This window comes from Neoarius graeffei, chromosome 24 (genome assembly GCF_027579695.1).
Source record: "Neoarius graeffei isolate fNeoGra1 chromosome 24, fNeoGra1.pri, whole genome shotgun sequence".
NCBI classification, from domain to species: Eukaryota; Metazoa; Chordata; class Actinopteri; order Siluriformes; family Ariidae; genus Neoarius; species Neoarius graeffei.
The window spans coordinates 42,539,763-42,786,643 of record NC_083592.1 but is presented as its reverse complement, the minus strand read 5'-3'; the positions used below and the strand labels follow the sequence as shown (position 1 = coordinate 42,786,643).

The following is a 246,881-nucleotide window of genomic DNA, read 5'->3' as shown; positions in this document are numbered from 1 at the left end:
CGCCTTTCGCCCGTAGTCAGCTGGGATAGGCTCCAGCTTGCCTGCGACCCTGTAGAAGGATAAAGCGGCTAGAGATAATGAGATGAGATGAGATTTTATCCAGTCTGTGGACGTGACGTGACCCTAGTGATTACTGATCGGCTGTCTCAGTGTCACCTGTGAAAAAGTCAATCACATTTTAGAAAAGAAAAGAAAAAACATCCACTTTCAAAGCCGCTTCATAGTAACGAGGACCTTGATAGAAATGTCGTGGAGTGAAAAGTACGATATTTGCCTTTCAGTACTTTTGAAAAGTACTGATATTTGTAGTGAAGTTAAAGTCATAAATTTCCAAAAAAATAATACTCAAGTAAAGTACAGATACTCAAAAAGTGTACTAAAGTACCGTACTCAAGTAAATGTACTTTGTTATTGTCCACCTCCGCAGAGATGCACTCTGAGAGGAGGTGTTTTTCATGATCAAACACACCACTTTTCACTTATTAAGAAATTAAATCAGCTTCAGACAACTCATTAGAGGAATCAAATGTGTCTGAACACAGGGAAACCTCTTTGAATGGCAGGTTTACTTGCTCTAACACATCTCTTTTAGTTCATTAACTGTATCTTCAGTTTTTAAATTACTTAATGAATGATGTGTTAGAGCAGGGAAAATTAAAAATCACAGTTCTGCGGTCCTCAGGAGTTGTCTGATGTCTGGGTGATATAAAGGGGCCAGCTCACCCTTCCCAGAAGCCTCGGCGCTAACTAGCAAGCCACCATTTTCAATGCCATCAATATTCCACTGTTTTTCCTTTTGAAAAACAATCCGCAACAATGTGGCGACATCCTAGCTCATAGATCACAAATTTTAATGTGAAATTGAAGATATTTTTCAAAATAGTTATATTTTGAGGCAGCACGGTGGTGTAGTGGTTAGCGCTGTCGCCTCACAGCAAGAAGATCCGGGTTCGAGCCCCGTGGCCAGCGAGGGCCTTTCTGTGTGGAGTTTGCATGTTCTCCCCGTGTCCGCGTGGGTTTCCTCCGGGTGCTCCGGTTTCCCCCACAGTCCAAAGACATGCAGGTTAGGTTAACTGGTGACTCTAAATTGACCGTAGGTGTGAATGGTTGTCTGTGTCTATGCGTCAGCCCTGTGATGACCTGGCGACTTGTCCAGGGTGTACCCTGCCTTTCGCCCGTAGTCAGCTGGGATAGGCTCCAGCTTGCCCGCAACCCTGTAGAACAGGATAAAGCGGCTACAGATAATGAGATGAGTTATATTTTGAATTCTATCAACGATCCTGTTTTTACGGCTGCATGTATTGTTACATGAACATGTCTGGAAAAGACAGTTAAACAATTGCTTATTTGGTTGTATAACATCACATCGAAGTTGACAACATTGGCTAAAGGTAGATAAACCTCGATTTTACCACTTACTGAGGGTGATAATTTACCACAGCTAGTGTGTTAGTGCAGCAAGATTGTGCAAAGGTGAAACACACACACACACACACACACACACACACACACACACACACACACACACACACACACACATGTTGTTCCTGATCTGTTAGGATTGGAGAACCATTGGCAGTTCATTCATGATGATTAGTCCCTTATACATCTAGGTTGATACGAGATGCCTCATTCCTCTGTGACGATGTCATACATTTTTATTTGTGAAGGTTTTCTTGTAAAGGTTTGGTATTCAACTAGGTGAACACACAAGGCACGTGCAGTGGCCCATATGGAAATAAAAACAATGAATTAGATTCTAGGAAGTGTGGGTTAACCCCTTTTTTAAGACCAAATTTAGTCAGGGATGGAAAATACTTGAGTAATTGTACTTTATTATTATGTATTATTTTGGGTATCCATTCATCCATTACATGAAATAGAATACTTGTACTCTTACTTAATTACATTTTTCAAGATAAAATCTTGTTTTTTACTTCCTACATTTCTATTTAGACCTTCAAAGTACATACTTGTTAGGGGAAGCTTTTTGGTGCAGTGGTTAGCTCTGTCACCTCACAGCAAGCAGGTTCTAGGTTCAGACGTGCTGGTCGACTGGAGCCTTTCTGTGTGCAGTTTGCATGTTCTCCTCATACCTTTGTGGGTTTCCTCCAGGGGTGTAGCTAGGATTTTTCAAAGGGGGGGGTCACACACTGACTGGCAGCCTGAGTAGCCTGGGCCCGCCCATCCTAAGTGTGACGCAACACGAGGGCCTGTTGCGAGCTTAGTCTGGCCAGGCAAGCTATCTACAGCTCTTCCAAGCTCCCGAAAAATCGGGAACCAATCAACTTTGAGCATCTCCAACGGCCCTGGGTAGAGGCGTGTTCAAGGCACTGACGTAGTAGAACTGCGACCGGAAGCCATAGATTGTTTACAGAATCTATGCCGGAAGCGCTTCATTCACGAATGCTGTATTGAAAGCATTCAACGGGAAGTTCTCATTGAAAACGGAGCAAAGAGCAGCCCTGGAGGTATTTATTGAAAGGAAGGACGTTTTCGCCTTGCTTCCGACTGGCTTCGGTAAGAGTTTAATAATAGGATGTCGATGGTTTAATCTACCAGTTAGCCCCGTCGCGTCGCATACGTCAGAGGAAAGAGTGATGTGATTGGTTTAAGCTTCGTCACAGCCTTTTCTGGCTTCGACCAGTAGCAAACTGAGGCATTTCAGGGAGGCGGGTCAACCACGGGCTCTGGGAAACGGTTGGGCTTAATAGCTTGGCCAGACCAATAGCTCGTAGAGCTTTGCAGTTGCGTTAGCCAGACTACAGCCTGAGTACATTATGTAACAAAAAATAATTACCATTGCTAGTTTTAGACAGCTTAGAAACCGGCTCTTCCATTACTGCTGTTTCTTCCATGTTTTCTTGATGTTGTGTTCTGGAAACGGCACTAAAACTTAGCTTCGAAGCCACAAAATGCAACTTTGATGGAAAAAAATACATCATAAATTGCTTACCTCTCTTCACGTCGAAAGAAGGAGGAAAGTTTCACTTGTTTTGACATGGCGAATTATTAACACAAGAGGAAATACTCGTAATTCGCAACTAAAAAGACTGCAGCTACACTGGCAGCTTGACCATGTTTTCTAATGCGATCGTGTTGCACTTGTGCAGAACCGTGTCAGTCCTGCGCGCCTTGGCTCATGCAACTGAAGGCGTGCCTCGGGCTGCGCGCGCGCCTAACGAGCTCCAGCATGCGTGCCGTTAACAAAGAACACCTGTCTTTAATCAGTGAACTATGTTTGGGCCATTTAAGGACCGCGCCCATGCAAGGATGATGCAAAGTATTACGCCGCGTCTAGTGTGCCTTACTGAGCCTTGTTTCCTCTCCCTGTTCTTGTTGACCTCCTGGTTTTTCGACTCCTGTTTCTCGTCCCTTGATCTTGTACAGTTTTGCCTCTGATATTCTGTCCGCGCCTCGATTGACCTCCTGCCTGTTTCCTCGATTACGACTTTGCCTGCTGTTTTGGATTGTTTGCCTGTTGTGTGCGTTTCACGCACTTTATGCTCATATTGCACTGTGTATTATTTAACATATCTGCACTTACATCCGCCTCTCCCACACACACTAACAAACTGGGTTTTTGCACCCAAACCACAGGAAGTCCATACAAGGCTATAGAAACCCTAATGAGGCTGAGGTGACTAGTTTAAAAAAAAAAAGTTAGAAAAATTACAGTGGGTGCTTTTCTAATATTCTTATGCGGCTATTGAAAAAATGTATGGTCCAACAAAGGGTGGGTCACAGGCACCCCAGGAACCCCCCCCCCCAAGCTACGCCCCTGTCCTCCATGTGCACTGGTTTCCTCCCACAGTCCAAAGACATGCAGATTAGATCAACTGGCCCAGTGACATGAACTAGACTAAATAAATGCTCATGAAACGAACCCACAATTTGGGTGCCACTGGGCCCTTGTAATTCTATTTTTTAAAAAATTAAATACATTTTCAAAACTGAAACTAAGAATAGATCCATAATTCCAAAATGGTGTTAACCCATCTCAGGCAACAATGTTTGCATTTTACTCATAAATAACAGGATTGAAAGCAACAGGGTTGAGGTTTTTAGCACAGAATTAACAAACATATATATATATATATATATATATATATATATATATATATATATATATATGGGGCGGCATGGTGGTGCAGTGGTTAGCGCTGTTGCCTCACAGCAAGAAGGTCCGGGTTCGATCCCCGTGTCCGCGTGGGTTTCCTCCGGGTGCTCCGGTTTCCCCCACAGTCCAAAGACATGCAGGTTAGGTTAACTGGTGACTCTAAATTGACCGTAGGTGTGAATGTGAGTGTGAATGGTTGTCTGTGTCTATGTGTCAGCCCTGTGATGACCTGGCGGCTTGTCCAGGGTGTACCCCGCCTTTCGCCCGTAGTCAGCTGGGATAGGCTCCAGCTTGCCTGCGACCCTGTAGAAGGATAAAGCGGCTAGAGATAATGAGATGATATATATATATATATATTTTTTTTTTTTTTTTTAATGTTTACTTAGCTTCTTCTTCCCATGATCTTCAGGAAATCTGGATGATGCAACTTCCTGTGAATAAGTGATTTGTGGACTATTCCAAATATTTTGTATGGGTGAATGTCTTCAGGTTACAAGGTTAAGGGGCACTAAAATGTACATTTTTCAGAAACAATAATGGATATAAGTCATGAAAAAGAATGCTTTAAGTATGAGATTTTAAATGGAGTCACAAAAATAAGATATATTTATATCATTATATTCCAAGGTACAATGTCATTATAGTGGTCTGGATCAGGCAAAAATGCTGTTTTCTACTTACTGAAGATATGCTTATTAATGTTTTAAGTTATTTATCTTAATCATGCACAAGATCACCTCACATATTTTTTGAAAATGTGTTTGAACACATTTGTGAATGTAAAGCTATGATTGCTCAACATTGTTGAAAAACTCTACACTCCTAAAACGAATGTGTTGGAAATCAACACATCTTTTGTGCAAGTTAATTTCAACAAGAGTTGTGTTATATTTCAGAAATTTCAACAAGAGTTGTGTTATATTTCAGAAATGTTTAACACCAAAATTGCACAAATAACAAATAATGTGTTAAAATGAACAAAAGTTCTGTTGTCCCAATCTGGACATAGAGATGTGTTAAAAAACAATGGAAGTTGTGTTATTTTCAACACATGTGTTTTAAGAGTGTATTTATCATTCAGATCAATGATAATTGGCTCAAAAATACATGGATCAGGGATGGACAAAGTACAAGGGTATTATGTCAAAACCCTATTCAGTTAAAATGAGAAGTAGCTGCTTCACTATTACTGTATATTCGAGTAAAAAGGTGAAAAGTATTTAGAAGTAAAAAGGTAAATCACTGTCTATGGTTAAAATTATTAGAAGACTTTTTTTTTTCAATTCAACAATTTACAGCCCACTTTCATGACTCAGTATTTTCAATTTAGATCATTTCAAGGAAACTAAAGGGGAAATTGTCCTTGTGAAAAAAAAGATTGGTTGTGGTTTGGATTTAACTGAATGTTTTAAACTTCGTGAATAAAAACATTTCAAATGCACTGGAGCAGGACTGATTGGATTGGCATTTGGGTCTACGAGAACAAATATTTGTGTCATGATATTTGAAATGTTTGCTATGTTTTGAAAGTACTTGGGGAATTATGAATGGAAATATAACAAGTAAAAATGTTTCTTTTATCATGGGAATGTAATTTATGTAGAAAGTGTACAAGGTAAAGTACAGGTCCCTTAAAATAAAACATAAGTATGCTAGCAAAGTACAATTCTATAAATGCTTTAGACATCTGGTACAGACCACAGTGATGCCTAAAACAGTTGTTCTCAAAGTAGGGTCTGTGAGTTTTATGTAGTTTGGTACAGTGCTGGAAATCACAACTCATTATTTTCCAGGTTGGATTTATTATTGTTCCTATCATTATTCGCCTTGTCACTGAAATTGAATGAGATTAATTCAGACCTCAGTAACAGTGAAATAAATGGGCTGTAATGTCAACTTTATACACCACTGGTGACAAATTCAGGAATTAAAATCTTCATGGATCCAGTAAACTGCAAAAATATTATTTGTACAGATTCAAATAATGTTCCTAATATTTAAATAGTTGGATCATGTTCGAATGCGGTCTGTGAAATGTATTTTACAGTTAAAGACGTGCCTGGCTGCAAAATATTTGCAATCCTCTAGCCTAGAGTTCAATCGTAACAAACGGGTTAACAATTTTTAAAGTTAGTTTTCAGAAAATAAATCTTCACACATACACTAATATGATCTGTCCCTTTAAAAAAACCTCAAATTATACAGAAATAAAGAGTTTGTTTCCAGAACATGATAAGCACCATTAAAAAAAATCAAGTTACTGCCAAAAGAAGTTTGGCATTTGATCGCTATTCAAAGTTCCAAAATCAATTTTATGCAAAACGCAATATCCACCACATTTCTTTGCCTTGTGTATCCTCTTTCTTTCCAAACCGCAACAAGTATCACTACTGATTTTCCACAAAACGCCTTATCGCCGCTCAATCAATCACAGCACACCATTCAAATACGTAAACAGTAACAGCAGCTCACACTGACTGTTAACATCGTGGAGAATCCCTGTCTTTTAGTGAAAGTTTGAATGAAATAAATGAATAACTTTGATGGAATCAAATGACATTTCTCACCTGAACGTTTTATATTATTAGAGAATGTGGTCCACGGTTATTTTCCACTTTGAGTGAATCTGATTCCTCCTGAGATCTAGATATGCCACTTTATAGTGGTACTGCCTAAAAGTGGAGCTCCTGATGAGTGTAAAATGTGTTAGTAAATTATCCCATGTTATTTTTTGAAATGCAAATTAAAAATAAGTGCTGGATAAAAACCCATCTATCTTATGTAAATAAAAATACAAATTTAATTGTCTGGTTGTCAAGTACAGGGTTAGTCAAAATAATGTTAACACCAATGGATTATTTTTCTCCTGAATGTTTGGTGCGCCGTGATCGCTGCTGGTGTAATTGGGCCCTACGTTTTTGACACCCCAACAGTGGCGTCAGATGTCTACTTACAGATGGTGCAGCAGTACGCAATTGATAAACTTCCACTACAGATCCGATTGGCGGGGTATTTCGAACAGGATGGCGCACTGCCACATTTGGGCTGTACTGTTCGTGCTTGTCTCGACCACACGTTTCCAGGTCGATGGATAGGTCTCGGTGGACTATTGCCGTGGCCTCCACACTCCCCTGATTTGACGCCCTGTGATTTCTGGTTATGGGGCATGGTGAAAGAGCGCATGCATAGCAGGAAAGTTCATGAAATCAATGACCTCAAGGGCAGAATAAGGACTGTGGTATCGTCTATTCCCTGTGAAATGTGTGCCCAAGCTTTAAATGGTACTGTTGCTTGCTGGTTTTTGTGTGTTGAACACAATGGCGAACAGGTTGAGACCGTCCTGTAAATCATCTTGCACGTATGATATATATGTTTTGTGAATAAATACTTTCTACCATTTAAGTGTTAACATAATTTTGACTAACCCTGTGTTTACATTGCTGACGTTGGTCAAGACATGTTGCCTTGCACTTATGATTGGGTTCCCTGTGGTTACAAAATCAGGGGTGGGTTTCCCAAAAGCCTCTTAATGCTAAGAGCATCTTAACTAGGAGAGAGAGTGTTCATTGTGCTGCTCGCGCTACCATTTAACGATGATCTTTGTGCTATGATGCTTTTGGGAAACTCGGCACAGGTCAGTGCTTTACCATATTCTCTTAATATGGAGCTGCACTTTGGTCTGCTATGAATTTAACCGTACAGGCTGTACAAGGTGTCTAAACTTCTTAATTTATTGTTCAGGATAAAAAGTTTGTCCTTTTTTTTAATCTTCCATGTAAACATCTGACTGGGCCTATTAATATTTCTCAGAACTTTGCGTGTAAAACAGGGGTGGGTTTTCCAAAAGCCTCTTAATGCTAAGAGCATCTTAACTAGGAGAGAGAGTGCTCATTGTGCTGCTTGTTCTACCATTTAATGATGATGCTGTGATGCTTTTGGGAAACCCACCCCAGATTGGGGCTTGTAGACGACATCATGAATGTAATTTGGGAAAATCTGTGGTCCAATATAAGAGATGGTCCAAGTTCAGGGTCTGTCATATGAGTAGATCAACTTCTTGTTTCTAGTTATGTTTCACACACACACACACACACACACACACACACACACACACACACATATATATATATATATATATATATATATATATATATATATATATATATATATATATATATATATATATATATAATTGATGTAATGGATATATATCACATTTTGGGGTAAAAATAACCAGTTTTTAAAATAAAATTTTAGAAATCAAAAGCTAGATTTGCATTTTTACTTTTACAACAACCTCATAGTGTTATAAGTTGCAAACAAAAAATAGTGTTTTTCATTCTACCAATTTTTTGGTAAAGAAAATATATTTTTTTTCCAAAATTTATCACAATGCATTCATCATATTTTGGAACCAAACTCTTCTTTTCTGTTTTAAACAATGTACCAGTGTTTCAGATATTACACACAGGCAGTGGTTGTTCTTGATGTGTGTGTTTTCAGTGATTACTGTAGTCCTGAGCACGTGTTGCTGCTTGATCTTATTGTGATTATTCCACCATTTAACTGAGATTCTTAATCATTTCTTTCAGAAATACTGTTTTGTCATGAAATCCATCAAATGTTTTGTATTTTTGTTGCGTCGTCATAGTTTTGTAAAAAGATTGAGATAACTGTGCCAGTTTATTCAAGCTTTCAGTCCCGTCATTTCTGAGGATTTGTACACAGATTGTATTAGTATAGAAATTAATTAATATATTATTGAAAATATGTCCTGTTTAAAAAATAGTCTCATGTATATTTTAGAGATGTTGTATTAAGCTTCCCATGTTGTTTTCTATAACATGCATGGCGCCTTAGCTTGACAAATATATGGTTCCTCTTACCCCTAAACAGGGGAAAAAAGGGGGTCCTTGCAAAGAAAAAAACAGAAGAAAGCATCCAAGGCATGCCACTTAATCTGAGTCCGGGTCTCTTCAAAGGGTTCACTTTTAGATGGCCGGTTTCCTTCTTGGTTCTCAGGGATAGAGCGAAGCAAGAAAGCCCCCCCTTGGGACTGAAGGCATGCCATGTCATAACACACTCATTTTCCGCTATTTATCAGTCCCCTGGATTCTTCCTCCTCCATTTTACCATTCATTGAAATAAGGTTGTATGTGTCTGGCCCCGAAAAGCGCTGGAGGATGAGATCAAAGTTTCTATTGATCAGTGAAAGGGCTGAAGGGTCTAAGGGACTTCCCTGCACTTCAGTTGCCGGAATCTCAATTTAGCTTTAATGAGACCTCATTCATCAACACTTACTCAGAGAGGAAGTGAGGGTGTAATTGACGAGTCTCTCAGTCTCTTGATGAAATCCATTTGTGTTTGATTTCTTACATGGATGAATTGGGGAAAGGAACAGTTTAATTCAGATTAGAATTGTTACCTAGTGTTGTGTACCTAAATAATTTATTTTAAAAAATTACATAATTTGTATTATATAAAATGTAACGTCAGTAGTTATTAGTGTTAGTGGGTTTTTTTCCTAAAGTCTTTACAACCTAATTATAAACCATTTATAAATCCTTTATAAAGGTAGTCTTATTGTAAAGTGGTTCCCAATTTCATTCCCTATTTAAAACAGTATCCTAAAGCTTGAAACAAAATATATGTAAATATACAAGCTGTAACTGAAATGTATTTCAGTCATAAACATAGCTATGTAGCAAAAATATAAAATATATAAAATTGAAAGTGCTTCACAAAGTTTCCAAAGAACCAAAACGTTTCAGACAAAGTCTTTAATCTTTTTCTTATGTCAACTTCTGAATTTCTGCACCATCACACTGAAACAAAGCAACCGGTTGGTAACCCATTATTCCTTAAGGAGTTAATCTATGGGTGTGCAAAAGGAGAAAAATAGAATTGCTTCCCTTCTCTTGTGCGCTTTGGTGCTCTCTCTCTCTCTCTCTCTCTCTCTCTCTCTCTCTCTTCCCTTCTTCCCTGAGTTGCATTTTGAAGGAGATGCGAGTTGGCAGCACGGGAGAGGATTGAAGATTAATGGTGTAAAGGGGGGCTCTGACAGCCTTTCCGCTGGTCGCCATTCTCCTGGGTGGCCCGATTGGTCTTGGATGTCACGTTCGCTACTTAATCTTGTGTGCGTGGAACAGTCTTGAAGATGTGCTTGAAGATCTTGTGGCCTGCTCACGTCTATGTAGTCATTAACCTATTAGTGAGACCTTTTAGAGGAATTCCTAAAACAACAACAACAAAAAGATAATGCATCATGTTCAACAAACTCAAACGAACTCACTGAAATTGCGAATGACATTATATGACTCTTGTACACTTAAAAAGCCTGATAAATAAAGGTCAAATTTTGTATTATCTTAAAAATAAAGTTGCCAGAGTGAGTCTTTTTTTACTTGTTTGTGTTCCAGAAGAATTAATTTTTGTTGGTGCCACAGAGAACTAAAAAAAAAAAAATCAACCTTCATCATTATGCACAAGCATCTTTGTGGTACAAAGTGATTATTTGTATTGTCAGAAGAACAAAAACTGGTAAAATAATCATGGACTATAAGGCTTAAAAAATGCAAATATACAGTGTGTATATCAGGTCAAAATGGAAAATGGAGCTGAATAAATGAATAAAGTAGACACATAAATACAAGTTCACATTACTACACTGGAGTGACCAAAATACAGCTTTATCTCAGATAACAAATTTTTAGATAGTATGACGTCTACAAATATCTGATTCCTCTGCTTACACATTTTATTCCTCTGCTTTTAGGAACATTTTAAAAAATCCATTTCATTCACTGTTAGCAGTGTATCTTCAAGTCTGTTAATGGCTATTTAAAGAAAAAAAATGTAGCACAGGAACCTAAATGTAAACAGAGGTTTACGCAAGACGTTTGAAACAGAATTGGTTGAGTTGTGGTGCATGCAGGGTTTACCAAACGATTTGCTGCTCTGTGAAGTGAAATTATTCCCAGCATTTGTCCGCTAGGCTCTCTGACTTACGTAATGCTGTAAATCCACAACAATGAACTGGAATAAGCGGAAAGTAATAACACTGTATACTGTATCTGATTAGGAGGCTTTAAAATCATAATTGTGAGGATGTGTAACAAGGGTTATGTTTTTCCATTGCACTTGATTAGAACACACACTGGAAATAAGAAAATCATTAAGCGATCATCATCTCAAACACAGACTTATGAAACTAATCTAATAGTCGCTATATCATTGTCTCTACTTTATCTCTGGATTTCATCACAAGATTTGTGTGAGAGCCTTTATAGCTGACCAATATTACCCATGTCGTTTTATTTCTTTCAGATTTGTGTGATCAAATAAGTTTGCTTTGTCTGTCACATCAACATTGATTAAACGCAACAGATCTACAAGCACCCAGTCACTTGAAGATGCTTGATCATGTGATCAAACCTTCTGAAAATGCCATACCATTGATCTGGCTTCATTGCTGCCTCATTAATCCGGTGTCCAGGTTCTATCCTGAGCTCAGGACATTGTTTGTTCTCTCTGTGTCTGCATGAGTTTCCTCCTGGTTCTCTGGTTTCCTTCCGCCTCTCAAACATGCCAGTAGGTGAATTGTAGAGGTGTGATGATTAATCGACCCCTGATCTATCGATCCATTTCAATCCACGATTCAAAAATCGATTAAAATTTAATGAATCACGATTCACTGAAAAAGAGCGGCACAGTGGTGGAGTGGTTAGCACTATCGCCTCAGAGCAAGAAGGTCCTGGGTTCGAGCCCAGTGGCTGACGGGGGCCTTTCTGTGCGGAGTTTGCATGTTCTCCCTGTGTCCGCGTGGGTTTCCTCCGGGTGCTCCGGTTTCCCCCACAGTCCAAAGACATGCAGGTTAGGTTAACTGGTGACTCTAAATTGACCGTAGGTGTGAATGTGAGTGTGAATGGTTGTTTGTCTCTGTGTCAGCCCTGCGATGATCTGGCGACTTGTCCAGGGTGTACCCCGCCTCTCGCCCATAGTCAGCTGGGATAGGCTCCAGCTTGCCCACGACCCTGCACAGGATAAGCGGTTTCAGATAATGGATGGATGGATGGATGGATGGATTCACTGACGATTCACTAACAATACCTAATTTCATCCCGATAACCCTAGATGCATAATAAATTTTGACAAACAGCATAATTTTGATATTAAAAATTCAATTTGGTATCCGGAGCTGTACGTGGGCGCAGCCATGTTTATGGTTGCTATAGCAATCTCACAAGATCACACGTTGCTTTGTGAACAACATAGCAGACGACTCAGAATTCCTGAAGCCACTGGCTTTTAAAGGCTCAGTTTGGCGGCATTTCTTACTGCCTCGTGACAGAAAACAAGCATTGTGTAAGCTGTGCAAGTCTAAGTTTCCTGATTATGGCAATACCACTAACATGCAGAATCATATTCGGTGGCACCATCCAACAGCTGAGATTGATGTGAAACCGAAGTTTTGCGAAGAATCTGCATCTAAACGTCAATGAGTTGAATGTGGGACTTCTTCAAATGAGACAATTAAAATTAAAACGTGCCAAAAATGACTGATCTGTGATACATTCATACCCTGTGTCCGAAATCGCTCACTCCTTCACTACTCCCTACTCCCAAAATAGGGAATTACTACAGTATATAGAGGACTATATAGTGTGCTCATTGGTAAAATGAAAAAAAACGCTTTCGGACACTAATCCGTCATGTTGGTATTTAAGTCATTACTGTCGCACAGTTAAAACGTGCCAGATCAGTCGGCTGGTGGGTTTTCAAAATAATAAATACATGCATGTATTTTTGTGATAAATACATATTATACTGAGCGTATTTCCCACATTAATCAATACAAAGTACCTGCATTTTTCAGTTCTTTTTAAATCAAGGCTGAATACTTTCTTCTTTGCCGCTGCCTTTTATTAAATCAAATTTGAGACTTTGCATGTGTGTGTTCACTGCTTCATATGGGTTAAATGCAGAGATGAATTTCACAAGCATGTGATGAATAAAGTTGTTGTTGTTCTTCTTCTTCTTCTTCTAATATGATTTCTTTCAGCGCGACTGCGATGCATGATGGGATATATTGCTTTGGTTAGTGACCATCATTGTACACTACTTTTCGTGAGGCATTGTGGGATACTTTAAGTGCACTATATAGGGTGTAAATAATCCTCACTAAGGTTCCGTACAGCACTACAAAATGGCGTCCTCACTACATAGTGCCCTATGTAGTGAGTAGGGAGCGATTTCGGACACAGGGATAGTTACATTCAAAGTCAATTGAGTGACTGGAGTCTGAATAAAGACTACAAAGGCAACACTACTTGTTTGTTTTATATTGCTCTACATTGCTAGGCTGACAGTTAACAGAATATTGACAATGATTTGCATCAGTTATAAAATAGAGGACAAAAAGTGTGAATCGTGATTCAAATCGAATCGAATTGGAAGGTCGAAATTGTGATTTGAATTGAATCGTGAAAAAACTGAATCATCACACCTCTAATGAATTGGGGACGGTGTGAATGAGTGTGTGCATGGTGCCATGTGATATACTGACGTCCAATCCAGGGTGTATTCTCACCTTACACCTGGTGTTCCCTGGATCCATCACAGCTCTGATGATCCCACAACCATTTTTCCCACAGATCTCGGTAACAGCTTCAAAAGTTGCAGATGCACTGTGAAATTATCAGTAAAATATATTGTCTTGGGTGGCACTGTCGTGCAGTGGTTAGCACTACTGTCACCTCACAACAAGAAGGTTCTGGGTTCAAGACTTGCAGCTGACTGGGGTCTTTATGGAGTTTGCATGTTCTCCACATGCCTACCTGGGTTTCCTCCGGGTGCTCCAGTTTCTTCCCACAGTCCAAAGACATGTGGATGTGGATTAGGTCATCAACTGATACTTTAAATTGTCCATATGTGTGAATGTGAGTGGTTGTTTGTCTCTGTGCTAGCCCTGTGATAGATCGATGACCTGCTCAGGGTGTACCCCGCCTCTCACCCAAAGTCAGCTGGGATTGACTCCAGTTTCCCCCATGACCCTGATGGATGAACAATATACATTCACGGCCTCTTTAATAGGAACTTGTTCTTGATTCTAAAATTCCTGTTCTTAGCTGGCAGGAGTGAAACTCAATGTGTTCTGCTCTTGCATGCTGAGATGCTTTTCTGCTCACCACAGTTGTAAAGAGTGATTATATAAGCTCCTGGCAGCTCAAACCAATCTGGCCATTTTCCTCTGACCTCTCTTATCAACAAGGCATTTGCGTCCACCCACAGAACTGTCGCTCACTTGATGATGTTTTTTGTTTTTCGCACCATTCTGTGTGAACTCTAGAGACTGTTGTGTGTGAAAACCCCAGGAGATCAGCAGTTTCTGAAATACTCAAACCAGTCCATCTGGCTCAAACCAACACCCATGCCACAGTTGAAAGTCACACTTGTGATCACAATTTTTCCCATCCTTATGTGTGAAGTGAACATTAACTGAAGCTCTTGATTTGTATCTGCATCATTTTATGCATTGTGCTGCTATCAGTGGATTGGCTGATTACATAACTGCATAAAACAGCAGGTGGATGAGTGTAGATAATGAATGGATGGATGGACATGTAGTCATTTTTATTTATGCATTTGAGACTGTGGTGTTTAGTTTTTAATTTGAATGGTAATTGAAATAAAAGTAAGAAAATTAAGGTCACAGTCAAAATGCAATAATGATTCAGAAAGCAAGCTATTTTTGTGGTTACTGCCTCATAGAAGTGAAGTGAGGCAGTAGCCACTATGTTATCATGTAAGAATGTAAGAATGAGTGTAACAATAGCGCGCTGCGCATGAGCATACGCATAAGCATTACAATCACCAGAACAGCAAATCGTGATCTCGCGATATGAACAGTTGATCTTGTGTTCTCAAAGGTACACAAGAACGACTGGCGAAGCCACTATGGCATTGTGTTGTAAGAATGAGTGTAACAATTAGCCTAGTAAACTAGACCCACCCGCCTAGCGGCCAAAAATATTTTTTGCCTAGCGAATGGGTCTAGCCTCGCACCATATAAACAAAAACACCCCGGGCATCAAATCGTGCCCGCCAATCACAACGCAAGGTTTTTGTTTGGATTCTTTGGGCGGGCTTTTGCAGGAGTGACAACAAAGCTGCGCGACGCTGGAGAAAGCGCAACAGGAAAGATGGCTACGGGCTAGTGAACAGCGCGCGTTTGACTCCGCTTTGGAATCAGTTTTAGAAGAATTAGACTTGGAGTTTTCATTGAAACATGAGCAGGAAGAGGCTCTCCGCTCATTCCTTTTCAAGAAGCACGTTTTCGCTGTTTTGACGACCGGCTATAGCAAAAGTCTGATCTACCAGCTGGCTCCGCTTGTAGCCAAAAGAATGGGCTAGTTTGTGCAGTACGAAGAATTAATAAACAGCTTTGAAACATTACTTTTTGATTGTTTCTTATTTTCCCGTTATTTTAAATTTAAGGGAAATTATTTCACCAAACACCACTAAATAAAAACTCTCAAAAACAGTTTAAGCAAACCCTTGAAAAACACTTGGAAAAAAATGTGTATGTGGTACAGACTCCAAACTTGTGGTCATTATCTCCAAACTTCTTAATATCTAGAACCTGTTTATTAATTAATACGCATTTTGAAAAATTATTTATTTCAAGGTCTCTCCCACTGCTTTCTGTCGCTCTGACTACGTCACAGTCACTGTTGCGCTGATTGGTCAGAGCGTTGGCCTATATGCACAGAGACAGTTTGAAAGACAGCGGTTTGTTCCTCCTACCCGCTTCGGAAATGTCTACGGATCGAGGCCAGACTAAATATTCACATTTAGTCTGGCTTGCCAGGCTATGTAACAATAGCAAAACTTCGTAACCGATCAGCACTTATCTTGATCAAATTCGATTACCCGTTCTACTTCTTGATAAACTTCAGAACCAGTCAGAACCAACAAAATAGGAGAAACCTCATTATAACTTCATAGTATCAGAAGATAATCAGCAGATAAAAAGATAAATGAAATTCACCTCGTGGTTTGCCAAGGCTACACTGTAAAAAATGTCCGTAGAATTAACAGTGAATTTATGTAAAATCATGACATAAAAAAACTGTAAATACAAAAACAATGAAGCAGTGTGTAATTTACATCAATATACTGTAAAACTCCTCACCAAATACCACTGTTAATTTAACAGTAAGAATATGTTGAATTGATCATATTTTTTTGTAGAATTTACAAATTGTTGTAGTTTAAACACAGACAAACTGTAATACTAAAACAGAATGTGATAGTTAAAATTACATCATTGCCCTGTTAAAAAAAATAAAAACATGCCTACCATCGTGGCTCAGTCGATTAAGGCGTCATGCCATGAATCTGGGGACCCGGGTTCGATTCTGACCTGAGGTCATTTCCAGATCCCTCCCCGTCTCTCTCTCCAGCTCATTTCCTGTCTCTGCACTGTCCTATCCAATAAAGGTAAAAAAATTCTAAAAAAAAAATATATCTGTCTAGTAGATCATTACTTGTAACTATCATTTTGAATCATTGTTTATTGTACAATGAATATCCGTAAAATTAACAGTTATGTATTGATTATTGTACATTGAATACCTGTAAAATTGAACATTTTCAAACTGTTGTTTTTACAAGTGTTGATATACCTTACCGTAAAGCCATATACACTGTCACTGTATTTTTTACGGTGAAAAAATGGCAACCACAGCTGCCAGTTTTTCACTGTAAATTTGACAAGATTTTTTTTTACAGTGTACTGATTCAGTATCAAGTAAGTGGTGTTTATTTTCAGAAAATTTACCTTTTGATTATCACAGCTTTTGTTTGGTCCTTCTGAAAGGTCAAATGAAAGGTTTTGTAAGTTTTTCGAGCTTTTTAGCAGATATATTGAAAAGCCGCTATCAAACTTCTGCTATTCGCTTTAATTTTTTAATTTAATTAATTTATTTATTTTTATTTTAGAGTCTTTACACTGTAAAAAATGATTTGTTGTTTTAACTTAAAAAAGTTAGTATCCGGGCTGCCTTAAAATTTTGAGTTCATGGAAATTCATATAGTAAGTTAAATTGTTCGCTTCATTGTGTTAACTTATTATATTAATTCCAATTAACTTAAAATTTTAAGGCAGCCCAGGTGCTAACTTTTTTAAGTTAAAACAACAAATAATTTTTTACACTACACTTGTGAAATAAAATGTGCTCATTAGTACTAAATAATGCTTCTAAGACAATTCATGAACAAGTGTTTTCTTACTATTTTGAAAATAGATATAATTCACAGCACTGTATTTGGAACAAAATGCAGTAAACAAAATTGGGAACCAAAATACTACAAGCCTTGATGCTGCTCATAGTTTGCTGATGATTGCAAGAGATGAGGCGAGTGTAATTGATAACATGTATATATGATATATTTACTGTCTGGACATGGGATCAGAAAACAATTTTATTTATAAGCAGTAGCCACATGTACCCATCGGGTACCTATTTTTCAATTTGTCATATTCTCCCACCAAAACAGTGAATGTGAACTATTTTGAATCAGACACAGTCTCAGACCGAAATCAAACACAGTCTTAGCGTTTAAGTCTAGGCTGAAAACATATCTGTTTAGTCAAGCCTTTTGTTAATAGTGTTTATGAGGTAAAGGTGTAGATCTGGAGGGTCCTCAGACATAGTGTGTTTTGGTAAACTGGGATGTATGGGTGCTGTCAGTCCCCACTCGCTTGCTCACTCGAGTTTGTTGACGGTGTAGTGGCTGCTGCTTTATGTCCTGGGGCTCCCTCATGTCTGTGTTACCTTCTGGCTCTCCCCTTTTAGTTATGCTGTCATCGTTAGTTTTGCCGGAGTCCCTGCTTGCACTCAGTGCAAAATGTATCCTGTTCCTACTCATCAGGTGACATCGGACATACCTGTGTTTTCTCTCTCTTTCTCTTCCTCCCCGTCTGTCCCTCTGAGTTACATGTCAATCTGGAGATCGAGATGCTGACCTCTTCTGCTCCTTGGACCTGCCTGATCCATCCTGATGCCCTACGTCTGGCTGGAGTCTCATCACATCGCTCCTGTGGCTCCATATGGACAGTTGAAAGTCACACTTGGAAGACGCTCTGGATACTTACAGTAATGCTTTTACTGTATGGCTGAGGACTACAGTTGACTTGCTAACTTTAGGACTGCAGTTGTCATGAACAGTTTTGCACTCAAGTTTTCATCAGTGAAGAGTTATAACATCAATGAAACAGACTTCATGTTAAAACTGTTAAAACTGTCATAATCACGTTGTCTGTTATCACCCAAATGAGGATGGATTCCCTTTTGAGTCTGGTTCCTCTCGAGGTTTCTTCCTCATGTCGTCTGAGGGAGTTTTTCCTTGCCACCGTCGCCACGGGCTTGCTCATTGGGGATAGATTAGGGATAAAATTAGCTCATGTTTTAAGTCGTTTAAATTCTGTAAAGCTGCTTTGCGACAATGTCTATTGTTAAAAGCACTATACAAATAAACTTGACTTGCTTCTTGGTTTAACTTTTGTAAAGTTTAACCCTAATCATCACCGAATTAAAGCCTCTTTCTGTCCGTTATACTAACTCTATTCTCTAAGCACAGTTGTCTCATATCTGAAATAGTAGACTGTCACTGTTTCTCTGCTCTTCCCAGAAATAAAATCAACTCTCTGCAAAGAATTTCATATAATCTTCACTCAAGTCATATTTGTGAGGATGTCTGTCACTTCATTTGTCTTTTTCATAATATTTCTAATGAAGATTCTTTTCTGGATGAGTCACTTCAATTCATTCAAATTCAGATGAAACCGTTTTGGTTTGATGGGGTCAGAGCAAGTTTTATTATTATTATTTTTTTAACAAAGGTGCAGGTGTTTTCTGTCCTGAGAGACTTTCAGTGTTTACCAGACAGTGACGATGAAAAAGTTACTTTTTTTTCTCTCTCTCTGCCATCTGCTGCGGTTGTATTCGTGAGCAACAAGCTCCCCACACAGTGTCGTAAGCGAGGCTGCTTTCTGGTATAAACTGTTTGGATTTAATGAAATAATCCACCTACAGATCTTGGAACAGAGCCCTAACAGACCTCAAACGAACAATTTCAGAAGGGTAATCAAATATTTACAACACTATTACAGCTGATTAATTAAGTGTCCTGTAGTACAAGCCACATTTTCTGTAGCCAGTCGTTTTGTTCCATGCTCTTGTCGGGAAATCGCAAGTCTTAATCACAAGCGTCCCTGGAAACATTTATAGCTGTGAGTACAAGCCTATTATATAATACATGTAGTATTTTCAATATAATCAGCAATATATTTTCCTGCTATGCCAAGTTAACTGCTTTCAGTATAATATATGAATAGAAAATATCTATATATTCTATTCTATTTATATATATTTTTAATTCAAACATACTGTAAGTCGCTTGTTTCAGAAGACTCCTAGCTTCCAGCCTTGGTCCGTTCAAATTGTTACAAATTGGTTCACCACCATTTTAATAATTTACATGATGTTTAAGTTTAATTTTTCTTTTGAGTATTTTCCCCTAAGGTAAAGTGTAAAAATAATGCAAACTTAGATGACTACATGGAATAGTTATAACATGATGGAGTTGCTCATAGTGTTATGTTAATGAAGGACTTTGGAAGAAATGGTGAAAGGAGCACAAAGAAGACACTATCATGTATGTTCAAGTTAGAAAGTGATTCAGATTGTACAAAACACAAACTCCTAATAATTCATTCGTTTTCACTAAAACAGTGTACAATTTCAGAACCAGGGCGCTGTCCACTACACTTTTGAGATTATACTCCATCCATCCATCCATTATCTGTAGCCGCTTATCCTGTGTAGGGTCACGGGCAAGCTGGAGCCTATCCCAGCTGACTATGGGCGAGAGGCGGGGTCCACCCTGGACAAGTCGCCAGATCATCACAGGGCTGACACATAGGGGCAAACAACCATTCACACTCACATTCACAATTAGCCTAACCTGCATGTCTTTGGACTGTGGAGGAAACCAGAGCACCTGAAGGAAACCCATGCAGACATGGGGAGAACATGCAAACTCCACACAGAAAGGTCCCCGTCAGCCACTGGGCTCGAACCCAGAACCTTCTTGCTGTGAGGCGACAGTGCTAACCACTACACCACCGTGCTGCCCTGAGATTATATTCTAAACCTAAGTTCATACAATTCTGAATAACTGAATTGATTATTTCCATATAATGTGGCCAAGAATTTGGCAAATCAAGTAGCAGGTGTGTGTGTCAGACTGATAAAATATTCACATAAAGTTCAGGAACTAGTACACAGGAAAAATGACTGAGCATTTTTTTTCCAGACGTGAAAGTATTTTCCTCAAAAATAGTTAATTTTGCTCTGTTTTCAGTTTAGAGAGTAAAATTTGGAGTTGGATTGGGAGCAAAATTACAGAGTAATTGTGTAAGAGAGTAACAGAGTTGACTGTGGCTCTGAACTGAGTAAAATAGTACAAGAGTTCATTTCAAGGCACACTGAATAGAGTCAAATACCACCACAAAGAGTAAAATATTAACACTGAATTGAGGAGAATTGACTCTGGAAAAAAAGAAGAAACTCTGCTACAGCACCATGACGCCCTGAGATTATATTGGCTCTGGAAAAACAGCTCTATCAAAAGAGTAACCTTTACTCTTTTCAGAGAGGGACCAAATGTTGTCTGGCATAGAGTAAAATTTTCTTCAATTTGAGCAAATTTTACTCAGGCAAATTTCCTGTATAAGTGTATTCACTTGTACAGTACTGTGCAGTCGTGTGAAGGAATTCTGTAAAGCAAATATTTAAAAAAAAAAATCAAAAATGACTGTAAAGAGTAAATAGTAAGGCATTGTTGAACTCAAGTCAATTTTTGCTGTGCCCACCAAAACTGCATAAATTCTCTTACACTGTAATGCTGTTTATAAGGAATTCATCTGGAAGGTTATTTCAAATATCTTACAGAACCTGCTGCAGTTCTTCTGCAAACATGCACTCTTCATTATGTTTATCTCTGCCTTCATGAAGTGTTTATCTTTATTAATTAAAGCTAGACGGCCTTTCAATTTCATAAAATTGGTGAAATTTAGTTCTCTCTGAAATTTGGTCATTGTGGTAGATGTTTATTTCTGCAATATCTAAAAAAAAACCAACCCCCCCCCCCCCCCCCCCCCCCCCAAAAAAAAAAAAACAGGCCATTCTGTGGCTGGGAAGTTATTTAATTTGAGGGGATTCCCGAGCAAATAATGTGCATGAAATCGCTCACTTCATGCAGTCAAGCAGACAGAGGAAGCCGTGTGCACATGCGCAAGTTTACCTTTTTCTTTTTCTTCTTCTTTTGGATTTTACAGCAGTTGGTATCCACAATGTTGCATTACTGCCATCTGCAGGTTTACCTTGACCGTGCACTGACAGTTCCATCATTCTGTCGCTAAACGAACAGCTGATCACACCGAGGTGCTCGCTGACCGCCAATATTTATTAGTTTGGTCCTGCGTTTCCTTTCCTTTGCAAGATAACATCTTTTCTTCTCGCTTTCTATTACTGTAGTCGTTCTTTCACATTTCATTCGCACACTCATGTCCTCCATTTTTCTCTCCTGTTTCAAATTTGTATCCCACAATGCCTTGCGCAAACGAGGAAAGCCCACCACGTGATGCATGATGTAGTATCTTGAATGGCTTCATGGTGAAGCAGGAAAAAATAGCAGAGAATTTAAGTCCATATGGCCTTAAATTAATTAATTATTCTATTTTTAAAAAAACTAATAAATTCGGAAGTCTGTGATTCGAATTCAATAGCTTTCAGTCCATTAAACAAAAATAATTGGGTGTTGGGGAAAATTATTTTTATAACCTACACTTGAAAAATCTGAAAGACAGTCTACATTTAATATCTTACTTGGTATTAAATATGTGGAAATTTCAAATTTGTTTTTTTCTACTGGCACACAAATGCAAGAAACATAAAATCTTAGATATCTAAGACAAAACATGCATTTAAAAAAAAAATCTAATGAAACTTTTCCACAGTAATCTGTTTATACTGGAGACAGGACAATACTGTAGATCACTACAAGGGTATACTGATTGATAATTCTGAATAATTACACCAACAATTGTACTGTTAAAGATGATGAATTAGCAAGAGTTATTTCAAAGTGTGAGTAAAAATGTATTTGTTGTTTTTAACTTAAAAAAGTGCATGACCTGGTTGCCTTGAAATGTTGAGTTTATTGAAACTCATAGTAATCTAATACAGTACAACTTGATTTTTACAATGTACAAGGTTTTTTTAAGTGAAAATATGATGATTTGGTTTATGTATGTTGTTTCAAAAAGTTATGAAAAAAAATCACATGATTAAAGAAACAAATACAAGCTACAGTACATTTAAAGTCTGTGGAAGTGCCACAGGACATTCTGAAAATCATAATAGTGGATTGTATGTTTATCTACATTATGCAGAAATATCACACACACACTATATATATATATATATATATATATATATATATATATATATATATATATATATATATATATAGTGTGTGTGTGTGTGTGTGTGATATTTCTGCATAATGTAGATAAACATATAATCCACTATTATGATTTTATTATGATTATATATATATATATATATATATATATATATATATATATATATATATATATATATATATATATATATATATATATATACACACACATTTAAAAAATTTTTCATTTCATTTTTTTTCATATAATGTAATTTTATATTACTTTGGTTGGCTAAAAACATTTTTTCACTTTAACATTTAACTAGCTTTTACTTCTTCCTTACATTCACTGGCATGTTACTTTTACAACTTTTACATTATTATATTATTTAAATTATTGTACTTTTTCTCACAGTTTTTATTACATACTTTAAAATTTTATAGTTATTTTTACTTCTTGGCATCATTGTTGTTATGTATGACTGTTCTTATTCACCTATTTTACTATTTTATTTTGACTACTTTTTTGCTGTATATATTGATATCTTTATATATCATAATATCTCATTATATATTTAGTCTTTATTATTCAGTATTTATTTATTTTTCTTTATTATTATACTCACACTTGCACTTTGAGCTCCGTTTCTAAATGGACAAAAGGTGCTATATAAATAATAAAACTAAAGTGTGTTACTACTGGAATACAGTTATTACGCAATACAACATTTCTGAAAATTTGGCTTTATAAAACACTAAGGTAGTTATATTTTTCAAACATTTTTGGGTTTTTTTTTTCATAAATTTCAACAATCAATGACAACATTTAACAAGCCTATGGTACCATTCATTTTTTCTACTCATTAATGCTCAGCTCAAAATAGACTTCCCATAAACTATTATTACCACACACTTAAACCGGTATGTTAGAAAGAAGAATGGAAAATGTGAATTATGTTCACAGTACAAAGTGGATAGAGGTCACACTTTTAAGAAATAAACAATACAGTCCAAACATTAACTTAGTGTTAATTTGTATACTGATTAAACCACTGAAACACTTTTGGAAAGTATGTCACTGAAAGCCTCATACAGTATTCTCCACCGTGTGTGGACATCAGCCTAGAGCAAAGTCATTTGAGTATCTTTCACCATGCGTTAGTGATATACAATGGCAGTAATGACCACTACTGGACAGTCTTTTTCAACAGACCTCACACCCTCCTGACTGATAGCTTTCTGTGACAGCAGGAGGCAAAGACCAGTTTTTGGTAGGTGACATGGGAAGATCAATTCTCTCGGGACAAATGCCTGCCACATATTTTCCTTTGGCAAACAAAGAGAGTGAGTGATGTTTGCTTGAAATAAGAAGTCAAATCTCTTGTGTTTTGATGAGGAGGCCACCTGGGATGCACATCTCCATCATTATGTCAGATGTTGAGGGGAACAGAGAGACAGGAAGAGAGATCTACAAAATCTACAAAGCAGCCACAAAATCAGACACAAATCTCTGCAACCAGCTGCATGAAGCATGTTTGGTAACGTGAATATTTGATGGTATTATAAATTTACAGATTCATGGTAAATTTCTTGGTTTTGTGTACTGCTTTCATCATACAGTTGATAGCTTTTAACTAGATTTAACTATTTAAAATGATCAACTTTTATCAATAGTTAAATTAGTTAAAAATTAACATGGTGCTGATGCTCTGTGAAATTGATAACTTCCATATCTTGATGAAGACATGCTATTTCCAGGATCAGTTGTTAGTTTTTGTGATTTGTATCAATCAGCTCTTATATGTTACCATTTTACAATCATGATTAACTAGGATGATGTACTATTATGTATTATAGACTTGGAAAAAAAATCACTGTACAAAGGGCATAAGGTGTTGTGATTTGTATGGGATCCATATTGTAGATGCTATAAAGAACTAACGTTATTGTTGTGTCAGCTACAGTTTAATATATCAGTGCTTAAAGTTTACGTTGCACCTTATCAGTGCCCCCCACTGCAGCGGATACCTCCCAAATGTTGTTTGGTTTACCCAGAGGGGGGTGCCATGCAGAGGAACCCTGGCATGCTTAGGAAAACGGTTTTAAATGAAGCCCGGTCACAAGTAAATACACCCCCATGCATCACAACAAAAAATATGTGAACACAAAACAAGGGCTTACTGTTGAACTTTTGCTCTAAAACATCTTGTGAAGATTGACTTGGGTGAGAAGGTCTTGATTGATTATGTTTAATCCTGGGCACTCAATGTATCAGAAACTCAACAAGGCCAAGCATATTAGGAAACCGTAAATAAAAAATAAAAAAAGATGGAAAAGAACAGGATCTCACACAAAAAAGGAGGAGAAAGGATCACAAGGACCAGATGGATGTCAGGGGAACATCTGTTGCATTTCCACAGGGGTGAGTCCCATCAACAGGTTGTGAAAGCTGGGGATTACAACACTGATGGAAGGAGGGAGAGCAAAAACATCCAGTATTTCTTCAAAAAGGCCATTTTTGTTTTTCTTGTAAACAAAGAAAGATTCCCTCAAGAGACATACATTACCATTTCAGATAGCCACATTTGGGAGGGGGGTAACCTTGCCTTTGGGTAAACACAACTGGGAAAAGAGCCCAAGTCTTTAAATTGGCATCAAAGCGAAATGCCTATCCCTTATTTCCAAAGGTCCTAATGAGAGAAAAATCACTGCGCTGGTGCTGCTGAATTCAAATGCAAAGTGACTTCTAAAAATAAGTTCTGTCTAGACAAAGCTGGTGCCAGCGATAAAATGAAATGCAAATACAGTTAACGCAAGTGGTGCTCATTGTGAAGGGTGTTTTAGTGATAATCCTCAGTGTGGATAATAATACTGAATAGATATTTTGCATATTATTCTGCCCTGTATGTTATTAACTTAGATGTATAGACATTTTACATAAAATATGTGTGACCTCTACAAGGTGAAATTGTAGATATATTGGTTAAAATGCAGATGACTCGATGTGACACTGGTGGGTTTGGTTTTATATTATTCCTTTCAAATTAGTAAGCCAGTTGTAACTATTTTGCCACCTATATCATCTCTGATACAGTGATTTCCAAGAGACATGGACATACAGTATCAATAAATGCTGATTTTTTTTCCCCCCACCACTTTTTATAAAATCCGTAGATACAGCTATGATTCGTAATGTTAAAGAAAGCAAAGAAGCGTTCTTGTAAGTTGGGGGAACAGAAAACGATGGTGTCAGGGTCTCACGATCCTGTTTACATGGTCACACTGTGCCTCACCGGGGAAGAGAAGGGTCCTCGTGTGTTCTCTCCAGCAGGTTGAGGCTGTCTCGATGCACCTCCTCCGCTTTGAGGGTGGGCTCTTTCGGCGTGACCAAAGGGAAGCAGACTGAAAGAGAGAGCGAGAGAGGGAAAGGGGCACAGGTCTTTCTCAGGCAGCAGACTGGAGAGGCGCGTCAGCCACAGACGTAGGGGAGGGCGGAAAACTGGATCAAAGAGTCGCTAGGGCAACCTGTGTGACACACATTGTATTAAAGCAACATGGGCAATCTGAAAAGGGAGGGAAAGTGGAAGAAAAAAAGATGCAGCAGAGGTAGCGTAGATCAGGAGGTTAGGTTCTTATCTATGCAGGTCCATAAAATTTGGGCTCAGTCAGTTTAAGTGGGAAGGTGATGAGAAGAAAGATTTCCAAAGAGTAAATAGCGCAGAGGCTTAAGTTTATTTATTTATTTATTTATTTATTTATTTTAAATTATTATTTCATTTAAAATTTTTTATTGGTGATTAAGGCTTACACAGTATGAAGGAAAACAAGCAGTAGTGACTGTTGTAGAGTTTTGAACGAGTTTTCATTTGACATTTCCTTCTAATTCATATGAGAAAAGAAATGTATTGTCCAAGATATATTACAGTCGTATGATAGTAATATTGTGTCAAATATCATAGTAGTATATTTTAGTTTTGTTGAAAATTTCAAAACTGTTTTTTTTTCTGAAATCATGACAGACAAAACAATCTCACACACACACGATTATTCATTAAAACAGAAGTGAGGTGGACCTGATTGCTTACGCCATGTTATATCAAACGTGATATAAAATGTTTAATCAGAATGTGGGTTAAAATAAGAATCAAAATGTAAATATCTTGCAGTAATATGACATAGTTAGAGTTATTAATAGTCCAGTGTGCAGCATGTCTGTGCTCAAACGAAGACCCACAGGCCTGAGCAACTCTGATCCAGATCTTTAAAGAGGTCTTATAAGACACCTACGAGACATAAAATATCACACATTGGAGAGAGTCAGTAATCTAAATTTACAGAGAATAATTTGGATAATACTGTCGGGAAGCATCGGGTTAGGGTGCTCAGAAAGTGGCGGGCCAGGAAACGAGGTGGCAGACGGGGAGGGGTCCGTGTAGACAGTTGGAAGGCATTAGACTACTGGACAGGGACTTGTCAAATGCAGCTGTTGTAGACACTGATTGATAGAGTTTGTATTCCAGACCAAACCTGAAACAGCCCAGGCATTCCCTAGTAAAGGGGTGTGTCGTCTTTGGAAACAACAACATTAATAGTATAACCAAAGGCGCCTGTGTATGAGCAACATAGAAAAGAGAATATGATACCTATATACATATATACTAATGATATTCTCAACAGTAGTGACTTGGTGTGCTTTCCAGTATACATAAAACAAATGACAAAAATGAAAACCTTTGGAAATTCATAAAATGCTTTACTTTTAAACAGTAAGAAAGGTAACAGTAGTAAATTACAGTGCCGTGAAGTTGTGCCTTGAAATTTTACATTGCACGATGCTTTAGACTACACATGCTTAATTGCCTACTGATTCGGTACAAATTTTACATATCTATTGACAAAAAAAAAATATCTTAAATACTCTAGATTTTTCCGTTACAAAAAGCATCTTATCCCAGACCTAAAGTTTGTGATGACCTAAAGTTTGCTGATGTTTAAAGGTCAGCGTCTGTCTTTTCTGTTCAGTGATTAAAAACAACATCTTTTGAAGGAGAGGTGAAAAATAAAACATTGCTGCATTTCCTTCAGATGAACAACACTCCCCTAGAGACACAAATTCTTTGTTTTGTCTATCTGGACAATTGTTTTGTTTTTGGCTTTTTTTTTCCCTCTCCTTTCTTTGAACTTGTGTCCTGAATCATCTCCTGACGCTTTACAGCTCCTTGTCTTCCATAAGGCTGATGAGCTCACTGAAGCCCTCCCTCACAGCCTCCATGTTGTTTATTGAGCTGCCCTCAAGGATCCATCTCTTCCCTTTTGCCCGTGGCTCCAATTCAAAATACTTCTTTATCTGGAAGAAATGAGATACACTCATTCAGTCATGGTTGTGTTTTAATAATGGCATGTAGCTTAAGGCTGGTTTGTCAAAAATAGCATCAACCAAAGCATTATCTCTATGACAATTTATTTGGGGACATGTTTGGTCTCGCTCAGTATGCCATGTCTGGCAGCCTGAGGAAAAAATCTTTTCCAGGAGAATTGAAATGGAAATGACAGAGCCTGAAAAGTTCTAACTGGGGAATGGAAAAGTGGTGACTCTATTACACAACCTCAATTAGTTTTCCATGTTCTACAGATAATCTTCACTTGTAAAGAGAAAGAGGGAAAAAAAACAGCTGTCAGGAAACCATTAGGAAAACCTCAGTATGAGCAATAGAGATGTAAATGCTGACAGTTGTAATGCCCAGACCTCTTGTTTGCAATGAATTAACCCATTTGGTTAATATGGTAACATTTGATTATAAGGATCTTGTGTTAGGACGGTATTTTATACATGATTTACTTTTATATGTCAACACTTCATTACACAGAGAATAAACCAAAACCATCTGTTATACAGAACATTTTCAACAGGGAACGAAGGATATTTTGGTCCACTGCCCCAAAGAATGTGCAAGAGCCATTTAGCTATTTAACAATAATAATCCACCGGGAGTCTTCACTCGCTTTACAGATTATAAATATTATAAAGGCCACTAAATGACTTATGACAAGAAATAACATTTCCAAACCATTTCTAATGACGATGTATTTGCTATGTAGTTCTACTTCTGTTTCTATTATTTGCTGTGTATGTATTTCTAATGAGCAATTTAGCATTATTCAGTCGATAGGACATGATTCCTGGGATAGGTTGCAGATCTACTATGACTCTGACCAGGATAAAGCACTCACTGAAGATCTCATCTCATTATCTCATTATCTCTAGCCGCTTTATCCTTCTACAGGGTCGCAGGCAAGCTGGAGCCTATCCCAGCTGACTACGGGCGAAAGGCGGGGTACACCCTGGACAAGTCGCCAGGTCATCACAGGGCTGACACATAGACACAGACAACCATTCACACTCACATTCACACCTACGGTCAATTTAGAGTCACCAGTTAACCTAACCTGCATGTCTTTGGACTGTGGGGGAAACCGGAGCACCCGGAGGAAACCCACGCGGACACGGGGAGAACATGAAAACTCCACACAGAAAGGCCCTCGCCGGTCACGGGGCTCGAACCCGGACCTTCTTGCTGTGAGGCGACAGCGCTAACCACTACACCACCGTGCCGCCCCTCACTAAAGATGAATGAATTAATTAATGAATGATGTGACATGAGGTAAAACCACATTTTATGCCAGTAAAAGCTGATGAAATCTTATCAGTTACCCACTTAAAAAGAAGATGGTTAGCATCAGATTTCCTTAAGTAAATTAGATAACCTGCTAAAACAATGGTCCTCTTGCTTGTTCAAAGCTACTGTACAGGGAAGCATAACCCATGCGTCTGATCATTTATCATATACTAAGAGTAAAACTTTATCACTGTTTATATTAAAATTGAAATAGCTGTATGACTAAAAATAAACTGATGGAAACATTATCAATTTTATCAGTATGCTTTTACGGATGTACTTATCAGCTTGTTCATGAGGTCTTTTTTTTTTAAATGAATCTATGTCAACTAATTGCTGACTGGCATTGCTGCAGGTTATTTAAAAGAATAAACCATGATCAAAAGTAAAAACACCTATGTAATGAGTATATATAAATATACACATATACATACATATATATTTTTTCTTTTTTTTTAAATACTAACTCCATGTGCTTTATAAATTATGTTTTTTGGCATTTTCTAGTTAAGGGAGCTATGTATCAGTGCCACGGCGGGAATTTGTCTGCCTCTTTCATGACGGCGCATTGCAACAAGTCAGAAGATTGCATCTCGTCTTTCTTCCTGGAGAGTCTTTAGGGCATATTGAGCTGTGGCTCGGTCGTGGTGTAACAGGAGTTTAATGACAGATTAAGTCACTTTGGTGGGTGTGAGCCCTGGGGCCTAGCTGACCCAAACAGTGTTAACAAATCCATCCTGGTAACAGGAGCCGCCTTAGACTGACACCCAGGCAGTTCGTCTGCTTTTCCTGACACTGTGTATGGCAGGCTGACTTGTGGAGGATACATCATTTTCAAACCAATGTTCGCTCCCTGCACTAATGTAAACATTGTAGAATGGATGTACGTAGTGCAACAATGCATTTCTTACATTACAAATTGTGCATTTGTCTAGACTGGGAGAAAAAAAAAACAAGATACTGTACTGGGTAGCTGAACAACAACTGCACAGTCACTTTCTTCTTGGGTAGACGTTTATTCTGAGGCACTCTAAAAGTCCAAGAACTGACAGGAAACACACATTTCATCTCAATTTAAATTGTAAGCACATCTTGTTTCACCACAGTTGTGATAAACCTTGCAGAATAGTGGCAGATGGCTGCTGGGATGTACACTAAGTTGCCCAGTCTAGCTTTCTGTGAGATCAGTGCTTGATGTAGCCGAGCAGAGAAAGCAGCTTACCTCTGTGAAGTTTCTCTGGACCCAAGCTACATTAGCCTCTTCACAATATATATCAGTCTATATAATAAGTGGCAAAGTTTGTTTGTTTGTTTGTTTGTTTGTTTGTTTGTTTGTTTGTTTGTTTGTTTGTTTGTTTGTCTTGAGCTAACGTCGCCATTTCTCAACGGATGTTCACCAAATTTGGCAAGTAGGTTGGGGGATGACCCGGAATTTTGCAGATATGAACAAAATTCATGTATGGGCCCCAGGGAGGTCCCTGGGGGGCACAACATCCGCCCACCCCCTCCCTCAATGCCTTTCATGTTACATTTGTCAACACAAACTCTCAACAGATCTTCACTAAACTTGGCACGTAGGTACAGGAGATAGCTACAATTTGGTAGAACTCAGAAATTCCATATTTGGGCCCCAGGGGATCCCCAGTGGGCCCCTGGGTGGTGGATGCTTGGATTTTTGTTTGTCTTGAGTTAACATCACCATTTCTTGATGGATCTTCACCAAATTTGACATGGAAGTCTTGGGGCAACCCAGAATTTTGCAAAACCCGAGCAACGCCGGGTAACCTGCTAGTGTAGTAATAAAAGCCGTATGGAAAGCAAAACTTTAAAGAATGCATGAAAATTTACACAATTCATTCATCAATCTTCAGTGACCTCTATCCTGAACAGGGTCATGGTGGATCCTGAGGCAAATCTGGGAACACTGGGTGCAAGGTGGGAGAATTTACCCCAGATGGGATGGCAGTACATCGCTGGACACCAGTCACACAATCACATACTCATTCACACCTAAGGGGAATTTAGCTTAGCCAGTCTGCCTACCTGCATGTTTCTTGACAGTGTGACAAAACAGCAGAATCCAGATGAAATGCATGTGAACACAAGGAGAAATGGCAAAACTCAGTATTGGAAGAGCTCAGTTTCAAAACAGGGACCCTAGAGCTAGCTGTGAGGTGGCAGTGTAACCCACTCCATGCCACCCTTAACAATTCCAACAAGGCAAAAAAGTTTTCTTAGGCTACGGTCACACTACAGCTCGCGATGCTTTGCAATGGGTTATCGATAAAAATGAGCCGTTTGGTGCCCATGCTTCCCCGAGCTTTGGGAAGTATTCCCAAACCTATCTGTGAGGATTCGCCGCTTAGTTTGCTGATGAAAACATTGCCACCAAATTTCAATGCATGCATTGAAATTTTTCATGACGTTTTTGGCCACTCACGAGGCAGAGACACACCAAAAAACAACTCGTGAAGCTCAGAGAATATTTGCCATGCATCACACAATAGGTGGCGATGCTATCAATTTTTCATCGCCAAGTATTGGCAAACCCATCATGAGCCATAGTGCAACCAGGGCCTTAGACTTCTAGAATTCAAGGGCTCAATTAAAGATGAAAAGCTTGGTGTAAATGTCAATCCATTATCTGTAACTGCTTATCCTGTGCAGGGTTGCGGACAAGCTGGAGCCTATCCCAGCTGAATATGGGCGAGAGGCAGGGTACACCCTGAACAAGTCACCAAATCATCGCAGGGCTGACACATAGAGACAAACAACAAGTCACACTCACATTCACACCTATGGTCAATCTAGAGCCACCAATTAACCTAACCTGTATGTCTTTGGACTGTGGGGGAAACCGGCGCACCCGGAGGAAACCCACGCGGACTTGGGGAGAACATGCAAACTCCACACAGAAAGGCTTGAACGCAGAACCTTTTTGCTGTAAGGTGACAGTGCTAACCACTACACCACCATCCTGCCCTGGTGTAAATGTCATTAGACTTAAATCACATTTGGAGAAGATTTGGTCTTTTTCCACATAAGTCTTTTTTAACATCAGTGTACTCCAACTGTCTGATTCCATTGTTTTTGAGATTTCAACACATATGCACTATACTATAGACAAAGCACAACCCATCTAAAATAGCATTTCCCTATATAAATATGCAATGGACTGGCATCTTATCCAGGGGGTATTCTTGCCTCACTCCCATTGTTCCTGAGATAAGCTCCAGATCCACTGCAACCTGGATCAGGATAAATGGGTTAATGAACATAAATGAATGTATACAGTAAGCTCCTCATAATATTCTGTTGTATAGAAACTTAGAAAATATTAAATCTAGAATGCTTAAGGTTTCCTCAGTGTGTCCTGAATGGGTAATCTTTATAAGTTCAATGTAGAAGCTAATAACAGGGGATTTCCCTTTCAGAGAAGGTTTCAAATATAACTGCTTGAGAAAGTAAAGAACTCAAAGAACTGGCCAAAGAATCCTTAAGCAACTCTTGAGGAACCTTAAGAAATCCTTGAGGAACCCCTTTTGTTTGGCTGACCTAAGAATCCTTGAGGAGGTCTTCTGCACCCAAACAGCCTCATCTATTATAGACTTCAAATGGCCTTTCTTGAAATTATGTACACTGCCTTTGTACACCTTGTTCCAGCTACAGTATGCGGAGCCAAAGTAAGAAAGAAACTAACAGCAGTTGTCAGTGAAGAGACAAGTGAATGTGAAAGAGATGCTAAGACTAAGTTAAAAAGGCAACTGGGATAAATCCATTTCACCTAAAGCATAGATGCCTTGGTGTATTCAGCCAGCTGATGGAACAAGGTAAGAGGCATAGCTTAACCAACTGACAAAAAAATAAGATATTGCAAGGATACAGAATATGTCCAGCTGCTCTTTGACCATTAGACACTGACATTTAACAGTTATTCCACGAAATTGAGTCGTATATGAGCTGATAGCCGAGTTGGCGATATTCCATGAATGACAAGATTGAGTGGAATAACTGTTTTATTCTATCCACATTTACTGGATTTTGAGAAACAGAGCATTTTTATTTTTATTTTTTGCAAATTTGATAAATAAAAACTTTATACAAAACGTCTGACAGAATAATTTCCACTTAGAATGCAAACAAACTGGTGAAATGACCGTGGCAATTTGTGAAAAATGCTATAATAATTCTTGAAAAATAAAAAAGTTATGGTCTTACCATAAAATACTTTCATTCCATATTTTGTTACTTTTTATTTGGTATTTTTGGGGGTTTTGTTTTCGAGTGGAGTTTTTATTTCGTCCTTGGTTGGTTTAGCAACACACTCCGCCAGTTTGTTCTTCTTCTTCAGGGTTTTTTTGGTGGTTGGCAAACCAACTTAAAGGTGCATTACTGCCACCAACTGGGCTGGAGTATCTCATCTCATCTCATTATCTCTAGCCGCTTTATCCTTCTACAGGGTCACAGGCAAGCTGGAGCCTATCCCAGCTGACTACGGGCGAAAGGCGGGGTACACCCTGGGCGTACACAAGTCGCCAGGTCATCACAGGGCTGACACATAGACACAGACAACCATTCACACTCACATGCACACCTACGGTCAATTTAGAGTCACCAGTTAACCTAACCTGCATGTCTTTGGACTGTGGGGGAAACCGGAGCACCCGGAGGAAACCCACGCGGACATGGGGAGAACATGCAAACTCCACACAGAAAGGCCCTCGCCGGCCCCGGGGCTCGAACCCAGGACCTTCTTGCTGTGAGGCGACAGCGCTAACCACTACACCACCGTGCCGCCCGGGCTGGAGTATGGAACAGGATATATAATTGGGGGAAAAAATCTATATTCTTTTAGCTAGCTCTGTTTCTTTTAAATACTTGAAAACAAAGCCGCCATTTTGTTTTTCTCTACTCATGGTATATGAGCTGATATCCTAGTAGTAGAGTAGCCAATCAGAGCGTGCGATTGCTCATATTCAGTGAATGTGGATAGAATAATACATCTTATGGTTTGCAAAGTAAGGCCTGCAGGGTCAGCGGAGGTCAATAGAATAAATATCAGACCTCATAGAATTCATCTTTTTTTGCCTGACTTGGTACAGGGTTCATAAATTGGCTGAAAACAATGCTACAAATACAAATACGTTGTAAACATTTTAAAACACTTAAAACTTATTATTATTTATTCAAACATGCTCAGCTGTGCTTTATCTTTGATGTAGTTCATCAGGCTGTCTGGAAAGGGATGGTCATTTCATGAGTTGAACAGACCAGGATTGCACCAGTGGGCCAGTTGCCAGCGACCGCACTACGATCCCCACAGAGCCATCTGGCCAAGAGAGCTACAGTAAATCCTACTTGACCTACTGATCTTGAACGCACACAAACTGTGAATTGCATCCACTCCAATAGAGCATATTAACCCCTGAATACTTGAATGCAAGCACACATATTTTGTCAAAATCCACTCTTGAGAAGGATAATATTCTGGGCGCAACAGTGAAATTCCATACCTGGTTAATTGCCCAGACAAACAGTCAGGAGTTCATGTTGTAGAACAAGTCAGACTTGGGTTCATATTACTGTTTTTGAATATTATGAAAATTTGTCTGACCACACTGGGCTAACACCATTGCCAGATGAAATTAAAAATACATTTCTGCTTAATATTAAAACCAAATTGTTATTTATTTACTTGCCTATCTTAGGGTAAAACATTCTGTCAAGTTAGAGTGAACTAATAGATAAGTTAAACATTAATTTCAACCTCAGAGAAAACCATCTAATAATACTTGATCAAACATGTGCATCATTTGCACCAGTGCGTCATAGGTATGGATTGATTTTTTTTTTCAAACTCTAGAAACAAGAGGTCTTGCACAAGTGCAAGGTGTTCTAATAATGTCTGTATGTTCATCCACACACCAGACTTTTCACTTGTTACTGTACACATGCAAGTCTGCTGCCGAAAAGCACTTTCGGTGTAAAAGAGACCATGCTCAAATATCAGAGACAATCAATTACTAAAGCTGACAAGCTACACCCCCAAAGATATCAATGACCTGTGAAATGGCATGCACTGTAAAAGAATGTGAATCAATAACACCAGACGCACTTACCATGAAACTGAGCTGGTCTTGTTCATTTCCTCTATGCCTAAAGTGCCTCTTTTCACGTGCTTAGCAGTAGTCTGAATTTTAAATTACATACCTTAAAGAAAAGAAACATGCTCATTGGAAATGCACCACCAGGATGAAGAGTGGTCTGGCTTGAGAAGCAGCCACATGAACTTTCATAGGGTTTCAAGTCGATTGGAATTAATGCTCTATTTTGTACCTGTTAATTGAGCATAAGCAGCATGTGACATTAATACCATAGCCCAAGGTGAACGGCTCCACAAGAGGCAGTGAGCTAGTTAAAGCCAGGAAGAAAAATATCAAGTAAAGAGAGGATCTAAAAGTTCCTGCATCCTCAGGTAGGTTCCTAATATTCCTACGAGGACAACAAGCAATCATAGCCAAGATCAATAAACCCCTGTGCTGTGCTGGAGGCTTGCCAGGGTCTCAGTGGGCAGTAAATGAAGACTTTAGGCTGAAGATTTATCCAGGCTGAAGATTTACTGTCCTTATTGCTCTGATGGTAGAGTAAGAAATGGTTCAAAGAGATCTGTCTCACCACTCACTCTCAGCTCAAAGCTGGCTGACCAGTGCCAGATCAGAACCAACCTCCAGGGCACCATAAATCTAATTCAGGAGGCACATGGATGCTCATAGAGGCCCTTCCAAGTCTTCAGAACAATGCTATTGCACTTAAGGTCTGAGGACTGTGATAATGTACTTTCCATATTGGCAGGGGCTTCAAATGTGCATAAAAGATGTCCTGAAGATATTCCCATTTGGACAGTGAGGATTTTGACCTCTCTTTCTTTATTTTTACAACCCCTAAGGTTTTCATTTATCTTCTCTCTCTCTCTCTCTCGACAAGATCAAATGACTTGCAAAGCCTCTGACTGCTAACTGGTTTTGCTGGCTCTTTAAATACAACTGAGGTCACACCATAAGCATGGTTGAAAGAATGGAGTGAAAAAAAAAAATTAGGAGTGTGTCAGGTAGTGTGAACCTGCCAGGAAAAGATGAGCACACGAGAACACTCTGTATTAGTCCCTGAAACAAAACGGCAAACAAACTACTATGCAGCGACCACATGCGTGGAAGCAGCTTTACAAAATGCGAAGGTAAATATATTTCCAGATATTAAACATGCAGGTGCCTGCATATGGTGAACATAGCCAAAAGAAAGGCAGCGATGCTCAGCTTTGTCAGTCCGTAAATATACAGATGGGTCATTGACAAGCACAGCAGTGATCGTGCAACGGCTTGCAGAGGTGCACAAGGGAGACTTTGTTTGTCTAGCCATATTATGCATTTACAGTATCTCAAATTATTAAGAGCTGCCAAGGGTTTCCTGACAGCAAACACCTGGTTCAGGCTATTTAAATTGGTCGCGTTGGCAGTCTGCCTGCTCCGACACAGTCAGGAACCAATGCAGAAGCACCTTCTCTAGATCGGCTGTCTGCTTCTTCAAAAGACAAAGCTTGTGTCGTGGTGTTGGCTGGCAGTACAACAGGCCACACAGTGGGGCCCTGGGTCTGGGTCTGTCAAGAAAGGGAACCCCCATCCTTTGTAATACCAAGCTCCACACTTTTTACTATCCCAACACTGACAGATTATCTATTGGACAGTGGTGCAGAACTGTGGGCCTCAGCACGCACAGAATACCTTAAGACTCTCTACAGATGATTTCCTTAGTTCCTCTACCCCCAAGCTTGGGAACATTGACTCAAATTCAATGTTCTTTTGAACAACATGTTGTGCCTTCTTGACAATGTGCTTTTTCTGTTTGCGTGCTATACTTGACAACATTTTGGACACAAAAAAATTGGGAGAAAGACAGGAAGGAAGGAAGGAAGCAGAGGGAGAGAGAGAATGTAGACGGTTTTCAGTAAATTGAAAACAGAGGTGCTGAGGTTCCAGTACATGAATGTTGATAGAGCAGAGAATTAGAGCAGGAGAAGAATCAGCCGTCTTGTATTAAACAATTCCTTACTAAGCAAGTCTGCACAAGTTGGGTCAAGTTTCTCAGAAGCTTTATAGCATTAAGTGTAAGTCCTAATTCTTCTAACATCATCTAACTGTTTAGGTGCAATGCTCGTGAGAAACAGATAACACATTATCTTCTAAACACACAGCTTGAATTTTTACTAATTGATTGTAGCATGTGTTCACTATACTACTGTAAAATAGGTCTAGACTTGTATATGAGCAACAAAGATACTTATATTCATACACTTAGTCATGTTTTTACCTGCCATGTTTTCGTATAATGTCATTCATTTGTGTGCGCATGATCCATATAACACCTTTTCAAACAGCCATTTGGATTAATTTTGTGAGGAAGAAAAGGAACAAATGGTATTTATTAAATGCAGACTGTGAGTTAGAGTTCATGGTTTGTACAGCTTTTCGAAAGAGGAATTTGTGCATTCAAGTGTAATTTGAGTGTCTGTGTGTGTGTGTGTGTGTGTGTGTGTGTGTGTGTGTGTGTGTGTGTGTGTGTGTGAGAGAGAGAGAGAGAGAGAGAGAGAGAGAGCTGTCACCTGCTCTCAGAAGTACATTTACACCTCAAAATATGCTTTTTTTTAAAATCACTACAAAGATGAGTCTGTAAGATTTCTAATCACAAAATTAATTCCTTAAATATTAAGGATTATGCGGGTATTTTATTACAAGGTTCCCCCCCCCCCAAATTAGCAAAGCTGTACAGCAAGACGAATGTAAGAAACAAGGACTCACCTGAATAACTGGTTATAGCTGGCATTTTATCAATTAGCATAGCTTTTGCTGTTAATTCCATGCTTTTTTTATTCTATTATATTTCTGCCAAACAAGAAAGGAGAGTTTGAATAAATGAGCTAAAGTGTTCTTAAGAAGTTTGTGAATGTATTGAACGCTTGCTAACACTAACGCTACGCTACACAAGTGTCTCATCTCATCATCTCTAGCCGCTTTATCCTTCTACAGGGTCGCAGGCGAGCTGGAGCCTATCCCAGCTGACTATGGGCGAAAGGCGGGGTACACCCTGGACAAGTCGCCAGGTCATCACAGGGCTGACACATAGACACAGACAACCATTCACACTCACATTCACACCTACGGTCAATTTAGAGTCACCAGTTAACCTAACCTGCATGTCTTTGGACTGTGGGGGAAACCGGAGCACCCGGAGGAAACCCACGCGGACACGGGGAGAACATGCAAACTCCGCACAGAAAGGCCCTCGCCGGCCACGGGGATCGAACCCAGACCTTCTTGCTGTGAGGTGACAGCGCTAACCACTACATCACCATGCCGCCCGCTACACAAGTGTGCAGTTCGTAATTTGAATTTTGTCTTGTAATAGTATAACGCCTTTGTAGGCAAATTGTAAATATCTAGTCATATTTCAATTGCAGTATCCCATCCATGTGACTGCTCCTGTAGCTTTCATTTTAAAACAAATTTTAGATCAGCTGGTAGGTTGATATAAAGTTTGAGAGCAGGAAATGCCTTGGTGCTTGTAGAAGGCTAGATGTCACAGTTGCACACTTTAGGTCTGTTGTAAAGATCAGAGAAGCTAACTGCTAAAAGCGGAGTGAAACTCCATACTTAAGCAAATATGGTAATGCACCGACCTGATTTTTGATGGCTTTTGCAATCATACGATGTACGTGTACCACCACAGGGAACCCGCTCGTAGACTATCAGAAATAGGGGTACAGTAGGAGTCTATTTCTGTCCCCAAGGTACAATCTACACTAATATACCACCTAGGCCTCATTATTGGACCTCACGGTAATTATGTTTACCTTTTTAGAGCCAAAAAGGTATGTATATGTTCCCAAGAAGTATATAAAGGGTACGGATAAGTACAGGTACCTTACAGGGTCCTGCCCCAGTGATAAGCAGGTGTACCAATAAAGGTACAATAATGTACTTTATTTTCTGAGAGTGTAAGTACAAGGCACCGTATCTCATAAACACTTGAGCACCAGGCAATGAAATTTGTATCTTTATTTACATAAGGCAAATGGGGTTTTATTGAGTGCTTATTTTTAATTTGCTTTTTAAAAAATAATGTGGGATTATTTATTCCACATTTTACAGAAAATATTCAGGACAGTGTCATATAAAGTGAGTTAAAACAGGTTTATTAGTCCACTAGCTTATTGGACAGTTGTAACCAGACCAACAAGTTTGAAATATCAAGATTGCAGCTCAAACCCTCGGAGCTCATACACTGCATTTGGTGGAGCAAGATGTTTTCCAGTAGTCCTCCCCCCCCCCCCCCCCCCCCGGGTTTATCCTACTGTTTTTTAGTGGGCACCGTATCTTTGCATTGTATGCTTTTTTACCTGAATGATTTCTTTCTCTGTACACTCATGTAAATATAATTATTGTGTAGTTCAAAAGCAATTATGAGCATCTTTCCTTAGTGTTAGATAATCTAAAACTACTGCAGATCGATACTGATTAGTTCTTATGTCCGATAATATTGCATGGTAACTCTATAGTAATGATGTAAAGTGAAAGCGCTGGTTCACTGCTGTCCACCAGGCACCCAGCAGAGTCACACCATAATAAATATCATGGTGTTGTTTCTGGCGTCAAAGAAAGGAATAAATATGTATCATAACTGTGATGCGTATCTCATTATTGGTATCACTGTCACAAGACAATGCAGCAATTTATTGACGTAAAATACATGACACTACACAATCCGATGGTTCATTCATGGTGCTATAATGTTATTATTCTATTCAGGTTGTAAATATTTTGCTCATACACTCATCGGGAGCTCCGCTTTCAGGCACTGCTTTACTATCTATATTATTACAGTCAATTCTAATAAGAGAAGCAATTTGGCACTGGGGCGGCACGGTGGTGTAGTGGTTAGCGCTGTCGCCTCACAGCAAGAAGGTCCGGGTTCGAGCCCCGTGGCCGGCGAGGGCCTTTCTGTGCAGAGTTTGCATGTTCTCCCCATGTCCACGTGGGTTTCCTCCGGGTGCTCCGGTTTCCCCCACAGTCCAAAGACATGCAGGTTAGGTTAACTGGTGACTCTAAATTGACTGCAGGTGTGAATGTGAGTATGAATGGTTGTCTGTGTCTATGTGTCAGCCCTGTGATGACCTGGCGACTTGTCCAGGGTGTACCCCGCCTTTCGCCCGTAGTCAGCTGGGATAGGCTCCAGCTTGCCTGCGACCCTGTAGAACAGGATAAAGCGGCTAGAGATAATGAGATGAGATAATGAGATGAATTTGGCACTGCAGGCTCATTGGGTCAAGTGTTATGTTGTTCAATCAAATATTCGCAAGTTGTTTATTCACAATTGAGCACATTTCAAACTTTGAAAACTTTACAAATCAAGCAATTCAAAAGCTTTCAAACATCTGTATATAAGCTGGTAGGTTTGTGTTAAATATAACCCATTTTGACATTTAAAAGTAGTGAAACAAATGTTAGTACAGGTGCTACACATTTTTGTATGTAGGTTTTGTTCTGGCTCAATTTTGACCCACAGGTATTGAATAAATTACAGCGGCTCTTGAAACAGTGAAACTGTAAACCTGTGAGTTGGAATATACCTACATTGTTTGGAGCTCCAAAAGTGTTCCCATGGGAAAACAGGCACTTGCCATGCCCTAATATATTTTACTTGATAGAAATGTGGGTAAACTCATGTAAGTGTTTCCAAGCACTTCATTCCATGAGGAGCTGGTTTGGGTTTATGTCTATAGAAGTATAAGTCCTGCTTGAATTCTCGATAATTTAAATCACAGCTTTGCTGCAACGATGAAATGTTTTGGTTTTCTCAGCATCACTGTAGGAGAGCTGACTGAAATGGGGAGGAAGCATTCATTACCGTACAATATTCAGGAGATCAGGAGGACAAAGAAGAAGAAGAAGAAGAAGAGCAGAATGTGGAGCAAAACTGATCATAATTCTTCAGATTCAGATGAAAAGATTCCTGAGCAGGATGATCAGAGAGCAAGGAGAAGCATTTATATCCATATGTTGAAAAACAATATATCTGAGGGCAGTGAGGATAGCAAAGGAAATGTCATTGACACCAGTGCCCACATGACTTTCTCATTTGTCTGATATTTTATCAACTTTGCAGCTTTTCATTCCACCAGCCAAAGAAATGTCACTGAAACTACAAATATGGAAGGAATGCACAGGAAGCCCTCATTGGTCTTCTAATAGAGATCCAAGAGTGAAGCTGTTTCTAGTCTCTAGCAAGCTGAAACTGAATGATCCATTCCCCCATGTCCTTGAAAATGTTTAGAACACTATCAGCAATGATCAGATTTGACAACCATGAGTCCGAACCTGCAAGGCGAGTCAGGGATCAGGGATGTCTTGGACAAAAGGGTGGAGCACTTGCCTCAGATGTACAACCCTTGTCTTGTGATCACTGTAAATGAGGCACTTGTCCCAGTCATAGATTAGTGTACTTATTATTTTACTTTTGTTATTCTATACTATGTGCGAGGTTTTGATTGGACAGTTCGGAAAATTGATTTAAAAGAAAAAAATTTCTGTTTTTTCATGTCTAGAGGCAAACCTGGAAAATACTTATTCTCTTTGTGTTGGATTAAAGGTAGACTGCCTTTCAGATTTTTCAAGTGTAGATCATAAAAAGAATTTTCCCAGACACCCAATTATTTTTGTTTAGTGGACTGAAAACTACTGAATTCAAATCAGGCTTCCAATTTTATTAGTTTTTTTTTAAAATAGAACAATTAATGAATTTAAGGCCACATGGCCCTAAATTCTCCACTATTTTTTCCTGCTTCACCATGACCCAATTCTAGATATTACGTCATGCATGACGTGGTGGGCTTTCCCCGTTCGCACAAGGCATTGTGGGATACAAATTTGAAACAAGAGAGAAGAATGGAGGACATGAGTGTGCGAATGAAACATGAAAGACTGACTACAGTAATGGAAAGTGAGAAGAAAATAAGTTATGTTGCAAAGGAAAGGAAACGCAAGACCAAACTAATAAATATCGGTGGTCAGCGAGCACCTTGGTATGATCAGCTGTTCGTTTAGTGACAGAATGATGTAACTGTCAGTGCACGGTCAAGATAAACCTGTAGATGGCAGTAATGCAACACTGTGGATGCCAGCTGCTTTAAAATCCAAAAGAAGAAGAAGAAAGTAAACCTGCGCATGCGCACATGGACTTCCTCTGTCTGCTTGACTTCGAGAAGTGAGCGATTTCATGTACATTATTTGCTCGGGAATTCCCTCAAATTAAATAACTTCCCAGCCACAGAATGGCCAGGTGTTTTGTGAGATATTACAGAAATAAACATATATCACAATGACCAAATTTCAAAGGGAACTAAATTTCACTGATTTTATGAAATCGAAAGGCCGTCTAGCTTTAAGGTATTTTGGGAGAGTTTGTGTCTTCTTTTCTCAACAAGGAAAAGAGGAAAATAATGAGTAATGCAAAATGTAAAAAAGTAAAAAGTATATATATATCCTGAACTTTATAAATGATTTGGAATTTTCATAAATGTTTAGTGCTCCAAAGTGAGCAATTGCTCTGTTCTTTTGAAATATAACACTCAGTTTAAAAGAAAAAAAAACTACATTTAAAACATGCTAATATATTAGTAAAAGAAAATCAGTCCTTATACATTCTGCTGGTCCTTTTCAGGGATGCTATCTAGTCTTGTAATGGGTATATTAAGCATATACTGAGTAAACTGGTCATTACAAGTCATGATACATAAATAGCACAGTTTAAAAAACACTGCTGGATATACGTGCGTATGGCCTCGACTACACCACTGGCCCTTTTTCATTCAAAGAATAACTAAGGAGAGGAGACACACCGAATTCCCAGCATTTGATCCTTATGACTCAGCAGTGGAATTGGGAGGTCAGGTCAGATGTGAATGAGCTTTCAGAAGTCTCATCTTGGCCTGTAGCGGCCGGTCTCCTGACCTCGCCTGCTGGCTAGACAATAGGGAGGATGGTCACAATGTGAGCCTGGTTTTTAAATGGAGGCACAGCACTGAAAAGAAACTGCCGACTGAATGGTGTCTCATCCTGTGGTGGTGAGGACTCATAGGGGTCAAGGTTCACCTACATCTGACAGAGACGTGTGGGAAAAGCCAGGCAGGATGCCCACACATCTTGCCCGCTGCCCCTCACCCAAGTAGATCTAATCCTAAGAGCGAAAAACAAGTGGTCCTGTGTTACAAAGGGTGGGGACATTGTTTGCAAGGGGGAAGACCTACGAAAAGGACAAAGAGTGACAAAGACATTGGAGTAACTTCACATATCATGCTTTCAGTTGTCAAAAAGGCAATCAATACATACTGGCTGAATGTGCTACAACTCCTGAAAGGGGCATAATAGGTTCAATTTAGGGCAAACGTATTTCTCATTTGGTTTCTTAATCGATCTGAAGTGGTGATCTTAGTGGTGGGAAAAGCGTTGCACTCCCAGATTGTCTTGTCTGTCATATGTTTGTCTTATTAACTAGGCAACATTAACATGTCATGTGCCTGAACTTAGGACTACATAACATTATAACCCTGTGTTGGTGGAGATCATGTTGAGCCATGCGCCAGCCAGTGAAAGAAAGGCCTAAACCTGTAACCTTGCATCCCAGTCTCTTCATGTGATAACTGAAAAACACAAGAGCCAAGGGCTTTCCGGGTTCACCCATCTTACAATGGAACTTCTCCCGCCACTTCCCTTTTGAAGTCCTTCCAAAGAGGAATGTGATAGCCAGACAAAGCCCAGATCCATCAAACCACATGCAAAATGCATGTTCTCTCAACCAGACAGGCTAGGGATCATGGCATGCTCAAGCAAGGTCTGCCTGTCCTCCATGGGTGTAGAGGTGATGCTTACAAAATAGACAACCCCATACTTCTGGATTTATTTATCAAACGTCTCTGATGTAAGCTAAGTTTTTTGATCTGTTTTCACATGCTTAGGAAGATGTGCATATTGACAATGACCAGTGTTTCTTACTCATTGCACATTTTTCTAATAAATATGGTTTCGTTTCTGTACATAGACAGTCATAAATTAATGTGCTATCTGAGAAAAGAAAGAAAATAAAAAATATTATGTCTATGTCTGTGCGACTGTGTACATACACATTTTGAAAATGGTTTTCTAAAATAAATAGCGCTTATTAGCTCATCCGGCCAACAGGTGATGAGCTTATTCCATCACGTGTTGTCCGTCGTCTGTCCAGCGTTGTCCACACTTCACGAAAATCACTTCTTCTCTCTCAATTGTTCACCGATTTTTATTCTTTTTGGCAGGAAGGTAGGTCTGCCTGGAGTGCATATGGCATCTACCCAAATTTGCATAATTGCAATTACTAATGAAGATATGGAGTAATTAAATCCTAACGAGCAGTTTCCACACAAATCCCTTCTTCTCCCTCAGTTCTTCACCGATTTTGATTCTTTCTGGCATGAAGGTAGGGGCATCTAGGGTGCATAGAACTTCTACCCAGATTTGCTTAATTACAATTATTAATGAAGTTAGGGACTAATTAAGCCTTAATGAGCAGTTCAACAAAAAGATCGTTTCTTCTCGGTCAATTCCTCGCCATTTTGGATTCTTTCTGACAAATAGGTCGGTATTCCTAGGGTGTATATAGCTTCTATATATAGCTTGTATATAATATATATAGCTTGCAACATTTATTGCGCAAAGTGGCCCACTTTAGATTGTTCCTTCTGGACTAGATGGAGCTGGAGTGAGCTATGCCGTCATCGACGGTCTCGTTTTTTTTGTTGTTGTTTGTTTGTTTATTTGTTTTTTCATTCTCATCTCAATATCTCTAGCCGCTTTATCCTGTTCTACAGGGTCGCAGGCAAGCTGGAGCCTATCTCAGCTGACTACGGGTGAAAGGCGGGGTACACCCTGGACAAGTCGCCAGGTCATCACAGGGCTGACACATAGACACAGACAACCATTCACACTCACATTCACACCTACGGTCAATTTAGAGTCACCAGTTAACCTAACCTGCATGTCTTTGGACTGTGGGGGAAACCGGAGCACCCGGAGGAAACCCACGCGGACACGGGGAGAACATGCAAACTCCACACAGAAAGGCCCTCGCCGGCCACGGGGCTCGAACCCGGACCTTCTTGCTGTGAGGCGACAGCGCTAACCACTACACCACCGTGCCGCCCCTATTTGTTTTTTGTCATAGGAAAATTAAAAAAAACAACATGGTGGTGTGATGTCATTTGATGCAACATGGAGTTCCTCTTAACACCCCAAAGTTGTTAAATTTCCATAACAGCATGTCCTAAAGTGTTTCATTCCTTTTATACCACAGCAATTTGTCAGTGCTAACATATTTTATTCATTAAAGAATGACACATTGCACCTTTTATTCATTTATAATTACAGTATTTGCACTGTTGTGGAAAATCCACAAGGCAGGCATGTTTCTGTTATCACTTATGTTATAGCAGCTATTAACAGTCTTTCCCTCCATAGTCTATCATTTTTTCTATACAGTGCTTTCATTTAAAGTCCAAAACCTTGTTAAAATATTTAAATCACATAAACTGTTTGATGTTGTGATCTTTCTCTATCATGTTTCAGGTTGTTATAATGGTAAGAACTGAAAAGATACACATAAAATACTCTGAATGTCACCGAGTTAAACGAACATTTAGTAATAAAGCACTTGGCTAAACCAATATGTAGTAAATGTTATTGAATACGAGAATTCACTCTTGAGTCTTGGTTAGCCACAGGCAATCTATTTCCACAAAATGAGCTGTTGGAAGCATACTTTAGGACACATACTTGACTCAGAACCAGTACAAGTACTTTTCCATTGCTGGTAGCTTTATTTGCGGTAAAAAAAAATAAAAATTTAAAAATTTAAAAAACCTATGAAAAGTTCATACATAGAAAAAAAGAGTTTGGGTGAAAGTGATCAAATTTGAAAAGTCTGGTATTGTTCAACTGCTATAGATCAAAATCTGATGAAAATATAATTCTCATCAAAATAAAGGGCATCAAAAATGACAGTATATTTCAGTGTAAGCATATTCCAAGCTCAGAGTACCTGGATTAAACTTGGCACACAGCTCATGATGCTAAATATAAAAAAGAAATTTCTTAAATGTGACAGAATTATGCATTAAATCTGGATTTGGACATTCAGTGAGTCTTATTTACAGATCAGTTTCTGAGAAAGTAGCATTGCACATCATTTTAGTGACTAACTAATAGCATGATTAACATGATTGACTGGATTAAATCATTCTTTATTTCCTGAATTCCCATTGGCTGGTAAGTTCCGCATGAAGGAGTATTTCGTTATTCAGCAATGACCTCATTGGAAAATGGCTGCCAAAAGACCTTTTTGGAAAATATCTTAATTACAGAAAAAGACTCACTTGGCCATGGGCTCATCTTAGTGCATGGCTCAGTGTAGGCTCACATTGTATGGTACTCCTCTACAGCACACTGACATCTGTTGAATTACTTGATGGAATTTGGCAGCATGCTAGAGAGAGAGCTCTGAAACACTGACTGGCTAACACCGGCTAAATAATGTCAATTCAGCCTTCATAATGACCTTCATGCTCTTCACTGTTTTCAAGGCAATACGGTGTGCATAAAACAAAAAGTTTGGTCAGTTATACTGTTAAAACTGAAATCCCAAGCTCAGTATTTATGAAGCACCAAAGCTGTCCAACTGCTTGTCCCAAAGCACCACAAGACAATCAGTGCACTTTACTTCCATGACAACATGGAGAAGATTAAACAAAAGTATTTATTGTACTATATATGTTTAAAAAAACTCAGTTTCAATCTTCCAGTAATTAGTGTAAAAGCTTAACCATGGCTACTCGAATACTTTGAACATGCACATAACATAGAAAAGACTCCGAAAGATAGCCACAAACATGTGCATGCTCTCTCACACACACACAGACACACACACACACACACATAGTGCAAGTAAGTTTGGTTATTGTTTGAGTGCGAGGGACTCCATCTGTCAGTGCACGGAAGAACAGTCATCAGTCAGCTCCACACACATGGGCCCCAGTTGCAGGCAAACATTCGCTCTGAGCAATACCCAATACGGTACTTGACAAATTTATTGGTGCCATGTCAGTCATTAATCAGAACAGAAAACGTGGATTTTGTCCATATTTTCCTTTGGTGAGCTGCTCCAGTAACTTACATAAAGTACTTTAAGTGATTTACTTTACTATAGATACGTGATTTACTTAACTCTGAAGTAGGTGGCTTTAGTTAGGCTTAGCAACTTCTTTATGCGCCATGTTATTAGCAACTCCTGCCTTCTGCTTATTCGTGCAGTTAGCCAATCAGCCAATCATGTGGCAGCAGTGCATTGTATAAATTCATGCAGATACAGATCAAGCGTGTCAGTCAATGATCACATCAAACATCAGAATGAGGACCTCACTGACTTTACCCGTGGCATGGTTGTTGATGCCAGATGGCTGGTTTGAGTATTTCAGAAACTTGATCTGGGATTTTCATGTCTGTAGAATTTAAATATGGCAATTTGGCGTGAAAAACAAAAAACATCCAATGATCAGCAGTTCTGATCAGAGAGGTCAGAGGAGAATGGTCAAACTGGTTTGAGATGAAAGGAAGTCTATAGTAACTCAAAAAAAAAACTGCACACACTTTTTACAACTGTGGTAAGCAGAAAAGGATCACAGATCACACAATACATCGAACCGTGAGGCACAACAGCAGAAGACCACATTAGGTTCCACTCCTCTCAGCCAAGAACAAGAATCTGAGGTTACAGTGAGCACAGACTCACCAAAACTGGACAGCTGAAGACTGAAAAAACACCAGGTGACAGACTAGTGAGTATATACACAGAGAAGAAGAAGAAGACAATACATAATGATGAGCAAATATGAGATATATTACATTGCAGTTATATAAAGTTGTACTGTAAGTATCACCAATGATCTCCTTTGGTTTACTCATCAGTGCAAGAAAAAAAAAAAAACTTTGTAGACTTGCCATGTTTTGGGCTGAGTACCTGGCCCATTCCTACAGGTGGGAGGGATGTGTTAAAGTCAGTGAGGTGAACTAACGTCACAGCTGACAATGACATACAATGTGCCAGACGGCTACCAGAACTTTCAACGCTTTTTTAAATTGTGGTGGAGGATGAGTAATTGTTATCGCCACCTCATGCTCGAAAGTTCAGAATGTGCCAAGCTGGAACAGGGCATTCATTAACAATCAGCATATGAATCAACAAGCCGTCTTTGGAGTAAATTAAGCAATTAAGCATATCGGCTGTCCGCCTTGCAGACGTAGTGAGATCACACGGAAGAAACAACGTACAATGGGAAAGGTCATGCTGCATACTAATAACCTCAGATGTGTGTGTGTGTGTGTGTGTGTGTGTGTGTGTGTGTGTGTGTGCATATTTTTATATATTTTTGGGGACCTGCTAAATGCTGTAAATGGAAATCAATAAGCAATTTAAATGGAATAATCCAGAATAATCTGGATTATCTGTAGAATAATCCAGATATAAACTTACAGCAATTGATGCAAATTTTATGATTTGAAATTGACCATTGAAGTTTCTTATGTGTAAATGTACACACAGGAGCATGAGTAGGATACGAACCAAATTTCTGGTGTAAATGCTCCAACAAATGATTTACAAATAAATCCATTCCTCATCTCATCTCATCTCATCTCATCTCATCTCATCTCATTATCTCTAGCCGCTTTATCCTGTTCTACAGGGTCGCAGGCAAGCTGGAGCCTATCCCAGCTGACTACGGGCGAAAGGTGGGGTACACCCTGGACAAGTCGCCAGGTCATCACAGGGCTGACACATAGGCCAAGTTTACATTAGACCGTATCTGTCTCGTTTTCTTCGCGGATGCACTGTCCGTTTACATTAAAACGCCTGGAAACGCCGGGAAACGGGAATCCGCCAGCGTCCACGTATTCAATTTAGATCGTGTCTGGTCCGGTGCTGTGTAAACATTGAGAATACGCGGATACGCGGATACGCTGTGCTGAGCTCTAGCTGGCGTCGTCATTGGACAACGTCACTGTGACATCCACCTTCCTGATTCGCTGGCGTTGGTCATGTGACGCGACTGCTGAAAAACGGCGCGGACTTCCGCCTTGTATCACCTTTCATTAAAGAGTATAAAAGTATGAAAATACTGCAAATACTGATGCAAATACTGCCCATTGTGTAGTTATGATTGTCTTTAGGCTTGCCATCCTTCCACTTGCAAGTGGTAAGTGATATGCGCTGGGATCACACACACAGCGGCTCAGTCCCGAATCACTGCTCGTGCACTCCACTCGCGCGCTCTGTGAGCTGCGCAGGGCCGGAGTGCGCACCCTCCAGAGGGCACTCGCTGTTCAGGGCGGAGTGATTTGGAGCGCAGGATGCCTGCGGAGCCGAGCGTATCCGTGTATTGGTGTTGCTGTGTGCACGCGAATCGAGTATTGGCGTTACTGTGTGCACACTAATCGTTTTAAAAACGTTAATCTGATGATCTGCTGATACAGTCTAATGTAAACCCCACCATAGACACAGACAACCATTTACACTCACACCTACGGTCAATTTAGAGTCATCAGTTAACCTAGTCTGCATGTTTTTGGACTGTGGGGGAAACCGGAGCACCCGGAGGAAACCCACATGGACACGGGGAGAACATGCAAACTCCGCACAGAAAGGCCCTCGCCGGCCACGGGGCTCGAACCCAGGACCTTCTTGCTGTGAGGCGACAGCGCTAACCACTACACCACCGTGCCGCCCTAAATCCATTCCTATCCAGTTTAATAAATGAAGCCCTTTGTTTGGACCCTATTTTAATCACATTTGGCAGAAGATGGTCTTCAAGGTAAGCTGCTTTGAGAAGGAGTACAGCAATAAGACGGTATACAATCCAACCACACAGCTGAGGATAATGGGCCTTGCTCAAGATCCCAATGGTGGCTGTTTGCCAATTTTGGGATTTGAACTCACTTTTGAGCACTAGTTCAGAGTCTTAACCACTGAACCACCACTGGCTCAAATGGCTATTAATCATAATTAAAAAGAGTGAAACAATTATATATGTTTAGAAAACAATTACACATGTTGGGGGGAAGAGCTGGGAGAAGTAGTGATTCAGTGGTTAAGGCACTGGGATACTAATCACAAGCTTGTGAGTTCAAATCCCAGCACCATTAAGCTGACACTCTTGGGCCTTTAACCAAGATGCTTACTGTATGTCTCAATTATAAGCTACTTTGGATATCATCCAAATGAGAATAAGTAACCACTATACTGTATATTCTTCACTGTCTGCATTAAAGAAGGCTGAATTTAATTGAAAATTAGACAGAAATTGAGCTTTGTCTCAATACAGTACTATTTTTTAACAAAAAAAAAAAGAGGTGCTGAGACTGGAGAGGAAATCCTTTCAGGGTTGGAAAACAACCTAAGATTCATGTGGGGGCCATTAAAGCCACTTGCAACAATCTCACTCAAAATATGCAAAAAAAAAAGGGCCTCTTTACAGATGAGAAAATGATAACCTGTAATAGCAGAGGCCACAAAACGAATGCATATGATTGAGCTACATCCAGTTTCAGAAAGGTCTTTTCCCTTGGCTGCATATTAAGGTGTTAGGAGCTGGTAACTCAGGATTTAACACCTGTTGTATAAGAAATAAAACAGAATGTTATTTCTGTTTATAAATGTCTCCAGTCTTTTTGGTAAGAGAATATTCAAGCAGGTCAAGTGATATTTTTCGTACCTAAACAAAAAAAAGGGACAATTTCTATGAAATGTTTATTTTTAATAACTCATTTTTACCCTAATGCATCTATAAAAGGAGGTAAAGCCTAGTAATGTTCTATATTTAACAGTTATTCCACGAAATCGGGTCGTACATGAGCTGATAGTTGATGAGGCACATAGCGCCGAGTTGGCTATAAGCCATGTACGACAAGATTGAGTGGAATAACTGTTTTATTCTATCCACATTCACTGGATTTTGAGAAACAGAGCATTTTTATTTGTATTTTTTGCAAATTCGATAAATAAAAACTTTATACAAAACATCCGACCAAATAATTTCCGCTTAGAATATAAACAAACCAGTGAAATGACACTAATAATTTGTGAAAAATGCTATAATAATAATAATAATAATAATAATAATAATAATTGGGCGGCACGGTGGTGTAGTGGTTAGCACTGTCGCCTCACAGCAAGAAGGTCCTGGGTTCGAGCCCCGGGGCCGGCGAGGGCCTTTCTGTGCGGAGTTTGCATGTTCTCCCCGTGTCCGCGTGGGTTTCCTCCGGGTGCTCCGGTTTCCCCCACAGTCCAAAGACATGCAGGTTAGGTTAACTGGTGACTCTAAATTGACCGTAGGTGTGAATGTGAGTGTGAATGGTTGTCTGTGTCTATGTGTCAGCCCTGTGATGACCTGGCGACTTGTCCAGGGTGTACCCCGCCTTTCGCCCGTAGTCAGCTGGGATAGGCTCCAGCTTGCCTGCGACCCTGTAGAAGGATAAAGCGGCTAGAGATAATGTGATGTGGTGTGATAATAATAATTATTGAAAAAAATTAACCAATACCTTCTTACCATGAAATAGTTTCATTCCATATTTTGTGGTTTTTTTTATTTTTGGGGTTTTGTTTTTGAGTAGAGTTTTTATTTCGTCCTCTGTTGGTTCAGCAACACGCTCCGCCATGATGTTCTTCTTCTTTTGGGTTTTTTGGTCATTGGCAAACAACTTAAAGGTGCATTACCGCCACCAACTGGGCTGGAGTGTGGAACAGGATATATTGGGGGAAAAAATAACTATATTCTTTTAACTATTTCTGTTTCTTTTAAATACTTGGTAACAAAGTGATATATCTGACTTTATGCGCTCTGCCATTTAATTTTTCTATACTCACGGTACGGTATACGAGCTGATAGCCTAGTAGTAAGAGTAGCCAGTCAGAGTGGATTGCTCATATCCAGTGAGTGTGGATAGAATAAAAATGATTATACCATGTTCAAAATAATGTATACATTAATATATCTAATATAATAACAAAACCTCTGGATTTTTTTTTACCAGAATTGTAATTCCATTTGATTACAAATGCATTATGGATGGAGGAAATCCAAGATAGTTTCTTGCTAAGAATCTTTACCTAAGTATAAGTGAAATATGATGAGAATAGAAGCAGCAATGCTTCTCCAAGATCAGCCACAAATGAGATGTTTTTCTTCAAAACATTTTCACAACTTTCCACTCTCTTCAGACATGTTCAGGCTGATTTAATTGCAGGATCATATTAAAATAGCTTAGAATAATAAAAATGTGAGAAAGGGACAGAGACTGACAAATCTGATACTCCACCTAAGTGCAGTGGGTTGCAGTAACCCACCCTGATACAATGCCATTGGAAGATGTGTGTGGGAATAGATATCTGAATGATTTTTGGAGTCTAACCATAAATGCTTCAGGGCAGTACATTTTCAGATCAGATTTGATTGCTGTTATGTTCCATGGGGCCTAAATTACAAACAATCATAACATCCAGATCCAAATACTAGGATATCTAAAGTTCGCTAGATGTCATCGAAAGGAAACTCAATTTTTGAAGACTGTCTTTAACAAAGCTTTTTGTTTGGATTAGGAGAAAGTTGGATTTGAAAATAAAAATAATATTTCATTATAATGTTGTTTTAAGAAAAGATAGTATGATCCAGTTAACTGTGTCAGAGTTATTTGTAATGATACTCTTGGTGCCGCACAAAAACCTGGACATAAATTCAATGCATGTGAAGTTCTTTATCCTAAAATAACACATATAGACACCAAAATAAGTCTACCCAGTCAATACCGCTAATTATTATTTACAAGGGCCATACTCTGAATTCCTTTGTGAATTTGCAGATTTCGTCTCAAACCTGGGGCGGCACGGTGGTGTAGTGGCAAGCACTGTTGCCTCACAAGTGATGTTGTTCTTAAACCGTTTGACTATTTGCCCATGCAGTTTTTCACAAAGTGGTGAACCTTGACGGACATGAAAGTGGCAGGTGTGGTAGAGAAGGATGCAGAAGACAGACAGCAATGGAGACGAAAGATCCGCTGTGGTGACCCCTAATTGGGAGCAGCCAAAAGAAGAAGAAGGTGAACCTTGACCCATCCTTGCTTGTGAATATCTGAGCCTTTCCAATTAGTAATTGACCCATTTATGTTCCAAACAGGGGCGGCACGGTGGTGTAGTGATTAGCACTGTCACCTCACAGCAAGAAGGTCCTGGGTTCAAGCCCAGCAGCCAATGAGGGCCTTTCTGTGTGGAGTTTGCATGTTCTCCCCATGTCTGTATGGGTTTACTCAGGGTGCTCCGGTTTCCCCCACAGTCCAAAGACATGCAGGTTAGGCTAACTGGTGGCTCTAAATTGACCGTAGGTGTGAATGTGAGTGTGAATGGTTGTTTGTCTCTATGTGTCAGCCCTGCGATGACCTGGCGACTTGTCCAGGGTGTACCCCGCCTCTCGCCTATAGTCAGCTGGGATAGGCTCCAGCTTGCCTGCAACCCTGTAGAACAGGATAAAGTGGCTAGAGATAATGGATGGATGTTCCAAACAGGTGTTTTTTGAGCATTCCACAAATTTCTCAGTCTTTTGTTGCCCCTTCCCCAACTTTTTTGGAAGGCGTTGGAAGCATCAAATTCAGAAAAAATGTAATAACAAACAAACAAAAAACAATAAAATGTATCAGTTTGAACATTAAGTAACGCATCTTTGTATTGTATTATTCAATTGAATATAGGTCAAAAAGGACTCACAAATCATTGCATTCTGGTTTTATTTTCATTTTACACAGCATCCCAACTTTTTCGAAATCAGGGATAAAAATGCAAGTTATTTATAATCACACTATTTGGGATCACCCAGATGAGGATGGGTTCCCTTTTGAGTCTGGTTCCTCTAAAGGTCTCTTCCTCAATGTCGTCTCAGGGAAGTTTTCCTTACCACCATCACCTTCTAGCTTGCTTATTAGGGATAAAATTTATAATTCATATCAGTATGTAAAAATGGCGGCACGGTGGTGTAGTGGTTAGTGCTGTCGCCTCACAGCAAGAAGGTCCTGGGTTCCGGGGCCGGCGAGGGCCTTTCTGTGTGGAGTTTGCATGTTCTCCCCGTATCCGCGTGGGTTTCCTCTGGGTGCTCCGGTTTCCCCCACAGTCCAAAGACATGCAGGTTAGGTTAACTGGTGACTCTAAATTGACTGTAGGTGTGAATGTGAGTGTGAATGGTTGTCTGTGTCTATGTGTCAGCCCTGTGATGACCTGGCGACTTGTCCAGGGTGTACCCCGCCTTTCGCCCGTAGTCAGCTGGGATAGGCTCCAGCTTGCCTGCGACCCTGTAGAACAGGATAAAGCGGCTAGAGATAATGAGATGAGATGAGTATGTAAAAATTTATTTCTTGAATGTATATATTTATGTGAAGCTGCTTTGTGACAAAATGTGCATTGTTAAAAGTGCTACACAAATACAATTGAACGAAATTGAATTATTTTAGTTTCTTCATTCGATTGAAAAAAACCCACTACCAATATTGTTTTCCAATAACATCTAATCCCAAAATGTTTAATTCCTCTCATACCACAGCAATTTGGTAACTGTTACCATTTTTTAATCTATTAATCAATGATTAATTCTTGTCATACTTTTTAACCAGCTATAGTCACATTTAAAGGAGAACTGAAGTCATTTTTAAACTTGCTTTATTTCTTAATTAACGTGTTATTCAATTGCATTTTCGGTTTTAGTAGAATAGAATAGAAGCTTTATTTGTCATTGCATAAAAGAAAAGAATTGCCACTCTTGATCAGTGCTTCAAGACTAACAGGTAGTAAAAAAATAATAAATATGTAAACAGACAGGACTCCATACACTCTCACACACACCCTCTTTCCAGCTCCAAAGACAGCCCCACCTCTCCCACTCAAACAAACACTCCCACCCCAAGCCTATACACTACACCCCTCACACAAAACACTACTCCCTCCTTCCCTCCCAGACAAAACAAGACACTCCCCAGCACCAAAAGTATAGCATCATGACAAAACATAGCAGCACCAGACTATAAAGTGCCTCGTGATAAAGTGCAAGTGCTCAAAGTCAATGTCCAGAGGTACAGTTAATCATGGCGAACGAAGAAGGGGGGGAGGGGGTTGGGCTGGTGGGTGGCTAATGTCTGCAGGGGGATATAGCTCTTGTTAAGTGAACGTATGGCCCTTGGGAAAAAGCTGTTGGACAGTCTTGTAGTGCGGGTGTTTATGGACCTGAACCGCCTGCCGGAGGGAAGCAGGTTGAACAGGTGGTGGGCTGGGTGGGCAGAGTCTTTGAGAATGGACCTGGACCTGGAGAGGCAGCGGGCATCGGCAAGCTCTTCCAGGGAGGGCAGAGGGCAGCCTATGGTCTATTGGGCTGTGCTAATGACCCTCTGCAGAGCCTTCCTGTCTGCTGCCGAGCATCCCGCATACCAAGCTGTGATGCTGTAAGTGAGAATGCTTTCGATGATTGACCGGTGGAAGGACACCAGCAGCCTCTGTTCCAGATGGTTCTTCTTGAGAATTCTCAGGAAGTGCAGTCGCTGCTGGGCCTTCTTGGTTATTGCCTTAGTGTTGGTGGACCAAGTGAGATCTTCAGAGATGTGCACCCCTAGGAATTTAAATGATGGCACCCTTTCAACACAGTCGCCATTAAGGTTTAGTGGGGCATGGGCAGTGCATTTGCGTCTGAAGTCTATGATGATTTCCTTGGTTTTTATTGTGTCGAGAAGTAAGTTGTTTGATGAGCACCAGGTTGCGAGTGACTGCACCTCTGCTCTGTATGCTGTCTCATCGCCCCCTGAAATGAGACCGACCACTGTGGTGTCGTCTGCAAACTTTATGATGAGGTTGGAGGGGTGGGTGGGGGTACAGTCTGATGTGTAGAGAGTGTACAGAAGTGGGCTCAACACACAGCCTTGGGGGGAGCCAGTGCTGACTGTGAGCAGAGGGGAAAGATGCTGTCCGAGTCTCACCTGTTGTGGCCTATTGGAGAGGAAGTCTTTAATCCAAGCGCAGGTGGAGGGGGGAGGCGAAGGTCCAGGAGTTTTTTGATCAGAATGTCTGGGCTTATTGTGTTGAAGGCTGAGCTGAAATCTATGAAGAGTAGTCTTGCATAGTTACCAGGGTGGTCAAGGTGGCTCAGCGTTGCATGGAGAGTGGTGGCGATGGCATCCTCAGTGGAACGGTTTGCCCTGTAGGTGAACTGGTGGGGGTCGAAGGATGGAGGGAGGTAGCCCTTGATGTGCTGGGCAACCAGCTTTTCCAGGCACTTCATTGCCTCAGATGTTAATGCCACTGGCCTAAAGTCGTTCAGGTTTTTGCTGGCGGATGTTTTTGGAACTGGAATGATAGTGGCGGATTTCCAGCAGGATGGGACGATTGCTCGAGACAGGGAGGTGTTGAAGATCCTGGTGAAGACTCCTGTGAGTTGGTCTGCGCACGCCTTAAGTACCTTGCCTGGTACTCCGTCAGGTCCAGCTGCTTTCCATGGATTAACCTCCCTCAACACCCTCCTCACCTGATGTTCCTGGAGGATTAGCGGGGTGTTGGTGAAGGCTTGGGGGGGTGCTGATTGACCATTAGCCTCGAACCGGGCAAAGAAGTTATTTAACTCCTCTGCCATTGAAGCATCGTCGGAGGGGGGTGTGATGTCGTGGCCCTTGTAGTTGGTGATGCATTGCAGTCCATGCCACACTTGACGTGGGTTCTTCTCTGTGATGTATCCCTCTATTTTCCTTTTGTATTCCGCCTTAGCAGCCCTGATGCCCTTCTTCAGGCTAGCTCTGGATGTGCTGTACAGTTCTCTGTCTCCTGACCTGAATGCTGCATTATGGTCCCTGATGAGGTGCCGTACTTCACTCGTCATCCAGGGTTTTTGGTTGGGGAATATCCTGACGTGCTTAGTGATGGTAACCATTTCAATACAGTAAACAATGTATGATAGCACAGTCACTATAAATTCCTCCAAAACCTGGCTTTCAAACAGGTTCTAGTCCATGGTGGCAAAGTAGTCTTGAAGCTGGGAGAGGGCGTCCTCAGGCAAGGTTTTGATCACCCTGGTGGCTGGCTTACTTTTCCTGATATAGGGAGTATAGGCGGGTATAAGGTGCAACGAAAGGTGGTCAGACTGGCCAATGTGAGGGTGTGGCTCTGTTTTATATGCATGCTTAATATTACAGTAAACATGATCAAGGGTGTTGTTTTCTCTAGTGGCACATTGCACATATTGGGTGAATTTAGGGAGAACAGTTTTCAGGCATGCCTGATTAAAATCCCCAGCTATTATGCGTACCCCATCTGGATGGGCCTGCTGTTGTTTGGTAATGCATCCATGGAGATAGCTTAGGGCCAAGTCCACGTTAGCATCTGGAGGGATATACACAACCGTGATGGAGACAACAGTTAGCTCCCTAGGTAACTAAAAAGGGCGGCAGATGACAGTTAATGCCTCAAGATCGGGGGAACAGTATTTATGAGTGGCATGGCTTTGTGAACACCAGTCATTATTGATGTACACGCATAGACCACCTCCTCTTTTCTTACCAGAGTCACTGTTTCTGTCATTCCGGTGAATGACGCGGCCTGCTAACTGCACAGTGTTGTCGGGTATAGCAGGATGTAGCCAGGTCTCAGTCAGTATCAACACACAGCAGTCCCAGACAAAGTTGTCGGTTGCTATCCGTAGCGCCAGGTCATCCATTTTCTGCACGACAGGTCTTCCAGGAAGACGCTGGGGAGCGGTGGTTTGTGAGGATCCTTCTTAAGCCTCTTTATCAGGCCGGCTCGACATCCCCACTTCTGTTTCCTGTCCCGTCTCCGTCGCCACTGCCTGTTGGAGCCGACAACAATCCATGGAGATCCCGGTGTCCTTGATATTTTGGGCGGTATGTTGTTGGCTTGTCGGAAATAGTCCGTAACAGGAATGCTGTTTTGAAAACCGATGCTGATCAGGTTTGCACGGCTATATACACATCGTGCCTGACGGAGCTTGCCATGTAAATGCCATGAAAACCAAACTAAACACATTAAAAAGCACCAAACTAGAGGGCTACAAGCCGCAGCACTCACGTGCGCCGCCATCTGCTTCGATAAACACCTTATATCGTAACCTTATATCGTGACTCGTATTGGCAACTAATTGCAATTAAATATTATACTTATCAGCCTATTCGGTTTTTAGCCATGTTGAATTTAGTTCGTTTGGTCCACGGTAGGCATCGCTTATCCGCGCGATCTTCACAAGACTTGTGCGAGACTTCGAAACGTGAAGTGTCAGCCAGGTGTCAGTGCCGCCATTTTGAAAACTGTTTTCCAAATGAAATATTGCACAAAAGCAAGTTTAAATGATGATTACTGCCTACTTTTTTCAAACTTTCCTAATTGCTATCAAAACAAACACAGCTTCCGGCTTGATTACATCAGCATTCAAAAGAGGGCGCGCGTGTCTTTTGACAACGTTGGCAGAGGTTGGTCACTTTGATTTCCGCTGTACGTTTTACTTCCGTCCTACGATGTCTCGCACAGGTCTCAACGAATCTCGTTTACGGCCATTGCTTTGACATATGGACTGATATATTACATAGCATATTTCACACACTCATAACTTGCTATAGCAGCGACAAAATAGCCATCAAAAATGCGTTCTGATCTTTAATAAAATGAAATAAATAGAATTTTGATAATAAAACATTTGCCTTCAGTTCTCCTTTAATATTGTGTAACATACATGAGAAGAGTTTCTGTTATCACTTATAAGAAAATGCAGCTTGCCATGTGACATGGGGAAGCCATAGCCGAATGGTTAGAGAAGCAGCTTTGGAACTAAAAAGTTTGCTGGTTTGATTCCCTAGACCAGCAGGAATGGCTGAAGTGCCCTTGAGCAAGGCACCTCACCCCAACTGTTCCCCAAGCGACTCTGGATAAGAGCATCTGCTAAATGACTGAATGCATAAATCTTCCATTTTGGAGACTATTCCTGGTCATCAGTTTATACTCAGAAGGATCAGTTATAGCAGCATCAAGTGAATTGTGGCCTAAATATTATCTCTCTAACTGTATCTATTGGGTATTATAAATTCTGGATCAAAAGTGGCCCAAATGTACAACTAAGAAATGTTCTCATTAAAATTGCATTGTGTATGTGTTCTAGTAAACATATTTGCTGTTTGAGTTAATTTGATGACTATTTTATTGGTGGTATGTGGGAGGAATGGGTGTTGTAGGTATGGGAGGGCCCTAGTCCATCACACACTGGGTAACTGTGGGTTTTTGTGTAACACCATTTTACCCACTCAATCACTCCCTGAGTCATATCATTGAACTTAGCTTGCTTGTGACTTCATTTCTTTGACATTAAACATACTTCCTCTTACTGTTCGATTCCTGTTTGCTGTATTATGACTCAGGTTCCACCTGACCATTGTGTACATTTAAATCCAATCTTAAGCCTCTTCTTTACATACACCAAAATGGAGCTTTTACAGATTTAAGGTGTAACGACGAATGCCTGTGATATGAAAACAACTCATAGAACCTGCTGATGTTACTGACAGTAAACAGTAATTAGGAAAATCCTCAAAGGGTGTGGAGGTTTTTTCTCTGATCACATAAGGAACCGAGGTATTTTCATTTACACGTAAGGGCTGTGCTCGACATCACTGAAAGCAACTATTACCATTATCTATTTGCAGCTAGTAAAAAAGTGGAAATCAACAAATTGAAGAACCAAATCAAATGTGAGAAACATCAGGAACAGATGCATATCTTGTTTATACCAATACACAAAAGATTACAAGTTTGTGCAAACACACCACACAAAAGCCCTCCTGATAAAAAGCCTTCACTTTCCAAGAGGATCAACATTGTTTCTCAACTTCCAGGAACATCTGTCTCAATATCCTCACTGTTCAGCCACACACGTACTTCTTTGTTGCTAAAACCAAAAAAAATGAAAAGAAGTCAATAGTGTTTGAACAGTGTTAAGCACACAGCAAGTAAGATTTACTTCAGCAAAGGAGTGGTCCCTGTAGGACCCCAAAGGTCTAGACTTTTCACAGCACCACCAAGAGAGCTTTTTGGTATATCATGCAAGAATATCTCCAACAGGTACACACATGTCCTTCAATAATCTGGAGAATAAAATGGTTACTTTGGTAGATACATGGAATTGGTTTAGTGAAACAGCTCTGAAAAGTTCCTCTAAATATCACCTTTTGTCCAAAGTGAGATTGTATTTGTCTAAGGCACTGCGTGGTGATTCAGGTGCGGGCCCTCAGGCATCTACTTATCCTGCTAAGAGGCCTGTTGCATATAATCTGGTATCTGCCATGAGCCAGGCTTACTGATGATGCCTGTTTACAGACATCTGCTTTGGAAACCGTGTGGAACTGTGTATGTCAGAGGTGGAGCAGCATGAGTTAATGTAAACCATTAATGTACAGTAAGTCAGATTAGGAAAAAAAAGTAATAAAAGTGGACTCAGACTCTGTCTCAGACAGATTACAGGTATTTACGGTTCACAGGCTTTAAAAGTAAGTTGAGTGCAATGGTTGTCATGCTGATATGCTTGGGGTCGAGTAGTTAACACAGCAAGGTGATAAGCCTGTGTTGTGGTATGTAAAATACTACACACGAAGAAGAAGAAGCCTTTATTTGTCACATGTACACTCAAGCACAGTGAAATTCCTCCTTTGCATTTAACCCATCTACAATTCCTTGCAAAAGTATTCATCCCCCTTGATGTTTGTCCTGTTTTGTTGCATTACAAGCTGGAATTAAAATGGATTTTTGGGGGGTTAGCACCATTTGATTTACACAACATGCCTACCACTTTAAAGGTGCAGATTGTTTTTGTATTGTGACACAAACAAAAATTAAGATGAAAAAACAGAAATCTGGAGTGTGCATAAGTATTCTAACCCCCCCCCCAAAAAAAAGTCAATACTTTATAGAGCCACCTTTTGCTACAGTTACAGCTGCAAGTCTCTTGGGGTATGTCTCTATTAGTTTAGCACATCGAGCCACTGGAATTTTGTCCATTCCTCAAGGCAAAACTGCTCCAACTCCTTCAAGTTAGATGGGTTGCGTTGGCGTACAGCAATCTTTAAGTTATGCCACAGATTCTCAATTGAATTGAGGTCTGTGCTTTGACTAGGCCATTCCAAGACATTTAAATGTTTCCCTTTAAATCACTCCAGTGTAGCTTTAGCAGTATGTTTAGGGTCATTGTCCTGCTAAACCGTGAACCTTCCTCCCAGTCTAAAACCTCTGGCCAACTCAAACAGGTTTTCCTCCAGAATTGCCCTGTACTTAGTGCCATCCATCTTTCCTTCAGTCCTGGCCAGCTTTTCTGTCCCTGCAGATGAAAAACATCCCCACAGCATGATGCTGCTACCACCATGCTTCACTGTCGGAATGGTGTTCTCAGGGTGTTGGGTTTGTACCACACATGACATTTCCCATGATGGCCAAAACGTTAAATTTTTGTCTCATCTGACCAGAGAATCTTCTTCCATGTGTTTGGGGAGTCTGCCACATGCTGTTGGGCAGACTCCAAATGCGATTTTTTTAAGCAATGACTTTTTCTGGCCACTCTTCCATAAAGCCCCACTCTGTGGAATGTCTGGCTTAAAGAGGTCCTATGAACAGATACTCCCATCTCCGCTGTGGATTTTGCAGATCCCTCAGCGTTATCGTTGGTATCTTTGTTGCATCTCTGATTAATGCCCTCCTTGCCTGGTCTGTGAGTTTTGGTGGGTGGCCTTCTCTTGTCAGGTTTGTAGTGTTGACATAGTCTTTCCATTTTGCTATAATGGATTTAATGGTGCTCCCTGGGATATTCAAAGTTTGGGATGTTTTTTATAACCCAACCCTGATCTATACTTATCCACAACTTTGTCTCTGACCTGTTTGGAGTGCTCCTTGGTTTTTCTTGTTGCTTGCTTAGTAGTGTTGCAGAGTCAGGGTCCTTCCAGAACAGGTTGATTTATACAGACATGTGACAGATCATGTGATACTTTGATTGCACACAGGTGGATCTTAATCAACTAATTATGTGACTTATGAAGTGAATTGGTTGGACCAGCTCTTATTTAGGGGTTTCATATGAAAGGGGGTGAATACTTATGCACACTCCAGGTTTCTGTTTTTTCATCTTAATTATTGTTTGTGTCACAAGAAAAAAAAATGTGCACCTGTAAAGTGGTAGGCATGTTGTGTATATCAAATGGTGCTAACCCTCCAAAAATCCATTTTAATTCCAGCCTGTAATGCAACAAAACAGAACAAACACCAAGGGGGATGAATACTTTTGCAAGGCACTGTAAAGCAGTGAACACACACATGAACACACACAAGTCAGCAATGAGCACATACACATACCCAGAGCAGTGGGCAGCTATGCTACAGCACCCAGAGAGTAGTTGGGGGTTAGGTGCCTTGCTCAAGGGCATTTCAGCCGAAGCCTACTCCATGTTAACCTAACTGTATGTCTTTGTACCGTGGAGGAAACCGGAGCACCCGGAGGAAACCCATGCAGACATGGGAAGAACATGCAAACTCCACGCAGAAAGGCCCCTGTCGGCCACTGGGCTCGAACTCAGAACCTTCCTGGGGTGAGGCGACAGTACTAACTGCTACACCACCATGCTGCCTCTAATGAGGAGTTGTTTAGGAAGATGATCAATGAAAAACGTAGTCAGTTGGAAATACTCAAAGATCCTCTCCATATTTGGGAAATATTTATTGTAATTGTTTAAAAAAAAGGATTTAGCATGCATGTCTTCAGCAAGATACAATAAAGGCACACAGTCATGCAATAATTAACAGTTATTCCATGAAATCAAGTTGTACATGAGATTGAGTGGAATAACTGTTTTATTCTATTCACATTCACTGGATTTTAAGAAACAGAGCATTTTTATTTTTATTTTTTGCAAATTTGATAAATAAAATCTTCATACAAAACGTCCAACCAAATCATTTCCGCTTAGAAGGTAAACAAACTGGCAAAATGACAGTAGCAATTTGTGAAAAATGCTATAATAATAATCCTTGAAAAATAAAAAAAGATATGTTCTTCCCATCAAATACTTTCATTACATATTTTGTTGCTTTTTTGTATTTTTGGGGTTTTGTTTTCAAGTAGAGTTTTTATTTCGTCCTCGGTTGTTCCAGCAACATGCTCCGCCATTTTGTTTTTCTCTACTCATGGTATATGAGCTGATATCCTAGTATTAGAGTAGCCAATCAGAGCGCATGGTTGCTCATATCCACTGGATGTGGATAGAATAATGTATGAATATACTGTATGTGTAATTAGACAGAAGTATTTTGGGCAATACACAAAGGCATTAGAGTAAAGTCCGATAAAACATTGTTTATGATACTTGAAACAGTTTACAGTACAAACTAGCTGTCCATGTCTCAGTAACAAGTAATGCAAATTAGATTTAAGCCCATACAATATAATCGTCTCCAGATTTGTTAGCACTAGGCAAAAATAATATAAATTAAATAATACCAAAAGGCTAATATGATCATAGTTTAAGTGCTGTCTCATCAATATGCAGCTCTGAAACAACACCAAGGGTCAACGAAAGTACAACTGGAATCTGGTATTGTAGATAGATGAGACCAAAATAAAACTTTTTGGCCATAGACAGCATCATTTGCATGCTTGGAGAAAAGAACTGTATAGACAAAAGATCACCTGATTGTCAGAGGTAAAACATGATGGTGGATCACTGAGGCCGAGCCGATGTTTGTGGTTGGTGGTTCGGGGGCTTTTGTAAAGATTGATGATATGATTTCTCTATGTGCCAGGACATTTTAAACCAAAGCCTGGTTTCCACCATCATGACCATAAATTATCATAAACATACATCCTATAATTAAACAGTTGGATGAACACAATATCAGTGTTTTTCAATGACCACCTCATTTGAACCCAAATAAAAACGTGAACTGAAGAGGAAAATCCACATGCACAAACCAATGAATATGAAGTAGCTTGAAATTTTCTGCATGAAGGAGTGGTGAAAGATCCTCTATAAGTGTCTCCAACCATGCTAGACATTACAGGAAGTGACTCCGTGTTGTTTTCTCTCCAGGGAAGGCTTTGCCAAATATTTATTGTGGGAGAGTTTAAATATAAGTTGTATATAAGGAGGTTCACATGAAAGCAAGTATGTTCTTTACAGGCTTGTAGTACTCGAGTCCAGGACTCAGACTCGAGTCCAACTCGTGCCCTAATTTTCAGGACTCGTGACTTGACTTAGACTTGAGCATTGATGACTCGGACTCGTATATTAACTGCATTCGGACTTGTAAGTTGGAGACAAGGACTCAGATTTTTTCTTTATTTTTTGTCTCGTCTCGTCTCGTCTCGTCTTCTTCCGCTTATCCGGGACCGGGTTATTTTTTGTAACATGCCATAATAATTTGGCATAAGATATTTATATCTACATTAAGTTTTATACTAATCTCATGCAAGAGAATGCACATTCACCTGTTCATACGTCATGTTCAGGAACAAACTAACATTAATGGCACTAAAATGCCAGGAGAGAAGCCCCTAGGACTGTCCACTTTGTTTATACAGACTTCACGTACACTGGGAAAAAATGCACTGCTATGTGTTCCATATGTAGAAGAACTATCGAGGAGACAACGAGGACAACCTCGAACTTTAATCGTCATTTGGTAAGACTCCACCCAGAGAAGGAAGTGACACACTATGTTCATTGCCCTGTTGATAGCGAGACTTGCTTGCTGAGCGATGAACTAGCTAGTGTTAACCCTCTCTCATGTTATTTGCCCTGTTGATAGTGGGTGGGGATTGCTGAGCCATGAACAAGCTTTTTATCTGTAGCCTATTAACTAAAATGGGGCAGTCAAGCAGTAACGTTAGTCCAACAGTCAGTGCGTTTACATGCACATCCAAATCGAGCTACTGTCGGTAATCGAGCTAAGGGTCCCAGCAGGGGTGCCAGAGAAATCCAATCCTACATGCACACAAGGAAATCGAGCTATTGTGTGAGGTACATTGTGCACCCAAGCCACAGGTGGCGCTACACGCCCCATCGTGTTGGTACACTTCTGGTTGTCGTCATGAAGAAGAGCTATTCAAGAGTATAAACAAAGTTATCAGTTCCATGTTCACACAAGAAGAACGACGACGAGGACAGCAACATCGATATATATATATATATATATATATATATATATATATATATATATATATATATATATATTCAACTCCTTAAGCTGAATGAGCATGAACTCTATCTCCTCATTGCTCCAGAAGTGCATGTTTCTACTACTGTTGTCATGCCGACCGAGGCTGTTGTGTTTCTCGCTTGTGGTCTCGTCACTCGTCATTTCCGGAAGGGGCAGTGCTGAAGTAAGTAGCTCGACTACGTAGCTCGATAGGGTTTACATGCACTAAGTAGCTCGGCTACAATCGCATAATCTAGGTCGCGTAGCTCGATTACGAGAAATCCAGTTCGGTTCGATTTCAGCCGAGCTAAGGTGTTTCCATGGCATTTAGAACTTCGATTTCAGTCGAGCTATGGCAGAAATTCGATTTTCTCTATGTGCATGTAAACACACTGACTGTAACAGAGACGGTTTCACATAAAGGCAGCAACAGCCACCATCAAATGGTGCGGGTGGAGTCTTGTTCCTGGACTCGACTCGGACTCGACTCGAAATTTTTTTTGATGACTTGGACTTGACTCTGACTTGAACACTGGGGATTCGATACTGGACTCGGACTTGAAGTTTAGTGATTCGACTACAACACTGGTTCTTTATAAATACCAAAAAAAAATATTCGGGAAAAAAAGGTTAATTGTTATTTAAGATCCGGGAGCATTTGATAGACCTGTACAGTAATTACATTTAATTAAACTGTTGTAGTTATAATGGGATATTGTTTAAGTAATATTATGGTGGCTCATTACCATTGGTGCAATTTACAAAGAATATTATGAGATATTATAGAAAGTTAAAGAAGAACAATAGTATTCTGTTGCTGCAAAGACTTTTTTTTTATCCTATCCAGAGGTGGACAAAGTACCCAATTTCATTACTTAAGTCAAAGTACAGATCCCGCTGGTCAAATGTTACTCCAGTACAAGTGAAAGTTATCCAGTCAAATTTTTTACTTAAGTTAAACTACTGAAGTATTTGCTTTTAAAAATACTTAAGTATTAAAAGTACATTTTCTGTCAATGCATCATTGTATTATTGCCACAACGCTTACAAAACCTAACGCTGTTACCAAAGACAGAAATGTGAATTCACAAAATGAACGCATGCTGTGCCATCATGGTGGTTTAACATTAAGCTAGCTAGTCAGTGAAACTCCACCTGACATGCTAGCAAATGCTTTTCAAACTTGAAATCATATTGGGTAGCTAACGCTACTAGAAAAGAAAGATTTCTACATTCTGTTTATTTGGTAAGATTATGCTAAAACATATTTCTGAAAGGACATCAGATAAGTTAACGTTATTCATGTTAACGTAACTCCGTTTTTACATGCTAGCTAACAGTGTCCAAGTTAACTAGCTATGTGTTATCATTAGCCAACTTGGCAACTTGGCGGGCAAATCCATAGAAAGTCATTTGACCAACCAAACTGCATAGCTACATTTGTAACATTATCGCTAACTCTAAAAGCACAGCCAACTTCATTGCAAGCTTTCTCTTGGAATAAAATGTTTATATACCTCAATATGCTTCTGCAGGTTGGATGGTGAGTTTTTGTAGGCCGCGATGTGGTTCGTTTTCAGCAAACAAAGCAAACATTTAAAACAAAACTAATCTTTAATCCTTGCAGAAAACTGAAACATGGGTTCTAGTTATGGCCATGGGTGCGTGCATTCCCCAGAAACACCGCCTCCTTCCATTCTGCCATCAACTGATCATGTTCAAATAATGCTGCCGAGAAATCATTGAACTTGATTTTATACAGTCTGTGGATGTGACGTGACCCTAGTGATTACTGATAGGCTCTCAGTGTCACCTGTGAAAAAACCAATCACATTTTAGAAGAAAAAAAAAACATCCACTTTCAAAGCTGCTTCATAGTAACGAGTAACGAGGACCTTGATAGAAATGTAGTGGAGTAAAAAGTACAATATTTGCCTTTCAAATGTAGTGAAGTTCTCATCTCATCTCATTATCTCTAGCCGCTTTATCCTGTTCTACAGGGTCGCAGGCAAGCTGGAGCCTATCCCAGCTGACTACGGGCGAAAGGCGGGGTACACCCTGGACAAGTCGCCAGGTCATCACAGGGCTGACACATAGACACAGACAACCATTCACACTCACATTCACACCTACGCTCAATTTAGAGTCACCAGTTAACCTAACCTGCATGTCTTTGGACTGTGGGGGAAACCGGAGCACCCGGAGGAAACCCACGCGGACACGGGGAGAACATGCAAACTCCGCACAGAAAGGCCCTCACTGGCCACGGGTAAAGTCTCATCTCATCTCATTATCTCTAGCCGCGTTATCCTGTTCTACAGGGTCGCAGGCAAGCTGGAGCCTATCCCAGCTGACTATGGGCGAAAGGCGGGGTACACCCTGGACAAGTCGCCAGGTCATCACAGGGCTGACACATAGACACAGACAACCATTCACACTCACATTCACACCTACGGTCAATTTAGAGTCACCAGTTAACCTAACCTGCATGTCTTTGGACTGTGGGGGAAACCGGAGCACCCGGAGGAAACCCACGCGGACACGGGGAGAACATGCAAACTCCGCACAGAAAGGCCCTCGCCGGCCACGGGTAAAGTCATAAATTAAAAAAAAAATAAAATAAATACTCAAGTAAAGTACAGATACTCAAAAAGTGTACTTAAGTACAGTACTCAAGTAAATGTACTTTGTTACTGTCCACCTCTGATCCTATCACTCAACTACATATTAGATTATTTAATTTTAAATCATGTACTCAAGAAACAAGATAGTGTGTTCCCATTAACACTACTAACACTCAGACGTATCACACACTGCATATTTTTAGCAAAAGGCATCAACTTCAAAATAAACCTATAACTACAAGCATCTCGAGACTGTTGCTGTGAAGGTAAAATCTAATTATTTTTTTTGGGGGGGGATGATACAGTAGGTGGTGCCTTTCTAGAACATCTTGCAGGGACAAAAAAGTTTCTTGTTGTCAAAACAAGTCCAAACACATCCCATGGGCAATGCCATTCTAGAGCAGTGCAGCTGAAATCTAAAAGTAGAGACGGTGCTCACGTTACACAGTCGCGCTGTTATTTCTGATGTTTACCCAATGATATGAACAGGAACCTAAGGGGTTACTAAGAGCGGTTACTAAGATTTTCTTCAGACACCACTAATAGACGGGCGCCAAGCCATTACTAGGGTGTATTACATTGCTGTACGGATGACGACTTGAAGGAAGTCTTTGAGAGATGCTATAAATGAGGTCTGTTTTTAGAAGAACTGTGGCAAACATTAGAAGGTGAGTTTGTTAAATCAGAACTATAAAAATAAATCACTGTCAAAGATTCAGAGGTTTTCCAAAAAGCAAAAGCAGAATGGCTTTAAAACTCCAAATATCATGAATGTCATAACAGATTGCAGAATTGTGAACCAAAATGAAGATGAATCTGTTTAAAAGGTTAATAGTTTCTCTTGTCTTTCACGTTCATGCACAATTTAACATTTATATGGCAGCCTATATTGCAAAACATTATGCCAAAATAAAGCATTCATATTTTTGCGCTATTCTAACTGTATTTTTCCTTTTACATATTTAAATGTATTATTTTATAAATTTTTTTTTAAATAAGTATTTTTCTTGTTTTTTTTTTCTTTGCTGTGACAATTTTTATGATCATGCCACAAAACTGAAAAAAAAAAATAAAATAAATAAATAAATAATAATAATAATAATAATAATAATAATAATAATAATAATAATAATAATAAATGGCTCGATAGATAAAAACAATTATAACATCTCAGCTTTAACCAGTTACACTCTTTACAACATGATTGCTATATCACTGCAAAAATCCCAAAACAGAAGTCAGGGTGTTTTATTTATTTTTTTTTTTTAATGCTGTAAACAAGTACAGCTTGCTCCCTCCTTTGGTGAGAAAAAGTGCAACCTCCATAATAATAATAATAATAATAATAATAATAATAATGTGTGGAAAGAGCAGGAAGGTGCTCTGTGTTTTAAGTGAAGGAGCGACTGACCGTGTCGGCCTTTTGTGTCCCCAGGGGGCAGAGTGCATCCTCTGTGTGCCCCCAGACTCCCATGGGCCTCATTCAGAGTTAATGTACCAGACAGCACAGATTACTTACTTTGAAGGCTCTCCACTTGCCGAAAGAATCCCACACCTCCTTGCCTGAACTCCGAAGTTCTGTTATCAGAGCTAAGGGGCAAAGCTTCTGAGGCCTACTGCAGCATCAGTCAAAGAAAAAAAAATGAATGAAAAGAAAAGGGTGAAAGTAGCATTCTGGGTGGCTGAGTGTGAACTAATAAGCATCACTATATCCCTGTGTTTATGCCTGACCGCCTGCTGGTTGATTCTAAGTGCAAGCGTAATGGCCAACTACAGTAGATTTAGTACTTCTGAATGTGTTATATACATTTTAATCCAATCTTCAAAATAAGCTTTTAGACATTTTTGGAAAAGATAAGCACTACTAATAAAGAAACAGGATTTTTTTTTTTAAGTATGTTTGAATTTGACAACTCCAGTACCATTTAGTTTCATTTACAGGTCATTATTAAAGAGTCACTTGGCCATTTAATAACATTAGAGCTACGAAACAAAGAAGGAACATATATATATATATATATATATATATATATATATATATATATATATATATATATATATATAAGTCTTAGGCACATGTAACAAAATGCTGGAGACCAAAAATGGCTTAAAAAATAATGAAATGAAACATTTTAACATAAAAAAAAAACTATGAACAGCAGTACGCCATAATAAATTAAACAAAATCAATATTTGGTGTGAGACGACCCTTTGCGTTAAAAAAAATAGTAGTCTCAGGTACAGTGAGTGCAGTTTTATACGGAAATGAGCTGTAGGTTTTACTGAGCATCTTACAGAACCAGCCACAGTTCTTCTGGACACTTTGACTGTCACACTTGCTTCTTCATCTTCACTTACTATTTCAAAACCCAGTAGCCTTCATTATGTTTTGTTTTTTATCTTAAAAGTGGTCTCTTATGTAATATACTGCTGAGATACAAACTTTTTTTTCTGTAACATTTAATTTTGTGCTGGAAAACGAACAACCGTTTGGAACTCTGAAATGTTTTTTTTGTACTGACTTGATAATGTCGACGTCATAAAATAGAAATCGACAAAGTTTGTATAGGGTGCCTAAGACTATCTTAAGATAATGAAGATAAGATGTAAAAAGTGTGATTAAGTAAAGATTTGACACTAAAAGCATTGCTACAGTGACTGACTACATGTTCTGCATTATTGACATTTTAATCACTATTGCATAAAAAAAATCCCTTAAACACCTGACTTATTATTTAATGACTCATCTTAAAGCTAGACAGCCTTTTGATTTCATGAAATCAGTGAAATTTAGTTCCCTCTGAAATTTGGTCATTGTGATATATGTTTATTTCTGCAATCTCTCAAAAAAAAACAAAAAAAAAATAACCCAGGCCATTCTGTGGCTGGGAAGTTATTTAATTTAAGGGGATTCCTGAGCAAATAATGTGCATGAAATCGCTCGCTTCGCGCAGTCAAGCAGACAGAGGAAGTTTGTGTGTGCATGCGCAGGTTTACCTTCTTCTTCTTCTTCTTCTTCTGGGTTTTACAGCAGCTGGCATCCACAGTGTTGCATTACTGCCATCTACAGATTTACCTTGACCGTGCACTGAGAGTTACATCATTCTGTCGCTAAACGAACAGCTGATCACACCGAGGTGCTCGCTGACCGCCAATATTTATTAGTTTGGTCCTGCATTTCCTTTCCTTTGCAACATAATGTCTTTTCTTCTCGCTTTCCATTACTGTAGTCGGTCTTTCACGTTTCATTCGCACACTCACGTCCTCCATTTTTCTCTCCTGTTTCAAATTTGTATCCTACAATGCCTTACGTGAACAGGGAAAGCCCACCATGTGACGCATGATGTAGTATCTTGAATTGGGTCATGGTGAAGCGGGAAAAAATAGCTGAGAATTTAGGGCCACATGGCCTTAAATTCATTAATGGTTCTATTTTATTTTATTTTTTTTCATAAAATTGGAAGTCTGTGATTCAAATTCAGTAGCTTTTGGTCCAGTAAACAAAAATAATTGGGTGTCAGGGAAAATTATTTTTATGACCTACACTTGAAAAATCTGAAAGGCAGTCTACCTTTAAAGCATTTTATTCAGTAACTACTATGACTTATTTAGGAAAATTATGTAGTAACAACAGTGAGAAATGTAGGTCTGGCTCACACTGATAAGCCCTGGGAGCTTAAATGGTTAACATGTACAGGTTACTGTTATTTTACCATTTTATTACTGACTTATTACAACCATAATTACTGCCTAATTATTTAGAAACAACAAAAAAATTAACGTGCAACTTATGGATAAATACAACCTCTTACCACTATTTTCCCAATTTATTGTTGGGGTAATATCGTTACTGTTACAAGTACTGCTTTATTGTTTAGTAACGACAAGGAAATGTGTGGCCAAATACAATTTTTTAAAAGTAGCTTTATGGCACCATTACACATGTATTACAGAGCTGTGAACTACTACTATGGATATTGGCTTCATCCAGTTGATGTCAATAACAGACTGGAAAATGTGCTATTTCAAATTTTATATGTTAAAACTACATATCAGTGATTGTTATTACTTTAGGACAGCTGTTAAAGTGATGCCATTAAACTTCGGAAAGTCTTTCATCAGTTTTGTAATCACTGATGATGTTAAAAACACCACACCACCACAGACGTCCACTCTGATCGATTATACACTCAGACATGAGATGCCTTCCATATAACTATTGTATTACTACTTCTTCACAATACTTCTTTTCTTTCTTCATGCAAAAAGAATGTTCAATCATTTCATTTACATCGCTGGCAGATTTCTTCATCCAGAGCTGCAGACGTGCTTTATAGTCTCCATTAAAAAAAAAAAATACCCTCAAGCTAGTACAAATAGGCCAGGGTCTAAGAATACCAAAGCCCTGTTAGAGAGACATGTACACATGTCAAAAACAGAGAACAAATCTGGGGTTTAAAGTCAAGGTTTGTTTTCCTCCAAAGTAGGTTTAATCCCCACTTCATTCTTTCATCTTCATTTGAAGACAGCTGAGAGTGAAGTCCTGTCCCGATATTTTTTCAAAACATAGTTTTCTTTTTCTTTGTAAACTGTGTTTTGGGATTTAAAAAAAAAATATATATATATATATATATATATATATATATATATATATATATATATATATATATATATATATATATATATATATATATATATATATATATATATATATATATATATATATATATAATGTTTTTGAAAATGGCGGCATGGTGGTGTAGTGGTTAGCGCTGTCGCCTCACAGCAAGAAAGTCCTGGGTTCGAGCCCCGGGGCCGGCGAGGGCTTTTCTGTGTGGAGTTTGCATGTTCTCCCCGTGTCCGCGTGGGTTTCCTCCGGGTGCTCCGGTTTCCCCTACAGTCCAAAGACATGCAGGTTAGGTTAACTGGTGACTCTAAATTGACCGTAGGTGTGAATGTGAGTGTGAATGGTTGTCTATGTGTCAGCCCTGTGATGACCTGGCGACTTGTCCAGGGTGTACCCCGCCTTTCGCCCGTAGTCAGCTGGGATAGGCTCCAGCTTGCCTGCGACCCTGTAGAAGGATAAAGCGGCTAGAGATAATGAGATGAGATGTTTTTGAAAATGCATCTCTGTGTACAAGCCCACTGCGGTTTTGTGTGTGTTATGAATGTGCTTGGACTCTGTTTATCATGGACACTGACCAGGTTGTTACTTTGTGGTCTGTAACTTCTTATTTGACACGATGTTTGCAATTTAATTTTGATTTTGTTTTTATTACATCCTCATGTGGCAACACCAGAATATGATATGCACAGCAAATGAGATTTTGGCTTTGGATTTCAAGACTTGGCGCGTATTGATTTTGTATTCAAGTGTAACCTTAAGCAATAGTCCCAGCTCATGTTCAGTCCACACATATAAATTCTTGTGTTTGTCATTTTTTTTGTTTCAGGACTGTGGATTTTTTTTAATGGGGCATGTCACCACAAAATATTTCTCGTTGCTAAAAAATTTAAAAGTTGTTTGCTGAGATATTCTAAATCTACATTTAATTTAATTTGGTGCAGCCAATACACTGTAAAAAATTTTACGGGCGGGTGTTGATTGAACATAGATTTTACATATCATTTGACTCAGAAATGTCATTTTCACTTACAACCAACTAAACCAGGTCGGCCTAATACACTTTCTCTCATTGTGATATCATGTTGAGCTATCAAGAATTTTAACATCTTGAATTTTAATCTTGAAAATCATATTCATAGGTTGTTTTACAGTATAATATTTTGGTGACCAATGCATTATAGATTAAGGAATGTATTTATAGCAAAATTAGAAAAACAATAAGTGGGTCTTTTTTGACGCACTCTCATTTCAAATTGCTATATCTCAGGACAAACTTTTGCAACACTGGACTCATTTTGCAGTGACACACCCCATATGGAGTACAAAAAATACATTATATAAATATTTGTGTACATGTGGATGGGACCTCAGTTGCAGAGCATGTAGAGGAAGACCTATTAGATACAGTGCCCTCCACAATTATTCCCCCCCCCCATAAGGATTAGTAAAAAGAGTTCTAAAAAAAATGCACCTTTTGGTGAAGTAGTTTCATCTCACATGGAAAAAAAATCATAAAAATCCAACCTTTAATTGAAAAACATTTATTCAGAGAAAAATAAATCCATAATTATTTTCTGCAAAAACGCATGTGCCACTATAACTTGCACCCCTGCATTTAATACTTTATACAACCTCCTTTTGCCAGTAAAACAGCACTGAGTCTCTCCTATAACATTTTATAAGGTTGGAGATCCAGAGCAGGGCATCTGAGACCATTCCTCTTTACAGAATCCACCTTCATGCCAACAGATGATTTGGAATATATGCCAGAAAAAAGCCTTTTCTGTCAGTTAATCACAAACGTAAGCACCTGGAGTTTGTGAAACACTACTACAACTTTGACTGGAACTGTGTTCTATGGTCTGATTGACAAAAATGGAGTTTTTTGGCAATAAACACTCAAGGTGGGTTTGGTATAAAAAGAAAGATGGCTATAATGAAAAGAACCCGATCCCAACTGTAAAATATGGTGGAAGTTCTGTGATGTTGGGGCTGGTTTTCCTCCAAAGGCCCTGGAAATCTTGTTAGGGTACATGGCATCATGGACTCCATGAAATACCAGGACATTTTAAACCAAAATCTGGCTCCCTCTGCCAGGAAACTAAAACCGGGTCATCACTGGATCTTCCAGCAGGACAATGATCCAAAGCATATGTCCAAATCAGACCTTTATCAATAGATGCCTATGAAGGATATTGAACATCTACTGGCCACAGAAAGATCAGCAATGCTGCATTATGGAAGATGATGGGACAAGAACCAGTGGAGAGAGACATCCAGCAAATGAAATGGAGATGGCTGGGACACACCCTAAGGAAGCCTCCAAACAACATCACCAAGAGGGCCCTAACATGGATTTCCCAGGGAACGAGGAAATGAGGAAGACCACAGAAAAGCTGGCACAGGGATCTAGAGGCGGAGGTGACAAAAACAGAGCACAGCTGGAGGGACCTGGAGAAGATTGCCCAAGACCAGGACAACTGGAGAGTGGTCACTGATGGCCTATGCCCCACCAGGGGCTATGGGCCTAAGTGAGTAAGCATTTGTCCAAGTCAATACAAAAATGATTCACTGACCACTGAATCAAGCTGACCCTGGCCATCTCAGTCTCCTGAGCTGAACCCCACTGAAAATCTGTGGGGTGAGTTGAAGAGGAGAGAGCACAAGAAAGGACAGAGGACCCTGGATGATCTGGAGAGGTTGTGTAAAGTGGAATGGTCTCAGATACCCTGCTCTGTATCTCCAACCTTATAAAATGTTATAGGGGAAGACTCAGTGGTGTTTTACTGGCAAATGGAGGTTGTACAAAGTATTAAATGCAGGGGTGTTAATAACAGCAGCACATGTGTTTTTGTTGAAAATAATTATTTCGTGATGAGGGATTTGTTTTTCTCTGAATAAATGTATTAAAGGTTGGATTTTTCTCATTTTTTCAGCATGAGATGAAACTACTTCACCAAAATGTTGATTTTTTTTCGAAACCTTTTGACTAATCTTTACAAGGGGTGCCAATAATTGTGGAGGACACTGTGCGAATTACAGTAGTCAAATTCTGAACTCTCAAGATACTGAACAAGTATCCGAGTGGCTTCCATGTAGAGAAAAGGAACCTACATGACCAAGTCAGGTTAGCAGAATGAGTAAAGATTAGCAGGTGGTTGTCCAGAACTACGTCAAGGTTTCATGCATTAATCACTCACTGTGATCACAGAGTTTTCGAGGGAGATGACAACAGTTTGATGTGGGGCTGCATCTCTAGAGATAGTTAGCAACTTCTTGTTTGGATTCAGTTTCAGGTGATGAGCTGCTATCCATGATGAGATGAAACCTGAGTATGTAAAGGAGGAATGGGGAGGATGAGCTGTGTGTCATCAGCATAGCAGTAGTCTGAAAAGCCAAGTGGGGATTACTTTGCTGAATGACTGGGTATAGAGAGAAGGTAGAAAAGGACCAATCAATGATCTTTATGAGATACCGGTGGAGAATGTGCATGTGGGAGATGTGAATCCTTTCTGTGTCACCTGATCTGACTATTCTTCCATGTAGGAAGCAAACCAATGCCATGCTATGCCACTGATTCCTAATCTCATGAGGATAGATAAAAGACCCTTGTCGTCAAAAGCAGTTGAGAAAATAAGGATCTGGATCGATGATGCTTGATTTATGAAGCTAATTGATGATTACTTGGGCTCATTTCCAATAAGCAGAGTCTTCTCTACATTACAGTAATGGCATTTAGCAGACGCGCTTATCCAGAGCGACATGCAACATACCCAGAGCATCCTGGGGAGCAGTTGGGGGTTAGATGCCTTGCACTTCAACCATTCCTACTGGTCCAGGGAATCAAACTGGCAACATTTTGGTCCCAAAGCTGCTTTTCTAACCATTAGGCCATAGCTTCCCCTGTAGTCGTCTAATACTTATACACAAAATATCTCATTATTAACCAATATAGAGACTGAAATAAAACTTTTATGTACGTAACAACATTCTCTTGCCAAGTGTTAGCAGTGATAGTATTCCTAAAAAGGCTAATGCATTGTAATTCTAAATGAATAGGTAGAGAGTCCAGAGGAATAAGAAATAACACATTAGACACAAAAAGCAGAGAAATAGAGGGCTCCCAAGTAGTGAACAGAATCGTCAGGAGATTGTGAGTTCAAATCCTGATGATGCAACAGCTATCCATGGCCAGGAGACTGGCAAGCAAAATTGGGCATGTTGTCTGGGTGGGAGGGATGACGTACACTCTTCCCTATTAATCACAAGGATGCTAGCCAATCACAGGCATCTGTGAACCCATGTACGTGGAAGAATGTAGAAAACACTTTCTTTATATTGTGGTATGTTGGCCTGTGATGCAGCAGTTCAAAAAGATGTGCACTCATTGGCTACTTCAGCTACTTTATTAGGAAAACCCATCCACCTGCTGTTTTACGCAATTCTCTAATCAGCCAATTCCTTGACAGCAGCACAATGCATAAAATGATGCAGATACAAACCAAGAGCTTCAGTTAATATTCACTTCAAACATCAGAATGGGAAAAATTGTGATCTCAAAGTGTGACTTTCACTGTGGCATGGGTGTTGGTTTGAGCCAGATGGTCTGGTTTGAGTATTTCAGAAACTGTTGATCTCCTGGGGTTTTCACACACAACAGTCTCTAGAGTTTACACAGAATGGTGTGAAAAACAAAAAACATTGAGTTGAGTGAGTGACAGTTCTGTGGGTGGAAACAAACGCCTTGTTGATAAGAGAGGTCAGAGGAAAATGGCCAAATTGGTTCGAGCTGCCAGGAAGGATATAGCAACTCATAGCAACTCTTTGCAACTGTGGTGAGCAGAAAAGCATCTCAGCATGCAACAGCAGAAGACCACATTGGGTTCCACTCCTGCCAGCCAAGAACAGGAATCTTAGAATCAAGAACAAGTTCCTATTAAAGTGGCTGGTGAGTGTATTTCATACCTGTCAACTTTGAAAAAAAGGGATATTTCCCAGATTTTTAACTCAAAATAAGGGAAAATTTCGGAAAGTCATACCCTTCACCAAAAGTGGGTGTGTAGTTGAATGGGGGGCAATTTTCTATCTAGTATTTGTGATTTCCTGTACTCTGGTGCATGTTGGTGATAGCCAAGACCCAAACTCAATATGCTTATGGTTTATAGAGTGCATTTGTGAATAAACTATACATTTATTTTTATTTGCTTTCAGCGGTACCAGTTATTTCCCAAATTAAGGGCTAAAATACGTATCTTATGTTAAAATAAGAAAGGTCATTATATAACCGGTCAATAAATTCAATTCCATTGCAATTTATTATGGTTTTACCATAATCATGGCCTCGGAACGATAGATAGATAGATAGATAGATAGATAGATAGATAGATAGATAGATAGATAGATAGATAGATAGATAGATAGATAGATAGATAGAGTAATAAAGAGTAATATAAGATATTAAACCAAGAATGATTTAAAATGGGTAAGTTTCAGATAGAAAATAAAATAGACAATGAGTGGATAAAACAGTTAATACACCAATTAGTTTACACTAGGCTATTTATGAGGTCTTAGCCAGGACATACTTAATGTAAACATGTGTAGCTTACCTTTGATTATTTGGGAGGCTTTCGTTTTCCCCATGGAAAATTTCTTTGCGATGGAAGAGTCTGGGAACATTCCAGCCACGCACTTGTTGAAATCATCAAAGAAAGAGAGGCTAATGTTTTTCTTAGCTATTAGCATTGCCATCTTCACCTCAGACCTAATCAGTGTTGCCAGATACTGCTGACGTTTTCCAGCCCAAAATATGTTCAAAACCCGCCAAAATGCACTTGAAACCGCCCAATCTGGCAACACTGGACCTAATCACTTGCTCAGCCTCGCCTCTGGACGTAGTTATGTAATTACTGATGCCTGAGAGGGCGGGGACGGGAATTCATGGCCCGACTTCCTGCTGTAAACTCCTGTCAGAGGCGCGTCATGAATTCTGGACCTACCGACGTTTTTATATTGTGAAAATACGGGACTTTTATATAATGTCAAAATACGGGATATTTTCGGGAAAATAAAAAAAACGGGAAGACAGCGGGAAATAAGTCAAAATAAGGGATTTCCCGGGAAAAACGGGAGGATTGACAGGTATGGTGTATTTGGCTGGCTTTATGTGTCTCCATTTGGTAGCTGTTGCATGATAGGTGAGATCTGGCTGGTGAGCAGGAATCGGAGGTGACCAAATTGAGAACATTGTTCAATAGAATGTTCAGTCATTTCACATAAAGGTATTAAATGCAAACCACCAGAAAAGCACATAACAAATACACAATGTTCAGTTACATAAACAAACCCCAAGCGGGATCATTCCCTGGTTCATAAACAGCCCATCATATCATATCCCACGATAATGGAGTGTACCATGAATTACACACAAACAGCCAATCATTTAACAGGTGTATCTTTTGGTTGCACTATTGACATGCGACAAAACAACAAACAATGTGGAGTGAGTAAATGAGCAGTGTTTCCCACAGGTCTTAAATATACTTGTGGTGGTAGTTGGTGGAAAGAGTCAGTATTACCTGCCAGCATAAAAATGATCTACTACATGTGATTTCGGATTGCACTGAAATCAGCTCCGCTCATGTGGATTGGAATTTGCTCCACTCGAGCTGCTCAGTAAATCACACATGGTATCTATCAGTGACAACCACAAGCTTCAGTAAAATGGACTCTTTTCTTTTTATTTCATTTTTTGACTTACAAAGAGGGAAAAACAAACATGAAAAAAACAAAAATGCCTATTAATTTCTGTTACTGACATGAAAACTGAGTGTTCCATGTTGTCATGGTAACGTTGATAATAACACGTAATGTACACACTGATTAAGATCGTCTACAGCGTGAAAGCTCTGTTCATGTGGCCGCCTATTTGGCCAATGATTCCAGTACAACACAGCTCCTTTTAGTGATAGAGTACATTATATTCATTATTTATTTATCTATCACTCACAGAACATTCTAGTTCTTCATACTTATTTGCTAAACTGGGTTGCCAAATATACTTTGGCGATAAGTATGAAGGGATAAATAGTATGAAGTTATAAATAGTTAATTGTTACAGAACTTGAGAAATGTTTAACCATGTTCCAGTGTATTCATAAAATCTAGCCACACAATGGCAATCCAAAATAGTAAGCAGTTTAATCATTTTAAAAATGGATCAAATGTCTTGTACAGATAAAGTGCAAACTCATGATATTCTGCTATTCACTGCAACAAAGTTTGACATAGGCCAAGTTGATATTAAATATCTTTAAATCGATTCAGTTTTATTTGTATCGCGCTTTTAACGATGGACAGCTTCACAAAGCAGATCTATCCATCCATCCATTATCTGTAGCTGCTTATCCTGTTCTACAGGGTCGCAGGCAAGCTGGAGCCTATCCCAGCTGACTATGGGTGAGAGGCGGGGTACACCCTGGACAAGTTGCCAGGTTATCATAGGGCTGACACAGAGACAAAAACCATTCACACCCACATTCACACCTACGGTCAATTTAGAGCCACCAATTAGCCTAATCTGCATGTCTTTGGACTGTGGGGGAAACTGGAGCACCCGGAGGAAACCCACGCAGACACGGGGAGAACATGCAAACTCCACACAGAAAGGCCCTCTCTGGCCTCAAACCCAGAACCTTCTTGCTGTGAGGCGACAGTGCTAACCACTACACTACTGTGCCGCCCCCCAAAGCAGATCTACAGAATATATAAATTCCAGATATAAATTTTTAAATGTATTAATTTACAAATTTATCTCTAATGAACAAGCCTGGGGCAGCACGGTGGTGTAGTGGTTAGCGCTGTCGCCTCACAGCAAGAAGGTCCGGGTTCGAGCCCCGTGGCCGGCGAGGGCCTTTCTGTGCGGAGTTTGCATGTTCTCCCCGTGTCCGCGTGGGTTTCCTCCGGGTGCTCCGGTTTCCCCCACAGTCCAAAGACATGCAGGTTAGGTTAACTGGTGACTCTAAATTGACCGTAGGTGTGAATGTGAGTGTGAATGGTTGTCTGTGTCTATGTGTCAGCCCTGTGGTGACCTGGCAACTTGTCCAGGGTGTACCCCGCCTTTCGCCGGTAGTCAGCTGGGATAGGCTTCAGCTTGCCTGCGACCCTGTAGAACAGGATAAAGCGGCTAGAGATAATGAGATGAACAAGCCTGAGGAGACAGTGGCAAGGAAAAACTCCCTGAGACGACATGAGGAAGAAACCTTGAGATGATCCAGACTCAGAAGGGAACCCATCCTCATCTGGGTGATAACGGATAGCATGATTATACTCGCTATAACTCGCTTCTCTAACTGTGTGCTATATGGTCAAGAAGTGCAATTGTGTAACCAGGAAATTCATTATACAGTACTTTTAACACAAAGTCTATTTTGTTGACGTTATCAACTGTTTATTGATAAAGACTTCAGTGCAAGACTGTTCACAGCAACTGCAGCCCTAAAGTTATCCTTGCAATTGTAGTCCTCAGCCATCACCGTGAAACTGTTTGTATTAAGTGTCCAAAGCTGTCTTCTAAGTGTATCTTTAGGCAGTCCATATGGGGCCATCCTCCACAAGAGCAAAGTGATGAGAACTCCAGCCAGAAGTAAGGCACTGCTTCTAGCAGTGTCAGATTTGGCAAAGGACCAGCAGGACAAACAACAATCATGAGTTTGAAAACAGTTAAAACCAGCCCAGACAAACAGACAGACAAAACAGTGTCTAAACTGCCAGGCTGGGAGGGCCTGAAGTGCTGAACATGATTTACTACAGAGGGACCATCAATGGCCAGTGACACACGAGAGACATTAGACTGTCCATGTACAGTGGTGCTTGAAAGTTTGTGGACCCTTTAGAATTTTCTATATTTCTGCATAAATATGACCTAAAACATCATCAGATTTTCACACAAGTCCTAAAAGTAGATAAAGAGAACCCAGTTAAACAAATGAGACAAAAATATTATACTTGGTCATTTATTTATTGAGGAAAATGATCCAATATTACATATCTGTGAGTGGCAAAACTATGTGAACCTTTGCTTTCAGTATCTGGTGTGACCCCCTTGTGCAGCAATAACTGCAACTAAACATTTCCGGTCACTGTTGATCAGTCCTTAGAGGAATTTTAGCCCACTCCTCCATACAGAACAGCTTCAACTTTGGGATGTTGGTGGGTTTCCTCACATGAACTGCTCGCTTCAGGTCCTTCCACAACATTTTGATTGGATCAAGGTCAGTACTTTGACTTGGCCATTCCAAAACATTAACTTTATTCTTCTTTAACCATTCCTTGGTAGAACGACTTGTGTGCTTAGGGTCATTGTCTTGCTGCATGACCCACCTTCTCTTGAGATTCAGTTCATGGACAGATGTCCTGACATTTTCCTTTAGAATTCACTGGTATAATTCAGAATTCATTGTTCCATCAATGATGACAAGCTGTCCTGGCCCAGATGCAGCAAAACAGCCCCAAACCATGATACTACCACCACCATGTTTCACAGATGGGATAGGTTATTTTGCTGGAATACAGTGTTTTCCTTTCTCCAAACATAATGCTTCTCATTTAAACCAAAAAGTTCTATTTTGGTCTCATCCGTCCACAAAACATTTTTCCAATAGCCTTCTGGCTTGTCCACATGATCTTTAGCAAACTGCAGATGAGCAGCAATGTTCTTTTTGGAGAGCAGTGGCTTTCTCCTTGCAACCCTGCCATGCACACCATTGTTGTTCAGTGTTCTCCTGATGGTGGACTCATGAACAATAACATTAGCCAATGTGAGAGAGGCCTTCAGTTGCTTAGAAGTTACCCTGGTGTCCTTTATGACCTCACCGACTATTACACACCTCGCTCTTGGAGTGATCTTTGTTGGTCGACCACTCCTGGGGAGGGTAACAATTGTCTTGAATTTCCTCCATTTGTACACAATCTGTCTGACTGTGGATTGGTGGAGTCCAAACTCTTTAGAGATGGTTTTGTAACCTTTTCCAGCCTGATGAGCATCAACAATGCTTTTTCTGAGGTCCTCAGGAATCTCCTTTGTTCGTGCCATGATACACTTCCACAAACATGTGTTGTGAAGATCAGACTTTGATAGATCCCTGTTCTTTAAATAAAACAGGGTGCCCACTCACACCTGATTGTCATCCCATTGATTGAAAACACCTGGCTCTAAGTTCACCTTAGAACTTAGAACTGGTCTGAATTACAACCAGAACTATAACCAGAGCTGTGCTGTTAAAGAAAATTAGTATAAATATGCAGGTGATTATAGGAAATCGTGCATGCTGATTGGTTGAGAAATTCGGATTGTTTCTCGATAATCACCTTAAGCGACTTGGCAAAATGGCGGACAATCACTTTGTCACCGTAAGTGAGGAATAATTACAAATCTCATCTCATTATCTCTAGCCGCTTTATCCTTCTACAGGGTCGCAGGCAAGCTGGAGCCTATCCCAGCTGACTACGGGCGAAAGGCGGGGTACACCCTGGACAAGTCGCCAGGTCATCACAGGGCTGACACATAGACACAGACAACCATTCACACTCACATTCACACCTACGGTCAATTTAGAGTCACCAGTTAACCTAACCTGCGTGTCTTTGGACTGTGGGGGAAACCGGAGCACCCGGAGGAAACCCACGCGGACATGGGGAGAACATGCAAACTCCACACAGAAAGGCCCTCGCCGGCCATGGGGCTCGAACCCAGACCTTCTTGCTGTGAGGCAACAGCGCTAACCACTACACCACCATGCCGCCGGAATTGTGATTTATTTTATCTATTTCAAAAAAGTATTTTATGAGTCGGCATAGATAAGTGACACAGGTCTGTGTCGCATTACATTTGCATGCTGCTTTTGAAGTTTGAAGTAAATTATTTTTAATACGATTTTTTAATGATCACCTGTGTATTTATACTAAAACAATTATCCGCCTCAGGCTCAATGAATATTGGTGAACCTCAACTTCATCTCGGTTATTATTCACCAATATTCACTGCGCATTCGGCGAATAATTAACAGTTATTCCATGAAATTAAGTCGTACATGAGCTCATAGCCGACAAGGTGTGTAGCCATGTATGCCATGTACGACTAGATTGAGTGGAATAACTGTTTTATTCTGTCCACATTCACTGGATTTTGAGAAACAGAGCATTTTTATTTTTATTTTTTACAAATGTGATAAATAAAAACTTTATACAAAACGTCCAATAAAATCATTTCCGTTTAGAATGTACAAACCGGTGAAATGACAGTAGCAATTTGTGAAAAATGCTATAATAATAATAATTCTTGAAAAAATAAAAAAGGTACATTCTTACCATCAAATTCTTTTATTCCATATTTTGTTAGGTTTTTTTTTTTTGTATTTGGGGGGGGGGGGGGGGGGGGTTTGTTTTCAAGTAGAGTTTTTATTTTATCCACAATTGGTTCTGCAACATGCACCGCCATTTTGTTTTTCTCTACTCACTGTATATGAGCTGATAGCCTAGTAGTACAGTAGCCTATCAGAGTGTGCAATTGCTCATATCCAGTGAATGTGGATAGAATAAATTAAGATATTACTGTATTAATCTTGAATCACAGTGATGCTGAGAAAAAACTGTTGAAACTCTGAGGAACTAATGTCCATGATAAACAGCTTGTCTTATTCCATATTTGCTTGCTTTTTTTTTTCTGTATTTTCTGGGGTCTTCTTCTTCTTTAGGGTTTTTTTGGTGATAGGGAAACCAACTTAAGGATGCATTACTGCCACCGACTGGGCTGGAGTGTGGAACAGGTGATATTGGGGGGGGAGGAACTATATTCTTTTAGCTATTTCTGTTTCTTTGAAATACTTGATAACAATTTTTGGGGTTTTGTTTTCAAGTAGAGTTTTTACTTCATCCTTGGTTGGTTCAGCAACACACTCCACCATTTTGTTTTTCTCTACTCACGGTATATGAGCTGATATCCTAGTAATAGAGTAGCCAATCAGAGCGCACGATTGCTCATATCCAGTGAATGTTGATAGAATAATTGTTAATTAATTAACACATTCTGGGCAATCAGATTTGAGAATTCAGCATTATTGTGGTGGAATTAAGAATAGATATTTCAGTACATGCATGAAAATGTGACAGAAACTTTAAGCTGCTGAAATAAAGCACATTCGTGAAACTCTTCGAACAGATGAGTAAATTTGTGTCAATAAATTGCTGAGGAAAATGTTTCTTAAGACTCTTCAGTGGGAATCACCCCAGCTACTGCACGTCTCTACACTGTCTCTCTGCTATACTTGCTTCAGTACCGCCTAACTATACTGCACTTGTTCATAGAGCTCCACCTCGCTGGCATTCTGATCAACCATCCTGCAATTATTGTAGAGACAAATTACATGAGGTTTAGCGTCATCTGTGTTATAGTACATATATATTATTTATCAGAGGGGCGGCACGGTGGTGTAGTGGTTAGCGCTGTCGCCTCACAGCAAGAAGGTCCTGGGTTCGAGCCCCGGGGCTGACGAGGGCCTTTCTGTGTGGAGTTTGCATGTTCTCCCCGTGTCCGCGTGGGTTTCCTCCGGGTGCTCCGGTTTCCCCCACAGTCCAAAGGCATGCAGGTTAGGTTAACTGGTGACTCTAAATTGGCCGTAGGTGTGAATGTGAGTGTGAATGGTTGTCTGTGTCTATGTGTCGGCCCTGTGATGACCTGGCGATTTGTCCAGGGTGTACCCCGCCTTTCGCCCATAGTCAGCTGGGATAGGCTCCAGCTTGCCTGCGACCCTGTAGAAGGATAAAGCGGCTTGAGATAATGAGATGAGATGAGATATTATTTATCAGCTGGGAGGTCTGTATCATGAAATACCGTGACCAAGGTCTTGAAAATACTAACCGAGGCCTCTGGGCCAAGGTCAGTATTTTCAAGACCTCGGTCACGGTATTTCACGATATGGACCGACCTTAAGCTGGTAAATAATATACTTATTTTTTTCTTTACCAAATTCTAACAGAAAATGAGAGCGCCCGAAAGGGAAACCATATTTAGAACAAACCTGCTACAAGCTCGTTTTTGGCTTTCTCCTGAAATGTTTTCTTTTATTTCGTCTTCATCAGGGTAGTAAAACTCGCTTTCGCTGTGAACACTGTCTTTATCGCTATCCATGCTGTAAAATTAATGCTATTATACTGAGAAATGCAAAAATAAATGTTGACAAAAAATTGCTACTCTGTTTGTTGTTGTTGTGAACGAGTGAGTCGCCAAAGGTCCGTAACTGGGGTCCAGATCATAGGATTCCGGACCGCTCGTGAGCCAATCAGAGTGCACGATTTGATGGAAGCTGGACCGTGAATAAAATAAAGGATTATTATTATTACCTGTTTAGTGACTTGGATGACAATGCACCAAAGAAATGCTTTGCTTTTCCAGCATTTTCCGTCCCTCTTCTAGTACGAAGAAATGTATCACTCAGATCCTATCGAGGCCACATTTATAATTTCCTTTGCATTAGTTGGGGCTTGTAGTAAGAACACAGCAAAGACAGATGACCTATGATTCATCCCACTGTTTCAAACTGTATTTAATCATCTGCGAGTAGGGAGAGATTCAGGTGAACTGTTGCTCTCTTGTAGGGCACCAGGCCAGCATACTATTATTCGTCTACACCCTAGCTGCACGCAGAGGATGAAATAAGCAGTCTCTGCTCACCATGTAACTTGCAGGTGGTGCTCAAAGAGCTGGCCTGCAGATTTGACTCTCTCACCTTGGGTGAGGTCATCTATAAGACTTACAAATCTCCAGAGGTGCAGGAAGAAGTCTCAAGCCCAAGACTTGATTTAGGTGAAGTGTGTGTTGACAGTGAGGTAAAGCAAAGAAGGCAAAGGAAAAGCATCTCAAATTTCTGACCTAGAAAAACCATAAAAATCATGTTCAGTGAGCCCAATAGTTGTGAGTTTGCTGAACCATTACAGGCCCTCAGTTTCTGTTGCAGGCCAGATAGCCCTGACTTTATCTCTTCATCATTTCATTATCTCATCCTGGTCCATTCAACTCCCCATAACATCCTGCTATTCCCTGTAACATCCTCTACCTTTGAGTCAGTATATTGGATGGACAGCCCTTGATATTATTAAGCCTTGATATTATTAACATTTAACAGTTATTCCACGAAATCGAGTCGTACATGAGCTGATAGCCGACGAGGCGCAAAGCACCAAGTTGGCTATAAGCCATGTACGACGAGATTGAGTGAAATAATTGTTTCATTCTATCCACATTCACTGAATTTTGAGAAACAGAGCATTTTTATTTTTATTTTTTGCAAATTCAATAAATATAAACCTCATACAAAATGTCAGACAAAATAATTTCCGTTTAGAATGCAAACAAACCAGCGAAATGACAGTAACAATTTGTGAAAAATGCTATAATAATAATTATTGAAAAATAAAGATACGTTCTTACCATCAAATACTTTTATTCCATATTTTGTTGCTTTTTTGTATTTTGGGGGTTTTTGTTTTCAAGTAGAGTTTGTATTTCATCCTTGGTTGGTTCAGCAACACACTCCGCCATTTTGTTTTTCTCTACTCATGGTTTATGAGCTGATAGCCTAGAAGTAGAGTAGCCAATCAGAGCGCGCGATTGCTCATATCCAGTGAATGTGGATAGAATAAATTAAGATATTACTGTATTAATCTTGAATCACAGTGATGCTGAGAAAAGACTGTCGTAACTCTGAGGAACTAATGTCCATGATAAACAGCTTCTCTGGGGCTGTATCTCACCAGCAGAAACGGTCGTTCTTGATTATGCACAGAGCACATATACAGGAAATATGCTACAACATGACAGTGAACAAGTAAAGCTGATATTCTGTGACCAGGATTTGTACTGTATATAAAGGTAAGTCTGGTGAATATGGTATTCAAGGATATTAGCTGGCATTAATAATCTTTTAAGTAGCTTGGAAGTTACTAAGTTACTGCTTTTCAATCTAGCCATCGTGAAGAGGAGGTAATCATACAGACGTAGCCATAGTCCCCTTCTGGTGTGGTTTAGTTATAGCAATATCTTGTAGTTTCACTGTTGTATGTTTTAAAAAAATGGTTTTTTTTGTATATATTTATATAAAATGGCCATGCCCTAATGGTTAGAGAAACAGCTTTGGGACCAAAAGGTCACTGGTTTGATTCCCTAGACCAGCAGGAGTGGCTGAAGTGCCCTTGAGCAAGGCACCAAACCCCCAACTGCTCCCCAGATTGCTCTGGGTATGTTGTACATCGCTCTGGATAAGAGTGTCTGCTAAATGCTATTAATGTAATGTAATAAAATGTGATTTCAGAATTACTCCCCTTAAGAATGTATGCTATCAATCTCCATTTTAATAGAAATTCTATTACATTCTGTATGTAATAAAGAAAGCCATTTAATCCCAGTCCATTTAATCCGAACACACTGGAATTTAAAAAGTCTTTAAAAATACACTATAAAATACCCCCACAAGACTCCAAGAGCATACAAATGTACCAAAAAAAAAAAATCTGATACAGATACAATTCATTTTTGACGATCTCATCGATGCAATTATTATGTGCAATAATATAGGCCCTAAACTATTTTTATGCATACTTTATATATATATATATATATATATATATATATATATATATATATATATATATATATATATATATATAATTTATGTATATATGTGTGTATATATACAGAGTCTACCTGTAATGTGCAATTTTTCCGAGCCTCTCAATAAGGCAATTTTTCTATACTTTTTCACGGTAGATAATGCAAATAGCCCTCTGTATTTAATCCTTCGTTTGTCTAATTTTTATTTCAGTTTTATTTGTTATCTGTTTGACATTTTCTTGCTACTGTAACACATGAATTTCCCCGATGTGGGATGAATAAAGTCTAATCATTCCAAAGAGATGATTAATGTTACAGTCCCGTGTTTTATTGGCAATGACTTTCTCTATTCCTCACCTATCATACCAATTTCCACTTGGAAGTGTTTCAAATATGTCACAGAAAGGATATTTTGGCACCTCTGTATCCTCCACATGATACTGTAATCCCATTTACCCTGCAGCCATGTCTGCAAAACTCAGACAGTTTACATGCTCTAGTGAGAGATTAAGGGGTTGGCTATTCAGTGTGATACAATATACAACAGTTAACCCATTCATTACCTACAGGTGGTACTGTGGTACTAACAATTTTCTGAAATGTTCCTGTTGGCATTGTTAGCTCAAGCGAACACCATCTACGTATAAATACAGTATACAGTTGTTTCTCTACAGCTATGATACTATACACATTGGGTTAGGGCTGAGCTGGGCTTTTTGGTCAGGTCAGTTCAGTTCAAGTGGGTGTTGGAGGCTGTAAGGTGTTTAGTGGTGTTCGTGGAGAAGGGAGTTATTACTGCATGCATATATATATATATATATATATATATATATATGGGCGGCACGGTGGTGTAGTGGTTAGCGCTGTCGCCTCACAGCAAGAAGGTCCTGGGTTCGAGCCCCAGGGCCGGCGAGGGCCTTTCTGTGTGGAGTTTGCATGTTCTCCCCGTGTCCGCGTGGGTTTCCTCCGGGTGCTCCGGTTTCCCCCACAGTCCAAAGACATGCAGGTTAGGTTAACTGGTGACTCTAAATTGACCGTAGGTGTGAGTGTGAATGGTTGTCTGTGTCTATGTGTCAGCCCTGTGATGACCTGGCGACTTGTCCAGGGTGTACCCCGCCTTTCGCCCGTAGTCAGCTGGGATAGGCTCCAGCTTGCCTGCGACCCTGTAGAAGGATAAAGCGGCTAGAGATAATGAGATGAGATGAGATATATATATATATATATACACACACACAGTGGGGCAAACAAAAAAGTATTTAGTCAGCCACCAATTGTGCAAGTTCTCCCACTTAAAAAGATGAGAGAGGCCTGTAATTTTCATCATAGGTACACTTCAACTATGAGAGACAGAATGGGGGGAAAGAATCCAGGAAATCACATTGTAGGATTTTTAATGAATTAATTGGTAAATTCCTCAGTAAAATAAGTATTTGGTCACCTACAAACAAGCAAGATTTCTGGCTCTCACAGACCTGTAACTTCTTCTTTAAGAAGCTCCTCTGTCCTCCACTCGTTACCTGTATTAATGGCACCTGTTTGAACTCGTTATCAGTATAAAAGACACCTGTTCACAACCTCAAACAGTCACACTCCAAACTCCACTATGGCCAAGACCAAAGAGCTGTCAAAGGACACCAGAAACAAAATTGTAGACCTGCACCAGGCTGGGAAGACTGAATCTGTAATAGGTAAGCAGCTTGGTGTGAAGAAATCAACTGTGGGACCAATTATTAGAAAATGGAAGACATACAAGACCACTGATAATCTCCCTCGAGCTGGGGCTCCATGCAAGATCTCACCCCGTGGGGTCAAAATGATCACAAGAACAGTGAGCAAAAATCCCAGAACCACACGGGGGGACCTAGTGAATGACCTGCAGAGAGCTGGGACCAAAGTAACAAAGGCTACCATCAGTAACACGCTACGCCGCCAGGGACTCAAATCCTGCAGTGCCAGGCGTGTCCCCCTGCTTAAGCCAGTACATGTCCAGGCCCATCTGAAGTTTGCTAGAGAGCATTTGGATGATCCAGAAGAGGATTGGGAGAATGTCATATGGTCAGATGAAACCAAAATAGAACTTTTTGGTAAAAAATCAACTTGTCGTGTTTGGAGGAGAAAGAATGCTGAGTTGCATCCAAAGAACACCATACCTACTGTGAAGCATGGGGGTGGAAACATCATGCTTTGCGGCTGTTTTTCTGCAAAGAGACCAGGACGACTGATCCATGTAAAGGAAAGAATGAATGGGGTCATGTATCGTGAGATTTTGAGTGAAAACCTCCTTCCATCAGCAAGGGTATTGAAGATGAAACATGGCTGGGTCTTTCAGCATGACAATGATCCCAAACACACCGCCCGGGCAACGAAGGAGTGGTTTCGTAAGAAGCATTTCAAGGTCCTGGAGTGGCCTAGCCAGTCTCCAGATCTCAACCCCATAGAAAATCTTTGGAAGGAGTTGAAAGTCCGTGTTGCCCAGCGACAGCCCCAAAACATCACTGCTCTAGAGGAGATCTGCATGGAGGAATGGGCCAAAATACCAGCAACAGTGTGTGAAAACCTTGTGAAGACTTACAGAAAATGTTTGACCTCTGTCATTGCCAACAAAGGGTATATAACAAAGTATTGAGATGAACTTTTGTTATTGACCAAATACTTATTTTCCACCATAATTTGCAAATAAATTCTTTAAAAATCAGACAATGTGAGTCTCTGGATTTTTTTTCTCATTTTGTCTCTCATAGTTGAGGTATACCTATGATGAAAATTACAGGCCTCTCTCATCTTTTTAAGTGGGAGAACTTGCACAATTGGTGACTGACTAAATAATTTTTTGCCTCACTGTGTATATATATATATATATATATATATATATATATATATATATATATATATGCACTGCCTAAAAGCAGAGCTCCTGATGAGTATGAGCAAAATATTTTCAGGGGCACAAAATCAACTTGAATAGGAACCCATTAGGGCTAATTACCATGCACCTGTTCCAAAAATTTAAGGCTCATATTCACACTGACATGGAAAAAAATATATATATATATGAAACGTGCAAAGTTGTTGATAGTAAAATAATGTCTGTACAATACAGATGAGATAGTAGAGATGAGATAGTTGCTATCATATGATAAGCTCTCTAAAATAAAAGATAACACAATGAGGAAGTCTGAGGATTTGCATTGTGCTGCAATGTGCCAGTGTTTTTGCGCTTTTTATTTATCTTGCTGTAGCAGGATCTATGAGGACTTTTCTGAAGAGATGTCAATCTTTAGAATCTTTTAAAGGCATAAGCCCCTGAATAGACATCCGTAAGCATTCACATTATCATTATCACACTTTTCCACTTGGCATGCTGTGGTTTCCTATTCACGCTGTGGTCATATTGCAGTTTTCTTCCTTTAAAGCTATCCTTTTGATACCTGCCTGTTCTAATTGAAATTTATTAAAACTGTCAATATGATATAAACCCAAGCTTTTTTGGCATGTTTGGCACCAAATGAATGAATCACACAATGTACCCACACATGGATTTCCTTTACATAAAGAAAAGTGCTTGCTTGTGGTAATTAACTCCACTTCCTCAATAGGCTCAGTGATATTGTGCATGTTTGTGTTTGGATAAGTGAGTAGAATCAGTATTTTTTCATACTACACAAGTGGGTAGAGCTTTTAAAACATGCAGTCCCTGTGCGCAGAAAAACGACTAGGTGTTTGTTCGTGCGAGACATGCGTTTGTTTGGTTACTACGTCTAGACACAGCTGGCTTGGACTGGGCATGTTAGAGCGACACACCTTATGCCTTGTATCTGCATGACTTGCATGAAAGTGCAGACAGACAGACAGATTTAACTATTAATACATAATGAGAAACCCACTTAAAGGAAGCTTTCAATTGTTCTGCCCTTCCTGTGGTGCTTTCCTTCTGTGTTATGAATATAGGATGGTACTGAACGATACTACAGACCCCACATGAAAGACTTCCATGGAAAAACGGTGAAATATTGGGGTTTATGTAATGGAAAAGTACAGTTAAAAAGAAAGACTCTAAAGGCTGATTGGATGATAAAGTAAGAACATTTCCTTAATGGAACAACCACCATAAACCACAATCACTTTGTTGTGCAAGAATAATTTTAAAATGTCCAGCTATTAGTCACGTAGCCACAGGCCAGTATTAAAGTTAACTTTTGAAAAGTTAAATGTAGATAGATAGATAGATAGATAGATAGATAGATAGATAGATAGATAGATAGATAGATAGATAGATAGATAGATAGACACAACACTACAGCCTAGTGGTTGTAAATACAAAGCCTATATTTTACTCTACATTTCAGAACCTTGTCAAAGATCCCAGGGTTGTGCAGACAATCAAAAACAACTTCCCATAATGCCCTATGGATTAGATTATGAAAGCAGGTAGCACTGCCACCTTATCACTCCAGGATCCCTGGTTCAATCCTGAGCTCAGGTCATAGTCTGTATGAAGTTTCTGTACATGTTCTGTCCGTATTCGTGTAGGTTTCCTCAGGGTTCTTCTGGTTCCTCCAACCTCCCAAAAACCTGCAGGTAAGTGGATAAGTGACTCTAAATTTGCATTGTGGGGCAGCACGGTGGTGTAATGGTTAGCACTGTCACCTCACAGCAAGAAGGTTCTGGGTTCGAGCCCAGCAGCCGATGGGGGCCTTTCTGTGTGGAGTTCGCATGTTCTCCCCATGTCTGCGTGGGTTTCCTCCGGGTGCTCCAGTTTCCCCCACAGTTCAAAGACATGCAGTTAGGTTAACATGGGGCGACCATGGGCTGAAGTACCCTTGAGCAAGGCCCCTAACTCCTAACTCCTCCCTGGGCACTGTAGCATGGCTGCCCATTGCTCTGGGTATGTGTGCATGTTCATTGCTCACATATGTGTGTGTATGCATGCTGTATGTTCATAGCTTCACATGGGTTAAATACAGAGGATGAATTTCACTGTGCTTGAGTGTGCATGTGACAAATAAAGACTTCTTCTTAAATTGCTTCTAGGTGTCAATAAGTGTGTGAATGTGTGTATGTATGTGTGGTGGCATGTGATGACCTGGTGTCCTTTTCAAGTGTATTCCTGACTCACACTCAGAGTTCCTAGGAGACCCTCAGACCTACCATGACCCTGACCAGGATAAAGTGGTTACTAACGATGAATTTGTATGAATATTTTGCCATTTATCTTTAAAGGACTGATATGTTAAAACATAGCTTTATTCTGTCAGAATTCCTAGCTACAAGGCGATATCAAAGAGTTGCTAAAAGCAGTGGTCACCCGTGCTGACGATGCATCAGGTAAAATTATAATAACAGGGATAGTGTGTGAAATGTATGCTGAGATAAAAGTCTGCAATCATCAAGAAAAATAGACAAAAGCTACTGAGAACACTCACAAATTATTTTTAGGCATTGTAGCTCAAGCATTAAGGTTACTCATTTTGCCAGATGACAAATAAAACAAGGAGTGTGGTCCTTTTGTTTTCACCAGGAAGAGGCGATGATGATCAGCGAGCAGGTTGTGTGTAGCTTAAATTGGGGGGAGGGAGGATTTTCCCAGTGAAAGGAAGCAGCAACTATATGCAAAAACATGGCAGATCATTATCAGCATACAAGAAATTATTGTTATTGATAGAAAATGAGCTGTTAATAGAACAGTCACATGATGGCTGCTTTGCTGTATGTGAAGTATATTTAATTTGTATTGGAACATTTAATTGCAATGCCTTTTTCAAGTCTCAAACTCTGGTATTATTAAATATTATAGAAATACTGGAAGGAAATTCACTTTCACACTCGCATAGCCTTTCCAATTCTTTTAATGAAAACAGATTGCAATTGTGTTACAGTTTGCAGTTCTACACTAGAGTGACTGTGTTACATCGTCCTGCATAGCATTTTGACCCTTTGTCCTGAATCCTGCATATTGTGATAACTGTCCCACACTTTAATTGGTCATATTTTTTTGATTGGAATTAAATGAAATAAAACCAATAAGAACACATGGATGTACAGTGTTACCCAACAAGCACAAACTACACTCAAAAAAATAAAACATTGGATTTACTTAACCGAGTTATGGCAACCGGTCCAATGAAACTGTGTTAATTTAGATGTATTGAATACAGTTATGTGTTGAAAAACTCAAGATAACTGTATTCAATACATCTAAATTAACACAGTTTCGTGGGATCGGTTGCCATAACTCGGTTAAGTAAATCCAATGGGTTTTTTTTTTGAGTGTATGTTGTTGGCTCCAGCTAAGACAACATAGTCTAAAAGTCTGGTTTTCATCCAACGAGACCGTCAGTGATGACGTAGCTCACTCCGGCCCCGTCTAATCCAGAAGGAATGATCTAAAGTGGGCCACCTTGCACAGTTCTAACTTCAACCAGTCCAGCTCATTTGCCAGAAAGAATGCAAAATGGTGAGGACTTGACTGAGAAGAAGCGATTTTTGTTGAACTGCTCATTAAGGCTTAATTAGTCCATAACCATTAATAATTGTAATTAAGCAAATCTGGGTAGAAGTTAAATGCACCCTAGGTACCCCTACCTTCATGCCAGAAAGAATCAAAATTGGTGAAGAATTGAGGGAGAAGAAGTAATTTGTGTGGAAACTGCTTGTTACTCCATATCTTCATTATTATTTACAATTATGTAAATTTGGGTAGAAGCTATATGCATCCCAGGGAGACCTACTTTCCTGCCAAAAAGAATAAAAATCGGTGAAGAACTGAGAGAGAAGAAGCGATTTTCATGAAATGTGGACAATGCCGGACGGACAACGGATGATGGACGGACAACGGACAACGCATGATGGCATAAGCTCATCGCCTGTCGGCCGGATGAGCTAATAACCAAGAGAGCAGTAAAGCCGATTATCAAGAGGCTGTGAGGGCCATGAATCAAACTGTGCACACGTGAAACTGTGCGACGGCACCAAATCCAAACTTATGCTGGGATCAGACTACATGAATTCAGCTCAATTTTGACACGATTTTGTTGTGCTCGACAAATTACCAACACCGGACCCGAATATGAGTGTCAGAAATGACGAACGGGCCTTGTAGAGTGACATAATTGAAGAACAGTGGGAGCTGCCACACAAAACCCAGACAAAAAGTCTAGCATGTCAGAATTAAATTTTCTCGCCTAGTTTGACAACTCCTACAATATGTCCATGATTGACAATTTCTTGACCCTCCTCCCCAACAACACACAAAGATGTGAACAATTACTGCTCAGGGTCAAAGTTGTAGAGTTGCCAGTCTCCCAAACAAGACAGCAAGAATTTATGGCACGATGATTGCCTCACCTGACATGGTAACCATCGTGAAAGACAAAAATATAGTGTAGTCTGCTGCCAACATTTCACAAACTCTATCAGTATGAAGGTGTACGCTGCCAAGCCACATCATTGCAAAGAAACCAAAATGTTCTTTGAGTAAAGAATGGGTTGTAACATATTCCTGGGAGAGGCCAGTGGACGGGGATTCCCAGAGAGTCTTCTGCAGTCTTTATTAAGGCATTTTTTCCATTTCTCAGGGAAGGGAACACTATGTGAAGTGACACAGCACATGTGAGTTTCACAAGGGTACTAAAAACAAAACATCCAAATCAATGGATTTATTTCTGCTGAATTCCAAAGCAGATAGCTTACTAGCTTGGTTTTAGTTTGATGGAAAGATTTGCTTTGTCTTCTTTTGGCTGCTCCCATACGTTTGAGGTTGCCACAACAGATCTGTTCCACATATTTGATTTGGCATAGGTTTTACACCAGATGCCCTTTACTGACGCAACCCTCCCCAATCTATCCAGGCTTGGGACTGGCACTAAGTATGCACTGGCTTGTACAACCCTAGTGGCTGGGTATTTTACCTAATCTGCATGTCTTTGAACTGTGGGGGAAACCAGAGCGCCCAGAGAAAACCCACAAAGATATGGGGAGAAAATGCAAAATCCACACAGAAAGACCCCCGTTAGCCATGAGATTCAAACGCAGAACCTTCTTGCTGTGAGGCAACAGTGTTAACCACTACACCACCATGCCAGCCCATTTCATTCATTCATTCCTTTATTATGTTGTGCCTTACTATGTTGTACTTGGATTTGATCATGAATATACACTCACTGGTCACTTTATTAAGAACTTGTTCTTGAGTCTAAGCCCATGTTTACATTAGACCATATCAGCGGATCATCAGATTAACATTTTTAAAACGATTAGTGTGCACACAGCAACACCAATACACGATTTGCGTGCACACAGCAATGCCAATACACGGATACGCTCGGCTCCGCAGGCATCCTGCGCTCCAAATCACTCCGCCCTGAACAGCGAGTGCCCTCTGGAGGGTGCGCACTCCGGCCTTGCGCAGCTCACAGAGCACGCGAGTGAAGTGAACAAGCTGTGATTCGGGACTGAGCCGCTGTGTGTGTGATCCCAGCGCATATCACTTACCACTTGCAAGTGGAAGGATGGCAAGCCTAAAGACAATCATAACTACACAATGGGCAGTATTTGCATCAGTATTTGCAGTATTTTCATACTTTTATACTCTTTAATGAAAGGTGATACAAGGCGGAAGTCCGCGCCGTTTTTCAGCAGTCGCGTCACATGACCAACGCCAGCGAATCAGGAAGGTGGATGTCACAGTGACGTTGTCCAATGAGACACCAGCTAGAGCTCAGCACAGTGTATCCACGTATTCTGAATGTTTACACAGCACCGGACCAGACACGATCTAGATTGAATACGTGGACGCTGGCGGATTCCCGTTTCCCGGCGTTTCCAGGCGGTTTAATGTAAACGGACAGTGCATCCGTGAAGAAAACGAGACAGATACGGTCTAATGTAAATGTAGCCTAAGATTCCTGTTCTTGGCTGCAGGAGTAGAACCCAATGTGGTCTTCTGCTGTTGCATACTGAGATGCTTTTCTGCTCATCACGGTTGTAAAGAGTTGCTATGAATTACTATATCCTTCCTGGTAGCTTGAACCAATTTGTGGTGGGTTTCCCAAAGGCCTCTTAACGCTAAGAGCATCTTAACTGGGAGAGAGAGTGTTCATTGTGCTACCATTTAACGATGATCTTTGTGCTATGATGCTTTTGGGAAACTTGGCACTGGCCATTTTCCTCTGACCTCTCTTATCAACAGGACATTTCCACCCACAGAAGTGTCGTTCACTCAATGTTTTTTTTGTTTGTTTGTTTTTCGCACCATTCTGTGTAAACTCTAGAGGCTGTTGTGTGTGAAAACTCCAGGAGATCAGCAGTTTCTGAAATATTCAAACCCATGGCTGTAGCCAGCATTTTAAAATCACCCAGGTCCGTGATGCGCACGCAAAGCGCGCGCCGAAAAATTTGACATATTTAAAATGAGAGGGGTGAATTACACGTCACACAAGAGATCTATTCCTGAAATTACTTTTAATGGTGTTTGAACTGAATATCATCAGTTTTGAAAAAAAAAAATCATGTATGTGGCAAGAGTAAGAATAATTTAAGCTTGTTTAATGGTTTGATCTGGCCCAAGCAATGAGGACAAAACTGCGCTGCTTCGAAAATGTAAATTTAACAGCTTCATGAAAGTGCGCTGATGGTTACCATGAAAAACCTACGTCTTCTGCACTGCGTTCCTCCCCCAAGTCGCGCATTCATTCGGTTTTGTGTTCTTGGTCTCAGAGCCACACGAAACAGACACAGAAGACAGAATCAACATTTCACATAATTAACAATGCACTTTTCACGGAGACGTTTTAATGTTATTCTTTATTTTTTTTATCCAGTTGAATATTTAGCATACAAATGTATTTTCAGCTCTTAAAAATGACCGAGGTCCGGACCTCAGTGGCCTCATAGCTGGCTACGGCCATGCTCAAACCAGTCCATCTGGCACCAACACCCATGCCACCGTGAAAGTCACAGAGATCACAATTTTTCCTATTCTGATGTTTGAAGTGAACATTAACTGAAGGTCTTGATTTGTATCTGCATGATTTGATGCATTGTGCTGCTGGCAAGGGATTGGCTGATTAGATAACTGTATAAAATAGTAGGTGTATGGGTATTCCTCATAAACTGGCCAGTGAGTGTAAATTGAAAGACTTGAGCTGAAATATATCTGTGCAGTTGCCTTTGATGGGTCTTGTGGCCAATGTATGCAACTGTGTCTATCTGTAGAGACATGTTGAAAAACTAGTGTGTCTTTAGGATGACAAACAGCACTATGCTCATCATGTCTTTCAGAAACTGTAGAAACTGTAGCTGGTATCTTTTATAGCCTAACTGGCATCCAGTGGAATTGACTTGAGGCCATAGTATAGGTGTTTATGGGCCAAAATGTAGAAAACAAATGTTTTGTATTCATTTAGATCAACATTTTAGGCTATTCTTCAGCATCAGTAATATGTCCCACATTGTTCCACACAAACTTGGAAAGCTTCACCCTATTCTGCACCCAAACATCAAGTTTTCTGTGAGAGCTGCACATAATGTTTTTCCATATTAATAGCAGATACCTCAATTTTATTTACTATTAAAGCCTGCATTCCAGATAGACATAGCTGCTTATTATGTGAGTCTATTTCATTTGCAATGTGCCCACTGTTTACAGCGCTAAATCTGACAGAAAGATAAGACTTAGTAGCTGACAGAGAAGACTTTTGAATGGTGTGTAGCCCTTACTTTGCCATGCTGTCATTCACACACTGGTTTACATGCACACACACTCTACATAACCCACTTTCCCTTTGCCCAGGCCCCACAACAAAAATACCACCCAGGGCTCTGTACACCACTTGAGGCAGTCCTGCCCAGCTACATACAGTATATTCCTGTAATAGATGTGTGAGAATCCATATGTGGGAGGTTTATTACAAAATCCACAACACAATCTAAGATCAGAGTCAGTGGCAAGTAAAGGTCAAACACAGATATCCCAATGCAATTGGACAAACGAGCAAATCCAAAGATTAGTCATAAATGAGAAAACACAGCAATGACATCATGGAAACAAAATATCTGAACTTACACAAACATGAAAAGGCAAAAGACTTTGTTTGATATGAATATTTGAATTGATTTAGAGTTGCATGGGTAGAATAAAACATTGTTAGTATTCAGGGGATAGAGCCGTCTGCAGGCATGGAAGCATAATGTCCAGGTGGATGTGACAATTTCGTTTTCCATCCATCCATTATCTGTAGTCACTTATCCTGTACAATGTCGCAGGCAAGCTGGAGCCTATTTCAGTTGACAATGGGCGAGAAGTGGGGTACACCCTGGACAAGTTGCCAGGTCATCGCAGGGATTATTATTATTATTACTACAGGGTGGTATGGTGGTGTAGTACTGCAAGCTGGCCTAGTGGTTAGCGTGTCCACCTCTCAATTGGGAGATTGCGAGTTCTACTCACAGTCAGGTCATACCAAAGACCATCATAAAAATGGTACCTACTGCTGTCTGGCAAAGCATGCTGCAATACAGATGTGAGTGGGGAGTCAAACTCTCATGGTTACCAGAGGACCAGTCCCCCACCGTAACCCTAGCTGTATAGGCTAGAGGCCGAGGGCTACGGAAATGGAGATCAGCGCTGCTCAATGCGCCTTAGGTTAATATGGGACTGCTTCTGTGGTTAGGTTAATATGGGACGGCTTTGGGCTGAGGTGCCCTTGAGAGAGGCACCAAACTCCCAACTGCCATGTTAGCCATGTTAGCATGGCTGTCCACTGCTCTGGGTATGTGTGTGTGCATGTGTGTGTTCACTGCTTCAGATGGGTTAAATGCAGAGAGGAATTTCACAAGTGTGTGATGAATAAACTTCTTCTTCTTCTTCTTCTTAAGGGCCTGGTTAGTACTGGGACGGGAGACTGCCTGGGAAGACCAGGGCATGGTGCGGGAAGGACTTTAGACTTTAGGTGGTGGTGCAGTGATTAGCACTGTCACCTCACAGCAAGAAGGTTCCGAGTTTGAATCTCACGGCCAATGGGGGCCTTTCTGTGTGGAGTTTGCATGTTCTCCCTGTGTCTTTGTGGGATTCCTCTGGGTGCTCTGGTTTCCCCCACAGTCCAAAGACATGCAGATTAGGTAAAAATACCCACCCACTGGGTTTGTGCAATCCAGTGCATACTTAGTGCTGGTCCCAAGCCTGGATAGATTGGGGAGGGTTGCATCAGGAAGGGCATCCAGTGTAAAATCTATGCCAAATCAAATATGCGGAACAGATCTGCTGTGGCGACCCCGAACAGGAGCAGCCAAGAGAAGAAGATTATTATTACAAAACTTTTACCTACGTAATAACAGTTGTAGTTTTGGAGTAAAATCAAGACCAGTTATAGAACAGACAAGGTAAACCAAAATAGCCACACACACACACGCACACACACTGTTCACTCTGCCTTGAAGCTCATTGCAAGAGTTATCAAAATTCCTGGACATTGCAACAAAGGAAAAATGTCCTGATGAGTTCATTTTCTTGTGCTAAAGTAGAGTATTTATTCATGTTCAACTGACAAATGAAGGGATGTTGCCAGTTTGGAGTATGATCACATTACAACAATGAAACACTCAATGCAAAAAAAAAAAAGAAAAAAAAAACATATCTGACCTGAATTTTCCAAGACACTTGTCCAGATTTAGGAGTAAATTTCAAAGGAGAGATGCAGGCATGCACAAATAATTGTTTTTGGGATTCAACAAACAAATGACACAGCCGCAAACAATTAGCCATGGTTCATATGGGAATCAATGGAGTGTCAAACAGCTAATTTGCACAACTGATTATGTGTTTGAAATGCTGGATATACAAGATGGAATAGTATGGGGTGTATCAAATAAGCTGTGTGCTTTGTTTAAGCCTAATAAATTATGACAAAAGTAGATGATGAACAAACAGATGTATTTTGCGCAGAGGCAGTCTACCGTTATAGCACTGAACGCACTTCGAACGCGTGCTCACATGGGTGGCATTGCTTTGTCACTACATATAAGCAACATCAGCTTTGGCTTTGTTGCACTGAAACCAGATGTGAATTAACTCATAACAGACATTGTTTTCTTCAAAGAGAACTGATTCACAGGAAAGCTGCTAATGTCTACAATCAGGGAACAAATGATGGGCTGAAAAGTGCTCTAGTTTTGGCATTATGTCTTCAAAGTCATGGACTAGCACACATGCTTTCATATTCCAGTATAGTAGGGATGCAAGTGTAATTAATTAAAATCAGAATGAATAAACAGATTCTACATTGTTCTGTACACATCAGTGAAACAGTGACTATTAGCACTCCAAAGTTGATTGTTTCCAGTAATAGTACATCCTGAAATGTGTTAATCCTCTTATACCAAGTTGACAACACTAACAAGTTTCTTCTAATTAAAAATCAATCAATCTGTAGTTATATTTAACGTTGTTGTATGGCTGAAGTTTGGAATGGCTAATCATTCTTTCTTGCAGCTGAATAACAAAGGACGCAGCTCAACATGGCCAAGTCAAAGGCATACAAAGGCACTGCGAGCAGTCGCCATGCTATTCATGTCTGACCACAGAACACAGCTCAGATATTCATACCTATAGGCAATTTCGAGTAGCCAATTAACCTAGCTGCATGTCTTTGGACATGAAACCAGAGCACCCAGAGGAAACCCACACAGACACAAGGAGAACATGCAAACTCCACACAGAAAGACCTCCCCCGTTGGCCACTGGGCTCGAACCCAGAACCTTCTTGCTGTGAGGTGACAGTGCTAACCACTGCACCACTGTTCAACCAAAGCAAGTTTGCAACTGGTCTTGTTGTTTGCAAAACAAATTTATTCCTGTTATCACTTATATCAGATATAAAAAAGTAATTTTATTACCAACCGGGCAGCATGGTGGTGTAGTGGTTAGCACTGTCACCTCACAGCAAGAAGGTTCTGGTTTCAAGACCAGTGGCTGATCTGAGCCTTTCTTCAAAATGTATACTGTTCTTACTCATTAGGTGACATTGGGCATACCTAACAACCTGCATTTTCTCCCCCCCCCCCCCCCCGTCCCTCTGAGTTACATGTCGATCCTGAGACCAAGATGCTGACCTCTTCTGCTCCTCGGACCTGCCTGATTCATCCTGATACCCTACATCTGGCTGGAGTCTCATCATGTTGCTCCTGTGAAGGACGGCCCCATATGGACAGTCAAAAGTTGCACCTGGAAGATGGCTCTGGACACTTACAGTAATACTTTTATGCCTGAGGACTACAGTTAACTTTAGGACTGCAGTTGTCATGAACAGTTTTGCACTGAAGTTTCCATCAATGAACAGTTTATAACTTCAACAAAACAGACTTCATGTTAAAACTATAATGAATTTCCTGGTTGCACAGTTATACTTTGTGACTATATGGGACACTATTATAGAAGCAAGTTATTTATAATCACATTGTTATCACTCAAATGAGGATGGGCTCCGTTTTGAGTCTGGTTCTTCTCGAGGTTTCTTCCTCATGTCATCTGAGAGAGTTTTTCCTTGCCACCATCGCTACAGGCTTGCTCATTGGGGATAAATTAGGGATAAAATTATCTCATGTTTAAAGTCTTTAATTTTCTGTCAAGCTGCTTTGTGACAATGTCTGTTGTTAAAAGCGCTATAAAAATAAACTTGATTTGACTTTCTGTGTGGAGTTTGTATGTTCTCCCCGTGTCTGCGTGGGTTTCCTCCGGGTGCTCCGGTTTCCCCCACAGTCCAAAGATATGCAGGTTAGGTTAACTGGTGGCTCTAAATTGACCGTAGGTGTGAATGTGAGTGTGAATGGTTGTTTGTCTCTGTGGGTCAGCCCTGTGATGATCTGGCGACTTGTCCAGGGTGTACCCCGCCTCATGCCCCTAGTCAGCTGGGATAGGCTCCAGCTTGCCCGCGACCCTGCACAGGATAAGCGGTTACGGATAATGAATGGATGGATGGATTTTCTCACCACCCTCTGTCTCTCTCTCGAAGTTAACATGACAAAAACTCAGCTTTTCCTCTGTCCAGAAGACATTCTCTTGTTGGAAAACCTAAAATTAAAGCTCTACCTTTGACTGCTACAAAGCACTGACATTGAAGACGCCTTCCAAAAGTGTTAAAAATATGTCTCTATCCAGAAAACCACATCAACAATTACAATGTTTTTAATCTGTGAATTTTCTGGGGAGCATATGGCACACAATGTTTAAGTTGCTACGATAGCAATGAACAAGTGCGTTAATAAAAAACCTTGCAGCCAGAACAACTGTCAAAGGTACCAGTGTAGGAAATTCATCAACATCTTCTCACCAATCAGAATCAAGTTTTTGGCAACACCTTCCACCTTCTAGTTCACTGAATTATTCATAGTAGAAAATGAACAATAAGCTTTAAGTGGAATAACTGAATAACAAACTAATAAAGTAATTCAGTATATGCTATTGGGTAGACAGTATTTAAAATGGCTGATTTAGCATGGGTAAACTTAATCAGCAGTCCAGTAATGTATCTACTAACTTATCCAGCCTATGTTCAGGAAACATGTATAAAGCAAGCAGCAGTCCATCAGGCTAAAGCATCCACACAGCCTGCTTTGTTAAGGTGTTGTATCAACACATGACTCCCCTCTCTCAACTTGCTTCCTCTTTGGGCCCCAACAACAGGAGATTGGTGTCAACAAGGAATTCTGCCTTATGTATGTTTCACTCGTAAAAACAAGTCACACACAGTGGCCCGGTGAGGCATTTACAGTCCCATTGAGTCTTATAAAGTGCAATCCAGTGATCCAGCACTAACACCAAAATCACTAACGTATCACCATATGCTAGTGGTAACTAGCTTGCATTTAACAGCATGTTAAATCCCTGAGCCTGTTTTTACTTCATCACAATGTGCACTACATATGTGCATTAGCTGTTCTCCAGCTTGAAAAGTTGTACACAAATTTTGGCAAAACTTTATATTGTCATTGTGAGTACAACACTATAATCAAACGTATATAACATTCTAATACAGATTCTGTTATCTGTGAAATTTTTTTTTTTTCCCCAAAGGTTTTTTACATAAAATTTTCCTAATCCAGATCAGATTTCTGTCCTTATGGAAAGATTAAGACGATGTCAGTTCTTACACTTGTTGACAGAACTTTGAGGAAACATTGTGTGTTAGTAGTGGGCAGTGATGACCTGGCTGATTATGCATGATGACACAACGGGTTCCGGGAAGCGTAGGCTGGTTCTGTGTTGGCAAGTGAGTAAATGTGCTCTTTGGTACACATATTTTGTTTACTCTACCTTCACTACTACTGACACCTGAGTCATAATACGTAATAAAAACCTTGCACGTAAGTAGCAGCTCGTAAACAGAACGGCTTCAATAACATTTTTTCTCTTTGTCTTTTACATATGTCCTATAAACATTTAATAGACATGCAAAATGATCAGCAGTACTACAATGAATATTTGGTGAAGCCTTTCCTAGAAAGAATAATTGTACTGAATCATGTCCTGTACTATTTTAAAATGCTGAAGCATTCGTTGAGGATTTTGGACCATACAGAGTATTTCCAGTTCATTTAAATTCATGCATGTGGACTTCCCTCTTTAATTCTTCAATTCAGACCACATGTTTTCAGTAGGGCACAAATATAATCATGATATCATAACTGAGGACCGCGAGCTGGCCTAGTGGTTAGCGTGTCCGCCTCTTGACCGAGAGATGGCGGTCATAAAAATGGTACATACTGCCATCTGGCAAGGCACCCTGCAATACAGATGGATGCGAGTAGGGAGTCACTGTAGTAGCCCTCCACTGTAACCCTAGCTATGTAACAGGCGAGAGGCAGAGGACTATAGAAACGGAGATTGGCGCCACCCAAAGACTGGTTAATGCTGAGACAAGAGACTGCCTGGGAAGACCAAGTTCTGGTGCGGGAGGGACTTTGAGCATAACTGAGAGATATTTTCTTTTTAATTAGCGCACTATTCCCATTTGCACGTCTTCTAAACGTCTTCTACAGTGAGCTCAGGGACAGAACATGCCCGATCGGAAGGCCAAAGCTGCAATATAAAGACACACTGAAAGCAAACATCAAGCGTAAAGTCAAGCAGTTAGTCAACAACTGGGAAGAGGCAGCAATGGACCGATGGTGCTGGCGTGGCATCATGAAATCTGCCACGGAAACAATTGACAAGAACCACCAAGCAAAATACAAGCAACAAAGCGCAGCAAGACGTGCCAAATGGTCACTCCTCCAGTCATAGTTGGCAATGACTGATGGCCAGAAAGAAAAGAAAGGAAAGATTCCTATTTGCTCATTTCCTTGACAAATACCAACAACAATCATGACCATGATCCTACATGGGTAGCTACTAGGTCCCCACAACATCAGGTTCATCATACAGCCATTTTCATCAACTTGAACGACCCAGGTGCCTTGGCAGTCCTCCTACATGCAGATATTGGACTGTCGAAAGAGGTTTCCTTCACAACTATTGTTGTCTGTATATTAAACTTGTCTCTGTTTCAAATCCCCCTCAGCACATGATGCATTTCCCAGTACAACTAGCACAGCGTGTTCAATATTAGTGTGACATGTGCTTGCTTTTATTTTGCATCCTGTTCCAATTCTTGGTTCTGGCTCTACCTCTGAACTTTATTTCCTTCTCACACTCCTCATTTTTGTTCATTAACTCTGTACATTTAAGAACACATTCCCTGATATTTCAGGGTGAAGTTTTGTTATTTCATTCTGATTTGCATTTCTGAGCATATTTCCTGATTGTCTTTCTGATTTTGTCCTTTTTCCTGTTTTCTCTTTTGTTTTTTGTTTTTTTCAGCTTTACTCTGTTTGCAGGATTGACTGACCTTTTTGGCTGTGTCTTTTGCTTGTCAGTTTGGATTGTTTTGCTCTCCACCATATCTACCAGGCTCCTGAATTAATAAGTTTCAAGGGTTTTCTGCATGGCCTGGCCAGCTATTGGGGAAGCCATGGTCTAATGGTTAGAAAAGTAGCTGTGGGACCAAGAAGTCACTGGTTCAATCCCCTAAACCAGCAAGAATAACTGAAGTGCCCTTCAGCAAGGCGCCTAACCCCCAACTGCTCCCCAGGCTGCTCTGGGTATCCTGTATATCACTCTGGATAAGAGTGTCTGCTGAATGCCATGAATTTTAACAGACAGTACTCATGAATAGTACCAATGGCATATTTTAATGAGAATTGCTCAAAGTCTTAACTGTTTTTTAGGTCATTGAGGATGAAATTCACAGAAGTACTGGTGCTGTTCTTTATTAAAGATAATAATTATTCAACATTCTGATTGAGTTGACATTCTTTCTTTTGATTGTGAGAATAACTCAAGGTGTTGTACTCTATTGAGGATAAGAATTGCTACTGGTACTCCCCTCTCCAGAGGGTAAGGATCATTCAGATTATCTCAGAGTGCATGGGCTGTGATGAAGCAGCACTCAGTCTGTAAAATCTTGCGAAGGTAGATGGCGAACTCCATCCCACCAGACCTCTTAGTGCTGCCACATATTGTATCAAATCACATTTAATGGAAGAAGGCACCCCTTGATCTGTATTCAAGTATGTTTGAAGAATCTCTTCTTTCACCTGATGGGTTACATTTTATGGTTACCCTTTATGGTTCTCCCCAAAGCACACAAAAAGTTGGTCAGTAACCAGCTAACTGCCAGTCACTTCCATCTGAGAGCTTGACAGTCCTCACTGGACCCAGGCTTGGCCTGGGCATATTCTCATCTGCAAAAGCAAATAGCTTTATTAATATACCATGGCATTAATATCTGGCAGGAAAGCATGGGTTTGGCCTGAGCGTGACATGTTTTATGTTCGGTTCCCAACAAAGACACTTCATGTGACCAACAATTCTCCATCTGCTATCAATATCCCTGCCAGAGTTAGAAAGTTTACATATGGGCAATGTGTGGACACACTCAGTTTTCTCACTATATTCATAAACGTGAAAGATCTGCCTTCTGTCAAAAAGACTCTCATGACCCATGTGTCATGCAGTCTGCACTGGTGTCAAATGACTCTTCGTATAGTTGACTTTCAAATCTAAAGATGTAAGATCAAGAGCTCTGTCTGGCTCATTACTTGCTGTTGGGACAATCCATATAGCACCTAGTCATCCAGGTAGGGAATTATGCACAGACCCTGGGTGCTAAAGCTAATCCAAAGGGAGTCACTCAGACCCTCATTCAATCAGAGTAATCATTTGTGTTTCACAGGAGGTGGAATGTGGAAATACTGTATGCTTTTTCCCCTCACATCTATGGTTACAAAGTAATTGTGTTTGTTTATCAAGTCTTCTGCCTAATTATGTCTTTTTTCTTCTCAATAATCCATCTCTGCTACTTGCTTTACTCCTCATGGTGGTGGCAAAACAATGAATAAGTAGCTTTTTGCCCAGTTCTAGGCATGTTTTGTATTTTGCTTAACAGGATTAAGCTGCACTTTTGGTCAAGGTTCTGCAAAGGCCTGTTACAAATGTACATGTTCCAAACAATTTGCGCAACAATCATGTTCATCACTTCATCAGGGCTTGGCAGAACAAACAGATTGCAAATGTATCATGGAAGACAAGAGGTTGAGAAAGGTGCCAAAGTTTCAACAATCCGTAAGTTATGCGTTTATGGACATGTTAAAATGACTGTATCAGATTACTTACACTGCACCAATACTGTATATGTTGACCCAAAGGATTGACAAGAATGGGAAAGGAAACTGGGCGGCATGGTGGTGTAGTGGTTAGCACTGTGGCCTCACAGCAAGAAGGTCCTGTGTTCAAGCCCAGCCTTTCTGTGCGTAGTTTGCATGTTGTCCCTGTCTCTGTGTGGGTTTCCTCTGGGTGCTTTGGTTTCCCCCACAGTCCAAAGACATGCAGGTTAGGCTAATTGGTGGCTTTAAATTGACCATGAGTGTGAATGGTTGTTTGTCTCTATGTGTCAGCCCTGTAATGACCTGGCGACTTGTCCAGGGTGTACCCCACCTCTCGCCCATAGTCAGCTGGAATAGGCTCCAGCTTGCCTGCGACCCTGTACAGGATAAGCGGCTACAGATAATGGATGGATGGATAGATGGGAAAGGAACCCAGCAAAAGGGAATACTGTACTAAATCCATAGGAAACCACTGATAAACAATGCAACAGTCCCACAACCATTTCTATTCTTTCTTCTCTCAGGTGCTCCCATTTGGGGTCGCCACAGCAGATCCGTTCCTCATATTTGATATGGCATATATTTTACACTGGATGCCCTTCCTGACACAACCCTCCCCAGTTTATCCAGGCTTAGGACCAGCACTAAGTATGCACTGGCTTGTACAGTCCCAATGGCTGAGTATTTTACCTAATGTACATGTCTTTGAACTGTGGGGGAAACTGGAGTGCCCGGAGGAAACCCACGCAGAGAGAACATGCAAACTCTGCACAGAAAGGCCCCCATCGGCCATGAGGTTCAAACCTGGAACCTTCTTGCTGTGAGGTGACAGTGCTAACTACTGCAGCATTGTGCTGCCCACCCACAACCATTTCTATCAATATGGATTAATATTTGGGGTCATTATATTGCTGTGGAAGGCCTTCTTTTCAAAGTGCTGGCATCTAATACTTGATCAAATTTGATGTTTGGGGTCCTCTCACCATCCTCTTTGTTTCTCACACCATCATCTCACTGTTCCAAACATTTGGGTTATGGCCGTAATTGCACTCAGCGATATTTTTAACTCCTTATTCATTTTTATGTAAGCATTACTTGGCTTGTACAGGTCGAGAAGCATTTTTCAAAGGAAACAACAGACTTTTCATAAAAGGAAGATTTGAAAACAATACTTTTTCAAGGATGGCCATTTCTTTACGGTTGGCAAATTTTTCACCATATAAGTTTTGAGAAAAAAATACCATAGGATATGCAAATTAGTTTTGTCATAGTATCTTCTAGCTTATTCTGCATATAATTCGGAAGCTTATTATACAAAAGAGAAATGATGTGAATGTAAGCCTGAAAGAGGGGCTGAGGATAAAGGCTGATAGAAAGCTTGCCTATCTGGCTTGACTTGAGTTCAGTGGTTCACCCATTTGACTTTGATGAGCTGACCTCAGACTTGCCCCTTTTACTGTGTTACTAATAAGAACACTAATAAGAGCCTGAAATTCTAATCTCGACTGTGACCATTCACCTGGAAGACACACACACACACACACACACACACACACACACACACACAGAGTTCATCCATAGGATTAAGCTAAGAAAAGCAGTTAACAGGAAGGTCAGTTCACCCCTTACTGACATGGGAACTAATTTGGCACTGGAAATAAAAACAACCGCCCTTAGTCACAGTCATAGTGTTTTAGTGTTTGCAAACAGATAGGTGCAGTCAGTCACACTGCTACGTCCATCACTAAAAATATCCAAAGAAAAGCGTAGCCTAAACAGGATGGCTTTCACCAGGCCACAACTGATGACCCCAATGAGGCAAAATAAGGATATATGTGGCCGATTTACCCTCAAGACATGTGAATATGAATTTCAGACGACTTCTTTGACGCTTAAGCAAATGCTACATCTTCAAAATTATTATAAGGCTAGCACACAGTCTTATAGGCTTATAGAATGTGAAGATCAACAAAGTGAAACATTAATCCAAAGTTATTTCAAACTCATAGAACCAATGGTGAATTCTGTATATCTGTGAAATGATACTTTATTGGTATAATGGCTGAAGGAATTTGTATTTTCCCTGAGCCTGAAAAAGGAAAAGCTGTTTATCTTTCATTTTATACCATAAGAGGCTTGTCTGAAAGACAACTGCATTATATTACCTCCATATTAGGAGTGTAATGCAATGACACTATCTGTATCTGTATCTGTTTAGTGTATTTGGATTTAAACCTGAACTGGCTATGATCTAACCTGGGAGGTTTGTTTGTTTGTTTGTTTGTTTGTTTGTTTGTTTGTTTGTTTGTTTGTTTGTTTTTATATTAAGCATGAACCCTACCATTATGAACACTGGAAACACTGGAAAACACCCAGAGCTGGAAATGTCATCAGTGTCATCAAGGTATGTGAATTCTGGTACTGATAGTTCCTCAGCCTCAGCTGCATCACTTGTGCACATCCCTCATGTTAATCCTCCTCACACAGTTAACAGTTATTACATGAAATCGAGCCGTACTGTACATGAGCTGATAGCCGATGAGGTGCATACCGTAGCACCTAGTAGGCTATAAGCCATGTACGATGAGATTGAGTGGAATAACTGTTTTATTATTATCCACATTCGCTGGATTTTGAGAAACAGAGCATTTTTATTTTTTGCAAATTCGATAAATAAAAGCTTTATACAAAACGTCCGAAAAAATAATTTCCGCTGAGAATGTAAACAAACCTGCGAAATGACAGTAGCAGTTTGTGAAAAGTACTATAGTAATAATTCTTGAAAAATTAAAAAAAGATACTTCTTACCATCAAATACTTTTATTCCATATTTTGTTGCTGCTTTTTTTATTTTGGGGTTTTTTTGTTTTCGAGTAGAGTTTGTATTTCATCCTCAGTTGGTTCAGCCACATGTGCCACCATTTTGTTTTTCTCTATTCATGGTATATTAGCTGATAGCCTAGTAGTAGAGTAGCCAATCAGAGTGTGTGATTGCTCATATCTGGTGAATGTGGATAGAATAATTATTCTTGTACCAGCCTATAATATTTCCTAAGAATTTAGTTGGTTCTATTTCCCAAAATATTAGGAAAAAATTTCAGACCCAATTTAAACCACAGAGACCCGGACCAGGCAGTTACTAAGAATGAATGAATGAATAAATGAATGAAAAGACTCATATTCATGAATGTCATTTGTCTTTGTCCCTCAAGCTTCATATCTGACTGCTCACCCACATGACAGTAAAAACCTCCTTTTTTCCCACGATGAACACCTCTGGTATCTCTAACAGAACCAGAACCTCTAACCAGAAGCCCTTTCCAAAAAAAAGTACACTTCCTATTCATATCCGTATTTGTATCTGTTAAGAACACATTATCTGTTCAGTCTGAATAATGTATTCATATGCCATTACATTCCTGCGTCATACAGAGCAAGAAGTGAGCTAGCCAACATATCCTACATGAAACCTCTCTGCCCTCATCAGAACCACAGAGGACAAGGCTGGGTGTCACTTTCAGAAGCAGCCACAATAGCTGATATCACTTTTCTCACTCTCTCCCCAGTGACTCATGTTTGTTAGCCAGTGACATAACCAGTATCGCCACTGAATGTCAGCACCGGCTTCCTGTATGGCACCTTGTGATGACAGCTCCTGTTTGTGGCACCAAAAGTGGCCAGACACAAGGTTGGTGGAAGATGTTTTGTGTGAACTCTGTGAGTCGACTCATTAATGAAAAACCACGTTTCATAATATTATTTTGAGCCCAGCAGATCCCATTAGTGAATGGTTTTGGGAGACTGAAAACTGCTATGGAGTTTTTGAGTCATTAAATTCCACAGGTTACACCTTATCATGAGAATATTATGAGGAACATAATTGTGTTTGATCTTGCATTGCCCTCCAGTCATAAAACCAGTCATTTGGGAATCAGTGTGACGCATTACATTATGGGCTTGAGCTTCTATGTTGTTGGCTCACACTCCGTCCACATTACATTATCTGTTCCATGTAAACATAGGATGTAAACAGTCCATTTTGGTTTGGCTGTGACAAATAAACACTGCATAACATGCTGAGGGAGCACTCCAAACATATAGAAGTTCATATGCATAAATGTTTTAGGGAAGCAGAAGAATGAATATGAAGTTGATATTGCACTCATTCAGACCTGAGGTCTGTCCTGCCTTCACTGTGACGCACATCTACAGCACAGATTATGATCTTGGTTTATCTCATTTCATCTCATCTCATTATCTCTAGCCGCTTTATCCTGTTCTACAGGGTCGCAGGCAAGCTGGAGCCTATCCCAGCTGACTACGGGCGAAAGGCGGGGTACACCCTGGACAAGTTGCCAGGTCATCACAGGGCTGACACATAGACACAGACAACCATTCACACTCACATTCACACCTACGGTCAATTTAGAGTCACCAGTTAACCTAACCTGCATGTCTTTGGACTGTGGGGGAAACCGGAGCACCCGGAGGAAACCCACGCGGACACGGGGAGAACATGCAAACTCCGCACAGAAAGGCCCTCGCCAGCCACGGGGCTCGAACCCGGACCTTCTTGCTATGAGGCGACAGCGCTAACCACTACACCACCGTGCCGCCCATCTTGGCTTATCTGTTAAAGATAAACCTAGGCAGCATTGTCAGGCATGATGGAGGGGCAGGTAGCGATATTAAGAGCAGAATCATCAAAGCCCAAAATGCCTTCATAATGTTGAATAATGTATGGTGGTCACCCCAATATAGCACCAATACCAAGCTAAGATTATACAAGAGCTGCATTCTATCTGCACTTATATATGGTTCAGAATGCTGGAGGATGACTGAGTATGACATTTCCAAGCTCTCAGCATTCCACACCAAGAATCTGTCAAATTCTATGCATCTTCTGGTTGAGAACCATCTCTAACCAAGAATTTATAACTCGCTCAGTGTAATCAGGATAGCATGAAAACCATTATCATGTGAAGGCAATGGAGATGGATCAGACACATCCTTCGAAGAGAGCAAGATAACATCACACCTATTGCTCTACACTGGACACCAGAAGGACAGCGTAAGAGAGGGCGACCCAAGAACAAATGGAGACGTACAGTAGAGTTAGAAACGAAGACTCTGAACCACACTTGGGGTACAGTACAGGAATTGGCCCAGGACAGACAGAACAGAGTTATTTACAAGACAGAGTTACTTATGTAACTCTGTCTGTAAACAGATATTGTACAAGAAGAGTTTAACTGTTTCTACAATGCTAAACATCCTGACAAGGTTGTAAGAGTATTTGGAAGTTTGGGAAGTGGTAGCCGGTGGCACAGTGGTGTAGTGGTTAGTACTGTTGCCTCACTGCAAGAAGGTTCTGGGTTCGAGCCCAGTGGCTGACGGGGGCCTTTCTGTGTGGAGTTTGCATGTCCTTCCTGTGTCTGTGTGGGTTTCCTCCGGGTGCTCCGGTTTCCCCCACAGTCCAAAGACATGGAGTTAGGTTAACTGGTGGCTCTAAATTGATAGTAGGTGTGAGTGTGAATGGTTGTTTGTCTCTATGTGTCAGCCCTGCGATGACCTGGAGACTTGTCCAGGGTATACCCTGCCTCTTGCCCATAGTCAGCTGGGATAGGCTCCAGCTTGCCTGCAACCCTGCACAGGATAACCGGTTACATATGATGGATGGATGGAAGTGGTAGTTCAGCAGATACGGCTCAGAGTTAATGAGGGGAAGATTGTAATTTCAACCAGAGGTAAACCCAGGACAGAAGGATAATCTGACTCTAATGTTCTGTTTAGGCCTCATGGACTTATGATACAGAAGCACTACCTTCTCCTACCTTATTATTTAAAAGTTTGTGGACAGCTGACCAATATGTGGCTCTTCCAAAATCTGTTGCCACAAAATTGGAAGCATGCATTTGTCTAGAATGTCTTTACACTGTATGCTGTAGCTTTACATTTTCCCTTCACTGGAAGTTAGAGGCCCAAACATGTTCCAGCATGACAATGCCCCTGTGCATAAAGCAAGCTCCATGAAGACATGGTTTGCTAATGCTGGTGGTGAAGAACTTGAGTGGCCTGCACAAAGCCCTGGCCTCAACCCCACTGAACACCTTTGAGATGAACTGGAACACCAAACTTCTAACCCAGCATCAGTGCCCAACCTGATTGAATACAAATCCAATACAATACAAATTCAACAACACTGAGTCCTTGTAGGTTCTTTTGCTTCTTTGCTTCTTAAACCCTCCTCAAAATTTCTTGAGGAAAAATCAACATAGATAAACTCCAGGTGGTTTCATCAAATTTCAATTTGTTGTAAACATAAAATTTTATCTACTTTGTGTAATTTTAGATTAAGAAAAGTTTTAGGTTGAGCCCTAAAAATGCATAAGTACAATCACGTTTCTGTATAGGATCTTTAGTAGTAGTAGTAGTAGTAGTAGTAGTAGTAGTAGAAGTCGTGAGCTACTAGCAATCAGTACTGTCACAGTAATAGAAGGATATAAATGGAAGTTGCTTGACCTTAGCAGGTTACCCTCAACTACTAGAGTTTATGAGGTTTATTAGGTGCTTTAGACAATTCAAATTCCTAAATGGTTAACAGTTAGATATTTACTCATGTTAGAAGTTTTAACTTGCCAGATTCAGACCATCGCATTCATCCTCAATTGTTACTTGGAGTACTCTCTGCCTTAAGCGATCCACCTCTTTCTAAGGTTTCCTCAACATATACACAGACCATTACTCAGACAGCCCACGTCATTCTGTGTTTACGCAATCAGCTCTCGCTCTGGAAAGGACTGACGGGGGGAGTACCTCTTACACTGTCAACATCAGCTCTTATTGCGTGGCAACAACACACCACAGCCTGAGAAATGCACAGTTCCCATTGCTCAGTCCAAACACTTCAGAGTGTGTGTACATGTGGGAGCCAGCGACCTATGGTGGAGGAGGTTCAGAGAGGAAAATGGTGCTAAGGCCCAGGAAGGTCCCTGAGTGCTATATTTGGTATGGAAAGTTACCGTACCTCTGGGACAGAACGGGCAGCTGGTGAATCTTGGTGGTTGGCAAGGATGAGGAAGGGGAGTGTGCAGAGCTGAGGGTGCTGCAGGGCCAAAAGGAGTTCAGATCGGCAAGCCTCCATCTTCTCATCCGAAACAGTGCTGTCAAGAACGAATACCACTCCTTGGGAGCCTTGGTAGTAGCGGCTCCAGTGTTTCTTGATATTGTCTGCCCCTATAATAAAAATAAAAAAATAAACACCATGTAACCCACTAATCTTGTGTTTTAATTTCATTTATATTGATGTCTAGATTTGTGAGACCATTTTTAAAGAAATGTCATTTATTATCATTAATTACCACCACACTCTCATTGTCTCTTGTGTAAATTATAAACCTGTGATTTGTGGCTCTGAGCATGAAATTAACAAGTCTATGTCATACTTCTCTACATTCTCGCAAGGGGGACATAGCCACTGTAGCCGCTTATCCTGTTCTACAGGGTCACAGGCAAGCTGGAGCCTATCCCAGCTGACTATGGGCGAGAGGCGTGGTACACCCTGGACAAGTCGCCAGGTTATCGCAGGGCGGGGGACATAAATATAAAATGTAAACTTCTTTACTAACTGCCTGAGTAGTATAAACACGCATTTGCACCTGTAGATGATTAAGTGAAGTTTTACATAGACAACATGTGGGCATAGCCTACAACCATATGAAAGAAGGCAAACAGCCAAATTGCATGAGTTATTTGACTAGCCTATAAGATGAACAAGGCTAGGCAAGTTTAGTTTTTGCTTCAACACAGATAAGTTGCATGAGAGACAGGTATGAGACAGGTGTGTTAAGCAACGTTGGAGAAAGAGAGAACCGATTTTAACGTCAGTGAAGCCCAGTGATAATAGACTGAGGCAAAGAGAGATGAGGACAAGGGCATTAAGGATACCCTTCACCCTTGATGCACAACTGATCAGAGCAGCAGTGATTAAAGTTCCTGGTGAGGCTGTGTATGGCCAAGAACAACTGTCCAAGACCAGAAGAACACGTGAAAGAGGGTGGAGTAAGCATCAAGTCCTGAGTTGAGCTTTTCTACCAGTTTTCAGCACCTGCAGTCAGTTGTACTAGCTGAACAGAAGCCCTATTGTAACCTAGTTGGAATATTAATGACACTACATTTGAGTTTACTAACTACTTATTGGTTGCACCAAGTTTTAACAGAGTGGACACCCTGCAGAAATAGTTTGTGCCACGGTAAAGATTACACAAGTACAAGTAGGCCATTTTTATATCGGTTTTTATATCCTTGTGCATCATAAGATATCATCAGCTTGAGATATTAGCAAGGTAGTGTACACCACAAATGGTTCTCTCCACATTTACTGGATATGAACAATTGTGCGCTCTGATTGGCTACTCTACTACTAGGATATCAGCTCATATACCGTGAGTAGAGAAAAACAAAATGGCGGAGCATGCTGCTGAACCAACTGAGGACAAAATAAAAACTCTACTTGAAAACAAAACCCCAAAAAATACAAAGAAAGCAACAAAATATGGAATAAAAATATTTCATGGTAAGAGCATATCTTTTTTATTTTTCAAGAATTATTATTATGGCATTTTCTTCACAAATTGCAACTGTCATTTCGCCGGTTTGTTTAAACTGTAAGCAGAAATTATTTTGTTGGACATTTTGTATAAAGTTTTATTTATCGAATTTGCAAAAAATAAAAATGCTCTGTTTCTCAAAATCCAGTGAATGTGGATAGAATAAAACAGTTATTCCACCCAATCTCATCGTACATGGCTTATAGCCAACTCGACTATCACCTCATGTATGACTCGATTTCGTGGAATAACTGTTAAATATGTTTTAAGTATACAATTAATTAGCGGGGCGGCACGGTGGTGTAGTGCTTAGCGCTGTCGCCTCACATCAAGAAGGTCCGGGTTCGAGCCCCGTGGCCGGCGGGGGCCTTTCTGTGTGGAGTTTGCATGTTCTCCCCGTGTCCGCGTGGGTTTCCTCCACGTGCTCCAGTTTCCCCCACAGTCCAAAGACATGCATTTTAGGTTAACTGGTGACTCTAAATTGACCGTAGGTGTGAATGTGAATGGTTGTCTGTGTCTGTGTGTCAGCCCTGTGATGACCTGGCGACTTGTCCAGGGTGTGCCCCGCCTTTCGCCCGTAGTCAGCTGGGATAGGCTCCAGCTTGCCTGCGACCCTGTAGAACAGGATAAACCGGCTAGAGATAATGAGATGAGATGAGATGAGATGAGACAATTAATTAGCACAACTTTATTCATCACACACTTGTGAAATTCCTCTCTGCATTTAACCCATCTGAAGCAGTGAAAACAGACATGTGATTGATTGATTGATTGATTGATTGATTGATTGATTGATTGATTGATTGATTGAGTCTTACCATTAATACCATTAATCTAACACTGTTGTTTAGCATATGTTCAGCAAACGTAGATGAAGATTGCAGGTGTTTTTTTTTTAGTGCTTTGTGACTAAAATACCATTAAATTTGTTTCACAAGTGCCCTGGCAGCAGAACAGAGCATACCAGAATAAAACACAAACACAATTTCCATCTCTGACAAAAGTTTCCTACTACCTTTATATCAGTTCCGCTTAGATCAGAATAAATCCCTGGAAAACAGGCACAGAACGGAACAGTATACTAAGATTACCATGTTTCCATCATGTTGTGAGGTCCAACTCTGAGAAAAGAGGAAGTGGAACTGAAACCCCATAAATAAGTGAAACAATTTGGCAAATCTCAGGAATTCCTGTATTTTCTTTGCAGTTCTGGATTTGAGCCATGAGCATGCAGCCTTGAGATGCTGCTTCTCGTACTCATTCCTTCTGTCTGATCATTTATCCAAGAAAAATATCAACGCTGTTCAAACAGGGTGCAAAAACAGCTGGTTTCACCCACTAGAGGTAGCAATAGTCCAAAACACTAAAGCATCTGGAGAGAGACTGGGCAGCAGTACAGGTGTCCGCAAAGGTGTTAACATTATCTTCTGCTTTCATCACTGACAATGTTTTCTGAAACATATCACTCAGGATGGAATTATATACGGCATGAAGAATCTTATACAAACCCACAGACAATGATAAAACAGAGAAAGACTGGCAAGCAGAAAAAAAGAGTCAAGAGTCAGTACACAGAAACAGCTAGACAGGAAGAGAAATCTGTGAATTTACAGAATGCGTCTATAATTTAAGAACATGTGAAGGTGATAATGAAGGATAATGCCAAGGAGACGCTGAAGTCTGGCAAAGCCCAGGTAGAAGTACAGTAGGTGAGGATAAGAGTGTGAAAATGCTTTTTTTAACTAAAATTTTAACCTAAACTAAAAGGAAAGGGTGAGAGAAATTAAAAAGTGTTTATCATGTTGATATAATTTAAACAACAGTATTGCAGTTTTGTTAGTTTAGGTTTGAAAATCCAAGGGAGGGGGGGATGTTGAAATAATCTCATGATATATTTTCAGTCAATTCATGAAATGTTCATCTTTTCCACTCGGATCCTGTCAGAGCTTTGATTTGCTACTTCCCAGCAAGTTCAAATATAGAAAATGGACCTTTCAGCACAGGGTATGCATTATTAATATGAGCAACAGATGAGATCTCAAACTAAACACATATACAGTGGTGTTTGAAAGTTTGTGAACCCTTTAGAATTTTCTACATTTCTGCATAAATATGACCTAAAACATCATCAGATTTTCACACAAGTCCTAAAAGTAGATAAAGAGAACCCAGTTGAACAAATGAGACAAAAATATTATACTTGGTCATTTATTTATTGAGGAAAATGATCCAATATTACATATCTGTGAGTGGCAAAACTATGTGAACCTTTGCTTTCAGTATCTGGTGTGACCCCCTTGTGCAGCAATAACTGCAACTAAACGTTTCCTGTAACTGTTGATCAGTCCTGCACACCGGCTTGGAGGAATTTTAGCCCGTTCCTCCGTACAGAACAGCTTCAACTCTGGGATGTTGGTGGGTTTCCTCACATGAACTGCTCGCTTCAGGTCCTTCCACAACATTTCGATTGGACTAAGGTCAGGACTTTGATTTGGCCATTCCAAAACATTAACTTTATTGAGTCTGAAGAGACTCAATTCAGCCTGTTTAACATGTGTCAAAATCATCCTCACCAGCCTCCTGTTCTTTCTTTCTTTCTTTCTTTCTTTCTAGCCTTCATCTAATATTATATACCTTGCCAGTAGCTCACTCCACAGATTTTATCCCATCTCATCTCATTATCTCTAGCCGCTTTATCCTGTTCTACAGGGTCGCAGGCAAGCTGGAGCCTATCCCAGCTGACTACGGGCGAAAGGCGGGGTACACCCTGGACAAGTCGCCAGGTCATCACAGGGCTGACACATAGACACAGACAACCATTCACACCTACGGTCAATTTAGAGTCACCAGTTAACCTAACCTGCATGTCTTTGGACTGTGGGGGAAACCGGAGCACCCAGAGGAAACCCACGTGGACACGGGGAGAACATGCAAACTCCGCACAGAAAGACCCTCGCCGGCCACGGGACTCGAACCTGGACCTTCTTGCTGTGAGGCGGCAGTGCTAACCACTACACCACCGTGCCGCCCCCCACAGATTTTATATATATATATATATATATATAAAATTACATGGTTGCACAAAAATATTAAGTTTATCTTCGAATGGTGAACACATTCACGAGTAAGGGAAGTGAATGAGTGAAAATGTTTTCAACACGAGAAAATAAACTTCATGTCTTTGCATCAATGTGTAATATTTTTTATTACATAGACACATCCACAAAAAAAAATGCAAGTTAATCAACAGAATTTTAATTCTGAACCAGTTCAGCATTTTGACAATGCACATCTAGTCAGCAGGAAAACACGGGAAGTGACATCATCGGAGTGAAATATCAGGAAATATTATACATACAGGACACTTTTTTGATCAAATAAAAACGTGTTCTATTCCCTTCTAGCGGGTTTCATTCATTTGGTTCGAAAGCATGCAATATTGTTAGCATATCACTTATCCTATGTGTATTACGTCACTCTACCCAATGGAGAATGAGCGTTGAATATGGTTTACGATATTGCATGGTTGTTAAGACAACATGATGTCACACGTTGGAGACATAAAACTTCCGTGCTAGTGAGCGGCTGTGACAATTTGTAAACAAACATGGCAGCCAGGTTTGCTTTGTTAAATACAGAAGAGTTTGAGAGAATTTTGAAAATAAAGATGCGTTGAAAACCCAAAAGGAATGTGTATGTATAATAATAATAATAAGAAGAAGAAGAAGAAGAAGAAGAATATTGGCTGGCTTTTTTTCATGATATATCAGATATATTCCATTCAGCTAACTCATCTTTGACTCATTCAACATCATGCTAGCTAAATGGAATATACAGTGGCATGCAAAAGTTTGGGCACCCTTAATGAAAATGTCTGTTACTGTGAATAGTTAAGCGAGCAGAAGATGAACTGATCAGCAAAAGGCATAAAGGTAAAGACGAGACATTTCTTTTCAGCGTTTTCTGCAAGATTTGTGTATTATTTTTGTTTTGTACAATTGGAGAGTGAAAAAAGAAAAGGAACACCATGCGAAAGTTTGGGCACCCCAATACATTTGAGTTCTCAGGTAACTTTTACCAAGGTTCCAGACCTTAATTAGCTTATTGAGCTGTGGCTTCTTCAAATTCTTCATTAGGAAAGGTCAGATGATGCAGATTTCAAAGTTGTATAACTTGTCTGACTCCTCAAACTTGTCCCTAAAATCAACAGCAATGGGCTCCTCTAAGCAACTCCCTCGCATTCTGAATAATAAAATAATTGATGCTCACAAAGCAGGAGAAGGCTACAAGAACGTACCAAAGTGGTTTCAGGTAGCTGTTTCCTCAGATTGTAATGTTATTAAGAAATGGCAGTTAACAGAAACAGTGGAGATCAACGTGAGGTCTGGAAGATGAAGAAAACTTTCTGAAAGAACTGCTCATTGGATTGCTAGAAAGGCAAATAAAAACCCCTGTTTGACTGCAAAAGACCTTCAGAAAGATTTAGCAGACCCTGGAGTGGTGGTGCACTGTTCTACTATGCAGCGACACCTGAACAAATATGACCTTCATGGGAGAGTCATCAGCAGAAAACCGTTCCTGTGTCCTAGCCACAAAATTCAGTGTCTGAAGTTTGCAAATGAACATCTAAATAAGCCTGATGCATTTTGGAAACAAGTCCTGTGGACTGATGAAATCAAAATAGAATTTTTTGGCCACAATGTGCAAAGGTATGGTTGGAGAAAAAAGGGTGACAAATTCCAGGAAAAGAACACCTCTCCAACTCTGAAGCATGGGTGTGGATCGATCATGCTTTGGGGTTGTGTTGCAGCCAGTGGCACAGGGCACATTTCATTGGTCGAGGGAAGCATGGATTCGAATAAATACCAACAAATTCTTGAAGCAAACATCACACCATCTGTAAAAAAGTTGAAGTTAAAAAGAGGATGGGTCCTATAATAAGACAACGATCCAAAACACACCTCAAAATCTACAATGGAATACCTCAAGAGGCACAAGCTGAAGGTTTTGCCCTGGCCCTCACAGTCCCTGACCTAAACATCATTGAAAATCTGTGGATAGATCTCAAAAGAGCAGTGCATGCAAGACAGCCCAAGAAACTTGTAGAACTGGAAGCCTTTTGCAAGGACGAATGTGTGAAAATCCCCCAGGTAAGAACTGAAAGATTATTAGCTGGCTACAAAAAGTGTTTACAAGCTGTGATACTTGCCAAAGGTGGTGTTACTAGGTACTAACCATGCAGGGTGCCCAAACTTTTGCTTCGGGCCCTTTTCCTTTTTTGTGATTTTGAAAATGTAAAAGATGAAAATAAAAAATTGTTTTTGCTAAAAATATAAAGGGAATGAGTCATCTTTAACTTTATGCCTTTTGGACATCATTTCATCTTCAACTTGCTTAACTGTTCACAGTAACAGCAGTTTTGACCAGGGGTGCCCAAACTTTTGCATACCACTGTATCTGATTTACCACTCAGAGCTGCAATGCATTTCATATGGAAAATGCGAGGTTTTCAACACAAGAAGATAAACTTTATATCTTCAAGCCAATGTGTGAGTTTCTTTTTATTATATAGACACATTCACAAACAAAAGTACCCAAATTTAACAAAACAATTCATCGATTTCTTCATGAGTGACATATAAAGATTTATGTCACGGTTTTGAATTTCCATGTCCCAGATGTAGCTCATATGAAAAATATGAGTGGTGTACATCGATATTATATTGTATACACATTTGTGGTTAACTGACAGAAAATGCTTTTTTTTCATACCTTCCAAATAATCTGTTGGCATGAAGGTGGCATCTGATGGTGGTTTTGAAGACTTGGAAACCCCAAGATTTTACTTTTTCTTGTAATTCACCAACAGTGATCCTTGGGTTTTTTGTTTTGTTTTGTTTTTTTCTATTTTACCTCCTCACTGTACATGGGGCAAAATAATCTTGGGTCCTCTTCCAGGCATGTTTGTAACTGTTCTACTTGGTGTTCACTTTTTTTTATTATTGCCTTAACAGTAGAAATGGACATTTTCAGGCAAGTAGCTATTTTCATAACCATTCCCTGACTTATGAAGGTCAATACACCTCTCCCTCATTTGGTTTGTGTGTTCACTTATACTACCGTTCAAAAGTTTGGGGGTCACTTTGAAATGTCCTTATTTTTGAAAGAAAAGCACTGTTCTTTTCAATGAAGATCACTTTAAACTAATCAGAAATCCACTCTATACATTGCTAATGTGGTAAATGACTATTCTAGCTGCAAATGTCTGGTTTTTGGTGCAATATCTCCATAGGTGTATAGAGGCCCATTTCCAGCAACTATCACTCCAGTGTTCTAATGGTACAATGGGTTTGCTCATTGCCTCAGAAGGCTAATGGATGATTAGAAAACCCTTGTACAATCATGTTAGCACAGCTGAAAACAGTTGAGCTCTTTAGAGAAGCTATAAAACTGACCTTCCTTTGAGCAGATTGAGTTTCTGGAGCATCACATTTGTGGGGTCGATTAAATGCTCAAAATGGCCAGAAAAATGTCTTGACTATATTTTCTATTCATTTCACAACTTATGGTGGTAAATAAAAGTGTGACTTTTCATGGAAAACACAAAATTGTCTGGGTGACCCCAAACTTTTGAACGGTAGTGTACCTCCCATGTTGATGGATGAGAAAGGGAATTTGGCCTCTGTGTCACCTTATATTTGTTCCCCAGTTAATCAGAAAGTCATGGATTACAGCTTGACAGTTCCAGCACACTCCAGTTAACTCAAAAATGTACAATTTAAATGGAAAACATGCTTCAGTTACATTGTGTTCTCTATAATTTCCGGAGGGCAATAATAGTGGCACATGTGTTTTTCTTAAAAAGATTTTTTTTTTCTTGATGAGATGGGAATGAGATGGATTTGTTTTTCTGAATAACTTTATTTCAATTAAAGGTTGGATTTTTCTCATTTGTTCAGTGTGAGATGAAGCAACTTCACCAAAAGGTGGATTTTTTCTAACCAATTTTACTCATCTTTACAAGGGGTGCCAATAATCATGGAGGGAACAGTATAAATATAAACCTGTACCCCTGTATATTCATGCAATTATCCAACCAGCACAATACATAAAATCATGCAGATGCATGTCAGTTAATGTTCATATCAAACATCAAACTGAGGAAAAATACGATTTCAGTAACTTTGACTATGGCAAGGTTGTTGGCTCCAGAATGGCTGGTTTTAGTATTTAGAGAAACTGTCTGTCTGTATGGATTTGTTCTCATAGTCAGAAGTCAGAAAGGCAGACTCAGTTAAAGTTCACAAAACCATCAACATTATCAGTCAGTAAACAAAAACCCAGAACACTATAAACAGAGATGAACAAATGAAACAAAGGTGCTAGACTCTATGCAGAACTGCTTAGGTATCCAAGATTTTGCATGAATCAGGGAAAAACAAAGAGCTTAAATCAGAACCAGAGAGAGGAACCAAGCTTACGTAGCAGGAAACAAGTACTGGGTGAAACCAATTAACCAATTAGCAAGAGTTAACAAGAACAGGAAGCAGTGACCAAATATGGAAAGTACCGTATGATACAAGTGACCCCACACAGGCGAATACTATATGAAGGTTACACAGAGAAAAGAGATAAACAAAAACAGATGATATAGCCATAATAGGATTTTTCTCATCTTTAAAATCACCTTATTTGGTCGTCACAAAATCAATTAGTCAATCACCTGTCAGTCACCATTCACTATTATCACCATTCAAATCACTTTTTTTTTTTATTTAAAGCACAGTTCTCCTCCGCAACCTAAGAAGCCAGAGCAGCAGTGATCTGGTACAGATAATAAATAAATGTTATCATAGTAACCACTGGAGGCATCAATGTGTATAAAACTATCTGTAACTGGCTTTGACCTCACCTAATGGAAGATCTTTAGATCATGCTCAGCATACATTTCTGCCTCTGACCAAATTTGGTTAGGATTCCCCTTGGTGGTCCCATGTTCTTGTTTTCAGTTGTTTTCGTTTTAAGGGTGCTGATGTTCCTGTTGTGTTTTATTTGGGCCTCAAGTCAACATACACAGCACACCTGTTCTGTCCCCTAAATCTCACAAAACACATAAATCACCCTGACTGCGGTCACTACTAACATTCACATTCTCAGCCTGGAAGATTTTTTTTAGCTCTTTAAGACACCAAAAATAAGTGTCTTCTCAGAAGATGTCTAGACCATGAAAGCATGAAAGTGCATACACTTGATATTGATATTTTAGAAGTTCTGCTAGTTCTTTGGAGGGGGAAAAGGAAATATATATACTACATACTACTCTGAATTCATTTATTTTATTCTTCTGCATCCTGATATACTACTTGATCACTAAGATGATTGGGAAATGATTACAACCTTGATGTTTTCTCCTCTGCTCCTTAGCAGGCCCTTCTGCCAAAAGTTCAAACAAGTGGAGCAATATTTATGCAGTGGGTAAACAGTCACTAAAGCTGTATTAGTTCTTCAAATTAGCCGAGCTTTGATTTTTCTACTGGACATAAGAGTGGAATTAATCTACGTCTATGAAATCATTGACTTAATCTGTTAATGAGAGTTGAGTTCAACTCTGTAAACCCTTTCTAAACTATGAAGTAAGAGGTTAAAACATAGAACTTATTGGAGCAGCACAACAGCAATAAAGAAAAATGTTAACACTGTATTGTACGGGTAATACATGTTCACATTACCTCCAAGTTCCTTCACATTCAGTACTGCATTCGGGAAAGCCACTGCCTTGATGCTGAAACCTAAAAGAGATGACAGGATACTATTTACATGGTGAAATAAATGAAAGCCCATGTTTTTTTCTTGACTTTCGCCAGTGTTGGCAGACAGCACACAACAGTTCCAGAAATTAGATGAAGAAAAGCAGTATCACAGTCACACAACAACTGAAGATTTACTCAATCACACCATGAACCTCATGTTCATTTCAAAACAATGCATGCAGAGACGGGGCCAGGCACACATTCTCAAGCGATTAACGCAAAACATATGAGGTTGAGCCTCTTAACTTGCCACTTTTTGACTTTGATACCAGAGTTAATCAGACAAGTTTCATCAAGTTCACAGCAGAGGACAGTAAATGTGGACAGTAAAAGTCATGCAAGACATAAGAGGTTCAGTCAAGGTCTTAACTGAAGGAGCAACAGATACAGTAGAATAGATATGATGTTTCCGAACCAAGTCAATATGTCATAGTGTCACAGTGACTCGCTATAACACTATTAGTGAAAGGTGTCCTCCATTCAATCCTGTGCTCCGGTTATCATCAGTGTGGAGCTTCACCTGTTCTCCCCATGTGTTCTCCCACGTCCTCCAGGTTCCCTAGTTCCCTCCCCAAATGTCAGTAGATGGACTGGCTATGTTAAATTGATCCTCATTGTGAATGTGTGTGTGCATTGCGCCCTATGGCCTGATGTTGCATCCAGGGTGTGTTTCCACCTCATACCCAGCGTTCCCAGGATAAATTTCAGATTCACCTCACCCTGAAGATGAATTATTTGTACAAGGTTGGTACTGATGATAATATATCATAATGGATAACACACTTTACATCACATATGTAACAGTGTGGGAAATAAGGAATTTAAAGCAGACTGTCACAGGACAGACAAGTCTGAAATGTTGTCTGTCTGTCCGTCCAAATTTCAATTTGTCTGAATGACAAGTCAAAGGCCTGGAACAATGTGGCCAGGGATCTGGGGCCCACCTTAGAGCCCTGGAAGCTGAAGGGCTTTCGATGCCTGGAGATGGCTTCTCAACCATTTCCAAGCAAATTTTTGTGATCTTCAAAGGCCAAATTTCACTAGACATTAGTTGCTAATTACACTACAAACTGAATATAATTTACAAGAAAATGTCAGAAGATTAAAGAAAAAAAATGCTTTAAAAGTTATACCAAAGAAAACAGTAGCACACGCAGGTCAGTTCCATGTCTAGAAAAAAGTATGGGGGGCAAGGATGTTCCAGCTGGTTATAACTTACTGGTACTCATATATAGGTACTATAATAACACTCATGAAACATTATGTCAACAATGACTATTTTTATACTATGTTTATAATAAGCCTATCAGAAATTTAGTAATTGACAATGCAACTATTCTTACATAATAAAGTTACATTTTTAAGTGCAAGATTCTAAGTGACTTTGGAACAAAATGACTTTTAAAATGACTCAAAACTAGACACAGTCATATCATTTGGCATTCAGACTCAAATCTGCTGGACTAGAACTTAGAAAATAGAAGAAAATAAAAACTCTATTAAAATATAAATCTACATTCTACAAAGCATATGACTATGACTGTCATTCTTATTATGAATGAAAAAAATGCACATAATAATAACATCATCATCATTGATTGGCAGTTTGGCACTTAACATAATACTTTACTGCAAAGTTTCATGTCAACTGAACTCTTAATCAACTGACTGGATCAGTCAGATACTGTCAACCCTAAAACACTAGTTCAACTGCATTGTGCAGTAAAAACAACAGTAAATATTGAGTGTATTGTTGTTGTCTTATTTAGTGTGCCACTCAGGGAGAGGGATGTGCCTATAAATTTTGGCAGGGCTGGGTCATTCAGTGGCCAAGTTATGAATTTTAAATGCTGGCTCGAGCCAGGGCCCATATTAAATTTTTTGGCAAGCAGCGCTCGTGCGGGGGTTTCATGGGCGAATAACGGGCCAAGGTGGGGTTGTACCAGGCCATGCCTAAGCTGGTTTGAAAGGGCTTGGGGAGTGGGAGGTCCCTGTAAATTTTGGCAGGGCAAGGACCATCGGTGGCCGAGTTATGAATTTTTAAAGTCACGGCACGGGGGCCCCAGTTTCATAGACCATGTTATGACAAGCTGACCTCTTCTGCTCCTCGGACCTGCCTGATCCATCCTGATGTCCTATGTCTGTTCGGAGTCTCATCACATCGCTCCTGTAGAGGACGGCCCCATACGGACAGTCGAAAGTCACACTTGGAAGATGCTCTGGACTCTTACAGTAATGCTTTTATGGCTCTCTGCATGTCAAGAGACACTCAAAGTTGTCAAGTAAAGCAATGATGCTGAGGTGACCAGTTAAAAACTGAGCTAATATTGAGATTTGGATAATTGGAAAAGTGTGTCAAAGGGGCATTTGTAAACGCAATAGGAGTCAAGTTTGGAAGTCTGGCTCAATATTTTATGTCCACTGGGTGCTTAATAATTTTATTGAGAGTCTTTGGGTCACCAGTTCAAAATAAGTGCCTGGGGATTATAGTGTTGATTTATATTACAAGGCTGAGACATGGGAAAGATACTGTATGTGTACAACCCCGATTCCAAAAAAGTTGGGACAAAGTACAAATTGTAAATAAAAGCAGAATGCAATGATGTGGAAGTTTCAAAATTCCATATTTTGTTCAGAATAGAACATAGATGACATATCAAATGTTTAAACTGAGAAAATGTATCATTTAAAGAGAAAAATTAGGTGATTTTAAATTTCATGACAACAACACATCTCAAAAAAGTTGGGACAAGGCCATGTTTACCACTGTGAGACATCCCCTTTTCTCTTTACAACAGTCTGTAAACGTCTGGGGACTGAGGAGACAAGTTGCTCAAGTTTAGGGATAGGAATGTTAACCCATTCTTGTCTAATGTAGGATTCTAGTTGCTCAACTGTCTTAGGTCTTTTTTGTCGTATCTTCCGTTTTATGATGCGCCAAATGTTTTCTATGGGTGAAAGATCTGGACTGCAGGCTGGCCAGTTCAGTACCCAGACCCTTCTTCTATGCAGCCATGATGCTGTAATTGATGCAGTATGTGGTTTGGCATTGTCATGTTGGAAAATGCAAGGTCTTCCCTGAAAGAGACGTCGTCTGGATGGGAGCATATGTTGCTCTAGAACCTGGATATACCTTTCAGCATTGATGGTGTCTTTCCAGATGTGTAAGCTGCCCATTCCACATGCACTAATGCAACCCTATACCATCAGAGATGCAGGCTTCTGAACTGAGCGCTGATAACAACTTGGGTTGTCCTTCTCCTCTTTAGTCCGAATGACATGGCATCCCTGATTTCCATAAAGAACTTCAAATTTGATTCGTCTGACCACAGAACAGTTTTCCACTTTGCCACAGTCCATTTTAAATGAGCCTTGGCCCAGAGAAGACATCTGCACTTCTGGATCATGTTTAGATATGGCTTCTTCTTTGAACTATAGAGTTTTAGCTGGCAATGGTGGATGGCATGGTGAATTGTGTTCACAGATAATGTTCTCTGGAAATATTCCTGAGCCCATTTTGTGATTTCCAATACAGAAGCATGCCTGTATGTGATGCAGTGCCGTCTAAGGGCCCGAAGATCATGGGCACCCAGTATGGTTTTCCGGCCTTGACCCTTACGCACAGAGATTCTTCCAGATTCTCTGAATCTTTTGATGATATTATGCACTGTAGATGATGATATGTTCAAACTCTTTGCAATTTTACACTGTCGAACTCCTTTCTGATATTGCTCCACTATTTGTCGGCGCAGAATTAGGGGGATTGGTGATCCTCTTCCCATCTTTACTTCTGAGAGCTGCTGCCACTCCAAGATGCTCTTTTTATACCCAGTCATGTTAGTGACCTATTGCCAATTGACCTAATGAGTTGCAATTTGGTCCTCCAGCTGTTCCTTTTTTGTACCTTTAACTTTTCCAGCCTCTTATTGCCCCTGTCCCAACTTTTTTGAGATGTGTTGCTGTCATGAAATTTCAAATGAGCCAATATTTGGCATGAAATTTCAAAATGTCTCACTTTCGACATTTGATATGTTGTCTATGTTCTATTGTGAATACAATATCAGTTTTTGAGATTTGTAAATTATTGCATTCCGTTTTTATTTACAATTTGTACTTTGTCCCAACTTTTTTGGAATCGGGGTTGTAGTAAACTGAGTGTGTTTGTCACTGGAGTAGTACCTCCAAGTGTACCTCTTGGGAAAATATAGAAATTTTAAAACTGATTTAATATACAGACTTTCTGTTTGCACAGAAAATATAGCGTGATATTTACAGTATATGATTATTTCATATATCTTATATTAGTGGGATATGACTAAAACTATTAATGAATCTAATAAAATAGTGAAACTATTTCTGATAGCACTTGTACTATGGTGAGTGATATAAAACTTTACCTTGAGTGGGTACAATTTCATCGAGACCTTCTCTGCAGAGCCGTCTAATGAGACTGGTTTTGCCAGCACCGCTGAGTCCAATACACACCACATCATACTCTGGTCTAGGAATGCGGGGACCTTTACAGCACAGTTTTCGGAAGCACTAGTGAGAAAAAAGACAGAGAGAAACAAATGGTAAGGACAGAATCAACTAATACTGTATATTATTATACATACAGGACACTTTTTTCGACTGAATAAAAACATGTATTCTATTCCCGTCTAGCAGGTTTCATTAATTTGGCTTGATAGCATGCAATATTGTTAGCATATCACTTATCCTACATGTATTACATCACTATCTGACAGAGAATGAGCACTGAATATGGTTTACAATATTGCATGGTTGTCAAGACAACATGACATCACACATTGGAGCTGATGCAAATATCCAATGAGAAAGTTTTCTGCTGCGCATGTGCAGAAGCATTTCTTTGTCTACCGGGAAAGAGAAGGACGCGTTGAACACCCGAAAGGCTACCAAAACTTCATTAGATATTCTTCACACATATTAGTCCTGGGTATGACTTTAAACTGCAACCGGTGGTGAGTCTCAGGTCCGGGAGGACTTGAGCATTGGGGAAAGTGAAGTTACCCCTTAATCACCATTGCTCCCAGGTCCACTCTGACCCAGAGTGGTAGCACCTTTCTGGGTTCCAGCTATAGGTTAAGTAGTACATCACCAATAAGGCGCTGGCAGCAGGGCACTTTTCAGTGCAATGTGGCAGATGAGCCCAACAGGGTCAATGGTACACCACCAGATGGCATGCGGAAGAGCCACTCAAATGGCCAACGGATGGCATCACTCGGCAAATCAGTTGTCACTGCGGGGCAACTTTCATATCCGTCAGATCTGTGGCACTTTTGTGCACCACTTGGCATCAGGTCTGGAGGTCCAGAGGGACAACACAATGGGGGCACAACATCATTTGTCTTACCTTACTGTGCAAGGCACTTCACTAGGAGAGGAGAATAGTATACGAGAGTTCGCGAGGCCAGGCATTCCATGGTGGCTTGGCCGGGCCATTCATGCCGCTGCTGCGGACGGCTCTGTCGCTCTGGTTTGGGCCTCGCGGCCCATCTGCGTTTCTGCGCATCCTAATGAAGCAGTCATCATCACTAGCGATGGACTGCCGCCGCCAACAACGCATATTTACAAGAGAAAAACATACCAACAGACATCGAAAAACTGGAAAAGAGTGTGTACACTGTAAAACATTTCAGCCTTGTTTAGTTATGTCCACTTACTTTTTCTCTTTAACTCAATGAGCTCTGAAAAGTGTTTTAATTTGAACTAATCTGTGCAAGTTTTCAAAGGTTAGACTTGAATTACTTAGTTGTCTTGACTAACTGAGACTTTTTCTGACTTGAAACAAAGATAATTGTCAAATTGAGTTAACTTGCATTTCCAAGTTAAACCAATTTGAAATGTTTCAGTGTATGTATAATAATAATAATAATAATAATAATAATAATAATAATAATAATAATAATAATAATAGTAATAATAATAAGGGCTGGCTTTTTTTCATGGTATATCATATATTCCATTCAGCTAGCATGATATTGAACTCATCTTCAACTTGTTCAATATCATGCTAGCTGAATGGAATATATCTGCTATACCACTCAACACCAGCCAATATTATTCATTTATAGTATATTAATGTAACAGTATATAAATTTTGAGAATTTGGAGATCTCTCTGGTGGAAATATGAAATGTTCCTGTGCAAGTTATATGCAATAACATAATATTTAATGTGATGGTTGTGAGTGGAAAGTTAATATACACTCACAAACCACTTTGCTGGAACACCTGTACAACTGCACATTCATGCAGGTATCTAATCATGTGGCAGCAGCACAATGCAAAAATTCATGCAGATACAGGTCAGTTAATGTTAGTTTCAGTTAATGTTCAGATCAAAGACCAGAATGGGGAGAAAATATGATCTCAGTGTCTTTAACCGTGGGATGGTTCTTGGTGTCAGATGGACTGGTTTGAGTATTTCAGAAACTGCTAATCTCCTGGGATTTTTATAAACACAACAGTCTCTAGTGTTTACACAGAATGGTGCAAAAAAAAAAAACATCCTGCGAGTGGAGGGTTTGCAGGCTTAAACACCTTGTTAATGAGAGAAATCATAGGCGAATCAAAGACTCGAAAAAGACCAATTTCTTCAACTAGTTTCTGTGAGCTTGTGCCCATGATAGCCACAGATTCCTGTTCTTTGCTGACAGGAATGAAACCCAATATGCTCTTCTGCTGTTGTAACCCATCCACCTCAGAGTTCAATGTTTTGTGCACATTGAAATGCTTTTCTGCTCACCACAGTTGTAAAGAGTTGCTATGAGTTGCTGTATCCTTCCTGGCAGCCCAAACTAATCTGGCCATTTTCCTCTGACCTCTCTTATCAACCCACCCACAGAACTGTCGCTCACTCAATATTTTTTGGTTTTCGCACCATTCTGTGTAAACTTGTAAACTGCCTTTCTGGTACCAACATTCATCCCATGATCAAAGTCACAGAGATCGCATCTTTTCTTCATTCTAACTGAAGCGCTTGACTTGTATCTGCATGATTTTTTGCATTGTGCTGCTGCTACATGATTGGCTGATTCGATAACTGCATGAATGTGCAGTTGTACAGGTGTTCATAATAAAGTGGGTAGTGAGTGTGCATTCATAGAGTATTCAAGCATTCAAAACATGTGGGATGTAGGCTGATTATCTGCTCCCATTATCAATGTCAGTCCTACAAAAGCACTAATGACAGCATGGTTTCACCAGCTGTGGTCTCTTTGATGGTAAATGCCAAGTAGTGAGCTTTGTTTCAGAGTAGTGAGGGATGAGATATGAAGCTTGAAAATCTGGATGCTATTTTAAAATGCAGATGCTGACAAAATAGAGTAGTGTGGTTATGTAATTTCATAGAAACTACTGTTAACTTCGCAGACCACCACTTGGCCACCAGTCTTCCAGTGATTAAAAAAATAATTTTTTAACCACTGTGCTAAAAGGCATTGTACTGTTGTAGATTACTTTGGGGCACCCTATGCATTGGGTTACCAAAACATATTAATATTAAAACAATGAGTGGCATGTAATTGTCAATATGTTCTGTGTATGAATTTACGCAAATGTCCATCCATCCATCCATCCATCCATCCATTATCCATAACTGCTTATCCTGTTCTACAGGGTCACAGGCAAGCTGGAGCCTATCCCAGCTGACTATGGGCAAGAGGCGGGGTACACCCTGGACAAGTCACCAGATCACTGCAGGGCTGACACATAGAGACAACCAACCATTTACACTCACATTCATACCTACAGTCAATTTAGAGCCATCAATTAGCTTAACCTATGTCTTTGGACTGTGGGGGAAACCAGAGCACCCGGAGGAAATCCACGCAGACATGGAGAGAACATGCAAACTCCACACAGAAAGGCCCCGTCAGCCACTGGGTTCAAACCCAGAACCTTCTTGCTGTGAGGTGACAATGCTAACCACTACACCACCTTGTGCAAATATAACATTTAAAAAAATTATATCAGCAAATAAGGTAGCAAATTTACACATTTTCTTGGGACATTTGGTCCTAGAGTGGCATATGAGATAATCACACTAAACGTAAGCAGATACTTTGACTGACTCCCAGTTGACCAAGAGAAGTCAAAATTTCAGTGCCCCATGGAGCATTAAAAATGGGGTGGGGGGAATGGAAAGAGCACCATTAAAAATGAAAAGAAGATGGGATATTCACACCTCTGCCTTTAGGTAGGTGTCCATGAAAACTCAGTGAGCAGGTAAGGAGGGCATCAGTGAGGAATGCTAAGAAGCTGCTCAACAACTATAACCCAAATACTCCACAAAGCTGGACTTCATGGAAGAGCAGCAAGCTATATAAAATCCCATTTGGAGTTTGCCAGAAGCCACGTTGGAGACACAACAAACATGTGGGAAACGTTCTCTGGTCTAATGAGACCAAAATTTGACATTTTTGTCCTTGGAACAGAGCTCTACATATGGTGGAATCCAAAAACTGCTCATCACCATGAGAATGCAATCCCCAAAATAAAGCATGGTGGTGGTAGCATCACGTTGAGAGATATTTTGGCAAACTATATTGAATTTCCTCCCACATCAATATTTAACAGGTATTCCACAAACTTGAGTCATACATGAGCTGATAGCCATGTACAACAAGACTGAGTGGAATAACTTTTATTCTGTCCACACTCACTGGATTTTGAGAAAAAGAGCATTGTTATTTTTATTTTTTGCAAATTCGATAAATAAAAACTTTATATAAAACATCCAACAAAATAATTTCTGCTGAGAATGTAAACAAACCGGTGAAACGACAGTAGCAATTTGTGAAAAAAAAGATATAATAATATCCATCCATTATCTGTAGCCGCTTATCCTGTTCTACAGGGTTGCAGGCAAGCTGGAGTCTATCCCAGCTGACTACAGGCGAGAGGCGGGGTGCACCCTAGACAAGTCACCAGATCATCACAGGGCTGACACAGAGACAAACAACCATTCACACCTATAGAGCCACCAATTAACCTAACCTGCATGTCTTTGGACTGTGGGGGAAACCGGAGCACCCGGAGGAAACTCATGCAGACATGGAGGAACATACAAACTCCACACAGAAAGGCCCTCATTGGCCGCTGGGCTCAAACCCAGGACCTTCTTGCTGTGAGGCAACAATTCTAACTGCGGGTGGCACGGTGGTGTAGTGGTTAGCACGGTTGCCTCGCAGCAAGAAGGTTCCGGGTTTGAACCCAGTAGCCAGCGAGAGCCTTTCTGTGTGGAGTTTGCATGTTGTCTGTGTGGGTTTCCTCCAGGTGCTCCGGTTTCCCCCACAGTCCAAAGACATGCAGTTAGGTTAACCTTGGGTTGAAGTGCCCTTGAGCAAGCTACCTGACCCCTGACTGCTCCCCGGGCGCTCTAGTGTGGCTGCCCACTGCTTCAGGTCATAACTGTGGCTGCCCACTGTGTGCGTGTGTTCACTACTTCAGATGGGTTAAATGCAGAGGATGAATTTCACTGTGCTTGAAGTGTACATGTGACAAATAAAGGTTTCTTCTTTCTTCTTCTTCTTCTTCTATAATAATAATTCTTGAAAAATAAAAAAGATATGTTCTTCCCATCAAATACTTTTAGTCCATATTTTGTTGCTTTTTTTATTTTTTGGGGGGTTTTGTTTTCGAGTAGGGTTTTTATTTCATCCTCGGTTGGTTCAGCAACACATGCCGCCATTTTGTTTTTCTCTACTCAGAGTATATGAGCTGATAGCCTAGTAGTAGAGTAGCCAATAAGAGCACACAATTGCTCATATCCAGTGAATGTGGATAGAATAATGTGGATTATTTTTGTGTAGATTCATGCCAGTTAATATTAAAACTGTAAGGATCCAAATGCTACTTAAAATCCATTTGAAAGAAGTTCAGGAAACGGGGACGTGCACATTTTTATTCAACCGTTTTTCATACTTGTATAATGCAGTGATAATGAAGAAATATCAGTGAAACCCAGTGTTTTAGTTTTAACAAAATGTCTCAAGGGTTAAAACAATATTCTTTGTATTTTTCATTTTACTGTAAGCTTTTGCACTGAATTGTGTCAGTCTTGTGGTGGATTTTATTTTCCATTTCAATGTTTGACAGGAATTCAGGTCAATTTTTTCTTAACTATACAAGCTACATAAACAGGTTGTTTATGAAACAAAATGTTGAAATGTCTGTTTGTTTGACGCAGAGAGACAGAGAGAGAGAGAGAGACAGAGAGAGAGAGAGAGAGAGAGGTCCTGGTGACAGTTCTGTCAGTTTATGAATCACTGCCTCTGACTGGAGGCCTGCTGGGAGATGTTAGGAGCTAAACGCAGTGTGAACCATGAATGAGCTCATTATGTGAAGAGCCACAACTGAAGAGAGATATCTAACAGACTAGTTTGAGTTAGGCATTTAGTAAAACAGTAGTTATATAACACAAGTACTCTATATATTTTTACATCAATAAGTATAATTCATAGACATTTCACCAACACTTAAACAAGAGTTCTTACAACAACAAATCATCAATACAAGCAACATGTGATTGTCTTTTGGTATTCTTCCTCCCTAAAATGCACTAATCACTTTCACAGGCTTACGGTACACAGCAAATATGCCACACGTGATCAGTCAGTAAAGACGCACATGCTTCCTCTTTGTCACACAGCGACCTGGACATCTGGTTCTGTAAGTGCCAGGAGGTCTTGTGACCAGAGATACTAACATTGAATTCACCACATTCGCACCCCCACAAACATCCATTCACTTACAGTGCACAAAAGCAGATGATAAATTCACAGCAGTCGCTTAAACCGAGTCACGGAACTCTGACCTTTTGCCCATCGGGTCATCAAACAACAGCCACATGCGAGTTGACCACACAGTCACAGAAATATTCTGAGAGCCGTTTCAAGCAGTTAGCTTGAAAAGATCTCAGGAGTAGAATGGGGCTTTAAATATACTGTATGTGGTTTGAAGTATATTGTGAGTAAAGACATACCACAATAATAATAATAAATATGCACAATACTGTTTTTATGAACATTTTAAATAATTATAACAAGCCCAGCATTTTAGTTGGAGGCCGCCTAGGTGGTCAGCATTTGGGGCAGAGTTTGAGAGATAAAATCTTTCTCAGTCATAAACTAGAATGGCGCATGGTAGCGTGCATATCTCTGCCAAACCATGTATTATCAAGATCAAAATCAAATCAATTGAACCTTGGATAATACTAAAGCTGTACACCAAACTTCATCAAAATCCGTTCACTGCTTTTTGAGTTATTTTGGGAAGAGCCAAAAAAAAAAATCCTGGATCCACATGCATATCTGGATTTGCATCAAAATCAGATCAGTTGTTCCTTGGCCCATGGCCCACCTTTCCTCAAAATTTCATCAAAATCTGTTCACTACTTTTTGAGTTATGATGGGAACAAATAAACAAACAAACGGAGGCAAAAAAAAGCCCCACCTCATCCAACAAAGTTAGTGGAGGTAACAAAACTGCATATCAGTTGGTTAAACTGCATGTGTTATTCATGTAATAAAGTATATTCATATTTACTAAGAGGTCAAGAAGTCTAATTAACCAGGTATAAAGCTGCCCCTGTTAACTAATTTAACCAAAAGGGTGCTCGGTAGAGCACATACCTCTGCCAAATCACGCATTATCAACATCAAAATCAAATCACTTGAACCTAGGATAATACTAAAGCTGTACACCAAGTTTAATCAAAATCTGTTCACTACTTTTTGAGTTACACTGGGAACAGACAAAAAAAATCCTGGATCCACATACATATCCAGATTTCCATCAAAATCTAAACAATTGTTCCTTGGCCCATGGATCACCTTTCCTCAAAATTTCATCAAAATCTGTTCAGTACTTTTTGAGTCACGTTGAGAACAGGCGAGCAAGCAAACAAACAAACAGATGTGAAAACATAACCTCCTCCAACAAAGTTGGTGGAGGTAAATAACACTATGTACCGTAACACAATTTTTCTTCCTGGGTTGTAAGTGTTATTTTCTAATGGTTTATGCTTTATGGCTGTTAATCGCCTTAAACTTTGTAATCAGGACGTTAAATAAATAAATAAATAACATGTATTTGTACTAAATCTGGACAAATATGACCATAAAAATATGATTCAGTATTTTTTTTAGATGTACAATTATATTGTAAATTACTTTCATGAATCTAGCCTCGGGGCAGCACGGTGGTGTAGTGGTTAGCGCTGTCACCTCACAGCAAGAAGGTCCGGGTTCGAGCCCCAGGGCCGGCAAGGGCCTTTCTGTGTGGAGTTTGCATGTTCTCCCCGTGTCCGTGTGGGTTTCCTCCGGGTGCTCCGGTTTCCCCCACAGTCCAAAGACATGCAGGTTAGGTTAACTGGTGACTCTAAATTGAGCGTAGGTGTGAATGTGAGTGTGAATGGTTGTCTGTGTCTATGTGTCAGCCCTGTGATGACCTGGCGACTTGTCCAGGGTGTACCCCGCCTTTCGCCCGTAGTCAGCTGGGATAGGCTCCAGCTTGCCTGCGACCCTGTAGAAGGATAAAGCGGCTAGAGATAATGAGATGAGATGAATCTAGCCTCCAAGTGTAGTCTCCCATCATGTTCTTGTTATATTGTCCTTGGTGGCATTCAAAGTCCAGGTTATCCTTGCGGAAGCACTTGTCTTGCTCCAAGTACACTCCCATGTTCTTCTTGAATTTATCAAGATGACCATAAAGGAAATGGACTTTCAAAGACATCCCATTGTGTCATAGTTCTTTACAAGAGTCTCAATCAGCTCCAGATAGTTTTCAGCTTTGGGATTATCCAGGAAGCCCCAAACTACTGTGACAAAGCTGTTCCAAGCCACTTTCTCTTTCCTACGGAGCTTCTTGGGGAATTGCTGCACTCCAGGAACATCTTTAGCTGTGGTCTATGGCCTCAGACAGATTAGGAAAGAGAGTCTTGAAGGCACTTGAAGGCTGTCACCTCCTTATCTAGAGCTGTGTCAAATTGTTTCATGAGGACTAATTTGATGTCCAGTGGCAGCATCAGCACCTTCTGGGGTCCACCAGTGGCTTGAAGTTGTTCTTCTCCACAGCAAACTCCGCATTTTGACATTGTCTTTACCTTTGCCATTGTCTTTACCTTTGTGGTATAAGCACTTAGTACACAAGAACAAAACAAAAAAAGTCACAGTGTAATCTAAGGATCTCGGCTGTGTTCTGTGCAACATTCTCATTTGCTATGGTGAAATTTTCCGTAAGGAGATGTTAATTTAACATTTTTAGGCTCCAGTCAGTGCCAAAGCTATAACTTCCAGCATTGGAAATAATTTAAAATGGAGGACTTTGAAGTTTGTAACACAACTGTGGGTTTTTTTTTGTCTTATTAACTTCAAGAGAGAGAAAAAAGAGACTTTTGAGGGAACAATCTTATGTTGTGTAATAACATGAGTGATATCAGGAACTTTTTTTATGGCTGCTCCACAACATGTAACTATAAACCAACAAAAATGTGATGTTGTTTACAAACAAATCATTAATAACATTAGGGCATGTGATCATTGTAAAATAAAAATAATTAACTTTGTGACAACGCATCACACCACCCCCATCACTGATTATTTTCCTATAACAGCATGTCCCATCATGTTTTTATGACTGTGTATTGGGTAATTGTAGGTTAAATAAAATACAGAGTTGAGGGAGGGGGTAATATTCAGCCAAAAAAAAATACCTCTGGCTTTCTGAGATTAAAGTCAGAAATTTACAAGAAAAAGCTCAGATATTCTCTGAGATTATAAAGTGCGAAATTTGTCAGGAAAAAAAACTTGAATTCCAAGAAATTCTAACGAGAACCAGACTGCTTCACTTTGCAAGGTTGGATCAACGTCATCACACCACAGATGCCACGGCTGAGCCCAGAGTTATAGAAAATGCAGTCTTTCCACCTCAATCATGCATATAAAAAAAGCACTAAAAGATTTTCAACTGTATTCCCCAGATTGCACTGAAGCCGGGAAGCAAGGGATTGATTGTTGTGCTTCCTGGATGCAGCGGGAGATGAATGTATAAAGCTCACGAATTTGTTCATCTGTGTCCTTTTTTGTCTTAGCTGTTTATAAATGTACAATTATTGTGCAAGTTCAGTTTTCCATTACTTTCAGTGTATTGATTTTTCTCATCTGCTCAAATCTGTTAGTTTGAAACGGCTGAGCTGAGAATTATAGGAAATGTAGTCTTTCCTCCTTGATCAAGCAATGTAAAAGAATAAATCGCTAAGAGATTTTCCAAAATGCACTGCAAGCAGGAAGCCGGGCGGGAAGCATGATAGTTTTTTTCTCATCTATTTATGATTTTTTAATCTTGGAATTTCTAGTGTTTTTCTCGGAATATTACCCTCCCTGCTGCAGCTCCATTTTGTTTTTGTTTTTGTTTTTTTAATCTACAATGGCCCTAATATGCCTGATGTTTTATAAGTTACTTACGGTACAGAAGTTATTAATATAATATGTAATTGTGTTTATTCTATCCACATCCACTGGATATGAGCAATCGTGCGGTCTGATTGGCTATCAGCTCATATACCATGAGTAGAGAAAAACAAAATGGTGGAGCGTGTTGTTGAACCAACTGAGGACGAAATAAAAACTACTCGAAAACAAAACCCAAAAAATACAAAAAAGCAACCAAATATGAAATAAAAGTACTTGATGGTAAGAACGTATCTTTTTTTATTTTTCAAAAATTATTATAGCATTTTTCACAAATTGCTACTGTCATTTCATCAGTTTGTTTGCATTTTAAGTGGAAATTATTTTGTTGGATGTTTGTATAAAGTTTTTATTGATCGAATTTGCAAATATAAAAATAAAAATGCTCTGTTTCTCAAAATCCAGTGAATGTGAATAGAATAAAAGTTATTCCACTCAATCTCATCGTACATGGCTTATAGCCATCTTGGCATTATGCACTTCGTCGGCTATCAGCTCATGTACGACGCGATTTTGTGGAATAATTGTTAAATATACCCATTCTGGAAATCTACAGTTACATGCTGTCTACAGTCTTCGGAAAAACAATTCCATAAGGCATATCTGGATGTTTAAGGGTTCCAGCTTTCTAATGTGTTTCTAATTGGAGCCATTTTGGAAACACTGTTGTATGCTTCTACAGGAAACCTTAATGGCCCTAGAGAGAAAAATAGATGATCCCTTTAGGGTGTGTGATATATATCCAAGATTGAAAAGTATTCATGCACTAATTACAGTTTGGAAAATTGAAGTCAAAACTGTTGTAGTTAACAGAGGTTTATTAGTGCATCTTGCCCTCAGAGTAAAAGTGTCTTGGCTGCAATATTTTGTTTAAAAGGACATCAAGACATTACCTCACTGATGTTGGAGCAGAAATAAAAGCTAAGTAGTTAAACTTAATTAAATTTGGAGGTTTGGGTATGTATATATTTCATGCTGATATCAGCAATAACACTGCTGTGATGTGTTTTTAGGGGAAAAAGTTTTGTTAAAAGCACAAGATAAGCCCATAACCCGTTTCTCATTAAAAAAAAAAAAAAGACGTCAAGACATCAACGGCTGATGTAATTAGGAGATCTGGCTGAGGTCCAGTTTCTGGCAAGAAAACAAAGATCTAACAACGCTAGGCCTCGACGCGGCAGATGAGGGAATACAGCCGGGCCAAATCCACTCAGCAATGCTGCAATACTGAATCTTCAAACCTGATCGAACCAACACAGAACAATGCCCCACTGCAAAAACAACTCACTCGCCTGCCAACTTCTCCTGAATGGAGCCCCCAGTGGAGTGTGGGGAACCTTGTCTGCCCTTCACAATGTGGAAAAAAGGGACAGCCAGCTAAATTCTCTCAGGAGGAAAGGAATGTGTTTGCACTGCACTGGATCTGGAGACGAGTGGTCATCACTAGTTCCGGTTATGATGACCACTTCGGGAAGACTGTTGGCATGGTGTAAGCAAGAGGCTTAATCCTCGGAGACTGGCGAGCCAGGCTGTCCTGAGGACAGACGGCCTAACTGCTCATTCTGCTGAACTGTCTGTCAATAAGAAGCTCTATTTTAGAGGACACTCTTATATTTTTAGAGCCAATAAACAAGGGGGGCAAATGAGAGAGAAGCACCACACAGACGACCATGGCTCACATTTCACTCGTTTGCCCTCAGAGGCTGCAGAAACAGAGCTAAGTGTTTGCGTGGAGGCAGTGTTGCCATCCCCCTTCAAATATCTCGCTAAACCTTTGCTGGGGCTTTGTCTGTGCTTTGACAGTTGCATTCTTGGGCCCCTGCTCTCACGAAGGGAGCCAGTGATGTTTCCATCATCTCTTCCCTGATGCCTCAATAATCTACTGGGAAATTGAAAATATTAGAAAAACAAATTTGTTCCACTGTTTTTAAATGTTATTCCCCATCCTTGTGTAAGGCTAAGAATGAAATCCACTCGTGATCTGCAGTAGAACGCATTTCCCTCATTATTAATCCTATTGTGGCACACAAGCAATGATTAATAATCTAATATCATTCAATCATTACATAATAAGAGCAGCATGGTTAGTAAGTATGTTTTTTCTTCAAGACAGATGTGAAAAAGAACACCATTTGGTAGGCAGTAAAAGCCTTGGCAACACACAGCCACTATCCTTTCAACTCCCATGACAGAAAACTTGTTGACTGTTACAAAGCACTGACATATATCACTCATTTGGCAACAATTACAGTACAATTTATATTCTTCTATCCACATTCACTAGATATGAGCAATCAGTGCTCTGATTGGCTAATCTACTACTAGGATATCAGCTCATATACTGTACCATGAGTAGAGAAAAACAAAATGGCGGAGCGTGTTTCTGAACCAACCGAAGACAAAATAAAAGCTCTACTCAAACACAAAACCCCAAAAAACACAAAAAAGCAACAAAATATGGAATAAAAGTATATGATGGTAAGAACGCATCTTTTTTTAAAGTTATTTTTCAATAATTATTATTATAGCATTTTTCACAAATTGCTACTGTCATTTCGCCGGTTTGTTTACATTCTAAGTGCAAATGAATTTGTCGGACGTTTTGTATAAAGTTTTTATTGATCGAATTTGCTAAAAATAAAAATATAACCCCGATTCCAAAAAAGTTGGGACAAAGTACAAATTGTAAATAAAAACAGAATGCAATGATGTGGAAGTTTCAAAATTCCATATTTTATTCAGAATAGAACATAGATGACATATCAAATGTTTAAACTGAGAAAATGTATCATTTAAAGAGAAAAATTAGGTGATTTTAAATTTCATGACAACAACACATCTCAAAAAAGTTGGGACAAGGCCATGTTTATCACTGTGAGACATCCCCTTTTCTCTTTACAACAGTCTGTAAACGTCTGGGGACTGAGGAGACAAGTTGCTCAAGTTTAGGGATAGGAATGTTAACCCATTCTTGTCTAATGTAGGATTCTAGTTGCTCAACTGTCTTAGGTCTTTTTTGTCGTATCTTCCGTTTTATGATGCGCCAAATGTTTTCTATGGGTGAAAGATCTGGACTGCAGGCTGGCCAGTTCAGTACCCGGACCCTTCTTCTACGCAGCCATGATGCTGTAATTGATGCAGTATGTGGTTTGGCATTGTCATGTTGGAAAATGCAAGGTCTTCCCTGAAAGAGACGTCGTCTGGATGGGAGCATATGTTGCTCTAGAACCTGGATATACCTTTCAGCATTGATGATGTCTTTTCAGATGTGTAAGCTGCCCATGCCACACACACTAATGCAACCCCATACCATCAGAGATGCAGGCTTCTGAACTGAGCGCTGATAACAACTTGGGTCGTCCTTCTCCTCTTTAGTCCGAATGACACGGCGTCCCTGATTTCCATAAAGAACTTCAAATTTTGATTCGTCTGACCACAGAACAGTTTTCCACTTTGCCACAGTCCATTTTAAATGAGCCTTGGCCCAGAGAAGACGTCTGCGCTTCTGGATCGTGTTTAGATACGGCTTCTTCTTTGAACTATAGAGTTTTAGCTGGCAACGGCCAATGGCACGGTGAATTGTGTTCACAGATAATGTTCTCTGGAAATATTCCTGAGCCCATTTTGTGATTTCCAATACAGAAGCATGCCTGTATGTGATGCAGTGCCGTCTAAGGGCCCGAAGATCACGGGCACCCAGTATGGTTTTCCGGCCTTGACCCTTACACACAGAGATTCTGCCAGATTCTCTGAACCTTTTGATGATATTATGCACTGCAGATGATGATATGTTCAAACTCTTTGCAATTTTACACTGTCGAACTCCTTTCTGATATTGCTCCACTATTTGTGGGCGCAGAATTAGGGGGATTGGTGATCCTCTTCCCATCTTTACTTCTGAGAGCCGCTGCCACTCCAAGATGCTCTTTTTATACCCAGTCATGTTAATGACCTATTGCCAATTGACCTAATGAGTTGCAATCTGGTCCTCCAGCTGTTCCTTTTTTGTACCTTTAACTTTTCCAGCCTCTTATAGAGATTTTGCATGTGACGTCACAGCCGATCCAGATTGTGACAGACGCCATCGTGTTGGTCAAACGCCATATTCCGCCTTCTACTTCTACTTCTGGTTCTACTTCTGCTTTTACTTCTACCTTTTCTTCTGGAAAACCCTACTATATACAATTCTACTACAACAGCTGCGGCTACAAGATCTCCCTACCTGTGCACGGTTTTTATGTTTTTTGTGTGTATTTTTGCGTGTTGTTCGTCTGTACCGGACTTCAATATCCACTACAACCGTATGGACTTACTGGACATTGGTTTCCAGCAGAAAATGACGGTTTGTAGCGATTTCCATCGCATGCACAACATTCCGGACGAGAAAAAAAAAAAAAACAACATTCCGGACGAGACCAGATTGCAAGACCAGCGGGGTCTCCGTGGATTGTTATCGGAAGCAAAGCGAAGGAGGCGGCGCCGGGAGCCGAAGCAAAAGCGAGGCTGCAGGTGTTAGGGTTTTGCTGGGATTTGAACCTGGTTCATTGGTGTGATAATCCAGCAAACCCCCACTAGGCCACCAGGGGGATGACTCAAATGCAGAGGCGTGAGGCAGAAGTAGAAAAAGTATCAAAAAGGTTTATTTACAATATGTACAAAAAATATCCAAAAAGTAAAAATACAAAAACGCTCAGAAGATATAAGGGAAAAAATAAAAAATCCAAAAGTACAAAACAAAAGCCAAAAAACAGAAAAGAAAAGGCAAAAATACCAAAGCTCAGAAGATCCAAAAAACACAGTAACTACTAGGTCCAAAAGAAAAGCAAAATAAAGAACACGGTACAGAGGAAACTGGAGATAAACATAACAGCACAAAGACTCCGTGACCAGAGGACTGAATTAAGGGGGTATAAATACACAAACTAAATAGAACACAGGTGAAGATAATCAGGACTAAACAGGCAATTAACACAAACACAAAACACAGGAATAGTGGTGGCCTCTAGAGGCCAAAATAAACATGACACGAAAAGGAAATAACAGCAGCCTCTAGAGGCCAAAACAGTCCTAGTCCTAACAACAGGCAGAGCTGGCCTGTTGACTAAGCTCAGAAAACAGCTACTCAAACCTCCACTGCCAAGCCTCTACCTCTCCAACGCCAGATCCAGTAAACAACACGGACGATTTGGAATTACCTTATTCTATAATCGGCTGGTCAGTGCTATACTCAATACTTAAGTGACTTACCCATCCAGTGAGGATCATTTTCTTGTTTACAAGATGCCACATCTGAGTCGCTGACAAATCCTGAATTTCTGTAAAGAAAACTGTCCAGAGATTTATAGGCATGCAGTGCTTCACCACTGAACAGCGAGGGAAAGTTAATGAGGTAATCATACACGTCCGGGTATTCCGCTGGCAGTTCAAAATCCGGTCGTGAAAACTCCGTCCGGTAAGCCATAAGGGTCACTAATCTGTAGATCGTTTATTTTAGACATATCTAGTTATCTGTTCATTAGAAAAATGAGCCGTGTAGTCCGTCGGTTGAAATTGATCCATTCTGTACACGAGTGCAGCAGTATTCAGCGGTGTTTTTGACCGACAAGATGGCGGTTGTGTACTTTCCGGTCACGTGACTGCAAGATCTCTATTATTGCCCCTGTCCCAACTTTTTTGAGATGTGTTGCTGTCATGAAATTTCAAATGAGCCAATATTTGTCATGAAATTTCAAAATGTCTCACTTTCAACATTTGATATGTTGTCTATGTTCTATTGTGAATACAATATCAGTTTTTGAGATTTGTAAATTATTGCATTCCGTTTTTATTTACAATTTGTACTTTGTCCCAACTTTTTTGGAATCGGGGTTGTACTCTGTTTCTCAAAATCCAGTGAATATGGATATAAAAAAACAGTTATTCCACTCAATTTCATCATACATGGCTTATAGCCAACTCAGCTATCAGCTCATGTACGACTATTTCATGGAATAACTGTTAAATGTATTAATGAACAACATATTGCACTTTTTATTTGTTTATATTTACATTTAATGTTATGGAACATCCAGGAAACATTATTATTACTTATATTATATCAGCTATAAATGGTCTTTCCTTCACCAGTCTCTATTATCTTTCTCTCCTGAAGCTAATAAGACAATGCAAAGCTAATACAAAGTTCTCAGTCCTCTCTGTCTGAACACTGGAGACTCCTTCCATAAATGTAATAATGTTGCATCTCCTGAGCAAAAGCTTCACCATATGTATTCATTGTTAAATAATAAACAAATCTGTTTATTATCAGCCTTAGATGATGTGGCGAGTTGGCTGTACAAACCTCTGTGATTAAGTCGTTACTATAGAAACAATTACATATTACAATGAGCCACTATGAGAACTACTCTCAGAGTCATGCTGTTATCAATTAATTCAGATTCAAGACTTCAACCATGCTGTGGTACAAGTAAGGAATGATACATGACGGGTCATGCTGGTCTCCCACACTTAGAGATAGTGCACCTACTACTGCCACAAGAAAGTCCTTTGACTTTAAACAGCTTTACCTCAAACAGTTACAAAGTGCGGCGGCACGGTGGTGTAGTGGTTAGCGCTGTCGCCTCACAGCAAGAAGGTCCTGGGTTCGAGCCCCAGGGCCGGCGAGGGCCTTTCTGTGTGGAGTTTGCATGTTCTCCCCGTGTCCGCGTGGGTTTCCTCCGGGTGCTCCGGTTTCCCCCACAGTCCAAAGACATGCAGGTTAGGTTAACTGGTGACTCTAAATTGACCGTAGGTGTGAATGTGAGTGTGAATGGTTGTCTGTGTCTATGTGTCAGCCCTGTGATGACCTGGCAACTTGTCCAGGGTGTACCCCGCCTTTCGCCCGTAGTCAGCTGGGATAGGCTCCAGCTTGCCTGCGACCCTGTAGAAGGATAAAGCGGCTAGAGATAATGAGATGAGATGAGTTACAAAGTGCAGACACTGGAAACTCCTTCCATAAATACAAAACACAAGATAACTTCATTGGCCACGTGCAACTATTGCATTGGGATTCTTATTCATTTCCGCTAACCCAGTTACAGACAGAACAACGGAGCATGAAGTGCAAATAAGCAATGTCAAAATGCAAGTATCAAACATATTAAAACACTATGAATAGCAATATAAATTAAATGCTGAATAAGATGCAGTTTATAGTGAGAAGCAGCATAATTATTAACACTGTGAAGAATATTAAGTTCAGTCATATAATGAGTCCACTACCTTATTGTATAGGGATATAATGGCTTGTCAATGGAGCAGGACCCTCTAAGGTACTTATTTGTTCTATGTATATACTGCTTGGGAACATATATGTATCTTTTTGACCCTAAAAAGGTATACAGTGGTGCTTGAAACTTGTGAAGCCTTTAGAATTGTCTATATTTCTGCATAAATATGACCTAAAACATCATCAGATTCTCACACAAGTCCTAAAAGTAGATAAAGAGAACCCGGTTAAACAAATGAGACAAAAATATTATACTTGGTCATTTATTTATTGAGGAAAATGATCCAATATTACATATCTGTGAGTGGCAAAAGTATGTGAACCTTTGCTTTCAGTATCTGGTGTGACCCCCTTGTGCAGCAATAACTGCAACTAAACATTTCCGGTAACTGTTGATCAGTCCTGCACACCGGCTTGGAGGAATTTTAGCCCATTCCTCCGTACAGAACAGCTTCAACTCTGGGATGTTGGTGGGTTTCCTCACATGAACTGCTCGCTTCAGGTCCTTCCACAACATTTCCATTGGATTAAGGTCAGGACTTTGACTTGGCCAATCCAAAACATTAACTTTATTCTTCTTTAACCATTCTTTGGTAGAACGACTTGTGTGCTTAGGGTCGTTGTCTTGCTGCATGACCCACCTTCTCTTGAGATTCAGTTCATGGACAGATGTCCTGCCATTTTCCTTTAGAATTCGCTGGTATAATTCAGAATTCATTGCTCCATCAATGATGGCAAGCCGTCCTGGCCCAGATGCAGCAAAACAGGCCCAAACCATGACACTACCACCACCATGTTTCACAGATGGGATAAGGTTCTTATGCTGGAATGCAGTGTTTTCCTTTCTCCAAACATAACACTTCTCATTTAAACCAAAAAGTTCTATTTTGGTCTCATCTGTCCACAAAACATTTTTCCAACAGCCGTCTGGCTTGTCCATGTGATCTTTAGCAAACTGCAGATGAGCAGCAATGTTCTTTTTGGAGAGCAGTGTCTTTCTCCTTGCAACCCTGCCATGCACACCATTGTTGTTGAGTGTTCTCCTGATGGTGGACTCACGAACATTAACATTAGCCAATGTAAGAGAGGCCTTCAGTTGCTTAGAAGTTACCCTGGGGTCCTTTGTGACCTCACCGACTATTACACGCCTTGCTCTTGGAGTGATCTTTGTTGGTTGACCACTCCTGGGGAGGGTAACAATGGTCTTCAATTTCCTCCATTTGTACACAATCTGTCTGACTGTGGATTGGTGGAGTCCAAACTCTTTAGAGCTGGTTTTGTAACCTTTTCCAGTCTGATGGGCATCAACAACGCTTTTTCTGAGGTCCTCAGAAATCTTCTTTGTTCATGCCATGATACACTTCCACAAACACATGTTGTGAAGATCAGACTTTGATAGATCCCTGTTCTTTAAATAAAACAGGGTGGCCACTCACACCTGATTGTCATCCCATTGATTGAAAACACCTGACTCTAATTTCACCTTCAAATTAACTGCTAATCCTAGAGATTCACATACTTTTGCCACTCACAGATATGTAATATTGGATCATTTTCCTCAATAAATAAATGACCAAGTATAATATTTTTGTCTCATTTGTTTAAATGGGTTCTCTTTATCTACTTTTAGGACTTGTGTGAAAATCTGATGATGTTTTAGGTCATATTTATGCAGAAATATAGAAAATTCTAAAAGGTTCACAAACTTTCAAGCACCACTGAAGTTACCTTGAAGTCCAATAATGAGCCGTAGGGGGTACATTAGTGTAGATTGCACCATGGGGTACAGAAATGGACTCCTACTGTACCCCTATTTCTGACAGTGTAATGTGCAAAATAAATACTTAAAATAAAATGAAATGAAACTTAAAAACAAATATCCTTACAGAAAGCTTCACCATATCAACAATTATATGTTCTGTTAAAAAGCAGCACATTTCTTATTCCTTTAATTATTAGGCTTAAGTTATGTGGTGCATCTGCCATACAAGTCCATGTGAATTACAGTGAGACCATCAATGACGGCGTAGCTCACTCTGGCCCTGTCCAGTCCAGAAGGAACGATCTAAAGTGGGCCACCTTGTGCAATAAATGTTGCAAGCTATATACCGGTACACTATATACAAGCAATATATAGAAGCTATATACACCCTAGGAATATCAACCTATTTGCCAGAAAGAATCCAAAACGGAGAGGAATTGACCGAGAAGAAGCGATTTTTTTTTTTGCTGAATTGCTCATTAAGGCTTAATTAGTCCATAACTTCATTAATAATTCTAATTAAGCAAATGTGGGTAGAAGTTATATGCACCCTAGGTACCACTACCTTCATGCCAGAAAGAATCAAAATCAGTGAAGAATTGAGGGAGAAGAAGCGATTTGTGTGGAAGCTGCTCGTTCGGGCTTAATTACTCCATATCATCATTATTAATTGCAATTCTGCAAATTTGGATAGAAGCTATATGCAGCCCAGGCAGACCAACCTTCCTGCCAAAAAGAATAAAAATCGGTGGAGAACTGAGAGAGAAGAAGCGGTTTTTGTGAAATGTGGACGACGCCAGACGGACGACAGACAACACATGATGGCATAAGTTCATCACCTGTGGGCCAGATGAGCTAATAACTATTACTATAGAAACAGCAATGTAATAGAACAAGCTTATTATACTTCATAGGTTATGGTATAATGACAGTTTACTAGTCAGGGAAAACTGTTAGCTCAGTTCAGCTAAAGTACATACACGTCTTGCAACAAAGAATGGTACATTTTTGCCAATGTATTTCTTTATTTATTTCAATGGAAATTAATGCAAAAGTATGTATATTCTATACAAACTCTATTCTTAAAAAATGAGTACGTACAGTATGATTGTAACAAATATTTACACCAAAATAAAGGATGCTCTTAAATACAAAACAGATTTGTATTTGATCATACAGTTACGAGCATGTAATAATTGTTTATAGTTAATATTGCAAATGGATGTGCATGAAATTGTATGACATGTACTAAGTCTTTGATCAAATTGCTTTTAATTTGCTCAACTACACTCTTCAAAATAAATATGCTCGAGAATCTTTAGAGTGAGGTCTTGTTCCAAAGAGTTGGGTTTTTTTTGTTGCTGTTGTTGTTGTTCCCTCAAGAATCTTTTGAATAAAGGCTCTTTAACCAGCTAAAGGAAATTTCCCACCACAAATGTTACCATTATGTGGAAAAATCTTTTTTTGTGGAAGATAGTTAAACAATTATAGTTACTGATGTTAAATTGTCCTTTTTCTGGAATAATGGTAAGAATGTAATATGTAATTCCAGGACGAAGGGGGGTGAGGGCATTCTTTCAAGTTCCTTCTGCTGATCAGCAGGTTTTCACTTCCTAAAGGGGTTCTCCTTCAGGTTTTTTTTTTTAAACCAAATGTGTCATTTGTATTTAATTTATTCCGCTTCAAGGAAATCTATTTGTCTATGACGTAATGCACTGGCTGCGCTTTTACAAACATTAATTAAACTAATTAGACAAAACTGCCAATAGATATTTGACTAGGACTAGATTTAATGTGTCTGGAAAAGTGTACAATGAGACGACTTGCTGCTATAGCGTGCTACAGTGCAGAAGAATGGGCATAAATACAAACGCAGGATCAATACCCAAACAAATATCCAATGCACATCATCTATTTCTATGCAATAATCATTATAAGAGTGCCTTTCCAAGGCAGTTTTTGTTTTCGGTTGTTTTTCTGGACGATTAAAAGGAGAAGCCGACGGGATTGAAGAAGGGAAGCAGGGGGGAGGGGAGCAGAGAATAGTCGCAGACACAGCAACACAGACAGCAGGGAGGACCCAGGCGAGCCAGCATAGACCTGGCATTCCCTCAGTGAGCACACTCGTTCCAGCCGTGACCCTTCCCTGCCCAGACGACCGCTAGCAACACTTGTCTGCATGGCTCTCTGGTGACCTTTGAAATGACAGTCCTTTATATGGGTGTCCAGATGGAGCAGGGCAGCAGTAGTGCTAACTGATACGTGTGTAACACACACCAGTCATAACACAGCCCCCGACCGCACAGCAATCCATAGTGAGAAGCTGCTGCTGCCGTCTCAGTCGAGAAAGGGGGGGTGGTGGTGGTCGTGGTGGTGGTGGTGATGGTGGTGGGGAGACCTTCATTCATCTTTTCCCCGTCCTTCATGTTGATGTTCGTGGCTTAGACAGAGGACTGACAGCCTTACAGGGGGCAGATGCAGCTAGATACGGCCTGGTACAGTGGGGTTTGTGCCAGGGAGGTGGCATGCCACATTTAGAGAGGATGAAAAATAAATGCTGGCGAGACTGTTGTTTCCTTTGTTGTCGCCATACCAACCACAGACTGGTTACTCAACTGTCATGCCTGTTGTGCAAACCCTACACAGGCAGAATCCACTCAAGTCTTCTGATATTTGTAAGAAAGGCTTTTATTTTAATTTTTTTTTCACACACAGAGCCATCAGACATTCCCTTTCTCACATTGTGTCAACGTCCAGCACAGATGTTTTCTGGGTATCCACTAAAAATATAAGCATTTAAGAAGTATCCAATTTAAAAGTGCTGTTAAAGGATTACAAAATCTTGATCTTTGTCAGGTGTTGTGAATTTACAGTCATGCTTGCCATTGTCTCAGCGGGAATCCCTGTACCACAGCCAGTTCCCTGCGTCTGTTTTCAGGCTTGTGACCCATGTGTTTGTGTGAGGCCGTGCTGTAGGTCCAGACAGCCACAGCAACAGTACGTGTCACTATGTTAGGCTACAGCACCCCCTAGCTATCTTTCAAAATATCAAGCTCAATTCAGTACTAGAAACTTTATCTCGTAAAAACAGAGAAGACAATAAATTAAAAAAAAAAAAATCCAAAATATTTCCATGGTGATAGATGCATCAGGAAGGGAGATCTACCAAATCCTTTAAAAAAATTTTCAAAATGTATATTTTAACTGGGCGGCACGGTGGTGTAGTGGTTAGCGCTGTCGCCTCACAGCAAGAAGGTCCAGGTTCGTGGCCAGCGAGGGCCTTTCTGTGCAGAGTTTGCATGTTCTCCCCGTGTCCGCGTGGGTTTCCTCCGGGTGCTCCGGTTTCCCCCACAGTCCAAAGACATGCAGGTTAGGTTAACTGGTGACTCTAAATTGACCGTAGGTGTGAATGTGAGTGTGAATGGTTGTCTGTGTCTATGTGTCAGCCCTGTGATGACCTGGCGACTTGTCCAGGGTGTACCCCGCCTTTCGCCCGTAGTCAGCTGGGATAGGCTCCAGCTTGCCTGCGACCCTGTAGAACAGGATAAAGCGGCTACAGATAATGAGATGAGATATTTTAACTGCAAATATGGAAAGAGGGGTGTTTTTTTTTTTTTTTACAGGACGTAAAAATGCCACTTGACACTTTAGCTCTAAATGGACAGTATTTGTTTTTCAGGATAATTAAATATTTGCATTAAGATAAACCTCTTATATCCACATGGCTATAAATTAACTTGGGACAAGGAAGTTACTAGCCTACTGTTTTCCCCAACAAACCCATTACATGGTGTTTACATTGTACTTGTTGAGAGAATCAGACATTTATTTATAGAACACCACGCTTTCTATGAAACATATTGTTCTGTACTTTAATAAAATCTGAAGTGCGTCTGTCATTTTTAACTGCATTAACTGTATCTATTAAAGTAACCTATTACATGAGCTTTTGGGATCTTTTTTTCTTCTTCTAAACACTATAAAGGCATGTGAATATACTATTTGCTTGCATACATTATTTCCTGATTTATCATTTCTAGATTTTTTTTTATTTGGTATAGATGTCTACAAAGAAAATTGGTGTAGATGTCAAAAATTATGGTGTGTAGCCAGGTTAGGGTTAGGGTTAACCCTGACCCAAACCCTAACCCTATAGGGTTAACCCTAATGCTAACCGGTGGCAAAATGCTTTCCAATGGAAAAGGAAAACTTTGTTTGTAAAATCACAGAAATGACTTATCCAGGTATGACTAAAATGATGAAATCAGCCTTGGATTTGATCAAAATTGGTAGATGTTTTAGGACAATAAGATGTTTTAGGACAATAGGACACTGCAGCATTGTGCGAAAATAAATGAATTTGCACTAGTGATTAAATTCAAAGGGAAAAAATAAAGTTTGGTTATTCAGATGGAACAGCCAAATCAACCTAGATGATCTACTGAAGTTCCTAATTAAAAAAAAGAGCACAATGTCAAGAAAACTTGAAAACAACTGTCCTTCAAATCACAATAAGTGACAATATCACTACTTCACAAAGAACTGAAACACCAGCAACATGAAAGCCAGAATTTATGCAAGTTACGTCTAGACTGAGACAAACTACTAAAAGAATGATAGCAATGTGAGATTGTGTAAAACGGAAATTATGACATTCAAAGGTTTGCCCCTTTATCTGTGAAATAGATCTGCTTAGCGTGTATTCACTTACATAAACTGCTATGAACAATATTACTTCAGATGTACACCGAAACACATTGTCTTCAAGATTGGACTTGAATATGCTGCACCACCCAAATGTTTTAATCGCTCAATAACACAACACACCCGTTTTTTAAAAAAATCTTTCTCAAAAATTATCTGATCAAGGCAGAAGAATTTGACCCAAATGGTCTTTTTAAAATTGATTTGATCTTGGTAACTTGAATGTAAGAACCATTTTATCCTGGTCAGGGTGTCTATAATGGGAACACTATGCACAAGGTGTACACATTATTAATAATAATAATAAGAAGAAGAAGAAGTAGTTCAATTTATATAGCGCCTTTCACAAACCCAACGATGCTTTACACAGGAGTTACACACAAAAAAAGCCACACTAGGAAGAGTAGTGTGACGTAAAGAGAAAAGTTTTCAAGTTAGCTTTGAAGGAATAGAGAGTGGAACAGTCACGAGGCGATTGTGGTAATGAGTTCCAAAGTTTAGGAGCAGCAACACTGAATGATCTGCCACCCATAGATGCCAGTTTAAAACGTGGGACAGTCAAAAGTCCACAGACAGAAGATCTGAGGGAGCGGGAGGGACAGTACAAATGAATTAGCTCACAGAGATAGGAAGGGGCGAAACCATGACGAGCTTTATAGGTTAAAAGCAAGATTTTGTATTTAATCCAAACATTGGATGGGATGTCAGTCCATCCCAGGGTACCATACACCAACATTCACATATTAATTCATACCTATGAGAATTAAACCTCAGAAAACCAGAGAGCCCAGAGGAAACCCATATGGATACACAGAGAACATGCACCACACACTATGGTCTTCTTCCAAAACATAATATGGTACTCACTATCGCTCTGTCAGTCCCCTCAGACCTGCTTAATTGTGCTGCCTTTCGAAGAAATAGCCATGATTTCTATAGCTGAGCATAGAGTACTCCCTATACCCATATAGGATACTCCCTAAAGAGTAATACTATAACATAGTGACAGATAATGGTTCAAATTTGATATGAAAAATCAACAAAGTGTCTAAATCTAGGAAGGCTGTGAGTCATTATTATTTATTATAATAACCTTCCCAACAACCAGAATTGGCTGTGACCTTTTTCCTAAAATCGTAGTAATGGCTGCTCATCTGTCAGAGGTAAGATCAGAGCTTAAGAGCAGCCTTGGAAAAACATTTGGACTAAGAATGGACTGGAATATCAGTCAAAAGGTGATTCCCACCGAGTCCCCATGCCTAGATCAGGTTACCACCGACTAGCCACATGAAAGAGCCCCAGTAATCCACATACACAGGCGTCTACAACTCCCCCTCGAGCACCTCATCATAGCTTCCTCACCCCTTTCCCCAAAAACAGGAGCAGCACCAGACACAGCCCATGTTCCACAAATTACAGCCTCGTCATGGAGGATTATCAAACTCTATGTATGACCTAGCTTGGTTCACTCTGTCTACCCAGAAAGTTGTTTTTCTCCAGGGTCGTTTCGTTTGGCTGTAGCCCCCAGGGCTACTGAAGGGTGTGGGGAGGTGATCAGACCCCCAAATAGTGCAAGAGGAGGGTGCAGCTGTAAATCTTGATGTCACCAATGGGTAGGCAGTTGCAAACCATTATCATAAATCTGACAAACGCTAATTTGATGGGAGGCTGTATCTGTCTGGACTGGCTGGTCTAGACGGTCTATTGAGAGATCCTACAGCAGGGGGAACTGTTTGTTCCCTCACCATGACCATCTGGATATAGCAATAAGCAGTAAGCTGCACAGTTCACAGACTGACCAAAGTGGGCCATTTCCATTGCCATTGTGAAGGGTAAGTTCCTTCAATGACTCTCCTTTACAATATACTTTACCCTGGGCATTCCAGGACTGAATAACTCAAGTTCATCCTTAATTCTATTTTTGATAAGAAATGATTTTTAAAAGCCAGGGGTGTTTTTTTTGTTTTTTTTTGTTTTTGTTTTTTTTTTTTTGGGGGGGGGGGGGGGGGGGGGGGGGGGTTTGTAGCACAGTGAAAAGGGGTCACGTATATACGTGGGCACTAGTGATGTACTCAGGATGAGACAGATGTAAAACTAATTTTAGGCCTTAGGTTCAAACTGATGTTAAGAGAGGCTGGAAAATGTCACTCAAAGAGCACAGTGAGTTTATCCAGAAGGGTTTAAGTGAGGCATGTCAGTGATGGATCCAAGAATATTGGCAGATCCACCATTCACCACATGGCCCTCTGGGTCCAGTTCATACCATCAAGTAGGTTACTGTCCAAAATTTATCTCCAGCCAGACTGAGAATTTTCTGTACTTATTAACCTTTGTACTACATTTTCTTTCTCCCTGTAATAATTACTCCCATGTTAACTAAAATAGCACCAAGGAAGTCTTTACTTCCTTACTACGTTGACTCTTTTTCCGATCTGACAGCAAAACAAAGGATGGTTAACCTACTGTGAAATGTTTTTGTTGGCACTCATTCTCACACAAATGTTGGGTAATCCTGTCCTTCTGCATAATTGGTCAGGAAAGAAAGAAACGGCGACATGAGAAATATGATCTGAACAGCATGTCCTGCAGAGCCTTTGAGAGAATATCAGAACCCAAACTGTCTTCCCTGGTGAAATAAAGATTAAACATTTATCCGTCTGAAGATTATCCCGGAACAAATTTAACTTTGTTACCACATTAACAGTGTACAAGAACCAGGATTAAGAGTTGGGGGTTGTTTTTATGTTTCTTCCTCTTTAATCCCATGGCAACAATTATGTACAAAAGCTACCTTACAGGGAGCAAGAGGAGCGCATTGGGGTGGAATAGGAGTTTGGAGAAGCATGCATTTTGGGAATATGTATGTCATTACTGGAAAGGATGATTAGTTTGAACATAGCAAAAGGCAACCAAAAGTTTGGTTTTCAACACGTAGATGAAAAGATATTTTGTGCACCAACATAGAGGATTAAAGCCCGAGGGCCTCCTTTTGAATGACTGAATATAAGATGGCAAATGGGGCACGGGGTACCCTAATATCAAGATATGGCATAGGGAACCCACTATATATATCATCTATCAGGTTTTTTTTTTACAGACCATCAGTTCTACGGTTCTGAGGCCAATTTTTTCTATTTAAAAAAAATGGAACAAATCTATTTTGTTCATTTTTAAGTATGGAAAATTTTTCTTTTCAAGCCAAAAAGCCCCTCCCTAACTGGCATCTTGAGGCCCCACAGAGACAAGACGAGGAAGCTCTGAACAGATATGTAGTGAAAGTTCATTATGTCTACCTATTGAAACTATTCTTTAAATTCGTTTCTTAAGACAAGGATTTTTTAAGATGTTACCTTGACAGTTTCGGCGATAAACTTCCGCCTTCTTCAAAACAGTCTGTTTTGAAGAAGGCGGAAGTTTATCGCCGAAACTGTCAAGGTAACATCTTAAAAAATCCTTGTCTTAAGAAACGAATTTAAAGAATAGTCTCTGAACAGATAATTTGGTTTTTATACGTACTGCGGTATCCAGGAATTGTGCTGACAGGGCAATGTTTTCAATGCCCATTTTTTTTTAATTCCCATAAAAGATGACAAATTCTAGACAATTTGATGTACATCATCAATCAAACTAATAAATCCTTCAAGCCTTCCATGATCATTCAAAGCAATTAATTACTGTGTTATTTTGACATTTCTCAGTATCAACTGATAAGCATAGTATAAATGTATTAGGCCAAAGTTGTTAGCCAATCACATAAGTGCTATATAAATAAACTTGAAACTTGACATATCTTGCCTGTAGGGAAAAAAGTGAAAACAATTTCTAACATGCTTCTTCATCGTATTTCAAAGGCAGCCAATATACCCAACATGTTAAACTTTGCAATACAAGAGCATGCTTATTCCCAGGAAATTCATTGTAGAGAGTTTGGCAACTTGAATGGTGCCTTCATTAGAGGGAGTTTGTGTCAACAGTTTATTATGCAAATAACCATAGCCCCTTCATGTGCTGGCAGGTTCCAGCCCCCTTCCCCCCCCCCCCCCCCTTCACCGCCACGCCACAAAAAAACACACCAAGCACACTATACTATTGGAAAATTTAACAAACATCCTCTATACATCTCTCTCACTCTGGCTATTTTCAATCCGAATACAAAATCACCTTCAGGAGGGAAGGATCCATAATGGCAGCCATTGTGGTCTCTAAGCTCCAAACAGTCCTTTTCCATCAAAGAACCTCCGGAAGGTTCTTGCTGGGTGCAGCTGCATGCCCACTTAGTCCCCATCCCGACCCCTGTGGTAGGGTAAAGGTTGAACCCATCCAAGGGACCCCACACCGAAATAGTCAATTAGGCAAAAATGCATGACAATGAATTTCACCATTGTTTCAATGATGGTAATGAGAGCCTTTCACCTCCCTATGAGACAGCTGATGTCTGGGCATGTTTCAAAGACCACAAGGCTAATGAGAACTCATTGCCACGGTTCTCAAGCTTTGCCACTCTTTGCACATGTTAATGTTTTCCTAATACAATTTCCAAACATTTTGTATGTAATCACAAATTCTAACAAAAATATATCTAAATGTTACTCAATATAATATGCACAGTCTATACTATAACGTCCATCACTAGTTTTGGTTCCATTTGTCAGAGAACCTCAGAAGATGGCTATCACCACAATATACAAAATATACTTTTGATATCTATATAAAATAATATTTACATTATAAATGAAAATATATATATTTTTATTGTAATGCTAGTTGATTTAAAGTTGCTCTACTCTAGATTTAGTAATGGCCTGCGTGTACTGTATAAACCTAAGAATTATGAACATGCCATACGAAGTATTTCACCTTTCAAATGAGTGAAATAAAAAGGCAGTTTTGCAGATCGCTGTACTCTTTATTTGGGATCTTTGCAAATCAGGATGTGAGTAATTTTGATTTGACTGGATTAATTGGTTGCAATTACCAGTTTTCAACTAACATGACATTTTAACCTAAAACTGCTCTCCTACTTTACATCCACACAGACCTGTTCAAACGTCTAACAAAGACTACTATCATTAACTATACATTTCAACATTGTCTACGTTGTACATTGCCTATATCGTACTGTGCAAAAGTCTTAGGCACCCTATTTTTTTCATACAAACTTTGTTATAGATTTCTATTTAATGACTTCGAGTCAGTACAAAAACATTTTAGAATCGAAGCGTTCATTTTGCAGCACAAAATTAAACGTTACAGAAAAAAAAAGTTTGTATCTGAGCAGCATATTACATAAGAGACCAGCTTTCAGATTAAAAAAGAAAACATAATGAAGGCTGATGGGTTTTGGTGCAAAATGAAGAAGCGAGTGTGACAGTCAAAGTGTCCAGAAGAACTGTGGCTGGTTCTGTAAGATGCTCAGTAAAACCTACAGCTCATTTCCGCATAAAACTGCACTCACTGTACCTGAGACGACTACTTTTTTAAAGCAAAGGGTCGTCTCTCAACAAATATTGACTTTGTTTCATGTATTATGGCTTACTGCTGTTTATAGTATTTTTTTAAATGTCGAAACATTTTATTTCATTATTTTTTAAAGCTATACGGCCTTTCAATGTCATAAAATTGGTGAAATTTAGTTCCTTCTGAAATTTGGTCATTGTGATACATGTTTATTTCTGCAATATCTCAAAAAAAACAAAACAGGCCATTCTGTGGCTGGGAAGTTATTTAATTTGAAGAGATTCACTAGCAAATAATGTGCATGAAATCGCTCACTTCACGCAGTCAAGCAGACAGAGGAAGTCAGGTGTGCACATGCACCGGTTTACCTGCTTCTTCTTCTTCTTCTTCTTCTTCTTCTTCTTCTTTTCCTTCTTCTTTTAGGTTTTACGGCAGCTGGCATCCACAGTATTGCATTACTGCCATCTACAGGTTTACCTTGACCGTGCACTGACAGTTACATCATTCTGTCGCTAAACGAACAGCTGATCGCACCGAGGTGCTCGCTGACCGCCGATATTTATTAGTTTGGTCCTGCGTTTCCTTTCCTTCGTATATAATATAACATCTTTTCTTCTCGCTTTCTGTTACTGTAGTCGGTCTTTCACGTTTCATTCGCACATTCACGTCCTCCATTTTTCTCTCCTGTTTCAAATTTGTATCCCACAATGCCTTGTACGAACAGGGAAAGCCCACCACGTGATGCATGACATAGTATCTTGAATTGGGTCATGGTGAAGAAGGAAAAAAAATAGCGGAGAATTTAGGGCCACATGGCCCTAAATTCATAATTATTCTATGAGAAAAAATAATAATAATAACATTTGGAAGTCTGTGATTGGAATTCAGTAGCTTTTGGTCCACTAAACAAAAATAATTGGGTGTCAGGGAAAATTCTTTTCATGATCTAAACTTGAAAAATCTGAAAGGCAGTCTACCTTTAAGCCATTTTTGGTCTATAGCATTTCTTTACATGTGCCTAAGACTTTTTCACAGTACTGTACATATATATATTTTCTTCTTTTTCTGTATCCCTGGAAAAACACCAACTGCCAGAAGCAAATTCCTTGTGTGTCAACATACTTGGCCAATAAATCTGATGCTGATCTGATTTTGATTTCAGTGGTTTAAAATGTCTGTATCTAAAATTTAGCTTAGAGATACAAAATGTGTTTTTACTTTTACTACACACACCTTATTACTGCTATGGACACGAAAGCAAATTTACCACCAGTAGGTTCAAATACCCTGGTATACAGTGTCTCTGAGATATCTGCCAAATGCAAGCCATGCCACTGTGTATGAATCAAGTGATAAAACATGACAGAAATAAAAGAGAAAAATCCTGAAGTTGATTCCTTTCCGATAACAGCACGTCTTGAAGTACCAAAGCAATTTGCCAACAGTATAATCTTTTTGGTTAACGAATGACACATGATACTTTTCATTTCACCGATAATTAGATATACTGCTGTGAATCAGCCACAGAACAAGTTAGATCATGTTATCAGTTACAATCTAACAGTTATGAACTAAAAGTCACTCTCTCACAAGCTTCTCTTTTTTCCGTCTTGATGTTAGAAAGAGGAAAAAGTTGCAGCTTTGTCATGTTCCTGAGAAACTGCAGAGTGCAGTCATCTGACCTGAAGCTTTCTTGTGTTGACATTGGACACTCCTTTCCAAAATGCGAAATAAACATCTCCTTATATAAAGCCTTAGCCAGGCAACAATCACACGTTGTCTTAATCCATTTACATTGGACTTGGACCCATATAAGTCCCTGTGTACTATAGGAACGATAATATATTAGAAAGAGAAAATTAATATAAACCTTGCAGTTGGAACTACCATTAAAGCTGCTGTTATCGGAAATAAATCAATCAATACCTTCTGACCAAATGAGAATCAAGCATTTAATAGTGCTGCAGTATAAATGAGAAATAATGCCACAAAAGCTGCTAGGTCAATGTAAGATGTTTACACGTTTACAAGTATTCCAGTCATTCCTACAATTAATTTGGGATGAAACCAGCATGCTGCCTGAGGGGTGAACCCTCAGTCCTACATACTTTTCCTACACTAGGGGATCGGGAGATTTGAACTAAAATATGAGACAAAAGGTTCTCATTTCATCTCATCTCATTATCTGTAGCCGCTTTATCCTGTTCTACAGGGTCGCAGGCAAGCTGGAGCCTATCCCAGCTGACTACGGGCGAAAGGCGGGGTACACCCTGGACAAGTCACCAGGTCATCACAGGGCTGACACAGACAACCATTCACACTCACACCTACGGTCAATTTAGAGCCACCAGTTAACCTAACCTGCATGTCTTTGGACTGTGGGGGAAACCGGAGCACCCAGAGGAAACCCACGCGGACACGGGGAGAACATGCAAACTCCACACAGAAAGGCCCTCGCCGGCCACGGGGCTCGAACCCGGACCTTCTTGCTGTGAGGCGACAGCGCTAACCACTACACCACCGTGCCACCCCACAAAAGGTTCTTAAATGCCAAAACCAACATTTAACCACACCTTTGTGAAGGCTGGGGGGAAAAATAAGCTGTTGTCTGTTGACATGAGAAATGTCATTTCATGTTATCTGAGGACACAATAGTATGTTTTATTAGATTTTATTATGCAGACAAAGGTGTTTTCCTGATAAATATGCCATTCATATTTTTCATACGAACTATAACCGGGACATTTGAGTAACATTTAACAGTTATTCCACGAAATCGAGTCATACATGAGCTGGTAACTGAGTTGGCTATAAGCCATGTATAACAAGATTGAGTGGAATAACTGCCTTCTATCCAACAAACTCATTCCCGCTTAGGCAGACTTCTTAAAAACCTATTAATGGCTTAGAATGTAAACAAACCAGTGAAATGACAGTAGCAATTTGTGAAAAATGCTATAAAATAATTCTTAAAGAATAAAAAAAACATACATTTTTACCAGCAAATACTTTTATTCCATATTTTGTCACTTTTTTTGTATTTTTGAGGGTTTTCTGCCTCTTCTTCTTCTTCTTTAGGGTTTTTTGGCGGTTGGCAAACTAACTTAAAGGTGCATTACTACCACCAACTGGGCTGGAGTGTGCAACAGGAGCTATTGGGGGGGGGGGGGGGGGACAAACAAACAAAAACTATATTCTTTTAGCTATTTCTGTTTCTTTTAAATACTTGATAATTTTTGGGTTTTGTTTTTGAGTAGAGTTTTTATTTCGTCCTCGGTTGTTTCAGCAAGACGTTCCACCATTTTGTTTTTCTCTACTCACAGTATGTGAGCTGATGTTCTAGTAGTAGAGTAGCCAATCAGAGTGTGCAATTGCTCATATCCAGAGAATGTGGATAGAATAATTTCCAATATCCTCACTTGTGAGGATATTGATGAATTGTTTTGATTAACTTCCATTTTTTTTTTTGTGGATGTGTCTATAAAAGATAAAGAACATTACATGGTGGCATGAAGATATGAAGTTTATCTTCTCGTGTTGAAAAATATTTCACTTGTTCACTATGCTCACTCGTGAAACACACATTCACCACTCGAAGATAAACTTCATATCTTCGCACCACTGTGAAATGACCTCTCTATTCTGTATGTGTCACAGAGCCTAAGAACCACTCTCAAATCCATAATACTACATTTATAAAGAGAAGGCTATTTTTTCCCCTCACTTCTAAACTCACTCTATGTGGAAAGCATCCAAACTTGCATAATACACTCACTGGCCACTTTCACAGGAACTTGTTCTTGATTCTAAGATTCCTGTTCTTGGCTGGCAGGAGTGGAACCCAATGTGGTCTTCTGCTGTTGCATGCTGAGATTCCTTTCTGCTCACCACGGTTGTAAAGAGTTGCTATGAGTTACTATATCCTTCCTGACAGCTCGAACCAATCTGGCCATTTTCCTCTGACCTCTATTATCAACAAGACGTTTCCACCCACAGAACTGTTGCTCAGTCAGTGTTTTTTGTTTTTCACACCATTCTGTGTAAACTCTAGAGACTGTCTGTGTGTGAAAACCCCAGGCGATCAGCAGTTTCTGAAATACTCAAACCAGTCCATCTGGCTCAAACCAACACCCATGCCACAGTGAAGTCACACTTTGAGATCACAATTTTTCCCATTCTGATGTTTGAAGTGAACATTAACTGAAGCTCTTGATTTGTATTTGCATGATTTTGTGCACTGTGCTGCTGACAAGGGATTGACTGGTTAGATAACTGCATAAAACAGCAGGTGAGTGTATATGCATTAACAACAACAAAAACCTACCTGAACAAGCTTCTGTTCAAGTTGCAATATGTCTTAGACACTAGGACATATGCAAAGCTAATCATGTCTTACTTTATTAGAACTCCTCTGAAGTGTGACAGATCTTGCAAACAGAATTCAGGAACAAAAATAAATGAGATCATGAGAAGTCAAACAATTTCTTCCCTTTCATTATAAAAAGCCATATGAGTGGAAGAATATTTCCATACTCTAACACACATGCTCCATGTGCAAGAAGGGACTACTCGATGTGTGTGTACTCCCAAACACATTCCATATTACCAGGGGAAACATGGATTCAGGACGTAAGAGTTGTGGACATACAGTACATAAGAAATTACTGCGAATCAGAACATTCCTGGACCATGCATCTGCTGTTGCCCACAAGGTTGAAATCATCTGGACTAGAACTAGAGCCATTGCCTTGCAAATGCTTGCTTTCAGCTGATGATCAGTGGATTATCCTCACACTTTATTTTTGCCTGACTTCAAAGCTCTTCAATGGTGTCCATGAGCACATCTATAAGGTGACAACAAGTCAGTGTTTTCCAGTATTGTATACTGCATGGATATGGTCAAGGGTCAGGATCCATATTTACTGCTCTACAGCACAGTAGCTTACTTAGGCCAAGTTTACATTAGACCATATCTGTCTCGTTTTCTTCGCGGATGCACTGTCCGTTTACATTAAAACGCCTGGAAACGCCGGGAAACGGGAATCCGCCAGCGTCCACGTATTCAATCCAGATCGTGTCTGGTCTGGTGCTGTGTAAACATTGAGAATACGCGGATACGCAGATACGCTGTGCTGAGCTCCAGCTGGCATCGTCATTGGACAACGTCACTGTGACATCCACCTTCCTGATTCGCTGGCGTTGGTCATGTGATGCGACTGCTGAAAAACGGCGCAGACTTCCGCCTTGTATCACCTTTCATTAAAGAGTATAAAAGTATGAAAATACTGCAAATACTGATGCAAATACTGCCCATTGTGTAGTTATGATTGTCTTTAGGCTTGCCATCCTTCCACTTGCAAGTGGTAAGTGATATGTGCTGGGATCACACACACAGCGGCTCAGTCCCAAATCACTGCTCGTGCACTCCACTCGCGCGCTCTGTGAGCTGCGCAGGGCCGGAGTGCGCACCCTCCAGAGGGCACTCGCTGTTCAGGGCGGAGTGATTTGGAGCGCAGGATGCCTGCGGAGCCGAGCGTATCCATGTATTGGCGTTGCTGTGTGCAGGCGAATCGTGTATTGGCGTTGCTGTGTGCACACTAATCGTTTTAAAAACGTTAATCTGATGATCCGCTGATACGGTCTAATGTAAATCCCACCTTAGGTTACCTCTGGTGACAGACACTGTTGTGCCTTAAGTGTTATCTTCATTACAGAAGGGCTTTATTTGGTTCTTAGGCCCATGCTTATGCCCATTTAACTCTGGAGTCAGTGCTCATTATACTTCTTAAGGCATTTGTACAGGATAAGTATTTGCTCATGTGATCAGAGATCAAGTCATATTATGTAAGCAGCAGTAAGATCACTTGTCATACACTGTTAAGCCTGGCTTAGACAATACTGCATTTAATAATAATCCAGTAATAAATAACGAGACTGTCAGTGACAGTGTGGCTCACTCTGGCCTTGTCTCGTCCAGAAGGAACGATCTAAAGTGGGCCAACTTGTGCAATAAATGTTGCAAGCTATATACACTATATACAAGCTATATATAGAAGCTATATACACCCTAGGAATACTGACCTATTTGCCAGAAAGAATCCAAAACGTCGAGAAATTGACTGAGAAGAAGTGATTTTTGTTGAACTGCTCATTAAGGATTAATTAGTCCATAATTTCATTAATAATTGTAATTAAGCAAATCTGGGTAGAAGTTATATGCACCCTAGGTCCCCCTACCTTCATGCCAGAAAGAATCAAAATAGATGAAGAATTGAGGGAGAAGAAGCTATTTGTGTCGAAACTGCTCATTCGGGCTTAATTACTCCATATCTTCATTATTAATTGCAATTATGCAAATTTGGATAGAAGCTATGTGCAGCCCAGGCAGACCAACCTTCCTGCCAAAAAGAATAAAAATCAGTGAAGAATTGTGAAAGAAGCGATTTTCGTGAAATGCGGACGACGCCAGATGGAACGGACAAGACATGATGGCATAAGATCATCGCCTGTTGGCTGGATGAGCTAATAATCAGTCAAAACTTTAGAAAGTCATAAACTGTTCATTTGTAAATCCACCTGATGCTTAAAACATGTTTTTATCTTTGTAGACATCCATTACAGATTATAAAACATGTATATTTTTGTTCAACAGGAAGTTGCATCATCCAGATTTCTTGAAGATCACGGGAAGAGGAAAAGGACATTCTCACATTTTTTTCTCCTTCTTCTTTATTTTCACTGATATTGACATTGATAGTGACTTACAAGGTCAAAACAGAGATATTATAGGTATGTGGCATGAGAGATATTATATATTAGTTCATCATGTTTTGCGTATTTGCTAATCCTGTGCTAACTTTCAACCCTGTTACTCGTTTAAGAGTAAAATGCAGCCATTGTCACCAATGAACCATTGTTTTTGAATAAGCAGGGTTAACTAAGAGGCTGTCCACACGGCAACGGATTCAGGTGAATCTGAGAAAATTGTTTATCATTTCAGCCTGGCGTCCACACGGCACTGGCGTTTTGGGTGCCCCAAAACGATATTTTTTGAGAACGGGTTCCAGAGTGGAAAAATCTGGCAACGGCACCATTGCGAAGTTGTCTGGATGAGTAGAACGGATTTGTTTACGATGACGTCACAACCACATGACTAGAACAAGCAGCACTCTCGCTGTTTTGTATGAACCACTGCATTGCATTCACTTTTGTATACAGCTTTTCTTTTAAATAAACAAGTAACTGAACCATTTCTTGAATTTCTTTTTTTATTGGATAAGACTGCTTTTCAAAATGTTCACACACAATATAAAAAGTTATATAAATTATATAAAAATGCTTTTCAAAATGTTCAAACACAATAAGAAAATTAAGTTATATAAAACTATGCACACTAATAAAACTAATTTGTACACACAGAAGGCACGATTTCCTCGCATAGTCACAGCCATCTTCTTCTTGTTGTTGTGTGTTTGTTCCTGTGTGCTTCACGCCGGGTAGAGGAAGGGGTTTATGCGCATGCGTCCTACTTCTTCTATTGTTCTGGTGTCTCCGATGGGACCGTCTTACAGCGCACGTAGAGGTGTGACATGTGTATTGCATCGTTTTCAGCAAGCATTGCGTTGCCATATGTACCTGATATTTTACTGATCCGTTGCCCATGTGGACGCGATATTTTTTTTAATAAAATCTCGTTGTCGTATGGATGTAGCCTAACTTTAAAATGGTTTAAAGTATCTTCACTTAAATTCAGTGTTGGGGGGAAAAACATTTTAGAAATTAAAATAATAAAGATTTACAAGGACTAAATGGCATCTCAATCTTGGAATCACCCGCAAATTAAAAAAAAACCCAGCTATTGTCACTATCTGTCCCCTAATAAAGCTAGCTCCTCGTGATTTTTCTTTTGTATTTTATGTGAAATAGTATAAACAGGTATTTCATTCGAGTTAAATTGACTACTTAGAGTTTGTTGGATTCCTCTGTTTGAATATAACTGAAATTGACACATCTTTTCATAGAGCCTATTCTCTGTTGTGCCTCCTTTAAGAAGTAGTCTTGGTTGAAATGTACTAAATAAACTGTGAAGCTTGGAATGAAACTCTCACTGGAACAATGTTCTTTATCCATTCACATCTGGATCCTTTGGGAGACTATGCAAAGATGCATTTCCTTCCCACCAAACAAACCAGCACAAGTTTTGAACACCTGGTTCAGGTGTGAACAAGTAAACTACAAAATCTGGACCATGTAGAGAGGGGAGCGTAAAGGACTGGGTTGGAAAACACTGTTCAACGTTGACGATTATATAATAATATTCAAACCAGAGCTGGAGCTCAATTGCTGAGACCATCCATCATCAATGTTAACAAATAAATGACAAATACAGATAAATTCAGTAAACACCATGCACCAAAGATTTATTCAGATAACATTAATCATGGCTTTTATTTAAAGCTGACTTTTTTAAGTTAACTTTTTAAAGTTGTTTTCTTTTATTTAATTTATTTGAGGGTTTTTTTATTTAAAGTTGACTTCCTTTTTTGTAGCTGACTAAAAAAAATAGACTGTATTCTTTCACATTTGACCTCTTTTTTTAAGTTAACTTTTTTAAGTCATCTTCTTTTCCTTAAACTTTACTTTTTAAAAATAGACTGTATTTGACACCTTTTAATTTGAAATTCACTTCTCTTTTTGAATCTGACTTTTTAACTTAATTTTGGATTTTTATATATAGATAGATAGATAGATAGATAGATAGATAGATAGATAGATAGATAGATAGATAGATAGATAGATAGATAGCGGCACGGTGGTGTAGTGGTTAGCGCTGTCGCCTCACAGCAGGAAGGTCCTGGGTTCGAGCCCTGGGGCCGGCGAGGGCCTTTCTGTGTGGAGTTTGCATGTTCTCCCCGTGTCCGTGCGGGTTTCCTCCGGGTGCTCCGGTTTCCCCCACAGTCCAAAGACATGCAGGTTAGGTTAACTGGTGACTCTAAATTGACTGTGAATGGTTGTCTGTGTCTATGTGTCAGCCCTGTGATGACCTGGCGACTTGTCCAGGGTGTACCCCACCTTTTGCCCATAGTCAGCTGGGATAGGCTCCAGCTTGCCTGCGACCCTGTAGAACAGGATAAAGCGGTTAGAGATAATGAGATGAGAGATAGATAGATTGATTTACTTTATTAATCCCAAGCTGGGAAATTGTTGTGCTCTAGCAGTATCAGACATGAGAAAAGAAAAAGACACACTATGCAACATAAAATAAAATTTAGTAAAAATAAATAAATAAATAAATAAAATCCCGAGAACAAGCCAACTATACAATATACAGATTATATATATATATATATATATATATATATATATATATATATATATATATATATATATATATATATATATATGCTTTGTACAGGTAAGTGTGCATTAATAATGCTAAAAATTAAAGTGCTAAATACTTAAAGTTGACTTTTTCTTTAAAGTTTTTAAATTAAAATTTCACTTCTTTGATTTAAAATGAACTTCTTTAAAGTTGATTTTTTTTAATTTCATGTAAAGATCATTTACTTAAAGTTAATTTCTTTTATTTAAAGTGTATGTAATGTCTTATTGTAATGCTTTAAAATTTATATATATATATATATATATATATATATATATATATATATATATATATATATATATATATATATATAAAATTTATATATATATATATATATATATATATATATATATATATATATATATAAAATGAATTAATAAAGCGGGGGGGAATAATGTAAATTATTTGTTATTTTATTATCAAACACAAAACTATCAATAAATTGCAGCTTCCAGATCCTGGAAAAAGGCAGCCTTGCCCCAGGGCTAATCTCGCATGATGTCACGTGTGGAACCCTGGTTATCTGAGTCATTTCAGTTCCTCTGACGCCGTGCTTGTTTACTCACTGAAACTGGATATTGTTGATGGAATCTTACAAAAATAACAGAAAGTGCTGTGTTGCGTTTGGATGTTCAAATCCATATAAAACAGTACATTCAGTTCACAAATTTCCAAGAAAGGACACTAATCTAAAGCAACAGTGGGTGAAGTTAGTGCAAACAAAACGAGCAGGTTTCGTGTTGCCTACTAATAATACATCTGATTCATCAAGTGTTCATCACCACATGGGAATTATTGGAGCAAAAAAGAAACCCATTTATTCAGTAAATGATATTTGATCTGACATTTGATCAGTTCATCAAATCCCCTATTATCACCCACTTCAGAGTTTCTTTCAATAATTACACTGAATAAGCGTACATTTTAAAGATTATATTTCTGCATTTATTGAGGCACATGTAAATATTTTCCCTATATTTTGCAGCAGCCAGTTTAGAATAAAAATCCACAAACCAATCTGTGCTTCCAATTCTCTCTGGCTGGTGGTGCGCTATCGGCTGTGAGTAGGACTGTCATGAACTGGCATCTGTTTCTCGTCTTGGGAGCTCGAAAAGATAACCATTTACTCCGGAATATCCTTGATAATCATCTGCCCTTTCATCCGACATATAAGAATCCCAATCACTATCAGAATTCTCTCCATAACATGATTCCATATCAAGACTGGTCTAACCACTGCTGTGCACAGGAACGAAATTGATACCTGGATTGTTACACATTACGTCACGCACCCCTTTGGAATCTTCCAGATCAGTCTCGTCAGATTCCATGAAAATCGGTGGATCTTATTAATTTTCCATTAATTTATGGCCCTTTGGATCAGCTATGGTTTGAAAACACATGGTCAATCAACATAATGATTGTTGCTTTGTACAAGGAAAAAATTGGGGTTTAGGGATATTAAATTTACTTTAAATTTTAATTCTGTTTTTTTAAGGTGATACATTTTATTTAAAGTGGACTTTTTAAAGTTGACTTATAAAGCTCTTTTTATTTATAGATGACTTTTAAAAAGATGACTACTTCTCCTTTTTAGGGTTATATAATATATGCCATTAAAATTAAACTAATTCGAATTGCTAGTCCAATTTTAGCCTCCGTAGCCTGAGACACATCCGTGGATGTTCCGAGAATAGTGTGAATGTGTTTCATGATCACTTGCATCCTACTAATAAACATGTTGCTAGCTGAAACGGTCAGTTCTCGTACACAGAAATATTTTTTGCTCCAATGTTCAATTCCTCTGTCAGGACTCTGACTGTTTGTCTACATCCAAGACTTTATTATCTATAAACGACCCTGGAATCTTGTGTCCAGCTCAAAAAATCTAATTGCTGGTCTCTTTGTTGTTTATACACCAGATTTGAATTTGCATTCATTTGTTTGCTATTTTATTTTTCGGCGATTCCTCTCGGATCCAAGGTCTTGAAAACAATCTCATTGCTTACAAAATTGTAAATTCAAACCAGATTGGGACCTACAGTGCCAAGCCCACCCATCATCAAAGCACATGTGTAGATACATAAAGTGGTTTGCATCGTAGGCAACGCGCATCCAGATGACAAGGGCAGTGTATTAGTACTTAATTCAGGAGTACAGACTGTATTACTGGTTTTAATCACTTTCAGGTCGAGCATACTGACAATATTATTACTTTGGCAGCATATAAAGAGGAGGCATGACTTCAAATCATTGTGCCAAAAAAATCCCAGATACATAATAATGCACTATGAAATCATTACTTCAGATTTATGTGTTAGAGGAGTTGTTTATTGCAGCCCTCGTGTTTAGATGCAGCTGTTTTGATGATCACACAGTGGTTTCTGAATATTTGTTTCACTGCTTATACACAGTACTGTTGAATTCTTGAATCTGATTGGTCAGAAGGTGTTGATTCATTTTCTATAAAAGCAGGTCTGACAGTTGTTCTGACTGCAAGGCAAAATATAGGTTTATATTAATGAAGTCTTTCTTATACGCTATTGTTTCTATAGTAACAGCTCATTTACCCTGACTTCTACAGCAGATACATCATAATGATCTGAGACTAATAATAAATGGATTTTTTTTTAACATAAAAGTGTGCCATCATTAACTAAGATATAAACTTATAATCAGAGATATGGTGACATGTCCAGTGTTACAGTCAGTAGTTTTCCACCACAGGAAAGTCTTTGAGCTTTCGGGATTCTCAGCAACTGAACAAACTTTTTTTTTTTGGTCTTTTTAACTATTATGAGAGACAGAAAGATGATGAGGGAATGATTATCTATGGCTGTTACAGTGGTGCTTGAAAGTTTGTGAACCCTTTAGAATTTTCTAGATTTCTGCATAAATATGACCTAAAACATCATCAGATTTTCACACAAGTCCTAAAAGTAGATAAAGAGAACCCAGTTAAACAAATGAGACAAAAACATTATACTTGGTCATTTATTTATTGAGGAAAATGATCCAATATTACATATCTGTGAGTGGCAAAAGTATGTGAACCTCTAGGATTAGCAGTTAATTTGAAGGTGAAATTAGAGTCAGGTGTTTTCAATCGATGGGACGACAATCAGGTGTGAGTGGGCACCCTGTTTTATTTAAAGAACAGGGATCTATCAAAGTCTGATCTTCACAACACATGTTTGTGGAAGTGTATAATGGCACAAACAACGGAGATTTCTGAGGACCTCAGAAAAAGCGTTGTTGATGCTCATCAGGCTGGAAAAGGTTACAAAACCATCTCGAAAGAGTTTCAACTCCACCAATCCACAGTCAGACAGATTGTGTACAAATGGAGGAAATTAAAGACCATTGTTACCCTCCCCAGGAGTGGTCGACCAACAAAGATCATTCCAAGAGCAAGGCGTGTAATAGTCGGCGAGGTCACAAAGGACCTCAGGGTAACTTCTAAGCAACTGAAGGCCTCTCTCACATTGGCTAATGTTAATGTTCATGAGTCCACAATCAGGAGAACACTGAACAACAATGGTGTGCATGGCAGGGTTGCAAGGAGAAAGCCACTGCTCTCCAAAAAGAACATTGCTGCTCATCTGCAGTTTGAGAAAGATCACGTGGACAAGCCAGACGGCTATTGGAAAAATGTTTCGGGGAAGGATGAGACCAAAATAGAACTTTTTGGTTTAAATGAGAAGTGTTATGTTTGGAGAAAGGAAAACACTGCATTCCAGCATAAGAACCTTATCTCATCTGTGAAACATGGTGGTGATAGTATCATGGTTTGGGCCTATTTTGCTGCATCTGGGCCAGGACGGCTTGCCATCATTGATGGAGCAATTAATTCTGAATTATACCAGCGAATTCTAAAGGAAAATGTCAAGACATCTGTCCATGAACTGAATCTCAAGAGAAGGTGGGTCATGCAGCAAGACAATGACTCTAAGCACACAAGTCGTTCTACCAAAGAATGGTTAAAGAAGAATAAAGTTAATGTTTTGGAATGGCCAAGTCAAAGTCCTGACCTTAATCCAATCGAAATGTTGTGGAAGGACCTGAAGCAAGCAGTTCATGTGAGGAAACCCACCAACATCCCAGAGTTGAAGCTGTTCTGTACGGAGGAATGGGCTAAAATTCCTCCAAGCCGGTGTGCAGGACTGATCAACAGTTACCAGAAACATTTAGTTGCAGTTATTGCTGCACAAGGGCGTCACACCAGATACTGAAAGCAAAGGTTCACATACTTTTGCCACTCACAGATATGTAATATTGGATCATTTTCCTCAATGAATAAATGACCAAGTATAATATTTTGGTCTCATTTGTTTAACTGCGTTCTCTTTATCTACTTTTAGGACTTGTGTGAAAATCTGATGTTGTTTTAGGTCATATTTATGTAGAAATATAGAAAATTCTAAAGGATTCACAAACTTGCAAGTACCACTGTATGATGTAAATGATAACAGGAGCTAACTTTTTTTTCAGATGTTAAATGTAAATATAAATGCATAAAAGTAGTATTTAAAAGACCAAGAAGCACAGTCATCATATTCTCACATACAGTCGTGGACAACATCTTGCAGTGAAATCTGTGCATTTAGGACAGATTATTATTAGATTAGTGTAATAATGTCCACATCTTTCTCATTCGCTCCTCATGACAGCTCATTTGTGTAGTTTCCTTACAGCTAGCCTTATCTATACTGATCCCATGATCGTATTTAAAGAGCACTAAAACCTTACACTGTAGACAGATTTACTAAGCAACTGTGTATGAGACGTACTCTAAAAAATTAAATGCATATTTCTCAGCATTTGGTTCTTTTTTTTTTTTGGATAAGCCCATGACCATGCTAATCAGCTGTACAAGTACCTAAGTACATGCTCGGATTATATTTGATGAAATGGTGCCACACAGTGGTGAAATGTGAAATGGTTCTTTGGTAATAAAAAGCTACAGTATTTGAGGTCTTCAAATGTCCATCCTTTGTCCACCCCCTATTTACTAATAAATGGTCTGCAGTTCTGATTTTTTTTTTAAATGGTCTTGAGGGTTCTTTGGATAGATTAGGGTTTGTGTGAAACCATCTCTGACAGGGAAACCCTCTGCTTTTCCCTAGAATTTTTATGAATCTTTAGAGGTTCCGCCAGAGGGACAAGCTGAAGAACCATGAAGACCCTTAAGTTGCTAGAACTAATTTTTTGTACATAGAGTCAACATGATATAAAAATGCAAGTGGTGCAGTGGTTAGCACTGTCGCCTTACAGCAAGAAGTTGCTGGGTTTGAACCTCATGGCCAACGGGGGTCTTTCTGTGTGGAGTTTGCATGTTCTCCCTGTGTCTGTGTGGGTTTCATGTACTACAACACTAGTGAACACCAAGTACCAAAGTTGGTTCATAGAGATAATGTCAACTAGAATTTAATGGCAATTAAAAAATGCCTTCCATGGGTGTGAACAGTAAAATATTACTGCATATATTTATATAATGTTAAAGAGGCCCCGGCTGTATTTAAAAAAAAAAGAGAGAGAGAGAGAGAGAGCCCTATAGCTTGTCACAATGGATAATGTTTACAACGGAAGAGTTTGGGTGGCACAGTGGTGTAGTGGCTAGCACTATCGCCTCACAGCAAGAAGGTTCTGGGCTTGAGGCTGATGGGGGCCTTTCTGTGTGGAGTTTGCATGTTGTCTGCATGGGTTTCCTCTGGGTGCTCTGGTTTTCCCCCACATTTCAAAAGACATGTAGGTTAGGTAAAATACCCAGCCACTGGGATTACACGAGTGAGTGCATCTTTAGTGCCAGTCCCAAACCCGGATAGATTGGGGAAGGTTGTGTCAGGAAGGGCATCTGGTGTAAAACCTATGCGAAATCAAATATGCGGAACAGATCCGCTGTGGCGACCCCAAACGGGATCAGCCGGAAGAAGATGATGTAAAAATGTAAAACTAGAATGAGGGAAATTAAGCTCAATTATTGCCTTTATATCAAAGGTTCCAAATAGTTCTTTCTTCAAGCCATCTATTAATCTGCACTTCATCCAAGTACTCTCCACTGGGCTTTTATAGTGTATTATACCAGGAATTTTAACTTGTATCTTAGAAATAAGATCTGGCCGCTTCCAGGGTTTTAGGCTGTGATTTTCTACAGTGTTACTGGGTGGAAACCAGTATTGTAGACAAGACCACCTAAACGGAAACCAGTTATGATCAAGACCAAAGTGTATCAAGACTGAGTCAAGACCAAGACCAGACCAATGCAAGTCCCACACTGCGTGACAGACTTACGATAAAATTTGAAACCTGTAAACCATAGGCACTTCTCAAATTGATCTGAAAGATCCACATTCTCATAAAAACAGCCATGCAGAAACAAACACCAGAGCTGAAATCAACTTCAACATCTTTATTCCACACTCCTTTTTTACGTTTTACAGTCCACCTAAAACAATACAGTTTCTTTTTTTTTTACTGGTGATGACATTATATCCTGAGTCCTCCATGTCTGAGAGTTCAAAAAGTGATCTCGAGTGTTAGACCTATCTCATGTTCTACAACACTAGTGAAAACCAAGTACCAAAGTTGGTTCATAGAGATAATGTCAACTAGAATATAAGGACAATTAAAAAATACCTTCCATGGGTATAAACTCTGTGAAGAGTAAAATATTGCTGAATATATTTATATAATGTTAAAGGGGCCCCTGCTCTATTAAAATAAATAAATAAATAATTGAGAGCCCTATAACCTGTCACAATGGACAATGTTTACAACGAAATAGTTTGGGTGACAGTGTGGTGTAGTAGTTAGCACTGTCACCTCACAGCAAGAAGGTTCTGGGTTCGAACCTAGTAGCCGATAGGGGCCTCTCTGTGTGGAGTTTGCATGTTCTCCCTGTGTCTGTGTGAGTTTTCTCTGGGTGCTCCAGTTTCTCCCACATTCCAAAGACATGCGGTTAGGTTAACATGGGGTGGCCATGGGCTGAAGTGCCCTTGAGCAAGGCACCTAACCCCTAACTGCTCCCTGGGCACTGTAGCATGGCTGCCCACTGCTCTGGGTATGTGTGTGTGCTCATTGCTCATGTGTGTGTTCACTGCTTCAGATGGGTTAAATGCAGAGAGGAATTTCACTGTGCTTAAGTGTACATCTCATCTCATCTCATTATCTGTAGCCGCTTTATCCTTCTACAGGGTCGCAGGCAAGCTGGAGCCTATCCCAGCTGACTACGGGCGAAAGGCGGGGTACACCCTGGACAAGTCGCCAGGTCATCACAGGGCTGACACATAGACACAGACAACCATTCACACTCACATTCACACCTACGGTCAATTTAGAGTCACCAGTTAACCTAACCTGCATGTCTTTGGACTGTGGGGGAAACCGGAGCACCCGGAGAAAACCCACGCGGACACGGGGAGAACATGCAAACTCCGCACAGAAAGGCCCTCGCCGGCCACGGGGCTCAAACCCAGGACCTTCTTGCTGTGAGGCGACAGCGCTAACCACTACACCACCGTGCCGCCTAAGTGTACATGTGATAAATAAAAATTGTTCTTATGAGGTCACATCAAAAATAGACAGCACATTCAAAAGAAATTGCTACTAGCTTTTCACTCAGCTATATTGCACTGTCTTGAAGTACTACATAGTTTGGCATTTTATTACATTACAGACATTTAGGATTAGGTGCCTTGCTCAAGGGCATTTCAGCCATTCCTGTTGGTCCAGGGAATCAAACCAGTGACCTTTTGGTTCCAAATCTGCTTCTTTGACCATCAGGCCATGGCTTCCCTTTTATGGTTTCCTTCCACTTTGCTAATACTCAAATTCATCTCAGCCCAGGCTTATTAGCAAGCTAACAATTTACATGGGAACAGTAGAAACACTACAATGTAGAATGGATACTCCAGATCCTGGGTTGAAAAATATTAGCATCATGTTATATTATCACATTATTTTGCGATATAATAAAACCCTCCTGCTTCACTGGGTAGCGTTGCCACCTCACAGCTCCATGGTGTCCGATCCTGAGCTTGGATTTCTGATCTATTACTCTCACCTGTGTGTAGGTAGTTTCACATGATTCTTGTAACCTGTAAATACACATACAGTGTTTTGTGTCTTTGCAAAAAATTGTATTGTTATTATGTCAACTTGTATAAATTCTAAACTGGGTTTCACAGCTCCTAGTCACATGTGTCTTCAGGTTTCCTACTGGTTTGCATGTTGTCACCTTGTCGTTTGTGTTTCTAGTATTCTCTGTTCATCAACTTGATCTGCATTTTTGCCATTATTTGTTATAATAACCACGTCTCTGTATGATCTGGGCCATTTTTAAAGCTAGACGCCCTTTTGATTTCATAAAATCGGTGAAATTTAGTTCCCTCTGAAATTTGGTCATTGTGATACATGTTTATTTCTGTAATATTTCACAAAAAAACAGGCCATTCTGTGGCTGGGAAATTATTTCATTTGAGGGGCTTCCCAAGCAAATAACGAGCATGAAATCACTCGCTTCGTGCAGTCAAGCAGACAGAGGAAGTCCATGTGCGCATGCACAGGTTTACCTTCTTCTTCTTTTGGGTTTTACAGCAGCTGGCATCCACAGTGTTGCATTACTGCCATCTACAGGTTTACCTTGACCGTGCACTGAAAGTTACATCATTCTGTCGCTAAATGAACAGCTGATCACACCGAGGTGCTCGCTGACCACCGATATTTATTAGTTCATCCTGCGTTTTCTTTCCTTCACAACATAACGTCTTTTCTTCTCGCTTTCTGTTACTGTAGTCGGTCTTTAACATTTCATTCGCACACTCACGTCCTCCATTTTTCTCTCCTGTTTCAAATTTGTATCCCACAATGCCTTGCGTGAACGGGGAAAGCCCACCATGTGATGCATGACGTAGTATCTTGAATTGGGTCATGGTGAAGCAGGAAAAATTAGCGGAGAATTTAGGGCCACATGGCCTTAAATTCATTAATTGTTCTATTTTAAAAAACTAATAATATTGGAAGTCTGTGATTCGAATTCAGTAGCTTTCGGTCCACTAAACAAAAATAATTGGGTGCCAGGGAAAATTCTTTTTGTGACCTACACTTGAAAAATCTGAAAGGCAGTCTACCTTTAAGAATGAGAGGAATACAGTGTAAATAAAAGGTAACTGGGCAAAGTTTAGGTATGGCTCAAAAGTCTGGAACCATGACTACGTGTGCTGTGGCTTGGCAGACCAATGGTGTCTTAATGAAACCACTTCAGGGGTCTAATGAGGAGCATTAAGGCTTCCAGCCTCAGAGCCACAGCTGTTGCCTGGACACGCCATAGTCATTGTTTAGCCAGGCCACACTTTTTCCACATTGTACGCAGTTGTGCATGAGTACTTTGGACATCTTACACGTGTCACAGCACTTGATTCTACTTAGCACAGGGTTTAAAAATTGTCCGAGAGTAACATGAGAATTTCAGTTTTGCCCATGATTAAATGATAATTGGCAAGTGGAATTTAATGTCATGATATCATGAGATCATTCTGACAGCTGCTTTCAGTCATGATACCATTATGCATGCCAGGACATGCTCTTTAGATCTGAACTCAATTAGATTGCATCACTTCAGTGTTCTAAGGACAATAGTTTAGCTCTTTCTGTTCAGTTTCAGATTAGTGAAAGAGAGTAAAGCATTTAGACTGGTGCAATAGTTTGGTGAACCATAAGCATTTCAGAGAAGACCTTTGAGACAAAACTAATATTCACAGAATGAAAAACGAGTAGAAATAAAAAACATTCATTCTGTCTTTCTTTTTTAATAATTAAAAGCATATGCTTGTTTTTTTCCCATGACATGAGAAACTCTATTTCGTGTATTAATTTGCATTTAACTTCTTAAGATGGATTTTTCTAGAAACGATATTATTCACAAGTCATTTAGCACCAGAGCAGGTGAAATATTCAGCTTGCAGTTTAAACTGTCATGTACACCTGCTAGACTTTAAAGATTCACAGTGACATTGAGAAGAGTGAAAGTTAATGTTCATCTTCTGTGGTGTAATGATTTTTTTTTTTTTGGGAAGGTTACAAAAGTGCACTACCTAATAATTGACTGAAATGTTATCTGCCACAGTCAGACAACCTGTGTTTATTATTCCTTTAAACCACCAGGACACGTTGGCAGGTTCAGACTTATATTTTCACTCATGTAAGATTATATATATATTTTCTTTTAGTGGAACTGCTGGTACTGAGTAATACGCTTTAGGAGGAATAGGAACTGAACAATAAGTTGAGGTTTCAGGGGGTAAATGTGTACAGCGACAGCTCATTAAGTCTTTGAAATCAAGGATCAAATTGAAGTTAGACTTCGAAATGAAAGGTAAAGTCGGGATGGATGGCTGTATGTATGATTGCAAACATTGAATGCAGAGTACAATTCATGATTTTTAACTTTAAAAAAAGAAAGTAATCTAGAGGCTTTTAAATGTTCACTTGTAAGTTAATAGAATATAGAACAGATTAGAAACCTAGAATGTAGAGATATAAGTTGAATTGGCATAATTAGACAAGTTAAAGTTACATAGAAGGTTAAAGAACCAATGAAAGAAGGTTGCACAAAAACATTTTTTTTTAAAGTCAATTATTTTACAGAGTGCAGTTTCAGATACCATTCAATCCTATCAATCACAATCCCATTATATCCCAGTGGGCCAATCCTTAGAGTGATTCAATCAAAGAAACTGATAACTACTAACAGCAATCTCACATAAAGTCACATTGGACAGCTCTTACCGTGTAAAAAGCAATCCTGCACAAAGCTATGGAGAGCTGAATGCGTTCAGCCATGTACAGTGCCTAGCAACAGCGTCACTGATGACAACCAAACACGCTGAGCTGGAGGAACTGAATGAAGATCTTGTTGTCGTAATGAGACAAAGCCCTAAAGATCAACAAGTCAACATGCAAGGGAGGTGGTCCGTGTCCTGCTTTTATCGACTCACAAAATAGGAGGAGACCACTTACTTCATTTCAGACTCGAAAGCAAACAGGGAGGGAGGGAGAGACGGAGAGAATAGAAAGAAGAACATAACAAGCAGAAGAGTCATAGATTAGTGTACTGCTTCCCTCCAGAGATTATCAGCTGAGCAGCAACCATCCTTCAGAATAAACCTTGCTAATTGGATTGTGTAGTTTTTCACTCCAATAGTAGACAGTGAGTGAAAACATATGATACCATGGCACTGTCTCAAGGGCTCTTCAGATAACATCTGATTCACATTAAACACTGACCTGAAACAAAAAGCAATACATTGAGCAAGTATGTTGAGAAATGTATTTAAACCTAACGTGCAAAGGCACTACAGCTTCGTCTGGATGCTATTAAAATTCCTGTGTAATTCAGTTATATGGAAAAGAGTATCAGAATCAGACATGCCATTGGCAATACAGGTTTGGAGGCAGTGCACACTTGTTTGCTGGGCAGAGCCAAATTCTAACTGTTGGCCAACTGTTGGTAAAGTGGATCTAAAGGTGGCTAAAAGTTATTTGGACCAACACTACCCTAAGAGAATGTTTGGCTTTAAACCAACATTGGACCAAAACTGACATTAGTCCAACTTTGATTCATCTCATCTCATTATCTCTAGCCGCTTTATCCTGTTCTACAGGGTCGCAGGCAAGCTGGAGCCTATCCCAGCTAACTACGAGCGAAAGGCGGGGTACACCCCGGACAAGTCGCCAGGTCATCACAGGGCTGACACATAGACACAGACAACCATTCACACTCACATTCACACCTACGGTCAATTTAGAGTCACCAGTTAACCTAACCTGCATGTCTTTGGACTGTGGGGGAAACCGGAGCACCCGGAGGAAACCCACGCGGACACGGGGAGAACATGCAAACTCCGCACAGAAAGGCCCTCGCCGGCCACGGGGCTCGAACCCGGACCTTCTTGCTGTGAGGCGACAGCGCTAACCACTACACCACCGTGCCGCCCCCAACTTTGATTGACAAAGACCTAATGTTTGGTTGACTTTGGCAAGGTAGGTTTTAGGTGTGTTGACCCTGGTGATCTCGTGTTACCAACTTTTCCCATTGGACAAAATTACACTGGGCCAAAGTTGGCACCCAATGTTGGCCCAACAAGTCTTGAGGCAAATGGGTAAAGATACTGCTAAGAAATATGTAAATCAATGCATTTTTGCTCTCTTCAAATTCTCAACACTCTTAAACAAAACCTTAATGATCTAATTTAATAAATTGTCCAAGGTCACAAAACTGTCCTGCTTATAAAAAATGAAGCCATTGGTGGAAGACAATGCCTAATGGTTAGAGAAGCAGCTTTGGGACTAAAAGGTTGCCGGTTTGATTCCCTGGATCAGCAGGAATGGCTGAAGAACCCTTGAGCAAGGCATCTGCTCCCCAGGCTGCTCTAGGTATGTTGTACGTCACTCTGGATAACAGTATCTGCTAATGTAAAGATAAGAAGCCCCTGCATGCAACAGCACTATTCTGGATGTGTTGTTCTTACAAGAGAAAAATACAGTGGGGCAAAAAAGTATTTAGTCAGTCACCAATGCTGCAAGTTCTCCCACTTAAAAAGATGAGAGAGGCCTGTAATTTTCATCATAGGTATACCTCAACTATGAGAGACAAAATGAGAAAAAAAAAATCCAGAAAATCTCATTGTCTGATTTTTAAAGAATTTATTTGCAAATTATGGTGGAAAATAAGTATTTGGTCAATAACAAAAGTTCATCTCAATACTTTGTTATATACCCTTTGTTGGCAATGACAGAGGTCAAACGTTTTCTGTAAGTCTTCACAAGGTTTTCACACACTGTTGCTGGTATTTTGGCCCATTCCTCCATGCAGATCTCCTCTAGAGCAGTGATGTTTTGGGGCTGTCGCTGGGCAACACGGACTTTCAACTCCCTCCAAAGATTTTCTATGGGGTTGAGATCTGGAGACTGGCTAGGCCACTCCAGGACCTTGAAATGCTTCTTACGAAGCCACTCCTTCGTTGCCCGGGCGGTGTGTGTGGGATCATTGTCATGCTGAAAGACCCAGCCATGTTTCATCTTCAATGCCCTTGCTGATGGAAGGAGGTTTTCACTCAAAATCTCACGATACATGACCCCATTCATTCTTTCCTTTACACGGATCAGTCGTCCTGGTCCCTTTGCAGAAAAACAGCCCCAAAGCATGATGTTTCCACCCCCATGCTTCACAGTAGGTATGGTGTTCTTTGGATGCAACTCAGCATTCTTTCTCCTCCAAACACGACAAGTTGATTTTTTACCAAAAAGTTCTATTTTGGTTTCATCTGACATTCTCCCAATCCTCTTCTGGATCATCCAAATGCTCTCTAGCAAACTTCACACGGGCCTGGACATGTACTGGCTTAAGCAGGGGGACACGTCTGGCACTGCAGGATTTGAGTCCCTGGCGGCGTAGTGTGTTACTGATGGTAGCCTTTGTTACTTTGGTCCCAGCTCTCTGCAGGTCATTCACTAGGTCCCCCCATGTGGTTCTGGGATTTTTGCTCACCATTCTTGTGATCATTTTGACCCCACGGGGTGAGATCTTGCGTGGAGCCCCAGATCGAGGGAGATTATCAGTGGTCTTGTATGTCTTCCATTTTCTAATAATTGCTCCCACAGTTGATTTCTTCACACCAAGCTGCTTACCTATTGCAGATTCAGTCTTCCCAGCCTGGTGCAGGTCTACAATTTTGTTTCTGGTATCCTTTGACAGCTCTTTGGTCTTGGCCATAGTGGAGTTTGGAGTGTGACTGTTTGAGGTTGTGGACAGGTGTCTTTTATACTGATAACGAGTTCAAACAGGTGCCATTAATACAGGTAACGAGTGGAGGACAGAGGAGCCTCTTAAAGAAGTTGTTACAGGTCTGTGAGAGCCAGAAATCTTGCTTGTTTGTAGGTGACCAAATACTTATTTTACCGAGGAATTTACCAATTAATTCATTAAAAATCCTATAATGTGATTTCCTGGATTCTTTCCCCCCATTCTGTCTCTCATAGTTGAAGTGTACCTATGATGAAAATTACAGGCCTCTCTCATCTTTTTAAGTGGGAGAACTTGCACAATTGGTGGCTGACTAAATACTTTTTTGCCCCACTGTAAGCTAGGAATGTTAAAGTGCTTGTGTTACAGATTTGCATGGGGTCTTTTTATATGTTTTTTTCTTCCACTTAATGACCACAATAGTGAGTGTGAAAAATACTAACACCTAAACACACAAAGTATAGAAAAGAAAATAGCTGGAGCTTTTTCTCTTGTAGTATTAAATCACACCACAAGGTGGCAGCAATGATGTGAAAACAATTTACTGTTTATATTTAATTGAAAAAACATTTTGTTTATTAACTAAAGTCAAGCATGTTTCATTTGTGTGTTCAGGATCAGTACACATTTTGTTGTTTCTGTGACATTTACACACCTGTACTAAAGTGTACTTACACTAAACCAATCAGTTGCTCGATTGATTGGTTGGTGTGAGAGGTGGGACACAGTAAACATCTATTTCTTTACACACTTGTGATAATCCTTTCACCATGTTTCCTTTTTTGGTCCTTCTTTCAATGATGAAATCAAGTAAATTGTCTACGCATGGAAATCAGGGATCTACATTTATCTAAAAATGTGGGGATTCGATCCATGGCTTATAAAATGATAAACATGTAACCTACAAATAACATTCTAAGCTTATTATTTGATTTAACTGCATGGTAATTCTATTACTCATCTCAATACTATTTTATGGTAGACCAGGCATTAACACGTGACCACATTCTTGCTCACACTAAAAAAAGGACTCCGTCAACACTGCCCCCATGCATGGGTCAGAAACATAAGCTGATCTTATTTTAGATTTACTTCAACCTAACGTGACTTGGTCAGATTCAAGGAGTAACACGACAGATTTCAATCTCTGAGTGCCATGGAAGAACAGGGAGTCACCATTTCTCATGGAATCTCATGCCCGGTACGGTACAAGGAGCATTTTGAAAACAAGGACCTAGAAAAGTGTCGAGAAATCCATCATTTGTTTGCCTTGCCAGGACCTGGACTCCAGGAACTTAAACTGGACACCAGAAGCAGTACTGGATTTGTCAGTAGTGACGAGGATTTAGGGGAACCCCTGTTCCGAATTCTCCTGGATGTGACCCAGTTCAAACCCGAAGACATTCTTATCCAGGTGTTTGAGGGGTGGCTGATGGTCCGAGGGCAACACGGAGCACGGATGGACGAGCACGGCTTCGTGTCACGAAGTTTCACCAGACAATATCAGCTGCCTGATCATCAAATGCAGGCAGGAGACTTGACAGCCATGTTGTGTCATGATGGAATACTGGTGGTGGAAACCAGAGAAAGATGGTGGGCAGCATCTGATTAGCTCTTGGCAAAGCTTTCTGAGTCTTGACCACATGCATCAAGGAAGGAAGGGTTATCGTTTTAAGATTGCCGTTATTCTCTGAGTGGTAAAAGGAGATTAGTGAAACGTTGGTTGATTGTGTGCTGTAATCACTGTGAGTTGTGCCCTTATAACCTCCAACTTTTTGTGTCCTGTGTGCTATACTCCATTCTTCCTGGCATTGTCTGGCTTGGCCATGCACTTCATACCCTGCTTTCTTCTGATCAGATCTAGAGACCGAGGGACTCATGAAAATAACATGACTGTAAAATAAAGGCAATAGAATTTTCCTTTTCTTATTCAGTAGGCAGGATTTTTGACTTAATTGTACATATAAGCAATTTAATTCCAAAAAATCAGTTTTAACATCTCTTAAGCAACCCCACAGTATTCAAAACGCACTTTGACAGTGTTAAAATGATCTTGTGTTATATGCTATACAGATGTATATATGTATGCATTAATATGTATGGACATAGTGTTATGAGAAAATAATCCACAGTGATATGGTGTGATTAGATTAGATTAGATTAGATTAGATTAGATTAGATTAGATTAGATTAGATTAGATATCAAGCTAAACCCATGCCGAACTGGATTTTTTTCCAATAACAGCATGTCTCAAATCATTGTATTCCTCTCATACCACAGCAGCGTTTTAACCATTTATAGTTACAGTTAATGTTAGGGAATGTCCACAAGACAAGTTTATTCCTGTTATCACTTCCATCATTGCAGTTATGGTTCGCTTACTAGCCTCGATTGTTTCTATCTCTTGAAGTTAGTAACACAAAAAGGGCATATTGTTGTCATGTTACTGAGTAACCAGAAAACACAAAGCCCTCTGGAAATGTATTGATTGTTAAAGTACTCACACTGGAGAATCCTTCCATCAAAGGTAAATAAATGACTTCATACATAAAGCCTGACCCTATCAATGATTATATACTTTTCTTGATGAAATAATGTGTTTTTGAATTCATCTCATCTCATTATCTCTAGCCGCTTTATCCTTCTACAGGGTCGCAGGCAAGCTGGAGCCTATCCCAGCTGACTATGGGCGAAAGGCAGGGTACACCCTGGACAAGTCGCCAGGTCATCACAGGGCTGACACATAGACACAGACAACCATTCACACTCACATTCACACCTACGGTCAATTTAGAGTCACCAGTTAACCTAACCTGCATGTCTTTGGACTGCGGGGGAAACCCACGCGGACAACATGCAAACTCCACACAGAAAGGCCCTCGCCGGCCCCGGGGCTCGAACCCAGGACCTTCTTGCTGTGAGGCGACAGCGCTAACCACTACACCACCGTGCCGCCCTGTTTTTGAATTAGTTTATTATTAATCATAGACTATGTAGAGAATCCTCTGTACAAGTCTCTAAACTATAATGTATTATAAGAGCATCAGTAGACACAGGTGATTTGAATTACAGCCAGAACTATTGTCAGTGCTGCTGTCATAGAAAATTAATCAAAACCTTCTGACTAATCAGAATCAATAATTCAACAGTGCTGCCAAATAAATAGTTTATGGCTGAACTACTTACTATATGATAAAAAGTTTGCGCACGCCTGATCATCACACCCATATGTCCGTTTTGAACGTCCCATTCCAGAGTTAGTCCTCCTTTCCTGTTATAATAATCCCCAATCTTCTAGGAAGACTTTATATTTTGGAGTGTGTGAGTATTGGGACTTTTAGTCATTTAGCTACAAGAGCATCAGAGATTTCAGGCACTGATGTAAGATGAGGAGGAGGCCTTGGGTGTGGTCGGTGTTCCAGTTCATCCCAGAGGTGTTCACTGGGGTTGAACTTAGGACACCTGAGCTCTTCGACTCCAACCTTGGAAAAACCATCCATCCATTATCTGTAGCTGCTTATCCTGTTCTACAGGGTCGCAGGCAAGCTGGAGCCTATCCCAGCTGACTATGGGCGAGAGGCAGGGTACACCCTGGACAAGTCTCCAGGTTATCGCAGGGCTGACACATAGACATAAACAACCATTCACACTCACATTCACACCTACGGTCAATTTAGAGCCACCAATTAGCCTAACCTGCATGTCTTTGGACTGTGAGGGAAACCGGAGCACCCGGAGGAAACCCACGCGGACACGGGGAGAACATGCAAACTCCACACAGAAGGGCCCTCGCCGGCTGCTGGGCTCGAACCCAGGACCTTCTTGCTCACCACGACACCACTATGCCGCCCATGTGGTTCTAGTAAAGGAAAACTGAAATGCTCCAGGATATAAAAAATGGGCGGCACGGTGGTGTAGTGGTTAGCACAGTCGCCTTACAGCAAGAAGGTTCTGGGTTCTGGGCCGGTGAAGGCCTTTCTGTGCGGAGTTTGCATGTTCTCCCCGTGTCCACGTGGGTTTCCTCCGGGTGCTCCGTTTTCCCCCACAGTCCAAAGACATGCAGTGGGCGCTTGGACTGAGGTGCCCTTGAGCAAGGTACCTGACCCCTGACTGCTCCCCTGGTGCTGTAGTACGGCTGCCCACTGCTCTGGGTGTTTGTGTGTGCAAGTATGTGTTCACTGCTTCAGATGGGTTAAATGCAGAGGATGAATTTCACTGTGCTTGAAGTGTGCATGTGACAAATAAAGATTTCTTCTAAATAAATTCTAGACAATTTAATTGTGTGCTTGTAACTTTGTGGAAAAAATGTGTCCAGAGACAATATAACATGTAAAAAAAAAAAAAACTTATCCAGTGTACAGTAATTGAAAAAGTTGCTCTTTTTTATTTTTTATTTAGGCGACACATATCAGACTAGACAAGTACATACACGTGTCGGGGTACAATATAGACATATCGTAAGGCATAAGTAGGCCACAGGTATAGGCAGGAGGACAAGAAATAATAAAAAATAAACAAATAAAAGTTACAAGTGAGTTATACAATAGTTCCATACAAAAGTACAGTTCTCTAGGCTTTACCATTATTGGAGTATCTTATTGTTTCAGTGTAGTTATTCACATCGATCATGAAGGCCAGAAAATAAGGTTTTCTATCACTAAACTTGCATTTGTGGATGTGGTACTTGGCAAACAAAAATAACAAGTTTATAATGAAGTATTTGCTCTCATACTCCTTTTCATAGTCAAATATACCAAAGAATACATCTTTAAAACAAAATGAAAGATTGATATTTAGGTCAGTGTGGATAAATTTTTGGACCTCTGACCAAAATTTCACAGTGTGAGGACAGTTCCAAAACATATGTGAAGTGTTTTCTAGCAGTACATTACAAAAGGAGCAATGAGTATCAATGTCTTGTTTATAACGTTTAAGAAAGGATTTCACAGGGTAAAATCTATGAATTAACTTAAATGTGACTTCTCTTACTTTATTTGTAACAAAGTACTTGAATGGTAAAGTCCATACCTTCCTCCAATGTATGTTCTCTACAATACCATTCCAGAAATGGACAACATATGGGAGAGAAACAATGTCACTTTGAAATACAGCTCTGATTTTTCTATTGATGTTGTGATGTTTTGAGGATAAGCACAGATTGCCTATAACCGTGTCAGATAAAGAGGTCAAATGAGCAAAGTGTGATGGCAAATTGCCCTTTAACAGCATAATGATCCCTGTAGGGGGCAGCACGGTGGTGTAGTGGTTAGTGCTGCTGCCTCACAGCAAGAAGATCCGGGTTCGAGCCCCGTGGCCGGCGAGGGCCTTTCTGTGCGGAGTTTGCATGTTCTCCCCATGTCCGCGTGGGTTTCCTCTGGGTGCTCCGGTTTCCCCCAAAGACATGCAGGTTAGGTTAACCGGTGACTCTAAATTGACCGTAGGTGTGAATGGTTGTCTGTGATGACCTGGCGGCTTGTCCAGGGTCTACCCCGCCTTTCGCCCGTAGTCAGCTGGGATAGGCTCCAGCTTGCCTGCGACCCTGTAGAACAGGATAAAGCGGCTACAGAAAATGAGATGAGACAATAGCATATTCCTTAACAGTAATAGGTATACCATACATTCTTAAAAAATCAGAGTATTCATATAGTCTACCATTGGAATCAAAAAGCTGGCTAACTAGGATGATGTTGTTTCTGAACCAGTTATCAAAGAATAAAGTTTTCCTTTTGTAAAGAATATCCTTATGTAACATCTATGCGGTGAGAAATCGTGTTTATATTAACATGACCAGATGTCCCGATTTGACCGGGACTGTCCCGATTTTGAGTAGCGTGTCCCCAGTCCCAACAAAGGTCCATCGGGATGCTGAAATGTCCCGGTTTACACCAAACACTAACAAACTGTCCCGGTTACAGCGATCATATATAGCCAACGAGATGTCAATAAAGCTTCTAGCAATTCAGCATCAATGTGCGTGTGTCGGCAGTCAACCTTACAATGTATCTATTTGTACAATGTTGTAATATAGAGGCCGCGTTATAACGTTTTTTTGCGCTAGCGGCTATCAACTACTACGCGACAATGCCGAACGGATGAGCGCTGGGCGGAGATGTTCGCGCACTTCAAGAGTAGGGAGAGTCCTTACAGCAATGTCAGCCAGCTCTGCCAGTTTGCCATGTGCCTACCTGGCACCAATGCTCCAGTTGAGTGAATATTTTCACTCATGAGCAACATCTGGACTGATGAGAGGAATCGCATGACCATGCCTACTCTCGAAGCCTTGCTCATTACCCGGGCCAATTTTGACGATACTTGCTCGCAGTTTCACAGCAGGCTCTCGGGCAATAAAGTGCTACTGGAGCAAATTCACTCATCATGTAAATATATGCGGCGGCACGGTGGTGTAGTGGTTAGCACTGTCGCCTCACAGCAAGAAGGTCCGGGTTCGAGCCCCGTGTCCGGCGAGGGCCTTTCTGTGCAGAGTTTGCATGTTCTCCCCGTGTCCGTGTGGGTTTCCTCCGGGTGCTCCGGTTTCCCCCACAGTCCAAAGACATGCAGGTTAGGTTAACTGGTGACTCTAAATTGAGCGTAGGTGTGAATGTGAGTGTGAATGGTTGTCTGTGTCTATGTGTCAGCCCTGTGATGACCTGGCGACTTGTCCAGGGTGTACCCCGCCTTTCGCCCGTAGTCAGCTGGGATAGGCTCCAGCTTGCCTGCGACCCTGTAGAACAGGATAAAGCGGCTACAGATAATGAGATAAGATGAGATGTAAATATATGCAATAAAATGTCATCTTCTTTAGGGAGGATGGGTTGGGTGGCTGTGTTTCTGAAACATTTTTTGTTGTCTTTCATCTGTTTCATCTGTCTTTAATCTGTATCACAGATTGTCTTGACTTGTTTGATGCTGTTGTCAGCTCAGGGTTCACGTTTTCAAAATAGCCTACACTGGTTAAGATTAAACAGAGGCATTTTGTGTAAAGGTTCGGAGGTGACAACGATTAGGCTCATGCACTCGTTCCTGTTACAATACATAGCCTATTGTTTTCGCATAAAATGTTGATGTTAATATGCAAGCAATGCATTTTCTTGGCGTTTTCACAAAGGTGAAATAAATCAGTTGAAATTTAGGCTATTGGCCTATTCCCTATCATCACATCTGTTGTCTGATTTTCTTACTTTAACTGAATTATGATAGAAGTACATGTAGATAACAAGAAAATACTTGATTATTCTCTGAAATGTTGATAAAAGTGAGCTTCTACAAAATGATAAAAGCACCTGTCTGAGCCATGGTTTGAGCCGACGCATGTTTACATCAAAACGCGTGTGTGTGCATGAGTATCAAGGTCACACGCAAAGTGTCCCGGTTTTAGACTCAGGAAATCTGGTCACCCTAGTTTATATAGGAGAGACCAAGCCAAGAGCTTTATTATTTTTGTGAAAATAATAATAATCTCATCTCATCTCATTATCTCTAGCCGCTTTATCCTTCTACAGGGTCGCAGGCAAGCTGGAGCCTATCCCAGCTGACTACGGGCGAAAGGCAGGGTACACCCTGGACAAGTCGCCAGGTCATCACAGGGCTGACACATAGACACAGACAACCATTCACACTCACATTCACACCTACGGTCAATTTAGAGTCACCAGTTAACCTAACCTGCATGTCTTTGGACTGTGGGGGAAACCGGAGCACCCGGAGGAAACCCACGCGGACACGGGGAGAACATGCAAACTCCGCACAGAAAGGCCCTCGCCGGCCCCGGGGCTCGAACCCAGGACCTTCTTGCTGTGAGGCGACAGCGCTAACCACTACACCACCGTGCCACCCCAATAATAATAATAATAATAATAATAATAACTAGAGACAATTCCCCTGTGGGAAATTGTGAGAGTGATGCAGTGCGCGTAGCAGTCGCTATTGCAGGAGCTGCACTGAACTGTGTGAATGTGTGACTTGCCATGATCCTACAAGCTTGTGTCTCTCATGATGCCCCTTTTCCACCAAAGCAGTTCCAGGGCTGGTTCGGGGCCAGTGCTTAGTTTGGAACCGGGTTTTCTGTTTCCACTGACAAAGAACTGGCTCTGGGACCAGAAAAAAACAGTTCCAGGCTAGCACCAACTCTCTGCTGGGCCAGAGGAAAGAAACGCTTACGTCAGCGGGGGGGGGGGGGGGGGGGGCGGAGTTGTTAAGACCAACAACAATAACAAGACCGAGAAAGATCGCCATTTTTAAGTGACGAGAAGCAGCAGCTGTACAAACGCGAAGTCATCCGTTATTATTATTGTTGTTGTTGATGCTGCTGCTGCTTCTTCCGGGTTGTTTTTGCTTTGATATTCGCGCCAAGGTTTATGCAAACGTAGCGACATAACTGACGTATACAGCGAAGTAATGACGTATACAGCGACGTAATGACGTGTCTTCTCTTAGCACCGCGAGCTATGGAAAAGCAAACTGGTTCTCAGCTGGCTCGCAAGTTGAACGAGTTGTGAACCAGCACCAGCACTGGCCCCGAACCAGCCCGGGAACTGATTTGGTGGAAAAGAGGTATCTGGGAGCAGCCCCTCCCTCCTGTGTGTGTGTGTGTGTGTGTGTGTGTGTGTGTGTGTGTGTGTGTGTGTGTGTGTGTGTGAGAGAGCGAGCAGCCCCTCCCCCACCCGCGCGCTGAGCGCAGAGACACAGAGTGTCACACAGAAAGTGAAGGATTTTCTAAGAGTGCACCCTCCAAACAACGGGGATTTACACGAAAACGGAAGGAGATATTAACAAAATTCTTTCACACTGAGCACCACAAGGCTCTCATGAACACATTGATGTAATTCTTTTGTTGGTAGTGTAAAAAATGAGGACAATAGAGCAAGTTAAAAACAAGTGACTTTTCTGATTTTGCAGTAAAAGCGCTGCCACGTTTATAATGGGAGTCTATGTGGCTGCGCGCCTGTCCTCTCCTCACTTTCAGGCTTCTCATTCAAAAACTGTACAGTAAATCCTATCGTTCAGGTAGACACATTGTGTGAATCAAGACAAGTGTGACTACTACTTTTGAGAAAATTATGTGTGTAGAGTGAAAATTGTGACTGAAAACACAGTTTAAATGAGAAAGTTTGAGCTTTTTTTTTTCAAGCTGCCTACACTCTAAATTCCTGAGCCCCACTGGTGTGTAACGCAATAGACACCCATTATAAAGCCTGAATTTCTCCAGATTTGCTCATGGTGTTTGAGCTGGGACTGATCCAAAAGTATAGAACCTAGCAAAAAAGTTGAATGCCAGATCCACAGAGAAGTTTGTCTATGTTTTAAAGTTTGAATCATGTCTCTAGGTGAAAGCATGCCAGAGCAGCGGATGTTTGAAAAAGTGCTATGTTTTTCAATTAATTCCATAGAAACGAATGGGAAATTTTGGACGATTAATTAGCACACCGAGTCCGATCGAGCCGCACGTTTTGATATATTGCTTGTCTGTGTGCGATGTACGGTTATTGGGCTATTAAGAATCGAAATTGGTACGGAAGATGAATAAGAATAAGAATAAGAATAAACACGCAGAAGAACAATAGTGATGTGTGCCTAGCACTGCATCACTAATAATAATAATAATAATAATAGGCTGCACGGTGGTGTAGTGGTTAGCACTGTCGCCTCACAGCAAGAAGGTCCTGGGTTCGAGCCCCATGGCCGGCGAGGGCCTTTCTGTGCGGAGTTTGCATGTTCTCCCCGTGTCCGCGTGGGTTTCCTCCGGGTGCTCCGGTTTCCCCCACAGTCCAAAGACATGCAGGTTAGGTTAACTGGTGATTCTAAATTGACCGTAGGTGTGAATGTGAGTGTGAATGGTTGTCTGTGTCTATGTGTCAGCCCTGTGATGACCTGGCGACTTGTCCAGGGTGTACCCCGCCTTTCGCCCGTAGTCAGCTGGGATAGGCTCCAGCTTGCCTGCGACCCTGTAGAACAGGATAAAGCGGCTAGAGATAATGAGATGAGATGAGAATAAGAAGAAACACACAGAAGAACAATAGTGATGTGTGCCTAGCACTGCATCACTAATAATAATAACAATAATAATAGGCGGCACGGTGGTGTAGTGGTTAGCGCTGTCGCCTCACAGCAAGAAGGTCCTGGGTTCGAGCCCCATGGCCGGCGAGGGCCTTTCTGTGCGGAGTTTGCATGTTCTCCCCGTGTCCGCGTGGGTTTCCTCCGGGTGCTCCGGTTTCCCCCACAGTCCAAAGACATGTAGGCAGGTTAGGTTAACTAGTGACTCTAAATTGACCGTAGGTGTGAATGTGAGTGTGAATGGTTGTCTGTGTCTATGTGTCAGCCCTGTGATGACCTGGCGACTTGTCCAGGGTGTACCCCGCCTTTCGCCCGTAGTCAGCTGGGATAGGCTCCAGCTTGCCTGCGACCCTGTAGAACAGGATAAAGCGGCTAGAGATAATGAGATGAGATGAGAAGTTGCTCTATAGTGAGAACCCTGCTGAGTGAGGTGAGGTCAGTGTTATCCCCGCCCACTCAGACATGATTGGCGCTGCCTGATGACGTAAGGCGCTGTTGGAGAGACAAGAGCGCTCGGCTGAGAGCAGGACGGGCGCGCGCGCCTCACTGAGAGCTGGACGGCTGAGGCGATGGAGACCTGATTTTTTTTTAAGTAATATAATTATTATTAAAAGTAAAACACCTCGTTAATGGACTCAGGATACGAGGTTGAAAGTTTTCCAGGGATAAACGAAGAAACCGGACGATTCTGGGTCTCATTTTGGTCTCTGACACGTAAGCGACGCAGAAAAGTTGAGTCGCGCGCGCGAGTTGGTTTGTATTTACCACAGTTAGCTTGCTAGCTAAGGGTCGCTAGTCAGTGTGAAGGAGTTTTACTACTCATTTTGTTGTTTTTAAGCATAGTTGTTTTTATAATGGCGTGTCTACGAGCTAGAGTGTTGTATGACTTTACTTCTGAGAACCCTGGAGAGATATCAGTGAAGGAGAATGAGATAGTGAGTCTGTATAGTGAGAAGGACATAGAGGGCTGGCTGGAGGGACTGAACAGTACCGGAGAGAGGGGACTCTTCCCTGCGTCCTATGTCGAGATCCTGAAGAATGAAATCTCCTCTTCTTCATCTAACAACAGCACTTCTGTAGATGCGCACCAGGGCTCTCAAAGGGTTAATAACATTTCTACTTCCACTTTTGCAAGTGGTTTCACAGCACCACCTCTACTCCAGCAGCAGCAGCAGAGTTATCCAGCCAGCCAGGGTAGTGATGATGACTGGGATGATGACTGGGACGACAGCTCGACAGTGGCTGATGAACCAGGTGTCAGACATGGAGGGTTCCACGATTTAGAAAATAACGGCCCCAACACCTACAGGGTGTCGACGTCCTCCATGGCTCGAAGTAGCAACACTCAGCAAGCCAAGAGTTCCGCTACGGTTGGTAGAAACCTTAACAGGTTCTCGACTTTTGTGAAGTCCGGAGGCGAGGCGTTCGTGCTTGGTGAAGCATCTGGCTTTGTCAAGGATGGCGATAAGATCTGCGTGGTGATGGGTCAGTATGGCCCAGAATGGCAGGAAAACCCATATCCTTTCCTGTGTACCATCGATGATCCGACCAAGCAGACGAAATTTAAGGGCATGAAAAGCTACATCTCGTATAAACTAACCCCAACGCACACGCAAAACCCGGTGAACCGAAGATATAAGCATTTTGACTGGCTATACGCTCGGTTAGTCGAGAAGTTCCCGGTCATTTCTGTTCCACACATCCCCGAGAAGCAGGCTACAGGCCGCTTCGAGGAGGATTTCATTTCAAAGAGAAGGAAAGGTCTGATTTGGTGGATGAACCACATGACGAGCCATCCGGTGTTGGCCAGGTGTGATGTTTTCCAGCACTTTCTAACCTGCAGCAGCACAGATGAAAAGAGCTGGAAGCAAGGCAAGAGGAAGGCGGAGAAGGATGAGATGGTCGGGGCGAATTTCTTCCTTACGATCAGCACGCCACCCTCTTCGCTCGACTTCCAAGAAGTCGAGAGCAAGATCGACGGATTTAAGGCCTTCACCAAAAAAATGGACGATAGTGTGATCCAGGTGAACGCCACACTCGGTGAGTTTGCGAGGAAACAGATCACTGGATTTAAGAAGGAATATCAGAAAGTCGGCCAGGCGTTTAAGTATCTCGGCCAAGCTTTTGAGCTCGACCAACAGACGTACTCGGGCGGTCTGAACACTGCGATTGCGTACACTGGTGACGCTTATGAAGCCATCGGAGACTACTTTGCGGAGCAACCGAAACAAGATGTGGACCCGGTGTTGGATCTCCTCGCACTGTATCAAGGACATCTCGCCAACTACCCTGACATCATCCATGTTCAGAAAGGTATGTAGCGCATGCTCATATTTTCATATTCAGAGGGGCTGAAATGGTTGGGTTTGTCTAAACCACAATGGGTGTTTGCATGACACTATTTGTTTGCTTGAAACCAGCAAGTGTAATCTGCTACTGGTTTCATTTGACTACTGAGTCACATGGACTGATGTGACGTGTATGTTTTTCCATTGGCAAATACACACTCGGAGAGGACTTGGTGACGGTGTGTTTCTTTGTGGAACGTAATCCACTGTTTACATACTGGAGCTGATTGTATGACCTGTAGCAGCAGGCTTCTGATTCTGGGTCAGAAATGTTATAGCAGTGGAACAAAATAAAGAAAATCACAGATCAGGGCTATTTTTAATCTCACATCTTGGTATTACAGCAGCTACTCTAATACTAGTGAAGAGTAATCTAATAAGAGAATAAAATATATAAACTGTAGACTGTAATTTCTCTCTCGGAGCTGTCTGTGGATTCATTTTGCAGTTCAGGGAGTCGTACATAAAGTGTGACCTGAATGTACACACAGAGTAGCTGTCTGTGTGCAGTTATAAAGTGTTTATGCAGTGTCATAGCATGATGTTTAAGACTTCAGCCAATAACAAGCGTCAGAAGAAGCAAATCAGCTGACCAGTCATGTACAACATGGTGAACAGCAAGAAAGTTCTGTTCCTGTCACGTTATACAAAATTTAATTAATAATAAAACCTCAGACTGTTACATTTACATTGCGTGTATTTAGTAGATGCTCTTATCCAGAGTGACGTACAACATACCCAGAGCAGTTGGGGTTAGGTGCCTTGCTCAAGGGCACTTCAGCCATTCCTGCTGGTCCAGGGAATCGAATCAGCAACCTTCTGGTCCCAAGGTTGCTTCTCTAACCATTAGGCGTGTGTGTTAATCATAACGGGTTATTTTTAAAAAGATTGTTGAATTATATTTATTGTCATCGTTGACAATCAAATCACAGTGAAGTAACGTTTTTCCTCTTCAACATTGATGTTAACCGAACCATTTCTTAATCCAGAATAACTATAAGGAACTCCACATAAATTATTAAATGCCATCATTAGTGCCCACGTTGTGCAGGATTTTTGCTCCTTAGTCAACTCTACCAAGGTTCTGGCTCTTTCGTAAACTGTTATGGCTTGTCTAACGCTACAAAAGTTGACCAAGATGTGACTCAGCTTTACAGACTGACTTATCCTCTCGCAACAGCGTATCAGATGAGCGTGAACACAATACCTCTGTCTGTATCCCTTTCATGCTTCAAATATTTGTCTACATCTGATTGAAACCAAAAGTAAGCACGGCTTGAACTTGAATTGAAGTTGTATATGAGCCCGGTCACACTATCCTGGAAACACATGGATAAAATGGAGAAGAAACCAGGTGGTAGAAATGGCAGCGCGGTCAGTGTGGCGTGTGAATTCTGGCTCGGACAGTTTCTCAGCCTCAGCTACATCACTCCAGTTCATAACTGAACTCAAACAGCTTTGACTGCGACTGTTTTTGTTTTTAAATCTTGCATATGCATTTATTAATTTTGGTTTCTATCTCAGCATGATTGGGATAGGCTCCAGCTTGCCTGCGACCCTGTAGAACAGGATAAAGCGGCTAGAGATAATGAGATGAGATCTCAGCATGATGGTTTAAAGCAAATTTAGTTGGTTCTATTTCCCAAATTTTAAACGTTTTTTTAACAGTTTAATTTAAACTACCAACAACCAGTTTAATCTGCCAGTTGGGAGTACGCTGTGCACGTTTTGGCTGCCGCTTCTCACCGGAACTTTTTTTTTTCTGCGTTTATGGTTTGTTCTTTGTTAGAATGTATCGTCTGCCGGTTGTGGCGTAGCTCCAGACCCGGTTTTGGCTGTCAGTTTCCTCAGGCCTTGGTCCACCATGGGTGATGTGTGTTCTGCTTGCTGTGGACTGCAGTGAGCTCGTTGTTCTCTTTAACATCAGGGTTGGTCCGTGCTTCTGTGCTCACTTTGTGGATCCATGGCACAGTGTTCTGAACACTGGTGGCTTCGTGGTGGCTGTGTAGGGTTTACCCTTGTGCACCTTTTGGTGGGACTGTGGGCAGTTACGCCACTGGAGTTACATCCTGACCTCTTTTGGTGAACTTTTTGTAATTGTAAAGTGACTTTGGGTGTGAGAAAGGTGCTATATAAGTCGAACTATTATTATTATCATTATTATTATTACCACAATCTTGACCAGGCAGTTACTAAAGATAAACTCATGAACATTATAAATGCAGCAGCTTGTGTTCATATTAATGAATCTTCTCCTTTTCTTTGTCCAGCAACCTTGTATATGATCGCTCACTTTTTTTCTTCTGTGGGCTCCAAATCTCGTTTCAACTAGATTCCTGGCAAGCTTTCTGTAAAAAAAAAAAAGAGGAACATGATTGCTTCATATTTGTATCTGTTTCTATTTTTGAACAAGTTATCTCTTCAATCCAAATAATATATTCAGATAGAGAAGTAGTTTCAAGGTCTGAACACAGATTACAGCTTCCTGGTGAAAAGATGTCTTCTCCAGTCCTAGTGTTGCGTTTTTAAGTAAGTTAAGGTGGTAATTTCACTTTTGGTTTAGATTTGACTAACAAAACCCTAGTTTTGCTCAGAGAGGAATGGCTCTGGACAAAACACTAAACGCAATCGGATGCTTTGATTGAGCAATAACTGTATCGTTACAGAAACGTAACTGCTGAGAGTCTGTGTAGTGGCACCAGGAGCGACGCCGTGCTGACTCTGCTGTAACTTAATCAGCTTTTCACTAAATGTTTAAATCGATTTGCTCTACTTTAACCTTTCGAGACCTGTAAAAGCAAGACCATTAACTAAAAATCTTGTATTACTAGAAAGGTACTTGTTCTTTACTCTGTGTTCACAGGTGAGTGCCGCAGTTCTCATGCGGTCAGGTGTGGTAATAAACTTTCCTCTCTGGTGATCATTTATTGTGCTGTAAAATGAGATCATGGTTTTGTTATAAACTGGTTCCCTCTTACCTGATCTCCTCCCACATGTGACATTTGTTTACTCATAGCTGCTCACTTGCTAGGTTCTTGTATTTCATGAGGTAAAAATGTGTGTGTGTGTGTGTGTGTGGGGGGGGGGTCATTTTTTAGGTTTTATTAAACAAGACTCACTTAGCCAGTTTCTCTATCTGTGGCACTGTCGGATTAACCTTTTTATCTCGGCACCATCAAGTGTTGCACAAAAAAAAACCTGGCGTACCTCAAGTAATACATACAACAAAGGTGTGTGTACACAATAACAAAATAGTGTGTGATGAGCGGCACAGTATATTCAGGGGAGGATTAATTAGTAGCCCGGGTGCACAGGATAAACAATTTCATGTTCAGACTATTAGTTTACTTTCGTTTTTGTCCTGTTGGCAACAAGAAGAAGAAAAAAATACATTTATTGACTTTCACGAAACAAATTTTCTGATATGTAGTCATATTTAATATCTTAACATTTGTTTTCCTTCTTTACAAGTAAGAGAGAGTGTACAGCAAGCTGGTCATTATTGTGAAATAAAACCTGACGTGAAGCAAAGGGGTCTTGAATCGCCCTGAAGGGGTTTATTTTTGTGATAATGATCAGCTTGCTTTACATTATCCCACTTATTAGACAGCTACTTACTAAAGAAGTCAATAATTTGACACAAAATATTGATTTAAAAAATGACTCTTGCTTCTGCTGTTGCTTCAAGTCCATAGCAACGATCTGAATTATTATTTTTTTAAGTATGTTTTCAGTATCAATCAGAATCGAGAATAGGAATAAATTGTGTGCATGTTTTTAACTTGCGCAAGTGCCCTTTATGTAAATTGTTAAGCCTGAAGAGCAATTAAATTTTTAAATGATTTGTGTTCCACCCACAATTTCACATTTCGTAGCATTTGGCTTTAAACTACACAAGCAAAGGAAACCACAAAGCCACAAACAGTAATGAAGCGTGAGCCCTGGTCAAAGTAAGCCTGCGTTCATCTGAAGATTGTGCTTTTACTTAATCAAAGGCTTCTTTTGGAGAGAAAAGGCAAGAACTTGGTTTGTATGCAGGTTGTATTGTCCTCTGTTTTGTAACGAATCTGTAATTCAGTCACTTGTCATTTGTTGCACGTTCTCGTTTCTCGTCCCCAACCAAAATGATTTAAAGGATGCTGCAACAAGGCCATTTCCTCTTATTTTGGAAAATAACTGGTCCTGAGTGCTGTTTCACCACCATCACAAATAATTACAGTTGTAATGACAGTCTGGTCACGATTCAGTTAACAACACTGGTTTCACAATTAGATTCATCTCAATTCTCTGGATATTTTAAACAAAATTTTAGTGAAGACAAATTTTGGACAGAAAAGACTCCCTTTTTTTATGTCTGAATCTTAAACATGCAAATCGGTATGCATTTTGTATGAAACTAAATAAATCAAAGTGATCCAAATGGAGGTTTAACATAGTAAAGTATACTGCAGATTCACCGTATCTTAAAAAATTAATAAGTAAATTTATAAGTTCTCCCAAAAACTTGATTGAATTAAATAAACCGGTTATCCAGTGGGGCAGCACGGTGGTGTAGTGGTTAGCACTGTCGCCTCACAGCAAGAAGGTCCTGGGTTCGAGCCCAGTGGCCGGTGAGGGCCTTTCTGTGTGGCGTTTGCATGTTCTCCCCGTGTCTGCATGGGTTTCCTCCGGTTTCCCCCACAGTCCAAAGACGTGCAGGTTAGGTTAATCGGTGGCTCTAAATTGACCGTAGGTGTGAATGGTTTTGTCTCATGTGTCAGCTCTGTGATGACCTGGCGATGTGCCCAGGGTGTACCCTACCTCTCACCCATAGTCAGCTGGGATGGGCTCCAGCTTGCCTGCGACCCTGTACAGGATAAGCGGCTACAGATAATGGATGGATGGATGTTATCCAATGAAAATGAATGAATGATTGAAACATAATGAGTTCTGGTAGCAGGATCTGGAGGCATCATTTCAACCAGATATAGAGCTCCAAAGTTGGTTAAAATGCCCATCTCCTGCAACCCCTTTCTTGGGCACCATAGATTGCAAATGGGGCAGGGCTGCCATTGTTCGAAAGGTACTGAAGAGATTTTTTAACTGTTATAACATGGGTATAATGATCCCTGGTTATGGCACCATCTGTGGCTTATTGTGTAAAGTTTAAAATTCTGATCCTGACCTATAAGACACTTCATGACATGGCTCCTGACTACCTCAAGAATCTAATTACTCCTTACAAGTCACCACGTCCCCTCCGTTCCTCCAGTAGGAATCTCTTAAAGAAACCTTCCTTCAATCTCAAGACCCGTGGAAGTCATGCTTTTTGTATTGCTGCTCCTGAACTGTGGAACAACTTGCCAGAAGACATCAAGGACTGTATTAACATCGACTGCTTTAAACTCAAGACACATTCGTTTAATCAGGACTTTTGAACTGTAACTTGTTTCCAGTGCTATTGAACTCATGGAAATGGTGCTTTTATAAGTCCGTCATCATGACCAATGTGATCGTCTGAGCAGCGTACTCGCTGTAGATGACTTGCAACCACGTGATCTAAATGTTCTACATCATGAGCGTCCACCATGATGGTGGATATACAAGCAACTAGGACGGCAGCCGCTGAAAGCGTGTCTGTAAACAATGCTGAATTTTCTCAGTATTACCACGATTTGAACGGTCGAGCGAAGAGTCGATACAAAGAGAAGATATGTGTGGTTTTGACCCATATTATTTTAAAAAGTCACTTGACAATTTTACCGACCATCGAGTACCCAGATATCATGTTCTATCTGGTTTGGCTGCCGAAGAATCAACTCTGACCTTGGACAAAACGTAGCCCATTTTCTGAGTGGGTGCCCAGTCTGGATTGTTTCTATCGTATAATTTTGCTGGCGCTCCTAGAAGCTAAATGGTAATACATGTGTTTTAAAATTATAACAACGATCGAGTGAACCACGACAAGAGAACGCTAATTTTATAGCAAAATTCTAGCAACACGAAATAAAATTCTTCCATGATATTACTGAGAGTTTTTGAATTTCACCTGAGGTAAAATGATCACTGTAAACACGAGCTGTTTTTTGGTTTTAGCCTTAGATCAGCCCTGCCAATGTTGTTCAGCCGTGCTCGTCTCCTCTCCGTACTAAGCTTCAGAGTTTCCTTGCCCTCTTTCCGAATCACGGACGGAATTCTAAAATCGGAACGTACCATGGTCACGAGTACTGTTGTGACCACAGCCGTATACACAGCACAAAGATATGGGTCAGTCCATGAAATGGGGTTACCAAAATGTGACATAGAGGGAGTCACTTAAAACAATTTACAACTGAAAACAACTTTTATTTCCATGAAGCATTGACCATATAAGAAAATATAACATAACTCCTGCTCTACAATGTATGATAAAATCCATAAATATTTGGATACAAGTGTAACATGGACACCGAGTCTGAGTTACATTCAAAACCATTCAGCTTGAAAGGGGTGTTGCTTAAAAGATAACCTGTTATTTACAGCCAGTTTTTCTCAAATTCATTAAAACCTGTAAAAAAAAAATTTTTGTTTGAAATATCTTCATAAGCCTTCATTTTCTTTTTAATTCATCAACTAGGGTTTCGATTGTAACTATAGACACCATGTTCAAAAAGAGTCTAATCGAAACCTGTTACGTTTGCAACCGCTGGTTGGCGAGGAGTCTACAAGGGTGGTAGGAAGTAAAATTTATGATGCATTTTCAATTTTTAATGATTTTAAAACTATCGGTAGTTTATCACTGATAATTAAATTAAACGAGCCGATCATGCACCAAAACGGCTGATAAACGTAACAAAGACACGACAGCGAATAGTGTCTGAAAACATAAACAAGTCAAAATCTTCCCGTCAAAACAGGCGATCAGATTGTCGGCGTTGTGACAAATGTTTAGCTGTAAGATGATATCGTCGTGTTATACAAGTCACAATAACATAGTAGACTTCCTTATCACATAATATCACCAACTGTCAGTCAAACGCAACATGGTTTTAAGCGTAACTTTGCTGGACACGCTGATAATATCACCTACCTGCTCTTGCTGGCCGCCATTTTGATGCCATTGATAGCGACGAGAGCACGTGTTGTGGTGTGTGAGATCCCGCGAGAAGTTATCTCGCGTCAGTTCAGCTGACCTAGATTGAGTAAATAGGTCTCGCAGGTTGTGAACGAACCAGGAAGTGAGTGGACGCTAAGTTAGGATGTGAGAAAAAACATCGATAATTTCTTTTATTGCCGTTTGTTTAAATTTCTTTCTACCTACATCGTTTTATAGTATATTCTTCTTTATATTAAAAACATCAATCATGATTTCAACTCGTTTTATCATTTTTTATAAGCCTGGTTTCTAACGTAACACAGTAGGACATCACAATGTTACGTTCACAACCTATTTTTAGTGGATGAATTCGAAGCTAAATAGTTTATAGAACCTTCTTAACTTTATTATGTGAGTGTAAAACTAAATTGCAAGTACCATGAAACTAATTTTATTGAAATTCTCAGAAAGTAATGGTTTATTTAAGCTCAAAGTCAGCAAATATTCCATGTCACAAAAAACGTGTCATCCGTGTCCAGTCACAGGGGAAGAAAATGTTTCACATTTCTTTATTTCAAAAGAAAACTTCATTTTTTTTATTTATTTTATTTCTTCAAACAATATTTATGGATAATCTGCTAAATATTTCTTTAAATCATGGAAATTAAAGATGAAATGATTATGTAAACCCGGACCAATGAAAAGTAACATCATTTCATGGACTGACCCATATGGCATAGCTGAAAGAACACTTAAAGCAGTGGAAAAACTAAGAGTTGTGCACACGTGACTGTTTTGTATGAAATGTCACTTGACCCCGCATTTGTATATCCACCAACATGGCCGACATCCAGGTTTCTATTTTGCTTTGATGTCACTTGCAAGTCAAGGATGTATTTGAACTCTATGGGTTGTGCAGATCAGGACCTCTGGTGTTCAAATAGTGCAATTGCATTAGACGTAGAATTCATTGAATGCTAATCTTGCATATTTCCACAATGGACATCGCCATGTTTTTGCATCACAATGCATCGTCACACGACTACAAATGAACTAAAGAGCATTAACCTGTCAATGATCATTAGATACCTTTTTATGTGGCTCGTGTTTTCATTAGATCTTTTTTTTTTTTTTTCTGGATCTCTTACCTACCCATCAGGGGAAAATGAAACCTGACCTGCTTGTGTATATGAACATAACCTATTGATCTGTGTTACTATAAAACGTCCATTAGACATCTCAAGCCTTTAGTCCGTGTCCTGACCCCCTGCTCTTGCCTTTTGAGGAATGTTCTTTGATCAGTTCCCTTTTCTGAGCAGTTTTAAAATGCAGTAGAAAAATACAGTTCCTATGTCAGTATAAGGAAGTAGTACAGCATGTGACCACAGATCATTCTGCGTTTTCAGTAACCTGACCTCAACAGATTTTCCAGCTGTTCTTACAAAAGAGGGTCAAATGTGCTGAATGGGAAGCATGTGTTTCCTCTCTCCACTCTGATCCACCAGTCTGTTGAAGGTCTTTATTAAACTGGTTCATATGGTGGATTTAAACTTCTCCTCAAGTGCCTCCTGAAGTAGTGCACAAGTGGTTTACAGTTTGTGTAAATGATTTGAGATGTATCGCTTTCAGAGACACATCAGGGGCGGCAGTTATAGCCAAGACTAAGTTTGGATGGTAACGGTATCGCCAGTTATCATTTTGAATTTCTCCCAGGATCAATAAAATCTCTATATAGCAGTCTTTTTCCACAGAAAAAAATTAAAGCCCTAAATTCTGGCATGATAATGCACAGACAATTGAGTGCCAATGGTGTGAAAGCAAGCGCCAAAGGTGCGAAGCGAAACTAGGGGGTGGGGGGGCATGCTCCCCTGGAAAATATTTTGAAAATAGATGCTCCCAGGTGCATTTTCAGGGTCTCTGAGAGGTTTTAGATACATGATTATAGGATAGATTTTACCAGTGTTTCACTGATTTCTGACCTAAACAGTATTAATGTATACACATTTGAAATTTCACCTTAAAGTTCAACATGCAAGTTAAACTGTTTTGTTATAGATTACTGAGGTATATGATAGATTTTCAATCTACGGGGATCCCTTAATTACCTATGATCAAGTAGTGTTGTAACAAAAATGTGCATGAAAATATGACCAGTGGTTTGCTCCATCTTATGCAATCCAATGAAGAGAATCGATCATCATGACCTCCTGTTGATCACAAAGGGATCTGAACCTAAGATCTGCCACCTTAAAATAAGTTGCTGTATTACTATAACTGTAATGATTTAGAATGTTTCGGATGCAATTACCATAATATATGTATAACGAAGATGCACTGAAAAGAAAAGTAAGGCGACTGCTTATTATAAAGTTTAAATTTTGGCGCTTTATTAAATGGACTAGCTTAAGATTAAAATATATTTAAAGGAAAAGAAAACTTCATTCCTACATTTAAGTTTGCAGAAAGATTATGTACTTATAAACACATTCTCTTCATGAATTTGTTTATAAGTGTCAAATGTAGCATAATTGCGAATAATAATGATGAGCATATTTGACAGTGTGATGTCACTGTGACCCTTTAACAAAAGAATAATCCGGAGCCTTCTTTTGTTAAATGGATCCCAGTGGCATCACACTGCCAAAAATGCTTATGATTGTTATTTGAAATTGTGCTGTATTTGACACATTTGGACAACTTCACTTCGTGAGAGTGTTTATAAGTACGTAATCTTTCTGCAAACCCAAACTAATGAATTAAGTTTTCTACTCCTTTAAAGCAGATTAATTCTCCTTGGCTTTTGCTTGGCCCAATGTTGGGCAGCGCTCTCATAGTCCATCTCGCTGTCATCCATGCTGATGTGGATTAATTTGTCCAGCGAGTCTTCTCCTAGCTTATTAGAATGAGTCGGCTTTGTCCGTCTGGTGGGGAACAACATCGGCAGCCAATGAGATCGCTTATAATGAATCTGAAAATTCCGGGATGTCTGACGTTTTCTTTCGATATTTTTATTGGACGGTTTGAACATGTGATCTTGACATAGCAAACAGATTAGTTTGTTTACATCATACCACGCGGACATATTACTTTGACAGAATCAACACAAACATTGAAAAAAAGACCGCTTGTTTAACACAAATATCAATCAATATGTAAATGGATCTGTTATTTGCTCTCCTATGTATCTAGTTACTTGTGGGTAGGAAATTTAACGTATCGGTATAAATCTAAGCGTATCGGATTTTTAACTAAAGCGACTAAGCGTATCGGCAGGCAGAGCAAGCGTATCGGGCCCGATACGATAAAACGCTTTGGGGAAAACCATGGTATAGTCAATTCTTGATGCACCGATTCCTTAATATTTAAGGAATTTTTATATTAATATTTAAGGATTCCTTAATATTCTGATAATATTTCGACCAAAACTATCGTTGTCTATGTCCGTGTGATGCACCAGGCTTTCTGACTTGAGTCAGGTGTATTTGAAGCCTTTGTGCCCCTTAAAAAAAAGTGTAGATGTTTTGATTCGTTCACCTTCACCAAGATGTGCTAGACTTTGCTCACCCATATTGGGAGAATGTTTCTGCGACAGTGGTTGAAAGTAGAAGTGAGAAAGACGTGTTTCTGTCTTTAGAAACTTTTTTCCCTATTTATTTATTTATTTATTTATTTATTATAAGTTAAGCTGAATAAACATAAGAAAAAAATTATTTTGAATTACAACAGAGAATTAAAACCTGACCTCCAGATGCTTGTTGTTTATCCTGGGTGTCTCTCTCGTGAAAAGACTGCTGTTGCCAGAGGTCTGGGTGTGCAGCGTTTTTTGGGGGATGGGTGTCTCAGGAATGTCCTGTGTGTTTTTCTTCAGTGAGAAAGGAAGTCAAACATCTGTGTTCCTAAATTCTTTCTGTGTTGCGCTGCAGGACACAAAATAAAACATGCGTCCACACAATTGTGTAATGAAATATTTGTCGACTGAATGAGAGTCAAGACACAGAGGTGCAACAAGTATTAATAATTAAAATAGCGTAAGAATGGTGAACGATCGATTCTGATTGATCAGAAGTTTTCTGAGAATAGTTTCAGCTGCAAAGTTCATAATAATCCTCTAAAACACTGCAGCATTTCACTGAGAACAGAAGAGAAATTCCTTTATTTTTTTTTTGTCTTCCGGTAAACAGTTTTCAAGAAAAATGATAACTGCAAGTTGTTTGAAAGAGCATAAATTGTATTTTAATGATTAGTAACATTTACAAATATTAAATTACATAGCTTTATATGGTGGTGTAGTGGTTAGCACTGTCGCCTCACAGCAAGAAGGTTCTGGGTTCGAGTCCAGTGGCCAACAAGGGCCTTTCTGTGCGGAGTTTGCATGTTCTCCCCGTGTCCGCGTGGGTTTCCTCCGGGTGCTCCGGTTTCCCCCACAGTCCAAAGACATGCAGGTTAGATTAACTGGTGGGTCTAAATTGACCGTAGGTGTGAATGTGAGTGTGAATGGTTGTTTGTCTCTGTGCGTCAACCCTGTGATGATCTGGCGACTTGTCCAGGGTGTACCCTGCCTTTCACCCATAGTCAGCTGAGATAGGCTCCAGCTTGCCTGTGACCCTGTAGAACAGGATAAGCAGCTAGAGATAATGGATGGTTTTAAGCAGTATTTATTACGCATTTTGTTAATAATTATTGAATTATTTATCAAACACGCCTGAAACACACTGATAAGAAATTAGCTGAGAAGTTAATTTTTATATATATATATATATATATATATATATATATATATATATATATATATATATATATATTTTTTTTTTTAACACCTTTTTATTCTGCCTTGCATTCTGTATAAAATGTCCTAATGTGGAACAGGGAGTGTGGTGTTCTGCCTCTGAGCCAGAATGACAGCTCTGGTAGTAACAGAGCTGTAATCGACAGCCGTGTTAAAGGGACATCCGGCACAGCGGGATATATATATATATATATATATATATATATATATATATATATATATAATATATACACTAGGGTTGGGCGGTATTACGGTAAGAAGGTATCCCGAGGTATCCAAAAGTACCAACGGTATCAGTCTCATTACCGTCATTTTAAAAAATATATATAATATCTAAATAAATATGGAGTACATGAGGTCATAATATAAAATAATAAATTGAAGATCATCCCGAATAACTGTGTGATCGTATTTTCACTAATTCTATCAATTTCCTAAAGAAGTTCTCATCGCGTGCAGGGTTGTTTATGTCGTTACCATGGCAACCCTGCGTGACATTTGGAGACAGAAAGCTTCGCAAGAGACTGAGACCGCGGTTGAAAGATGGCAAGTCAAGATAACGAGTTAGTGGCAAAAAAAAATACAACATCGGCAGTGTGGCAGTATTTTGGTTTCAAACCAAACGAAAAGGAAGAGCCAGCAATAATGTAAATGACCGCGCAAAATCGAAAAAAATCTAATATGTCCCCTAATGCACACCATAGCCTGGGGTAGGCTACTCCACTTCCACGAGATCTCTCCAATGAGTTGTGTTTTGAGTAGGTTACATGAGTAACAACAAGGTAAAATAATATAACGTATGACATTTGGGATGTGGGTAATAAACGTTTGAAATGTCATCTACTGAAGAAACGGAAGAAAACATCGTAGCGTAAACTGTTAGGTTTCTGGTGGGAATTAGCAATGCGCTTGCTATCTTTGTTGGGTGTGTTAAACCGTATGGATTTAAGTGGAATAATTGTAAGGAGTTATGTGATCAAGACAACGTTTTAAGCAAGGTAAGGCCATTTGATTATTAATTTCCCCGCCATGGCATGACGTGGGCCCATATGATTTTGCCTTGTGCAGCTATCACGCATTTGAATTAGGTTCGCCTCATTTGCGCTGAAGAATATGGTTTATCGCGCAGTCTAAACGGACTTGGGTGTTGGTTGATTCTTTTTCTTTTCTTTTTTTTTTTATTTCCCATGCTTGAAAGGGTATGATCCTGCTCATCGTGTACTTTTTTTGATGGAGTAGGTGAAATAGTGCTGCAAATGGCGTTTCAACGCAGACATGTGTAAACGACAGTTGAATGCTATTTTCAAGATGAAGGAAGAGTTGCGTGATGCTTTGAAATATCTCTTAATCCATTCATCAATGCACAAAATTCGCTTTGCTGCTTAATCCATACCACAATGCACATAATTCGCTATGCTGCTTTTAAATAGTACATTTGAGGCATAGGCGCAGGTCTGGACAAGGTCCACCGGTATAGGCGCACGTTACACAGTAGGCCGAAACAAAATATTTTTTTCTCGGTAATACCGTATACCCCGGGAAAACACAGAGACAGTTTAAAGGTATCAAAATTTGGATACCGCCCAACCCTAATATACACTTTTTTTTTTTTTTTAACACATTGACCACTTTCTTTCTGAGACCAGCACGAATTCAAACGTCTCTGTCTATGGTTTTTAAGGGCTGCACGCCTTTCTGACTCAAATTTCTTCCTACTTTCTCCTCACATAGTTCTGATTGCACAAACGTGTCTTGCACAAGTCTCTCCACACCTCTCTCTCTCTCTCTCTCTCTCTCTCTCGCTCTCATTTCTCCAGTGGCGTACATGTACAAGATGGTAACAAGTCCACTATGTAATTATGCATATAATAATTAATTAGGTCATTGTTGTACCTTCAGCGTGGTCACGTGATGCATAGCATGTGACACTTGGAGATAAATGTCCAGAACCGTTTGTCTTGTACCATGATTGTGTTTGCACTGGAGCTGTGTAGATTTCAGATAAAGTTAATGGTTAGTGATTGTTGAGCGGAACATGTGATGCAGCATTGTTGTTATCAGATAAGATTTTTAAGATTTGACTGTGCACAAGTGAACAGTTTTGTTAGAATTGAGAGAAGGAGAATGCATGGTGGCATGTTTTTAACATTTTGTTTCTTGTGTATTTTGCCAAAACTAATTACTCTTATGCCATGTACACACGTAGCCGGGTATTTTTAAAACCGAACATTTTCCCCCCCTCCGTTTATAAAAATGTTTTATCCACACCACCTCGTCTTCGAAAAAAATCCCTTCCACACATAACCGAACATCTGCGTTTTCAATCACATTCATAAGCATTCCAAACCTGTAGATGGTTATTTCCCCAAATCCTACCCCCTAATCACATCGCCTGTGCTCTTGGAGCAGTAGTTGGGCTTCTAAAATTAAACATGTAAATAGCACCTGCACAATAATTAACGCTTTCAAGGCACTACTCCGATCCATTACTCTTTAGCTAGCTGCACACTACGCCGATTTTCAGCGTACCGAGCCAACTGAAGTCGCGAGTCAGGCGTAAAGACTAGTTTTCGATGGTACCGACTCATCTCACAGCCGATTCGAAAAACTAATCGGGAGCCAGACTGATCGGCGAGAGTCGCTAGCAATAGCCAATCATATCTTTCGCATATAACACGTGACATCATTAAACACAATTTCTAGCGCGAGAAATACATGTTGGTAGCACCTAATGCAGGTATATACTGTAATTCCATAGACTGAAGCTTTATCCATAGACACAGTGGGCTGGAAAGCCACTCTGCTCAAGTTGTGTGGCTGAATTCCAAATCGCTTTAACTCCCCTATATAAGTGCACTATTTAAGGTTGGGAATAATAGCTCATGCAGCCTAGATAGTGCGCTACATATTCCGTGTTGTGTCATTTGTAATTCAGCCTGTAGCATCTTCAAGTGTTGGATTTAACAGTAACGATATCCAATAGCCAATCACAAAGCTATTAAGTTGTCACGTGTCGCTTCAATCGCGACTGCACTCGTCAACAGTCGGGGGATATGTGCGTGCCCTGTCGGGAGTCGGCTCTGAAATGGGTCGGTTCGGTACCGCGTGGATCGCTGTGGTGTGCGGCTAGCTTAAGTCCATGCTTAATCTGGCTTCTGCAGTAAACAAAGGTTGCACGTTTGACGTCAGGGCAGATTTGTTGTCATTTTTTTGGCGCAGATTGTGACGTTCTAAAACGCAAAACTCCGGTTATCTCTGTCTACACGAAAAGGCATACACAGAGTTTTCAAAAATCTTCAGTTTGCCCGGAGTTTTTTTAAATATTCGTTTTTGATGTGTTTTCATGTGGATGACAGGCCAAAACGTAGAAAAATATCTTCGATTTAGCAGATACCCGGCTACGTGTGGACGGGGTCTTACTCTTTATAGACAGCCACGCAGAGGTTTGACTGCGCACCTGATATAAGCACCTTAATTGGGCGTGTCCAAATTCACCAGGGATTTTCCTGTAGTGACACTCCCGATGGATTTTATTATGCGATGCTAGTAAGGGTAGAGGAGGTCTGCTTTCTGCTACCATGTTGGCTTGACTGACTCACAGAAAGATTAGACTGACTTTTGGCATTGTGTTTGATGCAGTGTGAGCTAATAAACTGTAACAGAAGCTGGTATTAATCTGGATTAGGTCTTTTTTTTCCCCACTACTACTCACTTTAAACAAATGTTGCAGTGCTACTTTCAGGTCCACACACGTTTGGACATTGAGAGTTATTGTTATTTTTCTATCTTTACCACAATATTCAGGTCAGGTGTTTTGACTTGGCCATTGGAGAACACTCCATGACTTTGTCTTGAAAGTCTTTGGTTGCTTTCAAAGTAAGCTTCAGGTCCTTATCCGTCTGCAGCGAGAAGCACCATCCAGTGGGTTGTGAAGCTTTTTGGCTGAATCTGATTAGATTGTATAGCTCTATATGCTCCAGAATTCATCCTGCTTCCTTTTTTGTCACCAGTCACATCAGTAAATGTTTTACTGGCATCCATGCTATAATATGAGGTGTTCTACTTCAGATCATAAGCACTACTTCCCTTTTCCATACTCTTCCCTTCATTCTGATGCAAGCTGATCTTTGTACCAATCTGTCTCCATAGGATGTTGTTCCAGAACCATACGGGTGTTTTTTGTAGGTTTATTTATTTATTTTCCTGGGCAATCTCCAGTAGGGTCTTCTTGTTTTTGAGGCTTATGGATGTTAACATCTTTTGGTAAACCCCTCTGTATTAACTCTGGTCAAGTATTTTCCTCGTTGTTCTCTTTAATACAGATACATTTACCTAATGGAGACGTTCTTGATTTGACCAACTGTCATTCACTGCAGGTGTTTTTCCGTGGTCTTTGAGGCCTTTTGGTGTTCTTAAGCTGCTTTCTTTTTACGAACGTCCCAGATAATTAATTTTGACCACAACTAAAGTTTTTGCTGTGTCTCTGAGTTGGTTTTGATATTTCAGCTTAATGATGGCTTGCTTCACCAGGGTGTCTTGTTTCATTCCCATGCTGTGGATGAAGCACTTCAATCCCACACTAGTGACAGAAAAGTGATTTGATTTATTTATAATCTCATTTCAAAAGCAGGTAAGGCAACTAACTTATTTGCAAAATTGATTTGCAGCTAAGGGATTTGGGCTCCTCATGGTCCCCTTGTTGACTTTTATGGTTTTATGTGGGCGGCAAGGTGGTGTAGTGGTTAGCGCTGTCGCCTCACAGCAAGAAAGTTCTGGGTTCGAGCCCAGTGGCTGACGGGGCCTTTCCATGAGGAGTTTGCATGTTCTGCGTGGGTTTCCTAGTCAACTAGGATTGGCTCCAGTTTGTCCATGACCTTGCACAGGATAAGCGGTTACGAATAATGGATGGATGGTTTTATTATAGATTTACTCTTGTGTTTTAACGACCAAAAAAAAAAAGTATCTTTCAGAAATGAAGTGTTGATCTTAATTATTTGTGCTGGTCAGGCTTTATGGTTAATAATATCCACAGCAGTCATTTATTCATAACTGCATCACGTCAACTCTTTCTCACCCTTTTGATGATGCATACAGTTCATCTACTTTTTTTAGTTATTTATTGAAAGTTAGGATTTTTTTTTTTGTATTTTTACTTTTATCGTTCAGAATGGAACATGAGAGAAAGCTGAGATTTCAGTATTAGTATGCTTGTTTTACATGAAAATATTCATCTTTTGTATTGTTGAAACAAAATGGAAACTCTGGATCCGCAATCCGCCCCCACCCACCCAATTTCTTGATTTCAAACTGGATATGAACTGAATGGATGGTACAAAGGCTCTTTCCAAACATCTGTTTTAAAGAGAGTGTGTTTTTATTAAGACAACACTACTCGCTGGCTTCCAGGCTGCTAATGTAATTGATCGAGTCGTGATCAGCTCCTGGGAGTTAAAGGGTTCACTCCTTCTTCTACTTGAGCTGTGAAACTGACAATTAAAAATCCTCCAGTGATCGTGTGGAAGTGTCCAGTGGCTGGTGACGCACACCGTGTTCTCAGCTGCTGGAGTTTCCCTTTTAATGTTGTACGTCATTCGGTTTGAACGTTTTTGTGGACCGAAGTGCTGCTTTGTTTAGTGCCCGTCAGTCTGTAGTGAAATTCTGTGGGTCTGCTTAAGTAGACTCTACTTCCTCTCTTTAAGGACGTCCACGCAGCTTGTTTTCACATGACTCCGTGTTTCCTGCCTGAATGCCCTTCTTGCTGAAATACTCTAAAATCAGTGCCTCGAGCTTCTGAGACAGAATCAGGTGGATGGATGAACAGTCACTGCACAATTGTTATATTCACTCTCTTAATTTCTTGTCGGATTTTATTTCAGTGATTCAGTCTCACTAAATTGTCACTGATTTGATTCCTGAGGAATTTAACCAATACGTGTTCTCAGACACTGGCACAGGGTGGTGCTTGTCTAAAATGAAACTTTCTGGTAGAACTATGGTTTGGAAAAAGCACTCTTTCAGCAGGTCCCCCCCCTCCTATTTATGAGCTACAGACCTTTGCAAAGATTGTGTAGAAATGTCAGGTCCTGTGACAGGGTTTTACAGTGAGTGTGTTGTGCTCACATTTGTTCCTTTATGTTTTTTTTTTTTTTAAAGCAGAATTTGGATTTAGAATCAGGTTTTGGCCACTCGGATTCAGTGTCATTAACTCTACGAAGTCTGTACTAGTTACTGTGTTATGTACCATGTTGCTTTCTTATTGATGGCTTTTCTGTCTACCTAAGGAAGGCTCCACTTCATATTATCACACGTTATAGACTCCCTTTTGCTTGTGTAAGTTTGTTAAGCAAAGTTAGTAAATGTTTGTCAGAGCCGATGCAGTATCTTGCGTCATGACCTGCGCTTGGAGACAGTCAGGTGTGGAGTTGTCTCTTGTTTCTCTACTTTATCGCTGATTTATTTAGCGACTGTCAACTCGCATGCAGAAATCCTATAAAACGGAGGATATTGCATATGGCACTGTTACAAACTTATTTACTAATGATGGTAGTAAAACATGTCGTAAAGCAAAGATGCTGATCAGACAGCACAGTCCATAACCAAAGGCAGCCATTAAGTTTTGTCAAAGATGCAAGCTAGGCTCGAGACGATTGAGGATAGCATCAGGAATCGCTGATGGATTCCATCGGTTGTGTTGGCTGTCAAACAATGAAAATGTGCTGTCTGAAGCTTAAAGATCAATAAAAATGTGTGGTGTCTCCTTTTAGTCCATTTTGCAGTCGTATGCTTTTGCTGATGCAGCTTAGCTTCTGTCATCTGTGCTGAAACAACACCTTGGTTATCAGGGTTACATCAGGATATGAGAATTTTAATAAATCTCTATTCAACACCGAGCACACGTACATGCACGTGTCATGTACAGTATATAATTGCCTTCAATTTTATAAGAAGCTTGGTCATAGCTAATAACTGGTTAGTTTTATTTACACTCCCGACTTCACTTCCGCAAGCATTACTGACCTTGTTAAAAGCAGATTAAATGCTAGCAATAATTTAATTGTAGTATAATGGTTTAACACACACAGATGTAGCACATTGCATATTTCGAGCCACACCCCCTTATCTTTCGCCAGAGTCAATGTCTGTTACAAGCAATACTTAAAGTGCATATCACGGGTAAATTCAGGAGCAAGATCAATGTAATTCTCATATTTTATATTAAACTTTGGTCAAATATCTGTCACATTTTGTGCAATTTTTTTACCTTGCGCAATACCAGAAAAATTCAGTTGAAATCAAGCCATGTGAGGCGAATTCGTTCACCTCTGAAAAAACTTGGTGTTTGGATTTCCCGGCAAACATTGATTGATTTTCGTGACGTCACGTGCGGGATGCCTCCTTCTGAATCCTACGTCAGCGCTGGTTTGTTTATGAGAATACGACCTGGTGGTTTTCTGCAAATTTCTTCAACGTTCTCAGGTAATTTATTAAAATGGTTAACAGATGTATCCTAGGAGGGTGTAGCAACACCAATCTTGATGGGATTAGTACTCATCGTTTTCCAAAAGACCGGACAATGAGAGAGAAATGGGAGTGCTTTGTGCGAGGCACCTGGAAAAATTGGCTACATTCTACAGATTACAGCATAATTTGCGGTGCTCACTTCACAAGGCCTGACGACTTTGAGAACTATTTGCAGTAGGAAATGAGCTTCGCAAGGCAACTTGATCTGAAAAAAAGACGCAGTTCCATCTGTCAGAATGCCCAAAGCAACACCTTCTCCATCTGTGTCAGCGTCACCAAAGGAGCCAGCCGTGTTCGTCTCCCCTGACAGAAGGCGAAGTGCCGCATCCACTGAGGCCCTCGAAGCCGAGGACCAAGCAGAGCCGAGAAAAAGACCAAGAAAATCGGCAATTCACAAGTTGACTGCCAGGGTAATAAATAAGAGACTATAAATTAGGTGTTCCTGTGTTTGTGTGGTACACGGATAATGTTATTTATTGACGCACACAAAAGTAAACAACACGAAAGCGCTGGGCGATAATACGCTTACTTCACATGTATCAAGGGATATGCGTGTCAGGGCTTGAGATCTTGGGACCTGTCAAACACATTAAATGTATATACAACCCTGCTTAGCCGATTCCATGTGTGTAGCTTATGAAATCTTTCTCCTACAGTAGGCAGTACTCTTCTAAATGAAGAAATATATAAATACATAATAGTAATTAGAAAAAATATGATTTATGTAACAATAGATAGATAGATGAGCATTGATGCATGAATCCATGGGTTTAGAAGCTGACGCTGAAGGTGACAATTCCATATTTCAATGCAAAATCGCTAGCTGCTAAACTTGGTCTACACAGGCTGTGCACTGAAACCGTGCAAGCTCTCGCTGGCAGATCCGCAGGTGACGTCACGAATCTGGCTCCAGACTCCCTTGGGATTTTTCCAGACGTTTTTTTTTTTTTTTCCTGCTGTAGACAGATGGTCTTGGGCAAAATTACCCTTCTGGATGAGTGTGTAAAGGGACATACTTTCATATAAAAAAAAAAACGAAATTGGTCCAGGATATGCACTTTAAGTTATTCCATGAAATGAAGTCATACATGAGCTGATAGCTGGCGAGGCGCGTAGCACCGAGTTGGCTATAAGCCATGTACGGCGAGATTGAATGGAATAACTCTTTTATTCTATCCACATTCATTGGATTTTGAGAAACGGAGCATTTTTATTTTTTGCAAATTCAATAAATAAAAACCTATACAAAGCGTCCAACAAAATCATTTCCACTTAGGCGGGTTTCTTAACCTATTGATGGCTGCACAAACTGACTTTTTAGTGGTGGTGTTGTGGATTTTTTGGTTTTGTAGAAAGTGCCGTCTTGCTGTCGTGCCGAGGTATAAAATAGCTTTAGACATTTATTTAATTCTTCCTTGGAAAGGAATTACAGTTCTGTAATTTTCAAAGTTCTCTGAGCTTCTGAACCAGTCTAAAAAAAAAAATTCAAATTTTAAAGCTTAAAGGTGAAGAATGCAAATAAACCAGCGAAATGACAGGAGCAATTTGTGAAAAATGCTATAATAATTCTTGAAAAATAAAAAGAATCTTTCTTACCATCAAATACTTTTTATTCCTTTTTTGGGGGGGATTTTGTTTTCAAGTAGTTTTTATTTCATCCTCGGTTGGTTCAGCAACACGCTCCCACTGTTTTTTTTTTTTGTTTTTTTTTTTGTTGTTTTTCTCTACTCATGATGTATGAGCTGATAGCCTAGTCGTAGCTTAGCCAATCAGAGCATGAGATTGCTCATATCCAGTGAATGTGGATAGAATAAAAGTGATTGTTACATGTACACTCAAGCACCGTGAAATTCTTCCTTTGCATTTAACCCATCTGAAGCAGTGAACACACACGTGCACACACAAGTGTGTAATGAGTGCACGCACATACCCAGAGTAGTGGCCAGCTATACTACAGCAGCCGAGGAGCAGTTGGGGGTTAGGTGCCTCGCTCAAGGGCACTTCAGCCATGATACTGAATACTGTTCATTCACTCAACTCGCCTCACATTTTTCTTGCTGGTCCCAGGAATCAGACCTTTGGGCCCAATGGTGCTTCTCTAACCTACGGCATCAATCAGCGATGGTTTACTGCAGATGATCTCAAGCCTAGAGCGAAATAAGTGTGTTGGGATGTTTTTGGTTAGAAAGCAGATTTGATGCTGTTTTTAATGCACCAGGACTCCTTTTTTGTTGTTGTTGTTGTTGTTGTTGTTTTTGTTTTGTTTTTCCTGCTGAGAAATCCTGTTTGGCTGCTAGACAGGTCAAGTTTGTATGCAGCAAAATCCCTGGTGTTGAATTAACACCTCTAGTGATATACCCAGTCATCCATGTTTTACATACGAGGTAAATGTTCTCTGAAAAAGAGAAAATTCAACATGCTAAGCGTTCATTCACATTAACGCTGGGATTTGTTGTGTAGGTGTATGAGAAGAGAAGACTTTAAGATTTACCAAGTTATAAACATAAGATGTTTCAAGAAAATAACACAACAGCAAATGTTTTATTAATGAAGGAGGGCGATTTGTCAAATGAGTCTTATTTTTAGCTTTAAAGTGGTTCATATGCAGTTTGCTTTCTCTGATAGAACAGTCAGTAATGACCGGCTCGATCTGCTGTTGACCAACTGTAAACTTTCTACTCTTTAAATAACTGTCTTTTTTTAGGAACTATCTTGAGCTTGTGCATCATATGTGACAAGCTTCTTGTATAGATGAAAGTCTTCCGGATTTACCCAGAAATCCGGATATTTGACAAAACTCTTGAAAATCTCCAGTTTCCAGAATAGAGAAATTTATTTTTCAGATTTTTCGTGTTCCTAGACGCGGCGTAATACTTCGCATTGTCCTTGCATGGGCACGGTCCTTAAATAGCCCAAACACAGTTCATTGATTAAAGACAGGTGTTCTTTGTTAACGGAGTGCGTGCCGGATCTCATTAGGCGCGTGTGCAGCCCGAGGCGTGCCTTCAGGTGCACGAGCTAAGGCGCATAGGACTGACACCGTTCTGCGCAAGCGCAACACAATCGCACTGGAAAGCATGTTCAAGCTGCCAGTGTAGCTGCAGTCTTTTTAGTTGCGAATTTCAAGTATTTCTTCTTGTGTTAATAATTCGCCATGTCAAAACAAGCAAAACTTTCCTCCTTTCGACGTGAAGAGAGGTAAGCAATTTATTATACATTTTTTTTCCATCAAAGTTGCATTTTGTGGCTTCGAAGGTAAGTTTTAGTGCCGTTTCTAGAACACATCAAGAAAACGTGGAAGAAACAGCAATAATGGAAGAGCCGGTTTCTAAGCTACCTAAAACTAGCAATGGTAATTTTATTTTTTGTTACATAATGTACTCAGGCTGCCAGTCAGCGTGTGACGCACGCACGCACACACCTTGAAAAATCCTAGCTACGCCCCTGATTTACATGAGAAATTTGGTATTCATTGGTGTGTTTAAATTTACAGACAATACGAATTAATGTAAACAATTGGTTTCAACTCGCATAAATATGAATTGGAAATGTTTAGTTCACTTTAGCTTATGCAAACGCACAACTCTACTGAAAGATTGATAAACGAGGCTCAATGTCCCCAACATTGAAACCTGAAAGCTTCAGAAACTCTAACAGACCTTTACTTTTTAACAGCACTGTTTTGGAATTTTGCTGAGTTTACCTTCAACTGTCTGATATTTTTCAAAGTAATGAACTGTGTAGGCAGGAAAATCACCGCGTTTTCTAAATGCACTCCTGAAAATTGCTCATTAACTAGGGGAATTAAATTTGATATTTTTGACATGTTAATCATTAATGTACATGAAAGAAAAAGGCTTAAGTTATAACTTGTTTTAGTGAAAATAAGTACTAAAATGCACTAGAATGCAAAGTTTTGCGTGTTATGTTATTAATTTTTTCAGGGGACGTTGCCCCCCGACCCCCATCTTAGTTTGACTTTCAAAAGTTCAGGATTTTTTTCTTTGCTCCACTTTCATCTCTATTCTTGGTAACACATTTAAGGATGTGAGAGCCTGTCTAACCCATGCTGTCTGGGCTGAGAATATCACAACGCTTTGTTTTACTTCCTCCCATGTACTTGACTTGACTTAACGTAAGCACAAGGTTAAAGTCTTATGGGAAACTAAAGACCTGGCATTAATGTTGGTCTTTAATAGGTGTACGATTATGGCTGTGTTATACATTTAAATAAACTGCCTAGTGTTTTATGTCTGTGTTTAGTTGTTTAACATAATTTTTCTTTATTCTCTAGGAAGTAGTTCCCCCCCCAAAGAAGGTCATGTCCTGTACAAGTGTATCGTGTGTGTAGAGAAGGGCAAACGTTAAAGTGCAGTGCTGTAGCTTTCCGGGATCAGGATTGTGAAAGAGAGCTCTGGGGCATATGTAAATATTTCAGTATTTGCCAGATGCCCATAGTTCACACATGCAAACTCCTCACCTTTCGGCGAAATTCGCCGTTTTGGTCCCAAAATAGGTCACTTGTGTGAATCGTGTAGATCCGAAGAGTTTTTTTTGGGGGGGGGTAGGCAGGCTACAACGCTATTGTTGCCAAACATTTCACTTACAAGGTTACAGCCAATCAAGATAAACAGTTACTAACACGCTTCTTTTCCATTGGAGTTCTGATCAGCTGGTGCACAACCCACTGCTGGTTGCCAGTCCTCGCTTACGAATATTCCACAGATTCAGACTGCAAAGTCACCTTTTTATAGAGAGATCTGGCAACCTCATCTCGCGACTGAATCTGAATACCAATGGAACAGTTTCCAGCGCGCTCGGGGTTGAATAACCATGGGCGGATCTACCGGGGTGGCATATGCCACTCTAAAAGAAAGTCTTGCCACCCCTGCTGCTACCCCAGTTGGCAGCGACGAATTCAAAGAAAAATTACGGCCAATTTGACATTTACGTGCGCGAATTTCCAATGTCCGACTGTGGCGAATGCAGCACGAGATAACGCCAGAGATTGGTTGTTTGAGAAAATTGAGAGGCGCGAAGCGAGGGAGCCAGGAGTCGCGAGGAAAGGACACACATGCAAACTCCTCACCTTTCGGCGAAATTCGCCGTTTTGGTCCCAAAATAGGTCACTTGTGTGAATCGTGTAGATCCGAAGAGTTTTTTTTGGGGGGGGGGGGGGGGGGGGTAGGCAGGCTACAACGCTATTGTTGCCAAACATTTCACTTACAAGGTTACAGCCAATCAAGATAAACAGTTACTAACACGCTTCTTTTCCATTGGAGTTCTGATCAGCTGGTGCACAACCCACTGCTGGTTGCCAGTCCTCGCTTACGAATATTCCACAGATTCAGACTGCAAAGTCACCTTTTTATAGAGAGATCTGGCAACCTCATCTCGCGACTGAATCTGAATACCAATGGAACAGTTTCCAGCGCGCTCGGGGTTGAATAACCATGGGCGGATCTACCGGGGTGGCATATGCCACTCTAAAAGAAAGTCTTGCCACCCCTGCTGCTACCCCAGTTGGCAGCGACGAATTCAAAGAAAAATTACGGCCAATTTGACATTTACGTGCGCGAATTTCCAATGTCCGACTGTGGCGAATGCAGCACGAGATAACGCCAGAGATTGGTTGTTTGAGAAAATTGAGAGGCGCGAAGCGAGGGAGCCAGGAGTCGCGAGGAAAGGAGACACGGGAGGAAAGGGGTAAAAGCTGATTAACTATCTATCAAAAAATGAAATTATAATGAATGAACAGTGCTAGTATAGTTGCGATGCTGATTTTGAGAGGATAAAAATCAGGTTGGAGAAGGTTATTTAGCTAACTATACATGTAAGGCAAAAAAAAAAAAGTGTGTTTCCGGTAACCCGACCGATCGAGAATTTCCGCGTCGAAATTGCCGACCGTAAAGTTTTTATTACAAATTTCCCTCGATATTTTAGTGTAAGTGGCGTTAGTTTGTCATAATTTTTTTGTTTCAACGCATTCAAGTTGTGAAAGAAACGATAAAAAGTAAAATGTTTTGCCACTTCTATCAGCCCTCCTGGCTGTAATGCAAATTGCTTCCTCTTCAGTATACAAGTGCACTTCCATGGCAGGGAAAAACACTACATTTTGCCGCCTATGTAGTCCCCTATTTATACAAATAGGAATCATTCAGGATTCAGCCATGTTTTTGCTCCGTTTTTTTGCTCGACCCAAGTTCTACAGTAGGCGAGGCGAGGCCGTCTGCTTTTAATGGAAGTAGCCGAGCCTAGGACGTTAAACCATATTTTCACGTTATTTCTTGATAAGGTGTTTTCACATTATCACATGAAAATATCATGAAATTACATGATGTTATTACATGATAAATATATTGTAAAAACGTGATAACTCTGTTAACAATATCTTTTCACGTAATTACTTGAGTCTAAGCCAAATTTTTTTTTTTGAGTGTGGCAGCAATACGCTTCCGCAGATCATAACTCGAACTCTTGCGATATTTTTTTTATTCGTTTAAAGATTTAAAACACTTATTTTATTATGATGTGTGGTATAAAGGATTCTGTGCCAAAATACTATTTTGTAAGATGTTTACTTGTGTTAATTTTTTCGAACAAAATAAAACAAATTAAGAAAAAAAAATTTCCTACCTACCGACCTTATTTTAGTATTTCATGTTACCTGAAACACACTTTTTTTTTTTTTTTTTTTGGCCTAATGTTAGCTAGGTCTGACATTAGTTTTGTGTAAAGTCGGCCACAAAAGTTAATATTGATTCACCGTCTGTCAAGGAAAACATTGCTATTGGCTGAAGCTTATGATTCAAATATTGAGGATCTTAAACATGAGTTACATCAGACGAGGAGAGTACTAGACAGAAAAAAGGGGGAACAGGAGAGTCCTACCACTCTCATGGAGTTCACTCAGTTTTTGGACCCATACCAAGATGATGATGTTTTTTTAGTTGTTCAGGTTGTGTAAAATAGCGGTTGTCTTGCCTGTGAGCATCCTGTGAACGAAGTTTTTCATCTCTCAGGCTCATAAAGACTTATTTGCGGTTGACTATGACAGAAAAGAGACTATCAAGTTTGGCTGTACTCAGCATTGAATCAAAGCGCACAAAAGCATTAGATCTTGATAAATTTGTGAAGCGTTTTGCTGAGCAACATGGAAATCGCCGCATTCAGCTGTTGTAGGCATGACAAGTTCATGTTATGCTCACTGGTGAGCCTTTACAAAGCGTGAGGAAAAAAAACTATAAAATGTGACACTGGTGTAAATGGTTTAAATCATGCTGAACTTGAAGCAGTGTTGTTATTGTTGTTTTTTAGTGTCTGTTCTTTTGCATATACAGTATAAAACTGTCCAGAAACGGTATAGACCTCATCTGAGAATGTGTGTTCTTCGTGAACAATAAAGGCATGAGATTAAGTTTATCTGTACGAGTTTGTAAATGGCAGTCTGTGCCCTTTTGTAGTGTGTACATACTATTTGTCGTCAAACTGTGATTAAATTCAGTATATATACATGTCTGTAATACGTTGCCACCCCTCAAAAATTCCTGCCCCCCTCTTGCCACCCCATAAATATTTTTCTAGATCCGCCCCTGATTTCACATAGGTGATGTCTTTAAGAAAATTGACAGACAGGGATTGGCCAGGTGTGTCCTCTGGGGTAGGTCTGTTAGATAGCACAGGCAGTAATATATACCTTTTTGTAAATAGCCCACTGTGTTGTACACAGGGGTGAAAATTAACTTCACAAAATATCAAACTTTACCGGCCACTGACAAATAAATGGTACAATTTACCGGCCACTCAACAGTAACTTAAGACATGTTTATGGAAAGTTATTTTGTACTGTATTAAATTCAAGATGTCACTGGTTGCAATTTTTTTTGTAACGTAGACTACGAAATGTACTTTTGCGCGCGTGCCGTGTCCCCGTGCATCCTTCTCACCTTTTTCACCCCTGACCGGTTTGCATGCCTGATAGTTACTCAAATTTTGCTCGTGATCTCATGACTTTATTGGCTCAAATGCTGACAGTTTCCATTCTGATACTATGTTTCTGAGTGCCATGTTTGTTTGTTTTTTTTAATCTCAAGTCGCACTCACCTTTACAAAGCTAATAATAGATGTGATGGTCTTTATCAGCTGGTTAAATTAAGCCAGCGATGTTTTTTTGTTCCTGGAGCACTGCACATTTTAATGCTTCTTACTTCTAACATGTACGTTTAAATTCTTAAAGAGGTTCATTAGCTGATAAGTTGGAGGCTGTTGTGCTGAGACAATACAAATGTTTTCATGCAAGGCTAATCGACAACGTTGCACTGTCGTATAGCTATTGTTAGTTTGTTCTCTGTTGCTTCCACACACTTCTGCTATCAGATCTTGCCGCTGTGAAATGAAATTCACAGCAACACACTTCTTCTCAGACATTTTTCTCCCTCACTGATCTTACTTATCATAATGTGCAAGCTGGTGAACATCAGCAGGAAGAAAGTGCCTCATTAATTATTTCTTGAAGTATTCATTATTTCCTGCAGTTGGTTCTGAAATTAAGAAAAGAAGTCAGGTCTCTATTTTGCTGTAATGGTTTATTTTGTGGCTTTTGTGTATAAAATGATCATGAATGAATGCATCGTACTTTTGAGTAGGTACATAGGGAGGACTTAAACATGATGCGCATGCAAGACGACCCAAGCACATCTCATAACTAGAAGCATTCTGCAGAAAAGAGTGGGCGAAGATTCATTAAACAAGACTAGAAAGACTCCTAGCAGGCTACTAAAAGCATTTACAAGCAGGGATCTCTGCCAAAGGGAGTGTTACTAAGGGCTGACTAGGTAGGGTGTCTAAACTTTTGCATATGACACACTTTTTCTTTGGTTTCTCCCAGGCTTGTAGTACTTGAGACCTAGCCTGGCTAACGCGACTTCAAAGCTCTCCGAGCATTTGGTCTGGCCAAGCTATTAAGCCAAACCGTTTCCCAGAGCCCGTGGTTGACCCGCCTCCCTGAAATGCCTCAGTTTGCTACTGGTCGAAGCCAGAAAAGGCTGTGACGAAGCTTAAACCAATCACATCACTCTTTCCTCTGACATATGTGACGCGACGGGGCTAACTGGTAGATTAAACTCTTACCGAAGCCGGTCGGGAGCAAGGTGAAAACGTCCTTCCTTTCAATAAATACCTCCAGGGCTGCTCTTTGCTCCGTTTTCAATGAGAACTTCCCATTGAATGCTTTCAATACAGCATCTACCGCTGTGTTAAAGGCTTGCCGCTGCTCCATGTTCGTGATGTGAATGAAGCGCTTCCGGCATAGATTCTGTAAACAATCTATGGCTTCCGGTCGCAGTTCTACTACGTCACTGCCTTGAACACGCCTCTACCCAGGGCCGTTGGAGATGCTCAAAGTTGATTGGTTCCCAATTTTTCGGGAGCTTGGAAATGCTGTAGATAGCCTGCCTGGTCAGACTAAGCTCGGAACAGGCCCTCGTGTTGCGTCACGCTTAGGATGGGCGGGCCCAGGCTACTTGAGACTCGGACTTGAGTCTGACTCGTGTCCTAATTTTAAGGATTCGTGACTTGACTTGACTTGGACTCTTGCATTAACTGCATTCGGACTCAGATTTTACCTTTATTTTCTGCAACATGCCTTAATAATTTGGCATAAAATATTTATATCTACTTTAATTTTTATACTAATTTTGTGCAAGAGAATGCACATTCAGCTGTTCATACGCCATGTTCAGGAACAAACTAACGTTAATGGTGCTAAAATGCCTGGAGAGAAGCCCCTAGGATTGTCCGCTTTGTTTATACAGACTTCTTGTGCAGTGGGGAAAAAATGCACTGCTGTGTGTTCCATATGTAGAAGAACTATCGAGGAGACGACGAGGACAACCTCGAACTTCAATCGTCATTTGGTAAGACTCCACCCAGAGAAGGAAGTGACACGCTATGTTCATTGCTCTGTTGATAGCAGGGCTTGCTTGCTGAGTGATGAACTAGCTCGTGTTAACCCTCTCTCATGCTATTTGCTCTGTTGATAGTGGGTGGGGCTTGCTGAGCGATGAACAAGCTTTTTATCTGTAGCCTATGGAGCACTTGCATGTGACGTCACAGCCAATCCAGATTGTGACAGATGCCATCTTGTCGGTCAAACGCCATATTCCGCCTTCTACTTCTACTTCTGGTTTTACTTCTACCTTTTTTTCTGGAAAACCCTACTATATACAATTCTACTACAACGGCTGCGGCTACAAGCTCTCCCTACCTGTGCACGTTTTTTGTGTTTTTTGTGTGTATTTTTGCGTGTTGTTCGTCTGTACTGGACTTCAATATCCACTACAACCGTATGGACTTACTGGACATTGGTTTCCAGCAGAAAATGACTGTTTGTAGCAATTTCAATCGCATGCACAACATTCCGGACGAGATAGCGAGACCAGCGGGGTCTCCGTGGATTGTTATCGGAAGCAAAGCGAAGGAGGCGGCACCGGGAGCGGAAGCAAAAGCAAGGCTGCAGGCAGAGCCGGCCTGTTGACTAAGCTCAGAAAACAGCCACTCAAACCTCCACTGCTAAGCCTCTATTTCTCCAACGCCAGATCCATGTAAACAAGACGGACGATTTGGAATTACAGCTGGAATTACCTTATTCTATTCTATAATCGGCTGGTCAGTGCTATACTCAATACTTAAGTGACTTACCCATCCAATGAGGATTCTTGTTTACAAGATGCCACATCTGAGTCGCTGACAAATCCTGAATTTCTGTAAAGATAACTGTCCAGAGCTTTATAGGCACGCAGTGCTTCACCACTGAACAGCGAGGGAAAGTTAATGAGGTAATTATACACGTCCGGGTATTCCGCTGGCAGTTCAAAATCCGGTCGTGAAAACTCCATCCGGTAAGCCATAAGGGTCACTAATCTGTAGATCGTTTATTTTAGACATATATCTAGTTATCTGTTCATTAGAAAAATGAGCCGTGTAGTCTGTCGGTTGAAATTGATCCATTCTGTACACGAGTGCAGCAGTATTCAGCGGTGTTTTTGACCGACAAGATGGCAGCTGTGTACTTTCCGGTCACGTGACTGCAAGATCTCTATTAACTAAAATGGGGCAGTCAAGCAGTAACGTTAGTCCAACACAGTAGCAGAGACGGTTTCACATAAAGGCAGCGACAGCCACTGTCAAATGGTGCGGGTGGAGTCTTGTTCTTGGACTCGACTCGGACTTGATGGTGGACTCGACTTGAAATTTTCTTTAATGACTTGGACTTGACTCCGACTTGAACACTGGGGACTCGAGACTGGACTCTGACTCAAGGTTTGGTGACTTGACTACAACACTGGTCCGTTCCCTCCAAAAACCAATATAAAGCGGTTGCTCATTAATGTTTGCAGAAGTTCTGTTGACTTCTTTCCACCTCAACAATATGTAATGTATGGGGTGCCAAAACTTTTAAAAAAAAATTTAAAGTGTACCTTGTCTACAGTGTGACATGAGAAACTTTTATCCTCATGTTCTGACATTTGCCCTATAAAACATAAAGTAAAATCAAAACCAGCTACAAAACAGTGCGAAAACATCCAAAGTTTGGGGAAATTAATTTTATCGTTTGGATGAAGGAAGATGTAAATGAAAGCTATACAAGGCTCATATTTGTACCACTCTCATTTGCGTCACCTTCACAATTTCACAAGACTGGAGCAGCTTTAAGAACCTTTACTTAAACTTTTTGCAAGTGGGATTAAGGCTGTTTATTTCACCTCAAATTAGAGGTCAACATCATGATTCTTGTTTATTCAGGCAAGTCATGAGAAATGTGATCGTCATCTGTAATTTTATCTCGTGTCATTTTGGTATCCAAGCAAGCGACTTGATCTGGTCTTATCTAATCTTGTAGTCTAGGGTAGAAAATGTCTTTACACAGTCTACTATAAACAAATTTAGTTTGAACAGGTTTGAGTTTAAACTTCATTTAAATTGAAAGATAAGATGTTCAACAGAAGGAGCCTTACATGCAGTGTTAGTTTTGTCAATGAAAACGATGATAAGTATTCGTTAATAATGATGGTACATTTTATTTTTACAGCACTTTTTTCTAAATACTCAGATGCTTAACAAGGTTAAGACAGGTTAAAACAATACATAAAAACATGGGTCCAAATTGTATGTGGTTCTGAAGAGGTGAGTTTTTATCTCAAAAGGCCTGAAGGGTATTATGTCGTGGTGATTGTCTGTCTGTCTGTTCATTCGTTCTTCCGTTCTGGGAAGGGTGCTCACCTTCTGAAATCAACCCCTCTCACAGTTTTTGGAGGAATTTCATGAAACTTGGCAAAACGCATTGTTCATTGTTGTATGTCAGTACTTTGCATATTATTTTGTTCAATTCGGTCGCATTTTACCAGCGTTACAGCCCTTGATTTAACAACCTTGTACTTTCACAATTTCATGAAGGTGTGCTTGCCTTCTGACATCAACTCCTCTCACAATTGTTGGACGAATTTCTCGAAACTTGGCAAAAGGCCTTGTTATATGACGGTAATACGCATATTGCAATTTCATTCAACTCGGTCACATTTTACCAGAGTTATGGTACAGTTGCCAGCGGGGGATATTGTGCTCTTCGAGCAGTCTTGTTTTTAAAGACAATTTGAAACTGGACAGGTCAGTGCAGTCACAGATGTGTTTGGGGAGGGAGTTCCAGAGGGAAGGGGCAGCAATGGAGAAGGCTCTGTCGCCCCAAGTCCAGTGTTTGGTCCTGAGGGGGTATGCATAGGAATTTGGCATCGGAATAACGGAGGGTGTGGGAGGGAGTATGGTGGTAGAGCAGGTCGGTGAGCAGGTCGGTTGTTGATGACCTTTTTATTTCATAACTAAATTGTAACAACATGAACGAAAATACTTAACGAAAATTACGGTGAAATCTCTGTTCATTATGACCTGATGAGTAAAAACAAAATGAAACCGCTGGCTTTGTTCAGGCAGGCAACCTGTCTGTCTTCTCAAAGGGAGTATCCTTCAGCAAAATCAATTACAGTATGTTCTCTTCCCTGGATTACATTCCTGATTGTAGTTGGGAAGCAGGGGAATCCAGCTCACTAGACTCGCTCGCATGGCTTTCATGATGCACCTGGATTCTAACAGGTACATGAGGCAAGACACAGTGTTGGTCTGAACAAAGTAACATCTTTATATGAAAATAACGATCACCACCAGCAGTGTACAAAATGCTATATTCGCTGGATAACAAACAGTAACAGAGTCGTGTTTAATTCCACAGAACGTATGCATAGCAACAACACCAGTCACGTGTAAACCCCACCCAAAAAAAAAAAATCTGACAATACTCTTTCTGTAATAGCCCCTCTTAAAGCTACATTTTACATTAAAGGCACACTTTCCAACAATTATCATGAGAATGTTTGAGAAAATTATGGCAATATTGAATAAAATTCAAACGGACTTTCCTTGACTAAAACAAAACAAACAAACAAACAACCTAAAATGTGACTAAAAATGTAGTCCTCATATTTCTACATTGGCTATGTTTTTTCACTATTGAACTTTACTGCTATCTACTAGATTTTAAGATGTATGGCAATTTTGAGCTCAGATTTCCACCAAGGCCAAATGCTGTATCGCACAACGTTTGCAAAAGTGAAATTCAATTTGTGGATCCACCCCTTGACTAGATCTGGTCCAAAATTTACTGGATTTTTCCTTGGAACGTGCTACACCCTTCCACCAAGTTTCATAGGGATTAGGCCAGTGAGTTTTGCCCAATCCTGCTTAAAATCAAGACTCGAAGCATAAAAATCCACCTACATGATTGCAAGAGCTTACGTCGGAGCTGACTGCAAACCCCACCAAAGTACGTTTTCCTCATCGTTTTGTGTTTGTAATTGACTTTTTTTTTTTACGTCAGTGAGTCGTACTGACGTGTAGTGAAAAGTTCTTTAGTGTTTTGCTGAAATCTGTGGTCTTTCACAGGTTTCAAAATGTCTGTTACGGTTATTGAGAAATGCGCCAGTGTATAATAACGTGCAAGCAGTTGTGAAAAATGTGGTGTCACTGTGTGCTGACTGCACAAATGCTTCTCTTAGTTCTGTTTAGGATTTTATAGAGTTTACTTTGATCGTAGGCTTTGTTGTTGTTGTTTTTTATATGCAGATTACACATAGAGAAGTGAAATATAATTATCTCGCTAGTCTTTGACGCATCAAGAATAACATTCGCAAGATTAGGGGAACGCATGTGTAATAAAACAAACAAGTGCTGCTCCTTTTTTTGTGTGTGTGTGTGTGTGTGTGTGTGTGTGTGTGTGTGTGTGTGTGTGTGTGTGTGTTTTATTGTCTGTTGCATTCGTCATTTCACAGCAAGTGTAGTTTTGAACATTGTGTGTTTTTTTACATAGCACACATGCACAGAAAATGAGTCAACTTTCAAGTTTACAGAAGTCAGCAGTTATTATTCACTGGAAGTTTAAAATCCAAAAGTGTAATCTGAGGTGATTGCGTCTATCTTGTGATACTAGACAGAAAGTGCCAGGAAAAAGATAAAAAATGCCTCTCACGGGGGCAGCCATGGCCTGAAGGTTAGAAAAGCGGCCTTGAGCCCAAAGGGTTGCAGGTTCGATTCCTGGGACTGGCAGGAAAAATGTGAGGGGAGTTGAGTGAACGAACAGCACTTTCCCCTCCTTCAGTATCATGGCTGAAGCGCCATTGAGCAAGGCACCGAACACCCGACTGCTCCCTGGGTGCTGTAGCATAGCTGCCCACTGCTCTGGGTATGTGTGTGCTCGTTGCTCACTTGTGTGTTTACGGCTTCATATGGGTTAAATGCAGAGGAGACATTTTGCGGTGTACATGTGACAAAGCCTTCTTCATATTCACCACCTTGCTGTATACACTTCTGATATCTCACTGTGTTCCTGCAGGCGCTCTGACCAAGGTGAAGGAGAGTCAGAAACACGAAGAGGAGGGCAAGGTGGAGCGGCAGCAGGCTGAAGGCATCGCCGAGCGCTGTAACATCATCTCCTTCGCCACGCTCGCCGAGATCCAGCACTTCCACCAGATCCGTGTGCGCGACTTCAAGGCCCAGATGCAGCACTACCTGCAGCAGCAGATCAGCTTCTTCCAGACAGTCACAGGCAAGCTGGAGGAGGCACTCAGGCAATACGACAACGCCTAGATCTACGCCACACCCTTCATACTTCTCCCAGGAGCGAGGTGAACGTTAGCCAGCATCTACTTTAGCAGTACGCTAAACCGAGAGAACCTTCCTGTCTGATGTCTCTATCAGCTTCTTAGCCACATAATGAATGTCTGTCTTGTCACAGCAAAACAGGACTGAATAAAGCGTAGAGGGAAAGTATGTGACGAGAGCGTTAAAGGTAGAGATTTCTAGATAAAAGGGGGAGGGCAGACGCTTTTGACAGCTAGAAGACGTTACATTACAGCTCTGTGGAACTAATCGTGCTCAGGATGACAAGCATTCCATCAGAAAGCACAGTTTCCTCTTTACTAACGCAGCAGTTTATTTACTCAAATGATTCTAAATCCCATCGGGACTTCCAGTGCTGTTTCGTGCCAACCTTCAGAGCGTTCAAGCACTTCCAGGTCAGGTGAGCTTATTCAAAATGTTTACAGAGATCTGAGGAGTAGCTGTCTTCACTTTGCCGTGCCTTTCAGCCCTGTCTTTACTGATTTATAGTTTTTATAATTTCTTTTAATGAATGTTATATACAGTATATATTGTACTTATTCCAAGATGTTTTATAAGGCCTTATTTTTTGCCCTGGCTGCTAAAGTAAGACACAAGTTGGGCGTCTTCCATTGGGAGAAACCATGGGAACAGAATTATGCCCTAATTTGGCTCTCAGACTGATTTATTCTTTTTTCCCCCCTGGGGGTATTTACAGTAACAGTCCAGAAAACAGGATTGAGCAAAAAAAAAAAAATAGTTGTGCCCTGGGTTGATTACCCAGTAATTTTGTTAAGAGATATGAAACTATTCCCATGATACATGGATCAGTGTCAGCGTGCAGGGATCTAAATAAAGCAAGAGATGATAAACTAAAATGCGCAGCTCACTCAGGACTCCACTTCTGTCATGTTTCATCATGGACATGTCTGAGAAACAGGATGTGTGACACTTCGACCCTGAAGAGGACTGAGAATTTCATTTATTTAATCATGAATGTTTTATTTAATATTGTGATTGAGGAAATCCCTTGCTGGTTCAGAAATGTTCATTCTTTTTATTTTATTTTTTCCCAAAATAAACCCGACACAACTCAGCCCTTTGTTTGTTTGTTTGTTTGTTTGTGTTATTCAGCAGTAATCCACAGACGACTTCAGTAAATCGGTTCTTTAAACCAGGGGTTCTCAACCTTTTCTACTTTGAGACCCACCTGTTCATACTTGTAACGAGCCCATTAGAAAAGATCCCCAATTATTTTGGCTCATCTATTCTATTAGAATCTAATAATCTACTGTAAAGTGTATTAATGGGATGCAACATCACTCCCCGTTACAGATGGGAGCCCAGGAATTAAATAAATGCAATAAAAACAAACTGTATTTAATTGTAGGTATTGTATTTAAAACTGTATGGATGTGCCAGAAGCCAAAATAAAACAATGCATGCAGGACATTGAGTCAAAAGGGATAAATGATCCAAAAGTGGAGTCTGGTCCATTAACACAAGAACTTATTGCCGTGTTTTTGTGTACAGAAAATAAGCAAGTTATTAAAACCGAGAAGTACACTCAAAAGAAATGGATATACCGTAGAAACCATTCAATGGGATTAGATCCTTACACGCTAACATAAGGATTTTTCCTACGAGTTGGAAAATTATCCATCTGTTGAGTTCCCTGACATCTTAAACTACCTGGTGCTGCAGACATCGATCTACACGGACACACAGATGAAAACCTGGAAGAGCATGGAGGCGTGGAACTTTTTATATGGCTGGGTTAAAGATCTGGGGATCAGTTCACTACAGGATAGATAGCGGTAGACTGATCTAAGTGGAAGAAGAGTGTTTATTAGCAGGCGTGATGTTTCCGAAAGCAGGATATTTAACCAGCGTTCTAAACATGGCTAGAAACAAATGTGACCGTGATAATAATAATGCTTCACAAAGCCTTTTGTGAAAACAGCGTCCACATCTGTGCATGCTGATTGCGCTCAAATCAGTATCCAGTGTTTCCCATAACGACTGGGTCCCAAGCGCACGTACAACGTGCTCTGAGAGTGTGCACGGCCGCTCAAGCGTGCAAAGGCGTGACCTGTCAAGTGTTCGCCTACTGTGTGACCTCAACTTTTCGCTCGTGTGTACTGTATATCGCCACCAAAATGCCTCATTTTCACTGATAACCCATCGCAAAGCATCGCGAGCTGTAGTGTGACCGTAGCTTAATGGCGCGGATGTGACGTCGGATGGAACCCGGCAATAGTACCCTACTACGAGTAAAAATGAACTTCAACTTAAAAAATTTGCGGCCGACTAGATGGCCTAGTGGTTGAGAAACACTGCTTTAAATGATCTCAGAATTGGCTTCAATAGTATATAATCAGGGAAGGTTATACAGAGTGTATTACGTTTTTTGCCTACACATTTAGTCATTTAACTTCATTATGACCATAAAATCTATGCCAATGGTGGGGGGGAACCAAAATGGCCGTGCATTTACCTTTCTGAGTAGCCTCCTGCCTCTTTCATAACACCCCCCCACCCCCCCGACACTTTTTTTTACAACCTTCTGCCATATGTAATAATGCTTTGCGTTTCCCTGCGTCTTAAAAGGATAGTTCGGGATTTTTGACATGAATCTGTATGGCATCCCCATCAATAGTGTCGTGCAAACACACTGACTTACCCCTGATAGCATCCTGTGAGTCCAGTTCTTGTCCAGTTTTGGTCCAGACGAAAGTAGTCCGGCAAGTTTGTTGGGGTCACGAAAGTAAAACGTTTTTTGTCTCAAAACAGTACGTGTTCAAAAGAGTGATATATTTGCATCACAAAACCGTTGCCAAATAAAAAGTCAGACCTCGAAATCGCTTGGCACTATTTTCTCTCCCTTCTCATCACTGCGCGCTGCCGCCAGGTGACAGCCACGGCTGTTTCGTTCATTGTTTTCTAGTGATGGGAATTTCGGCTCTTTTTCGGGAGCCGGCTCTTATGGCTCTTACTATAAGGAGCCGGCTCTTTCGGCTCCCAAACGGCTCCTGAGATTTTATTTTTGATTTAAAGGAGTACGCCACCCCCAGATGAAATTGAGTCAGTCCCTGCAGTCCCTAGAGTTGGATGAGTGAGCCAAAGCGTTTTGTAGCCGACCCAGCCATTGTCCTGATCTATAAACGCCCAGGTTAGCTTAGCGTAGCGTAGTCGCTGTAATCCAGCGTGTCCAGCTAGCGTTGTCGTTGCAAAAGTGAATTAAATAACTCGAGATTTTTTATAATTATTTCTCATGACTTGTACATTCACATCGAGTACACATATCAATGCAAATTAACACGAAGGGATTTACTAGACCAATTTATATCTGGAACTATTTTCAGCCACAGCACAGGCAAAGCACCGCTATCAGGCGCAGACACCGCGCAGCGCCTGAAAACGGGTGCGCAGCGCCTGAAAACCCGTTTTCAGGCGCTGCGCGGTGTCTTTGCGCCTTCCTTTTCCTACCTATTCCTTTAATTGCTGCAATTAACTAGTTAATTCTGATTCTGTTTCTCCTCTCAGTTATAATCTGTCCTGCTTTTGAAAAGATCCTCTCTGGGGGGACAGATGATGCCACTATACACATCCTCCGTGCCATCACGTGTGTAAGCCGTGGATAGAGTGCAGCCTTGGTCTCCCACCAGCTTAGTGGGTCTGCGTTTCGCTGTCACCTGGCGGCAGCGCGCAGTGATAAGAAGGGAGAGAAAATAGTGCCGAGCGATTTCGAGGTCTGACTTTTTATTTGGCAACGGTTTTGTGATGCAAATATATCACTCTTTTGAACACATACTGTTTTGAGACGAAAAACGTTTTACTTTCGTGACCCCAACAAACTTGCCGGACTACTTTCGTCTGGACCAAAACTGGACAAGAACTGGACTCACAGGATGCTGTCAGGGGTAAGTCAGTGTGTTTGCACGACACTATTGATGGGGATGCCATACAGATTCATGTCAAAAATCCCGAACTATCCCTTTAAGGAATTGCAGATGGGTTTTGTTGTTCCACTGCATGTTCACTGTTAATCTGCCTTGTTTCTTTTAATTTTTTTTTTTTTTTCCAGTTTGAACATCTCGTCTCAGGCTGGTGCACTACTGCTTGTTGACTACTGTCTTGTAGATATCTTGGCGATATACATGACCGTTTGTTGAAGCTGTTGAAGCTTTAAATTCGACGCCAGATTTCTCTGGATGCTGAGTGAGAATTTGATTCAGCATTTTTTTTTGTTTGTTTGTTTCCTATGTCTTAAAGGAGAACTGAAGGCAATTTTTTTTTAATCAAAATTCTATTTATCTCATTTAACTATAGGAATGCATTTTTGATGGCTATTTTGTCGCTGCTATAGCAAGTTATGAGTGTTTTGAAATATGCTATATAATATATATCAGTCCGTATGTCAAAGCAATAGCCATAAACGAGATTCGTTGAGACCTGTGCGAGACATCGTAGGACGGAAGTAAAACGTACAGCGGAAATCAAAGCGACCAACATCTGCCAACGTTGTCAAAAGATGTGCGTGCCCTCTTTCGAATGCTGATGTAATCAAGCTGGAAGGTTTGTTTGTTTTGATAGCAATCAGGAAAGTTTGAAAAAAGTAGGCAGTAATCGTCATTTAAACTCGTTTTTGTGCAATATTTTGTTTGGGAAACAGTTTTCAAAATGGCGGCACTGACACCTGGCTGACACTTCACGTTTCAAAGTCTCGCACAAGTCTCGTGAAGATCGCGTGGATAAGCGACGCCTGCCGTGGACCAAACGAACTAAATTCAACATGGCTAAAAACCGAATAGGCCGATAAGTATAATATTTAATTACCAATACGAGTCACGATATAAGGTTACTAAAACCGAAAGCGTAAGTGAATAACACGTTAACTAAGAAATAAAGCAAGTTTAAAAATGACTTCAGTTCTCCTTTAAGGAACTGCAGATGGGTTTTGTTGTTCCACTGCACTTTCACTATTAATCTGCCTTGTTTCTTTGAATTTCTTTCAGTTTGAATATCTCGTCTCAGTCCGGTGCACTGCTGCTTGTTGACTGCATTCTTGTAGATACAAACGTAGACGTTTTTCAAAGCACTTTGATACACAGAGGGGTTTAGAAAGCAAATGTGATCTTATTGTAGTTAAACAAAGTGACACACTGTTTTGGAAAGTGCAAAAAAAAAAAGTTGATTTTTATTGCTGAATTTGTACACATTAGAATAAATGTTTTTACCAAAAATGGTCAAACACTTGCTGCACATTTAAATTCGTGTCTTGGTGGCATAAGATACATGCAACAAACACAAGGACTGGTTGTTAATAATAATAATAATAATAATAATAATAATAATAATAATTCACGTGTATATAGTACTATATATGTACACATTACAGTGCTTTACAATTCAAAAATGCAAACAAGCAATAAATATTCAAGTCTAAAATCACTACAGAATGAAAATAAATTTAAAAAATCATTAAAATTCAATAAACAAATCAGAGTCTAAGAAGCCTGAGCTGATTTAAATAGGACTGTTTTGTTAAGCAGCAGAAAATTGCAAAAAAAAAAAAACCCTGAAGCAGGCCTCAATACCCTACTGATCAACTTTTTCAGTGTTTTTCATACTTGGTGACGTCCTGCCTTCCATAAAGCACATGTATGGAATCTCGTACAGCTGAAACACTGCATAAATCCAACACACCGCTTCTGCATTTGATGAATTTCAGAGATGAGATGTGTTTAAAGGAAAAGAATCCGAAACGTATCGGGTGTTGGTCTTTACTCTTCACTCCAAATCCCAAAATGGATCATCCGGTATAGAGACTTAAATATTCTGAAAATGGAAACGCTGATGGAACTCAAAGGCATGAAATGTCTGCTTTTAGTACAGATAAATCCACGTAATAAACTCTCTTCTTTAATCTCTTTCATAACAGTAATATAATTATTATTACTTCAAAAGCTTACAGTACCGGACAAAAGTTTGGACGCCTCTACTTATTCATAGGTTTTTCTGTATTTTGAGTCTGTATTTTCTACATTGTAGAACAAAGCTATATGAAATAATAAACGGGACATGTATGGAATTATGTGGTAACCAAGATATTTCATATTCTAGATTCTTCAATGTCGCCACCGTTTACCTTGACACTTTACACACTGTTGGCGTTATCTTAACCAGCTTCATGAGGCCGTCACCTGGAATGCTTTTCAATTAACAGATGCCTCGTCAAAAGTTAATTAGTGCAATTTCTTGCCTTCTTAATGTGTTTGAGATCAAACAGTAAATAATAAATAAACAGCCCTATTCGACAACTGTAGTCATCCATATTGTCAAGAACCGCTCAAGTAAGTGAAGAGAAACGACATCTATCATTACTTTAAGATATCAAGTGACTTTTTTTTAATTAATAAAAATAAAGAAAAAAAACATTGAATTAGAAGGTGTGAACAAACTTTTGATTGGTACTGTGTATATTTGAAAAACCTTTAGTCAGCTGTGTAAAGAGCATCACATGACCGACCTTGTGGTTAGATGAAAGTAATCCATTCTGGAGTGTTGTGTGGATTGTTTTCTCGTAGCATCACGATCAGGAGTGTGTTATTCCTCTTGTACTACAGTGATTCAATTTTCAGGTTTATTTTTAATCCCATGCTGGCCGAAAGGGGATTGTCGTGACGAAGTCCATCCAGCCGTCCCGGAAAGGGTTCTCACCTTCTGAAATCAATTCCTCTCAATTTTTGGAGGAATCTCACAGAACTTGGCAAAAGGCTTTTGTTATAGGACAGTCTCATCTCATCTCATTATCTCTAGCCGCTTTATCCTTCTACAGGGTCGCAGGCAAGCTGGAGCCTATCCCAGCTGACTACGGGCGAAAGGCGGGGTACACCCTGGACAAGTCGCCAGGTCATCACAGGGCTGACACATAGACACAGACAACCATTCACACTCACATTCACACCTACGCTCAATTTAGAGTCACCAGTTAACCTAACCTGCATGTCTTTGGACTGTGGGGGAAACCGGAGCACCCGGAGGAAACCCACGCGGACACGGGAAGAACATGCAAACTCCACACAGAAAGGCCCTCGCCGGCCACGGGGCTCGAACCCAGAACCTTCTTGCTGTGAGGCAACAGCGCTAACCACTACACCACCGTGCCGCCCCTGTTATAGGACAGTAATACGCATATTGCAATTTCGTTTGGAGTATATTTGGCGGGGGATATTGTGCTCTCGAGCCCTTTTTTTTTTTTTAAATGAATGATGTTGTGCATTTTAACAATTTTATGGTTAAGATTTTTGTTGAATGTCTGAGAGACAAATTAGTTTCTGTCATCACTAAGGTTACATTGGAAAAACAGTTGTTCCCTCCTCTCTCTCTCTCTCTCTCTCTCTCTCTCTCTCACACAGACAACCCAGCTTGTCATTTTTCCAAGAAACTGGAAAAATCATAAACTCTGACTGTTAAAGTGCTCAATACTCATGGTGAAGTAGACATTTATTTCACATTTATGGACTCATTAAATATTAAATAAATTTACTTCACTATACATTTTTAATTAGTCTTAGCTTATGTGGAGCAGCCACCCATAGAATAATTTATAGAAACATTAGAACGAGTGCGTTAAACCTGTCGATCACGTTACAACCAGATCTACTAGAACGTTGTACAAAAATATGTAACATGTAATACTGTGTACAGTGGAATAGTTTGTTAGCATTTCTTTTCTTTCTCACAGATGCGTCCTTCTGTACTTTCAGAGCCTAAGTTATTTGTGTTTCATGAACAGAAGCATGAATAGCTTTTAGATTGGTTACATTACCACAGTATTTGTCTTCTTGACTGAGCATTTGGTTTTCTAGTTAATGATAAATGAATGATATGAAAATGGCTGCAGTGTACAGAACTGTCAAAGTCGTAAGCGCCCTAGGTGGGGTTTTTTTGTTTGTTTGTTTTTAAAGCACAAACTTTTTTTATCTTCTACATTATCAAGTCCGGGGCGGCACGGTGGTGTAGTGGTTAGCGCTGTCGCCTCACAGCAAGAAGGTCCTGGGTTCGAGCCCCGGGGCCGGCGAGGGCCTTTCTGTGTGGAGTTTGCATGTTCTCCCCGTGTCCGCGTGGGTTTCCTCTGGGTGCTCCGGTTTCCCCCACAGTCCAAAGACATGCAGGTTAGGTTAACTGGTGACTCTAAATTGAGCGTAGGTGTGAATGTGAGTGTGAATGGTTGTCTGTGTCTATGTGTCAGCCCTGTGATGACCTGGCGACTTGTCCAGGGTGTACCCCGCCTTTCGCCCATAGTCAGCTGGGATAGACTCCAGCTTGCCTGCGACCCTGTAGAAGGATAAAGTGGCTAGAGATGATGAGATGAGATGAGATTATCAAGTCCGTACAAAAACATTTCAGAGTTCCAAACGTTCGTTTTCCAGAACAAAATTAAATGTTACAGAAAAAAACAAAAGTTTGTATCTGAGCAGCATATTACATGAGACGACTTTTCAGATTAAAAAAGAAAACATAATGAAGGCTGCTGGGTTTTGGTGCAAAATGAAGTAGCGAGTGTGATAGTCAAAGTGTCCAGAAGAAATGTCGCTGGTTCTGTAAGATGCTCAGTAAGACCTACAGCTCATTTCCTTATGCTTTTATGGCTGAGGACTACAGTTGACTTGCTAACTTTAGGACTGCAGTTGTCATGAACAGTTCTGCACTCAAGTTTCCATCAATGAAGAGTTTATAACATCAACGAAACTGACTTCATGTTAAAACTGTTAATGTTATAGTCATGTTGTCTGTTGTTGCCCAAATGAGGATGGGTTCCCTTTTGAGTCTGGTCTCAAGGTTTCTTCCTCATGTCGTCTGAGGGAGTTTTTCCTTGCCACCGTCGCCACGGGCTTGCTCATTGGGGATAGATCATGTTTTAAGTCATTTAAATTCTGTAAAGCTGCTTTGCGACAATGTTTGTTTATTGTTAAAAGCGCTATACAGATAAACTTGACTTTGCTTATAAAACTGCACTCATTGTACCTGAGACTTTTTTTTAATAGCAAAGGGTTTCACACAAAATATTGACTGTTATTTATTACTGTTTACTGCTCTTTTAAATGTAGAACAATTGAATTAGATTTTTTTTTTTTGAAGGCATCTTTGCGCTACAGCATTTCTTTTGTCCGGTAAACTAACTGAGGCATTTCAACCCCATCTACCAGACACTGAAAGTGTTCTCTGTAAATATTTTATCTTGCAGGTAAGTGTCACTGTTAAGTCTGTAAGCTCAGGTAATGGATTTGAGGAGTGGAAGCTGTGAGCTCATGTTGAGAGCATTACGATACCGAGAGCACTTGCTGCCTGAGGGCCATGGCGTGGGAATATGGCCTGTGTGCCAAGCTTGGCTCTTTGTCTCTTTGGCCCTGGCACAGTTTTGCAGTCCTCAGCTCTCCCTGTAAACACAGAAACACTCTGCTTTCAGCAGGACGTCTGGGCTCCATGCCAAACAGTCCTGCTGCTGCTCAATCACAACTTGAGGGTCTCATTTTTCTGCTGATCTAGACAATGAATAAGCAGCAAATTCCTTTACAAATTTACAGGAACACAGATGGGACCAGGTTCATTTCCAGCTGACCAGAGATAATCTGATGAAGGGAAAACCAAAAAAACAACTCGAGCCACAAAACAGCTGTAAGCTGTTAATGAATGATAAAATTGAGAGCGCGCTTAATTGTAATAATGACAGTGATGTGCCTGGTACAACTTGGCTGTTTATCAATATTTTCAAATATATGTTTCATTAAATTAATCTAGTTAGTTATTTTGGGGGTTTTTAACTTGCTTGAAAGCACCTTTTATCTTGTGCCATAATACTCAATAATAAAGTTATAAAACATCGTGTATATACAAGTGCATTATTCCATATAAGAAAAGAAACTACCCCATTTTACTTTTCTATTTACAAGAAGAAGCAATGTTTCTTGTTGTTTGTTTTAATTACAGTTAGGTCCATATATATTTGGACACTGACACAAATTTTCTTTTTTTTTTACCTGTTTACTGAAACATATTCAAGTTATAGTTATATAATGGATATGGACATAAAGTCCAGACTTTCAGCTTTCATTTGAGGGGATCCACATTAAAATTGGATGAAGGGTTTAGGAGTTTCAGCTCCTTAACATGTGCCACCCTGTTTTTAAAGGGACCAAAAGTAATTGGACAATTGACTCAAAGGCTATTTCATGGGCAGGTGTGGGCAATTCCTTCGTTATGTCATTCTCAATTAAGCAAATAAAAGGCCTGGAGTTGATTTGAGGTGTGGTGCTTGCATTTGGAAAATTTTGCTGTGAAGAAAACATGCGGTCAAAGGAGCTCTCCATGCAGGTGAAACAAGCCATCCTTAAGCTGCGAAAACAGAAAAAACAAACATCCGAGAAATTGCTACAATATTAGGAGTGGCAAAATCTACAGTTTGGTACATCCTGAGAAAGAAAGAAAGAAAGAAAGAAAGAAAGCACTGGTGAACTCATCAATGCAAAAAGACCTAGATGCCCACAGAAGACAACAGTGGTGGATGATCGCAGAATAATTTCCATGGTGAAAAGAAACCCCTTCACAACAGCCAACCAAGTGAACAACACTCTCCAGGAGGTAGGCGTATCAATATCCAAATCTACCATAAAGAGAATACTGCATGAAAGTAAATACAGAGGGTTCACTGCACGGTGCAAGCCATTCATAAGCCTCAAGAATAAAAAGGCTAGATTGGACTTTGCTAAAAAAACATCTAAAAAAAAGCCAGCACAGTTCTGGAAGAACATTCTTTGGACAGATGAAACCAAGATCAACCTCTACCAGAATGATGGAAAGAAAAAAGTATGGTGAAGGCGTGGTACAGCTCATGATCCAAAGCATACCACATCATCTGTAAAACACGGCGGAGGCAGTGTGATGGCTTGGGCATGCATGGCTGCCAGTGGCACTGGGTCACTAGTGTTTATTGATGATGTGACACAGGACAGAAGCAGCCGGATGAATTCTGAGGTATTCAGAGACATACTGTGTGTTCAAATCCAGCCAAACTGATTGGTCAGCGTTTCATAATACAGATGGACAATGACCCAAAACATAAAGCCAAAGCAACCCAGGAGTTTATTAAAGCAAAGAAGTGGAATATTCTTGAATGGCCAAGTCAGTCACCTGATCTCAACCCAATTGAGCATGCATTTCACTTGTTAAAGACTAAACTTCAGACAGAAAGGCCCACAAACAAACAGTAACTGAAAACCACTGCAGTAAAGGCCTGGCAGAGCATTAAAAAGGAGGAAACACAGCATCTGGTGATGTCCATGAGTTCTCAACCAAGTATTAGAAATGAACATTTTATTTGCAATTATTTAATTTGTCCAATAACTTTTGAGCCCCTGAAATGAAGGGATTGTGTTTAAAAAATCCTTTAGTTCCTCACATTTTTTATGCAATCATTTTGTTCAACCCACTGAATTAAAGCTGAAAGTCTGAACTTCAACTGCATCTGAATTGTTTTGTTCAAAATTCATTGTGGTAATGTACAGAACCAAAATTAGAAAAATGTTGTCTCTGTCCAAATATTTATGGACCTAACTGTATATGCTCTGTAGGTGAAACATTTTACTGATTTTGGTAGCGAAATGAAATGTTTTTGCCTTTTTATTTTCTCCTGAGGGTATGCAAACTTTTGCACATGCAGCCAGAAGGAGAGTCCCCAGTGTGTTTATCATCATCTCATTATTGTTGGTTAAAACGAGCTCATAATTACTCTGTCGTGCTAAAGCATGAAGCCTGAGATTATAGCTGAAGATATTATTAAAGAGGATGCTTTTAAAATGTAAGGGTGCTATATTCCTACCCAGGCATGGACTGTGAGTGATGTCTTAGTGGATATGAAAATGCTGACGAGAGATGTGCATACAGCATCGGGCTGACAGGAAGTACTTTCCAGGTTCGAAGAAGAAAGCGCAGGGTCTGAACAGAGAGGTCAGATATTTTATCATGTATCTATGGTCACAAATGAGAATCATATGAAACACAATTAGGGAAGGAAAGTCGTCCATCCATCCCGATACTTAAGACATCAAACCTATGAAAGAACATATTGAATTATGTGGTAAACAAAAACATGTTAAACGCAAGTGTTGCCAGGCAAAACAAACCTCGCCCGGTCGCACTTATGATGAATATGAAGGAAGATATCACGAAAAAAAAGGTACCCTATGGGTACATGTGGCTACTGCTTATAAATAAAATTGTTTTCTGATACCATGTCCATACAGTAAATATAGCACGCGCACACACTACCGTTCAAAAGTTTGGGGTCACCCAGACAATTTTGTGTTTTCCATGAAAAGTCACACTTTTATTTACCACCATAAGTTGTAAAATGAATAGAAAATATAGTCAAGACATTTTTCTGGCCATTTTGAGCATTTAATCGACCCCACAAATGTGATGCTCCAGAAACTCAATCTGCTCAAAGGAAGGTCAGTTTTATAGCTTCTCTAAAGAGCTCAACTGTTTTCAGCTGTGCTAACATGATTGTACAAGGGTTTTCTAATCATCCATTAGCCTTCTGAGGCAATGAGCAAACACATTGTACCATTAGAACACTGGAGTGAGAGTTGCTGGAAATGGGCCTCTATACACCTATGGAGATATTGCACCAAAAACCAGACATTTGCAGCTAGAATAGTCATTTAGCACATTAGCAATGTATAGAGTGGATTTCTGATTAGTTTAAAGTGATCTTCATTGAAAAGAACAGTGCTTTTCTTTCAAAAATAAGGACATTTCAAAGTGACCCCAAACTTTTGAACGGTAGTGTAGTACCAGTCAAAAGTTTGGAAACGCCTTCAAATTTGATGTTTTTATTTGTTTTCCTACATTGTAAATTAATACTGAAGTCATCCAGACTATGCAGCAACACGTAAGGAATCATTTAGTAAACTTTAAAATGTTAATCAAACCAAAATATGTTTTAGATTTTAGATTCTTCAAAGTAGGCACCTTTTGCTTTGCACACTCTTGACATTCTCTCAATCATCTTCATGAGGTAATCACTCGAAATGGTTTTCCAACAGTCTTGAAGGAGTTCCCAGAGGTGCTGAGCACTCGTTGGCTGCTTTGCCTTCATTCTGCGGTCCAACTCATCCCAAACTTTTTTGGATTGACTGACCATTTCTTAAAGTAATGATGGACTGTCGTTTTTCTTTACTTAGTTGAGTAGTTCTTGGCATAATATGGATTAGAACAGTACTCAAATAGGGCCATTCACTGTATACCAACTCTACCTCTTCACAACACAACTGATGGTCTCAAACACATTAAGAGGTCAAGAAATTAACTCTTGACAAGGCACAGCTGTAAACTGAAAGCCATTCCAGGTGACTACCTCGTAAAGCTGACTGAGAAAATGCCAAGATGTGCAAAGCTGTCATCTAAGCGAAAGGTGCCTACTTTGAAGAATCTAAAATATAAAACATATTCTGGTTTGATTAACACTTTTTTGTTTACCAAATAATTCCATATATATTTCTTCATAATGTCAATGACTTTAGTATTAATCTACAATTCAGAAAATTTTAAAATAATGAAAACCACTGAATTAGAGGCGTTTCCAAACTTTTGACTGGTACTGTACTCTGAGGCAGTAGCCACAAAAATGCACGATTTAAAAATCACAGAAGCAAAATATGCCAAGTGTCTGTACTTTATATTATTCTCCTCTTACAGTTTTTGAAACTGAAACCTCTGAACCGAAGCTGACACACACGCTGTCACCATGACCGAAACTCTTATTTCCTGGAAAAGGCCTGGCGCTAGAGCTCAGTGGAACACACTTTCCATCTGTAATAAGCATAAACATGTCTGAAAGAGATTTTCTTTAGCCCATTTATGTCGAATGGTGAATTGTATACACTCACCGGCCATTTTAATCGGAACGTGTGTATGTGTATGCGCAGTGCGCCATTGTTGCATTCTTACAGCATGATGACGTAGTAGCTAGCACCTCTATATGAGGCAGTAGCCACAACAAAAACTATTTTGACCGGATGACGGTCAAAATGTTGGAGGTTCTATTTGAGACCAATGTCCATCTATCCTGAAAGTTTCATGAAGATTGGTCCAGCCGTTGGTGGTCTAGTGGTTTGCACTGTCGCCTCACAGCAAGAAGGTTCTGGGTTCGAGCCCAGCGGCCGGCGAGGGCCTTTCTGTGCAGAGTTTGCATGTTCTCCCCGTGTCTGCATGGGTTTCCTCCGGGTGCTCCGGTTTCCCCCCACAGTCCAAAGACATGCAGGTTAGGCTAATTGGTGGCTCTAAATTTGACCGTGAGTGTGAATGGTTGTTTGTCTCTGTGTGTCAGCCCTGTGATAACCTGGTGACTTGTCCAGGGTGTACCCCGCCTCTCGCCCGTAGTCAGCTGGGATAGGCTCCAGCTTGCCTGCGACCCTGTAGAAGGATAAAGCGGCTAGAGATAATGAGATGAGATGAGATGTATGGAATTATGTGGTAAACAAAATATTTCATATTCTAGATTCTTCAATGTCGCCACCGTTTACCTTGACACTTTACACACTATTGGCGTTATCTTAACCAGCTTCATGAGGCCGTCACCTGGAATGCTTTTCAATTAACAGGTGCCTCGTCAAAAGTTAATTAGTGCAATTTCTTGCCTTCTTAATGTGTTTGAGATCAAACAGTAAATAATAAATACAGTAAACAGCCCTATTCGACAACTGTAGTCATCCATATTGTCAAGAACCGCTCAAGTAAGTGAAGAGAAACGACATCTATCATTACTTTAAGATATCAAGTGACTTTTAATTAATAAAAATAAAGAAAAAACATTTGAATTAGAAGGTGTGAACAAACACACACAAAATGTGTGCAGTAAAACTGCAGAACATCCAGCATGAGGATGTTCTGATCTTGCTTTCTAAAATGACTGAACAGGAGTGCCAAGATTTTTATTTTTTTTCTCAGATTAAGCTCGATTCCTGTTCCACCCTCCTGTTAAATGCTCCAGTTATGAGTCAGAGTGAAAGGGCATAATAGGAAAACAAAATCCTAGTTCCACCCAGCATCTGTACAAGGCTTCATTCTGTGCTGTGTTTTGCTTCATGTCATGAGTATCCCAGGATTTTGTGAATATCTGAAAGAAAAGCATGACCGAGTACAGCACTGTGATATTTGGGGTTTGTTTGTTTTTTTCTCCCCGTCTCTTTATAAATCCCAGCTCGTGAGTAATTCGGGTTCAGCACAGCAGGTCATCCATGTTACAGCTCCTCTGGAACAGAAGGTGTTAAGGGTCCTGCAAGAAGCTCAAGGTTTTAATGTGCATACAGCGCCGTCGCAAGAGGAGGGCGGGGCCCTGAGCAAACTTGACAGATGCGAGGCCCTTTTCAGGATAACCTATTTTACACGTACTGTCTGAATTAAGTAGTAGTAGTAGCATTAATAATAATCTCATCTCATTATCTGTAGCCGCTTTATCCTGTTCTACAGGGTCGCAGGCAAGCTGGAGCCTATCCCAGCTGACTACGGGCGAAAGGCGGGGTACACCCTGGACAAGTCGCCAGGTCATCACAGGGCTGACACATAGACACAGACAACCATTCACACTCACATTCACACCTACGGTCAATTTAGGCCAAGTTTACATTAGACCGTATCTGTCTCGTTTTCTTCGCGGATGCACTGTCCGTTTACATTAAAACGCCTGGAAACGCCGGGAAACGGGAATCCGCCAGGGTCCACGTATTCAATCCAGATCGTGTCTGGTCCGATGCTGTGTAAACATTGAGGATACACTGTGCTGAGCTCTAGCTGGCGTCGTCATTGGACAACGTCACTGTGACATCCACCTTCCTGATTCGCTGGCGTTGGTCATGTGACGCGACTGCTGAAAAATGGCGCGGACTTCAGCCTTGTATCACCTTTCATTAAAGAGTATAAAAGTATGAAAATACTGCAAATACTGATGCAAATACTGCCCATTGTGTAGTTATGATTGTCTTTAGGCTTGCTATCCTTCCACTTGCAAGTGGTAAGTGACTTGCGCACAGCGGCTCAGTCCCGAATCACTGCTCGTGTGCTTCACTCGCGCGATCTGTGAGCTGCGCAGGGCCGAGTGCGCATCCTCCAGAGGGCACTCGCTGTTCAGGGCGGAGTGATTTGGAGCGCAGCCACTGAGGGGGAAGCGATGAGTCGCACTGACACATTTCAACTTACGTGCCGAATTAGTCATGTGATTAGCGTATCCGTGTATTGGCGTTGCTGTGTGCACGCGAATCGTTTTTAAAAACGTTAATCTGATGATCCGCTGATACGGTCTAAGGTAAACACCACCTTAGAGTCACCAGTTAACCTAACCTGCATGTCTTTGGACTGTGGGGGAAACCGGAGCACCCGGAGGAAACCCACGCAGACACGGGGAGAACATGCAAACTCCGCACAGAAAGGCCCTCGCCGGCCACGGGGCTCGAACCCGGACCTTCTTGCTGTGAGGCGACAGCGCTAACCACTACACCACCGTGCCGCCCCAATAATAATAATAATAATAATAATATGCCTTTAAGAGGGGAGGTAATATACAACAATTAGCAGACACATACATCGTTGGCCATAAGCCGTTTATTATCCGTCACAGCAACAGGTGAACATTACATAAAGACAAGTATGAATTGCTGCTTGTCGAAATCGGGCATAAATGACATTAAAACTGAACTTTTGACATGTGCATAAAACTTTTGAAAAATTGCACAAATAAAGTTAATTAGATTGCCTCGCCATATAGCTTAGAAAAAAGCGACCTTTCTCGCTTTCTTTGCCGCAAACTCCGCGATTAAATCCTTATAATCCAACTTGCAGGCAGCGTCATTTTCAATTGACAGAAGAGCGAGCCCACATAGTCTGTCCTGCGACATTGAGGTGCGCAAATAGTTTTTAATAAGTTTTAGTTTTGAGAAGCTCCGTTCTCCTGATGCCACAGTTACGGGAATTGTCAGTAGGAGCCTGAGCGCAATTTCGCAGTTTGGGAATGTTCCTTCGATCCCTTTAAGGAAACAAAGTGTTTTGAGGGCAGTATCTGTTCCCTTTGGAATTATATCTCGAAGTACCTTCAACTCCTGGAAAAGGTCCGGTGCATGTACAGTGGTGCTTGAAAGTTTGGGAACCCTTTAGAATTTTCTATATTTCTGCATAAATATGACCTAAAACATCATCGGATT

General features: G+C 40.2%; 3 protein-coding genes across 5 annotated transcripts; 2 read left to right on the top strand and 1 right to left on the bottom strand.

Moving 5' to 3' along the window:
- Window positions 1-27,383: 27,383 nt before the first annotated feature.
- arl15a (ADP-ribosylation factor-like 15a) lies at window positions 27,384-179,774 on the bottom strand. Of its 3 annotated transcripts, XR_009651379.1 has the most exons (6): window positions 179,644-179,774; window positions 130,187-130,331; window positions 125,709-125,768; window positions 115,398-115,606; window positions 76,212-76,339; window positions 27,952-27,998 (listed from the first exon to the last, which is right to left on the bottom strand). XR_009651379.1 is itself a non-coding variant. In XM_060906668.1 (5 exons), exons 1-5 carry the CDS (start codon window positions 179,695-179,697, stop codon window positions 27,861-27,863), a joined length of 606 nt encoding a protein of 201 aa, XP_060762651.1. In that variant the 5' UTR covers window positions 179,698-179,774; the 3' UTR covers window positions 27,384-27,860. The 3 variants fall into 3 exon arrangements, 2 of the variants coding, with proteins under 2 accessions (XP_060762651.1, XP_060762652.1); XM_060906668.1 differs by lacking the exon at window positions 76,212-76,339 and having other exon boundaries at window positions 27,384-27,998; XM_060906669.1 differs by lacking the exons at window positions 27,952-27,998; window positions 76,212-76,339 and adding an exon at window positions 60,410-60,475.
- Window positions 179,775-183,732: 3,958 nt separating this feature from the next.
- Window positions 183,733-184,682, top strand: hspb3 (heat shock protein, alpha-crystallin-related, b3). The gene has a single exon (XM_060906666.1). It carries the CDS (start codon window positions 183,816-183,818, stop codon window positions 184,269-184,271), a length of 456 nt encoding a protein of 151 aa, XP_060762649.1. The 5' UTR covers window positions 183,733-183,815; the 3' UTR covers window positions 184,272-184,682.
- An 8,535-nt stretch (window positions 184,683-193,217) lies between these two features.
- snx18a (sorting nexin 18a) lies at window positions 193,218-230,716 on the top strand. Its single transcript, XM_060907267.1, has 2 exons — window positions 193,218-195,023; window positions 229,355-230,716. The coding sequence occupies exons 1-2, from the start codon at window positions 193,565-193,567 to the stop codon at window positions 229,606-229,608; spliced, it is 1,713 nt and encodes a 570-aa protein (XP_060763250.1). The 5' UTR covers window positions 193,218-193,564; the 3' UTR covers window positions 229,609-230,716.
- Window positions 230,717-246,881: the final 16,165 nt, after the last annotated feature.

What these genes read in the sequence shown, in the direction of transcription:
- arl15a (XM_060906668.1), bottom strand. Translation starts at nt 179,697, where the DNA reads ATGGCTGAACGCATTCAGCTCTCCATAGCTTTGTGCAGGATTGCTTTT. An exon ending in GCAGGATTGCTTTTTACACG is followed by an intron (nt 130,332 to 179,643) that starts GTAAGAGCTGTC and finishes TTTTCTCACTAG; the next exon opens with TGCTTCCGAAAACTGTGCTG. An exon ending in CTGCCCGTTCTGTCCCAGAG is followed by an intron (nt 27,999 to 115,397) that starts GTACGGTAACTT and finishes CATTTCTTCCAG; the next exon opens with ATAAAGAAGTATTTTGAATT.
- snx18a (XM_060907267.1), top strand. Translation starts at nt 193,565, where the DNA reads ATGGCGTGTCTACGAGCTAGAGTGTTGTATGACTTTACTTCTGAGAAC. An exon ending in CATCATCCATGTTCAGAAAG is followed by an intron (nt 195,024 to 229,354) that starts GTATGTAGCGCA and finishes GTGTTCCTGCAG; the next exon opens with GCGCTCTGACCAAGGTGAAG.
- hspb3 (XM_060906666.1), top strand. Translation starts at nt 183,816, where the DNA reads ATGGAAGAACAGGGAGTCACCATTTCTCATGGAATCTCATGCCCGGTA.